Source organism: Strix uralensis, chromosome 3 (genome assembly GCF_047716275.1).
Source record: "Strix uralensis isolate ZFMK-TIS-50842 chromosome 3, bStrUra1, whole genome shotgun sequence".
Classification (NCBI taxonomy): domain Eukaryota; kingdom Metazoa; phylum Chordata; class Aves; order Strigiformes; family Strigidae; genus Strix; species Strix uralensis.
In genome coordinates, this window is record NC_133974.1 from 123,564,849 (window position 1) to 123,792,354 (window position 227,506).

The 227,506-nt window shown below is 43.5% G+C and overlaps 9 protein-coding genes and 4 long non-coding RNA genes across 32 annotated transcripts; 8 read left to right on the plus strand and 5 right to left on the minus strand.

Moving 5' to 3' along the window:
• Positions 1-1,147: 1,147 nt before the first annotated feature.
• On the plus strand, positions 1,148-58,523 carry SOS1 (SOS Ras/Rac guanine nucleotide exchange factor 1). Of its 7 annotated transcripts, none has more exons than XM_074864206.1 (23): positions 1,148-1,596; positions 6,320-6,409; positions 11,433-11,558; positions 13,705-13,836; positions 14,348-14,512; positions 18,020-18,229; positions 18,730-18,873; positions 22,653-22,763; positions 22,865-22,963; positions 35,051-35,178; positions 36,120-36,775; positions 41,762-41,843; positions 43,099-43,221; positions 43,754-43,857; positions 44,975-45,197; positions 45,839-45,958; positions 46,268-46,430; positions 46,791-46,908; positions 48,267-48,439; positions 49,423-49,539; positions 49,705-49,969; positions 51,035-51,153; positions 52,515-58,523. In XM_074864206.1, the coding sequence occupies exons 1-23, from the start codon at positions 1,510-1,512 to the stop codon at positions 53,007-53,009; spliced, it is 4,050 nt and encodes a 1,349-aa protein (XP_074720307.1). In that variant the 5' UTR covers positions 1,148-1,509; the 3' UTR covers positions 53,010-58,523. The 7 variants fall into 7 exon arrangements, with proteins under 7 accessions (XP_074720307.1, XP_074720308.1, XP_074720312.1 ...); XM_074864211.1 differs by lacking the exon at positions 6,320-6,409 and adding an exon at positions 4,513-4,663 and having other exon boundaries at positions 1,478-1,596; XM_074864209.1 differs by lacking the exon at positions 6,320-6,409 and adding an exon at positions 2,173-3,104 and having other exon boundaries at positions 1,541-1,596.
• Positions 28,774-29,692, plus strand: LOC141941449 (uncharacterized). Its single transcript, XR_012628328.1, has 2 exons — positions 28,774-28,814; positions 28,906-29,692. It is a non-coding gene; the product is annotated as an uncharacterized LOC141941449 (long non-coding RNA).
• Positions 58,524-60,380: 1,857 nt separating the features above from the next.
• ARHGEF33 (Rho guanine nucleotide exchange factor 33) lies at positions 60,381-96,287 on the minus strand. 4 transcript variants are annotated; one of them, XM_074864215.1, is made up of 17 exons: positions 96,270-96,287; positions 96,108-96,163; positions 89,364-89,518; positions 85,947-85,996; positions 80,539-80,703; positions 78,837-78,958; positions 77,778-77,920; positions 75,871-75,930; positions 74,446-74,661; positions 73,690-73,819; positions 72,229-72,361; positions 70,346-70,429; positions 69,370-69,453; positions 68,398-68,546; positions 67,349-67,507; positions 64,900-65,653; positions 60,381-63,176 (listed from the first exon to the last, which is right to left on the minus strand). In XM_074864215.1, the coding sequence occupies exons 3-17, from the start codon at positions 89,383-89,385 to the stop codon at positions 63,039-63,041; spliced, it is 2,409 nt and encodes an 802-aa protein (XP_074720316.1). In that variant the 5' UTR covers positions 89,386-89,518; positions 96,108-96,163; positions 96,270-96,287; the 3' UTR covers positions 60,381-63,038. The 4 variants fall into 4 exon arrangements, with proteins under 4 accessions (XP_074720316.1, XP_074720315.1, XP_074720318.1 ...); XM_074864214.1 differs by lacking the exon at positions 96,270-96,287 and having other exon boundaries at positions 96,108-96,237; XM_074864217.1 differs by lacking the exons at positions 75,871-75,930; positions 96,270-96,287 and having other exon boundaries at positions 96,108-96,237.
• LOC141941450 (uncharacterized) lies at positions 65,054-69,359 on the plus strand. The gene is made up of 4 exons (XR_012628329.1): positions 65,054-65,139; positions 66,059-66,149; positions 68,430-68,504; positions 68,841-69,359. It is a non-coding gene; the product is annotated as an uncharacterized LOC141941450 (long non-coding RNA).
• LOC141941451 (uncharacterized) lies at positions 70,316-78,823 on the plus strand. The gene is made up of 3 exons (XR_012628330.1): positions 70,316-70,399; positions 72,250-72,336; positions 78,273-78,823. It is a non-coding gene; the product is annotated as an uncharacterized LOC141941451 (long non-coding RNA).
• Positions 80,387-86,388, plus strand: LOC141941448 (uncharacterized). Of its 2 annotated transcripts, XR_012628327.1 has the most exons (5): positions 80,387-80,505; positions 80,594-80,723; positions 81,340-81,453; positions 82,514-82,655; positions 82,967-86,388. It is a non-coding gene; the product is annotated as an uncharacterized LOC141941448 (long non-coding RNA). The 2 variants fall into 2 exon arrangements; XR_012628326.1 differs by having other exon boundaries at positions 82,514-86,388.
• An 8,450-nt stretch (positions 96,288-104,737) lies between the features above and the next one.
• On the plus strand, positions 104,738-126,270 carry DHX57 (DExH-box helicase 57). 6 transcript variants are annotated; one of them, XM_074864221.1, is made up of 25 exons: positions 104,744-104,780; positions 105,202-105,409; positions 106,188-106,399; positions 107,064-107,216; positions 107,499-107,669; positions 108,366-109,177; positions 110,635-110,828; positions 110,973-111,094; positions 111,376-111,571; positions 112,309-112,433; positions 113,539-113,672; positions 114,348-114,402; positions 115,152-115,354; positions 116,360-116,476; positions 116,828-116,924; positions 118,210-118,383; positions 118,654-118,854; positions 119,735-120,011; positions 121,176-121,271; positions 121,371-121,454; positions 121,635-121,769; positions 122,557-122,631; positions 123,063-123,197; positions 124,190-124,390; positions 124,509-126,270. In XM_074864221.1, exons 2-25 carry the CDS (start codon positions 105,353-105,355, stop codon positions 124,650-124,652), a joined length of 4,170 nt encoding a protein of 1,389 aa, XP_074720322.1. In that variant the 5' UTR covers positions 104,744-104,780; positions 105,202-105,352; the 3' UTR covers positions 124,653-126,270. The 6 variants fall into 6 exon arrangements, with proteins under 6 accessions (XP_074720324.1, XP_074720322.1, XP_074720323.1 ...); XM_074864222.1 differs by having other exon boundaries at positions 105,307-105,409; XM_074864220.1 differs by having other exon boundaries at positions 104,758-104,780; positions 105,127-105,409.
• A 1,375-nt stretch (positions 126,271-127,645) lies between these two features.
• Positions 127,646-134,580, minus strand: LOC141941453 (serine/arginine-rich splicing factor 7-like). Of its 2 annotated transcripts, XM_074864225.1 has the most exons (9): positions 134,431-134,580; positions 133,836-134,016; positions 133,523-133,699; positions 132,495-132,569; positions 132,267-132,368; positions 131,747-131,800; positions 129,503-129,547; positions 128,843-128,878; positions 127,646-127,952 (listed from the first exon to the last, which is right to left on the minus strand). In XM_074864225.1, the coding sequence occupies exons 1-9, from the start codon at positions 134,450-134,452 to the stop codon at positions 127,928-127,930; spliced, it is 717 nt and encodes a 238-aa protein (XP_074720326.1). In that variant the 5' UTR covers positions 134,453-134,580; the 3' UTR covers positions 127,646-127,927. The 2 variants fall into 2 exon arrangements, with proteins under 2 accessions (XP_074720326.1, XP_074720327.1); XM_074864226.1 differs by lacking the exon at positions 129,503-129,547.
• Positions 134,581-135,245: 665 nt separating this feature from the next.
• On the minus strand, positions 135,246-139,668 carry GEMIN6 (gem nuclear organelle associated protein 6). 2 transcript variants are annotated; one of them, XM_074864232.1, is made up of 3 exons: positions 139,095-139,668; positions 138,165-138,310; positions 135,246-136,563 (listed from the first exon to the last, which is right to left on the minus strand). In XM_074864232.1, the coding sequence occupies exons 2-3, from the start codon at positions 138,290-138,292 to the stop codon at positions 136,188-136,190; spliced, it is 504 nt and encodes a 167-aa protein (XP_074720333.1). In that variant the 5' UTR covers positions 138,293-138,310; positions 139,095-139,668; the 3' UTR covers positions 135,246-136,187. The 2 variants fall into 2 exon arrangements, with proteins under 2 accessions (XP_074720333.1, XP_074720332.1); XM_074864231.1 differs by lacking the exon at positions 139,095-139,668 and adding an exon at positions 138,737-138,938.
• A 1,152-nt stretch (positions 139,669-140,820) lies between these two features.
• Positions 140,821-149,210, plus strand: SRSF7 (serine and arginine rich splicing factor 7). 2 transcript variants are annotated; one of them, XR_012628331.1, is made up of 9 exons: positions 140,821-140,953; positions 141,292-141,472; positions 141,621-141,797; positions 142,681-142,755; positions 142,845-142,946; positions 143,291-143,344; positions 145,441-145,485; positions 146,036-146,118; positions 147,271-147,318. XR_012628331.1 is itself a non-coding variant. In XM_074864230.1 (9 exons), the coding sequence occupies exons 1-9, from the start codon at positions 140,926-140,928 to the stop codon at positions 147,323-147,325; spliced, it is 753 nt and encodes a 250-aa protein (XP_074720331.1). In that variant the 5' UTR covers positions 140,822-140,925; the 3' UTR covers positions 147,326-149,210. The 2 variants fall into 2 exon arrangements, 1 of the variants encoding a protein (XP_074720331.1); XM_074864230.1 differs by having other exon boundaries at positions 140,822-140,953; positions 146,083-146,118; positions 147,271-149,210.
• Positions 142,750-160,870, minus strand: GALM (galactose mutarotase). Of its 2 annotated transcripts, none has more exons than XM_074864227.1 (8): positions 160,570-160,870; positions 159,930-160,084; positions 156,986-157,192; positions 155,463-155,544; positions 152,069-152,210; positions 151,800-151,974; positions 151,199-151,310; positions 142,750-142,931 (listed from the first exon to the last, which is right to left on the minus strand). In XM_074864227.1, the coding sequence occupies exons 1-7, from the start codon at positions 160,763-160,765 to the stop codon at positions 151,233-151,235; spliced, it is 1,035 nt and encodes a 344-aa protein (XP_074720328.1). In that variant the 5' UTR covers positions 160,766-160,870; the 3' UTR covers positions 142,750-142,931; positions 151,199-151,232. The 2 variants fall into 2 exon arrangements, with proteins under 2 accessions (XP_074720328.1, XP_074720330.1); XM_074864229.1 differs by lacking the exon at positions 142,750-142,931 and adding an exon at positions 148,547-148,673.
• An 8,008-nt stretch (positions 160,871-168,878) lies between these two features.
• Positions 168,879-177,195, minus strand: LOC141941458 (uncharacterized). Its single transcript, XM_074864234.1, has 3 exons — positions 176,567-177,195; positions 175,259-175,401; positions 168,879-169,269 (listed from the first exon to the last, which is right to left on the minus strand). The coding sequence occupies exons 1-3, from the start codon at positions 177,103-177,105 to the stop codon at positions 169,055-169,057; spliced, it is 897 nt and encodes a 298-aa protein (XP_074720335.1). The 5' UTR covers positions 177,106-177,195; the 3' UTR covers positions 168,879-169,054.
• Positions 177,065-204,379, plus strand: HNRNPLL (heterogeneous nuclear ribonucleoprotein L like). The gene is made up of 13 exons (XM_074864233.1): positions 177,065-177,396; positions 185,701-185,819; positions 187,108-187,345; positions 191,389-191,474; positions 193,769-193,865; positions 193,954-194,026; positions 197,953-198,024; positions 199,683-199,900; positions 200,047-200,168; positions 200,580-200,781; positions 201,715-201,772; positions 201,887-201,985; positions 203,614-204,379. Exons 1-13 carry the CDS (start codon positions 177,196-177,198, stop codon positions 203,667-203,669), a joined length of 1,641 nt encoding a protein of 546 aa, XP_074720334.1. The 5' UTR covers positions 177,065-177,195; the 3' UTR covers positions 203,670-204,379.
• The last annotated feature ends 23,127 nt before the right edge of the window (positions 204,380-227,506 follow it).

Below are 227,506 nucleotides of genomic sequence, written 5' to 3' on the forward strand. Positions count from 1 at the left end.
ACCAGTGAAGGTTTTCATACATCTATCTCCCTCCCTGTGCTCCCCAACAGCAGCTGTTTCCTATTTTGGTCCCCGGGCTCTCCCAGGCCCCTTGTCTTTGCCTTGTGAAACAGCACAATGATTTGCTTTTAATCTCTAGCATTGTCTTTCTCCCTCTCCCTGCTAGGCCCTGCAGACCACCAGGGACTTCGTCCTGTTTAAACCACTGGCCTTTGTTTGCATTCTGGCTTTGCTTTTTCTGGCCTTTTTTCCTAGAACCAACTGTACTTTTCATGCTTGAGGCTGTTTGTTATCTGATCTTGGTTCCCCCCCCCCCCCCCCCCCCCCCCCACCCCGTGAGATCATGTGTCTTTCATACAGAGCTCTCCAGGGAAGGGTAACACCATCCCACCGCCCCCAGCTCTGAGCAGACAGTTGGTTGTCACAGGTGGATGCCATCTCCTTGTGCTCCAGGTCACCCTGGTAAGGGAGGCTGGCGAGAAGCTGGCAGTGAGGAAGTCAGCCATGGTCTAGAGGGAGCAAAGCCTCAGGGGCATTATTATCAGCACACCCACAGAGGCACTAGCTTGGAGAGGGGTTGAGGGGCCTTGCCTGCCCCAGCAGAGTTCCACTGGCATTTGACATGGAGCCAAAGCCCTCTCTCTTCCCCAGACCTCCACAGGGCTGTGTGGGGCCACTGCCCCTCCACTACCCGACCCTCCGTTGATGGGCACGGCCCGTAGCCTGGCCTGTGTGGCTGAGGCCTGGGCCAAGGGCTCCCCAGCGCCCAATCCCCTCTCCCAAGGCCGGGCCCCAGGGTGGCTCGGCGGCTGCTGAGGGGGGCAGGCAGAGCTGAGGCTGCACGCAGGGCCTGGCGGGCCGCAGCCGCTCCCACGCCGCTGGAGTGGCCGGGGGCTGCACGGCGGTTCCCGGGCGGCGGGTGGCTCGCAGGCCTCCACTGGTGCCAGCCCGGCCAGGAAACGCTGGCGGTTCCGCGGAGCTGCACGGCACCTCCCTCCGACAGGGGGCGCGCGCGGCGGGAGACGGTGTGGCCGCCTCGTGAAGTCACTTCCGCTGGGAGGCAGGCTCTGACCACGCGTTGCCGGGGCGCAGGCGCGGCCGGTGCTGTCCGCCGTTGCAGGGCGCATGCGCTGCGGCCGCCAACCGTGCGGAGTGAGGACAGGAGCCTGGAGAGCGGGGAGGCGGCGGCGCTCGTGCCCCGGGTGCCCGGCTCCGCCCCTCGCGGCCCGCGCGCTGCGTGACCCCGCTCCTGCCGGCCCCTCCCGCTGCCCACCGCCGCCCCCCTCCCCCCTCCCCGGGGAGACCACCGAGAGCTGGGGGCGGGGAATGCGGCAGCTGCCACCTCCCCCCGCCGCTGCGGGCCTGCCGCCGCCGGCCCCGGCGGTGGGGGGCCGCTGGGCCTCCTGCTGAGGGGCACCGAGCCCTCCCGCGGCGGCCTCCTTGCGGGGCCCGGCGGGCCCGCCCCGCCCCGCCTGCCCGCCTCCCGAGCGGGCCGGGCCCGGCGGCACCATGCAGGCGCAGCCGCTGCTCTACGAGTTCTTCAGCGAAGAGAACGCGCCTAAGTGGCGGGGGCTTCTGGTGCCCGCCCTCAAGAAGGTGAGGGGGAGCGGGGTCCCCCGCCCGCCCCGGCGGGCTGGGCCGTGGGAGTGGACTATCGGTCTGGGGCCCATCGCAGCGGCCCGGCCTCGGCGCGGGGTGGGCCGCGGCCGGCGCGGCGCCTCGGCCCAGCCGGGTCAGCGGGGTTGGCCGAAGCACCCCGCGCTCCGGAAGCGGCTTCAGGGCTCGGCAGGGGGTCAGTCGTTCCCGGCGGGCGACTTGCCTTGGTGGGTGCCCCGGAGGGGAGGGCCCCCCGCGCAGCGCGCGGGAGCCGCGCTGGGGCGACGCTCCGGCAGACGGAGCCGTGTAAATAAAAGCTGGTTTATGGACACGCGGGCCCTAGCCCTGCTGTGCCCAGAAGGAAGCAAGTAGTGCTGCTGCGGGTTTCTGCTGGGCTCCCTTAGCGCCTAGAAGTGACACGGTTGGGGGTGGGGGGATCGTTATGATGAACTGCTGAGAGAATTTTGGTTAATTAGTGTTCGGGCTTAATGACTTTTAGTTAAGCTTCTCTTAGTTTAAATACGTTTTTGCTGAGGAGGCCTCATTAGGACAAACTAGCAAGTCTTGCTCCCTCAGGATGGTGAAGCTTGTTCCCGTGGTGTGGAAAGAATTTATTCAGAAGAGAGAAAAAATGGTGAGGGCTCCTCTTCCACTTCTGCAGCCAGAATCAGAAAGTGGAAGGCTTAAAAAACGAGAGGTTTCTAACACCATTGCTTGAACTGGCTTCAGATTGCAGAACTGGACACTTTTTAGTGGGTACACAGTGATGCTTTATGAGTCTGTCCAGTTACAGTGATTAACTGCAACTTTTGCATAGAAGACTTGCTCCTAGGGCTATTTGAACTATTGCATCCTCCAGTATGGATTGGAAGTCTCAAATGTTGAAGTTGTGCTCATTCAGTATTTCTTCCTGATTTCCTCATGCAATGTATTGCCTTGCTTTTCTGGGCATGCTGTATGAGGTCTCCAGCACTGTGCAGTTTCATTCAGTTCTTGGAAGTCTTCTTACTTGTTTTGTCCGTAGCATGTACTGTTAATGTCTTACCCCTGATCAGTAGTCACTTCTTTGAAACTACTTCTGCACTAACCGTACAACTCACTGCTTCTTGTGCTTGTAAGCACTTGGATAGCCATCCAGCTGGAGCCTGCTTGGAAACTGGAGCTACCCAAGGTCTCAACCAGACAGAGCTTATTCCTTTAGAGGATGGTTTACTCTGTGGTGTAGCAGGGGTTTGTCAAATTTGGAATGAGGTTCAGTGCTAACTACTGGAGGACATAGAGTGAGGATTTGAGGCAAGTATGAGCTCAGACTTTGAAATTACTTGCTACATCTGAAGTGCAAGATTTCTTCCTGATGGACAAGCTGTTTGTGGAATCACCCTGCATTAAAGATGCTTGCTGAAGGAGTTGGATAAATTCCTTGGAGGGAAAAGGAATTCTGGAGTCTGAAGTCAACAGAGAAGGCTAATGATGACAAGCTACCCAGGATGACAAACTGGCCCTGCAAGGTATAGTTGTCTTGGTTTTGTTGTGCTTTCTTACTGTAGACAGGTGGCAGGAATGAGGTGGAGTTAGTTCTGAAGGCTTCACACTCAAACTTGCAACTGTCTGGTGGGTGTTAACTCCTCTAAGCTCAGTTCTTCATGAGATCACCACCTGTTTCGTATCTCAGGCTATTGCCCCCTGTGCTCCAGGAGCAGAGTCTTCTGCTGGTTACTATTGCTGTCCTTAGAAATGAAGAATCTGTCTGTATTGTCACCTGCTTTACTGAACAGCCAAATACTTGAGTTACAGGAAAACTAAATGGCAGATGAAAATAGTAAATTATTATGTTATTGGCTTCTTTATTAATGGAGAAACCAAATTAGGTATTTTACTAACTTATACAGGTACAAGTAGTGTTGGTTAGGGTGTTTAGCCCTGATAAAGGCCCTGTAAAGTAATGAATCTGTCATAGGCGGCAGATAAAACGATGAACATAGCAGCATACTTGCTTTGACAATCATCTGTTAGTGTTCACAAGACAGGTGCGATACTGCAGCTTTGCAGCCAGTGGGTTTGAGGCACTGACCCACTGCTCTTCTAGCCAAAGATCTGAGATGTACCTGGAGGCCAGCATGTGGGACTAGTAAAGGAGAGAATGTGGCAGGATACACCAGTGAGCTCAAATGGCAGAACTGTCCTGTGAGGAAACAAGTGCCTTGTGGCTTTGAATTGCCAGAGCATGCTCTCTCAGTAGGAGTCAGATTATCTGAAGCTCATATATCTCCTGTTGTTACTAGAGGAGAACCTTTCCTTTGTTTCCCCTGTTAGCTGATCAGAAGCTGACAGTCATTCTCAGGTAGTGACAGCAAGCTGCTTTCTGAACGCCACCTTGAAACCAGGTTGATGCACAAACAGGATTGTGATGATTTCCTGCATAGCTGGAGATGAGACTTAATAGTTTGGGAAGACCTGTGTTGAATTAATATCTCCAGAAAGTGGCATTTAATTTAACATTGTTAAAGTATATATATCAGGATGGAGTGTTCACAGCTATTAGGGAAAGCTGCCACGTGTGGACTGAATCATTAAAATGCCATTGCCCTTTTGTAACTGTGGATTGGCTTGTAATGCAGAGCTCAAACTACAGCCTTGGAATCACTTTCTTAAAAAATTGGTATTGTTGAATCATTGCAATAGCTTCCTTTTTTCCAATGAGTTATTTTGATTCTTTTTTTTTTTATCAAGCAACAAAACCAAGAATATGTAGTAAGAATAAATCTCTTCCTACATCAACAAATTCTTAGGAGATTGTGCCTTGTATTTCATTAGACATGAACCTTAACAATAGAACTGTATTTGCATTGAACAGCTGCATTTGCAAAAAGCAGCTCTTGTACCGTTCAGATCATAATGTAATCCCTTTTCTTCCAGTTATCCTTCAGATGCTGTCAAGATTGACTTCAGTGCACTCAGTTAGGAAGAAAATGATGTGTACTGAGATGCTTCTCTGTCTGGTCACGTGTTATTTTGAAGCAGCAAAAGAGGAGTGTTGCTGGCAAAAGACAGTAATCATGATGATGAGGTACAAGAAAAGGAAGTAAGAATAACAACTGGTGTCTGAAGTTGTAGTTGCAGAGACAGACAGAAGGTGTGATGCTGGGGCTGAAGATGGAGGATTCAGGACATACAAAACATCAGAGCCCTTGAGTGGCTGGAGATGGAGATACATGGCTTTTAATACACCTTGGAAAATGGACTCAGAAGAGACACCTACAAAGTGATGCCTCTTCCAACACTAGTGTTCTTTCACTAGTGAATTTATACTCTTTATTCTGGCTGTAACCTTTTGGATAGTTTTTCCTAAATGCCTTTTCTTGTGGCTTCATCTTGCTTGTATAACTCTTGTTTATGCAGTCAGAATTTTTCTCTGTCTATGACTTGCTTCTTCACTTATATGTTGGTTTTTACAGTAGAAAGCATGTCATTCTTACTGATTGATACCTTAAGCAATTCAGTGATTGAGAAAAAGAGAAGAACTGTCTTACCATACAGATATTCTGCTGTTTGTGTACCTCAAGTTGTTTTGAATCAGTTGAGCAATCAACAGGGATTTCTTGGCTGGATTTGTTGTGGTCAAAATGATTGGAGTGATGTGGCTTGACAGCTGAGGGGGTTTTGCTCCTTCAGTTAAGGAAGTTCTTTCAGACATTGTGCTTCCAGGTACTCTGTATTGTATAGTTAGTCTTCTGTACCTTTCATGGAACAAAAGAGACTAGGAAAGCTGCTTCAGTGTCTACAGAGTGCTCTGGAAGCTGTGGCTGACAAAGATATTTCTACCTGGCTTTTAATCACCTAGTTCTTAAAATCAATGATAGTCCAGTTGCCACTTCCTAATCAGAATGGCACTACTTATTCTTGTCACATCTTCACTGCATATGTAGAACATCTTTAATTTCTGATCACTTTGGGTTCTCTGTTCTTCTGATGGTTGTGGAGGATAAAGTCAAGATCCTCCTACGGTTCAAGTCTTTACTGTTAAGTTTTTTCACATGCTCACTAGTGCAGTGTAATACTGCTACCTTGATACATCAAGAGAAATGTTAGCAAAAATCTGAGTCTCGTGGCCTCAGTGAATTATTACTGAAGCATGGTTCCAAGATATTTGTATTTTGTTTAATTTACTGGATTTTTAATTGATTAGGGTAACAAAGCATGGACAGGACTGCCAAATATCAGCTGAGATGTACAAGAATAGAAGAAAAAACCTTTTTATGGGTGCTTACACTATGAGAACGCTCATCCATGCAGTCTGTATATAAAATATTTCATCCTGGAGTGTTCTAGTGATAAGCAGTTGCTTGTCAGTAGCTTTGTAGTCACTGAGGGAAGATTAACAAAAAATATGTTGAGTAAAAATAAGGTTATAAGATTAGTGAAGACTTTCAAAGTTACCAAAATGAAGATAATTTCCCTCCCTCTCCCCCTGCCCCCACCCCCCCCCCGCTCTGTGGCCAAGTCATTTCTACTAATAATCCATTGAATAAACTGTGTCTGCAAAGGTTTAGAAAATGTTATGTTTAGAAAAGTGCTAGTTTACTAGTTTAGAAAAATGCTCATAATCATTAAAGTTTCACCCTCTCTAGTGCTCTGGAAAACAGCTTGGCCTGTTGTCTCATTACAGCTCTGCCTTTTTATTATCAAAATGCTGTGGTAAATATGATTTTTTTTTTTCCTTTAGACACTGTCTTACAAGGACTTCAGCCGCCACCAAGGAAGACTGGCAGTGCGGCAGTACCTGTATTCAGCAGTGAAGCGCAGTTGCTCTTTAGTAGGCATTGGTTTTTGGTTCATACTGTGACTTCTTGCCAGAATCCCAGAGGATGGGTAGTCTTGCCCAGATATGAAAAACAGTATCTCTAACCAATAGTAGATGCTTTGTTTTTATTTTTGTTTGTTATGTAGCTTTAGAATTATTTCCTTCTGTTATGCACTCTTCTGAAGCTGATGGAACTTCTGCTGCTCCTGATGGGACTCAGTTTGGTATTGTTCTCTCTGCAGCCTTTCACATATAAGATTTTTCTGGTGTGTTCTGTATTTAGCAGAACTGAAAACCGCAAGCCTGATTACATTGATTGTTAATGATGATTTGGGAACGTTACGCTGGTGTTTTTGTGTAATACGTGAAGTTGCTTTAAGAAGTCCGTGGAGAGGTTTTTTTCATTGCAAGTTGAATTTTTTCAGTTTTAAAATCAACATAGATCAGCCTTTTGCTCATGACCGAGTGAGGAAGAGGTAGCTGAAAACTGTTGCTTGTTTGGTGTCAGTTGGATTGTTAAATTCACTGTTCGAGTCTGTCTTTCTTACCTGTTTTCAAACACCTCTTTCTAGTGCAGAATGAGCTGCTGAGTGTCAGTCTAGACCGGTGGTTTGGGTTATCTTGTGACCAGCCTAGGAGTTGTTCTGTTGGACCAGTCAGAGACCAAGCCTCTGTGTAAGCTGGAGCTGTTCAATCTGCTTTAACTGAAACTTGTTTCTGGGTTTGGTCTAGATCCCTACTGCTTCACATGAGGCTTTGGGAGTGTTTATGTTCTGATTTATTAGGTAGAGTTTGAAAGGAATGGTTTGAGAAAGCTTTATGTAAAATAAGTTGCTAAGGGTTATAAAGTAAGATCAGATATATTTATCTTTGTATTATTCATTAAGCACTTTTTTTTAGTTGGTTTAACTGACTTTTTCTGACAGTTTAGATTTATGGTTGCCTAATTTTTAAGGTCGTACCATTCCTGATAGAAATTCCTTGCTTTTGTTGATTTTTTTTATTTTTTTTTAAGGGAAGGAGGAAAAAAAAGCCAAGTGATCATATCGTAGGATTTTCCTGAAGTGCTATGAATTTTCTTAAGCAGGCACTGCTTGTCTCTGCTCGTGTTCTTAAACAGAGCATGAAAAGCTGTTCAACAAATGCTGGCTCTGCTTATCTTCAAATAAAGAAAGTCCTAGTCATTTCCCTTTTGAGAATTAAAAAAGGCTGAGAAGACTGAACATTCAAAAAAGTGATCAGATGAGTGAAAACAGAGGTGTGGAGGCAGGGATTTGTAGCTGATGTAGATCGTATTTACCTCTTGGTAATTTCAAAGAGTAGAAGCTTTTGTGAAAAGATCTTAAGCTGCTTTTTTAGTAAATTCCCTTACAAGATAGACATTTTGGTGTGTGTGTGTAGGAGGAAAGGGAAGGGTTCTGTCATAATTTAAGGGAAGTTAGAAGTTGTTAGTCTCTTTTTATTATATGTATTCCTAATATAGGACTGTGAAGGATGTGGTGGGATTTAAGCCATACTCCTTTTCAAGGGTGATAAGACAGGGTGGCCCAGTTTTTTTAATTTAAAATCTGAGCTGACTCTATGAGAAAGGTGGAAACCCCCTGGTAACTTGATCTTCTTTTTTGAAACTGGTCATGTGACAGTGTATGCTAACAGATGTTCTAATTTCTTGTCTTCTCTTACTAAATCTTGCATCTTACCCAGTCTTGCATCACATCTTAGGTAATGGACTTATTGGGACTTGCTTTGAATACCCTTAAATAACACTTTCACTGTCAGTCTGAGCCTTTAAGTACTACAGTAGTGCAGATACTAAAATCACACATTTCTGTTATAATTGTACACCAAGCTATCCTGTAATTTTCCTTGTTAGTCTATTTGTTGTCTTTCTTTTGCTTATACGAGTTTGAACCCTAAATGATACTAAATCTCACTTAAGTAGCGGTGAAGCTTATTTACTACCTACCTAATATAGATAAACTATGCTGGCAAGCCAATGGTACCTCATGATTTTTTTCTCTGTGTCACAACCCGGATTGGAAGCCCAGAGAGTCGCAATGGTTCGGTGATCTCCTTGGGTTAAATTAAGGTGAAACAACACCAAACAACCAGTTAAAACGATTTACTTGTGGTAGAAAGCAATTTAACCTTGGAAAAGGGTAATAAGCAATGTGGTCTCTTATAAGTCTATAAGAAAGAAAAGAAAAAGAAAGGAGAGAAAGAGAGTCAAAGAAATCCAGATCACCACCCCTGGATCCAGCGTTGTCTCAAGTCTCGTAATCTTGGGTGGTGGGTGCACACACAGCAAAGTTTCTGTCGCCTTTTAAGTTCATCTTATCAACTGATTAGCGTACTAGACAAAGAGAGGCAGGTATTCCACAAACTCATTTCCATGAGAGACGAGGAAAAAGGTGGAGCATGGGTTCTGTGCATACATTGAGGGGAATGGGGTGCACCACCCCTTGTCCAACTGAGTCAGTGGTCGCTCACCCTGTCCTCTGTTCCCACAGATTTTTGCTGACTTCATGCTTCTTGAGCAATCCATCCAGCTTCTGGGTCAGAAATGCTTACCTCTTCTCAGGCCTTATCACCTCTTCGGCTTACACAGTGGAGCCAATGATTAGTGGTCCTTGTGCTTGATGAGAAACATTTGGTTTCACTCAGTCCATGTTTCCCCCCTTTGAGGCTTATCTAAGGAATCTGTCAATACAACTGCAAGGGAGTAGGGGGTGCATCCTTCGATACACTCCTTCTTCCTTGGGTGACATTCCTTAGACTAATCACAAAGGCCACAGCTTGTCCCTGGGGTTTTCTGTGTTGATGAATGTTTGAGGCATTCCTTCCTTCAGTTCCTTACACTCTGCTGAGGTGGATATTCTACTAAAGCAGAGCTTGGTAGTGCCAGAAGATGATGGCCTTTGAGAATAATGATGTAATTGCACACCCCCCACAACCCCCCCCCCCCAAACTTTTGCTTAGGAAAAATGTTTTGAGCTTAACCTACTCCTAGTTCAGGAGATAATCATTGTTGACTCTGTTTTGGCTGATTTGGATAATGTTTCAGGTCACAGCCTGATGTGGTATTTTTGTTTGTTCTTATTCCTATAGACTCTGTTACAGACCAAAAGAGTTGTGTGAGGCTATTGAAGTCTACAATCTGTTTTCTAAGTAAAGGAGAAAATAAAGCTGCTCTTCGTAACTCCGGTTTATCATGCTCTGTATTTTTACTGTCAGATTGACTTGGTAATTTAACACTCTCCAGAATACAAAGTACTGGAGTATACTGCAGGGAGAATGTAATACAAATTTGTTCTGTTCAGCTTTAAAAAATACATTAAAGGCAGTATCTTCCAGGCAGCTCAGATCAGCTCTGATCTTTAAGAGAATACTTCTGCAAGTCTGTAATTTCTGCTGTTAAGATGTTCCAAGCTGGTACAGTATTTGATGTCAGTCTTTGAATTGTAAATAATGTTTGGGACTGCTGGACGTTCTGCTACTTGGGTACCTTCACAAATATACTCTGTAGCTGTGCATGGTGGAAGTTCTTGGGGAAGAATGAAACTGTTGGCATAATCAAACGTTAGCTAGTCAAATGAAGAGTTCTCCTGTTCTATTTGTACCAGAGTGCTTTTAAGTTAAAAAATCAATAATTTCTAGAGTTTTTTTAAAGACATACTGCATAAGGGCGTACAGTCTGCAAAAAACTAAATGCATGATCTAGCATATTTAAATCTCAACAGCAGTTAAATGAGCACCAGAGCTATGCCCAGACATGAAGTTTGCAAACTAATGAGTGCCTTAGCAGGCAAGTGGATTTCTATTTGAGGCTGTTCTGTGTTTGAACTTTGTAACATTTAATTCTTGCTATAGATGCACACAGGAATGAAAATTCAAGTGTGAAATTAAATAATTATGGCACCAGTATTTTAATATAGACATGGGTTTAATGTTTGGATGAGACAGATTGTTGGATTTTGGTTTAAGGTGGTTAAGCTCTTGTGTTAGTGATTGAGAGAACTGGAGGCATTTTGAGTTTTGTGCAGTGGAATGGCAAAATGATGAAATTGGGGCTTCAAAGATGTGTTGCAAAAGTTAGCCGTCAGCTTGCTCTGGCATAGTATTTGCCATCAGTGTAGGATTGAGATTAAATTGCATGTCTGTTTAAGCTCTAAAGCACTGAGCTTTGCGTACCTGACATTTCAACTGGTTAAAACTGTGCTATTTTGTGAACTATCAAAGTGCAGAGGAAAGCTATACTGGAGGCTTGTTTCCAAAGTTAAATGACTGGAAAAATAATAGGAGGAGCAAGGAGGATCGTGCCTCAGTGGATTTACACCAGTGAGACTTTATGGACAGTTATGACATACAAATTAAACATATTAGGACCAAACTTTCAAAAGCTCTGAACTTCTACTTAATGCCAGGACAACTCTTTGACCTTTTTTGAAATTTTTTTACTCTAGAGGCTGACGACTTTTTAAAAATCGGTATGGAAACAAACTTCTAAACCAATCTTATTTTAGTGAGAGCTAATTGAGAATGGATTAAATAATTTGCAGTGTAATACTGCTGAAATCATTGCTGTTTCAGTAGTGCTCTCCCTGTGGAAAAATTTCTGTATTTCATTGTTATATATTGAGTGATGAACAATGAGTTGTAAAAGGGAGAAAACCCCAGTCTAAAATGCCTTGTATAAACAGTGGTTTAAGAGCTAGGGAAGAAAGATAAATATATGTAGGGCTTTTAAACAGTTTTCCTAATTGCACTGCTAAGCACTGTTATTAGTTAGCTGTTTTCTTGACATTAGATGTCACTTACAGGGATTTGAGTTCATTTAACACTTGAGATTTGTATTTCTGCTAGGCTTAGATGAGTGTTTCACTCATGTTTGTCTGGTGTGGCTTAATAGAGCTACCTTTTGGGTTGGATTTTTCTGAGCTGTTTGGCTCATTCTTTCGTCATCTTTTTTTGCAAGTAAAGCATGTGGTTTGGGGAAGAGCAAAACTCAAAGATTGAATTCTTCTGTTTCCTACAGGTTCAGGTGCAAGTCCATCCTAAACTTTCCTCTACTGAAGATGCATTACAGTATGTGGAGGAGTTAATTCTCCAGTTGTTAAATATGTTGTGTCAAGCCCAGCCAAGAAGTTTTCTGGATGTAGAGGTATAGAGAATAATTATTACAAATCTGTAATAATTTGAACTATTACATGAAAAATTAATACATTAATCATTTCATAATATAAAAAGGAAAGCAGTAATTATGTATTATCAATTGAATTTGTTGTTCAATACACAGTAATCTCTGAACTGTATTACTATATAATAGATGGTGAGTGTAACTTGTGTACATAAAGCTGAGCGGTTCCTTTCAAAAGACCTTTTGTCCTTGCTGATACTGCATGCAAGCTGTAGCTGCTTAGTCTGAGGCTCTGTGCTGCTTTCTCAGCATGGTGATTTAGGTTGATATACCCCCTGCCATCCTGGAAATTTGAACAAAAATAGTTCGGTCACTTTCTCGGAATGAGTTGAGGAGCACTTCTTTCCTCTATATAGAAATGTCTTCTCTTAAGATTGCCCTTTCAAAGATCAGAAAGCAGCTTGATGTTTGAGAGAGAGGGCTTGATCTGAGAAGTTTCTTCATTGGAGAAACAAATTAGTTAAGCTTCTAATCCCATGAATATCTTGGTTGCCCTTTGTGCTTCACCATGATTCGAAGACTTTGATGCCAAGCTACAGACTCCATGTGCAGTGTGCTTGTTGGTTTCAAGTACTTGGGGGCTATGCCATAGGTAACAAAACAAGATGCAACATCCTCACATTCTGAAGAAAGTGGACTAATGGCAAAAAAAAACCCCAACTCTTTAAAAAAAACCCCAACCCCTTAAAAAAAAAAAAAGGTAGCTGGCTCTGAGATCCAAGATTCATGAATTTCATCCTTCCTCTTCTCTTTGGAACACTGACACCTCTAATGATGTTCCAGTGTCACCTTTAATGGCTGACCTGTTTCACAACATTCTGGTCTGGCACCTCCAAGACAGGAGGTTTGTGGAAGATTGTTCAATGCTGTGTTTTAAACAATGCTAACAGAAAACTTGACATACAGCGTTGCATTATGAGTCTTATGGCTGTGAAGTCAGGATGAGAAATGCAAGAATTAGAGATGATCGAACGACCTCAGTTTACCCTCTTTATGTTTATGCATAATGATGCTGTCTTTAATTATGTGGCCATACACATTTATTTTTCCCCTGGGACATCTTCATTGTTCAGTCAGCAGGCTGGACTATGTTAGGAGAGTGAATTGGTATTAGATAGTGAATGAGACTTTTTTTTTTTTGGTAGGACTTCCTTTTGCAGAAGTGTTATGATGAGGGAAGAAAAAGAAAAGCCTGTACTTTGGGAAGTTGGGTGCTACTTCTATAGAATTGTATTCTGTCCCAGTTTTTTGTCAGAAAGTTTTTGTGTACTTTGTCCTGTACCAGCACTTTGTAAGTGGTCATTAACTTCATCTTCCTCATTTCATGGTTGCTCAAATGGGAGTTGTATTTACATAAGTGAGCACTTGCAACAAAGCAGTCAGTGGGGACTGTAGTCTGAAAAAATAAAATGTGAACTTATCTGAGAAATTAGATTTCTGGCATATCTGAACACGAGGCTACCAAAAAAGGGTGAAGCTTCAGAGACATGTAGTTCCAGCAGGAGAGTTGTTCAATGCATGGGAGAGTGTAGGTGTCCTCAGGCACCTTGACTGCTGAAAGGAGTAAATCTGGGACGTATATGGTCCAACTGTAGACCATAAAACTGTTTTTAAATCTGTGGGTGCTGTTGAACATTCCCTCTCTTCTCCTATTATGTTCATTGCCATAGGAACAATTTGCATGTGTACAATCTGGACCATACGCTGATCAGTAAAGTTGAAATGAAAAACTAGTATCATCTCATTCAGTGACCATTCTGTACAGAGAATAAAGTGCTAGGATAAATATAGTCATGTATTTAAATGCTGAATTACCAGGCATGTGCACAAGGGGAGCAAATTGTGCTTGCAGTGGCAACTTAATTCTGGCATTTCTTAAATTTTTAGCACTAGATTATTCTATGACAGTGATGTTCTGATACAGCCTTATGAATGTAGTGAGAAGCATGTACCAAAATGATAACATTTATGCATGTTATACAGGCTTTTATAGTTGAAATACTAACATCAGCAAATGTTCCTTTGTGAAGTAATGGAAAACGGTCTGATAATGTAGTAATATTAAGTTCATTCAGATTGTGTATTTACCCTTTAGTCCTATTTTTTTAAGGATCGTGTTCAAAAAAGTTTTCCCCACCCTATTGATAAGTGGGCAATAGCTGATGCCCAGTCTGCTATTGAGAAAAGGAAACGAAGAAATCCGTTATCTCTCCCAGTAGAAAAAATCCATCCCTTATTAAAGGTAAGCAGTGATGTAATCTTGCTTTTTAAATGCAATTAGAAGTTAACACCTTTGTTTCATGTAATGTCTGAATGCTGCCTGAAATGTAAACAAAAAGGATTAAGAATATCTGTGTTTGTTGTGTATATTTCTTTTTCACTTAAAAATTAGTTAATTCTCTATTGGACAAACAAAGCCAAGAACTCATTTGCTATGAATTTGGTTGTTCTTGTTTCATTTTGCATGGCTAAGAAAATGCTCAAGAAACTTCTGGAAATAGCCCTAGACATTTAAGTGAGGTTCTTGGGACAGTTGTTGGCTGTTGTCACTTCCACAGTTAATAGAGCAGCATCTACCATGACACTGTTTCTTCTCTAGGCTGACAAACTACTGTGTTTCTATTACTACAGTAGACTGTGGATATGTGGTGAATGTTGAGTAGGGTCTTAAACTTACTGGTTTTAGTTGCAACCGATTCTGTGTATTTTGTCAACTGAGTAACAGCGGAACACTTTTTTGTTTTTCATTTCAGGAAGTTCTAGGCTACAAAATTGACCACCAAGTGTCTGTTTACATAGTGGCAGTATTAGAATATATTTCTGCAGACATCTTAAAATTGGTTGGGAATTATGTGCGGAATATAAGACATTATGAGATTACAAAACAAGATATTAAAGTGGCAATGTGTGCTGATAAGGTAAGCCTGACTCTTGTTTCTTATGTTAACAGGAAGTTTTAGTTAAGTTTTATGAGGGCGATGTCTATTCCTTGTTGAGTACGTGGAGTGTTGTTACCTTTCAAAGAAGAAATTACTGCTGTAAAATATGGTTTCAGTAATAGAGCAAAGCTACCAAAAAGCCAATTGAGCTTACAGAGCTGCTGTTTGTGCTTACTAGTAGTTGTCTCTCTTCCTTCTGATACCACTTGCCTAATCTCAGCAATGTGTGAATGCTTTAAAAATTATTGTGAAGCAGCGCTAACTTAAAAATGTAACTTTCCTAAGCTGTAATCATGGAGCTTGATTTTGTAGCTTGAAAAAAGAAGGTTGAAATTAAGCTTGGGTGTTCTTCCAAAATAAATAAGACTGTATTGCATGTAAGAAGTAATGTTTCGATGGTCCAGCATTTTTATACAAAAAACACACCTGTATTAGCATCTCAGCCTAATTTTTCCTTAGTGGTCCATATTTTTATCTGCAGGTAGTCTTTCTTGTAGCTTCAGAAGATTCATTAGGTTCAAACAGGAATCACCTCTCTCCAGCAGTGATACAGCAGGGTCCCCTGTCTGTCTTTCAGGTGCCTTTGCACTCTAGCTTCTGTGGCCACCTCATTAGCATCTCAAGTTTTCCATTATTTAAACAATAAAGCTTGAAATTAGTCCTCTAAGGGATGGGATTTAAGAATCTCTAACCTTGCTGAAGTCTAGAGATTTTCAGATTTATCACCTTTTTTCAGTATTTTGTCTTGGTCTGTGTAAATATCTTCAGTTGGGACCGTCTGTGTGTTTCAGTGAATGCCTTTGTCTCATTCCTGTTCACTTTTTTTTCATCTGACTTTCTTCACCTTTCTTTACTTTCTTGAAGAGTCAAGTACTTTTCAGTCAGGACAGTCTTGGTCACTCTTGCTTTTGGGCGTATCTGCGTGGGTCATTAGGGCAGGGTTTGAAGGTGTATGTTTGAATATTTGTCATAGAATAATAACAGGAACAAGTGCTGTTGCTGCATGCTTCTTTCTATCCTAGGAAAGGTGGTGAGCAGGAGAGCCATGATGAAGTTGATTTAGGAACTTCCATTCATTACACTGGAGGAACTCTTAGATATGTACTCAGAAGAAACTTTTGAAAGACTCTAAAGCAGGCCTCTTGGTTTACTGCCTCAGCAGAACAAGCCATTTTGTTTTCAGTTGCACCGAGAAATTTCATAATATGTTATGTTCATACCCATAACACATGTTCTGTTTCCGTTTTATTTTTTGAAACGGAACAACCAGAACAATTTCTTGACCCTGTGTGCCATTTTTTTTCTCAAGCACTTTCACACTAGCTTTTGTGTCATCCATCTGGAAAATTTTGCCTTGTCTGCAAAAAACAAATTCTGTTAAAATGTACGCTGTTTTTCTTCTATCTGTTCGTGCTTCTGATTGCTCTAAATCCTATATCTGAGGTATAGTTACTTTAATTTGTTTGTGTGGATTTCGTAGTAGTCAGATATGTATGTGCTAGAACTCTGTGAAGTAAAATTACATATATTGGGGCCTCCTTGAATACCTGAATTATTCCATGTAATTTCCTACAGTAGTGACCCTATAATGTCCCATTCCTCAGAATTAATCAGGATTCTCCGTAAACCAGAGTTCCATGTACATTCACTGTCTTTGAAAGACAAATCACCTTCTGTTCTTAAAGCTTCAGAAGTAGTCAGTCTTAATGCAAAATGTCCATTGTTCTGCTTTCAGAGAAGCTTAAGACCAGGGTGTGTAGCAGGGACCTTTGACTCACTAGGAGAAAGAACCTGCTGTGTGCCCATTTCCCTCCTCACTAGACCTGTATATTTTTGAGGAGTGTTAGGACAAGACCTGGGTGAAGAATGACTGCTATAGGTAGGTGTGTTTCTTCCAATATTCAAGTCTGATGAACCTACCAGACCATCTCTTGAACTTACAGAACCCCAAGTATTCTCTTGCAGAATAGTTCATTTGTCTAATACCACCAGTCAACAGCTTGGTTGACATGTCTTCTGGAGAAGTTAAGGCCTGTAACATGCCTTAAAGAAAGAAGACTTTTACTGTAAATACCAGGGTGTAAATGTAATGTTTGTGGCTTATTCAGAAGTTTAATTCTTGATCTCTGGTTTTATAATTATTTTGAAAAACCCTTTTTCATTTTGTTTTCTGCCATTTTAAAAACTCTAGTTCATGTTTAGTGTGTTAGCCTTCCCTCCTGTGGTTCTCGGAGCAGTATTTACAGCTTTGATCCTGCAGTCTTTTCCTCAGTCTTTTCGGTGATTGACAGCAGTCATGTCAGTCTCTGCAGTAGCAGGCATAGGTTGCCATGACTTCACCGCCATTTGTTTGGAAGGGAGGCTGGCAAGCAGCACTTAAGTTCTCATTTCTTTTGAAGTTCATACGCATTGTTTGATATGCTTCATGACTTCCTGGAAGGGGTGTAGCTCTGGACAGCAGATTTATTTATAAATACTGTTCCACCTGTCTATCTCAGGACAAAGTAATCTTGTACGTTGAACTTCATCTTATGCTGGCTTATTAAGATTTGCTACATCATTGTAGATTTTTTTGTGGACCCTCTTTAGGTTTTCTTTCTGCTAAAGATACTTAAAATTAGGATGCCTTTTACTAATTTGCAGTCAATTTATTTAGTTTACATTTTAAGATATTCTTTGAGTATCATGGAAACAACCCAAAGTGTGCTTTCTGTTTGCTAAGTCTTCGTAATGACTCCTGACTCGGGTACCACGTCTGCGAGAAGTGTTCAGTGATCCACTTTTCTTGAGCAGTTTGAATTATTGTGTTTGGTAAGCCTTGCTTGGGTATGAATTGGGACCTCTGGTAGTCAAAGTTTTTAGAGGTCCTTTTGTCTATGTAGTTCTGCAATGTGACTGCCACCTTTTCTGAAACTGGTGCCCTTCCTCAAGGGTCCATTTTAACAAGAGAAGTCCAGAGTAAAAGACAGAAACCAGGCCATATACAGTGTGTGGGCCAGTATTCATTGCAGATAGATTACAGGATTCTGAGCACAATCATGTGTGACTTTCTGTTAAAGCTAAAGCTGAAAAGCCAAAATGCACACACTTTTTGACTTCAGATAATACAGTATCTTCAGAAACTTAGGTTATGCACAGCTAATTCAGAGTAATAGAATACAACTAAATGCTAAATGTGTCTGTATACTTCATAGACATCTTAAAATTGTAATTGATTTATAGAACCACATTCTTGGAGAGCTGCCTGTATTGGTCTAAATTACTGGGAATTCTTCAGAAATTGCCACTGCAAATAATGACTTGCAAATTCATAGCAATGAATATTGCTTTTGTGATGCTCAACTGTTTGCAGAATGATAACACAAATCTTACTGCTGATCAGTCTGATTTTATGGGAATAATAAATTTCCTCTACTGGTAACTTTCTGGTAGATCTTGAAGAGAAGTTGTTCTCACTTTGTGAATTTCTCCCTCTTTGCTACCTAGGTATTAATGGATATGTTCCATCAAGATGTAGAAGATTTAAGTGCACTAACTTTATCTGATGAGGAACCATCCACCTCAGGCGAGCAAACCTATTATGACCTAGTGAAGTCATTTATGGCAGAGATTCGACAATATATAAGGGAACTAAATCTCATTATTAGAGTTTTCAGAGAGCCATATGCCTCCAACTCAAAACTGTTTTCATCTCATGTAAGTATTGTACAAACCACAAAAAAAGCCCCTAGCTATATCTATAAATCTAGATGAGCACTTCTAGAACTGAACTGTTGTCCCATTTAACATATCAGTAGTAGAGGAAGCACTTGTCTCAAGTTCTGAAATGGAAATAGTGAAGGAGCACTTGTGGGGAAGCATGAGTTTTGTAGATCTGTGGAAGAAACCACCCAATTTACTATATTCACTTTCAAGCCCGTAATTTAAGATTTGTCATTGTTGTTCCTTGCCATGTGTGAATCATTGTAAATTTTCATATATTTATATATATAGTCTTTATTTTAAAAATAAATTCTATGATCTTATATGAAATATACAGAAAGTATATTATAAAATATATCATAAAATCTTGTACTATTTAAGGAAGTGCTTGACTTTCATATCGTAACAGAGTAGCTTTGCACATAACATTTTTCCTCTTAGAAATTGTGTCCAATTTCCTGTTGATTTTTGTCTGGTACTTTTGCTTTTTGCAGGATGTGGAAAATATATTTAGTCGTATATCAGACATTCATGAACTTAGTGTGAAGTTATTGGGTCATATAGAAGACACTGTTGAAATGACAGATGAAGGTAGTCCTCATCCACTAGTAGGCAGCTGTTTTGAAGACATGGCAGAGGTAAGAAAATACTTGGGGGGGTTTTTGCTATTCATATGTATTTTAATGACTTGCACTTAGATGCTAAGTGCATCTCTGTTCAAGCTGCTTTTGTTTAGGTTGAGATCTGTCTTCTTCCAGCCCCATCATGATGAATAGACTGCCTATTTTTGAGAGTACTTTTACCTCTTTAGTCTCTAAACCTCAGTTTTTATAGGGCTGTTTATAGAGCATGGGGAAAGAAAACACCTGTGACTAGACTTCAGCAGAAATGGAGGTATCCTGTAAATTGACTGTAGATCAGGATTGCTGTGGAAAGAGAAAGTGGATCAAGGGCTTCTTGGCCAGCAGTCTTGCTAAGCTGGTAAGGAAAGCTTTTGATCTAGACTCATTAGTGGATGGAAACCAAAGCTTGTAGACTGAAGAATTGAGAGAAGGGACGTGCATAACAGAAAGGATGAGAAGAAAGGTTCTTGCACCTTCCTCCTGAGAAGGTGGGATGAGTTGTCCATTTCCCCAGGGCATATGTGCTCATGTACAGATAGGTGGATCTGGGAGTCTGTGCACAGTTATAGAGCTGTCATGTGACTGGAATTAGCAACATGGCAGGAAGGGTTGCGTGATGGAGGGCTGTATGAATGAATACAGGCACTCGGGAAGGACAGGTGGGGAAGATGAGGCCAGGAGGCTTAGCAAAAGATCAGCTCAAATACATGGAGCTCTGTTATGGAATGAATGATGAGCTGGTTGAATGCTTAAGGATCAGTATCAAAGGAGGAGGCCACCAAAGGGCATGTTGAGGTCAAGCTTCTCCTGCAAGGACTGCCCAATCAACAAGTGGCCAAAATCTTCTCTAAACAAGTAGGAGTCATCTCCTTATCACAAGCCCTGATTTCTTGGGATAATAACCTTCCTGATATCTTCTGGGTGGACAATCCACTGTGGTTCAAGTAAGCCAGAAGATTTCTGGAGGGCACAGGGGACAGTTTTTTGTGGCACATGCTGACAGGCCAACTGAAAAAGGAGCTGCACTTTACCTCTTTCTTATGAACAAGGAAGAACTGACAGGAACACCATAACTAATGGCAGGCTTGGCCACAGGTGGTAGAGATGGTGGAGTTTAAGGTCCTGAGAAAAGTGCAGGAGATAAGCAGATTGAAGACCCTGGACTTTGGAAGAGTAGACTTAGCTTGTTCAGGGAATTGAGAGGCAGGATCACATTGGTGGCTGCCTTGAGTGTTGAAAGCGCTCAGGAGAGCTGGTGTATTTTCAAAGGTGGTGTGTTCAAAGCACAAGGAATATGCATTCCCAGTACCTAAGAAAAAGGGTAGGTGTAGCAGGAGGCAAGGACGAGCGCAGTTTGAAGTTTCCTGTTTAATCAAACTCAGGCCCCTCACTACAAGACAAGACGTTGAGGTGCTGGAGTATGTCCAGAGAGCAACGATGCTGGTGAAGGGTCTAGGAACAAGTCTTATGAGGACCAGCTGAGGGAAATGAAGTTGTTTAGCCTGGAGAAAGGGAGGCTGAGGGGAGACCTTTTCACTCTCTACAACTACCTGAAAGGAGGTTGTAATGAGGTGGGTGTTGGTCTCTTCTCCCAAGTAGCAAGTGATAGGACAAGAGGAAATGGCCCCAAGTTGTGCCGTGAGAGGTTTAGATTGGACATTAGGAAAAATTTCTTCACTGAAAGTGTTATCAAACACTGGAACAGACTGCCCAGGGAAGTGGTTGAGTCACCACCCCTGGATGTATTTAAAAAATGTGTAGATGTGGCGCTTAGGGACATGGCGCTTAGGCAGTGTTAGATTTATGGTTGGACTCTATGATCTTAAGGGTCTTTTCTGACCCAGATGATTCTGTGATTCAAAAAGAAACAGAGGCTTCCCAGGAAGAATGCAGAAGCATTGTCTAGGCAGGTGGAAATGGTATTAAGAGGGCTGCAGCTCAGCTGGAGTTAAACTTGATGAGGATTGTGAAGCAAAGCAAGAATGGCTTCTATAGGTAAAATAGAATGAAAAAGAAGATGGTGGAAAATGGTGGGTATTTTTCTCATGAGTTGAGAGACCCTGTGCTGGAAGACATAGAATAGACTGAGGTACTTGAGTCTCCTTTGCTGGGTCTTTCTTTGTAAGATGTGCTTCTGGTTTTCCCAGTTAGGCCTGCCACTGAAGATCAAGGGAGAGAGGTAAAAGATCAAGTTAGAGACTACAGATCTGAGGTGGATATATGCAAGTCTGTAGGGCAGGACAGGATGCTGAAGCAGCTGGCTAATGCCATTGCAAGGCCACTGTCTAGAATTCTTGAAATTTAGTGATGTGTTATGGAGGTCTCCAGTGACCAGAGATAAAGTGCTTTGCCCAATATCAAAACAACTGATGAGGAGGATCCTGGAAACTAGAAACTGGTCAGCCTCTCCTCAGTCCCGCAGAAGATTAGCCACATTCAGCCATGTGAAGGACTAGAATGTGATTGGCATTAGCCAGCACAGATTTCCAAAGGACAAACTGTACCTGACCAACTTGACTGCTTTTGAAGAGGAGATGACTGGCTCCATGGACAAAGGGAAGAGCAGTTAATATCCCTTATCTGCACTTAAGCAAGGCCTTCAGCGCAGTCTCTCATGGTGTCCTTATAGTCAGCCTTGTGAGATGTAGACTAGCTAGTTGAATTATAGAGTAGGTGGGAAATTGGCTGGACTGGACTGGATTGAAGGACCATCATCAGCAATACAAAGTCCATCTGGTGGCTGATGGTTAGCAGCATTCCTTGGGGTTTGATACTGGGGCTGATACTGTTTAATGTCTGTATTAGTGTTCTGGGTGAATGTCTGCTTCATCAAGTTGGTAGGTGATGCCAAATTGTGGGGGACCACAGATAGGACAGGGCTACTTCTTAGGGAACCTGACAGGTTGGAGAAGTGGACCTACAGGAACCTCATGGAGCTGAGTAAAGGCAAACATGAAGTTCTACACCTGGGGCCAAACAGCCCCATGCAATGGTCCAGCTGCCTGGCTGAGGAGGAGTACTGCTCAACAGGGCTTGGAGATCCTCGGGAATCAGCAGTGAAGACTAACTGCCTACTGGGCTATATTAGGAAAAATGTAACTGACGGGTTGAGGGATCACTTCTGTGTATCGCTTGAGGCCACATCTGACATACTGTGGCCAGTTTTGGTCTTCCTAGTACAAGATACACTAGTACATAAGGTTTGCTGTGATGATTTAAGGGCTGAGGCCTATGATGTACGAAGAGGGTTAAGAGTGCTGGGTTTATTCAGTCTCAAAGAGAAGTCTGAGGAAGGAGATCTTATTGCTGTCTTCAGTTACCTGAAGGGAGGGTGTAGAAAAGACTTGAGACAGGCTCTTACTGGGGGATCACAGTAGAGAACTGAGGCGAGATGAGAGAAAGCATGCGAATGGTAAAAAGAATAGATGTTGGGGGAGGGGGGGGAGGAATCTGCAGTGAGAACAATTGAACATTGGACTAGGCTGCCCAGAGAGGTTTTGGTGCCTGTGTAGCTGGATGAGACCCTGAGCAATGTCAGCTAGCTTTGACGCTGGATCTGGCTATGGCCCTGAGGTGGGCCCTGTTTTGAACAGGGAATTGGACTAGTTGACCTCCAGAGATCTCTTCCAGACTGAATTACTCCATGAGTCTGTGCATGTAAAAGTATTGATTCTTCTCCAGAGGTGTTCTGGAAAAAAATATGCAGAAAAGTCTGTCCTATGTAGCATATGTATTTTCTTTAATTTTACAAAACTGATCTAACTTTGTATTTCTTAATCTGTATCTCTTCTTAGGAACTAGCATTTGATCCATATGAATCATATGCACAAGATATTTTGCGACCTGGTTTTCATGATCATTTTCTAAGTCAACTATCAAAGCCAGGAGCAGCATTTTATTTACAGGTAACTTTCTTTTATATAAGCCATATTATTGATGTTACTATTATTTTATTGTTGCTTCAATACATTTATTGTTTTAAGACTGAAACTTATTTTGCTTCTAGTCAATAGGTGAAGGCTTTAAAGAAGCTGTTCAGTATGTTCTACCCCGGCTGCTCCTTGCTCCTGTTTACCACTGTCTTCATTATTTTGAACTGCTAAAAGTAAGAACGTTGTGCCAATCTGATATTTTTTTCATAATTCTTAGTGTTGAATACCAGAGGTTTGTGTGCTCAGTTAGGTGTAAAACCTTTTACTATAGTGTGAATAATAAAACTGCTATGATGAAAGAAAATAGGTTATATGCTCTGGTGCATTCTCTAACTAACTGAATATCAGCTTGTAATTTCCTGGAAGTTTTACAGCAGCTGATGATTTGTGTTGAATAATCAAGTTACTATTAATTTAGAAAGTAATAGAGATCTAGGTACTCACATTCTTGGAATGATTGTTTCAACAGTGGTAAGAGATAATGGCAAATGGCTGTATTACAGAAAATGTCCAAGACTTTCTCAAGCTGTTACTTTGTAAATTTAAAATCACAGTAAGATTTCACCTCAGACTTTGTTTTCATAAAAGCTTCAGTGTTCTTGGAGTGCATATCCCATGGTGGTTGTAAAGGTGATATCCTTCCTTCAAAGGGAAGGCTTGGTTGATATATACACTTCTTGGGCTTTCTGTAATGAGACCTCACATTGGTAGGGTAACAGTAAATAAAGATTCTCTAACATACACATACACTAACATAAAGAAGATAGCTACAGAATGTTTTTCTGGGGCATTTATTAGCACTGAATAATAATCTTTAAGGAGCGTAGAGCATTTTGAGGAAAACTTTCAAGTAGAATCTTCATTTGGACTTAATGGAAACTCATAAGGGATACAGTGTTCCAAACTTAATTACTTGGGGAGATGTGGATCAGAAGTAAAAAAAATCTCTGCTCTTTTGAAGAAATCTGGGTGTGTGTTTCTTGGATGTTTGCTTGATTGTCTTGGGATAACCCAGTAGTTAGGTCATCTTTGAGTCTAAGTGTCTACAGTTTTAACACCATTTTTACTGATTTAGATCTACACGTACAACTTCGGCACGTAGCTGATCTTGTATAACATGCTTTTTTTGAATTTTGGAATGTATGCTTGATCTGTTTGTCTAGCTCGTGGGTTTGGTCTGACTTTTCAGTCATCTTCAACATATTAAGCATTTCCTTTCATGACAGCCCATTGGAAGGGAGGTATGATACAGCTTGCCTGCATTTTGTATGATAAAGACCTGCACAGACATAAGGTTTCTCTGTTCGTGCTTTTATCGCATAGTCTCAAAATGCAGTACCTAATGGCTTTGCATACTTCCGTGTGAACATGGTATTGTCTTACATAATAGACAAAGCATGACGGATTAACATTGTCTGACACATAGGCATCCTGTGTTGCTTCTTGCCATTGGTAATTTTAGTGGGGGAAAGAGGGCATGCTTATGGAAGTAGGGAGCAGCTCATGTTCACCTTTTCTAGGCCAAACTGGTGTCTAAGCTAGGCCCACCTCCAGAAGGTTATCAGTCTTTTTCCAACTCCTGACCTACCCTTTATGTGAAATTCCTGGTTTTTCTCATTCATGCTCTACACACATACCCCCTCCACCCTGTCTAAATCTGATATTGTTGGGTTAGATTTTGTTTTCTATATGATAACCTTCCAGGTTTTCTTCCCACTGTGTTGCTCATTTCACGTTTTAGTTAGATACCTGTCGCAGTGGTCTGTCAGATGTGATACATGTAATGGGCAGTGATGGGTCATAGGAGCACATGAAGAGACAGATACTAGCTCTCATGGCAGTAGCCTCATCTGTCAATTAGTACATACATCTGCACATACCATATGAATCCCTCCCTCAAGTAGTCTCTGCCCAGCAGTAACGCTTTCTTATATCTTTATACTTTAAAATGACCTGACAGAAGGGTATTGGTGGGATTATTTAGCCATATAATCCTGATAATTTCACCAATGCAAGGTTGTATTGAATTCTTTTGTATGGTAAGAGACCTGATTTGGTGATTGCAGGCGTATCTATGAATAATCAAGTTAAAAACACCATGAAAATGGATCTCTTGGTAAGAAGAGACAAAATGTGGGCAAAGTAGTACGTGGAAAAAACATTTTATTTCTCTTGAATATGCGTATACTTAAGGATAAAGGGGTTAGCATTTTTCTTTGATCTGTGTTGTGTAATCTTGCATAGTTTGAAGTTACCTATTCAAAATGCATCTCAAAGTTACCTTCTAACTATGCAGACTACAAAAGAAGTAAATTTCTATCCACTGATGGTTATCCTATTTAGAAACTAAAGCCCTCCTGAAGTTTGGCAGGGCCCAGGAACACACAAAGATATATTCTATTTTTAGCTGAAGCTCCTTGATGTAACTTTGTTGGAAAATTAGCACATGACTAAAGGCTGTGTTTTCCTTCAACCAACCTGAAAGTCCCCAAGCTTATATAAGTAACTAACTATATAAAATAGCTGGTTCATATGAAACTGCTTTTCTGCAAATTTGCAGATAATATGCGGGCTTTTCTAAATTATAGAATTGTAGAATTCTATGAATAGAAATGTGTACTCTTAAGTGAGAGGTGGGGTGGTACAAATAGTGCAGTTATTTGTGACCTTGAGTAATGGAAGAAAGAAGTTTACAAGACTTGAATTGGGCAGTGTTTCAGATGCTATCATTTTGTGTGCATGTGTAATACTCTTCCCTTTCTTTGGGTGAATAGAAGATTACTTTAAAACTCCTTTTTTTTCCAAGTAGGAATGGCTCAAAGTGTATACAAACTTTGCTTGGATAAAACAATATGTTACAGGAGAGCTAGCCAGATTTTTTTCAAAGACTTGGCTTCCATGATTTATGAATAGAAACTTCTTGTCTCTTTGCAAGTATTTTTTAGTAGGAATTCTACCTATAATGATTGTAAATTCTCAGGATGCTTTAATTTCACAACATCATCTAGTGTGTTTTATTTATTTTTCCAAACTTTGTTCTTAGAGAAGTCTTTACTGACTGGCAATTCAACTGAAGTAGAAATACTCCCCAATTAATTTTTTTTTTCTTCCTCTTTCACTATGCTAATGTAACTTTAAAAAAAAAAAAAAATCTGGTTTGACAAGGTCTTCCAAGATGAGAAACCACCCTTTTCCCAACCTGATGGTATTAAATTTGCTATGTTTGTTACTGCTGGAGAAGGCACAATGTGGTGAAATGTTAGTAGTTTAGGACTTGAGTATCTTTAGGTTCATCCTGTAAGTCTCTTCCTGTGTGTTGGGCTTTGACTTCACTTTGATTTTCAGGCAGACACATGATCCAGAGTGTAACAAATTTAATGAAGTTTGTTTGCAATCCCATCTGTAACTGGTGTATCCCACCCAGCCCAGGGTGGATAATCACTGAGTCTTAATTAGTTTGACTTTGGCAGTCTGAGAAGTTTTTACAATATCTGCAATTATAGATTATTGTCTCAAAACACTGTTGCTTGTATTTATTACAGGCACTGTAATTAGCAGGTTCTTGCTTTAGTCAATTCTTAAAGTCTCCTTCAATTAATATTTAAAAAAAAACAAAAAAATCACAAATTCAGACTAGCTATAAATTACTTTAAGTATTTACTTAGTGTCAGCTAAGGATTTTAATCTGTGGTGTGCTTCTTTCCAAACACAGTAACTTCTATGTACAATACTGTTTTGAAATAAAAGTAGAAGTATTACTGTTTTACATGTATTTGTATACATAACTACAGATGAGGATGATTTGTTTACATCTACTGGAGATAATGTACAATTTTATGTCTCTGTGACAGGCTTATCTGCTGGAGGAAATGTAGCTTGACCAAACTGTTGCTAGTGTGTGATAAGGACTGCAAAGCATATTTGACTGTTTCTTGGGAGAAAATTGGTCTCGAGTCTAAGAAGAGATTTCCTAGAATATGACAGTAGTTGAAAAATTTAAGCAACTTCTTCATATGGTTAAGCTGTGAAGACTTATTACAACTGCAGAGTTGTAAAGGTACAGAAGTTGTGTCTTATGGTAGAAGCTGGAGGTGATAAAGCTAGGTAAATGAGGTTCTGTATTTCTTTCTTGCTTGTGTGGTTTCATTCACAGTGTTTCTCTTAATCTTCTTTAAATGCTAGTGAGTTTATGATTTAAGTCAGCTGTGTGTTTGGCAGCCAAAGGGAAGATAATAGGGGAAAATAAAACTTTCACATGTGTGTGTGTATGCACTTTTTCCACAAACTTGGTTATTGTTGATCTAAGTAATTGAGCTCTCTGAGGTAAGTCTTCAATTGAAAATGTTATTCAGAATATGTTTAATTTTTTGTTTCTAGCTGTCGTACTTGCTCATGGATTTCCTGTGTATTTACATCAGATATATATGTGTGCATGTGTATCACTTCATTTGTCAATTACTTATGTCATCTGTTATGGAGTTGTGATGGGGCTGTATGTTCTGTTGTATAGCTTTTTTTCTTTTACACAGGATATATCTGGGCTCTTGAGAAGCAGACGTCTCTTTCCGGGGAATTTTCTAATGAGAAGTATTTACCTCGGAGAATATTTTTTGCCATTATCCTGCTAAAATTGCTTCTCTGCAAAAGCTAGATAAAATCTCAGAAAAGTAAAAGTAAAAAATTCCTCCTTCCACTTTGCTCACAGTTCTCAGTGACGCTTGAGCTGTGTGATTGTCAATCTGCTGCCAGAACAACAAATGCTGTGCTTTGATCCCTTGAAGCAAGGAGTAGGGTGGCACAGGGCCAGGCTCTTCTTATCTAGATGATGCCCCCTTTGGGGAGTCAGATGAAGCACTAACTGAACTCTGACTTTTGACTTCACTTATGTGTTTAGCTGTAGGGCTCCAGAGTCCGATTTTCTGATCCATTTTCTAGGAATACCTGCAGGGCAAATTCTCCCTGGTACTGTAGGAATTAGGAGAGCTGTACTGGGGCAGACTGTTCTACAGGGCTGGTGATCTGTTCCCAGTTTTAAGGACTGCTGCTAATGATGGTGGATAGCTCTTCAGCTTACATGGCAGCAGTTTATGCTGAACTCCCAAGGCTAAGCTCTCATGCAAATAGGTGGGTGTTACAGGAACTTGGAGAAATTTTGATCCTTTTTTTTCCTCCCCCTCTAAATAAAACTTTTGACACATTCCATTGAGGATTGAATGCTAAGAGCTTATTGTAGCTGAAATTTTCAACTTCTGTAGGATATTAGTTTTTGTGACTGTGGCAGTCTTGATGTGGTCCCTGATACAGTAGTACAAGTGTATAGTCTTTTCATAGCAGTAGTATACTTCCTTGTCCTCTTCTGCCTCTGTTCCTGTCACCTTCTGTACAAAAGGGAGATCCTCAGAGAGGGGTAGCACTGTGGTTGAGACTTTCATATACTTGATTTCTTCAGTGGAAATGTTTCTGGACACGAAGCTGTGCATTTAGTCCCGCTACTAGCATGCTTTCTCTGTTTGCTCTTACAGCAGTGGAGGTCTATGTTTTCTGTCAATACTTTCATATCTTCAGTGAAAACCAATGGAAAGATGTAGGAAATAACAAACAAAATGACAAGCTGCATTCATGGTTTCTGTAGACCAAGTCTACGGATAGGGTTCTGCCTGTCATCACTCATTTTCTCTGCTGTTTTTTTCCTTAATCAACAGGGTTCCTCTTCAGATCAACAGGGTTCTACTGTTGCTTTACAGAATGATCTCTGAAATTGTGAATTCATCTTACGTAGTATTCAAAAATTCATACATTTCTGTCCAAACATAGAGCTGCCATCCAGTTGAGCTTACAGCCTCGCAAATTTGGCTGGCAAAGATCAGACTTGAACTGTGTTGAAGCGGTAGAAGTGGATTTTAATCCACTTTGGAATTATAAAAGAGAAAGGGAAGATGTTTTCAAATTGAATTGTCTTTACTATGATGGAGAATTTGGGGGAAGAAAATGGAAGACCTCAGTTACAAGTGTGGAAGCACATAGGTAAATAAATATTTTGTGATATTTCAAATACTGATCTAACTAAATGTTACCAGCTTAATTATAAATTTTAAATTTCTAATGTATTCTGCAGGTCTGCTAATAATGATGAGACAAACCAAAGTGACAGTAAGAAAGAAGATAATTTCAGAGCATGAAGGCTCTGGAAGGATCTGTGTGAATTTGTACGTTTGTTGCAGAAAGGTAATGAATCTGCTGTGGAAGAGACATCAGCATATGCAAAAAAACCCCTCCATATTTCTGAAGAATGCAGAGCAAATGGGTTTTCCATACTCTGAGAAGACAAGGCCTCCTGTAAACAAACTAGCCATTTCCCAATAATGGAATCTGGGCATGTAAAAGTCGTATATGACAGCTAGTAGCCTACAAAAAGTCTGAATGTTTAGGAAATGGTTTTATGAGAACATCAAGGAACTTATCTGAAAACAAGGCTTCCTGGCTTTTTTTTGTTTCCTGACTTTTCCTCAGTATCCATCCTGATTTGAAAAATGACACTTCAGAGTAGTGTAATTTCTGAAACAGATTTATTTTCATTTCATTCCCCCCCCACCCGGAGCATCCACATTGAGTAATAAAAGTAGCAATTCCTTAAGTTCACATGTTTCTTTAGTCTAAATGGTTTTACTTCTTTAGGCTTAGGTGAAGTCTGATGTACTGAAATTTCCCCCATACCTTTGAGATCTATTTTAAGTCACATAGTCAAATTGTGAAAGAACTAGGAAGCTTGTCCTAGAAGTTGAAATGCTTCTTATTTTCCTCTGTTAATGCTTCATTTGTACAGTATGCTTCCCAATGGGCTGGCTGAATTTTACACTATATGGATTAAAACTTACTGTGAAATAAAAGATGAGGGCTTTTTAGCTTTTATCTCTTTTAAAACGTACTTCCACGAGAATACTGGAAGCTTTTTGTAGCTAATTATCTGATACCTGAGGTTTGATATTTACCATGTTTATGTAAAATTATGTGATTTAATGTAACTTTTAAAAATTAAACTCAGAAGGCATAGTTAAACTTTGAGTGGAGAAAAAGTTCTTACCATTAGTTCAGTAATATATTAAGTTCTGTTCCACTCTTAATGCAGATAACACTCCTGATGTAATGTAAACCTAAATAAAGTTATATAAATGTATGCATATTTTTACTGCACTGTGCTCAAGATTGTCTGAGTTTATATGAAGACAAAAGGGCTTTTGAAATTTCAGTGCATTAAAGCTGTGTATGTATACAGCACATGGAGTTTCCTTTAAGCTTCAAGTGTGAAGTGCTTTTTAGACTGCTAGCATTTTCCAGAAGTGTATAGTGTTCCCTGCATTTGTCACCATTTGCTGTTCCAGATGATATCCTGATGCTTTCTAAAAAGTAAAGTTTCTGGATATGAGAGCACTTTTTCCTCAGCATACTGCTGCTTTGGGATGAGTTTTTTATTATTTGGAGGAATTGCAAAAAATCAGAAAGAGCTCTTGGGTAGCTCAGTGCTCCTGAGCCAGCTTCCAGGATTGTTTTATGGCAAAGTGCCAGTAGACCTGCCTGCTTGCATTTGTCCAAGGAGAAACCTTGTTCATCTTCGTTCTTGATCATGAAATAGCCTGTTTCAGGATTGCATTTTGTTAAGTACCCTATTCTCAGAAACACGTTGAAGAAAATGGTGGGGCATTAGAACAGAAACTGTGTTAACTGGTGTCAGTGCACTTCAAGTTCTCGTGAACATTGCTTGCTTGTGAAGCTTCTCCCTACAGAGCAGATAGCTAGGTCGCACTACAGATCAGGCTTGCTTTGCGAGCTATGCAAGTGTTTTGTTGCCTTGCTGTGGGCTTCAGGATGTCTGAAGAAATTACAGTGGGTTTTGAAGAGGTTTCCCTGAAACAGCACTAGCTCAAGCTCACTGTTCTGGGTACTGCGGTGTGTGGCTTCCACTTGTAACATGGGACCGCTTATGCACTAAACTTCCTGGATTAATGTTTTGAGGAGCAGTAAGTATCACTAGCACCTACCATCAGGTGATCTTGAGTTAAGCATAAGTTGCATAAGTTAAGCAAGTTCAATTGTGATTTCCCTGCCTCCCTTATGCTATTGTGTCTTTTGTGTATAGAAGTTGGTTTGTGATCTCTCCTCCCAGATGAACTGGGAAACCTGCAGTTCACAAATTTTGGTGATTAGATTTAGAATAATCATAGAAAAACAGAAGTCTAGATTGTGCTGTAAGCCCTGAAGTACAAGATGTTATATCCCATTGTGACACCTGCTAGTATTGTTATACCGACATATTCTCATCATAAGTATAAAAGTATTTTCTGTCATGGTCTTTCTAGATAGACGCTTCCCTGACAGCATAAGAGAAGGACTACCATAGTCTAGTTTTGCACTGCATGAGGAGGATTTCTTTTGTATCTGTTCGGAATTTCCTGGTTCTATAAATATCTAATCCTTGTGTTATGCAACAGGTAGAATAAAATACCTTGTCTTCCACTTCTTGATATCTCTTCAGAGCTTGCAACCTAGAATGTAGAGTATTTCTTCTATAAGAAATTTCCCTCAGCAATCGTATTTTTCCAAGTTTGTTTTCTTTGAATGGCCAGGATACTGCGCCTATAGTATTGTGAATCATTACAATCATTATAAATCAATACTTTCTCATAAGACTATTAAAAAACACAACTACTATAATACTACTGATAATCATAAATCTGCACCTCCTTCCTGTAATAATATAATATTCTTCAGAGAATGCTTTATCTAAAAAAAAAAAATCAAAAACCCCACACTTTTATTTAGCATCTACCTGATTCGTTCATTAGGGGGCACTGCACAGCTATAGAAGAATGAGTGGGATTTGCAGAGAAACCTGGATGTGTTTCCAGTGATGCCCTTTCACTTGCTATAGCTTCATCTTCCAAACTGTCTGCGGGCGGTGTAAGATGAAAGTCATTGGTGTAATTTAAGCTCAGTTCTGACTAAGACTGTTTTTGATAACAGTTTATGGTAATTGTACCATGCTAGAATACGAACTTTCAAATTCCCTTTCTGTGTGCAGAGAAGTGTCTTCGTTGTAGTTCACAGCACTGTCTGATTTGCCATTTGTGTTGGTCTTATACTTAAGAAGATACATACTTCTACACACTACTTTATAAATTAAACCTGGAGCACAATTACACTCACTGGATTTTGATTTAGTTTGTATATATAGTTGGAAATACGGGTTACTTCCAGTGGATCCTAATGGGGAAATGTTAGTCTTCAACAGTTGCTTTCTCTCCAGCACTGTATACAGATGTGTTTTGCTTTTGGGCATGGACTTTTCTGTGATGAATACCAAAGTTTTTGCAACTGGAGAGAAATTGCTGTAAAAAGCATTTTATAAACTCAACACAGGAGCAGAATGCTTTTCAGTAACAAATGTTAATCTGTACTGGTATGTTCCTGAAGACAACATACAGGGAGTCCTTTTTTTCCAGGTATTTGAGTTGATAAGGTACCACATTGAGAAAGTTTCTGATTACTTCATAGAGGTTTATTTTTCTGTTTGTTTAGTTTAGTGCTGCTCCTATACATTAGCCTACATTTGCAGAGGTTTCTTTTGAGATTTTTTCCAAATTTCAAAAACTTTCTTCTTTTGGGATATGGGTCATTTTTGTTCTGCCTTATGCTAGGCAGCATGCATCTGGGTTAGTTTGACTGGAGCATTTAGGTTATTTAGACAGTGCTTTGTTGCGCATTGAGCCTAATTTTCATCATTTTTTTTTTGTTTTACTAGCCTTTTGCTCCTTACACTTGTTTCCTGTGGTACCCTTACAAGCAAATGGCAGAATATTGTAGGATCCAATAAGGCTTGTTTTCAAGGAGACTAGGCTAAAACAATCTTGTCCATTGTTGAGGGGTAGGTACCCAGAGATGATAGGAAATCCAGCCAAACTCTTTTGATGGAACTTGTCAGTGAGGTAGTGCATGAGGCAAGGAGCCTCCTTTGAACTTTTGTGCAGGAAAGATGCAAAATCTTAAAGGTAGTTACCTGTTTTTCTTAGCTTTCTTTCAGGACTTACGCCAGCGGTGCTGTACCTGTCTCATTTGTCTGAAGTTCTCTCTAAACCTAGATGATCTACATAACTGAAGTAAGGGAAGATGGTAGCTCTCTGTTAAATCTAGAGAGTAGAGGAATATGACAGGGGCAGTCTGTTCCTTCTTGGAGTGATGCATTCTCTCTGAGACCTTTTGGGAAGTAATGCCTGTTGTGCATTGTCAGCTCTATTTCAGTGGTTGTAGCATGAGTAGGCGCTCATGCCTAATGCCGCTTAGGTCAAGAGTATGACAGATTACAGTACATGAACTAGGGGTGACTAGAATAAACATTGTGATCATCCTTATAGCTGAAAACACAAATAAAGTGGGTTTTGGCACTGACAGCTATTGCACTGAATGATTAACTCTAGTGAGGTAAAAAAATTAATGCTATTCTATGACCCATTCAAATGTCAAACATGAATATGTTGTATTCAGTTGAATTTTATTTCACACTGGAAGCAAACAGCATGATTGCACTGTTTCCCAAGGGTGTCTTATTTTGATCCATGCCAGCCTGTCACTTTTACCATCTCTGTCAAAACAGATCTTTCACTTGTGTGGAACCAGTTCTTGGTGTGTAATAGTCTGAAATGCTTGTCTCTTAACAACTGTAAATAATTGTTATCTCAGTTTTATGTCTAAGCCACAGCTGTAGTCAACAGGTATTTTACTAACTATAATGTGAAACATTTTAATGGTTAAATGAAGATTAAAGATAAAAATCTTAAACATCTTAAGATAAAATCGTGACAGATCTTGTTTTATAAAATTTATCTGTCACAGTGGTAGTTAGTTTATACAAAATACTAGTATTAACCTTTCTCATCCAGTTTTAGTTTATAACTTTATTATATTCTTTTGTCCTTTGGGAAAAGTTGAATTAGTATATGAAAGCATTAATGTAGCTGTGTACTAGGATAGGGACCCTGGTTTTACAAGCTGGCCATGGTTAGATGCCCGCACGTTTTTTGATGAACAGCCAAGCAGCCCCTCCATGGAGGAGGAACATTTACTTCTCCCCACCATCCCTCTGGTTACTGTTTTTCCCCTCTGTTTTTTTGGCATGGAAAAAAAAATCAATCCTGATGGATAATAAGCTGAATGCAAGCCAGCAGAACACCCTTACAGCAAGGAAGGCCTGTATTGCTGTATTAGAAAGTGTGTAGTCATCAGACTGAGGGAAGTGGCAGTGCATACCTGTTTGGTACTGGCAAGGCTGCATTGGGAGAGCAGCGTCCAGCTTGGGCTTCCTGTTGACAGTGGTGTACCAAAACAAGCCTACTCGAAGGTCTTGTCAAAATGAGATGTGGAATGGAGCATGTGATGAAGGAAAAGCTGGGGGAGTGGGCTTACTCATTCTGGAGAAAAGGAGTCCTTCCTGCTGTCTTTCACTATGTGATGGGGTGGAGAAGACAGAAATACTACTCACAGCTGCATAGTTCTTCCACATATTCCACTATGAAAAGTCAGTAAGGGAAATCCTGATAAGCTATTAGGAAAAAAAAAATTTTACCATGAGGTATTTCAGACATTGGAACAGGCTGTCCAGAAAGCTTGTGGCCTCTCCATCCTGAGAAAAATTGAAAGCTCAATATGGCCCTAGGCAACCTGATCTATGTTGGCTCTGCAGTTGAGCTGATAAAATAATCTTCAAGGTCCTTTCCAACCTGAATTATTGATTAGCCTGTTGTTAGTGAGGTGAGAGCCCTTGTAATCTTCTGTTTATAAAAGCTTTTGGTCCAGCTTGCCTGTTCCGGGAGTGTTTATGCCTGTTACAAACATACAAACATCCCACAGAGTTCATCTGGTGCTGTAGAGTGGTATGTATGGGGATCTCCTTCCTCACCTGTTCCTCTTCAGATTTTTTTTTTTTTGGAGATGTAAGGTAAATCAAACTAGTTTTGTGCTAAATTGTGCTTGAGTGTGTCTGTATCTGGGGGACTAGTGGCTGCTGCTCTCATTTTACTGAGATTAAGCTCTTAGCAGACATTTGTGTCTCTCACCTGTGTGAGTAGTGCACCTGGTTAATTCGTTAATAACAAGCAGGAACATGCAAAATCAGCATGTGGTTGGATTTCTTCTTCCTAGGTCAAACTTCTGGGTTTGCTCATGCCAAAATGCTTGTAACACTTCTTGTATTTGACTTTCAATGTTCACAGCAATTGGAAGAAAAAAGTGAGGATGAAGAGGATAAAGAGTGCTTAAAGCAAGCAATAACTGCCCTACTAAATCTTCAAAGCAGTATGGAACGGATATGCTCCAAAAGTCTTGCCAAACGAAGGCTTAGGTAAACATGTTTCCATTTTTCCTGCTTTCTGCTCTTAATGCTTTGCTATAAATCCAGGGCTCCCAGTTTCCTCTTTTAGTAAACAATGAACAAAATAGTTTGTGACAAGCCTGCTTTTTCAGAGGAAGTGATATCAAAGCCAAGATAATTTGTTATTGTTTTAAAACCATTCTAATTTCTATGTGTCCTTGCATACTGGTAGTTGAGATGTTCTGAGAATTCACTGGTAAGTAGAAAGTTACAGCATTTGTGGGTTAATTATATGCTTAGATAATAAATATCCACCTAAAAATATTGTAAATACATTTCTGTGTGATTAGAAGGGAATGTTCTTGAATTTGAAACTACGTAATCTGAGGAGTTTTTTGTGCAATGCCTAGTTCAAATTACCACTGGATACTAGAAATATAGATAACTAGTACTTGGTTGCACTGTTGTAGCAAATTCTTGGATTATACTATCTGCTGTTTGATTTAATGCTAATATTTGTGCAGTTATTTAAACATGTTAAAACATTACTTTAGCTCTTAAAAGTGTTTCAGTGTTTTCTTTGCCAAACAATTTCTGTGCTGCAAAGTGCAGTCTTGAGGCTCAGACGTAAATGCATTTTACAACTTATTTTCTCAGAATGTGCTTCTTTCAAATTAATGCAGTCTAGAATTGTTTTGTTGCCTGTGGAAATGAGTGCTTTGTTAGGCTAAGAAGCACTAACGGCTTGCCCACTTCTGGTTGCCTGTGTTTAGGTAAAATGTTTATTGCATAGAAGATAACTACTTAAGACAAACATTAGTCAAGGCTTGCAATGTGCTGTTATTGAGTGCATTCTCTGTGGAATTCTCACCACTCAGAAAGATGATCTCGTGGTTTTGCTGTTAGTGGTGGTTGTGGTTTTTAAATACATGTATACTAATAGGCTGCTTTTCTCCCATCCTCCACTGAAGTGAATCTGCATGCCGATTCTATACTCAGCAAATGAAGGGGAAACAGCTAGCAATTAAGAAAATGAATGAAATACAGAAAAATATTGATGGTTGGGAGGGTAAGGACATTGGACAATGCTGTAACGAGTTCATCATGGAAGGAACGCTCACGCGTGTAGGAGCAAAGCATGAGAGACACATATTTCTATTTGATGGCTTGATGATTTGCTGTAAGTCAAATCACGGCCAGCCAAGACTTCCTGGTGCTAGCAATGCAGAATATCGCCTAAAAGAAAAGTTCTTCATGCGAAAGGTACAGATCAATGATAAAGACGACACTAATGAGTACAGACATGCTTTTGAAATCATCTTAAAAGATGAGAACAGTGTTGTTTTTGCTGCTAAATCAGCTGAAGAGAAAAACAACTGGATGGCAGCATTGATATCTTTGCAATATAGAAGCACGCTGGAAAGGATGTTGGATGTAACAATGTTGCAGGAAGAAAAAGAGGAGCAGATGAGATTTCCAAATCCTGAGCTTTACAGATTTGCAGAACCTGACTCTGAAGAGAATATTGTGTTTGAAGAAAACATGCAACCCAAATCTGGAATCCCCATCATCAAGGCAGGAACTGTTGTCAAGCTCATTGAGAGGCTGACTTACCATATGTATGCAGGTGAGGCACTTCATCTATATAGCCAAATCTCGACATGATGACTAGTTTATGCTTCTCTTTTTGTATTAAATCCGTGCAGCAAAATGTATAAAGTGTGTAGAAAGTGAATATGCTTTGCAATACAACATGCTCTTTGAGTTAGGGTTTTGAGATCTAAATATGCACCTCTGTAGCTGTGGCAGTTAGAAATAGGAATCCTGTTTGGCTGAACTCGGTGGGATATGCATGTGCGTAACATTATTCTTATGCAAGGGATGGGGGATGGGGGCCTGCAGGAATTGAGCTCTAGACAATACTTTTTCCTGTATGCCCCAGGCTACAAGAATTGCTTTCAGTACTTCCAAAGCTGGGTGGCACATGAAGCACCAGCATTGTGGGAGAGAGTTATGGGCCCAGTGTTTTCAGTTAAGAGTTGTATTCTATTAACTATTACCCATGTCTATGCTGGTGTGTAATGAAAAGACCAAATACCAGCTTGCTAGAAGCAGTCACTCCCATAATTTGGCCTTGGAACTTCACCTTAAGCAGAATTTCAGTGAGGGTTTGATTTAAGTTCTTTTGACTTTGGGTTTCTGTTTGTGTTGAAGATACATCAAAGGCATTTATGTGATCATCGATTCTGACCTCAGTGTGTGGAGTTTTCTGTAATAATTTCCCAGGATTTTCATAAACCGTGGTGAAAAGCATGGGCTTGTGTTTTGGGTTTGGACTTTTTTTGTTATTTTGTTATTATACCTATATGATATTTATTCTAAAACTTCATGCATCTTGGTATTAGTGCTTCTCGTATTCAACTGTAGATTCTTTTTTTCTTTCTTTCTTTTTACTCTTTACACTCTGGTTATCCTAAATTGTTCTTCTGCAGCTCAGTCCTCTATACCCTGCATAGACCAGGAATATTTGTTTGGAAGAAGTGGGGAGTAAGCAGAATATAATTAGTGTAGTTTAGTACTCTTATTTATTTTTAAAATGCTTGTAAATACATCTGTTTACTCCAGTTCTTTTACTGCACTTCTCCACATTTTCTTCAGTTGAGCTTTCCTAACATTTATTAGAAACCAAAATGCAATATTGTGCCCTCAGTTTTTACCAGAGCAGTTTTATCCCTGTCTTCATTTTCTTGTAATTTCATAAACTTTTAACTCTTGGCTTCAAATTTTACAGGCATGATTTAGGACATAATTTAATGTTTTGGAAAGTTAAAATAAAACAATTCAGCCTTAGAGAAAGGAAGACTGGAGTTTTTTACCTAGCATTGTATTTGGCAGTGAATTAGCAAAAATGGTACTACGTTAGTGCCCTTGTGAACATTTGCTTTGCTTTGGCTAACTTGCGCACCATTAAGAATTGCCCTTTCCGTACGTGCTGGGACTTTGGTGCCATAGCCTTGGTGTTGCTCCAGGTGCTAGCAGTGCTCTCCACACATTGTCTCTGTCCAGAAAGCCACAAACTACATTCTCCAGTTCCATAAAATAGAAAGGTCTGTTTTTAAGGAACATGTGGTTTGTTGAAATATGTCTCTTGGTTTTTTGTATCTGCATGTCTTTTTGGCCTTTCTAGTACATAGGACATCAAGGAGGAACTCAGATCAATTGATTAGATCCACCTTCATCCACAGTCATTTAAATCCCTGCTGTAACAGTCCCTATTTAATAATGCTTTAAGTAGGTTGCTTGAAGCCTAACGTTGTAGGTATGCGTGACATTGACCAAACTATTGTATGAAAAAACTGAGAACGTGGGTACTGTGAGATAAGCTGAAAGTCTTTGACCAAAAGAGTAAAAGTGGTTGTCTTGTGATGTGTTTAGCCTGTCTTTGTAGCCTTACATATCTTAGTGCAACATACATGGACCTGATGCTGAATTGATAGGTTGCACGTTATTTCTCAACACCCTTATCCTTCATTCTGTGCCTTCTGTTTTAGGATTGGTTTTTTATGAGGAAAAATGTCATCATTCTAACCATTCTGTGCTGTTTTTTCCAGGAGAACAAAGAAATAGAGATATAGTGACTCAGCCAAAAATGGTCTGTTGTACAGGAAACAAGGTCCATTTACTATGTAAATCATTCAGTCTTTTGTTGCATTTTATGAGATGCAGTGAGCAGGGCAACAACTTTCCATAATAATAATTTACTTCTTTCATACACATATCAGCTGAGCTCAGGGCTTCTGTTTTGCTTGGAGATGTGGAAAGATGAGTACTCCGGTGATATCTAAGCAAACAGCTACAGTCTGTAGAAATGCTTTTCTTGCCCCAAGTAGGACTGTGTATGTGTGATTGTAATCTTAAAAGGATTTACTGACTTTACATTCATTGCCCAAATAGCAAGCCCTTACTTTTCTGAGGCGACTTTTCTCAAATACAGTGTGACTAGTTATGGCAGCCCTTGATCTGACTGTCTAAGGACAGTATTTACCATATCTCTTACCATGACTTTCCTCTAGATTTTTATCTTCTTAGGTCTAGTACTGTAAGGAATAATTACAGATGTAATTACAGATGTAATTGCGAAGGTGGTACCAATTTGCTGCAAGTAGCTGAAGAGAAATTTAGTTAGTTGCATATTGAGTATGTGGGCTGTGTTCAGACAGCAGTCAAATCAGATCTCAACTTTTTTGTTGTCTGTGAAGATCCACACAGTCTATCTCATTTGTAGATACGGGTGTTGGACCTTATTTTTCTTTCCTCACCTCCCTGACAATGCACAAACCAACTTATCAGGTGGAATATTTCTCTGTTTTGCTGCGGAACAGAGACAGCCCAGTAGCCTAGCTCTTAATGAAGCAGTGCTGCCAGGGGTCGGAGGCATCCAGCCACTACGAGAGCTCGGACAGGGAGGCAGCCCTGACAGCCACCTGGCCGCAAGATACAGCACTGTCCAAACCATCCTTTGGTGGAGCAGCAAAACAGGGAGAAATGCTCTCTGCAAAAGCAGCTTTCCATATATTTTTACATGATAAAAACAGCCCTGTGATTAGAAATTCAGGTTCTGACTCTGCTTGCGTGTTCTGGTGGGTTTTATTTGTTTTCATGTGTTTCTGTGTTCATTATCTCCTCCTTTGCCTAATTCTTGTTTAAGAGCAACCAGGTTAGGTGATACCAAGATTTGAAAGTTGTGGCAATTTTTTTTTCTATAGGGCAGTGCTCTTCTATTTTTAAAGCTTTGATATGGTAAGAGTGCTTGTGCGTCATCATAGTGTCCGTTTCCTTTCTTAAGGAATTCAAGGGTGTTTATTTATAAATCCTTGTAGAACAAGTTATTGTTCTTTTTTAGCTTTCAAATTGGCTGTATTGAAGAGAGAATTATCACATGAGCAGACATCCTGACTAAGTAGTGTTGTCTGTATTTTTTTTAGCGCTTGCTCAAATATTGTAAAATATTTTGAATTACAGATTTTGTTACTAAGATAACAAGGTTAGATTGGGTTTTCTGATCCCCTTCATTTGAAGTTCAATATGTATTGTGGATTTAAACACTGACCCTACCTGTTAATAACAATAGCTATGACTCAGATCTTGCAGTGATCTGAAGATGTTAATTGCTGTGGAGGCTTTCTTTTTCATGTAGACCAAATCTATTTAGGGTGGATGCTGTGTACAGAATGCAGGCTGTGAAAATATGAGTTTTTGTGCTTAGTCAATACTTGGTTTTTAGGACAACAAAAACTGTGTATTTTCATGTTGAGGATGATGAGGATAGGGATGGCATTCTTCGTGCAAAAGAATTTGAGTTTTGCCATTGAAAAGGATTTTAGACTGTACAGTTTCGAGGAGAGGTGGGAGAGGTGTTATGATAAGAAAAACGGAGCATGAAGGCCATAGAGATGGTAAAGCAGAATAGGCAATTGTTTAAGAAACAGGAATTGACGTACAACAGAATTGCAAGGAAATGCTGTGTTACACAACACACAGTTAATCAGTGCAACGCATTACAGTAAACTGTTGCCCAAATGAAGAGCTTAGTAGGATCTAAGAAAGGTAGAATGTCCATTCAAATGGACAAGATGCTGGTAAATAGTTAAGGAGGATTTTTAAAAAGCTCTTAAAAACCCATATTCCAGGAAACAAGTCTAATTGCTTAATATAGTGTTAGGCCAAATAATGCAGGCATTTTTTTTCTTCATTACACCCTATAGGAACTCCTGCTTCAAGTCCTGTGTGCTCCGCTTCAGCCACTCTGTGTTAGAAAAATTACCATTTGGGGTTTGTTTTTAAAATCTGTATACGGATTTAATATGCAAAACCACTACAACCTGCTCATTAATTTTGTTCAGTGTTAATGATGTTAAACTTGTTTCTAGTCAGCTATGTGCAGTGCCAGCATGCTGTCACTGCATTTCCTCATACTTGAGAACAAATGGTTTTGCTTTTGTAATTAAGGGAGACACTTTGGTTTTCTGTTTTGAATACTACTTGTTTTTAAAACTCATTTGGATATTTTCAACAAACTCATATATAATTAGTCAAATTAAATCTGTTGATTTTCTTTAAGTGAAATAAATATAACCTCAAAGTATAGCTGTCAGTTGAAATAATATCTACCCTGCCTTAACCATGACTGGTTATCAGTTGTACCAGTTTAAGGGAAAATATTCTCCTCTAGAAGACATTTCTATCCAATGCAAAGTTACTTAAGTGTCTTCTGAGTTATCTTGTCCTGATCATTGTCAAAACCAAAGTTTTTTACTAGAATGCTCATAAATAATATCATCTGTTTATTATTTTCAAAGCTGTTGAAAAAGAATCCAAGGGAAAGAAAAAGTTATTGTTTTGAATTTTCAACAGAATAAAAACTGGTTTTAAATTCTGCTTTGTATTGCTATTTTAAGAGCAATGTTGGCTTTAAGAGCAATTTTTGTTTACATCATCTTCTCTGGAAATTGATAGGCCAGCATCCTTAATTTCAAAGGATACTTAAAGTTATTTTAAAGTAAAAAATATTAGGTAATTGCTGACATGAGCATGAAATTATTCTTTGTCTTAGATCCCAACTTTGTTCGGACTTTTCTCACAACATATAGATCCTTCTGTAAATCTCAAGAGTTGCTGAGTCTGCTAATAGAAAGGTATGCCACTGTTACTAAATTTACACTTTGTATGAACAATAATTTTATTTTTTTTTAAATTTTTACTTGCAGCAGAGGGTAGGGAGGCTCTGCAGAGAGACCTGGACAGGCTGGAGCAATGGGCTAAGGCCAACTGTATGAGGTTCAATAAGGCCAAATGCCAGGTGCTGCACTTGGGCCACAACAACCCCCAGCAGCGCCACAGGCTTGGGGAGGAGTGGCTGGAGAGCTGCCAGTCAGAGAGGGACCTGGGGGTGTTGATTGACAGCCAGCTGAACATGAGCCAGCAGTGTGCCCAGGTGGCCAAGAAGGCCAATGGCATCCTGGCTTGTATCAGAAATAGCATGGCCAGCAGGGACAGGGAAGGGATCTTACCCCTGTACTCGGCACTGGTGAGGCCGCACCTCGATTACTGGGTTCAGTTTTGGGCCCCTCACTGCAAAAAGGACATTGAATGACTCAAGCGTGTCCAATGAAGGGCAACGAAGCTCGTGAAGGGTCTGGAGCACAGGTCTGATGGGAAAAGGCTGATGGAACTGGGGTTGTTTAGTTTGGAGAAGAGGAGGCTGAGGGGAGACCTCATCGCCCTCTACAACTACCTGAAAGGAGGTTGCAGAGAGCTGGGGATGAGTCTCTTACCAAGTAACAAGCGATAGGACAAGAGTTAATGGCCTCAAGTTGTGCCGGGGAAGGTTTAGACTAGATATTAGGAAGTATTTCTTTACAGAATGGGTTGTTAGGCGTTGGAATGGGCTGCCCAGGGAGGTGGTGGAGTCCCCATCCCTGGAGGTGTTTAAGAGTCGGGTCGACATAGCACTTAGGGATATGGTGGAGTTGGGAACATTCTGTGTTAGGTTAATGGTTGGACTAGATGATCTTCAAGGTCCTTTCCAACCTAGGTGATTCTGTGATTCTGTAAGATTCTCATTTTCCAGTTGTTTTTTTATTCACTCCAAACACTTTTTAAAAAGTTGTCAAATTCAAGGATTGCAAGTAAAATGTGCAAGTTATATCCAGAAGCTTTAAGGTTGTTCGGGTAGCTCCAGTGACTTCCAGCATTCCACGGTTTTGTCTTTGAAATCTATATTATTATTGAATTTAGCATATCTTCCTATGTGCTTACCAAGACACAAGATTCTGACATGTGGAAGTGTTCTGAATTTTGAGCTGTCTTTAAAAAACATTTTATTTGTGCATGCTGTGAGCAAGATTAGTGTAATAGGAGCCTAGTGCTTATACCCATCTTCTGTGCTAGATTTGAAATTCCAGAGCCTGAGCCAACAGAAGCTGATCGTATGGCTATGGAGAATGGAGACCAGCCTCTTAGTGCAGAGTTAAAAAGATTTAGGAAAGAGTACATTCAACCTGTGCAGCTACGGTGAGTATTGCATCAGTGTGAGCCAAACTGATTTAAGTCTTTTGAAGTACCATCTTTTGGATGCAGTGGCTCTTTGTGATACCAGCAGCCTTTCTTGTAGATGCTTTCATAGAGAGCATGCATGGGCAGTCAGCCATTTTGACTTTGCTGCTTGAAAACCTGGTGGAAATTTGAATTTATGGCATGAAAAGCCTTGGGAAAGGCTTGTGCTGAGTTTTAGACTATTAGAGTGCAAATTAGTTTCTTACACTCGCCTTTTTTTTTAAATCCATGTTTCTGCAAGGCTATATAGCATGTGTGCCACAAAGATGTAGGCAGAGAACATTTTAAATAGCGTTCTTTTTATGTACAATAGCATTACTCTGACTTCTTTAAATTTAAGGTAGAAAAATTATTATAGCTGGTTGCTGGTGAAATGCAGATAGTGCTGATTCTGATATTCCTGTGAGCCCTCACCTACTAAAAGCCTTCAAATGCTTGACATGAAGACAGACTATATTATAGAGTGCTTACTTATCCTTTACTTTTGTAGAGTATTAAATGTATGTCGACACTGGGTAGAACACCACTTCTATGACTTTGAAAGAGATGCTGATCTTCTGCAACGTTTGGAGGAATTCATTGGAACAGTAAGAGGTACTTACAGCTGGCATTTATCATAAAGCATCCCCTTTCAAAGGTATTGAATGGGATCACTTTTCGTTTCACTGAGCAGATAAACAAGACTGACTGCTTATTAAATACTTCACAAAGAACATAAAATAAACCATAATTTTAAAAAATAACCCCAGTATTATTCAAAGTCTGGCCCCTGTTCAGAAGAATTAATGTTATTTACATCCTGATAAATAAGTATTGGTTTTGTTATGAAGGAACTGAAATAATGCAAAATAATAAGAACTGAGTAATGATCAGGACAGAATAAATGCTTTGATTGTCCTCTTAAACTATACACAGGGGTAATTTTTGTAAAAGTCTGATGGTGGAAACCACTATTTCTTTGAATCAAGGGTTTTCCAGCTGTTTCACGGTGCATATTAGACCTGTAGGACACCTTCCAGGTGGGATTGTACAGATCTTTCCTGTGCCCTTGTAAGAAAAACTGAGACAGCTACAGGAGTAGTTTGTAGGACGATATTATGTTAGAGAAGTATTTAATGATTATTTAGCAATTAAAAAGGAGGGGGATGAGTCAGCTAGTTTAATGTGAATTACTGGTAAATTTTCAATGGACTTGCCATCTCATGCATGAGGTTCTTATGGTATAGAGCTAAACAGGCATTTGGCCTTTGGGTTTTATTCTGAACTTTGATGCTAAATGCAGTAGAGGGAGAAGCTTCTCCCTGTTTGTTATTTTGCCCTTCTATGTTATCTGAGTTAAGCATCTACTCTTGCCCTAAGTTCAGGGTGTTTACAGAAGTGCATTTTGGGCAAAGAAGGTTAGTTCCCATAAACTCATTTTAAAGTCAGGAATGAAAGGAAAACACCTGATTCAGAGCAGGAGCCTAATTTGGGTCTTCTGAATTGTGCTTGGGCAAACTTGGTGTGCTCAGCATTGGCTGTTGAGTAATTCTTTATATGTTCAAATGCTTTAAGACTCGTATGAAAACACCACTTACGCACTTCTAAAGAATATATGGTTGCTTTAATTTAGTAGGTTTTGGGTTTAAATCCAGAGGTTTTTAAATTATACTGACCTCTTTGGGAAAACAGTATTAAGAGTAAGTAAATAGTAATTTTCTTTGTGTGCCAGGCAAAGCAATGAAGAAATGGGTTGAATCTATCACAAAGATAATCAACCGGAAAAAGCAGGCACAAGCCATTGGACCAAGTCACAACATTACTTTTGAGAGCCCACCTCCAGCGATTGAATGGCACATAAGCAAACCAGGACACACAGAGACTTTTGACTTGCTCACTTTGCATCCAATAGAAATTGCTCGACAGCTCACTTTACTTGAGTCAGATTTTTACAGGTAACTTTCCTCCATTGAAAAACACATGACACAAACCAAAATATTCTCCAGCATGAAATTGTTTCTGCGGGCCCCTGCTGTGAAGCCCCACGGTAGGTCAAGGGACTTTACCAGTGCTGTATATTAATTGCTGTTTTTTCAGAAAAAAAATTCTAAAAAGCAGTATTTGTCTTATCCTCCCCAAGTTAACATGCAGTACATGTGACTGATGCATACTGTTAATTGCATTGTGCTGCAGGTTTTTCTTGATATTTTCCAAGTAGATCAACCTTTGAGGGGTATGAACATAAATTAAATCAGTTTTCTTCATATCCTAGTTTGTGAAGCAAATTACGGACCATGTCAGATCTCACCAGCTGTCTGTGAGAGGTTGTTCAGGCATTGGAAGCTCGCATTTTATTATGGTGAATGAGATGTAGAGTTCATTCTTCATTTAGATGAACAGAGATGGTTAATTGTCACATAAATTAAGAAATATTTACTAAAAAAGAAGTGTAGAAGTACCAGTCAGTTATGTGGGGATCAAGTGACTTAAGAATTTATTTCCAAATGTTAATTCCAAATTCACTGGAAATAAAGAGGTTTTGAGAAAATAATATGTTCTTTCCTGCTTTTAATTACATTTTTTGGTACTTTTCTAGAGCTGTGCAGCCATCTGAACTAGTTGGAAGTGTGTGGACAAAGGAAGATAAAGAAATTAATTCTCCTAACCTTCTCAAAATGATAAGGCATACAACTAACCTCACTTTGTGGTTTGAAAAGTAAGTGACTTTCCTGAATCCATACCTACTCCGTTTCTGGACATTTACAGTCTTTTCAGAAGTATACTGTGAAAAATTCTGTTCTGGGAGAATTCCAGTTTTAAGTCATGTTAAATGCTACAACTGGTCCTGGTGAGAATTTTACCATAATGGTCTTAGCTTTTTATTCTTAGAATAATGTTTATTCTCTAAATATTTTCAAAACTGTGTCAAGTAATTTGATAAACTTTTCATATGTGTGTAACAATATATGATTTTGGAAAACTCATCAACGCTTTAATACAAAATCAAATGTTCTTGTGTATTTAGATGCATTGTAGAAACAGAAAACCTAGAGGAAAGAGTAATTGTAGTGAGCCGGATAATTGAGATCCTGCAAGTTTTTCAAGAGCTAAACAACTTTAATGGTGTCCTTGAGATTGTCAGTGCTATGAACTCCGCAGCAGTGTATAGGTTGGATCACACATTTGAGGTACAGTGAAATGTTTTCCATTTTTGGTATGGAAATGCACCTTAGCTACACTAAAAGCCTATTTTTTCAGTAAGCATATCCTTCAGAGGAGGATCAAGGAAGGTAAATCCCCCAACAAATGAATCGATTGGGGTGTAATAGAGAGATTATTAATAGAGAGAGAATAATTTCTCGGTTACAGAAGCAAGAAATCAATCCTCGCTTAAAGGCAGGAAAAGGTAGCAAGATCCTGAGATGATGAAACACTGTTGTCATGGTCACTGATTTAAATATCAGTGGGAGACCTTTACTCTTGGTATTGTTGCTGGGCTACACCTTTACCCTATCTTTCCAAACAACCTGTTTCACCTCTCATTTTAGCAAATTCCAAGTCGCCAGAAGAAGATTTTAGAAGAAGCTTATGAGCTGAGTGAGGATCATTATAAGAAATACTTGGCAAAACTCAGGTCCATTAATCCTCCTTGTGTGCCTTTTTTTGGTAAGTACATTTGGTTTGAATGAGCAGTATCATACATAAACATTAGGCAAGTATTGAGCTAGGACACTAAACAGAACATGAACAATAGTGAGAAGTGAGTTTTAACAGGACAGTTGGGTTTGAATTTCAGGTGCCCAGACATTAATTGCATATATGTGAACTAAAAATTCAAGTGACTACTAATTGTAGATGTTATTTGCAGTAAAAATAAGTATATCTGTGATATCTTGTTTACATATTTACTCATTTTTACTTTGAATGTGGTTTGAGCTGTGTTGCGACCATAAATGCCTTAAATGGAAGGCAGTCACAGAAATATTATTGCCATTGACTAGTAGAGAGGACTCCCTTCTCCATTGAAAATTCCAAGAAATAAAGCTAGAGTTTTAATTTTTATAGTTTCTTATAACTAGAGTATTATTTCTATTAAAAAAAATCTTCTGTAAAAAACGATTTTGGGAAGAAAGGCTGCTCTTTATCATCAGACTTAACAGTTCTTTCAAGCAGATGACTCGGAATTTCTGATGAAATTGTGAAGCGAATTGTGGAGTTAAGCACATGACATTCCTGTTCTTTAGCAAGCTACTTGGATGTTGGCTGCAGATCAGTTCCAACTCTGGACATTACACTTGTCCAGCATAGGCTTCAGGCCAAAACTGAAAGAAGGTAGTGTTGATGGCTTTTTTGGCCTTTACAGATTGGGGAAAAGATATACTCCAGAGCTCTGCAAAGAAAGATAAGATCAACTAAGAAACCTTCTGTCCTGCTTCAGAGATGAGTAGAGGTTAGCAGGATCACACGTTGATAGCTCTAGTTATTTCTCTCAAGCTATACTTAAAAGAGTCATAATCACAGTTCCAGATATATTATGTCTGGACTTGAGAGTGCTCTTTTCTTTCTCATCTTCAAATGATTTGATGCAGTTATGAAGCCAGGAGTGGAAAGTGAAACAGAAGAATAAAATCTGAAAATAATTTTTTGGAGCTTAGCTGGGATCTCTAATGGAGCTGAATTGAGACAGAACACTTGAGAGAAAGCATTTGAGTTCAGCGTACTCTTGTCTTGCAAAATGCTGGTAGTGTTCATTTGTGTGAGCTTCCTAAACAATAGAGAGATGCATACGACTTTGAGATTTTGATGCAAGAAAGGCAGCTTTCTGGAAGAGGCATATTAAAATATTTAAATTGTTGCCCTTATTTGAAAATTAGGCATGATTCTATTATTGACCCTAACAGAGAATTTTTCTGAATAATTAGAGGGCACGAATTAAATTCTTTAAGAATTCTTTGTATTTCAGTCATGTGACTTCCTCTTCATTTTGTACTATATGTTGAGAACCTCTTCTGTGTGCTCTTTAGGGATTTACTTAACTAACATTTTGAAAACAGAAGAAGGCAACCCTGAATTTCTAAAGCGACATGGGAAAGAACTTATAAACTTCAGCAAGAGAAGAAAGGTAGCTGAAATAACAGGAGAGATACAGCAGTACCAGAACCAGCCATATTGTTTAAGAGTGGAATTTGACATCAGGGTATGTGGCATTATTTCATTGTGTCCATGCACTGAGCTACCTTTGTGGTGACTGTCAGCTGATAGGCCATAAGGATAGACTTGAATGCATATAGATTCAAATCAGACTGAAATCAGAGATGAGCAGAAGGCCTGTCATAAAATCTCTGTCAGGTCTCACTGTAAGAAAGAGCAGAAACCTCAATGCTTGAAGTTTGGTGGGGTTTGGGTGTTGGGTTTTTTTTCCCCCCAGGTATTGGGATGTTGGTAGATAGATCTTCTTACTGATCAGTGTTAAATAGGAACAGAAGCTACCAGATTCTCACTGTCCTTCACTCAGTTGTGTTTATTTGTCCAGTGATCCCAGTTGTCGTTTTCCTCCTCTGTTACACTGCCTTTATGTTTCCTGGTTTACCTGATAGTACTGCATCTACATCGTGTGTTGGCGATAATGGTGCTCACATTTTTATTGCTCCTGGCGTTTGCTCTCCTTGGTCTGTGGTGTTCTCTAAGCAGTCCTCTCTGTTTTCTCTGTTTGCTTTCCTTTCTTCCTTTTCTTTTTTTTTTTTTTAATAAAATATGTACTGACCTGTATACTTTCAGAGAGTCATAGGATAGGTTATCTTAAGAGATACTGCAAGATTTTCTTCTGTTATTTGTTCTCCTCGGGGTTTGACAGAATGCACTGTGAGAGCAGTCTTCCCTGCATCAGTGTAAAGATGGACTACATACAGCTGCTTCTAAAGGTGTTTGAGCTAACCTGGTCTGATTTTTGCACTGCAGAAAGTATTTAGGGTACAGTTCGTTTTCAAGCCAAGCGTAGCAGTAGCAATGCCCAGCAACAAGCGGATTTAATAACCTAAAAAAAAATCTATCATTGCTTCTGACTCTAGCATTTTCTCTCTTCTCTGGAACAGTTGGGATCATTTTTGCAGTAGAAACAAACAGTACTAAGCTTCTGAGAAGTAGCTTATGTGACAAGTTTTCTACCTTCTTGTATTTCAGAGATTTTTTGAAAACCTGAATCCAATGGGAAACAGCACGGAGACAGAATTTACAGATTATCTGTTCAACAAGTCACTAGAGATAGAGCCACGAAATGTCAAGCCTCCACCAAGATTTGTTAGTATTCAATTTTTTTTTTTTTTTTTTCAGAAAATTCCTACATTTGTCTTTCACAGATAGCCAAAGTCATTTTAGATCTCTAACTTCATAAATCCAACGCTACATTTAGGTGATCTTGTGGCCTTTTGATTTTGTTTGATACTATCTTTTTTGTCATTTCAGCCCAAAAAATACAGCTATCCTCTCAAGTCCCCAGGTGTTCGTCCCTCTAATCCAAGGCCAGGTACCATGAGACATCCTACACCCCTGCAACAGGAGCCAAGGAAGATTAGTTACAGCCGCATCCCAGAGAGCGAGACTGAAACTACAGCATCTGCACCAAACTCTCCCCGAACACCTTTGACCCCTCCCCCTCCTTCTGCTACTTCAAGTACTACAGATGCCTGCAGTGTGTTTGACTCAGATCCTTCAAGTCCTTTTCATGCAAGTAGGTGCTAATAGATAGTCTACCAGGAATATGCATATTAGTTTTTGCAGTGTCAGACAAGTGAAATCATGTTTAGTCTTCTGAAGTGACTATAGAAATAGTTGCTTTTGTCTCCTTGCAGCAGCAAAAACTTTCAGTGTGTCTTTACTCCTTTTATAATTGAACAGAATTAGGTGTGTTACATAGAGAGTATTACATGTCTTTGAAGAAACTGTCAAAACAGAAGGCAGAAATAGATCTCTAGTGCCCATATGTCCCAAACAAACATTTGTGGGATTTGCTGCCATATATATATGTGGTGAATGTATTTGGTGAGTGTCTGATGATGAGCAATGAGAATAAAAACAAATGTCTTGTGGGTGCTTTATTCTGCTGTTTGCCATTCCGAATTGGTTTCAGTGCACATGGATAGTTTTCCTGCAGAACTTAAAATTGGTATTTTCCTGCTTTAAATCCATCAGGACCTATCCACACACCTATTTTTCTTCTGTCTTCACCAACATACAAGGAAAAGTTCATATTTTATGGGGTGCTTCCAGTAATTAATAGTGGATATAGCCTCCTTTCATGTATGAGGGCTTTCAGAGGAAGAACAAGGTTAGTCCTGTGTTCAGCTGGTTGTCACAGGAGGTGAAATGACTTGCTAAAAACAGAGTTGCTTATCAGAGCAGTGACATTGCTGAGTGTCCAAGCCAGGTCTCTGGAATACCTCTTCAGAAGATGATGTTTCTTCATTGCTGAGTGGGCCCATCGACTGCAGGTTCAGGATATTGTTTTAGTGCTGTTGTGATACAAGTACAACTTTGTGGTGTGGTTTTGGTCTAAAGTATTACTTAAGAATGTACAGGAACTGATGGCCACAGAGACTGCAGCTCAGCAAATGAGTTTGTCTGGAAGCTGCAAGTTAAGAGGGTTGTTTTGTTGTCTTTAACACCTTCTTGATTTGTGCTGCTTTTTATGAGCAATTACTTTATTATTTATGACACCTTTATTTCCTTTACTGCTGTCAATATACTGAATCAAACAAAAGTTCATCATTATCAGGATTTTTTTTATGTCTGCTAGGATCTGCTTCTGTGTCATCCATAAACTTTACCAAAAATTCAGATGAAGCTCATGTCCCCCCTCCAGTTCCTCCACGAAGAAGACCAGAGTCTGCCCCAGCTGAATCCTCCCCATCAAAAGTAAGTAAGGGGAAAAGAGGGCATCTTCTCTGGGAGCAGAGGGCAAGGTATGATAGAAAAGTAACTCTTAAAGGTAGTACATATATTTTTAATGAACTATATGTCAAAGAGTAAGCAGCCATGTATTTCAAGCCTTCACAGCTCTGCCTCATTATGTCCTGATCCCAAACAAATGAAAATTAACAGATGGGATCTAAATTTAGGGTTAGAAATGTCTCTTGTCTACTGATCTGCTATGCTCACATTGCCTGTGAGAACTTGAGGCCTCAGGCAGATGTTTCCATCTGCAATAACTGTCCCAGAATATCATTTTGGTTGTATGAGTGGAGGTAAAGAACTGAAGAACAGTAATGTTGTAAAGTGATGTACACACCTCAGTCCTCTGATAAGGTTCATTAGATTATTTGGTCCTGATGCCGTGGTGCTCAGTGCTTTCTTTCCCTTCTTGATTACCTTCTTGTCTGCCTGCCTGCTTGAGCCATTACTACATTTTTCTTTAGCATTTGGGATCTGATCCAGCCTTTGTTGCAGACAGTATCAAATGTCTCTTGATTTCAGTGGGAGTTGGTTTTTGACTTCAGAGAATTGGGTGGATTTGAAAATCCCACTCAAAATTATTTTGGAGCACATATGTCTTTGAAGAGGGCTTGTGAATGGCTCTTCAGCAGTCTCAGACTACAGGTGACTGTGCCGTCAGCCAGCAGTTTAACACATCACGTTCCTACCAAAATGTAATTGAAATCATCATATACATGATAGGGCGTTGGAGACCAAGTGCCCTGTCACTGTGGTCTGCAGCGTGGGAACTGTTCACTTCAATAATTCTGACTACTTAATTCCATCTTCTGAGCGTAGCTTTTTTTCTTCCCTGTTCAGCATCATCTGCCTCTCCCTTTTCCTCATTTTCTTGGAGGAATATCTGGTGTTATTACCCACCCCAAGTGCTTGTTACTGGGGAGGTGGTGGAAGATATCCAGACCTACCCAGCAAGCAGACTGGAACTGGGATGGAAATTGTTGCTTTGACCATTCTTTGCCTTCCCTTTGTCCCTCTCTGTGCATCTCCCTTCCTTCCATCCTTGGCTCTTAACTCATGTATTGATATACCTCTATTCTCCCCCTGCACATCCAGTCTCTGTCTTTTCTGTCCGCATCACTCTGAGAAACATGGTTTTCAGGCACCACCACTCCCTTTTGCTTCCTTACTCCCCATCTTCATTCTGCACTCACTTGCTGTGCCTCCTCTTTAACTGGATAAGAGCAGTCTGCAGGGCAGGAGCACTGCTTCCATTTCACAGCAGGGTCCTGTTCTTTATTGCCTATCTCTAAAATTTTTTTGAATTAAATGTTTGTGTACCTCAGGTTACTTCTGCGCACCTGGACAGCCCACCAGCAATCCCTCCTAGGCAACCAACCTCTAAAGTGTATTCACCAAGGTACTCAGTGCCTGACCGGACCTGCATCTCTGACCCCCCTGAAAGCCCTCCTGTGTTACCACCACGAGAACCTGTGCGAACTCCAGATGTTTTCTCTAGCTCACCACTACACCTCCAACCTCCACCACTGGGGAGAAAAAGCGAACTTGGTAACACCTTTTTCCCAAACAGTCCATCTCCATTTACTCCCCCTCCCCCTCAGACACCATCTCCACATGTAGCACGGAGGCATCTTCCATCACCACCTTTGATACCGCAAGATGTGGACCTCCATTCTGTTGCTGGACCACCTGTTCCTCCACGACAAAGCACTTCTCAACATATCCCAAAGCTTCCTCCAAAAACTTATAAAAGGGAGCCCACACACCCATCGATGCATCGAGACGGACCACCATTGCTGGAGAATGCCCACTCCTCCTGAACTGTCCCTTGTGCCGGGAGTTGCATTTTCCTGGTGCTACGTCTGTTGCTGGCAATGGATGCACTGAACCTGGTGGTGCCAAGGAGTTGGGATGTGTATGCCAAACACTAAAAACTCTCCAATAGATTGGAAATGCAGTGTACAGAAATGGAATTGCAAAAAAAGACATTCTAGTGGAAAAACTGGTTAACTTTATATTCTTGTTTTAGTATGCAGGACATTGTTCTAAAGTAATTGGACAATTGATTGTACCAGAAAACAGATTTGAGAGACTTCTTTGGCCAATGAGCAGAGACTGTTTGTGTAATGATCAATAATGTCCAGTACAGGAAGAAAAACAGTCTGGTATCCATCAGTTCCAAACAGTGGCACAGTTCTTGAAATGAAAACATTATGCACTTTTAAAAATCTCAAACAGGGAACTTTATATCCTTGATTTTCCTTTGGTTTACTCCCTGCTTTAAAATACCTTCCTAAATTATGAGAAGGACTGTGAGGAAGATCTGTGGTACCTAACTGAGCTAGAATTAAGGCAAAGCACTGTATTGCGGTCCTGTTTACAAGTTGTTACCATGAGTAGTAGGGGGTACCTAGGCTTCACCAAAGAGGTACTTTATTATTATTTTCTGAAATATTATGGTGCCAGTTCAAAAATAAATTTTTGCCAGGAAGCATAATGTCTAATTATTGCTTTCTTTACATAGAGCAGATGAAAGTCTTATATCATAAAGATGATGGCCAATTTTTTTTTTAAAAGCAGCACTATCACCTGAAGTAAATGTACTGCTACATTTAGAAGACTGTTAATCTCTGCTAGGTTATGTCACATTCTTTTTAAGGTTTACTGATAATCCATTTCATGGCTAGTAGCTATTCTTTTTCAGTCATGCCATAACAACAGTCACTTGGGAAAGGGAGCACTCACTGGTCAACTTCCATAGCTGTTGTCATGTTTTACTAACAATAGATTAATCAGCATACATAGAATTGCCTTGCAGTTGCATAAATCGTGTATATAGTGAACGTTGCATAAATATAGTTGCAGATTGTTTTTAATTTAATTGAAATAAAGATACAGATATGTTTGGCTGACATACGTTAAATTATTACATGGACAAGTGTACAACTCAGTTTTTCAGTTAAGCCCTGAAGGGGATGAAGCACATGTTGTGGTACATATTTTTCCTAGTTCAGTGTATGTATTTTAGTAATGAGTCTAAAGAGAAGTCAGTTTTGGCATGTGTTACAAAGTAATAATTTAGTAATATTTGAGAAGCTGGGTTACTCCCAAAGTGAGTTATTATCTATTATAAAACTTCTCACACCTCCTGTATGACACTTGTTAGAAAAATTCAAACTTATATTAATCTTTACAGTAGCTTTCTATGTCCAAAATACACATGTACTGGTATAAGTATCATGACATGGATTATCTATAAACCTGTGTGCTGGTCTTCAACTCCAGACAATACTGTGACAGTAATGCATGGCAGTTACAGAAGAAAAGAAGCTCTATAATCTCCACTCTAATATGTATGTGAAGCATAAAGTATCTCATCTTCAGTTAACATGGGGCAAAGTAAAATTCTATCACATTTCCTCTCTGCAAGAAGGATACATTTCAGCGTCTTGGAAAGCTGTGTCATTAGAGATGGTGTTAGTCAAATGATGATGGAAATCACCTTTCTTAATGCTTTCTGCAATGCCATTCATTAGTGCCCCTTGATCTTTTAGTGTGGTCATTACATTTCAGAAAGTGTTCTGATTTCATCATCAAGAACAGCAGTTTTCATCACAGTCAAATGTTGAAATGTGTCAGTTGTTTTACTTCTTTGATGTCTTTAACAACATTGTTTTGAAACATTTTCCTGGCAAAAGAAGAAAAAGTAAAGATCTCTAAAACTTGGCTTCAGAGGAGAACATTATATGGGAGCTTTGTAAAAACCCTCAAGCTACAGGAGGCATAGTTTAGGTTATCAGTTCTTTGGATATAAATACCATGATGGACATACTGTTGGCAATGTCATCTAAATTATTAGCTCATGAGTGGATTACCAGGGGAAACTCCTTTCTGATCTGTATCTCTTCTTCTGTATGCTCTTGTCTGTGCTATTTTGCAGCCAAGGCAGACCGGACAGAAGGAATGATCCAGTGGTTAGGTTACTCAGCTAGAAGGAGAGACCTCACCTGGATCCTGCTAATCAACAAATTTCTTGAATGTCAATAGGTCTCTGTTTCCCTTTGTGAAATGGAGAATGCTGTTTCGCACCTTTGTGGTTGAAAATAAAAGTGCTTTACTGGTGACTTACTTGGACAACAGGTGATAATGGTCACTGTGCAAGAACCTAACTTAAATGTCCTTTGGAGCCCAGCAGAATGGGTCAGTCATACATTGCACAAATCATGGTGTTGACTCGGCTACAAAGAGGAAAAACGAGGTGAGAATCAAACCTGTTGCATTAGAATAGGAGTTTTGAGTAAAACTGCTAAGCCACTGGTTTGTCTAAGACAGTTTTATTTGCATTAGTAGTTATTTAATCTGGAATTACTTCTTACCTGGACCATGTTTGCGTTAGTGACAATACTTTTCACATAAAAAATTAAATCATTTTAATGATGCTATCTGTCTCCTTGGTAAAATGACCCTGGATGGTCTGGTATGGCCTGGGATGGTGATGTGGCCTGGACAATGAAACATGCTTCTGTGGAGGCTAGGTGAGTTGCTGTATTACTCTAGAGTGCTGATGTATGGCTAAAAGTCAGCCTAAGTAACTGCAAACTGTAGGCAGGGTTATAGAGGTCAGCAAAACTTTATAGTTGCACTACTTAACAATTTGTGCTGTTTCACCTCAAGGTTTCTACTTTATATATAGTTTAGTGCAACAGTGGTATATAACCTGGGTTTGTTAATTTTCATCCAGAGTGTCATGGTTGTGTGTTAGCTCAGAAAAGCCCTCTGGGAATTTGGAAGTGCTAGGATTCCAAGTGCAAGGTCCTGCACCTGGATCAAGGCAGGCTGAGGGATGAAGGAGTTGAGAGCAGCCCTGTGGAGAAGGACTTGGGGGTACTGGTGGATGAAAAGCTGGACATGAGCTGACAACGTGTACTCGCAGCCCAGACAGCCAACTGCATCCTGGGCTGCATTGAAAGCAGTGTGGCAGCAAGTCGAGGGAGGTGATTCTGCCCCTACGCTCTGCTCTGGTGAGACCCCACCTGGAGTGCTGTGTCCAGCTCTGGAGCACTCAGCACAGAAAGACATGGACCTGTTAGAATGGGTCCAGAGGAGGCCACGAAAATGATCAGAGGGATGGAACACCTCTCCTATGAGAACAGCCTGAGAGAATTGGGGTTGTTCAGCCTGGAGAAGAGAAGGCTCTGGGGAGATCTTACAGTGGCCTACCAGTACTTAAAGGGGGCTACAGGAAAGATGGGGAGGGACTCTTTATCAGGGAGTGTAGGGATAGGAGGAGGGGTAACGGTTTTAAACTGAAAGAGGGTGGATTTAGATTAGGTATAAGGAAAAATTCTTCCCTGTGAGGGTGGTGAGACACTGGCACAGGTTGCCCAGAGAAGCTGTGGCTGCCCCCTCCCTGGCAGTGTTCAAGGCCAGGTTGGACGGGGCTTTGAGCAACCTGATCTAGTGGAAGGGGGGTTGAACTAGATGACCTTTAAAGGTCCCTTCCAACCCAAACCATTCTGTGATTCTGTGGTTTTGCAAGTGCCATGCATTTACTTCTGTTCAGCATGCTGTGTGGGAAGTCAGCTGAGTGCTGCGGGGTGACCCCAGGATACATGCTGTTGTCATGACATTGAGCAGCCCCTGTAAAGTCTTTCCATAACTGTCTGCTAACAGAGAACGTTATCCTGCTTCCAGGAGCAATACTGTAGAAGCATTTGAGTGCTCCATCCTCAGGAAGCCATCTCCAGTATAGGCTAACTGTTTCTCCAATATGCCCCTCTCTTAAATCAGGGAGGGAGAGCTCTGTGTCTGTAAGAGTAGGTGTATGCTAATACAGTGGATTTAGATCCTTCAAGATTTAGCTTGACATCATGAGATGTTTAATTATTTTTCTTTTGTGTGTATCTTAAATTAGACTTTCCTGAATTGGGTCTGATTCAAGCTTGGTGATGTCACTGGAGGTGCCGCTATTGAAGGTAGTAGATTATTGTGCTTCAGGGAGAAGGTTTTATTTTGTTACATAAAAGGAAGTTTCTTTTCGGCCTGAAGAAGTGCTGGCCCAAATTTGCATCACAGCAGGCTGTGTGGTCATGCCAGTGCATTATAATAAGGATCAGTTTCTTTCTTTGTGGCTGTTGTCTCAACCTAGTATGGCATTACAGAGGCAGCCTCTGCTACTGGTATTTCTAGCATTTCTGCAATTTAAGCTCAACTAGAAAGAGCCCCTCATTCATGGATGTTTTTCTTACAAAAACCAAAATGTTTCTTAATGTTTTGCTGCTGTGAGCAGCAATTAGCTGCAGTATGTAGAAGTCCCTCCTTGACTTTCTCCTTGCTGCCTTTTCCAGCCAGCAAGGAGGAACTTGTTCAAAAAGACTGTTTTAAAGTGGTATCTAAAAATTTGCAAATTCTTATGGGTTGTCCCCCCCACCTCAAAATACCCTTTTTTAGTTGTTGAATTGTTATTTCAAAACCTAGATGGTGCATGGGCATTTATTAGCTTTATTAGCTCTTACCCATTAAGGAGAGAAACCTGTGGCCCAATGTTGTTATAAAAACAAAAGCGTTTTTAACTTTGTAAATTCCATGCCTTATTTTCAATTTTTAAAAATACCCTTAAGTGCATTCTTCTGTCAACTGAGCAAATTTCCCTTTTGCCTTCGGTGGAAAATTGTGCATTAAGTAGCCAACTGCTGCAGCATTATAAGTCAAAGTAAAGAGAAAGTAACTTTTTTTTTCCATTTTCTAGCTGGCAAATGTGAAATCCTGTACCAAGTGACTGAAAAGTTGAAAGGTGAAAATAAAATAAAATTTAAAAAACATATGCCAGATACATGACAATTTTAGTAGCTGCCAAATGTGCCTTTTATCAAAGAACATCTGTAATATTTTTTTAGAAAGGGTAGACAGAAGTAGGGATGCATGTTGCTGGAATTGCTTTGGACAAATTTGTTCGAATCTACTTCAGAATAAGCCTTTTTTTGTTTGTGAAAAGAACAGATTTTAGGTTCCAATAAGTTTGTTCCAGTGTGTGTGTACATTTGCCTTTGATGGGATGGTTACTTGCCAAAATGAGTAAATGTTAAAAGCTGTGTCAATCTAGTTGTAAAAAGGGAAAAAAAAAAAAAAAAACCCAAAACAAAAACCCAACAGAAAACAAAGACAGGTGGTAAACTTTAGCTGGCACATCTGATGATTTGTGTACATAATTGTCTGTAGGTGATGGTATGCTGTGTCTGCAGGGGTTCAGATTGCATTTAAGTGAAAATTTAATAGTGGATGTTACCTTTTGACATTAAAGATGTGTTCTAAAAATAAAAGCACCTTAAGTCTCCCAGGAGTGTACACTTTTGAATATGTAAGATACACTGAAAGTCCTTGTAGTCTGAGGCTTGCTTCCTTAAGCTTAAATACTGTGTGCTTTACATTAAGGACAATCATGAGTCTGTTACAGATGTAGCTTTTGCTCAGGAAAGTAAAATACTAAAAGACACAGTAGCTTTTGAGCAGAGGAACCATATGGAGTAGGAGACAAGTAAGCAAGGTGTACATACAGTAGGGGACACAAAATAGGATCTTTTAACTGTGTTCTCTGCCGCAGGATTATTCACTGTAGGTGTTACTCCAGCTCTGCAGCTTTCTGTTACAACTTACTGCATCAAAGGATCTGCAGTTTGTGGGTAAATACTGTCTCTTGAATTTTATTGTATGAATTTTTTAGGTAGGTAATTTCATATAAGAGCCTACATCTCATCTCCTTGTTGAATCAGATCACACTAAATAAAGGGACATTATGTTTAATAGCTTGTATCTGGCAATAGTCAAAACATCTGCTTTCAAAGAACAGCGAAACAGAGTGGTTTTCACCACTCACAAGTAGAAACTGCTTAATATTCCGGGTAGCCTCCTCCATCTAATCCACCCCAACCAAACAGTGGCCAAAGACAGTACTACACATGCCCCACGTCCTCTCCTGTTTAGGCATGAGCAAGGGCCCTATCAACTGTAGAGTTCAGAAAAAGCAACTGGATTCATTGGAACCTGTTGAAGTGCTTTTTGCCCTTACTGAGGAATAGTTGTACATGTATATGACTTGTACTGAGGTGGAAATACTCTAAGGTCTTGTAGAGGAAGCTAGGATACATTGCAACTCTGGGGGAAAAAAGTAGGAGAAAGTGCCAAAGTTTTATATAAAACTTACAAGTAGCTTCAGTTATGCTGGCTTAGAGGAATGAAATGGTAAGAGGATACATTTGACCAGCACTGAAAATCAGTTACCCATAATTTGAGGAGAGTCTAGGGTGGCTGACTTAAGCAGGGAGTGTAGCCATGGAGAGGTGGTCTAGAAGAGTCACAGCCACAATGAGAGCATGTTCTGTTGGGGGCTGTCTCAGGTGCTGGCAGTTCCCCAGCAGCCAGATGATAAGCATGCTCTACATCCTTATGATTGAAAGGGATTTGAGGAGAAAACACCCCACTAGATTTGCACAGGAGTGCATTTGGGCTGTTGATTCAAAACTCTGCTGGGGTACACTAATCTCTCAGACTGCTGTCCTCAAGTGACACAACGCTGCAGGGAGCTACAGAGCAGTAGGAGGAATGCTACACACACTTGCAGGTGCCATGTGGAGCGGGGAGGTGTGAGCACTGTGGGCAGAGTTGTTCCTGTTTGTGGTGTCATTGTTTTGGACCTGCTGAGAATGTGGCAAAGGTAAGACAGTGTTGATAGGCAGAACTGGAATTATTTAAAAAAAAAAAAAAAAAAACAACTTGGTATGCAACAGATGTTTGTGATACACAGGAAGATGCTAAGATCTCTCACAGAGTTGGATAGTTGAAATTACACTGGTGTGTATGTCAGTGGAGGAGGCTCATGGGGTTTTTTTTGTGAAAGCTAATTTGTCTGCAAAAGAAGCAGCAGAAAAGGAGTAAAGGAGATGGAGGAAGGAGCTGAAGAAATGTCACAGTTAGCTGCACCAACAACAGGATCTTGACCAGAAGCCTAGAGTGAGTCAGCTGAGTGCTGGGTCAGAGTCTTGGAACCAGGTGTACGGAAACAGTCTTCTCACATGACTCTGTGCAGGGGAACAGAATTTTGTAAGTAATATTGCCTCAGAAAGGGACCCAAGAAATGTGGGGTTTTTTAATGGATGCAACCTTATGGCTGATTCAGTGCAAAAGAAACAACAGCATTATTTAAAAGCAACATTTATTTGGCACATGAAGAAAAATAATCCAGAGCACACATGTACACTAAAGATGAAGTTGGATCGGATCCTGCAAGAGTTTGTGTGTTTCTGTGTGATGCTGAGCATCATTCATTTTATTTACATTTGCAGATTCTGAGCAGGTACAAGGACTTCTCAAATGGTAAGCATAGGCCTGGAAGTAAGAACTCATACAGGGTCAGAAAGAAATAACCATCAATTCTGACCATGCCTTAAATCACTAAAACAGAAGCTAAAATCCACGTGCATTTTACAAGCAAGGGTCTGCCACTTCGGAAGGATTTCCTCACCCAGATATTAGCAGGTAGGTTTTCCCCTTTTTCCCGTTACTGTCCTCGCATCTGCCTGGCAAGTGTGAGGAGCAAATTCTATGAAGAAGTGCTGTTATATAAGAAACCAACGACACGAACATCAGCCCTTACAGCATCAGTGCATTACAGTGGAAACTCGTCCATATTGACATAAGTCTGGTTCCATGGACAAACAGATACGTCTGTCTATGGCTGATTCCTTCGCAGAACCAACAGGCTTTGCTGATGCTTCAGTTACAAGTATCTGGCTCTTCTTACATATTTCTATCCTGGACCTGCACAGTCTGACTGAAAGCTGCAAAGTCGTAGGAAGTGCCCACACACACAGAAGTGTCTTTGTGATGCAGTGGCTGGTCAGCGTGGAGCAGTCCTGACTGAGAGGGGCCAGGGAATTTGTAACTTAATGAGGATGTGAGGGAGAGAGAAAGAGATGGAAGGATTTTTGTCATTAAAAACCTTAAATTAAAAAAAAATCTTCCCAAAATAGTTTCCAAAAGCTGGGGGGTGGGAAGAAAAGATTGTATTTTTTTCCTCTTTGTAAGGAGAAGTGGATTTTTGGGAACTATTTTGGGTCCAGTAAAACCTGTAGGGCAGGCATCAGCTAAAACGTTTGAAACTGGGGTTTTGCTTGGTCATTTTCTTGAAACACTGGATGGAGATAAAGCATAGCTTTTGTCTGTCTTAAGTGGATAATCCTTTTCACACACACTTCTTCACCTCCACCAGTGGAGGAAAGCAGATGGTAGATGCAGGTCAGTCAACACGGTGCTATAGGCCCTGTGTCTACAGTGGGTGTTAGCCACTGCAGCCAGGGACACCTGCTCTGGGCCCTCCCCGTACCATTGCCACTGCCAGGAGAGCCGTGCAGTATGGTGGGTGCTCTTCTCTTGACACCAGATTCAGTCACCCTTGTGCTGTTGTTGAAGTCCCAAGCCCCTAATCTCACAGCCTTGCGTATTTCCCCCAAGATATTGCTGTTGGACCCACAGAGACAGTTCACAACCTCTTCAGGTGAAGCTGTTCTTTATGACAGACCAGTGTCCCAATCCTGCCAAAATAAGGTGATAAAACAACATTTCCTCTTGAAACCACCCCCAGTGTGCCCCAGCTTCAGCTAACACCACAGCCCTGTATGAACAGTTGTTCTTGCTGCTGGGGTGTGACATGGATGTCACACCAGAGGACTGTGTTTCTCTCTATACTTTCTTTTTAACAAAAGCTGAGTCTTCTGCAGAGAACAGCATTACTGAGGGTTTGTCATGTTGACATGTGAGGAGGGTGGCGTGTGTTGTGGGTGGAAGAGTGTCCTTGCCCAAGAAGGAGGGCTTGTGACTTTGAATATGGAGCACCATCAACTTTCCTACCATAGTGCCTCAATTTTAGCTAGAACTGCTCCCAGGCAGGGTGCTGCACATGATGGAGCTTGTAAGGTGGTGTCAGGCCAACGAGAGTTAGCAAAGAGTATTTCAGGTCAGTATTTCAGAGCCAGGACACTGATTGACTGTGTCAGCATCTGCATCGATCCATGGTAGGGATAGGGTAGAGTCTTTGCCTCTTGTGGCAGGCCCTGGGCTCAGCCTGCATCACCTGCCTGGAGACACGAGCAATTCTGACAGCAGGAGCAGAGATTCATACAGCAGGAGGCAATTCAGGAAACAGCATGCCACATAAAAGGTGAAGGAGGATTTTGGGGGGGTGATGGAAGTCCGAAAGAAAGGATGCTGCTCTGATTAAGTGGTACAGAGCCCAGGTGCTTCAGCTGATGCTTGTTAGACTTTCTAAAATCAGCAGGGTAATGCGAGCTGGCCTCCTGGAAGACATCTTTGATGGTGGGGTGGGGGTTTTTTGGAAAGTGGAGGAAAGAGGAATTTCAGACTTCTGGCCAGGTTGCCAAGGCTGCAAAGGTAACACCTCTATTGTGGGTGAGCCCAAATTAGACCTGGCTTGAATTTGGAAGAGCAAAGATGTATGGCAAATCAAGCAGCATTGGGGGATGAGGGAGAGGAGAAGACAGTGGGATTTGGCCAAAGCCTTCCAAAACTCCAAGGAAAGTTAAGTTAGGCAGGGAGTGAGAGCTAGCAAGTTCCTGTGCTTATTTGATCTGCTGGCTGAGCTCCACTTCAACCCATAGCCTGGCCCTGCCCTGTACTAGGAAGACCAGGATGCATTTGTAAGGCAGTTGTGACAGTCTCCTCTTCCCCACTCCCCCCCTCCCAGGGGGGATCTTGGGGCCTTGCTGTCTCTCTCCACCCTCAGGGACCTGGGGAAACACTGTCGCACTTAGGCTGTGGCCTGCCTTTCTTGGGGCTGCTTATTTCTTTTTGAAGAGCTTGCGGAAGGAGCTCCGGAAACCCCCCTTGGGCTCGTGCCGTGGGTTGTGGTCGCTGAAGGATGTTTGCTCATTGTCATCCTTCTGGCAGAACCTGGTGTTGTCTTCTGCATGGAGCTCCTAAAAGGGAAAAGACAATTTAACCAGCATTTTCAACCTCACATCCTTGTCCCATTCTTCCTCTCTCTTTGTGCTAGGAGGGGCCTGGTGGGTGAGGAGGTGCTGGCAAGGCTGGGAGACAACAGGTCACTCAGGCCTCAGCAACACTGGTACCTCTGCAGAGCGCTTTTGACTGGCTCTGAGGCTGAGGCAGTGGCAGAGGAGTGGAAGGATAAGCATTGTTAGAGGAAACTGGAGCCTTCCTTGCTAAGCTTTTTGTTTAGGGGGAGCTTACTAGCCCATTTTGCCAATGAGGGAGCAAGCCAGCATGGGCAGTTGAAGGAACTTCCCACCCTCTCCTTGCTCATGAGCTCTGTTTACCCTAGGGCAGGGAGGTTTCAAGCTTCTCGAGCTGATACAGTGTGAAAGACTCTTCTGCTGGTTCTACTACTGCCTGGTTTTATATCTGTGGAGCAGAAAGCTTCACTAGCACACACACATAAATGTGTCACTAAAAGATCTCTTCCCCCTTTCGGGAGAGTGCCGAGTTCCTCTCAGCAAGGGTCTGAACAAGTCTCTTTTCTCCAGTTCTGCCCACCACTGCCATGGTGGTCTCCTTTGCTCTGTGAGGGAGAAAGTGTCCTGCAGTTCTGGACTAGCCCCACATCTGCACCCTGCTGTGGGCCACAGCTCTGTGCAGGTGAGTGCCAAAGAGCTCACAAGCTCCTGTTTCTGGGGGGACTGTGTCCCCATAGCTCTTCTCCCTCTGCCTTATCTCCCCTGCTCAGCTGTCCACCACCTTCTTCACTCACTAGGCTTTTTTCTCTCTTTTTTCCCTCTTTTTTCCAAGGTTTTCTTGCTGCCTTTTCAGTCAGGCTGTTGGAACCTTCCTCCCATCATCATCTGTATCTACAGCCTCATCTGCATCTTGCCTCATTTTAACAGGAAGGTGTTTCTCCAGGCAGCACTGAGAGAACTAGCTAAGCACCTCACAGCACCCTCGGCCTCTTTCCCAGGAAGTGTGAAGGCTGTCTTCCCCCCTGACTGTGGCAGCTCAAATCTGACCCTGAACAGGCACTGCAGACTACAGAAACATTGTTCCTGTAAGACTTGGTGTCCCTGAAGGGCTAGAGTGCTGCCTGCTGTGCCAGTGGTTGTCTGAGGGACGTGGTTGCTGGGCTGTTTTCACACAGACGTTAGCACGGGTCTGTGATCCATGTAACAAACACAGGTGAAACAAAATCCATGAGCCAGATCCTTGCTGGTGTAAATGGGCTTAGTTTGGCCAAGTCATTCTGGTTTACACTGGCTGAGGATCTGATCGTTTTCTTAACCCAACATTCCTCACAGCAGGTGGAAAGGCACCCTTTAAACTGGGTGCCACCCTATAGCACTAATTTTGAACAACTTTGTGCATACTTAGTGATCCTGGTCAGATACTTGGGGGGGAAGCTCAGTGACAGCTAGAGATACATGAGAGGCTAGCTTGTCTCAAGAGTGTTCTATCTGTCACTCAGCAGCTGTGTGCTTCAAGCCCATGCTTGTGAAGATATGTGTGAAAAGGAGCTGTCTTGTCCCTCCCTTGTGCATGTACATGCAGATGAGGACTCTGAATGTGTGGACTTGGAAGCTATTTTGGCATGTTCTGCCCTAACTGTATCTCAGATCTTTCTCCTGCTGCTGCCACTGCTTCTGCACCACCATGTGCCTTTTTTTTTTTCTCCTCCTATTTAAGCCTCCTTACTTCCAAAAAGCTCTGTTTTTCACCCGCTCCTCTCTGTGGGGGGAAGTAGCTCCTTTGGGAGCTTCGAGATGAGGCTGAGATCATGTGAGGCTGGACATTCCTCTCCTGCTTCTGCTGCAGCCGGCTCCCACTGCTGCTCCGTGTGCTGTAGAGTCTGGTGCTCACACCCTCAGCATTCCTTGGCAGCTCCTTCAGAGACCTGCTCAGCTGCTTGCCTTTGCTGTGGAACATCTCACGCTTGTAAGTACTGCTGCTTACGGGAGTGCAGCTCTTAGGCAATGGCTGTAAGGCATGATCTGTCCTCTCTGGTTCTGATGTGAAGTTAACAGGCCTAAGGAAGCAAATGTCTAAGCTGGACTCAGAAGAGGCTGGGGAGCAATTCTCAAAGAGAGTGAGGTTTTGGAAGGCATCATCTTCGTAGGGGCCTGGCAGGGTGAAAACCTCCCCAGGGTAGTCGAACTCTTCGTAGCTTGGCGCAAAGTTCCTCGCATCCTGCAGCAGCTCCACAGAGGTCCTGATGGCTCTCTCAGTGTTTCCCACTGCATCAGCTGGTGGTGCTTCATACTCCATTTCAGGGATGGATTGTAAGGGGGCTGTTAGAGCCTTGAGTTCCTGCTCTGTGAGCTGAGAGGATGCAAGGATGTTCTCTGGCCTCTCATGTTTTCTACTTTCCATTTCCCAGTCAGGGGGCTTTACAGCCTGGATGTTCTCCATCACGGTTGGCTGGGGTTTCTTCAGCTGAGGCATCAAATGCCTTAAAATAAGAAACAAAACAAAACAAAAAAACAGAAGGAAGTGGAATACTAAAGGATAAGCGAGATACAGCATGACAAGCCCTCTTCCCCCCTTGCTCCCCCAGCCCCATTCTCTTGCTTTTAACACCAATAGTTATTATCATATCTTGTAGAACAGTAACAGAGCTGCCACTAATAGAAATTGCCTGAGTGGATTAGCAGGAGCAAACCTACAGAGGTAGAACTGCTTATCCAGTAGCTTTGGCTGACTTTTGTACTCTACACCATGAAATTAATGGAAACAGATGAGAAACCAACTGCTCCCCGTCTTTCCAGTTCATCTGCATTTTTGATTTTTACTTTCCTTCTCTTTCTGTCATGCAGGGTCTGTGTCTTACTTTCCTGTGGTCTGACTGTGTTTTCAGGCAAACAATGTTCCTCTCTTGGGTAGGGTGACTCTGTCCCCAGAAGTGTGTCAGGAGTACTTGGAGGACTCCTAACTGCTGTGTGTTCCAGGTAAGTCAGCAGAGAGTACTGCATTGGATGAGATACTAGTTGCAGGGTGTGCACCTCCATGGCCCTTAACAAACACTAGTTAGGAAAGTCCCACTGCCATCTGGGGACATAATGAATGGATTGGGGGAACAGAAACATTGTGATGTTCAAGATGTGCAGAGCTCTGCATCTGGGGCAAGATAACCCCACGCATCAGACCAGGCTGGGAGATTTGGGTTGAGCAGCATCCCTGGTATGAACTTGGGATTATAGCCAATGTCAGGCTAAAGATGAGCTGACAGCATGTTCTCATGTCAGACAAGGCAAACCCTGACCTGAGCTGTATTAGGAGCTACATGGCCAGCTGAGCCTGGGGAGTTTTTTCCCCCCTTCAGTGCTGATGAGACCCCCACCTGGCCCCATGCTGGGCCCTCAGATCAGGATGAATGTGGGAAAACTGGGGAGGTGCTAGCTGAGACTACCAAGATGGGGGCCTGGAGCATTGCATCTGTGAGGGGAGGGAGATTGGCTTGGGTAGTTTGGTGAGAAGGAGGCTAGGGATGGGTGTAATAACACTGCCACTTGAGGGGGACTCAGAATGATGAAGCCAAACTCTTCTTGTTTAGTGTCAAATGATGTAAGGAAGCACAACAGCCGCAAATTGCTGACATAAGAAAAAAGGCAAGTCTAGCATGCTTCTCTGATAATCATCTCAGTAGGCTAAAAATGGCCAAAGATTACTGGGTGCTACCAGTAGCCTCATCTTTCTTGAATTAGTCTTGTGTCTTTTTGAACCCATTTTACTTGCATCTTGTGATAGTGAGTCCCGTCATTCAATGATGTGCTATGTGGAAAAGTACTTTTTTTGCTAGTCTGAGACTTTGATCGTGTTTCCTAGCTCTTGTAATGTTGACAGTGAATAATGTGGAGTTACTATGCACACCACTGCCAGGCCTACACAAATACACATGCTCCCTGGTATACTGTTAAGACAGCTAGCAAGAACATTGACAGCCCTGGGTAGAGCTCTGAAATGTTTCCTACTTGTAAGCTGTGTGGTAGTGGATAGCAGGAAGGAGCCAGCCCTTCATCTCTACGTATACACAGGGAGTAGTCTTGGAAATGACAGTCTGTAACTGCCTAGTGTTGCTAGCAAAATATGGGTGAGGAGAGAGTTTTCAGCCTACTTTGAAAGCCTTCTACTGGGACAATAGGCTTACGGGGTTGTCGTGCCGGAGGAAGGTGCTGGTGGGAACGACTGTATTGTCTCTTCGGAGTGGATCCCGCCATCCCGGATAGACGTTGCACTGGGTGTTGGAGAAACCTCTTGGCTCGTACACTGGGAGGTGAGACCTTTGTACAGCTTCACCAGGGATGACCTGAGGGAGGAGAAATCCATCGTCGTGCTAAGAAATAAGGCAGGGAATGAGCACGAGCATGTAGAATCACAGAAAACAGAGCTGGGAGAGACCTTAATATCCCCGTTCACCTCTTCCCACCCCAAGGAAAGACCTGTTCCACCTAATCTGTCCCAGTCAGCAGGGCATCCTGCTTTCTGTCCTGTTGTTAATGTTTCTCCTGATAGCAGTCCCTCCCCAGCAGTCTGCTCCAGCCCTTTACCGCCCTCCATATTTGGAAGCTTCCCTTGAAGCTTGATCTTGTTCTACTCCCCCAATGAATCATCACAAGGAGCAAAGGCAACCAGATTTTGATTTTAGCAAAAAGTCTTGATTTCAAGGAACTCTTCTGAACCACAACTTGAGAATCTATATTCAGAGACATTTCTATCACAGTTCATCTCAAACAGGTTTTGGGAGGCTTTTGTTTCTTCCACCCCACTCCAGTAAAATAAGATAACACTATTCTTTCTCAATCTTAGCCGATGAGGGCTTCTTGGTGCTCACCAGGGCCCTGAGCTGCCAAAGCAACTAAGTCCCCGTGTGTTCTCCCACTGGGGAGTGACTTTACCATCGGTTTAAGGAATCAAATATTCCCATGAAACACGTGGCTGCTGTGTTTAGAAGGATTAAACTGATTTTCCTTTCACTCTCAGTTAGACAGAAGGGCCAACCCCCAAATCTGATCTCAGTTTGGAGGACAAATGCCAATAGTGAGTGTTCTCCAGCATTCATATGCAAAGGGCTTTATTTTATTTCAACAGAACAATGTGCCTGTTGATCTTGTCTGGATCCTAAACACCCTGCTGCCGGGCTTCCCCCACACCTCCCTTTCCCTGGTGATAGAGAGGGTGAGCTGATGTTGAGCTTACTTCTTCAGCTTTTTCCTCTTCTGTATAAGCAGGTCTTCATTGCATTGGAAGAGGAGGCTATAGTGTGAGATGAAAACGCGGAGGCGCTGCACACACACCAGCAGCAGGTAATAGTCAGGATGCTCTTGTTCCGTGAACTTCAAGACATTCTGGGGCACAGAGGAGAGCAGACTGTTTGGAGGGTGTCCTAACCCTTTCTGGGAAGAAGGTGCTATTGGGACCATGGATTAGTGCTATGGAGTGCCCATGGCACTGCCCTGTGGGAGCATGGTGGGAGATCTTCTGGGCAGAACCAGTTACTGAGGGACTTGGATGCTGCCTACCTCCTACTAGTACAGTGCAAATACACAAGTATCCACTGTAAATATAATCATGGGGATGTGTGGGTGATGAACTAGCTGAGTTTAGCATTGAATAAACAAACCAATCTCTTGTTTTTACAGGGCTTGCTTTGTGTCATTTGCCTTGGCTGAAATGTTTCAGAACAATTCAGATAACCCTTCTGGGAACCAGAACTCTTTTTATCAGCAAGCTCTGTATAGGAAAGGTTGTTGGGCTGTCGGAACCTCTAGTCCTCTCAGTCTCTCAGCTAACAGGCATGTGGACCACCTAGCAAAGAGGCCAGCTCTGTTACAGGGGTTAGGTCAGAGCTCACAGTAGATGAGCTCTGTAGTGCCCCATCTCTGGCCTCCTGTTCTCCCAGAGGAGCAGGCAGCAGAGCTTTCGGCTTCCCAGGGGACAAAAATTGGTTCTGTCAGGCCAAATGGAGAAAGTGGCAAATAGAAGCAAGCTTCAGCTGAAAATGATGAAAATTAAGATATTCTCAGCTGGCTTTCCCTTTCAAAAGTTTTTTTTCAGAGAGCCCACTGGGTTAGCCAGAAGCCCTGTACCTGTACAGGCCTGAATACCAGTTCTGAGTTAAGTCACATGTGATAAGAGTTCAGCAAGACAGTTTCCATCCTAGGGCCCTACCTGTAGATGAATAAGGTACTCAGGGATTCGCTGGACTATATGGAAGAACAGAATGTAGAGATCAGACTTGATTTCTTCTTCTACCTGAAATAGAGAAAGCAACTTCAGAGTCTCTCCCATCCATAAAACATGTCTGCTTCCAAATGGTTCTGGGGTTTAATGAGTAGTTATGCTGTAAGTAGTTATAACAGTTCACAGGAGGACACCAGTCAAGTGGCAGTTGTGCGTGACAGTATACCAGTCTTCATCTGCTTCTGGAAGGGATATTTGCAACTCCTTCCACTAGCAATACTAGTCCTAAAGATGAAATTCCTTAGGTTGGGGATTATCTATGAGGGACACTCAGACTAATTAAGTAGGGGTGTATGTTTAAAGTGCACTAGTTAAGTTTCATTGAAATCCCAGACAGACACTGTTGTTCAGACTGAAGTTCTTAGTTTAGGCCCAAATGAATTGAACAAAATACAATTGACTTCTACATTAAGATGTCTTGGAAGCGAGCTAGTGTGGTTAGTTACTGCACTTTAAAACTACCTTTATATTTAACTTTCCTAGTTTAAACCAAGAATCAAGAGTGTGAGACCAAATACCTGAACAGTAGAGACTGTTTTCTGTCTAAAGCACTTAAAGCTTCACTCTTGATCTCCCTGTTTGGATGAGCCCGCCATTTTCCCGGAGACACCACTTGCCTGGGACAGGTCTGGATAGTGTACGCATAGGCAAGCTTTCTCGGAGGTTTGATACAAGACATTGTTTCATGTCACAGCAGAAATATAGCTTTGGTTACACACAGTGATGAACACATTAAAGCTGCCTTTTGTAGGTTCATGTCAGCCATGGCAACATTCAGGAAACTGGCATTTGGTAACAGAACAAGATGATTGTCAGAAGAGTCCTATCATGGGCAGGGATAACAGGAGGAGATCCAGGCTTGCATGTTGCCATTATGTATCTGTGAAGCGGGCAGGAAGTTTACCTCCTTCAGGATCACCACGTGGATCAGAGAGATGCATTCTGGCAGGTCCCTCAGGTAAGCAACATAGTAGTCCAGAAAATTATTCTTACAAAAGGAAAAAAGAAAAGAAGAAAGAAACTTGAGAGATTTTTGGTCATAGAACAAGCCAGAACAAGAAACTGTTGATTCCCCACTATCACTCCTGGGAGCTCAGCAGTGCAGCAGGGCTGCAGCACTGTGTGAAACTTTTAGGTCTTAGGACTTCCCAAGAAAGGATGTTTAATCAAATGTGTTCAGCTGTTGAGCATAGTGTATAAAGTTTTATAGCTGTGCTGGGTGTGTGTGGCAGGGTTTTTGGTAGTGGGGGAGGGGGCTACAGCAGTGGCCCGTGTGAGAAGCTTCTCAAAGCTCCCCTGGCTCCAAGTCAGACCCTCCTCTGGCCAAGACTGAGCCAGTGACGGTGGCTGCACCTCTGTGATAACGTATTTGAAAAGGGGAACCTAAGGGGAGTGGGGGGACCTGTGAGGGGACATTAGGACAAGGACACCTATGTGAACACCAAGGTCAGTGGAAGGAAGGAGGAGGAAGGGGGAAAGGTGCTGGGGGGAGATGTGCTGGGGCAGAGACTCCCCTGAATCCCATGGTGAGATGGCAGGGCCACCCCCCTGCCACCCATGGAGGTCACCGGAGGAGCAGAGATCCACCTGTGGCCTGTGGAGGACCCTGGGGACTCTGTAGGAAGAAGCAGCCCCCGCTGTTGTAGTTCAGTGCTGGGAGAACTGCAACACATCAGGGTGACCCATGCCAGAGCATCTCGGGAAGAATGTATCCTGTGGGGAGGACTCACGGTGGAGAGAGCTTGTGGAGGACTGTCTCCCGTAAGAGGGATGCCAAGAGTGCTTCTCCCCCTCCTTGGAGGAAGAAGCTGCGGACTGACTTCACCCCCCATCCCCCACCCCTGTGCCACTGGGGGAGGAAGTAGAAATATCAGGAACAAAGCTGGGCCTGGGAAGAAGGGAGGGGTGGTGTGGGGGGGTGTTTTTAAGATGTGGTAGTGCTTCTCCCTGTCCCATTCTGTCTGTTAAATGTCATTGTTGGTAGTGTCTTGAATTAGTCAGGTTTTTTTTCTTCCCCTAATGAGCCTGTCTTTTTGCCTGTGACTATAATAGGTGAGCAATGCCTCCCAGTCCTTATCTCCCTGAGCCTTTTGATTCATATTTCTCCTTCCCAGGGCTGGGGAGGAAGGGGTGAGTGAACTGCTTCGTGGTGCTGAGTTGCCCTCTGGGCTCAAACCATGACAATAGCAGATGGGAGGGGTAGAGAGGCTGGGGAGGAAGAAGCTTTTCTTATTTAAGACTCTTAAAATTTATAAAGCATCAGATGAGTTTTTATACATCCTTCCAGGAGAGGTCCTACTGCTTGCCAAGGGTTGGGCAGACCTTCACCCTGAGAAGAAGGTGCTGTTTTACTTGGGGCTACAAACCATATAGGGTAAGGGGCCCACCAGCTTGTCCTAACTCTGAGCAAAGCATACTAGGGAAGGGGAGCATGAGAAACATGCTCTTTTCACACTCTCACTGTGAATACAGGCATCTAAGCTGTAAAGGCTCACGTGTGGCTCCTGCAACTAAGTCTAGGTCTCGTGCATTTATTATAAGGCTGTGCTATGTGGCTGCATGCTCCCAGGTGGGTCTGGCATGGGGGCTCCCTGACCAACCAAGTACTACAACAAAGGGGCAACCATGCACTGGGACTCCACTCAAAGGAGGCTGGCTGAAAGGCCTTATGCTAGCCACAGCTCCACAGCACAACCCCTCTGCTGCAAGGTATCCTGGCCCACCTGTGGGCCATTAGCCCAACATCATGAATCATAGCAGAAGAGTCCAGAGAGGTCTGTAACATACCTCATCATTTGTTAACTTCAGGAAGATGTCTCCTAGGATCCCTTGTCGTGGCCAGCTCAGGACTCGCTCTTGTAGAGCGTGAAGTAAATCAACATGCTGCTGGACCAGGTACCTCAAAGAGTTGGGGAAGAAACTGAAGGGAGATGATATCAGACTGGTTACACAGAGCAGAAGCTCAGCCCTAACGTGTACTGCTGAAGTGTGCATTCATGGTGGTCAGCACAGGCTTGCTTTAAACACAGGTATTATTAACTACTTTTATTGGAGTCCTGGATGCACCAGGGGGCCCTGTTTTGGCTGCTATGTACATGCTGGTACCCTCCCCAGTAGGCTACTGTTACAGTGTTTCGCATGTTTCTTAGGCTGACTCCAGTGCATTGTGTAGCTGACCAGAATTTGCAGAACTAAAAAGCCCAAGGCAATGCTGCTGTGGCTAATGAAGCAGGACCATGGTCCTGAGCCATCCCATAGTGCTTGGAGGACAGCTCCCCAGCTTTGTATGTTGTCTCATTTGTCAGGCCCTTTAACAAGCCAACCCTTTGATGCAGAGCTGGTCAAAATGTGCTACTGCCTTTTGTCATTGCATACTGATTTCATTCAGAATCAGAATGAAGATGTCAAATATCAAAATATTTTGCCACATGAAAGGTCCCAGGAAAAAAAGAGTAAAAATAAAAACTCACTTTGGACTATCATGCTTCAGTTTGAACTGTGTGTGTCATGTACATGCTTAAATGAGTTCACATCAACCCAGGTACCACATGTCCCACAGTGGACTTCTGTCAAATGACTCCTTGGATGTGGGACTCCTAGGGACAGCGGAAAGAGCCAAAAGAGAGCGAGCTAGCCAGGACTGGGCTCCCCAAATGTGCTTAGGGGCTGAAAGCTCCCAGGCCAAAGCTGAGTGAATGGGGAGAGCTGTAGGAGCTATCCCATCCTGGGAACTAAGCTGCCCTAGGGGCTGGCCTTTGCAAAGAGCTGGGTTGAACTGCTAGGCTGGATCAGTCCCCACTGGTCTTTTATCTGTGTGTAAATATATGTGTATGTCTGTGTATATTGATATCTGATGGGTTGCAGCCACTAGCCAGGGACTTATGCCCACAGCAGCTTCTAGAGCTGGAGCTGTGGATGGGGAGAAGCAGGCAGTGAATGCATAAAGCTCTCTTCCCACCCACACAGGAGGCATGCAAAAGAATAGGAGACTGATGGGACTCAGAGGGAGACTGAAATGAAGTAGTAGTGAAACAATTTGGGATGCAAGGTGGACGAGATGTAAGGACAGGCAGGAAGGTCTTTAATCACTGCAAAAACCTTCCAGTGCCTCCAATTTTCAACTAGAAATAAGCTCTAAGTGCTCAAAGATCTCTGTGTGGATGAAAGGAAAGTGGGAGAGAGGATGATGCAGAAAGAATATTGACTGAAGAAAACTCCCCAAAAGAGAGAGCACACTAAATCAAATACCTTCTCTCTTTGGTGCTCCTTTTCGCATCTGGCCCCTGCAATGTGGCCTTGATCTTCAGGATTAGGGAAAGGTTGATGACATATTTCCTTTCTGATTCCAACAGCTCCAAAGCGATGTTCTGCCTTTTGGCTTCCAGAAGATAATGGTTAAGTTTAAAAATAAGGAAATGCCGACCTCAAGGACAGCCTCATGTTAGACTGGTGATCTGACATTAAATCATGAAAGGAGAAACTGTCGAAAAGTGACATCAATATCTTGTCTTTGTATGTCTACTTTCCCCAAAATATAAAATTCTAGCCTGATGCTACAGCATGCCCCAGACTTGACAGGAGCCACAGCTTGCTAAGAAAGCTCCAAAGCAAATGTGTTTTCCCTATGAATACTATTTTTTTTCTAAGAATAACAAAACAAACAATCAAAGGCAAAACAACTCATACCAGGGATTCACATCCAGTTTCCTGCAGAATGAGAAGTATTTTTCACCTGCTTAAGCAACTACACTGTCACAATCCCATCAGTACTCTGAACCGGCCAGGTCTTGGAAAGGAGAATGGATGTCCTGGGTGCAGAGCAATTCTGTCAGTGGCACAGGCCAGCAAATATAAAAGCCAGAAGTCTTGGAGACTGAAGCCCTGAGACATTCTCCCCTTGCAGGAGAAACTGCCTCTGTGTCTCCCTCTGTAGAAGCTGATTACTGACCAGCTCACACCAGATGAGAATGAGCCTCTAGCCAGAGTTTTCCACTCTGTCCTTACCAGCCAAAGAGGGTTCGCATATAATGTTGTCTGCTGAGCTGTATCTGCTTTGGCCTATGTCTTTCCCTCTCTCCGGTTGCTCTTTGGAAATGTATTCATCTCCCCAGTCCTTGGTGTCCTTGGGCTGCTTCCACACTGTTGATGGCAGATGCACTTTCGACTGCCCCTCTGTTGTCAAGGAAGGCTTGAGACTATCATCTGTCTCTATGGTTGCTCCTGCAATGACAAACAGCTGCATGGATCTTGACATCAGTTGACTACATCAGCTAAAGCAGGCTGCCAACCTGTGTTATCATACATTTAAAGTACTGGAAGGAGAGTCTGAAGCATTCTCTGTGCTTCACAAGGGCCTTGTAGTGTTAATTTACAAACAGAAGTGCAGCTGGCGAGCACTTCTGCAGAACAAGGTTTGCACTCTTCCAGCATTTATTTTCAGGTCAAATAAGGTCCAAAATTAGACACACGTTAGAAAAGAAAAAATATATATTCCAAGTATGGTTGCACTTCAGGGTTTTGGGACACTTCAGGACTTGGTAATATGACACTTACTGGCAGGTATTATAGAAACAGAAAGTAGTATTATAAATTGGCCTTAAATGCCATTCTCAATGGATCTGAAGAGTTGTAGCTCTTAAAATTTTTGTTAGTGTAATGTGATTATACAGTAGCAGCAGGATTGATAGTCTGAGGCTATTAAATCACAGCTAAGGTAGGGGAGGGTGCAAGTGTATTAGAGCTATTGGGCTGGAATCGCTTTAATGTGAATAATTTGAATTTGTCTTGCTATGAACCATTTTCTGTAGCTTTTATTCTCTCTTTTTTTTCAAGTGTATTCAAGGAAAAGAGCCATCCAGAATAGTGAGTGCTTCTAGAGAACAGTGCAAACATCTAATGGCTATTCTCATGTGTCCTTTTGCTGGACAGGATCCTTAATGTCCCCTTACTATACCATTCTTTTACTTCTGACCAACTTTATTTTTACCAGAAAAACTCCTGTGTTAATATTCAGACATGTCCACAAGGAATCTGGAAGCTGGTGGGCAAATAAACAGCTCACCAGTTCTACTGGTGTGTAGTCACTGCAAAGACCATCTCTTCCCAAGTTGCAAAACGGTGCTCTCATTCTTTGCCGCATCAGTAAATCTCAATTCTTCCTTTCTGCAAAGGCACTTAGACCCTGCAAAAGCAGCAGCAGAAAAGCTTTTCCTGCCAAATATCAATCCTTTGCATTGTCTGTCAGGTATTTGGCACTTCAGGGATGCAGGTTTGACCTTGTATCTCAACTACAAGTATGAAAATGGAGGTACACGCAAAGTGAAAGACATTCCTTTGAAATGCGTGCCCTGAAAGCATTTCTTCAGTGCAGTAAAGCAACCGCTCTGAATCATTGTCCTACTGTTTTTTGACAGTTCAGTATTTTCCTACCTGGACCTGCTATGACTTTCATATTTCCTTCTCCCATTGGCATGATCCTGGTGTCAGACACTGTTGAAGAAAAAATGGAAACTTTACAAGAGAAGAGAGCTGAAGAGCAGGCTTCCTCCTGCCAAGCCTAGTCAGTATGGTTAGATCCTCCAGTCTTTCACATTTTTGCTATGGGAATGTCCCATTAGATCCTCCACTGAGGATCTTTACTGTTTTGGCTCTTGTGGTCTTTGTTTCAGTAGCACCTGCAGGCAGGCTAATGTGGGGGTCCCTGTTGTGTTTGGTGCTGTATGACTGCAGAGGAACATTAGCAGTCTTGGCTTGTCCTTGCTCAGTAGGTGCACGTTGGGTTGAAAGCACCCAGCAAGCAGAACAAGAGGATGGAGGCCTGACAGACACACGGCTGCCATTTTGGGAGGAAAGGAGCTTATTGAAGAGTGAAGGAGTAAGATGACTGGAAAGAAAGGGGCAGTGGGAGAAGTAGGTGAGAGAGGTGGATGTGCAAGAGGGACATGAGGGAGGAGAGGGCTAACATACCACCTCAGAGTAGGGCAGAGGGCAGGGCATGACTGACCAGATTCTGAGCAGAACAGAGTAGAAAATAGCACACGATTTTCATCCAATCTCTGCGTTTGTTGACATTTTAAATGTATATGTTTTTAGTGTCTTCCTATCTGAACAGCAAGTGAATGATAGACCATTTTAGACCCCCAAAGTCAATTATACAAAAAATGGCTCTGGTCCATCATCTTTTCTTTGATTCCAGCCTTCCCAAATGTTTGGCAATTGACAGTGATTTCCTGGTCAAGGTGTATCCCTAACACCATGGGTTAGCAGCTTCTGCAGCTAACAAGGGGCAGTGATTCTCCTAGCAGTGTGTATATGCAAGGAACAGTGATACCAGTAGCCTCGTATGTATATGTACCGCTCCCATGTCCCCTTGTCAAATCAACCACTGGTATGGCCCCTTAATGTCACCAGGTGTTGTCTGTCAGCCCAATCCCTGTGATCTTCCTTTCTGTGCTCTGCTCCCTTAAACAGAAACAAATCATAGAATCATAGAATGGTTTGGGTTGGAAGGGACCTTAAAGATCATCTGGTTCCAGTCACCCTGCTCATCAGCAGGGACACCTTCCACTAGATCCAACCTGGCCTTAAACACTTCCAGGGAGGGTCCATCTACAACTTCTCTGGGCAACCCGTTCCAGCATCTCACCACCATTGCAGTAAAGAATTTCTTCCTTATATCTAATCTAAATCTGTTACCCCTCATCTTATCCCTACACTCCCTGATAAAGAGTCCCTCCCCAGCTTTCCTGTAGCCCCCTTTAAGTACTGGAAGGCTGTTACAAGGTCTCCCCGGAGCCTTCTCTTCTCCAGGCTGAACACCCCCAACTCTCTCAGCCTGTCCTCATAAGGGAGGTGCTCCAGCCCCCTGTTCATCTTCGTGGCCTCCTCTGGACCTGCTCAAGCAGGTCCACGTCCTTCTGATGTTGGGGGCCTCAGAGCTGGACACAGGACTGCAGGTGGGGTCTCACGAGAGCAGAGTAAAGGGCTTGTAGTATTTTTATCAGAGCTCCTACTTGGTTCTGTGTCTGTGCCACTAGCGTTGCAGGGAAGAAGATCCAGCCTGCTTCCCTTTCATTGGAAGAGGCAAGCAACAGCTTTTGGGATAGTGTTCACAGAGCAGCATCTCCTGAATCCAGGCCAGCACCAAGGTTGCTATCCTGAGACACTGTGCTGAGGTGTGTGCACAGACCCAGGAGCAGTGCTGCTCAGGGGAGCACCTCTGTTCTCTTTTTGTGCTGCTGGCACCTGAGGAAAACTTGGTGTCCTCTTAGCCTGGTGACCTTCTTCTGGATTTTTTTCCTGAGGAAGGCACTGCACTTGCCTACTCTATTTCCTACCTTTTTCATAAGTAACGTTGTGTAAAAGACTTGTAAAATCTTCATTGATCAGCACAGGTTCTGGGAGGTTAATGGATCGAAATGGGCTGCCCTGGAGAGGTGTAGGCACTGTCTGTGACCCATGATCATCCTTCTGTGCTCTTCTGTACAAATACAAAGAATGAGACAGTTGGAAAGTATGAATGCTACAGGTGAAGCTCCTACACTACAATTGTGGCAGACACCAATATAAGTACAAGCACAGAGTCAAATTAGGACAACTCCAGCAGAGACCAGGAAAGGAGTTGGCTTTGATGGAGTTGGCTTTGATTGCAGTTCATGAAGTGTTCTGGAAGTAACTTCCACTGGCTATAGGGGAAGGTTATTTCAGAACTGTTCTTTTGCAGAGCATATTTCATCTAATTAAATGGCTTAATTAGCTAAGGAACTAGCCTAGATTTGCAAAGTGTTTGCATCAAGGCAGCTGTACACTCATCATCAAAACTCTGTTTTCAGAAGGAGGCCAATCAGGACCAAGGTGGACAAGCCGTCTGCTTCATCACAGCAACAGTGTGGCCCAGCAGTGTGCAAACATGCTCCTGCATGACCCTGCTTGGAGAAAAAAAGACTGGTGATAGCAAGGCAGAGCATGACTGCATCATCAGGAGTCTGCCGAGTCCTGCGTGGTTGGAAGGGGAAACTGCAGTGCTATTGTCTGGATGGGGGTGGCTTAGCAATAGCTTGTAATGGTGAAGGCTCCTGACTTTCAAAAGTATTCCTGCCCCAACATGTCTCTAGCAGGTCTGTGTGTTTCACCAGGCCCTCATTTCCCTGAGAGCTGCTGGGGCTATTTTGCTGTTAGAAACCCAGTGAGGTGTTGCTGTTTTTCTGCTGTGTTTGCTCTGTGGGGTATGTGTCTAAAAGCCTGGGGTGAACCGAAGGCTAAAGCTTCCAGTAATAATCAGGGTTGATACACATGTCCAGCTAGGAAAAAATTAAGAAATTAAGCTATAAGGAAATGAACGAAATGGACACCACTTCTAATTAGCACTTCCAGAGCCCTGGAGTTTGGGCCCTTACTTAGCTTTCACTTTCCGCGATTCCCGCCGCTTCTCTTGCTGCAGCTGCTCAATTTTCTGTTGCATTTCCTCCTGCTTGGCACTGATTTCTTCAATCATTGACTTTGCATCGCTGAGCTCCTCCTGAGAAACAGGAAAAAGCACAGCATTCCCAGGGTGCCCATCAGCCTTACATAGCATAGCTTTGAATGCTGGCTGGCGCGCACTAGAGATGCTTCAGGGTGCTGCTGAGAGTGGCTCTGTGATTAGACATCCTTCCTTTGCAAGTCCAGTGTGTGTAACACATGCCATGAAAGCATGGCAATCCTTAATTCAACTACAGGCAACTCAGCCAAGCCAGTGTGATGTCACATGGTTAAGGCACTGATGGGAGATGGAGACTGGGAGAACTTTAATGGCATTTGGAGGTAGGCCTGAGGAAGCAAGTTTCCCTCTGCAGTTCTCTAGCAAGTGTATTAACATGTCGCACTTGGTTCACATCCCAGTGCGATCACTCACATGTATAAGCTTTTGCCAGTCAGGCCTTGGAGCTGCCTTTTTTAGCCTGGTTTCCTAAGGAAATGAGGCCCTCCATAACCTCCCTGTCATTACATCCTTCCTCAGGCAGTTTCAAACAAGCCTTGCTAGGATGTAGAGCTCTCTGATGCATGAAGTTCCTGCAGGTTTCATCAATGTGAGCAGCAGGATGGAGGAGACGCAAGAGTTTCTTGGAAATCGAAGGAGAGGGATTTTCCCCAAGCAAGGAGGTGGCTTCACTGGGAGCTCAACATTTGGACAGTCAACATGGGCATGAGGCAGAGGGAGAGCAGCCTTTACCCCTCCTGTTGTTCACGTAATTCCTTGTATCTGGATTTTAAAGCCCCTTTTTCCTCCATAACAATGTCCTGGATAACCCTGCCTCTGGTTGCTTTGAGACCTCTGCCATGTGCCCTTACACTTCTTGTCTCCCTCACTCATCGAGGACCACAGGGCTCCTTTTGCCTGGTGCCATCCGTCTCTCCCTGTCAGAGGGTCAGTAACGGGTTTTTCCAGTAAGCAGCCCTCCTTAACTTCACAAGGTATTATTGACTCAGCAAAACCCCATGGGGAAAATTTACCATAAAAACAATAAAACAGTTCCTTTGCCTGCCTCCTCACAGGCAGTCATCCAGTTTCTGCATGGAGATGCTGGCTGGTTTAAAGTGTACGTCAAGCCTTCTTGCTCTCTAGTCCTTTGTCTTTATCCTCTTGGGCTGGATCAAACCAGGCAGCACTTCCTCCCAGCCATGTGGGAGTGCAACTTCAAAAGGCTTTAGGGTTTTGTGTTAATTCCCTGCTCTCCAGCAGCTTTGGTTCCTGCAGGAAATGCAGGAGACCCGACCCAGGGAGAGGTATGGCACAGTGGCCCAGCAGCAGCCTGTGCACAGGCCACATGCCTGTTGCATGTGCAGCCCAGAGCAAGGGTTGCTTGTGCCCAGGGTAGATCACAGCACAGCCTCATGGCCCATTGAGAAGGTTAAACAGGCCAGGGCATGGGTTATGTTTGGGTTGGAATAGTTGGGGGAGACACAAAGCCAAAGGAAGTGCACCAGATACATCTGAAACAATTGCCAGCATATTTTCTTTGCAAGCAGAAAGGATTGATGGAGGCAGGGGAATGCTGCCCCATGACACTTGAGCTGATGCGGCAGGTATGCAGCCCCCCCACAGGTTAACACTCCTACCTTGAATGTGTTGAGGGAATTCTTCATCTCTGCCACTTTCTCTTCCATGGCACAGCGGCAGCTCTTGACCTTCTCCTCCAGGGCATACTCGCCATGCTGGATTCGTGACAGCTCCTGCATCGCTTCTGTGAAACCCGCCTTCAACTCAGAGGCTAATGCCTGCAACTAGAGGAACCACAAACACGGTGGGTTCAGTCCCTCCTCCCATATGCAGGTGGCTGTGTCCCTGAGGGTCACCCATGGTTCAGAGTGGCAAGGAGGCTGGGTGTAACCCATCCTGTAAGGTGCTGTCCTCTTTCTCCTCCTCCTGTCATGGCTGGGAGACATGGAGGGAGGTTCAGCCCCTGCTGCAGCCTCAGTATAGGGTAAGAGGTATTTGTCTTGGGCAGTCAATGTGCCCCTTTTTAGATTTAGAGTTTTTCCAGGCTCCCTGGCAGTTTGCAGCCTGTCAATCTGTAGGACAGCCTGCAACATGCCAAGAAGGTTTGTAATAGTAGCAGCCATTATATCAATCCCCAAAGCAGCTGAGCAATCAAGAACATGTCTTTTTGAGCAAGTCCTCCTCCCCCACATGCTTGTGGGGCTGGTGCTCTCCCCAGACAGGTCTAACACCTCCTTGGTCTCCAAGGGCTGGTCTAACACCTCCTCACTCTCCAAGGGCTGTGGAGAAGCTCTGTCCTTGGTCAGCGAGTCCTTTCCAGGGAAGGAGGCAACTCTTTAACTTGTGAAGGGGAGGGAACAGGAGGTTTTCCCCTGGCATACAGCAACACTGTGCCCCCTCTCCCTGTTTTCTGTCCCTAGAGGCTCTGGTGCTGCTGGAAGAGCTCACAACCTAAGCTGGAGGCAGCTGGTTGATGGCTGGGTGAAGCAGGAGACAGACCGGGGCGAGCCAGGCTGGCATAGCGAGCAGACAAGGCGGGTGTGAGGGGAGGTAGGTGGCTTTCGGAGGGCTAAGCAGGGGCACCCTCTCTGGGGGAAGGTCGGGCTGGCAACCCTGAACTCTGCCCCCACTGCTGTGAGCAAGGTGCTCGCTCTGCCTGCACAAAGCCCATGGCGAGGTCGCGGCCCAAGGTGCTTCGGTACCAGTGGTTTTTACCTTTACAACAGAAATTCGGCCTAACATCTGGTTATAAACTGAGTCCAAAACTGGAGCACTGATGGTAAGAGGACAGCCACCCCGGGAAACTCAGGCGCTTGAGTCCTGTAAATGGAGCAGAGATGGCTTCCGATACCTCAGGGCAATGGCATGCACCATCCTCCTCTGATCAAGACTGGCAGTGTCTTTACAGAGGACGTCTGCTTGACATCCCCACTCCTACCCCAGTGATTACCCCACAGTCCCCAGTCTGGTCTGGCTGGACACACATTCCCAGAGCTACCTGGGTAGGACAAGTAGGACTGACAGGAACTGGGACAGGGCAGAGGGGAGCAGGAGGCTGAGGATATCCTCCCTCCTCAGGCAGTTCAGCCTGACTCCCCAAGCCAGCTGGCGCTCCAGACCCCTTGGTTCAACCCCTTCACCCACCCTTCCTGGCCACAGTGGACACCTTCCTGTGTCACAGGAATTGTCACCCTGTGAGTGCAGCCTGAAGAATTAGAGGGGCTGCTTGGGGCCATGGCTGCTAGGGGAGGCAATGACCATACTGTTTCTGATATCTCAGCCTAGAGGGGTGAGCCAGATGGTCTTAGCGTCATGACATCCTAACATACATGCCTGGAGAAGTGGAGGGATATAAAGTACTGCAACTCTGCAAAATGTTAATATTCCCATCCCTGCTCATAGGTGCTTGCCACACTTCCACACTGAGCTGACATTGCCAAAGCAGTCTTCCTGCTACCCTGCATCAGGGCTAGGCATCGCACACTTTCCTCCAAGTGAGAAGGGGTGATTCATCAGATCCGTCCCTTCCGTCTGAAATATGCTATTCTATTCTATACCATGCTATTCTATTCTATCCCATGCTATTCATTTTAGAGATCTGCTTCCGGATGGAGATGTCACAGACTCAAGTGGAGCAGTCCAGAAGCTGGCCCTGGAGATACATGGAGAATAAGCCCAAAACGAAATGTTTCTGCCAAGAGGCCTGGCCATATCCTCAGATGCTTCCAGAAAGGGGGTAAACTAGACAGATCCTTTGTGAAGGGTACAGGGATGGAAGTCATTGCTGATCTGAAGGATTCAGAGTCAAAAACTGCTAGGCATCAGCAAAAAGGGAGCACTGCAGAGACTTTGATGTCCATCTGCACAGAAATGCTCTGTGAAAGCGGAGTTCAGGCAGCCAAAAGAAAGATTTGGACTAGAGGCTGGACTAAAATATCCTTTGTATCTAAGAGCAGACAGTCACTTGTTATTTTGTGGTTCACTGTTGGCCAATCTCTGCTTTTGCAGTCACAATGCTAGCTTGGTTTCTTTGTATATCTTTCCCAGTGGTCCAGACCCCAGCCTGGGTTTGTCCTGCCTGGTACATCCTTCCTCGGACCCAAGCAGCTTGCAGTGGCTGTTTCAGACACTGAAATGCATCTTACACTCGCATTTATTTCCCTTTGATGCCACTTGATGCATGAAAGCAGCCAGCAACACCAATCAGCCACATCTGTCAGGGCTTGTATGGCTGGATATGAAGTGCTGAAACCCTGAGAACTCCCTCCTCTGCTGCCCTCAGTGCTCAGAGCATGGAAAGGAAACACAAACAGCCTTGTGGCATTGGATGGAAGTTTGATCCAAAATTGAGTGGAGTGGTACAGGAACAACACATTATCTTTGAACTCCTGCCAAGCACAGTGTAGTGCTTGAGCTATGGATTTTAGTTTGAGCTCATTTCTAACAACAAGCTGTAGAAAACCATCCTTTAAATCCCATGGGCTGTTACAACAAATGGAAGCCATTGAAGCATCTGCTCATGCTTATGTCTTGCCCAGGTGATTATGCCTACAGGATCAAAGAGACATTTCACAGTGTGTGAACCCCTCGAAAGTCAAGCCAGTCCAGTGTTTCCAAAGTTTCTCAAGTGCACACATAACAAAAAGACATATTTTTATACTACCACAGAAACTTGCCCTGGCTCACCTATTCATGGGAACAAATACACACCTTAACACTTAATCTGTGGAAGTTAAAGAACACACCATAACAACTTAAGTTGAACTAATGCCTAGAGGATAAACGAATCTGCATGATCATAGGGAGTCCTTAGAACCTGTTCAAGAACTGTTAAAAAAACGCATTTAGGCATCTAAATAATTTAGTATGCGAATCACATTCCAGCCCCCACCTGCCTTTGGAGTGTAGCCCTCAAACATGTTGACTTTGAGGCAGTCCAGGGAAGATGGTTGTGGCCAGGAGATGGGGATGGCTTATGGAAGGAAGGGCTGGGATGGAAAGCAGAGGAAAGGGCCTTGGTGAGCTGCGTTTACTGCCCTGCCTGCCACTGAAAGGATGAGAGGGAACCCTTGCTTCCATGAGTAGCTGTGTCCCCACATATCTCCCCCAGCACCAGCCAGTCTGTCCAGGGCTCTCTGTCTCCAAAGGGATGGCTATTCGCATCTGCCATCCTTGGCAGCTGCCTAGGGTCCTTACACTAGAACATGGCCTGCTCTCAGGGACCTTGACAAAACCAGTAGAAAACAGGCTCATGATGAAGAAATACTGCACAGGAATAATTCTGCTATTATAAATATATCGTAGAAAAGAGCAAAACCTTCTGTGGCCATGAATGAGTACTGTGTTACTTCCCCCAGCTTATCTACTGTCCATCACTTGGTACATCTTATGTGGCTGATCTGAAGAAGTAAGGAAACATGGTGTCAGCCAAAAGAGGGCTGCCTGAGGACACTAATCTGGTGCAAAGTCCAACACCTGCCACAAAGCCTGGATCTGATTTTTCTGAGCTGCATAACGTATGCTTTTACCAGGAACAACTAATTTCTAACACAGCTACTAACTCCTGCACTTAAGGGCAGCACTTCTACAGCCAAGCATTAGGAAGGCTTGCAATGCCTCATAGTGGGAAAGCAGCAGAGCTGTGCTGATTTACAGTGGTAGAGAATCTGGCCCTAGGAGTATATCCAGTATTTATATTCCTAGGCAAGGATGGTAGGAATAAAGGCAGAGCCGCAGGGTAAGGACAGAAGAGAAGGATGGAGATACTTAAAGGGGACTTCAAGCACTTAGCAGCTCTTGTTTCACATCTGTGCAGTCTTTTGTGGTAACTGCAGTGTCCTTAGGGGCCTTGCTGAAGCAGAAGGGGACAGCCAGCCAGTAACTTTCATTTAAAGAATTCATTAGGATATCCACATCTCAGCTGGGTTTTTCTTGTAAGAAACACATGTGCGCGGTGTTCCCAGCACACTGTCCCAGCTTTCCGTGCATGTTGGATCCACTGTGCTGGGCCCTTCAGCAACCCAGTAACAGCTCCTGATTGGAGCTGTCTGGATGGGAAAAGAGGATGAGACAAGAGAAGCACTGACTAGTTAATAGAAAGCAGTGTCTTCTCCACTTGCCATGGTGGCAATTACAGTGTTGCAATGGTGACAAGGGAGGTTTCAAATAGTCAGGATTTCCAGTTCAGGGATATGTTTCTCTTTCAGAGTATGGTTTTCCATATCAAACCAGACCAAAGTTTAAAGTGCTCAAAACTCTGTTGCATTTCCTGCAGACTGGAAATGCATAGGAAACATCACTATGGAAACACTGAAACTGCATCTTACAGGAAGGATGCTCCCTGGACTGTGGTATACAAAATCTTGTTGCATTCATGGTGGCTAATTGCAGCAAGAATGTCAACTCGAAGAGCAGCTGCAAAGCTCTGGAAGTCCTGATCACCTTGAGCCAACGTGGGCTCAAAGACAAGGTTTCCAAGCTTCTGGCAGGGGAGCCAGAGACATGCAGCAAGACTCAATGCTCTGGCTGGCCCATCTGCTCTGGATTATCAGGCAAGAAGAGCACCCCATGGTCCAAGGAGCTGTGAGGCTGCCAGGATAACCCAGAGCTCCCCCAGAAGATTTGGGCCCCTGCTGGGTAGACACCCCTGCCCCATGTCAATCAACACATCCTTGCTCCTGGGACAGTTCATCAGTTTTGGTGAAAGCTCATCAGAGCTCAACCATGAAATCTCCCTCCAGCCCAGTGAATTGACATTCTCTAATTGGTGCTAATGATGCCAGCTAGTTAATTAGCTGAGCCCAAAAATCACCTGTCTAAACACAATTAGTTGTGAGCAGAGAAATTTTACTGAAGTGTCTTTTAAAATGAGGCCCAAGATGTAATATGTATGACATTTATTCATGCAGTGTGCACATTTCCATGTTCCCTGTAAGTGCCTACATTTTTCCACTTAATTTAGCTTTTTAACCACTGTTTATATATTAGTAACTCTTTAAACTCTTATTTAGGGCATTTTGATCTTTACCTGGGAAATCTGTGTTGCAGGGGTACTCACTGGCACACTTTCAGCCTCTCCTGTGGGAATAAAGAAGTTCAGTCAATTAAAATGACTTATTATAGTTGCTATAAATAACTGGAACAGAGGGTTTGAAGTCCCTCTTGAGGTACAAATCAGTTTTAAAGGACTCAAGTCTCACTTTATGAGGTGTGAACAGCATATCATTTGTAAAATAAACTGCAATTATAAAACAGGAATGGCTCACCTAAATCAGATGTTAAATTCACCTCATTTTCTTTCCTGTGTCTCTCCAAAGCTGATCCATGAGAAGAGGTAGGAAACCTTGTATGTGCAATTAGGACTAAATTGCTCCCTGTGAAGTTCCATTCTGTGTACCAGCCGTAAGTAACAGGTTTTTCACCCTAAAGCATTACTGATCCATCTCTCTTCTGAAATTGTGAATTTTATCCTCTACTATATTTGTACATATTTCTATTATCTCCACAAAAGACTGATCTGATCTGTATATTTTAAGCCCTAAGTTATATTTTGTCACAATGCATTCCAAGCAATGTCTTTTGTAACACCAAAAATTACATCTTTTCATCAGTTTTATCATTCCTAGGTTTTTGTGGCATTGTGATCCCACCTGATATTGTACAATGGAGCTAGACTTAACATTTCTGAAGCAGACTTAGCTCATGGAGGAGCTTATATCTATTTTGCAGAAGTGTTTTGGACACTGCAGAGACATTATCTCTAGCATTAATGGGTTCTTGATTGAAACCAAAAAGTCTGTATTTATTATTTACTCTTCTAACATTGTCTCTTCTGTGCATAAACCTTCAATTATCCAATGGAATTTATCTCTGGTTGTGCCACCATTGCACTTTGAGGGAATTGCAGTCCAATGGCCATCAGTTCCCATGTTATTCCCTATGTCAGGCTCCCTGGCTGGCCTTCATTCCCAGAAAACACCATGCCACCCAATTCCTTGTCTGGATCGCCTCCCCTTAGCAATGTCACATCATGAGGTGGGTTTTCTCTTGCTTCCAAGAATTTGCTCCACCCTTCTCTGCTGTCAGTCACAGACATGACCAGTGACCCCATGCCCAATTCTAGGGGCAGCCAAGCTCCCTCTTTCCTTGCAGAAGCTCAGTGCCTTACCCACCTGGCCCTTTAAGACCACAGAAATTCATTTCTACAGAGGCTTGAAAAGGGTGCAGAGAGGACTCTATGCAGTCAGCCTGTGATGAAATGACAAGCTGAAGCCTGGAAGTCAGAGCTTTACAAGGCACAGCTATGTTCTGATTTCTTTACCCCTGAGGGGGAATATGGGTTACTGCCAAGGGCACCTATGAATTGGCCCTGTTCTGGTCTCTAGGATTTGTCCTGATTCAGAGGAACATGAGCAAATTCCTCAGTGACTCACAGAAGTGAGAGACAGAGGAGAAGAGGCCTTGTGCTCCTCTCTGCCCATGTGCCACTTTCTCCCTGTGCTAGCTGGTCTCGCAGCCATGGGGTTGGGTAGCAGGGTCAGACATTCCTCCAGGGAATATCCTCTGAGGTGCCTCCTGGGGAAAACAAGGGGCAGCAGACAGAAGTAACCATGACCCCAAACTGCCAGCTGTTTCGGGTCAAAACTCATCAGCCAGCCTGTACCAAGTCTCAAGTTTCATCTTTTAAATGACAGGTTGTTTTCATTTTTGGCTTTGGCCCTTCTGGGTCTTTTTTTTCGGATTTTCTCTGCAACCCCACAAACTAGAAATTGACTTTTGGCCTGAAGTGAATGATGAAGCTTTCTCACAATACCTGGAATTGAGGCTTGAGAAGGCAGGCAGTGCTTATTGCGATCCTCCTGAATCAAGAAAAGTGATGTACATGTCTGTTCTGATGTAAATGCTACTGCTGGACTCTTACTGTGGGATGGTAATGACTGACTTACCCGAAAAGAGCAAGACATGTTTCTTAATAGCACAATAAAACCAGATGCTGGGAGGACAGGGAGATGCTGTTTTTGCAATTTGATGGACATACTGAATGCTGAGTTTTGTGAAGGGCTAGAGATGTCAGGTAGAAGTGCAGCATAGGAAGGAAGAGCCATGGTCTCCTCACATTTTCTCTGTGTGTTCTTCAAACTGATACATAACATAGAGGGCTCGACCCAAGCCCTGCAGGTCTGTAAGGGTCTTTCATTTGGCTTTGGGTATGGATCAGTCTGTAATGTCCCTGGACACACTCAAAGCAAGGAACTGCTCCTGAGAAAGACCAGAAGAGAGGAGAGGATCCCTGCTACTGTGATTTTACCTCCCACCTTTGCCATGGGCATGAGCAGAAGCACTTTGCAAACACCCAGTCAAAACCCAGATCATTTCTGTAAAGTCACTGCTAAGAGCTGGAATAGAGGAGGCTCCTCACAGTTGCACTGTGAGAAGCACGGTGCTCTGTGGTTACCTCCCAATTTCTTCAGTGAGCAACTGCAGCCCATGGGAGCATGCCAATTAATTGGAAAAAATCCCTGAGTTAATTTCCTTTTCAGCCTGCTGTAGTGCAGGGGCCTAGGTACACAGACCTAATTTAGTCAAATTAAAATAATAATAATAATAAAGAAATTAACTCTTCTGTTACTTATGCCATGAATGAATGTTGGAACCACAATGAATCTTTTAATAGGGAAAGAGGTGGTCCAGGCTCTCTCTTGAGCTGGCAGTTATGGGCACTCCTAAAGCTGCTCCCCCTGCTCCTCACAGTTTCAAGAGTTCCTCAGCATATGGACACAGTCAGCTCTGAGGTGGCAAGGCAGAGCACAATGCTGCAAGGGGTTTGGGGTGGAAAGCAAGTACCACCAGCCACACATCCCACTGCAAGAAGGACATCTAAAGCCAATAACCACTAAAACCCTGGACCTGAAACCCATGAGCTTTGCAGACTTTCTAAAAGTGCTGCAGACTGTAGCAGGACTGGTTGCATGCAAGCGGTTGTGGCCTGTGGTGCTTGCAAGATCAGGACTGGTGCAGAAGTCTGGGTTGTGGCACTGACATAAACAAGAACCCCTTGCAACAAAGCATGTCGGGGAGAGAAGCAGATCCTCATCATAGTGCCCTCGTGTAAGACGCAGCTTTTGACAGAAGTCTCTGTACATCCCAAGGCAGAGGTGAGTCCAAGGCAAGAGAGGGGAATGACTTCCTGTATTGGACATTACATATGACACAGCATTATTTTCCAGAGGGGAGAGGGAGGTGTTTCTAAAATAAGAAATAAAAACCTCAAACCCCAGATATTTCTATGAAACTAAAAGAAGGGAACACTTGTCCACAGCTGCTGTGGCTAAGAGGTGCTCTTGGAGGGCTAGCGGGCATCTGCCAACAGACAGGTCATATGAGAGCAGATTTCTTCCTCACTGTCTTTTGTACTATCAAGAAGTGAAATAAGAGGATGTTTTACCTTCTTGTTTGTTTGAGTCCATGGCTGCTATAGGGTGTGCGTCCTCGTAGGGACTCCTGTCCTCACTCTGGAGGGGTCTGGCTGGTCACTAGGAACATCCCATGGCTTAGAGTTGCCCACATGTGAGCCCTGCGATGGGTCAGCTGGTCTGAACCCTGAGTGCAGAAAGATGCAGAAAGGGTTTATTGAGTGGAGATGCTCAAAATTCAGAAAACAGATGGAGGAGGAGGGATTTGAGAGGGAATGAGGCATCCAAAAGGTTTGTTTGGATTCACAGTGCCTCCACAAGCAGAGCGGGCACGGGTACAAGCACTTCCCTCCCAGCCCAAGGCCATTTGTGTTTATGTGGATGGGTGATTAAGAGGTACTGTGTAATCCCACAGACATTAGTTGCTCAGCAAGGTGTTTCTTGTATGAATACAGAAGCAAAATGAGATGTGTTTTGAACAGCATATGAACAGTTTGCACGGCTGCTCTGCATCAAAGAACCGCCTTTTTGCTATGCAACTAATCACCCAAAATGTCCTCCAAACTTGTGTTTGGGCCACAGAGATATTGCCTTCACGATGCTGCTGCACAGTCGTACCGGCACTTTTGGAGGAACTTGTACTGCCATGCCTGTTTTTTCTGTCATTTGTCTCCCTGAACTTCGGAGGCACAGGAGTGCTACAAGGCACCTCAATGCCTCTGTGAATATATAACACTGACAATCAGAGAGCTGCAGCTTCTCTGGAAACCAGGGCCAACAAGAGCATGATGCTGTGTCCAAGTCACTCCCTTGGTAAAGCATGTCATAAGTGTCATAAGTCCAGTAATGGGGTTAGGACCTTAGGAACAGTCTTAAGATAATGCCTGATTAATGATGCAGGCAGAGCCCCAGAAAAAAATGGATCGCACCAGCTCACACTTCTCTTATCAGCATGGGCACTGCCCCACATCCATGCTTCCTCTCCCCAGGGTTTAATTCAAGTCTGCTTTTGTCCAGTCTTACTAGGAAACTAGATGTGATTTAGGAGTCTAGAATAACCTCCCACCTCCATTCCTGTTTGACATAGATATGCCCAAGGCTGATGTGAGTTATCGTTAGCTTTGCTAATGGGATTGAAGGGGCCCAGTGTAATTACAGCACAGAGCTCTGCTGACACAGCACTGCCAGGAGGGGTGTGGTGGTTCGGAGAAGCCTGGGGTGATGTTTTCAGGAAAGTAGGCACAGAGAAAGGCACATAGCATTAGACAGATGGGAGAGATGCAAAAGATGCAAAAGCCCTGAGTGGCTTTAGGAACTCGCTGCAGAAGCAGTTGCTTCTGGTGCAGTCAGCAGTGTAGCTTGGTGGCCACACACTTTTGACCTGACAGCTTTCCAGTGTAGAACTCGCAAGGGAGGAGGGTGGTAGCACCATGGGGGCCCCTGAGATGGGGGCAGTGCTGAGCATTTGTGAGCTGTGTGGCAAGGGATGTTTCTTGCAGTCAGGCTGGGAGTGGCACAGCCATCAGCATACCCAGCCGGCCTCTTGCTCAGTGTACAATGTGGACTGAAAAGTTCCCAGCACAGTGCTGGAAGGCCTTGGGGTTTAGCATCTTCTTGAGACTGAGGATTAATGAAAGGATAAACTTCTTATTTGTAAGAGAACTGCTTATGAGATCTTCTCCTAAGATCCCCTGTCTTCTCAGGACAGAGGATCCTTAGGTGACATGTCAAAAACCTGAGCAAAGGTGAAGGGACTTTGGATGTGGGCTTTGTACAAACAGGCTGGGAAAGCTTCTAGGTGGATGCCTGGTTACAGTGAGATATATGGAATAGTTTATTAAATGTTTTCTCAAAAGTTTTTTTTTTGTTGTTTTGAAGACTTAGGCTCATGGCAGAGTTTAGATGGGCAGGGACTTCTGGAGTTATCTGACTCAAAGCAGGGGTAACCCCAAAGCTAGATCAGATTGTTCAGGGCCACATCTAGTCCAGGTCTGAGTACCTCCCAGGGTGGAGACTTCTCAACCTTTCTGGGCCTGCCCCAGGGCTGCACTGCTCCCATGGGGAAGAATTTTTTCCTTATGGCCAGTCTAGGTTTCCCTTGTTGCCCTGTTACACCAAAGTAATTGTCTTTCATGTGTCCTCTAGCTGCAGCCTGCAATTTCCTGAGTCACACCTTGGTTCTTTGTTACATTAAATAATTGCATTACATTGGCTACTTTCCAGCATTTAGGGCTCACTGGGGGACTCTGTGAATATATAACATTGCCTGTGTGTCCCTGGTTCATCTGAATTGCCAAATATATGGAGCAAAACTAGTCAATCATTCCTTATCGCTAAAACAAACAAGCTTGTGCCTATGACAATTTATCCTTTCATTGTGTCTGTGAGAAGAGCCTGACTGTCTGGTCTATAACTCCCATTAGGTAGTTGCAGATGGCTGTAGGACACCCCCCAGCCTTCCCTTCCCCAAGCTGAACAAACCCAACTCCCTCAGACTCTCCTCCTATGCTGTGTGCTCCAGCCCTCTTTAGCAGAAGACAGGAAAAAAAAAAAAAAATTTCTGAGACGTATTCCAAAGAATGGCAAGAATGTTATTTGCTTCCAAAACACATAACTATGCAGCTGTTTTTAAAGTAACTAAACCTCCCCTCCAGTAGTTTTAATAAGAAGGTTCTTAAGTTTGGGTCTCTGAGTGAAACAGACTTTTAACTTCAACTTCACTAGCAAAGTTGTTAAACTTTGCTCCCAGTTTAGACTAGTCAATGCCATAGCAAATTCCTGAGGCTTTTGTTATTGGGCCGTCGAACTAGGACCAGCCTGTTTAACACTGAGAACTAGTTTCAAAATTCAGAATTGTTTTTGCAATGTTGGGGGAAAAGGAACAAATAGAAAAAGCAAAACAGATATGAAAGAAACATAAACCTTCTCTGTGATAAACAATTTCACTGAAAACAATGAAAACAGCTTTTTGCTGGAAATTCATTAACTTTTTTCTTTTTAACAAAAACATGTACATATTTTTATCCATTCTGTTTTTATATTATTAATGTTTTATCATGCCAGTTATACCAATATAACAGCATATAATTGTTAACTACTAATAATAATTACCAAACATCAATTAGTATGGAATTAGTTATATTAATATGCCATTAAATACACTAACTGCATAGTTTGTCTTAAAAATTTTATAATTTTACTATCCACTTGCTGAATTGTTCTGGGGATCCCTAATCTCCAGTGACAATGTGACATTCGTACCTCTGACCTTTGCAAGGCAGGGTGACCATACCCTGCCAGTACTGGGAACATTTATTGGGGTAGCATGCAAAAATGAGAATCTCTAACCCATACTGCAGCACAGCTTTAAATGGGGGAGTCAGGGGACTGTAATACATGAGGAAACGTTGTATAAACAGGTCACAATGGCTGGCATCCAAGGTGAGGAAAAGCCAGAATTAAAGCATAATTCAGTTCCATCAAGCGCTCTCTACTACCAGTCTTAAGACCAGCTCCTCCCAGGCATCTGAGACTTCAAAATGCTTGTGTCTCTGTCTAGGTCCCACTTGGGCAGGTCCCCTTGCGCAGCACCTCACCAGGGCTATGCCATCAGTCTCAGATGGTGATTCAGAGTGAAGGATGCAACACAAAGAGAATCTGTGGCTACCCTCCACTAACACATAGAAACCTACAGTTGTCATGATGGGTGATGCACCTAAGAGGTGAACCTCACAGGAGGGAATTTCTCCCTCTGCTATGCTACAGGTGATGATGTGAAATGTCTTGGGTCCACTACAAAGAAAGAAGTTTGTCTGATATGGAGAAAAATAACCTACATGAGATTTTAATGAGAGAGAAATAAGACATGTAGAAGAAGGGCTTGTATGAGGATGTGTCAATGCCCCATTACCTATCTTCTGTTCTCATGTGCTTTCAAGTCAGGGCCACACAGGCCTGGAAGGTAGTCCTTTGGCATTTTATCTTATCTCTCAGGTTGTAAAAACACTGTGGGTTCCTGGTATCAGAAGTAATTTTTCCTTATAGAGGGAGCCTAAAACAGTATCTGCACAGCATGGAGATTTAACTGAGGAGCTTCCACATTGCACTCATGCAGACAAGGACAATGTTTGAGGACTCCTCTACGGAGCTTAGGAGTGAGGCTTTGAAACTGGGACACCGGGGATGCCGCTATCCCCTCCTGCTCCAGGCACCACCAGGAGCTCTGCTATATGGTCGCACTGCAAAGTAGGTTGAGCTTGGTTAAGTGGGTCCAGAAAATCGTCCCTGTTATACCAGAGTAAATGTCTTTTGTGTGTCCTCTAGATGCAGCCTGCAATTTCCTGAGTCACCCCTCGGTTCTTTGTTACATTAAATAATTGCATTACACTGGCTACTTTCCAGCATTTAGGGCTCATTGGCGGACTCTGTGAATACATAACATTGACTGTTCCTGGTTTATCTGAATTGCCGAATATATGGAGCAAAACTAGTCAATCCTTCCTCATCACTAAAACAAACAAGGCATGCACCTCACCATGGTTTGGAGTGAATGCTTGACCTCTGTTTCTCCCAACTGCTGGGTGGGGAAAGCCATTAACGCTGTCCTCATCAGGGACAAGGGTTTCAGTCAGCCTGAGCTGGCTGAACAGTGTCTGGCTTGTTCCCAAAGGGTGCAAAAAGGGGTTGGAAAATAGGACTGACATTTGGCCCTAAGAACCTGGATGGGGGCTGCTTGGTCAAATCCTACCTCTGCTGCCAGCAAACAGCTCAGAAACTCACAGCAGAGTCTAGGTGAGTAGGAGGAACCCTGTATGTCTCCAGTGCAACTTCCTGCTCAAATCAAGGCTAACTCCAAACTAGATCAGTTTCCTCTGGGCTATCTCCAGCTCCAGTCTGAATATTTCCCACACTGGAGTCTTTGCAGCCTCTCTGGGTTCTCCAGTACCCTGGGGAAGAATATTTTTCCTTACATCCCGTCAGGGTTTCCTTTGCTGCAGTTTGTGCCCATTGCCTTTCACTGTGCACCTCTGGGAAGACTCTGGACTCTGCCTTATAGCCCTCTTGAGGCAATTAAAAGCTGAGAAAAAAACTTTTTTTCTCAGTCCTGAGCAAGCCGCACACCCTTAACCCTGACCCATATGAACATACATGAATGCATGTGCACATTTGCAGCAAGCGCAAGCCCTCCATGAGGCTGCTTTCCTCAACCACCCTCCGGCCTCCACCCACAGAAATCCAATCCATTTGCCTGATATGCCAGCTCACCACAGGGTAGTTTCCTCATCAACAAGGAGATGTTATTGTTCCTCTGCAAGCTTCCCACTGGACAGGCTCAACACCCAGTGACATGAAGCCATCAACAGACTGTCTTGGCCCACAACCCAAGCGCATGGCCCCCCTGCTTTAGGGATAAGAAACAGCAAAGATGTGCTTGTTTCTTCAGAGCTGAGCAATAAAACTAATTTACCCTCCTGCAGCTCTCATCAAGCCAGAATTACATTTCCAGAGCAAAGCCCAGAGAATAGTTTCAGGGTGTTAAAGCCACCAGATTCCTCTATCATGGCAAAAGGAAGTATTCTTCCCTTTTGTCTCTATCTTCCCTCCAGCTGCCAAATCTGCTGAGCCCAAGAAACAAAGCTGAGTGCCACCTCTGCCATTAGTGATCACCATGATTCTGGCCACTGGTGTCCAGCAAAGAATATGGCCCCAGTGCCTTGCACAAGCAGCTGGCACTGCAGCCCCTCCAGAGCAGAGTGGGCAGCATGTGAAAGTTAACAGAGGCAGAGCTGGCACACATTTCCCATGAGATCCCCAAGGGAGAAGGTGTGGGTGGACAGGGAGGTCCCAGCGGGTCACCCACTTTAGCTATGCCCCAGGCACTGGGTCAAAGATGGGAGTAAGGTGCTACTGAGACAGCACAGGGGTGGGATTCCCACACAAAGCTGTGCGTGGGGGAGGGAGGGGAGGCAGGTCCTGCAGCCTGCACTGCATTTGTGTGACCATGCGCTCCCCCCACATGGAACTGGGAGAAACAATCAACTGTGCAGAGGATCACTTGTTAAAAAGACTGACCGGATACACTGAGCACCAGCATGCAAACAGGCAAAGTTCAGTAAAGCATTTACAGCCTAGCCTTGACAGACAACAATAACTATTTGTTTGGCTTTTGGTCCCATTCTGCTTCTGAAATCATGACATAGGTAACAGTGCAGGGGAATCCATATGCACTTTTGCTGCTTCAGTTTTTAGACATCTATAATTTTCCTAAATAACTGCTTGGGATCTTCCTGGTGACTGTCTCAATCCTGCCGGCTGAGATTGCTGGCTGTTTTAAATATCCCACTTGGAGAACAACCCCCAGTCCTCTAAAAAGAGAAAAAAATCAGTGATTTACTCTCATTGCTCTTACACTTTTTCTCCAACTAACTCTAACGCAGTTGTCATTCAAATACTTCAGTTCAGTATGATACCTCAATTTAGCTCTTAAATGGTAAGAGCAAAAAAGGTCTTTTTAACCTGGTATTTTAGAGACCTTACTACAAATGCAGCCTCACAAGATTCTCCAGCACACTAAAAAGCTAGATGTCCATACAGAGTCTTAGAAGAAATCAGCTGGAAATAACTGTGGGCACTGAAGATGCAAAATACTTTAAATACCATTTTATGTGCTGCACATGCAACATTAAATAGCTACAGCTCTAGCTTTTCCCAAGAACATGAAAAATGGTATTATTAATCCCACTCTTCATCCCATGATGAGTACATTTTAAACTTACCCCAGGCTAGTTGAAGATCCTTCAGCACTGGTGGTTGCCAGAGTTGGGAATTAGCACTGTGCAAGAAAGGAGAGAGAGAGGAGAGCAATGGTGGCTTGACATTTCCCAGGATGGGACGGTCACATGCTAATCACTGATCTGAAACGCAAGCATAACAAATACCTTCTAATTATGTAATCTTCGGGTCACATCCTCGCATCCCCATGCAAAAATCAGGACTGTGCACTTGGAAGATGATACCGGGTTTTTTTCCTTTTTAATTAGAATTGCACACTGCTGTGAAGGGAGGGTGAGAAGCTTTGTGAAGTGACAGGCAGAGGGGGGCCATGTGGTGAGAGCCGGATGCTGATGTGGTCTCTGCTACTTTGCCGAGCTTGGAGGCTCTTAAGTACCTGGTGTAGCACCTGCAGCTGGGGAAAGGGAGACAGGAGCAGCTTCTCCCCGCTTTCTCTGACACCCTTAGTCTCCTACAGTGGGATGCGAGGGCCAAGAGGGTTCCCCTTCTTTCATTCAGGGGCAAAGAGCAAGGCTGTCAAAGTAGCCAGGGCAGGGGAACAGCAACCACCAGCACTTGAGTATTTTCTGTTGCTTGTTAGATCATCAAAAATTTACTTTGAGTAAAAATAAATAAGGGCTTGGAAGGCGGTGGGAGAGTGGGAGGCAGCAGCCCTTCATGCCTGCTCCATTTCTTCACTAAAGTCCTGCAGGGCTTTTTGCTCTGAAGGGTGTCAAGAAAGCACGAGGAGAATGCAGGTAACCCAAAGCCAGGGGTGTCAGGAAAAGGCTTGAGCCAGTCCAGGGAGTTACTTGAAGCCTAAGAGCAGGGAGACATAAAGGAGGAGGAACAGTAACAAAAGGCAGACTAATTTCTCCCTGAAAGACAAAGATCTGCTTCACAGATACCCTTCAGGCAGAAAACCTGAAATGTAAAACCACACAGCCTATATCAGTATGATTGCTGTGCAGCCCAGATAAAGGTGGTGATGGGGAGTCCTAGCAAAGGAGCTGAAAGAAGAGGCTCGTAGATTAACAGAAGCTCTGTGGAAGATGCTGCTACCTCTGAAGTCAAGGACTAGGGACAGAGGAGCTGGCTATTTCAGGAGCAAAACACAACATTGAACAAAATAAAATTATAATTCTGAAGGAGTTTGATGGAAAGTGTATTTTTTATGGGTCAAAGATACCTGTGAATTCAACAAACAGCTCAAGCTAGGAAAGACTTTTTTTTAATAAATAAAAAGAAAAACATTTAGCTTCACAAATCTATGAACAAAACATTTCAAATAGAGATTTTCCTACAGGCAGCTTTAAGAAAAAGGGCTGAAAGGCGTTATATTGCCAAATGATCCATGAGCTGCTTTATTTCAGATGGCTCAGTATGTTTCAGTCTGCTGATAATGTGCTGTTTTTTCATTTTGCTAATAAACCACAGGGACCAAGTTTTTTCCGATTCCTAGCAAAAGGAGCGGAGTACTTGAAGGTCCGTGCGAAGGAACAGCATTTGTACACTGTGTCTGCAAATGGAGGCAAGGACAGGTATTTACTAAAATTCCGTTAAATATCTGGCAAGCAAAGATTCAACACACATTTTTTCCTCACAGCACTGGTATGTTGGAAGGTTTTTTTTAAACAAGAAAGCAGTTTTTCTGTTTTGTAAAGCGATTCATAGTACAGAGACCTTTGATGACCAAATGCAAACAAAAACAGAAATAGGTTTTTCATTGCATTAGACTTTCTGACAGGACAGTGGCAGCGATCAGACCCCCCTATGCACTCTCCCATCCACTTCCCTTCCCCAAGAAAAGCAGCTTTGGGTCATGGCAGAGGTCTGTCCTTGAGTAGTCCAGTACCAGAGCCTGGGGGGTTATGGACTTGACCTGTGAGGAATAACTACCATGTTACATCTTCACTTGCTCTCTGCCCTGACCCCACTGTGCAACACCTGGCTTAGGATAAACATGATCATATGAGCACTGTGTTTGCAAAAGCTTCTGTGGGTGGCCAGGTTTGTTTTCTGAGGAAAGTTACAAAAGTTGCACATAAATTAGGCTTCATTTGTTGATGACAGGTTTTTTTTGAAACTCAGGGAGAAAGACATTCTTAAGGCAAGTTAAAATAAAAAAAAAAGAATTCTAGTCATCAACTGCTCCACTTATAAATTCACCTTATCCAACTTCATTTCTTTAAGGTTTTCACTTAGGAGACTTCAGCTGATCAGTCTGAAAAGAAAAATAACATAATTTTGTTTACTATTGACATGCATCCTCAGGGGTTAATTTTAATAAATGTATGAAGAAATCAATGCCTGTTGAAAACTGGTTACAGCTGTTGAGGCCAGAATGCAATCAGAGAGCTGCCTTTAACCCCTGCTACTGTCCATGCCAAATACCTGCATTTTCAACTTCTGTTTCAGTCCCACTGTTGCTGAGCCATGAAATGTGACATTCCATTTTCATCTATACAGTCTCCTTCACCTTCCATCCTGTAATGACATAAATCCAGCTTACTGAGAATACAGTTTGTGGCAGCACGGAGATGTGTGCACTACCCAGATAAGCAAATTACCAGGAATGAGAACCTTCCCAGTGTAGTGTAAGTACCTGCCTTAACTTTCTCCCACATTGTAGACTGTAAAAGTTTTGACCTATAATAAAGCACACAGGCTCGACAGCCAAGGAATATATTCCTTTTTTTGCAAAACTGTATTTATACTAACGTCCTCCCAGCATGTAGCCTCTACAGGAAAAAATTCATAGTCCCAGTCAGGATTTGAAGTTAGCAGGAATTAAATCCTTATGAAGTTTATCCTGACTTTCATTAGGGGCATCTTAAAGATGGGTAAGTGTATGCAGACAGTTATTGTGTAATCTTCTTGCTGTAAAAATCCATCATCTCTTACCCTTTCCCCATCCTACTGTGTGCTGTTATGACAAAGTGCAAGGATTTACAGTCTCCTGTGGGGAAAAAAAAGTAACTGCCATGGGAATTCAGTCCTCATAAACCACATATTTCTGCTGATCTTTGAAAGCTCTGGTTAAGCTCATCATTATACCTGAAAACTGCTAAAAAGAAATGTCTATGCATCAGCATCCCTTGTGAATGAGGGGAAAATAACTTTTAAAATCAATTACTGGAGTTTTGTTTCCCTTAAAAAATGAAGCCACCTAGCAGTCACAGCAAGTTGCTATGGTGCTGCCTATTTATGTTCTCTCATGAAAGCAGCAGTGATATGGTGAACTGCCACCTATCTCATGTGAGTAGGTGGAAACTAGCAATCCTGAAACTTGGCAAAATAGCCTGCATTGAGCTGTCAGGGAGTGGTGCGTATTAACAGTCACAAAGCAGTGTCAAGAAGTCTTAATTCTGTGGTGAAAACAGCAGTGGCTGGCAAAGATAGGATTCTCTGCTGCCAAGGGATTACCTACATCAGCATTTTAGTTAGTTGAAATCACAAGTTCAAACCAGAAACACCTGGGTTTCTCTACAAATCAGCTACTAGTGACAAGCACTGTGCTGGCCCCTTTGCGATGGGCTATGCTTTCACAGGAGAGTAGAGGCATCACCCCAAAATTTGTGAGAGAAAATGCCTGTAAAGCTACATATGTGATCTACTGCTGAATGCCCTCACTGAAGTGATGAGTACTCACAGGTTTAGACTCCATGCAGAATTCACATCTGTCATTTCATATGACAGTAAAAAGACAGAAGCTCTGTAGCAGATTTCAACATGCCAGTGTGAAAGAGGCATAACTTAATCTGTTCTAAAGCATTGAAATAAATGTCTTTAATTTTTCCCCAAATATTTGGGCTTGTCATAGGGGTTCCCATTTTGTATCCAGGTACATTCTGTAACACACATTTCATTTGGTGTACGATCATTTAAAAATAGAATTGGTCATCATTCTAGTACTATTGTGGCTATTGTTTTTGGTCAGCAGGGCAAGACAGAGCTTTTTTTTCTGATGAAAGACCACATATTAACAATCATACATTTTAGATTTATTTCAGACACTGGACTGGGGAGGCACTTAAAGAAAAAATAAACCTAAATCAAACCTAGCAAATTTGACAGAGAAGTCATTTAAGGAGAATAAACATGACTTTTCTCATGTCATTTTTTACAGTTAATTTTCTCATTAAATCTGCTTTGTGGATTATGAAGTGGATATTGACTTCTTGTTTTAGGAAAAGACAGTATCTTAGCAATTCAAAACACACACCCTTATTCAAAAGAAATTAACTCAGCTGATGTTTATACGAGTGGCACTAAAATATTTTATTCTGAGTGATGAAAATAAACGTTCACATTTTCCTATCTCTCTGAAATTTGTACTTTACCTCGAAAAATAAGCAAACTTTGCAAAGTATTAGCACAAATCAGCGCTGTATTTCTGCATGCATCTATAGGCAGACAGCTTGAAACAGCTCTGAAAGAGGTCTGAACTGTTCTGTTTCTCTGAACTCTGCCTGAGCCCAGAGACCTGGTAACAAAAAGTGGATGGGTGGAATAACCATCTTGAAAACTTCCGACTGGGAATGAATCATAGACTTTTAACTGATGTCATGGAAAGCATACAACTGGGATCAGCAATCTCAAAAACCCACTGCAAGTTTCACTGGTAGCAAAAGAAACCTACTGTGGTGGTGCAATTCTTTACCACACCACCCCCCCCGCTTTGTTGAGCTGCTTGGTGCTAGGTGCGATTCCACCCACATCCCCCGAGCCAAACACCAATCTGTGGAGATAAGGACTGACAATGTTAACGAGCCTGGCTCCTGCCCCTCCCGATTGCTCGGAAACAGCTATAACGGCCCATCAACTCCTAAGGGCCTGGCACACCTGTGCCTGGGATGTGGTTAAATGGGAACAATAACAGAGTCGCACATTAATGAAATTCTTTTGTAACTACTGGAAGGCACCAGAAGGTATTTGACAAAAGTCAATTATCTTGGACCCTATAAATTGCGACCACCAGGGAGACCCTTTGAGCTCCTGGATTGCAGGGGGCCTGTGACCAGCATCTCCCCTGAGCTGGGATGCCTCTCAGGTACCAAAACCCTTAAGGTGTTGTCTGCTCCAGATGGAAGGCCAGGGTGAAGTCCCCGGCTCGAGTCTCAATTATCGCCCGTTGAGGAATGCCAAGGCATTGGGAGTATTTGCTCTAAACTCGAGAGGGAAATTTTCTTTGAGCTAGCTTCTCTTTACTGGTGTGTGTGTGTGTACGTACCCTTGTTTCTGTGTGTGTATGTCTGTTCTGTGTTCATTCTACTGAATCCAAACACCTTTGTTTCTGTATGTTTGTGCATTTTGTTATGTGGATGCATATATATAGGTACTGTTAAGTAAGTTAATGTGAATCTTGTCATTTTAGAATCTGAATAAGTTGCTTTTCTTTCTTTTAGTATTTCTGAATTATTTTATAATAATAAATTGCTGTTAGTTATTAATAAACCTAGATTTCTTATTAAATATTACCGTGTCAATACTTTCATCTGTGACACCTACTCCTATGCTGGGTTAATTTTATTTGGACTTTACAGCCTATGAAATCAAAACTAACAGAAAAGACTACACAACTCTTCCACTTCAAACATACTTGTTTTCACTTAACAGTCCAATGTACTTTGCTCCATTTGGAAATGTGTAGGTTCCAGCCCCATGAAACATGTTGTCTCTGAACTCACCTTCATAAACTGCCCCAGAAGGATGTTCTAGCCTTCCAGTTCCATTCATCTGCATTTAATGAGAGATGAAGGATAAAGAAAATGGTTAATGTTTATGCTTACAGTGTTATCTCCTTTTATTACAATATCCTTTCAGATTGCTGCCTTTGGGTCTGCTATCATATTCAGATATGATAATAGAAAGAAAAGTGACTATTCTTTCAGATCTAGACAGGTTCTACAGGTTCCTGCTTCTACAAGGGTTTCAGGTGAGAGTTTAGAACATTTGGCTAGCCAGTGTCCAATAAACCCCTCCTCTGCTGGTAGTCTCACACAATTTTAACAATCTCTGCAGCACAGAACTGCTGTCCCCAGCCCTGCAAATAACTCATCTACCCTGACAGCCTGAGGGGTTAATTAAATTTTCTGGAATGTCTTTCTGTGGAACAAGGCAGAGCAAGTCTTTCATTTGTTCAGCCTAGTCCACTAAGCCATGCCTGGGGATTTAAATCTGTGCTATAAAGCACTTCTGTGCCATAATCTTAATACTTATCATTGTACCAATATTTTTGTAAGAGACTGAAAAAAAGGCCAGACTAGACCTAATAAACCCACAACATGCTGTTTCCTAATTGCAGACCCATATTTGTCTCATTTCAGGGACTGTCTCCTCTCCAGCATCAACAACTTTCCTATACTTACTAATTCATTCCTGAGGAACTCAGTAACCAAAGGCAGCCAAACAATGGTGTATCTGTCAATGGCCAGAGCTCCCCTGTTTCATTTTGGGATGGGTGTGTGGCATATATACATGTGCAGGAGGGCCATGCTCAGCCCACTATGCATGCACATCCCAGCCATACAGGGCTCTCACAGCAACTGGGCTGTGCTGGGCACCACCAGCTCCACAGTGCCTGGGTGTTTCACCAGGGCCTGCCTACCAGCAATGACCAGTGTGTTTGCAGGAGCCTCAGAAGGCAGCAGGACATCTGAAGACCCCAAGTGTCTGAAGTCTTCAGACTGGGCTGTGACAAGATTCCCAGGTGGAAAAAGAGCCTGCAGCATTGGTCTGATCCTTCTCAGGTTATGATTTTCCTTTCTGTGTCTTTTTAAGGGTGGATATAGTGAGACATGCTCCATTCCAAACCCAGAGAAAGTTAAAATGAAGGAATACTTAAAATTACTGTGTCATTTTTTCAGCTGCTGAGATACGTAGTTCCATTGGCGCCAGTATGGACTCACAACTATTCCTCTTGAGCACACCCTCAGGTGTCCTTCTGCACTCTCCCTCTAGAAAATGAGAGTGGTGGAAGGTAGGTTTTTTCACTTCAAGACAGAGAGCATCTGAGAGACAAATCCTATGAGATCATGCAATGCATTTCTTTTAGTGCACAGAGACACTTCCCCTAGAGCTGACTCTCCATCTCCTGTGGACAGACTGCTCCCAGAGACGGACCCTTGGAGCACGCAAGCCCTGCTGGAGCAGGTGTCTTTGGGTGCCACTCACAGAGTGCAAGCCAGTAGCAGTCGCATTACTCCTTCTTCCACCACCACTGAGCCCCACTGTGGGGGTGGTGGGGAGCTGGCGTGGGGCAGAGCAGACCCCAGTGTTGGTGGCTGTGGCTGTCTGCAGGAGGACCCAGAGGAAACACCCCTACAGCAGCTTCTGTGTGTCTGTGGGAGGTTCTTACACAGCTAAAACAGTGTGTTACCTGGGTAATAATCTATTTTTGCTGTTAAAATTTTTTGCTTTAAACTCCAACCTGTCACAAGTTGCCCAGAGGGGTTGCAGAGTCTCCATCCATGGAGATATTCAAGACCTCCCGATGGGATGTGGTCCAGGGCAGCCATCATGGGTGACCCTGCATGTGCAAGGGACTGGCAATCTCCAGAGGGGCCTCTCCATCTCAGCTGCATAGCTTCAGGGTCACTTGTTGTTTATGTAATCCTCACCCTGAAACTGGTATAAATTTCCTCTGTTTTAATCCCACTCAATTTCTCAAAAGGAATTAGTACCTACCAAGATTTTCTTGCCATACATGTGTAAAGACAAGTTGGGAATATGAAAGACACTTTTAAAACCACAGCATCTGTTGAGAAAGAAACAACTGGTGTCACTGTTACAGCTGTTGGCTGAAATTCAATTATATGTATCTTCAAATACACAGCAGCTTGAAACCACACATATTTATTAGTGTGCTGCTTGAGTGTGCCATTCTTTATAGGGAAGCTGTCAGTCCTGTCTGCGGGGAACTGTGTTGTTGTAAAAGGATAAAAGAGCAAAACTTAGCAAAAGACAAAAAAGCAGCATTTCTCATACGACCTGCAGCTCAGCATCTAAATTTTGTTTTGTAACCAGGATCACTATTGCTATAAATGAATTTTTGGTTGCTTAGTTCCGGGATAGAACTATTGTATTATTAAGCTTTATGACCAACAGAATGGTAATCTGAAACCATGATGTAGAAAGTACCTATTTTTGTGTTAAGTGAACTTAGCACATTATAATATGGAAACCAGACCTCTATAACTTGTTACCCACCACATCATGAAGCCCCTCACCCTTTGAGCACGCATACATTAATAGGTAGATACTGTGTCGTTAAATGAAAGTGAGGAATAAAATTAGCCAATAGATGATATTGTGATAAAATACTAATGGATAGCTATATACAGAGGCGTGTATTTGTGTGTTCAGAACCAGATAAATATGGTGTTTTTAACTCGGTGTGCTGGCCACTTTAGATGCCCAGCACCCTCTTCTGCGCTGAACTGTAATAAATACAAATACCTCGACTCTGTGAATTGACTCTTCACACGTTGAGTGAAGAACCCTGGTTTTGAGACAACAGTATAAAGGGTGCGGGTCGGCCGGGCGGAGGAAGTGTTACCTCCCGTGGTTGCCAGGCGGAAGTGTAGGAGGTTGCTAGGGAGGTCGATGACCCGGAAGAGGAAACCCGGAACTTCCGGGTCAAGGGGCGGTGAGCCGGGCCGGCGCGGAGCGGAGAGGTGGGGGAGGCCCTGGGTGTTGAAGGGGTGCGGGGTAGGTCCCAGGAGGGCGTAATGGCGCCGTGGGGAGGGAGGGGGCGCGCAGGGGTCTGTGGGCAGGGGATGGGGTCCTGGGAACATGGGCGGGAGGGAACGGGACGGGGACCCTGCGGTGAGGGAAGGGCAGGGCCAGCAGAGGAGGTTTGGGGGATCCCCGTGTGACCACCACGGTGCTTGTGGGGGTGCTGGTGACCAGACACCCTTGGGAGGTCTGCGAGGCGGGGGGCACGGGGAGGTGCTGAGCCAGGGAGCGGGGCTGTTCTGTGCTGCGTGTGGAGGGGACGGACGCACAGACCCCATGTGACAGTGTCCGACGGGATGGCTGCAAGTGCCTGTGTCCGCCTGCCGTGCTCACCCTCTGAGCCTCCCTCACTTCTGCCAGGCTGCTCCGAGTGGGGTCAGCTTGTCTGTTAGAGCCTGTCCAGTCCTCGTGGAGCTCCAGTGGGGAGGACTGCCACAAAAAAAAGGAAGTTTGCTTCTTTCCAAGCCCCAGATTGTTTCTGGTCTCCAAGCCCTCACTTGGGCTGTTACTCATGCATGGCTACATCAGTTGTTGTCCTGGCTCGGGAGGTGCCATTGCAGAGATCCAGGTAATAAGCTCCTGCTAGACCGCCACAGCTGCTCACCTGTCCCTGCAATAGCTTTCCATTTGCAGGAGCATGATGTTAGGTCATGTGTTATGTTGGGCCATTCTGTCACTGACAACTGCTTAATACTAATGGGCTTGTGTCAAAACTGGTGAAGATCCTGCTGTGCAAAAGAAAGGAGGGCTTCTGTTTTCTAAGACAGGTCCCTAATCACTCCCCTGCACAGGCTCCACAGAGCACACAGCCATCTGGGCAGCTCCTTGCAGAAGGGAATGGGTCAGGAGCAGGTTAATGTGGAAACAAACTGTATCTTTGGCTTCGGCTCCCCTTCAGCCTTTTACTCTCAGCCTTGCAAACTCCCAAGTCAAAAAGTGACGGGGCACAGGTTGCTTTCTGTTGTGAAAGTTCCCCTGAAGGTTTGTCGTTTGAGCTCCCATGTGCAAGAAAATTCCATCAGAGTGGCAGAACTGGAGCTCCCAGACTGGGCAGCACTGCTGATAGGCTCATCCTTTTGCTAGAGATCCTGCAGTTTTGGTTGAACAGCTGTGAGGAATATTACTTTTCTAAAACCACAGAACTTGTGTAACAGTGTTCTAGAAGAATGTGCTTTGCTTCAGGTGCATACAAATACACCAACATACAGATAATAAACTGCAGTTTGAGAGGGTATCTTCTCTTGTCACATGGGAAAACAAATAATGTAATGTTCAAATAATGCTCAGACATTTGCAATGTGCTAAATCATCTTCATAACTAAGGGGTACTTTTTTCCCTTCCTCAGCAAGAGAACATGAATTCAGCAGGGAGGAAAAGAGGAAAGCCCAACAGAGGAGAAGGAAGAGGGAGAGGAGGAAGAGGAAAAGGGAAAGGAGGAGGAGTCAGCAGTGGCCATTCAAACAAGTCTCATCTTGGTGGAAATAGGAAATGTTCAAACAAAATTTGGGACGATGGAGATGACTTTTGTCTCTTTGAGGAACCAAGGCTGGAATCCAGGTCTTTCTGTTAATTTGGGGTGATTTGACATAGAGATGTTTGGGATACTTTATGGCTGGCTTTTGGACATCTTTGAATATACAGAAGAATGAAGGGGGGTGATGAAGGTGTTTCAGTGTGAAACAGTTTTTACATGTCTTTTTTGATTAACATATTTAACATAGCTAGGAAAGTGGGTTTTTAAAAAAAGATTAGAACCTCTGATTTTCTTTTTTGATCATAAAGTAATTTCAGAACATCTTTGATCAGAAAATGCTAGTAATCACAGGATATTATTTTTTGTGTATTACAAAGCAGAAGCTGGGCCATAGAAAATAAGCAGTTTAGAATGAATTTAGTATCCTGAATTTATTCTGACCAGTCTAGCTTAGAAGTACATGGTTGTACTGTAGTCTCAGAACCTACCAAAGTGTTTATTAAATCGCTTTGGATTTGACATAGGATAATATACCTATATGCATATGTGTGTGTGTCCACGGATATAGACACACACGTCCTGGTCCCATAAGAATGAACCCAACTGAATAATCCTTAGGTGATGGACTTGTCTTATTTTGGTTTTCCTGTTTTGAATTACAAGGTTGGGTCCTAACACATCCTAATACAGTCAAGATCATTTGAGCCAGGCAAATAAGTCATTGTTGTGTTCTATTTTAATTTTTAGATCAAATGCCCCTGCCAGAAGAGGAGGGCAAACGAAACAGAGATCTGAAGCAAGAATGCCTCTGCAGACCATACATATGACATCAGAGAATCAGAGAAGAGTGAAAGAACTACTTCAAGAGCTTCAAGGGCAGGAGCTGGCTCCTGAATCAGAGTTAGTTTAAATGGAGGCACTACTTCTAGCTCTTCTCAATGAGCATGCTTGAACAGGCACACTGTTAGAAATGAAAACAGTAATCTTTTTTCCCTTAACTTTTAATTTGATCTCAAATCCCGTGGTTTTGAGTCTGCTTTGTTCTTCTACAATATTAACTCTGGGAAAGGGGTAGCAGAATCCTCCATTTAAATGGAGGATTTAAAACTGCAGAGGCAGTGTTTTGTGTCTACTCAACAGCATAATTTTGTTTCATTTTAATTTGGTAACTTGTTTTATCAGAGTAGCTGTTTCCGGTGAAGATGATGACGAACCTGATTACCTTGATGATGAACAGTGCTGGTCAACAGATCAGGAATTTTCTGACATAATACCAAGGTCATCTACGGAGCCAGCTGAGCAGAGAATTGTGGAAAGTGAAGTGTCTTCATTTGCTGTGCACAAACTCTCCAGGTGATGCTTTTCAGTGAATAATTTGTGTCTGAAGAGGTAAATCACTAGTCTTGATACTGTAAGCCCTCAGTGTTTGGACTTCCTCTTGACTCCAGGGAAGTTCTGTGTGCGGTACTGATAAGTTTGTATCTCCTACAAATTTAATCCTCAACTAGATGAATTTAAAATAATGGTTTTATGAAAATAAGTCACTCCAGCCCTTTTTCAGTGAAGTTTTCAGTTCTTTCTCCAAGACAATGAAATTGATATTGGGAAAACTCAGGGAGCATTGCTGTTATATGCATGATTCTTCCAGGTAGGTAATGTTTCAAAACCTTTTAAGTGTTCATCCATTTTGCTTGGATATGAGCATTTATTAACTGTTTTTGCTTTGGGAGTGTTTTATATGTGAGAGGACTCAGCTTTTTCTGAAGAGTTTAATTTATATCTAATCTTGTAATGTGCTACATTCTGAGGTGTGAGATAGTCTGTTGTTTATAAGGTGACAAATTAGTTGCCATATAAACTATTATTCACAGACTCCAAAGTACTGCCTACCACCATCCTTTGAAATAGCATAAATATTTTGGTGTGGTTTTGTTTTTACCCCAATAGTAGTAATAGTATCTGTAAGCCTAATCAAGCAAATCTGTGGTTATTTTGCTTCATACAAATCTGTCACTCATTTGTTGCCATGTTGTCTCTGTTTTGTTGCAGGTATGGTTTTGACAGTGAGCGTTGTAGGACAGTACTGAGATCCTGCAATGGTAATATTGGGGCATCATTGGAGTATTTGCTATTGCAGTGCTTTACTGAAAGCTATGGAGAGAAGATGCAGGTTTCTGCAACAGCTGCTGAAGCCAGTCGAGAAGAATGTTTAGAACAGAGACAAGAGGAGGCTTTTGCCCTCCGGTCAATCTACGGAGAAAAATTTGTAGAAAGAATTCAAAACCGTGTTTGGACTTTTACTTTGGAATTGGAGTGCCTAGCAAACAGGCTCAGCAAATCTAAACAAAAGGGTGTTTGTACTACCGATGGAACAAAGCAGACTTCAAAGGAAATATGTAAATTTTATGTCCAAGGAGGCTGCAGGTTTGGTTCAAAATGCAGATTTGGACATGAATTCCCTCCAAACCACCCACTGAAACCAGCCAGGAACTCTGTAGATGATGCTTATCTCAGACCTAAAAGTGATGGTCCTTTATATGAACTTGAAGTAAGATTTCCTGAAGCAAATAAGTATCCACTTCAGGCACCTCTTGTGGCATTTTATTCCACTGATGAGAATCTACCTCTTGCTTGTCGTTTACACATTGCTGAATTCCTCTTTGGAAAGGCCTTGATAGCTGCAGAGTCTAATGAACCAGTGGTATACACCTTAGTGACTTGCTTAGAAGATGAATCTGAAATAAGCGAGTTACTTAAAAATACTCATCACAAGTACAGTGTTCCTCCTATGTCCCTGCTGGCAACACCTTCAGTAAAGCTGCAGACAAAGAGTACGTCTGGTTCAAGTCAAATGTCTGAAGGTACACCAAATTTCCCTCTACAATTTCTGGGCTAAGAATGGTCAAAAAGATTTAAAAAAAAAAAAAAAAAGAAGGCAGAGAACCCAATTTAGGTGTCTGTTCCAACTCTGTTTCTGGAGACTAAGGTCATGGGGTGAGCCAGATCCATAATCTGTCTGTGCCTCAGGAAGTCCCTTCCATGATAAAGCTGCAGCAGAGAGGTTTTCTGCTGGCAAGAACCGAGTTAAAGGAGCACAGAGCAAGAACTGAGTTATAGGAGCACAGAGAAAGCGATGCCTATTCCCAATCAATAAAAAGCCATTGAGAAATGTGGTGTGAGCTCACCAAAACTGACCAGAGAAGTGTGCTTGGAAGGGAATGGGGAACGTTGTTTGCAAGCTTTGCTGCATCTGCTTCTCATCAGTTCAGAAACATCTTTTTTTAAAAAAAAAATTACTTAAAATTACCAACCCCTCCTCAAAATTAATTTTGTAAAGGTGGATTTAAGGCTAAGTAAATGTTGCAAGCAATTCTAGAATGTTGTTCAAGGTATCATCCCGTTTTTTGCACGCAAGTGCGACTAGGCTGATTTCACAGGGGGAGAGTTGGGACTGTCAGTTATGGCAGGGTGACATCAACTCCATGGCATAGATGACCTTCAAGCTCTCAATTCCAAAACTGTTTTATCTAAGGCAAACTTTCTTCAAGAGAGTTTTCAAGAACAACTGCATCACATTTTAGAGCGCCTAAATAGTGACAACCTATTTTTTGTTATAGTAAAACAAATTATTCAATTTTTTTAACAGGTCCACAGAAAGACAGCACTGTTCCAGAAGTTGAAATCAAGAGATTTCAAATAATCTTTCTTGTGTTATAAAATCTTCCTTATGTTATGAAATACCTGGTTTAGATAAATATAGCCTTAAAACTTTCAAGGGCTAGTTTACTGTCTGAGCAAATCCCACTTCAGCTGATAGGCAGTAGGCACCAAAGTACCTGGTCCAGTTTCAGACTTGGTTTAAAAGTACTTGGTAGTGGCTTAACACTTAATGTTACAGTGTAGTTTTAATTCATTTAAGCTGGTACTGCTGTCACAGTCTTGGGCTCTATAGAAGTGGTTGTGTGGTGAATTGGAGAGGGGAGATGAGACACATGAAAAGCGTTCAGGAAGGCAAACCAGTTACCAGTCTGGTTCAGCACGTGGCAACCCAGACCATGGTGTTGCAGAGCACAGCTGGTGCAGGGGTAGTAACAAGTGGGTTGGACCTGGAGAGGTTGTGGTTTGATGTGGTGAGGGGAGATTTGCTGGTAGTGTTGAACTAAATGCATGTCAAAAACAGTCCTGCAGACCCTCAGCTCCAGCCTAACAAGGTTCTTTGTTGACAATGCTCCTGGAACATGTGTGTCTCTTCTGCAGTGCCGATGATGTCCTTTTCCTTAGTAAGAAGAATACCTAACTGTACATTCTCTGTCTCAAGCCTCAACAGTGTCAGAGCCTCAGGAAGAAGAGGAGGTGGCAGAAGAGGAGGAGGAAGATGAGCCTGATCAAGTTGTGGTGGAGAATGAGAGCTATGTGAACCTCAAGAAAAAGCTTTCCAAAAGATATGATGTGCAGGCAAAGTCTCTGTATAATGAAAATGTTAAAATCTGCACGCAGTTTCGACTGAAAAAGGTATAATGTACAGAACAGAATATCTGGTTTTGCGCTTACTTTAGAGAAACAAATATTTAAGCCACAGGTTGCTGTTTCAAATGGTTCTGTTCCACTCCAGTGGTGTTTGTTCTTACTGCCATTCTGTCTGCTTTTGTGCATCAGTCTTCTAGGCACTTCCAGTCCATGTTGTATGAAAGACAGAAGCTCCCTGCATGGCAAGAGAGAGAAACCATTCTTGACTTGCTGGAGACCCACCAAGTTCTTGTTGTGAGCGGCATGACGGGGTAAGAGTGTGATTGCACATACAGACTTTATAGTATACACAGTATACTATACTGTATATATATAAGTATACACAGAAGAATGTGAAATATGTGTCCATGTCCTGAAAAGGTTAGGGTCGAGGTCCATCTGTGACCAGTGACAGCAGTCCTAGACTAATTTCATGTGAAGGATCACACTAATGAAACAACGCAAATTCCAAGTGGAATGCAGTCAGTTTACGTGGATGGAAGGTGTTGGGTTTGTGGGTTTTTTTTAATTAATCCCTGACTTTGTTATGCAGGTGTGGGAAAACCACTCAGATTCCTCAGTTTATTTTGGATGGTTCATTGCAAGGATCTCCAAGCAGAGTTGCAAACATCATCTGCACTCAGCCTCGCAGGATCTCTGCCATTTCTGTGGCTGAACGTGTAGCCAAAGAAAGAACAGAAAGGATTGGACTCACTGTTGGATATCAGATCCGTCTAGAAAGTGTAAAGGTATATATGCTTTGCTTGTTGGTTTTCATTTAGTTCTATTAAAATGTGCTTAGTGCTTCTCTAGCATACAGAATTTCTGCCCTATATCTGCCATATAGTGAGATAAGCAAGCCTGTATCACCAATATTTTGTTACATTATGAAATACAGTCTGTATTTTATTTCATCTCGAGTTGCACAGTCCACTTTACAGAATGAGAGTGCAGTACTATGTCTTGTACTTCTGCTTTCTGTTGAGACAGGTGAAGGAGTCTGAGAGTATGTGTAATACTTCTATCTTCTGGAAGGCTACTGACTTAATTTCCACTCATCTCCCATTCCCATTTGTCTCCCAAGTGGAGATTGAAGGGTACAGCTTCAGTCAGCCGGAAGGGGGGTTGAATTCAAACTGCTGTCTTGGAAGTGAAATTTTATGTTGCAGCTGATTGCTTTTTCCAAGAACTATGTTAAAGAGATTCACTAAATCTTTCTAGGAACAGAGATCTGAGTTGTTTATCAGAAAGCAACTTCCACGGGAAAAACAGTTCAAATTTGTTGTTTATCCCTTATAGTTAGCAATGCCACTTGGTAAGAAGCAGGTGTTCTCAAGTTTTAAGCAGGAACGAAAAATCGTTCAGCTTGTTCCCTTTCTGTCAAACCTGGTACTCAGCTGAGACCAAATGCTTTACAGCAGCACATACTCTCTTTGCACTGTGTTGTTGCACAAAGTCAACTGAATGCTTTGTCTTACCGTTCAAGTCCTCAGCTACCAGACTCTTGTACTGCACTACCGGTGTGCTGTTGAGAAGGCTGGAAGGAGATCTGACTTTGCAGGGAATCACACATGTTATTGTTGATGAAGTTCATGAAAGAACGGAAGAAAGGTAAATAATCTCTTATCCTGTAAGCAAAATGAAGAAACAGTCAGAATGATAAAGGTGGCTAAGGTGCAAGTAACTGAAGTCAGACTTGTTGATCCTGTGCCAGTAACATGGGATGGTGGAAGGAGTCTGGTTTTAGATTCTTGCCTTTGGGCAGTAGGAAGTTGTGTTGCAGCAGCTTACAGAGAAAGCATGTTTCTCTTTATGCCTCCAATCTGCAATCACATTGCATTGGATGGGGCTGGAGGGTTAAGTAACTTTTTTACCGCAGTTCTCTGGTTCTTACTCTACCCTTATTTCAGCTTTTACCTAATTCTTCACATGCCCTTTTGGGAATTATTTCTCCTGATGCAGGATTTTTTTGCTTCAGCAAAGCACCTGCAAGGGGCAAGTGCTCATGTTTATTTCCTGCATGAGCATCCTATCCTGCTCCAGCTTCCTGCAGATTTACCCTGTGTACCTGCTGATGCCAGGCAAAAGATAATGTCTGTCAGTATCTTTGTAAACTAAGTGGCAAGGATCCTTTTCTTTGATGTTTTCCTTGTGAAAGACTGCAATGCAGTGGGTTTACATGAGGCTTTGACTGTGAACCATTATTCTACACCTCAGATTATGTTTTAGCCTCATAAAAGGCCTTGTATCTCTCAAGGATTCTTCCTCTTTCGAATCCAAAATCACTTCAAGCCAGTTTTCTAGGCATGCCACAAAAGCTATAAATATGTAGGGAAGAATACAGTGAGCGGGGAAGAGTGTAAGTTTGAATAACTCTTCCAGTGAGAAAGAGGAGCAAAAAGGACTCATCTGTTACTTTGAGTTAATTGGTTCTTGTGCTGTCATTAATGTAATTAATTTATAAGGTAGCTAGAGCTTAAATGAGTTTGCCAAGTAATCCCAACACTCTAGTAAGTGACAACCAAAAAGTAAGCAGATTGCCTTCCATTAATTTACTGCATTGTTAGCCTCCAGCCATCCTGCGAAGCTCATGCTTCTGTGATGATATCACCATGCTATTGAAAACACCAGGAAGATGGACAGAATGGGGAGGGAAAAAAGAGACTGAAAGTTAACGCTAAAGAAATTCAAATGTCTTTTTGCTTGTTTTGTTTAGTGACTTCTTGCTGCTGGTTTTGAAGGATATAATGGTTCAGAGGCCAGACCTGCGCATTATACTAATGAGTGCCACCTTGAATGCAGAGCTTTTTTCTCAATACTTTCACTCCTGTCCAATTATTAACATACCAGGTGAAAACCATTCATTTTTATTATCTTGTCACATTCGTTGTTTTAGGGATTTGTTTTCAGTATTTCTGCTTGCAAAGTGTTTTTCAATTCAAGTGTAAGGGGCTAATTTGCAAAGTGGCAAGATCAGGATTTATACAAGAACTGTGATTCCAAGGGCTTAGAAGGAAAGGCCAATGAGATTTAGGAAAGACTGGAAATGGAGCCTTTTTTGTGTTGTGTCTGTACCAGCAGAATTTCCTTCCCCAGAAGACAAAAATGACATGGCGTGCATGACGTGGTTCCCTGAGCTAGTTTCACCACAGCTGAAGACTATTCTCTGTCCTTGTGAAAAAGAAGCAGTGAGAGGATTCAGCTGGATGTGTACACATTTAGCCAAATGTGCCTTTTAAATTGCTAAGTTATTACATGGATCATGACAGAAACACGTAGCCTCACGGGTGTGTTCCTGTAAGTGTGTCAGCCCTTCTGTGACTGTGTACGTGCATGTTGCCAAACCATGCATGGAAAACATCCACTGTTTCTCCTCGACAGAAATTGTGAAGAGTGCAGTATAGATGAGAGCTGTGAAGCCAGTGTATGACATAATAACCTGTGTGAAATGATAACCATCTTCTGTCTTTTTCTTCTTTTCTGCATGTTGTGTGGCATGTAGATTTATTCTCATGTTTCCTTTAGGTCGAACATTCCCTGTGGATCAGTTTTTTCTGGAAGATGTGATTGCAATGACAAGGTATGAAATTGCCAATCATTCTCAGATGTATTTGACCTTTGAGGCTGCACTATTGACCTTGAGACTGCAGTAGTTCTGTACATAGATTTAAAAATTAAATCCTCTCGAATCTCCCCATCACCTGCAATCTTAGAGTTTACTAAAGCACTGACTTTAAACAATACTTACTCTGCAGTGGCGTCTAGGATCTCATGCCAAAACAAGCCTTTCTGCATTAGATACCACATAAGTCACTTTGCCATGAAGAGTTTGTTGGTGCTTGTGCTTTCCTTGTTTCAGTGGTGGTTAGACAGTGGCAAGCAAAATACATTTGAAGGTAGATTTCATCACTGAAGGTGAAAAATGCAGGATACCAAACAATTCCTTTTTGTAAGCCCTACCTTGCAGCAGGGCTGCAGATTCCTGTTACCATTTGTAGTTACTGTAGAGTCGCAGCAGCTCAGATATTCCAAATAATAAATTGATCAGCTATTGTAAATTACTTGCGGGTTGTTGCTTTGAGCTGCCTGCTTAGCTGTCAAGATCAAGTTTGTAGTCCTAGTCTTTTACATGACAGCTTTTAAAGACTAACATCCCAGTATGGAAGGACACCTTGACCTCGATACTGTCTATGGTTTTGCAACCCACTTATACAAAGTTTCTCTCAGATTTATATATAAATACTTTTGATACCCTATCTCTGTAGCTAATTATTAGAAGGAGACTGTTAGACTGCTTTCTATGCCACTAAATGTTCTTCTGCTGTTCAGGTATGTTTTAGAGGACAGTAGTCCCTACAGGCGCAAGACAAAGCAAGAAAACAAGCAGAATGGGAGACAGAAAAGAACTGCATTTGAAGAAGTAGAGGAGGACCTGAGACGTGCTGGCATTCTGGAAGGCACTGACACAGTTGTCAGAGATTCAGACCCAGACCAAAAATTAACTTTGAAGCAGCTCCTTACACGATATAAAGGTGAGCTCCTTTTTAAATCTAATAAATTGGCATGTAACATATGCCAGCCAAGATGGTATGTTAGCATATAATGTTATATCTTGAATGCGTGTATATCATTCAGTTTTGAAGTTAGTCAGGTCACTACTTCTAGATGAGGTCAGAAACCTGCCAGCTTAAAAAAAAAACGAAACACACACCATTGTTCTCTTAAACACAAACAAACATCTTGACTGAAAACAGTTCTTAGCATCTGAAGATGGACAGTTTTCAGCTGCTATCGGTTTACATCCCTTTTCAGATGCCTTGTTAATTCTATCCTCTTTGCTGTGTCTGTTCTTCCTGGAGCAGCTTTACTTAAAGCACAGCATGTATCTGCCCGCTTCAAGGAGGTCACGTCAGCATGACAAGCCTTCCTTGAAAAATTTAGTCAGTCTGTGAATGGCTTAATTTCTTTCTATGAACTGCCTACTCTGTCATCATCAAAATCCTCCTTGTGCTTAGTCCTGAACAGTTCTTCCCTGCACACCCTTATGGTGAGCTCCACAGTGGTATTGAGTGACAGCCATTGCTTAAAAGCTTCAGATTCTTGCTAGACAGTTACCATCTCAGAAGAATAAGGGAATCTGGGTGTCTTGTTGGCGTAAGAAACATTGGCAGAGGGAAGAGAGAGCTTGAGAAGGTAGTCCTGGAGGTATCTGTAAATGGCCATACGAAGGCTTTCGGCTCCTCTTACCCACTAATACGTGCACATGTCATTCTGCTAGTGGATGAATCCTGGTCTAGGCTGTGCACAGGGCAGGTGTGAGTCCTAGTAAGGCATGAGAAAGGAAGGGAAGAGCTGAAACAGAGGAGAGCATGGAAGGGGAAGTACGATGCATGGAGTCGCTTACCTCTGTCTGGTCTAAGCCAGATGCTGTTTAAACCAAGGTGTGGTTGGTTGTTCAGCCACGCTTGTTCAGTGCATCCAGCAGGTATTTTTTACAAGAGGTGGACTTACTGTGCGTTTTATTTCTTTTTCCCCAGGGGTTAACAAGACGGTGTTGAAGACAATGTCTGTCATGGACTTGGACAAAGTTAATCTGGAATTAATTGAAGCCTTGCTGGAGTGGATAGTTGCTGGCAGACATTCATACCCCCCAGGTAATTTTACTGTCCTTGAGAGGTAAAAATAGGTTCGTGGAGGTGGTGTGCTTATAGACAGTCCAAAGCTAATGTTTTGCATGCAGAGTTTCTGTAGTTACTGATTATTTTTGAAAAAAATAAAACTCTAGCTGAGTAACAAAGCCCCTGATATACATGGGATGGGAAAGGTGAGAGAATTGTCTACTTTGGAAAGTCTTTGGTGATGGACTGTTGCAGCCTGTGGTTTTTGTAGAATAATTGCAAAACAGAGCTGGAGTTTTGACTTGGGCCATTTGCATAGTGATAAAATATCATGCTGTCCTTTCTGTTGAGTGATTAATTTTTCTTTTTTTAAATCTATGTATATAGGTGCTGTGTTGATATTTTTGCCTGGTCTAGCAGAAATCAAGATGCTTTATGAGCAGCTCCAGTCTAATGCTCTTTTTAATAACAGGCATAGCAAGAGGTAAGGCAGAAAAACTCCAAAACTATCAGTGTTTACCCATAAATAAGGAGTAGCTTCCTGCACAAAGCCTGCCTTTATCCAGGGATAAATAAAGGTTATTAAATGTGTGAGACAGCTTGTGATGTGAAGGTCTTGACTCCAGTCAGGGTAATTCCTTCTCCACTGTCTTATTGGCTTGGTCTTTTTAGTTTTTCTCCTGAATTCAGGAAGGTTAGTTGTTGAAGTTGATGAGTGTTCTCCATTTTGTGCTCTGCATGATCCAGTGGACAGTTGAAAACTTCATCTCAGCCCTTGTTCTGTTTCAGAATGTTTGCTGAGGTACATTCAGTTGTGGTTACATTTGGCCTTAGATTGTTACATGGAGATGTAATTGGATGTCCTTGTCTAAACAGTTTTACACAGATGTCCATGGCAAGGTTAGCTGGAGTGATTTTTCTTCTAGTCTGGCATTGTAAATGGCAGATTCTAGACTCTTTAAAAGAGGCAGAATTTTTGCTCAACTCTATTCTGAGACCTTTCCCTTCTGTAAACTTCTCCACCTTCCCTTAGAACATGTATCAGAAATAGCGTGGCCAGCAGGACTAGGAAAGTGATCATCCCCCTATACTCAGCACTGGTGAGGCCACACCTTGAATGCCATGTTCAATTTTGGGCCCCTCACTACAAGAAAGACACTGAGGTGCTGGAGAGCATCCAGAGAAGAGCAATGATGCTGGTGAGGGGTCTAGAGCACAAGTCTTATGAGGAGCAGCTGAGGAAACTAGGGTTGTTTAGCCTGGAGAAAAGGAGGCTGAGGGGAGACCTTATCGCTCTCTACAACTACCTGAAAGGAGGTTGTAGCAAGGTGAGTGTTGGTCTCTTCTTCTAAGTAGCAAGTGATAAGACCAGAGCAAACAGCCTCAAGTTGTGCCAGGGGAGGTTTAGACTGGGTATTAGAAAAAATTACTTCACCAAAAGGGTTATCAAGAACAGGCTGCCCAGGGAAGTGGTTGAGTCACCACCCCTGGATGTATTTAAAAGACGTGTAGATGTGGCACTTAGGGACATGGTTTAGTTGTGGACTTGACAGTGTTAGGTTAGCGGTTGGACTTGATGATCTTAAGGGTCTTTTTTGAACCTAAATGATTCTGTGTCTTAAAGGTGATATGGCAGAGAGGTTTGCTGGTTTTGTATTGCTTTGAATGGCTGTAGACAGTGTCTAGTACTAGAGAGGCAAAAGTGTGTGCAGGCACAAGAGGGAAAAGGCTGGAGATGCACTGAGTGTGCTGTCATATTGTCCTTCCAGGTGTGTTGTTTATCCACTTCATTCTTCACTATCTAGTGAAGAACAGCAGTCTGTGTTCGTCAGGCCTCCTGCAGGAGTTATCAAAATCATCATCTCTACAAACATTGCAGAAACATCTGTCACCATTGATGATGTGGTCTATGTGATTGATTCTGGAAAAATGAAAGAGAAAAGGTACTGGGATTCATTCCTCAGGGCTTTGTGATCTGGGAAATTGCTCTATGCCTTGAGCTGCATGCTTTAGCTTTCCAAAGAGCTGAGAAAAACGTCGAGGAACTTGATCTGCAGAAAGCTGCTGCAAGGTGGAGGAAACCAGTCTAGACTCAGATCCAACAGCAGGGGTGGGAATTGTGTTCATACAGAAGTTGGCAGCATCTGCGTGCTTGACCTCCAGCCTTTCAGTCTGCGCTCGTGAATCTAAGCCTGTTTCTTACTGTCCTGTAGATACGACCCAAGCAAAGGAATGGAAAGTCTGGAAGACACATTTGTGTCCAAGGCCAGCGCTCTGCAAAGGAAAGGGCGAGCAGGCCGTGTAGCCTCAGGCGTCTGCTTTCATCTTTTCAGTAGCCATCACTATAACCATCAGCTTATAAACCAGCAGTTACCAGAAATACAAAGAGTGCCCTTGGAGCAGCTTTGTCTGAGGTGAGCTGTTGTTCCAGTATTGCCTGAAAAAGCCGAATGTGTTTTGTTTCCTCAGTGTTTTCTTGCATCATGAAACCAAGAAACTTGCTCTGAAGATCTAAAACTGTTGACTGGTTGCTTTGATCTTACAGTCACCTTGCCTCTGCATCCAGAGCCCCCGCAATCACACCCTCCACCAATTCTCCCTGTCCTTCTTTACATTCCTTAGCTCTCATCTGATCCTAGGAAAAAGATACATCTCTGAGATCTCTCATCATCAGAGAAGGCAGTTGCATTCCTGTACTCCAGACCTGCAGTAGCTGTTTATGCTGTAAACTCTCCTGCGGTGTTTCTGTGCAGCATAGTGCAGTAAAGCCACAGCCTGGATCAGGCACCACCATCATGCAAATGAAGAAGCCCTCCTATCCCTGCTGTACACTGTGCACCCCTTTGTACAAAAAGCAAATGAAACAACACAAATCATTTTTTACAGTAAAAACTTTTATTTTAAATGCTAGTATGCTAAATCGGAATCTGTTCTTACAGACTCTGTGAGGCTGGATGAGGTACACTGCCTACCAGCTATAATTTCACATTGCTTTCTGACTTGAAATATGCGTTACAGGCCCTCTTCTACGGAGCACATTCTTAGATGCATGTTTTCTATAGGTTTTTATTTTGTTTTTATAAAAACTTGAGGTTTTGTCCTGTGTATGGAACTAAGCTGCTTTTTTTTTCTTTCTCTCTCCCCTTCTCTCTCTCTCTGGCCACCCCGCTCTGGCCCTCGTCCCCCGCTCACCCCCTTCCTCCCCCCCCCACCCCTTACCCACCCCATAACCTCCCCCCTCCCCCTCTCTCTTTCTTTTTTCTTTCTTTTTTTTTTAAATTTTCACTCCTTAAGAATTAAGATTCTGGAGATGTTTTCTGCACAGAGCCTTCACTCTGTCTTATCACGACTAATTGAGCCTCCTAGAACTGAATCTTTGCGAGCATCAAAGATGCGACTACAAGACTTGGGAGCATTAAGTCCTGATGAAAAGCTCACCCCTCTGGGCTATCACTTGGCTTCTCTGCCTGTTGACGTCAGGATTGGCAAGTTAATGCTGTTTGGCACCATCTTCCGCTGCCTGGATCCTGCACTAACTATAGCAGCCAGTCTGGCCTTTAAGTCACCATTTGTAAGTATTCTTAATCATGCATCCATCTCTGAAAGTGGTATGTTTTCATACAGCAGCAAAACGCTGTTGTAACTTGCAGCTTACTACACTTGAGTATTTTAATTGTCCTTTTTAGCCTATGTTGTTTATATGTTAATGTAGTGCTCATTAAAAAAATCCAGTTCGAAGCATAAGACCAAAACCATGCAGCAGCAACAAGATTGTTATTTGTATTGTGAGTGAACAGCAGAAACAGAGTGGATATTAATTTGAACTAAGAAGTACTTATAGCCAGTCTATTTTGTTCAAATTCGGTGTAAAAATTGAAAATAAATGGTAATATAAGGAGCAGCTAGAAATAATTACAAAACAGTGATAACGGTGAACTTGACAAGTCTTAGCTGTGAGTGCGGTTCAGATTGGATCTCAGGTTGTGTGTTCACTTCCACTTTGGCTTTTCGAATCAGCTGCTGTACTTACAAGTGCTCTTACTGTTGTTAATCTTCTACTGCAATGTACGAACTTGAATGAAAAGTCAGACTTTCTTGAAGTTCTGATTGCTGTTTTTAGTAGTGCAAATAGTTTGTATCCAGGACAGTTGTGAAAGAATTGGACAACAGAATGTTCTAGTTATTTAATTACATATGGTTTTCTATATGCTTATTGGGCATTTTCTACAGCATTTTGACTTACAGTGCTATAAGTTTCTATATGCTGATGTAGAATAACTTAAATTCAGCTTTTTGAATGTCCTGTGTTACTATCGCCTTCTCTCTCTCTCAGACCCAAGTGGATTTTAGACTTGCTGTGCTATTCTCTGTTACAGGCATTCTCATTTGAGATTCAGCTCCATTAACTTGCTTTGTCACATGGTGTTTTTCCTGGATCTTGGCATTCTGCATCTGCAGAGAGGTCTGCCCAAAATGAAATATTTTGTGTGAGCTCATCAATCACAAATTCACCTTTGGATCTCTTGTGGTTAGATAGAGCAGTGGGCTTAGGTGCTCTGCGGTTGACTAGGCATTTCTGAATGCCTCATCATATTTTCTGTTATCTGTGGAGAGTATTTGCATTCTGACCTGTGAGCTGCTGTGAAAATACCAAAGATTGTGCCATGCAGCTCTTGCAATGGCTTGTCTAAGTTGTAAGGGGAAGAACACGCTTAATCTGTTACTGCCTGCCTAGGTGTCACCATGGGATAAAAGGGAAGAAGCAAACAAAAAGAAGTTGGAGTTTGCAGTAGGAAACAGTGACTACCTGGCTCTTCTCCAGGCCTATAAGGTGAGCTAAAATTCAGTAGCCTCTCTGAGAGGTTTGTGATGTCCTTGAAATTCAAGCTGAAGTATTTTATTAAAGGTTTCCTCTCATCCTTTCAATTAGGGATGGCATTTAAGTATCAAAGAGGGCTCTCAGGCAAGCTACAACTACTGCAGGGAGAACTTTTTGTCAGGAAGAGTTCTTCAGGTAAGTCAGTTTTTGTGGCCTTGCATGGGGACTGGTTGAGACACTGGCAGAGTCTTAGTGATGAAAATAAGCAACTGGTGAAGACTCTCCTCTGGAGAGAGAAGGAAAAAAAAGCAGCTTAGTTCAATACACAGGACAAACCCCCAAGCTTTTATAAAAACACCCTTTGTCTGTTCATAGGAAATTGCCAGTCTGAAACGGCAATTCACAGAACTGCTTTCTGACATTGGGTTTGTGAAAGAGGGATTAAGAGCCAGGGACATTGAGAAGTGCTCCCAAGGAGGCGATGGTGTGTTGGATGCCACAGGAGAAGAGGTAATTCACAGCATTTCACTGCTCCAAAACAATGCTGCAGTTCTCATTTGACATGGGTGCCAGGTGGGCTATAGACTAGGGGGCTTCTTGCCACAGCCTGGCTTTGTCATCTCGCACTGGCAAGTCACCTCTTACCTGCTATGTTCTTCCTCCCCTTACATTGTACGTGCTGGTATTAGCCTCGATTGCATGAGGCCTTATGTGCCAGGGAAGAACAGTCCCAGACGTGGAAGTGAGCTGAAACCTGCTCCTCTGAGATGGTGAAACACTGCTGATTTGACATGTGGAAAGGCATGGGTGTGACTCACAACCTGGCCTGCATGTTGGGATTAGTGCCAACCTTATTTTGGGAACAGAATAACATTACAGAGCAGGCAGTGAAATATTTCAGCATTGCGGACAGTCTCCGGAAAGCAGTACGTCTGGAGCCAGAGATCTCCTAGGGCTACATGATGAGGTGATGAGGATTTGGTAGTTTTAGAGTATCACTGCGCATTGGGACAACTTGTGCTTGCTTTCTGTCTTTGTAGCCAGACATTAGGGAATAATTACATTTGACACTAACTGCATTGAGGTAGTTGGTGGCCATTTGCTCCATTGATAGTGGGGGAAGGACAGCCCAGGTCTAGCTTGAGACCTTAGGAGCAGTAACTGGTCCTCTCCTTATGAGGCACAGTAGTGCAGCTGTAAAAGTAAACCAGTTTCAGGAATTCTGTCATTCCAGAAGTAGGGCTTTACCTTTATAGACTTACCTGCAGAATACCTAATGCATGCATTAATTTCACAGGCAAATTCAAACGCAGAGAACATCAAGCTGATCTCAGCTATGTTGTGTGCTGCACTGTATCCCAATGTCGTCCAGGTAAAAGAATGCTTTTTCATTTTCCCTTCTGCTGTCTAGCATATCCACACGGCCTGCTTTCAGTCTGGGCCGATTGTGGCAGCCTTGAGCCTGGCTTAGGTTGCCAAAGCTTGCTGCTTATAGTGTCAGAGCCAAGCCACTGAGCTCCAGTTTGTATTGCTTGAGACTGCTGCTGTTCCTACAGGCTGATTTTAGTGTCACACAGAAGCCAGCAGCAAATGTTCTTAAGAAGTTACTTTAAATTACAGCTTTTTAGAAGGCCAAGGTTACAAATGAGCAGTCAGGGTTAGACAGCACCTGGAGTGTAATATCTGTCTCTAGTGGCTTGACATGTTAGTACTTGAGAATTTCTGGTTTTGATAAAATTAAAACGTAAGTTAAAAAGGTTTTCTGGTGCAGCAGATTTTATAACTTTTTATCTTGCCATACAGGTGAAAAAGCCAGAGGGCAAGTACCAAAAGACCAGTACGGGAGTGGTCAAAATGCAACCAAAAGCAGAAGAGTTGAAGTTCGTTACCAAAAATGATGGTTATGTTCACATTCATCCTTCATCTGTGAATTACCAGGTCAAGATTCTTTTCTTCTGCAAAGCATGAGGGTTTTTCTATAAAAGAAATCACCTTTTCTTGAGCAGTTGAGATTACAGTGAGGGTCCCTACTGATGTTTTTTAAAAAAATCTTCATGATTGAAGAGTCCCCTGTTAGAATTGTAAATAATTGTGTGTTCCTGAGTTAAGAGTGTCCTTTTAGGCACACAGTTAAATGCCAGCCTCTGGCATGGAACTGGCAGATGCAGTAACCCCCCAGTTCAGGTTTTCTTAAGCTCCATCTGCAAAGCTGCACACAAAAATGTTGTGGTTGCAGTGCTCCCCTTGGCTGCATCTCGGTACTGACTGAGATTTCATCCATGTGTGTAGCACCTTCATACATGTAGATGACTTCTCCCCACTGCCCCTCGCCAGGCTTTGTCTCTTCAGCTGAAATATTATTTATTGGTAAATAATTCAGGGACATACTCTGGTTGGTTTCTTCATGGGTTCTCAAACTCTGAAGTTAATTTCCTTTCCAGCTTGCTAGCTCATACTTAGATAAGAGCTCTTCTCTCTCTGCCATGATGTATGGTAATATTTGGCTCATGAAGTCTGTCTCCATATTTGATGATTCATTGCTTTTCCAGGATATAAATTGTTTTTAAAAGGTGATTTTTTTCATTATTAACTACATATTTGGGTTATAAAGGCTTTGAACTGTTCAGCACTCCTGCTCTGAAAGAGCATAACAAATGCACACACAAAAATGTCAGCATGAAATGGAGAACTTGGGGCCTCATCAGTTGATGAATCAGCTGATTTCTCACATGCTCACTGCAAAGCAGGAAGGAGCAAGGGGTAACTGGCAAAGTAGTCGTGCAGGTGCATTTTAGGCACATTTGCTGTTCTTTGCACCTGTAGCAGAGGCAGGGAAGGGTGTGTGGAGGAGGCAGGCAGGCCCCTGTTTGCCTGAGCAGGTCGGAAGAGATGTGGCACTTTTTAACAAGGATGTTGTATACGTGTTCTAGACTAGGCACTTTGAGAGCCCCTACCTGGTGTATCATGAGAAAATCAAGACCAGTCGCGTGTTCATTCGAGACTGCAGTATGGTGTCCGTGTACCCGCTGGTCCTGCTTGGCGGTGGGCAGGTTCACATGCAGCTGCAGAAGGGAGAATTTGTCATTTCTCTTGATGATGGATGGATACAGTTTGTGGCTGCTTCTCACCAGGTAAGGAAAAGGAGGGCTGATCGTGGGAGCGCTGCAGAGCTGTGCATGTGTTTAAAATGCAGGAGATGCATTTCATGAGCCTTACACTCATCTCTGGGTTTGCTTTACCACGTGTTAGGTGGCTGAGCTGGTGAAAGAGCTGCGCTGTGAACTAGACCAGCTGCTGCAGGATAAAATCAAGAATCCCAGCATGGATTTATGCATGTGCCCCCGCGGATCTCGGATCATCGGTATGATTGTAAAGCTTGTGACCACGCAGTAATGGGGAGAGCAGCTTTCTATAAAACTTCATTGTTTGCTACTGCCTGAGAACAGGCCACATAACATCAAGGTCTTGATGTATTTGTTGTCCCAAAGCATGGCACTGATCTCTGGAAGACCAAGTTGGCAACCAGTTTTGGGGGTTTGGGATTTTTTTCCTTTGTTTGCAGAGAGCTCGCTTATTGAAATTAAGGTGGCTTACAGTACACTCTGGGAAATGGGAAAATGGCAAATCTCCTAGGAGGAATAGAAACCTCCAAGTAAGAAAGTGTTTTTTCATGAGGCTATACACTGGCAAAAGTGTTTTCTGGTCACAAAAATACCTGCTACCTAGCTGCTTCTTGTAATGGTGATATCTGGAGGCAGCATGTGACATCATAAGCTGCTCCCAAATTGGTTTAAGCTCACTTCTACATTTTGGCCAAGACTTTACTGAGGTAGTCAGTCTTGGCTGACCAGGGATCAATTTGCTTACGGTTCAACCCAAAGTCCTTAAAAAGGTGAGCACCTTTTGATTCACATCAGGGGGTTCTGACATGGATTTGAAGAGCATGGATTTGTACCGGCTCAGTTGGAGTAACGTGTTGGAGAGCTGGCGGCTCTGGTTACAGTGTAAGGCTGCAGCAGAGTGTGGACGTTTCCCCTGAAAGCCAGGCTTTTCCAGCCCCCCTGCGCTGTGAAAAAGTGAAACAGATGAGATGGATGGACTGCTGTAGTGCATTGAAAACAGATCCTTGGGTGGATGGTATTGCTGTTTTAACCTCCTCTGGGAGGTGGGAGTCCTCCTGCCACCCAGCACAGCTGGAGGAAAGTCCCACTTTGGCTAAAAGCTTCCAAAACTCCTCTTCTGGGGAATGGGCTGCTACACAAGAGTGTGGCAAAATGCTGCAGTAATAATGAACTGTTACTTCTTCCCTTCACCATTGCTATAGCTGAGCTGCTTGAGGTACTACCAATCGCAAATAATAGCAAGTGCCTTAAGTGAAATAACATTACTGTCATCTGTCATAGTAAAACCAGAGTAAACACTGTCTCCACCACTAGTCCTGCCTGGAAGTAACCTTCAGGCTGAGGAATGATGAGCAGAGTGACAAACGTCATTTGGGGTCTAGTTTGATTTTTCAAAAAACACACTTGACTGTGTAGAAGCAGTTTCACAGCACCACACCCTTGCACAAGGAGGGTGACAGGAGCACTAAGACTGAGCTAACAGAGCAGTAGGCTGGTCTCTGCAGGCATGCTGAACTGCAGGTGGCTGAACTGTTCCCATAACTTAATGGTGAACAGTAGCACCTACTCCTGTAACTGCACATCTGGACACCTGGGATTTTTTTCTGAGGTTTGTTGAAGAACTGTTAAGGCCAAGGAATCTGGGGGGGGCGGTATTGAAGCACTGCAGAGGCGTACTGTGTGTTGTCAGCCATTAGCTCTGTGTGAAGTGGGACTGTTAGGGCCTTGCTTCTGTGTCTGCCTGGCAGCCACCCCAGTATGGGTAAGCAAACACTGTTTCTGTTCAGGTTGGTTGTGGGGTGAAACAGGAGCAGATTCCCTTTTTCACCTCAGACTTCCCTACACTTTCAGAGAAGTGGTATCCTCTTGAATAAATGACTTCTCAACCATCAGGGACTGCTGTTTCAAATGGAAACTAGTGCTCAAGCAGGGTCTGTATGACTCTTCCCCCGCGTACATGTGAAATTCCACCTGGGCTATCCCAAAGTGAATGTGAGGGCAAGGACAGCTGCTGATGTCACAGGTGAGAATTAGCAGCATCCACCCCACCAGAGGGAGGCCTTGGACACATCATCATGCCTTGTCTCAGTGGCTGAATGGGCAAATCTGGGAAGGGAACAAAGCACAGCTCAATAGATGCCATCACAGATGAGGGTGAGTGCACCTCTAGCAGCCAGGGCTGCAGCACCAGCTCTTGCTGTAAACAGTGCCCCATCAGCTGCCTGAACAGGGCAACTTCCCAGAACTACACAGGCACTAACAGGCCTCAGGCCTTGGGGACTGGGGCGCAGGGGTTTTGTTACTTAATTCCTTCAGCCCCTGAAACCCGTGCCAGTCCATTCAACAGCTCTACTTTCCCTTAAGGGAAAATACTCCCCTTAAGGCATAAATACTCAAAAAAAAAAAAAAAAAATAAGGCCTGAGACAGGGTAAGGCAGTCCAGCACCCCCAGGAAAGAGCAGAGGCAGAGCAGGAGCCCAGCTGCCCTGCCCTGCCCACAGCAAGCTCTCCCCAGCACAGCTGCAACTGCCTCTGAGCCAGCAGCCTCTAACAAGAGGATGAGGCCACATTAACTACAGGTGACAAGCACCAAACTCTACTATTCATGGCCAGAGGCCTCCCTGTGAGGTATGAAAAAAGTCCTGATCTGCAGGGTCTGCTTGTGACCTCTGATCCCTGAAAGAAGCCTTCATTTCCTAAAGCCAGTATCTAAATATATTATCTTCTGCACCAGAACTGCCAGTTTATCCTAAGTCTCACAAAGAAGTAGTAGTATTTGGACAACCAGGACATAGAACAGTATTTCTAAAAATATTTACTTCAGTAGTTTAACATTCCAGAAGTATTCTGAATACCTCCAGGTGAGTTCACCGGTCCTTTAATCAACAGCGTTCACACACATTCCTTGTTTTTCCATCCATTTTTCCATGGCCTTTGTAGACATTAGTTCTAAGTCAAATCAAGTGTACAAGCACCTCCAGACAGGTTTTCAACTTTACTGAGCTCTGAGGGGGTGCAAATAAAAACACAGGGTACAGATCACTGTAACATTCAAGACCAGACACTATGAATGACAGCTGGGACTGGTCACTCTTCACTCTGACCCACAGGAATGAAGTCCTGCAACAGGCACACACCCCAGGACAGCCACTGACTGACCACAACTGCCTGTTAACAGCACACCTCCTGCTTTTCACCACAGCAGGACCTGACCTGCCTCAGCTACCCAAATATTAACAGAAACAGCAGGGTTATCACAAAATATTTCTTAGTTAGAAATGCAGAGTTTATTTCAATGCACAATAAAAAAAGCCCAACATTTCCAGATCACAGAACATTAACACAACAAAATGTTTTGCATTAGTCTACTAATAAGACTTTTAAAAGATCCAGATTCATGCCGATTAGTCAATAGAAACAGCCTTCTAGGACTAAGCCCTTACATTTATAAAGACACCACAGAATCCCTTATAATAATGTAAACAAAATAAATTTTCTTCTTAAACTTCTTCAATTTTAATCCATTCTTCCAGGACTTGCACTCCTTCAAGGGCTTCCTGATGGTGAGTGACTGAAAGGGAAAGAAAAACATAAAGAGCAACTGCTACAGCAAAACCAACAGAAACTCTGCATGCTACCCCAGGTTTCCCCTACTCAGGAGCACCCCCTGCCTATAATGCCCCTCTGCACAGTTTTCATTTACAGTTTACAAATGAGAGAAGTGTTGTATTTACAATTATTTATTGTACACCTTTCTAAGTAAGGACTGCTTTAAGCTTGAAAAGGACAGGCAAAATAACAAGAGATAAGCTGTGACAGACAGAGCCTGCTCAGAAAGCACCTTGGAGCACCTTGGAGCCTGCACTCCAGCTGTGCAGAGGAATTTGTTCTCTGCCACAACCTACATGGTCCCAGCGTAGGGCTAGCCATGAGGCACAATCTCAAACCCTGTAAATTCCAGCTCATACTTCTCTGGTTACATTGGAAAATTTGCTTCTTACTTCACAGTGCATAGCAAAACCTGGTAGCTGTGCAACTGAGTGACAGCCAGTTGTGAGGAGCCACCAGCAGGAATTTAATCCTACCACATACTACATGGTTTGCTCCATACCTTACATTACTCACTTCTTCCCCAGATTCTGAATTCCTCAGGAACTTCAGGATAGTTGATTCTCATTTGCCCACATTTTCTGTTGTCCTTTAGAATTTCACTAAAGAAGGTGACCTCAGAGTTATTATCACAACGTTCTGAGGTTCAGCTGTAGGAAGTACCCATAAAACTTCATCTTTTCATAGTAGGAAGTACCCATAACAATTCATCTCTTCATAGTTCACAAATTTAGACAAGCAAAAAACGAACTTAAAGCTTTTATCCTTGCACAAGTTAACTTCTTTAGAAACCACTCCCAGCACTAGTTCTATGTATCAGTAAAGCACACTCCAGTTTTAAGACATTTTTACCTTCTCTTTGGAGATGGTGATCTGGACTTTGAGCGACTGTTGGAAAAAAAACAAACAAAAAACAAACCAAAACAATCAATGTGGTAAACTTGTACACACTCCATAACGATTTTTGACCACTCAGAATCCGTAAGAACAGTTTGTTGTTAAATACATTAAAAGACACCACCCTTAATGCTGCTGATAGCAAGTATTCCAAACTACTTTAAGCAAGAAGCTGCAGTTGAGAAAGAAAACTGCTGAAAGTCAGAGCTCTCAGGAAAAAGAGCACCACACAGCTTGAAAGCAGCTATAAAATGATCACAATAATCCTGCAAAGCAGGAGCTGTGAATCAAGTGAGAGTCAGGAAGACTGAGAACCACAGTTGAGAACAACGGTTGGGAAAGATACACCCCAAACCCTGTCAAAAATACTTATTGTCACAATCACGCCTTAAACAAAAACCTGTATCCACAATCCTTCTGGAAGAATTGCCTACTGACCCACAAAAAGCAGCTATAAAAATACATCATGTATGAAAAATATTTTAAAATCAGCTATTAAAAAAACAACACCCAAAAAACACACCTCTTCCACGTGCAACTGAAATACAAGCAGAGATTTTGAATCATGAACCCCCCCAAAAAAATACTGAGTACTACTTGTATTTATATGCTCACCTTTTAGCAGGTAAGCCAGATTTAGATCTACCATGGGACCCAGACCTACAACAGGAGAAAAATAAAGCTCAGCAAAGCAGCCAGTGGTATGCACATACAATCAAAAGTTAGCTAAACCAGCAACAGCAAATTCATATACTACATAGCGTCACAACCCAGAGAGGAAGACTGTGGTGCTGCAGGCTTTTCTCATGGCATTTCAGGAGAATACTTTAGCTCTTACTCCCAAGACCCTAGTTACCAAAAGACAAGAATACAAGCACAGGAAGCCCCCCAGCAAAGCTTCAGCTACCACTTTCACAGAACAGAAGACCTTGTACCAAGCTCACAGACCTTCTCCCCACCTGCAAGTAGCCCTTCCGCGAAGGGAAGAATAGTTTTGAGTGTCATCTTAGAAAGTCTTTGAATAGCACATTAAGAGCCTGAAATCAGCCACAGGTAAGCACATGTGTTGAAAAGCCGATGCATTCTTCAGATGAAGTTCCTGGTGCCACTATAGCTATTATCCCATGAAAAGAGCATTCCTTTTTTCTCTCGATACCTGGCTACTAATGTGTAAACTATTCCCGGTTCGTCTTATGAAGTAAAATCCACTCAGTGAGGCTTTCCTCCCACATTTATCATGTTACTTTACCAACTCAACTATTTGCTGTTACTTAGAAAATATCTGTCCTCCTAGAGTGTCAGAATTCAGGCATATGGTATTACTACACATCAGAAACGCCAGTGTTCAAGGTAGTCAGTTGTTTAACAGACTTCACAAAAAAAGAAAGAAACTTTTATTCTATTCCTGCGCAGAACTTTTTAAAGGGTAATCAAGATTCACCTTTACCTGGCCTATTAACTTATAGAAATACTAAGGGATGCTGTTGGCATAAATTAAAGAGCTATGTGCCATTGCTTTGAAACCTTCCTGGTCACTATGCTGAACCATCCTCTGTCACAGTTCCTAACGCTATAACCAGTAATTTCCTTACCATACCACAGTTACACAGGATGAAGTTGCTCACAACTACCCAGAACTTGTATTTGGTACCATTAGCATGACTTCCTTTAGTAAGAAATACAGTAAGGCAGCACACAAGAGCATCATCTTACAATGCTTCCATAACTTCAGTTCTGAACTACCACTTCTCACTACTGCAACTGCAGCTTGACGCAAAGTCAGCATTCCTCAGAAATTTCAGTAAGAGTATCAAGTCTTTCATGCAGGAACACGACTGTCCCCAAACCAGAAGTCTGTGAGCAACATCAGCAGTATCCAGACTCTGCCACAGTATCAGTATGCAGTTTGAGCCTGGCTAGTCATCTGCATTACAGGCCTGGATGAGTAGTAAGTCAGGACAGCTCTAGTAATCATCATCATCACCCCCTTAAAGGCTCAATGTGCAAGTTGTAAAGGAGCAGGCAGACCCCTAAAAAAACATTTCTCTTCCCCCATTCTAATGCAAAACACAAGACATCTTTTTCCAATTCATTAGTTCTTATGTCCATCACGTTTTTATCCTTCTCTTTCACCCTTCTTCCAACTAAGACTTATCGCAAAGGCTAGAATAATGTAGGAACATTTATTCCACACTCATTTTCCTCAACTTCCATTTCAGCATTGAAAACACCCACATCCACAAAAACAGGACTATGTGTCAGACAAGTTCTTCAAAACACTACCTGTGGCATTAAGACTCACGGTCCTGCTCATTCAGCCCTCCAAACCTCTGAAGTAAAGCATCCTGCCCCATTTAATATAGTTCTTAACACTACAGCAATTTATCTAACTCTCAGAACTGACAAAGCTGAAGAGCTGAAAGCAAGAGTTCAGTCAACAGTGGCAACCTTCTCATCACCTTTTCCCCCTCCCCCCCAGCATTTGGGATTTACAAAAAAATCACACCAAGAAAAACCTAAGGAGCACTTCCTGTAAGACACAAGGTCAAACATTTTCTACGTGCATAGGTATTAACTAGACTTCAAAACCTCTCTCTGCAGACCTTAAATCATATATATGTTTATGGCTGCATATAGACCATATACAGTTGCCACAGACCAGAACAAATTCATGTTTCTTACAAGAAACAGACCACTATTTTAGTCTGTGGAAAGGCGTAAATTATTAACCTTAAGTGCAAATATTGCTACGCTGCACAACCTTCTAACCCCTTCCAGCCAAACTCCCTGGGGAAGAAAAAAGAAAACCAAACAAAACTCCAAACCTACTATTTGTTTGAATTAAAACAAGCATCTTACCTGCTTCGAGGCCATACAACAGACCGGGACCTTGAGCGTGATCTGGATCTAGATCTAGAGAAAAGCAGTGACACTACTACTACATGGTTCACACAGCTGAAATAGTATTATTTGAGTTTTATGATACTGACCTCAGAACTGTTTTAACTATTCATTTTGCAGAACTTTTATTATTAGAAAACTGTAGTACATTTGGCCACTACTACCACCCACATAAGAAATCCCACTGCCCTAGCTGACTAAGCATAATTACTCCCTGTATCCTTGAAGATGAAGTACGAAACCTTAACCATAGGTCCAGGCTATAACTTCGGGACAGTATAATAAAAGTTCAGGAACAACAGTTCCACAATGACATGCTTAAGTTTTTAACTTCAAAGAAAGCATTCAGATTAGCCCTCAGAGATGCAACACCATGAAGGTTCCCACAACCACATGGACTGCAAAACATAAACTTAATGTTAACTCCAACAGTTATGTTTCCTTCAGTAATGTTGTGGGCTTAATAGAAAAGACATACCTTGATCTCCTTAAAGAACCAGACCGAGATCGGCGGGGTGAAAATGATCTATACCTACGAGGAGAGATTGACCTGGACCTGCGGTAGGAAGCTGACCTTGATCTACAAAACATAGAGAAATAAAACAACCACAATTATTGCAAGGTACTTTCCATAATGACTACAGAAGAGGGTGGAGCAGAGGGAGGAGTAAGAAAAAGAATGAAAACACAACAGCCAGAAACCTACCTCCTACCACGACTCCGACTGCGTGACCGAGAATACCTTCTTCCTCGGGACCTTGAGCGGGATCTAGACCGGGACCTGGTTTTAGGTTAGAGAAAACAGGTATCAGGAAACAGCTGCAGCACTTGCTGCATGTGAAACCCTGCTGAAGTCAAAACTGATTTCAGACAACTAAAAAAACAAACAAAAAAAAAGAAACAAAAAAACACAAAAAAAAAAAACCACAAACCAAACCAACGAAAACACACCACTAGCATCTGTCAGTTGGAAAAAATCTCTGGGCCTACTTGTCTTGAGCATTTTACTACCTAGAAAAATGTTAAAAGCTGAATACATTGCAGAATTACATTAGAATAGAAAACACTGTAATGCGTATTTAAAATAAACCTTGCAAGTTTGCAGGTCGACCCTCTTTGGCCCAAGGTCTAGCAGATCTAGACGATCTAGAAGTATCTATAGCCGATCGCTGCATCTAGGTGTTCTCTTCAATCTAACGACGATCAAACTGACAGCCCAATGAGCCAGGGTGAGGCTTGATTGACGCAAGAAGATTTTTCTAGGTGGGAATGTGGTCAATCTGGTGTTCCTCTTTCTAAACCGGAGGGGGGCCCCAATTGAAAGCCAAATTTACTGTTACGGCGATCACCGTCTCAAATTTTCTGCCCTTAAAGAATAAGGTGAAGCTACGTGTAGATGGCTCGAGGGGATCTGGCCTCTTATGCTGATCACCTCAAGGTCTAGGAGGATCTTAAGTGTCGGATTTGCAAGGCGCCTCAGCATGAAATCTTAAGGCTCGTGACATTCTGAATCAAGGCGACTGACTCAAACGAAGAAACCTGAAAGGTTTTGACCAGGTTGATTATTAAGATATTAACATTTGATATGTATTAGCAAAAAAAAAAATTGTGATATACACCTGCTGACTTACAACATTAAGAGTTAAAGCTGGTGTAACATTCTGTTCTTTGCTAACAAGAGCTACACAAAAGTGAACTGGTGAAGCAACCCAGCCGTTCTGGCCTCACACGTACCTGCTCCTCCTTCGGCGACTATAGCGGTGACAATCATAAGCATAGTGGCCTTTCTCACCACATTCATAGCATCTGTCATTGGGGTCAAAGGGGCGCCGTGCAGGAGGCCTGTCGTAACGGGAGCGACGAGGCATCCCTGTCGACACTTCCACTCTAACCCTGGAGCCACATATTATCCTGCAAGACATAGTATATGTTAATCACAGGAACATTTTTCTCCCCTGTGCTCATTACACACAGAATATATCAACAACGGTTGCAGGCTAGGGTCAGAAACTGCAGGCAGAGCAGTCGAGGAGATTTTAACACATACTTCCCATCGAGGCCAAGCACAGCATCTTCAGCATCCCTCGGGTCTTCAAACTCCACGAAGGCAAAGCCCGGCGGGTTCCTCGCGATCCACACGGTTCTCAGGGGGCCGTAGTAGCTGAAGGCTCTCTCCAGCTCGCCTTTGCCCGCGCCCGTGCCCAGGTTCCCCACGTACACCTTGGTCTCTGCCGGGAGGGACGCCATGTCAGGGCCGCCGCCCGGCCCCACACAGCGACCGCCGCGCGCAGGCGCGGCGCTGAGCACAGTCCCGCGCGCGCGGCACGACCGCCGCCGCCCCTCCTCCCGCCGCCCACAGGCGCCGCCATCTTTGACAGCGCCTCCATTTTAGTGCGCTCCCGCAGGTGCTGCGCTTTCCCTCTCTCCATCCCTCATCAGGGCCCACTCTTCGCCGAACCCCGCGGCCGCGGCCCCAGCGGTCATACGGCGACTGCTCTACCTCCAGCACCTCCCTCTTCGGCACCATCTTATCTCACAGCCGCCCGCCCGCATGGACGGACACCTTTTCCCGCGGAAAACTCCGCGCCCCCGCGACAGCCAGCCGCCCCCCCCTACTGCCCTCGGCTCCCCATCCCCCCTACCGTAACGCCCGTAGCGCGACATCTCCCCCGCTGCAGGCCGAGCCCCCCGCACGACCCTTATATAGAAGGAGCCGCCGCTGCGACTGCGCGCCGCGTCCCGACCACCGCACGCTGGGGCGGGGCTCCGGTCGCTCGGCAACGAGGGGTGGGGGAGGAACAATCCCGCTCCTCGGGCGAGGGCAGGTCTCGCGACAACGGCGGCGGGCTGGGTACGCATGCGCACTGCGGGGCGGAGCCCACTTAAGGGCAGGAGTCGGCGTCTGAGGTTCTGTTTACGAGCTCCGGGGGGGGCGGGGCGGGGCGGGGCGGGGCGGGGCTGGGCTCCTTTCCCGGGTAGTTTCCACGAGGGAAGCTGGTCGTGCCTGCTGTGCAGGCCCCACATCCCCTGTGGCCATAGGTGTGAGTCTCGTACAGGTACAGGCTACTCGCCCCGGCCAGCCCTATGCCAGAGTTCCTGCCTGTAGCATGCCTGGCTGTGAGGAAGACGCGGTGGTATAGTGAGGCAGTAGAGACACGGGAGACCAGTAACTCAGCATCTGGCCCTGCTGAGGCTGGAGGTGAAGGAGCATAGCAGGCTTCTTACTCCCTGGCAAGGAGGTAAGAGGAGTTACCCTCCTTGTAACAAGGCATTCTTAAGCTGTTCTTAAGTCTCTTGAGTGGAGTTTGACCTGATGCTGGCTCTCACACCAAACATCCCAGCTAGCCTTGGGTGCCCTGGAATTCAGACACTGGGCAATCCCCTTATCCAGACAGGCCGCTGAAGCATTTGTGCATTGGCATATACTGACTTTTTCAGGGAGACACACACAAGAACATATGTGCAGCAGATGATTTTTAAGAAAAACCAACATGAACCTGACCAATCCAAAGTTAGATACAGTACAGTAGGAATGAGGAGGTTAGACAGGCTTTTCAAATGCATTTCAGTACACTAACATGTTTTGGTGCTGTCTCATAAGACAGAACTCTTAAGAGATAAATGAAGGCTCTAAAGGCTCCTGACTGGATTAATAATCTCAGGAAAAATCACATAATGATTCTTGCATTGTGTGTTGCCATAAGATAGAAACAAAGCATTAAGAAACAAACTTGGTGAACTGCAAGAAATTCTAAAGAACAAAGGTCTTTCAATCACCGCTGCTCTAAAATAACAAGTATAGATAGGAAATGTTTTTTAAAGCCTATTTGCCTGCTAATGTTCCCTAATAATTTTACAAACTTGGACCTAGATTATAATTCATGTTCTAAAGCAGAACAGTTGTGGGGGGAAAAAAAGAAAAAAAAAAGCTTTCTGAACAATTTGTTCATCTGGTTTGGGAAGTTCAGGTGTCACAATTCTCTTTCTGAAAAAAAATTCTGGTAAGCACTTCAAACAAACATGCCTACACCACCAATTAATTGAATTAATTTTAAAGGCAGAGGAAAACACAGTTTAAAATTTATAATCTATCATCTTTCACAATACTGTTACAAAAAATATTTATTAAACTGATATATCAGCTTAATATCAATAAACTGATATATCAGTTTAATACATCATTGCCCTCCAATGACTTGCTTTTAATAAAAAATAGTGCATGAAAAATGCTTTGTGCTTTTAGTTTATACTGTTTTATCCCTTTCTTAACATACAAAAATCAGACAAAAGTACCTAAACCCAGCATTTTTGCAAATCTTGAATATTGATATCCAGGGACAGTTTCTAAAATAACATGGGTAGACCCATTCCTAAAGACAACTGCTTTTAACAGCAGACATCACTGTTGTCTTTCAAGATAGCCCTGTATCAAGCCTTGAACCCGAGACAGAATAATCTCATTGGAGCTGCTGCACTCTTCTGGGCCATATGGTGGGTCAATAGTTAATACCCCCACCACGCACAGTGTTCTTCCCGATTCACCTTGCTCTGTTACGGGGATGTGGTTTGTTTCTAGCCAAGTCTTCAAGTCATTCTTCCTCTTTTCAAGTTCCTCTGGGCTGTAGGCTTTGCTTTCTTCAGGTGCAAATATGCAAGAAAGCCGTTGCTTCATTTCATCATCCCCTTCTTTCAGTATTTCAACCTCCTGGACAGCATGGCCCAAGACAACCGATATGGACACTTTTTCATTCTCCAGGAATGTTGCAAGGACAACACTGCCAAGGAAAGAATGTTGTATGAGTCACTGTACTTAACTAAAGACTGAGAAACACAGGCCAAGATTCTCAGACGTGAGTGCTCATTAGTATCAGCTTAACCCAGGTATTTTTTGCAGTATCGAGTACCCAGCATTTCTCTCAAAAAGCATGCTGCTATACCCTTAAAATGCTGAAAATGTGCGGCTTTGCAGATAATAGCTGGCCTTGAATTTGGAGCTACTCTAGATACTATCAAGCAAAACGTTACTTTAAAAAAGCAAAGTGTATGTTAAAGTCAGGGCTGGGAATCTACATACTGTGAAGCATTCCCAGCCTTGCTGCAAAACCTTAAGTCTTCCAACATTCAAAACCAATGACACCTTGAATGCACTTTGAATGCTGAAGGCAGTGGTGGCAGCTAACAATGTCAGAACCTTTCAATGATAAATTATTAATATTTAATTATTGATCATTACTAGAAGAGTAATTTTTTTTTTTACATGAGTGTTGCTAGTTTCTTAACTGAAAACTATAGCTTGAGCATTACAATGGGAACACACCACAGCAGGTTCAGGCTCATGTTGTAGCAGCCTGGTCTTTTCCCAAGAGCACCTTACATCCAAGAAATCCTAAAATACAGGTAGGAAAGCAGCTTGTTATATTTCTAGGATCTCTTCCCCACAACAAAGAGGATCCAAAACCATTTTCTTCCTCTTCTGGGAAGAAAAATTCCAGAATTTGATGCCAGCACTTTGCTAATCTACTGTTGCCACCATTAGCGGAAGCAATGACTTTCTGGGAAATGCGCAATGAAATATGCCTTGATTTTAGCCAGGACCATCCCCAGAATCACCCATAGCTATGCACACCTCTCTTACCAAAATGATAAGCAACTCCAAGAGAAGATTAGAGTATCGGAGCTACTTCAGAGTTGAAGCAACAACCAATTCTTCTGAGATACATCAGAAGCTGGATATTTTAGTTTCTAGCCTCCATCTTGTGCTCATGTGGGACAAGCTTGCAACCAAAAAGGTATGAAAAAGCTCTGGCAGCAAGGAGCCAAATTTCTGCCTATTCCCTGATGCGTTCTGCCTTTCAAACCCTGTTTTCAAGTTACTCGAGATACTGGAGACCTGTGGTACCACTTTCTGTCCAATGCCCTTGCTGATTTTCCCTATTCCCTCTCCAAAGCAGCCACTACACCCTCATGGGTGTCCAGCTGCAAGGGAAAGTAAGGCATCTGGACAGAGGATAAGCATTTCAACACCTAAAGCATTAAAAATATTCCTTCTCTCTTTGTGAAGCAGGACTTGGTATATTATTAAAAACAGTGGATCTAATTAAGTACTAACCTCAGGTCCACTATAAAGTCAGCATGAATCCAGATATTACCCATTCCCCAAACTTATCAGCCCTCCGAGATTAAAGTGGATTTAGGTGAACTGGCCTCATCAACTACAGTACTGTTTTCTCTTAGGCCTTGCCCATTAAAAAAAACAGGACATGCAACCCCAAGGTGCAGTTTTTGCTCCAGATAAGCTTGCTTCAGTCTTGGTATCTTTTCTCTTCCTGAAAATGTTTTCTTTTAGCTTTACAGAAACAAAAGCTTTGGTACTTACCTAGCAGAAACCGGATCAACTGTTAAGACCCATCCTTCATATTCATGTTTCTCAATTGCAGCAACTTTCACCATTTTGTTCACATACTTCTCCCAGTCTAAAGGACTTTTCCTCTGCCAGTCATTCATATTTCCTACATCCAGAACCTAGAAAATAGTCAGAGCAATTAGCAGAAGCTTTGCCCTTCACATCACAACTGAGTCTGCCTCCAGGTAAGGATCTTCTATTCCTCTTAAACACAATTTGCTTTTTTTAAAAAGCAAGCATTCACACACGGTGCTTTGCACATTGCTGCAGTTCTGTAGTTTCCCACCCAGTTCACTTGTTTTTAAAAGCACACAGCAAAGCCTCAAAATCATGGAACGTTTGATGCAGCTCTGCCCCTTTACAAAACCTTAGGGGATCCCTGTTCCTCGAGGGCAGAAGTTTACCGCCTTTGCTCTGTGCACTGGCACATCCCTTGTGCCCAAGCCCTTCCACTGCCTGTGGATAAGTGTTATCCACCCGGATCTCGGCTCCATCCTCATTCCCTACGTTAAGGCGAGCAGCAAGTGCCACTGTTTTCCCCGTACCAGTTGCATTACTGGGAACGCCAGCAAAGCCACCCCTGTCCCAGCTTGGGGACACATAAGCATTTGTTTCTATCCCAGTACCCCTCCGCGAAAGGGGCTGGAGAGAGATGGGGGCAGCGTAGTGAAGGGAGGACAAAGGGCCGGAGGAAGCTCCCTCCTTTGTTTCCTCCAGGCTCCCCGTAGCTGCCACCCCTCCACGCCTGCCAGCTCCCAGTTGAAGCACCAGGCAGTGGAACTGGCGACACGCTAGGAGAGGAGCGCCGCCCGGCTCCCCGCCCCCCCCAGCCAGGCCCCACGGGGGCAGGAGAGGGGAGGGGGAGCGGCCCGGGGCCCCCCCCGGCCGCAACACCCCGCTCACCGCCTCGCTGGCCGCCGGCCGCTCCGGTCCGGGCTCTGCCGAGAGCGCCTCGGAGCAGGCCCTGGCCCAGCCCCCTCGGCAGGACGGCCGCTTCCTGCGGCGACTGAACGCAGTCCCCCGCCACACCTGAGGGGTTTTTTAAGCACGAAATCTGAGGCTTCTGAGGTAGGGAGATGCTCAGATCTGGAGCGTTTTATAAATACGGGTGCACATATAAATTATACATCGGTTTATATAAACGAGGCCAGATTGGGAAAGGAGGAGGCGGGGTGTGTAGCACTTAAATCCACCCGGTGTTCTGCCTTCTGCCTCACTTAAGTGGGGTTTGCCGATGTGCTGTGAGATTGCTAACTCGAGTACGTGCAATCATGGCTCAAGCTTCTTCAGGCAATCTGTGCATAAATCAGTGCAGACGCATGCTGTGTCTATCTGCTCCATAAAGATATTTTTGGTCCTTGGTTTTGAGTTGTCTTTACAAGCTTTCCCATGCAGCTGCAAAGGTGAGAAACTTCACCCCCCCACACCCAAAAGCTACTCTATTTTAACACTCCTGATGAAAAGCTTCCTAGGGATGAAGCAAACAAGCTGCCGTCATTTCACTAATTTACGTGAAAGCAAGCATGTGATGACTTTGTGAGCATTAGTAGAAAAAATATCAAGGTTATGAGATAGTCTTTGCAGGTTTAAAGGTAATTTCCCGGTTTTTTTTTGTGAAGTTTCAACTTTCAGTGTTATGGGGATTATATATGAATGGCTTATACCACTGTATTCACTACTGTTTTCTTTCAGAGTCATAGTTTATTAGAAAGAAGGGAATAGCAAATCTGTTTTCACTATAAGAGCAAGCAACACAATGGGAAATCTTGTTTGAAATAAAAGTGGTGGAAAGAAGGGATGTGGTTTTGTATATTTATATGCATAACACAGTTGTTTACAGTCTAAATAGCTTCCTAACTGGTCCCCTTCTGGATCACAGACTGGAGGGTGGCTTGTGCAAAGTTCCTTTTGAGCAAAATACTCCAAACATCTTCAGTTTTAATTCTTGCTAGTTTTGGTCCCTACTGATTTTTTTTTTTTTTCTCCACTGTTGCCAGTTTAGTTGTTCTGAACCACAAAACCCCCAAGTATTTTTTTATCCTGTCATCTCAGACATATCTTATAAATACAGGTCAATATTGTGGGCAGCTACTAGAGCTCTCCCACCATAAATTTAACCTTAAGCACGGGCACAAAGAGGTGCAACTCTCCCAACTCAAGTAACTGTACTAGTGGAAGCTCCTGGTGCAGATCAAGCCGTAAATACGCGATTCAGGCGACACAAGCCGCTTTTCCGTTAAGAGTGGCTCTGCTGGTATTGCTGCACCGCTTCCCCAGAACTACAGCGCCCTGTCGGGAGGATGGGCACAGGCCTGAAGCGCTTCCCTCCGACCCGGCGGCGGCGGCAGCAGGCACAGAGGAGCCGCGCTTCTCAGGGCACCGCCGACCTCCCCTCCGGTGGCGGCTTCCCGCCGCGATCCCGTCCGCTCACCACGGGGCCCCGCCGCTGCCGGGAGCTCTCCCCGGAGGCGCAGCAGTTACCGGGCGACCACCGAAGCCGCGAAGGGCGCGGGAGCCCACCCAAGCGCCGCCTCCGTCCCCCTCAGGCGCCGTCGGCCGCGCCGTCGCCGTGGCGACCGACGCCCCGCTGCCCGCCCTGGCGAGCGCCGCCACCGCCCCCGCGCGCATGCGCGCCGCCGCCCCGCAACGCCTGGGGGTGGAGAGAGAGGAGGGCAGGGGGCAGGCGCGGGTGGTAGCGCGTGCGCTCGGCGAGGTGGTTGGTGGAGCTGTGAGGATGTCGCGTTACGGCCGTTATGGAGGCGGTGAGTTCCCGAGGGCGTCGCGAGCGGCGGATGGCTGCGCGGAGAGGAGGGTGAGGGAGGTCTGCGGGAAGGGGTGATCACCGCGGGGAGCGGAGCGGCCGGGGAGGCGGAATGGAAGGTGAGGCGGCCGTTCCTGCCGTTGTCGCCGCCGCCATTTTGCATAAGCGGCCGTGGGGGGAGGGGGCGCGCCCGCGCGTGCCGCCGCTCGTGGTGAAGGCGGGAGCGGGCCGCGCAAACAAGATGGCGGCGCCCGAGGGGGGCGGGGCGGAGTCGCGGGTTCTGCGCGCCGCTTGAGCCCGCTCTTGCTTTGGCTCTGACACCGGCTTCGCTTCCGGCAGAGACCAAGGTGTACGTGGGGAACCTGGGCACGGGCGCGGGCAAAGGCGAGCTGGAGAGAGCCTTCAGCTACTACGGCCCCCTGAGAACCGTGTGGATCGCGAGGAATCCGCCGGGCTTTGCCTTCGTGGAGTTTGAAGACCCGAGGGATGCTGAAGATGCTGTCCGTGGACTTGATGGGAAGTACGTGTGCTTTTCAGATGGTTGAGGAGCTACAGCTGGTTTTAAGACCAGGGAGAGAATCTGCGTGTTCTCTCTGCTTCTTCTTTTTGTAGTTCTGCTGTAATCAGTAATGATTAATTTAGAGCCATCATGGACTTGTTTGTTGCAGGGTGATATGTGGCTCCAGGGTTAGAGTGGAAGTGTCGACAGGGATGCCTCGTCGCTCCCGTTACGACAGGCCTCCTGCACGGCGCCCCTTTGACCCCAATGACAGATGCTATGAATGTGGTGAGAAAGGCCACTATGCTTATGATTGTCACCGCTATAGTCGCCGAAGGAGGAGCAGGTACGTGTGAGGCCAGAACGGCTGGGTTGCTTCACCAGTTCACTTTTGTGTAGCTCTTGTTAGCAAAGAACAGAATGTTACGCTAGTTTTCTTTAAACTTTAACACTAGAATAAATGTATAGGTGTATATTACAATTTGTTGCTATTTCTATCAAATGTTAATATCTTAATAATCAACCTGGTCAAAACCTTTCAGGTTTCTTCGTTTGAGTCAGTCGCCTTGATTCAGAATGTCACGAGCCTTAAGATTTCATGCTGAGGCGCCTTGCAAATCCGACACTTAAGATCCTCCTAGACCTTGAGGTGATCAGCATAAGAGGCCAGATCCCCTCGAGCCATCTACACGTAGCTTCACCTTATTCTTTAAGGGCAGAAAATTTGAGACGGTGATCGCCGTAACAGTAAATTTGGCTTTCAATTGGGGCCCCCCTCCGGTTTAGAAAGAGGAACACCAGATTGACCACATTCCCACCTAGAAAAATCTTCTTGCGTCAATCAAGCCTCACCCTGGCTCATTGGGCTGTCAGTTTGATCGTCGTTAGATTGAAGAGAACACCTAGATGCAGCGATCGGCTATAGATACTTCTAGATCGTCTAGATCTGCTAGACCTTGGGCCAAAGAGGGTCGACCTGCAAACTTGCAAGGTTTATTTTAAATACGCATTACAGTGTTTTCTATTCTAATGTAATTCTGCAATGTATTCAGCTTTTAACATTTTTCTAGGTAGTAAAATGCTCAAGACAAGTAGGCCCAGAGATTTTTTCCAACTGACAGATGCTAGTTATTTAGTTGTCTGAAATCAGTTTTGACTTCAGCAGGGTTTCACATGCAGCAAGTGCTGCAGCTGTTTCCTGATACCTGTTTTCTCTAACCTAAAACCAGGTCCCGGTCTAGATCCCGCTCAAGGTCCCGAGGAAGAAGGTATTCTCGGTCACGCAGTCGGAGTCGTGGTAGGAGGTGTGCTTAAGTTTGTGTTTTATTCCTATTTGCTTCTTTTGCTTAGAAAACGCTACACTTGCATAATTCTTTAATTGGCTTTTTTGCAGGTCCAGGTCAGCTTCCTATCGTAGGTCTAGGTCCGTTTCTCCTCGTAGGTCTAGGTCTGTGTCTCCCCGCCGGTCCCGATCGGGTTCCTTGAAGAGATCAAGGTAATTAGTAGTCATTTTTAACAGGTTGTGTGCTTTGTTTTTGTTAAGGGATTCAAAAAGGTATTGGATAGCAGACCTCAAAAGGTGTTGATCCCTAGAAGTCAGACTTTAGCATGCTTTAAAAAGTTTCTAGTTGAATTTACAGCATGGTAATACGATTAGTTTTGAGACCTTACACAGCTGTATATCTGATGGTGAATTTTGATGTCTAAAACATCTAATGATCACAGAGGTTTTAATTTCAACGTGTAGACATTAATCTAACTAGTGCTGTAATTGTCATCACTTCTGGTTGAGTTGACTTCTTAGATTTTGTTTTAATTTGTCTTAATTTTTTATTTCAGGTCTAGATCAAGATCCAGATCTAGATCCAGATCTGTTACATGGCCCCGAAGCAGGTAAGATCTCTTCCATGACTGCAGATATTCAGTAGAAGTTGATTAAAAGTCTGTTTGGGCTTTCTAACAGCTGTTAGCATTTCAGAAAAAGCTGTGTTTTCTCTCTGCTAACTTAGGGGTCTGTAATTTTAAAAAGCAGTGCAGAAGATTGTTCTTTCTATTGTTTTACATATCAGTGATATCCAGGTCCCAGTAGTCATCACAAATACCTGTTTTGATCAGGCTGCATTAATAGCTAACATAGCCAACAAATTTAGAATGAATCTGAAAAGTTTTTTTCTTTGTGTAGAACACATGAGATTGTGGATTCTTCCCATTTTTTGTCAGAGAAATCAGGGTGCCCTTCTGGAAGTGTGTTAAAGCATTAATGCATATAGCCAGGCAAGTCATGAAGGGCTTGCTAATGCCATGAGTGTTACAGCTGTTTCCGGCTCTGTTGAATAACAAAGTGTGAGTCTGCAGGAGCTGAATTAAATTTGAGATAAACACCTGTCAGAATTATTTTGTACCAACAAATGTGCCATAAGAGTGATGATCAAATTTTAAAGGAACACAGGATGCTATGCAAGTGAATGCAGCCTGTGCCTTGTGCAACCTTGTCCAGGCAGCATGGCTGACATAAGTTGACTGGATGTCCTCAACGAGCTGTCATAGAACAAGAGTAAATTGAAGTTCTGCTCTGAAGGAGATGGTACTGCTCATGACCCAGCCCGTTCCTGGGCTGCTGTTCTGGTTTGATGTTGCTCTTTGAAATAAATAATGTAATAGTCAACCACGAAGAAACACAAAAAAATAAAAGGAAGCTTTAGCTGAGGGAGTGAATGGAAAAGTCTGCAGCTGAAGATGGGAGATACAGTGCTGAAAGGTGGTGGTGGCATTTTCTGAGAGTGGAACAGCAAGGAATGACAGGAGATTTTAGGAAATGAAAAGGTGAAGACCAGAAGATGATTTAGTTAAGAGCAGAAACTCACAGAAGTGGGTTCAGAAGCTAGCAACAACAGAGGGAAATTCCCTGAGGCAGTAGAGCAATGCCTTTCACTGATCAGGTACACTTTCTCTACCTGTTGCGAAAATATGTTGAGTCTTAATACCAGTTGTTACAACATGACTTAATCACTGTTCAGTGTCAGTGATGAGAGAAAACAGCTACAGTCAACAGACCTTCAAAGAGAAAAACATCTTGATTTTACCACCTTTGTTTTCTTTTAGTACCAAGATGTTTTTCTGCAGTCTAAAAGATGCTTTTAGTGAAATTTCTAGACTCTACTATGTGACATCTTTCATTGTAAGTAGAGATTAAGTGACTGAGGCAAAGTCAGACATACAAGTACAGAGAAGTGGCAGAATACTGGTGCTTAACTCTAATGAAGTCACTGCTAAAATTCCACAAGGCAATTGAAAGATGGTTTCTTTACAGAAGAATCAAAGTGATGCATAGCACCCAGAGACCGGCAGACAGGCTGAATAAGTATTACATGATGTTTGCTGGTTTGACAGCATCAAAGTGCATATTTGGAAGATGTTGTGTGGAAAGACTTGGATGTTGAAAGTACAACGCTTCCTTTGGGAACCTAAACATTTCAGTTATTGTTTTAGGCGGTATTAGTATTCTTATGGTTCAGCAGCCTTATCTCAAAGACTGATTTTCACAAGGGTTAAGTTAGGACAGATTTAAAGCAAGTGCATAAAGATGAAGTGCCCTGAGGAGGAGGTATTTGTAGGAGCATGCTGCCTGCAGCCAGTTTCAACTATAGTGGTAGATATCACTCAAGCCTAATAAAACTTGCAAGTTTAGAGCACAGCTTTTTATTAGCTTTGTGAAAATACTGGTCAGGATTTGGGTTGTTCATATATTCTTGCCACCTGCATCAGCAAACACCAGTCATCAGCGAAGGACCAAAGTACAGAGCAATATGTGCAGCATCCATTTAAAAAGCTTTCTTCTGAAATTTAGCAGGAGAAGTCCTTGAAACTTAGAGGATTCTCTCTGTTCAACATGACAGTTTTTATACATTTAGTGTGAATCTTGCTGCCTCAAATGCAGGAGCATGCATGCTACCGGCTTCCCTGCTGAGCTGTCTTTTTTCTTGTTACAGGTCTAGGTCTCATGGCAGATCAAAATCTGGCTCACTGGCTAAGAGGTAAGCATATAGAGATAAAGCCTGCAGTGGTATCTAGAATTCAGTAGTAGGTTTGCATGATTAACAGAGCCTGGTCCTTTAGAAAAAAATCCCCCAAACATTGGTGCCCAGCTAACCTGTTTGCGATATGACTGAGATTATAAAATTTCCTCTGCAGCTATTTGCACTATGTTCCTTACCCATCTCTTTGTTTTCATTAACTATTTCAGTTTCCAACATAGTACTGATTTTTTTTTTTGTGTCTTTGTGCTCTGTTCTGTTAGATTTTTATGTCCATTAGATAAAGGGCTTCAACTTTATTAATGCTGTTGATAAAACAGCAGAAATCTGTGATGATGTTTCTTTTCTCAAAGCTTCACCTCAGTACTATCCCCTGTTTTCCTGTTTTGTCTACTGAAGACAGTTGCTTAAAATTAACCCCCTCGCTAAATGAATTGAGAATCCCCGTCAGAGTAAAAGTTGATTTGAAAACTTTGTCATTATAAAGAGCTTCTGGCTAGATTCCCATAATAATTCTGTTGCTAAGATGTTTATTTTTTGAATGTGAAAGTTCCAGTTGACCTTTAAGCTGCATTGATGATAATTCTGTTTTGACAGTCAGTCAAAGTCCCGATCACCATCTCCAAAGAGAAGGTATGTTGATCTCCCTACTAATAATATAGACTCTGTAGAGCTGGCATTTTAGTATCTGCAGCGATCTCTGCTGAGGAGTTTGACTGCTGCTTGTAGGAAAATACTGGAAAGGTATTTTGCCAAGATCTCTTCGACAGCAATAATGCTGTGATTGTGGTTTTATATATGATAATATATATGTGGTCATAATTCCTCAGGATACTGGTTACATAGCGGTGTTACATCTTGCCTGTGTTCATTTCAGTTCACTAATGGTTTTATTACACAGAGACTTTCTGCTGGTGAGCTTAAAGCACAGAATAACTGTGGGCATCAGCTTTGAGTCTCATTAAAAGCTGCAGTGAGATTGGGGAAGGGAGAGTGGAGTAACCTGGCTTAGCAGTCAGAATGGAAGATCGAGCCTGTTATTTTTATTGATGTTACTCATTATTTTTTTTTTCCCAGTAAGTTGGTAAATAACTGTCTCTCTGTGTGTATGCATATATATGTAGTGACAGACTCAGCATAATTTTTTTCACCCGTTTGAATTCTTTAATAGTTCATTTTTACAACTTCAGAGTTGGATTTGCAGAGAGGGGATATATCCTAGTAAGAATAGCTGCAGATCTGCCACAATGTGTCCCTTGCCTTGGTGATATTTCTGCCCTGCAAGGTTTTTTTGGGTGGGTTTTGAGGGTTTTTTTAATAGTTAGAGAACTTCTACACTTAGATTTGCTTCATTTAAAAATGTGGCTGCATGTAGTCTAACCTCACAAACAACCACAAGGGACTTGAATAAATGCCCGTAAATGCTGAGTGATCACCGTAATAGGTTTTGACAAGCTGCTCTGTTGGAACAGTGAAGAAGTATCCTGCCTCCATGAAGGTTGCTATTAGTAGTACCCTTTAGATGACTTCACAATTATCACATTTAAATTGTATTGTAAAAATAACTAGAGAAATGAAAAGATGTGAAAGTAAAAAGAATAAAATACGTGTATTATCTCTAACATTAAATCATCAACCTGTTAATTTTGTCAGTAGTGACTGGTTATTAAAAAACAGTGCTTAAAGGGTGCTGGAGTAGTCTAGGTATCCTGCCATTGCTTTTTCCTGTATTTGTGAATCTCAAATGACTACTGAAATGTAAACTGTGGTTTCTTTTCCTTTCAGTCATTCACCATCAGGAAGCCCTCAAAGAAGTGCAAGTCCTGAAAGAATGGATTAAAGTTATGAAGCTAATCTTTTAGGAAGAAAGTTATTTTGCTTACATTATTATAAGGGATTTTGTGGTGTCTTTGTAAATGTAAGAATGTAGATAGAAGAGTATATCAGCTAAAATTTGGCATGATCTGGGTCTTCTGAGTTAGTCACACCAATAGACTAGCACAGGTCTCTTTTTATTGTATGAATTAACTTCCCGTGATATGAAAATGTGGGACTTTTTTTATTGGCACATTGAAATAAAATGTGTATTTTTAACTAAAACTTCTCTGTAGTAACCCTGCTGCTTCTGTTAACATTTGGGTAAGTTTAGCTGTGTGCCATGTAATGTGGATGAAAAATGTCTAAAATGGGAATGACTAATATCAGTGTCTTCTCAAACTAGTCACTTTTCACATTCTTTGTTGAATGGTCTTCAGTGAAAGGATCAGTTTCTGCTTTCTTTGAAATGGAATTTAAAATCCATCTTTGTCTGCAGATGGCTAAAAATTTGCATAAGCCCTTTTTATTCCTTTATGATATTTACTGGGCATTCATTTTTCTCTCTGATCTAATTATTCTGCAAAACTTACTCTCTGGTGCTTGACTAGTTGTGATACCAGATGCCCAAAAATTGAAGGATGAGCTTTTATTCAAAACACTGACATCTTTTAAACAAATAACATCTGCAGAAACCTCTAAATGTAACAGAAATCATTAATAACTTGACGATTGCTACTTTCGCTTGTTGCATTTTTTAGTTCTTTAGGCTATTAAGATAAAGAAAACTTAAAATGTCTCAAGACATGTTTTCCTTTTTTGAGGGAAGATGCAAGGTCTTCTGACCCTACTTCCTGAAGGACCTTAGGAAAATGTGTTTGAGAGGCAAAAGAAAGCTGTTCCTAGTCTTTCTTCAGCTCACTCAGACTTTCTTCCTTAAAATGAAAGATTCTCATGGCTGACCTCAGGAATTCTAACCTGTTTCACAGAAATTGGTATGCAGCCCAGAGCCTGGAGACTATTTTGTTAAATTAAGCTAATTTCTTACAGCAACTGCACACCTGCAGGATTAATTATTTGTGCATAGGTATGTCAAATTCTGTGTTTGTCCTCATTCTGTAGTCAAGAATTGCATAAGGCACTTTGTTGACACAGATCACAGCAAAAGACTGGAAACAGTGTTAGACTGTGAACAAACAAGGCAGAGGGGGGAAAAAAGCAAACCTTTTTTTACTGTGGTGGGATATCTAGCAGAAATAAAGGCCAGTTTTGGCAGTAAACAAGCACTGAAATGGAGAGTGAGGTCTGTTCAGGCTTCTTGTGAAATCTGTCATGGCAGGTTGCTTCCAAATGTGTGAACCACAGCAGAGCATCTTAAATGAAAAAGAATTGCAAGATTAATTTTGGTCACACCATGGGTAACCCATGATTTTCAAACCCACAATTTTCAAAAAATGGGTTTCCTCCTAACGATGACTTCATGGAGCTTTTTCAGTAAATAGTGCAGATTTTGAATGTACTGTCATGCTGCAGCATTGTCTGACCTTTATGCCTCGTCCTAACTGTTGTGGTGCTTGGTCTCTGGACACTCCTGGGGTGTTCAGTGGTCGGGATGAGTGTTTGATCTGCCAGGTGCAGGGATCAATATTCAGACAATATTCATGAAATTCCACCATTGCCGCAATGGAAGAGCAGGGCGGGAGTGACACAAATGTTGCCCTGCAGTGATTTAGCAGAAATGCCCAAAGCCTGTGACTTGTGTTTGGAATATTTCTTGGTTGTATGTTGCCTGCCCGGTTTCTAGCACATCTGGTGAGAGGCACACATATGCCGCTGCTCTGGAATTTGATCAGCTTTTTTTTCTTCTGTACTAAGGCAAACCTACTCCACAATAAACCTGCAGACTAACACGACGGCTGTACTGGTACCTGTTTTTCAGTACCTGGAGACTCTGGAAGACAGGAGGAGCCTGGGGTTTCTCCAAAGCCAGGCTTAGCAGTGAGAACCTGAGCAAGAAGGCGGGGGCTGTGCTGGGGCAGGGGTGGCCCTGCCCGTGGCTGTGGCCACTATGGACAGCCAGCCAGCCAGCACAGTCACACTTCTGTGCAGCTGCGGTGACCAAAACTGCGGGTGGCTGTGCTGTCTCCCTTGGCTCCAGTCGTCCCTGGAGCAGGCTGGATTGCAACCGGGCATTTCCTGAGCTTGGATCCGCAGGGTTTTATTCTCCGAGCCACACCAGCCCTTCCACTGGATGAACTGCAGCTGCGCAACGTGTGACCACCATGTCTGCGCACTCGGGGCATCGCAGGAGAGTATTGGGGCGCTCCTTTTGGGGGGTCAGGGTGGCAGAACTGATCCTGACAGGTCTGCCATGTCTGCGAGCCCAACGGCCAGGCACTTCTGCTGGGGCCTGGAGGCGCGCTGGAGTGCTGCTGGTCCTGGCCACAGTCTGCCAGAGGGAGACAGGGCTTGTGCAGAGCCCCTTCGGCACCAGTGTGACAGGAGCAGGGGGAAGTCAGGCTGTGGTGCCCCCCATGGGGTGCCTGGCCCAAGGGCTGGCTAACCTTGTGTCCCTTGGGAGGAGGCTGCCAGCTCCCTAATATGATGGCACTGCCAGCCCTGTGGCTTGTGCCAATTTTTTATGAAATCTCAGAAATGAGGTTTTTATCAGACAGGCTCCTGTTACAGGGTTTTTGGAATGATACATATTTCATGTGGAAAAACAATGTTAAGATGATGGTTTTCCTCCTGCAGTTGTACATTCAGGAGTAAGATGGATGCACCTGCTTCACTTCAGCAGCCAAGGCATAGCTATCGCTGCTGGCTTCAAAACAGGAGTTAAGCCAGAGGAGCCAGGGTGGCCAGCTGGGATAATCCCAGCACACCACCCTCCTCAAAGCTGTTACGCATGACCATGGTGTGCCTGTGCTGTTGTGATGTCGTGTCCAAAGAAGGGCAACGAAGCTGGTGCAGGGTCTGGATGGAGCACATGTCGTACGAGGAGCGGCTGAGGGAACTGGGGTTGTTTAGTCTGGAGAAGAGGAGGCTGAGGGGAGACCTCATCACCCTCTACAACCACCTGGAAGGAGGTTGCAGAGAGCTGGGGATGAGTCTCTTTAACCAAGTAATAAGTGATAGGACAAGAGGTAATGGCCTCAAGTTGCACCAGGGAAGGTTTAGACTGGATATTAGGAAGCATTTCTTTACAGAACGGGTTGTTAGGCGTTGGAATGGGCTGCCCAGGGAGGTGGTGGAGTCCCCATCCCTGGAGGTGTTTAAGAGTCGGGTCGACATAGTGCTGAGGGATATGGTGTAGTTGGGAACTGTCAGTGCTAGGTTAACGGTTGGACTAGATGATCTTCAGGGTCCTTTCCAACCTAGGTGATTCTGTGATTCTGTGATGCTGCTGTCAGGCCTGGTGGCTCTGTCCGTGGGGGCTGCCCTGTTGCCCAGCATGGGAAGGGCAGGGCACCCTTTGATGAGCTCACACCAAGCTGGGGGGAAGGTTAGTGGTGGGGAGAGAGCAGCAACCAGCACAGCTCAGAGCATTTTGCTGGGGTAGCTGATGTTGTAACGAACAACCACAACTTTATCAGCATTCCCACGTGCTCCACATGAGTATTACCAGATACTCCCCCGCTGTAGTTTGAGCTGCAGCATGTCCCTAAGCAAGGTGTTTTCAGTGCATTTTTCCTGCAAAACAAAACCTAATGCCCAGGGTGAGGCTGGACAGAGGCTTTGTGGAGTCCAGATAGCAGCAGAGATGGTGACAGGAGTTAAAGCCAGCAGAAACCACAGTGAAAACCACAGAGGAGGATAAAAGTTCCCAAGTGGGATGCACCACCCAGGGTAGTTTGAAAACGCCAGGATTTCTGGCTAACCTGCTAAAAGGACTTACCCCTCTTGGTGATAGGAGTCAGCATCCCCTTTCCTTAAGCAGCGCTGAACACAAGCCATGTGGTGTGGTTGTATTCCTCATCTGGCCAGAGTATGGTGTTGGGGAAGTGGGGCTGGGGAGAGGCAGCAGCAAGTCAGTTATTGCGAGCGCACACCATAGGACCAGAACGGGTCAGAAGGGCACGGCCGCAACCCCTCAGCCTTTCTGGGGTGGCATCCCATGGCTCCCCCAGGCACTTCCAGCGGCACAAGTAACTGCCTGTTACTTGCCAGCTGGCTGAGTGGGCGAGTCCTCCCCCTGGTTGAATTCAGGTCCAAAGGAGAGGACGTGGCAAGACCCCGGTGGGGTTTTCTGCTCTAGATCTCGAACCCTTAGGAATCTGGGCTGTGCAGGGCCAGTCCCCACTGCGCTGGCTGACCCCTGCCTAATGCTGCAGGATGCTGTGACCCGTGCCTGCCTCAGTTCTGGTGTCTACAAAGTGTCCCCTTGCCAAACAGACTCTGTTCATATATTTATCACCCCAGAGACACAGGTGGTGTTGGTGGCATGGTCCCCTGCCACAGGACCCGAGCAGCTCCCAGGGGTGGGGGGGCCGGTTCACCTTGTTGACAGCATCAGGCCAGTTCTGGGTTTCCAGGCAGAAAGCTGAGTGCCTGGGGTACGTGACAGCGCCTTTGCCCTTCAGGGAACCATCCAGGTTATTGCCGGTGTAAAACTGGATGCCAGGCTGGGTGCTGTGAACTTCCATGGTCCTGCCGGTGGGTGGGTGGTGAGCCCTGGGGAGAATGTGGTGGAAGATGCCAAGGGGCTGGTCAAAAGGGCACCCCACAGCTCCAGGGGTGAGAGACCCCTGCCAGGGTCCCAACCTACCTGGCCACGAGGCGTCGAGCCTCTGCCTGCTGCAGGCAGAAGTTGTGGTCGAAGCCATCCAGGTGAAACTTCTGCAAGTGCTTCCCCAGCAACACGGGCTGCCGAAGATCAAAGCCAGTGCCCTGCACAGCGGCCACCTCCCCTGGGCAAGGAGAAGAGCAGTGTCAGCCACTCACCCACATGCTGGCAAACACCTGCAGTGCTGGTCTCTGCGCAGGGTTGAGATTCTTCGTTTTGGTGAGCTGAGGGTTTTAAGCCATTTGTGATCTTTGTCTCGTTGTGGTGCCCTGCTTTGAGCAAGCTTGCCTTGTAGCCACTATGACTCAGGATGGGACTTCACCACCTTGTTCCCCAGAAGAGATGGCAGCCCTTGGGGACACTGCTGGGCTTAGCTGGGACAAAGCAAAGCCAAGGAGCCAGAAAACAAGAGGGGAGACTTGCATATGTAACTATACAAGCTAATTTATATAAACCCCAAACTTACTAGGTATTAATATTTTTATATATTTATATGTTTATATAAATAAATGTATATGCTACCAAAACCCCCTGTCACACACACAAACCCAGCACAGACTTATATACATATATTCTCTCTCTAAATAAATGAATCCTCCCAGATTTCTAAACAAACATCCATGAGGTGGCCAAGAATGTGGCCAACCTGCCAGGATGGTGAATATGGGCTATATTCTGGGACCAGTCCCCTCCTGCCTCAGTGAAAGGTTTAAGACCACAAACCCAGCATTTTCTCTCAAGTCTTTTTTTAGGCCTGATCTGGGGACACAGCATCCTATGATAAAGCTCTTGCAGTGAGAACAACCCTAAGACACACTAAACACAGTGCAAAACACAGCCATCCCAACCTAAAGGCAAGGGATTTTGCATGGGGGAGGTGGAAGAGGAAGGGCAGGGGAGGGGATTTTCCCCTAAAGTCACACTTTTCTACCCTTCTCTAAAGGGCGAGGTTTCCAAGGTCAGCAGGCAGCTGCTAGTGTTGGGGATGGCAAGCACAGGCATCCCAGCCCTGCTGCTGGCCCCACGCACTGTGCTCTGCTCGCTGCAGCCACGTGCCCAGCTCGGCTACTACTCTGCACCAGTTCTGCTCTGCAAAAGTAGAGAAACATCAGTTTCTACCTAACAAACAGCACATTTCCGTGGCTTCTGATCCTATCTAAAAGGAGCACATTTACTGAATTCAGCTGTGGGTGGAAAAACACCTTGAAAAAAGAATAAACCATTTTGAATTTAGGCACTTACATAAAATACAGCAGCCATTGCATGCAAGGGCTCTGTCTTTAATAGTTGCACAAATCTTGTCTTCACCCCAGGGCTAAGACTTATACACAGTTTTATCAGCTTCAAAGGCTACATTTACCCAAAACACCAAGAGGGAACTGCAAAAAGCAGGGGCAGCGAGCCAGCCACAACTGAGATGTGAAACAGCTCCATGGTGAAAGCAGTGGGGAGAAGCAGGGCAGTGGGTTCTTCCCTGGCTTGAGCCCTAGCATGACACACCAAGCTGAGCAAAAGCTGCTGGGACTGCGAGACCCACTTCTCCAGGTGCAAGCCGATGCATGCATGCACAGTTATTTTGGTTCACAAACACAGACTTAAGTTTGGTTTTAGCAGACACCCGAGCTAAAAAGCTTTCTTGTTTTTTTTTTTTTCTTTTTAAAGACACTCTTCCTCTCCCTCCCGAAGTCAGAAGGTGCAGTCAGCAAAGCAGGCCTGCAAGTGCATCAGGGAAACAAGCCCTGCCATTTCCAGCAGAGCCCATGCTTAGCAAAAATCTCCCTGCGGGCTCATGCAGCCCTCGGGCACACATGCCACCCCACACCCAGTTTCTCTTCCATTGATGCTAGCTACACTCAGGAGCCTTCCCAGCATTTCTGCCTCAGACTGGCTGCTCAGTGGTCCGGTCACTACTCTGTTCTCCGGAGACGTCCAGCACAGCGCAGCACTCTCACCTGCCATGGCTCAGCATCTCTGCTCCAACAGCCTCCATTTCTCTAAGCCAGTCAGGCTGGATGAAAAGCCATCATCTAGGAGCAAATCTAGAAGTCTGCTTTTTTGATTATTTTAATCTATTTTACATTTTTCAAAAATTAAGCCAAATACAGCTTTTTTTTTTTTTTTTTTTTAATAATGCTTTTCATTCTTAAAAACAATGAAACTTGGATTTATTTTGAGATTAGATCAACTCTTACCACAACTCAGCACAGTCACTTACGCTAAATGAAAAGTGGGTGTTGGAGCAGTGCGGTGGGATGGCTGAAGTCAAGCCACCCAAAGCAAGGTGCCCCCTTGTTAGCAGCAGGACCACCCCTGAGTGCATGTGTTCAGATTATTTAACTTAGTGGCTCAGTCATTTATGGGGAGAAACAGAGTAGAAGTGATGGAGGGAAAAGAAAGAAAACTGTTTTCTCCTTTTTACCCCATGAATCAAGACTGGGTGCAAGAGGCTGCCAGCTCACTTCTCTGTGCTGAGGCTGGTGACAGCAGCAATACCACCTTTGTTTAATTAACTTGCTTAGCATGAAAAACATACTGTTTTCCTCAACTGGCCTTCCTCTTTTAGCCACAGGAAAGAAAAGTGTGGGTTTTGGTCTTCAGCCTTCCAGCAGTAGTGCCAGCTCTCCTGTCCCAATGAGAAGACTGATGCTCTTGCAGGGAAGGACAGTGCTGGGCTCCTGAGCACCAGGGATCCCAGCAGCCCTAGAGATAAGTACTGGGTCTGGGAGCTGCCCTCCAGATCAGGGAGTCTGAGCATGTCCTGGTGTGTCATCACATTTATTGACAGCAGCCCTGTGCCTGGAGCATGCTGCTTGCATCTCCCACATTTCACTGAGGCTTAAGAAACGAATTCTGCTTTCTGTAGACTTTGAGCATGGGCTGATCTTATGGAAATAAGATCTGTGGAAGTAAGACCTTGACATCACATGGAAAATCCCAGTAGAGAAGTATGATAAAGCCAAACACTGCTAGAGGAAGCAAAGCAGCCAAACCCCAGGCCAATCCCAGCTCTCAAAGTGCTGTGTGACCCTCTCTGATGGCCCCACTGGCCCTGGGGACAGTGGATTGGCCTGCAGGGAAATGCTGGCCAAACAGGTCTGGAGGGACATGCTTTGGTCCTGTGTCACAGGTAGCTTGTGTCCTGGACAGGCCCCTTGGACCCCCATTGCAGCCTCACTTCCCACTTGCCTCTGGCCCCATTTCCTGCTGCTCCTGCCCGCACCCCCTCTCCAGGGTGCCACTGGTTGAGGGCCCTGCTGTGCCTGGGGTCCCCTGGGCCCTGCTGTGTCCCCATGCCGGGCAGTGCTGTTCCCAATACCCACAAACACCCGTCTGTAAAACCATCCCCGCCGTGTGCTGCAAGTGTTGCACCACCCACCAGTGGGGATCTTGGTGTCATCCACAGGCAGGTAGGAATCTGCTTCAATAGAAATCTCGTGGTCGTAGATATCCCGTGAGCCCTGCAGGAGAATAGGAAATACTGGGATTCCTGCTGCAGCTCTTCCCCCATTCAAGCAGCCCTAAGCACACCTGGGAAGTGACTGCCTGCAGTGGTGCGACACCTGCGGTGCCTGGGGGACCTCCTGGCTGTCACCCCACCTCGACACTGGGCACAGGACAAAGGTACCAGCACAGGCAAAAACCTGCATGCGACCTAGGAGCTGTAAATCCTGCAGGGCTGAGACTATCAGTCTGAACTTGTACCACACCAGGCACTACCACTCTGCAGATCAACTAGATCTGCTGGTTGCTGAGCACACAGCAGCAGGTGAAAGGGGAAGCAAATGTGGGGAAGTGCAACCCATCCTCCTACTTCATCTCCTGCAGCGTGGGGGGTTGCACTCCTCTTCCTCTCCCACAGCCTCAGGGATGCTGGTAGGGAACCTGTTGGGCTGGAAGAGGAGCAGGATCAAAGCTGAGCCTGCACATCACTGTCTAATCTGAGCATCAATTTCATTGCCAAAGGTCTCCCATTCCCCTGGAAACATGCCTGAGTTACGTGCTGTAGATGTTGATATTCCTGTACCACTGGGAGGACAAATGGAGGGTAAACTAACAACTGCAGAGCCATTATTAGGGCAGTAGCCTGCACAGACCTCCTGCACGGAGGGGCTGGGATTCTCTCACTAACATTTTTAAGGGTCTTTTTCTCCCAGCCAAGTGTGACTGCACTGTCCCATCCTATTGCTCTGCCCAGCAACATTTTATTTCCCAGATCGTTTTCCTCCAAACCCAGTTACAAACAGGGTGAGACTAAAATGCAGCTGCAATACAGTGCCCATCTAGTTGGCAGGACCTGGACTGGTATGTGGGAGCCCTCTGCAGACTGCTACTGCCCCACTCTGCGACCTTGGCAGCCTCATGTCTCCTTTCCATGGTTTCTCCTCTGCATTTTGCCCTGGGTATTTCAGTGCCGCGCTGACTCTGGCTGGCACTACAGGCCCTGATCTCAGCTGCATCATCCATGCAAGGGTTCAGCACGTTGTCTCAAAAGTGCTAACAGGAGACAGCTAAGAAATGCCAATCCATCACTAGGGCATGCCAGTTCTGCACCTCCTCAGTAATCTTCCCGAGGGACCAGGACAGACTGAAACTCCCCAATTACACACAAAAGGAGAGTTAATATTCATGATGGGATGTCTCTGTTCACAACACACTGGGATAACGCATCCTCAGGTGAGGTCTATGTGATTCAGTCCTGCCTCAGCTCGTAGGCTGTATGCAGCCCACGATGCACAGAGACAACCCCCATCACCGAGTCCCCAGAAGCATGCTGTGTCCTCAGACCATCATGTTGGTCCCAGTGATCCCATGGGAAGCCCGTGGATCATCCCATCGATCATCCCCAGGCTTTCTTTCCCTGCACAGTGTCCCTCACAGGGTTCATCTCCCTGTGCTTACCTGCCCTGCAAGGTTGAAGTATGCATGGTTTGTCAGGCTGATGGGTGTCGCCTTGCTGGTCTGGGCTCGATAGTTGATGGCCAGCTCCCCACCAGTGAGCATGTAGGTCACCCAGACTTTGAGGTCACCCGGGTAGCCTTCCTCACCGTCAGGGCTGAGCCGGAAGAAGCAGATGCCATTTGGGAGGACCTGGGGGCTCCACAGAACCTGCAAGAAGTAGAGCATGTCGTTGGTGGGACAGTCATGGGAAACACGGTGCTCTTCTCTCCTGTCCCAGGCTGGGCTGAACCCCAGAACCCAGAGACAAAAAGATGATTTTCAATCATCTTTCCTGCTCTTACTCCTAGAAGGAAAAAATAAAGCCCAAACAATCTTTTTCTCCCTATGAAGGACTAAAAACCAATAACCCCTTGTTGGAGAAGAAAAAGGGAAGTGGAAGAAAACACAAGCACCAGCCTGCTCTTGGTCAGCCAGCGCCAGCAGCAGGAAACAAGTTTTCCAATGAACAGCCAAACAAACAAGGCAGTTTGCTCTAATGGGAGTCTGTCAAAGCCTGTGTTACTCCATGATTTTTGCCCTGCAGCTGGACTTACTCCCCCTCCCATGGATCTCCTGGTGTACAACATCACCTCAACAAGCTGCAGCCCTTCCCTCACTCAGGGCTGGCTTCTAGGACACACTGGGAGCTCCTGTTTAGGGGCTGGAGTTGGGTTAAATAGTACCAGATGTATTGTCAGATATATCCACACAGCAGTGCAGATCAGAGAACTGGGACCTCTCCGTTTCTTGCCCCTGCCAGAGACCAGGACTTTGCTTGGAGCTGAACATGCTGGTGAGCAAAGCAAGTTGTAAATTTAGCTGCCCAGACATCCTGTTTGATCCTGGCCATGGACTTGACACTAAGCAGATATCTCAGCCCCTTGCAGGACAGATGTGTGACAAGAGGCAAGGTGCCCAGTCTCTGGAGCTTTGCATCTACTGTCCAATCAAAGAGGACAGTTCTAGGGGCAGGGGCCAGATAACACTTTTGAGATGACCCCTTTCATGTCCTGTGCAGAGATCACAATCTCAGGGCACTTGTCAAAAGCCAACAATTTCACCAAACACGGGAACTGAGGGTGCCAAATGTGATAGCCAGGCTGCAGAGCAGGTCCTCCTGCACCGAGTGCTGTTTGACTGCAGCTCCCACTGCAGTGAGACACTGATTTTATATATGAGTTTCTATTTAAGTTCTCTGAAGAAAAAGCTATTAAAGGCCAGTAAGCATACAGATATCACTGTTTTTTAAAGCTAAGTGGGCTGTTTTCTAAAGTCCCCCAGCAACGTGGTCAGATATTGCCACCACATGTCATCAGACCATGCACTGACCACAACACCCAGGTCTGCAAGACCACAAAAAAACCTGACAAGATGGCCAAGTTAGTCACAGCCAATAGCCAGCATGTCTTGTTTTTGTTAGGGCTGACCACAGGTCTCTGCACAGTGACTGTTACCTGGCTGGAGGGCGTCTTGAGCAGGTGCCCAAGCGTGCCCTGTGGGCCAGAAGACACAAAGGCTTGTCTGTGAGGTGTCGCTGCCTTGTCCCCACCAGGTTGGCATGCCCTCAGCAAGCAAGGAGAAGAGGCAGGAGAAGAGATCATGTCCCCCTTCTGCAAAGGAGTGCATGTTTTCAGCTCCAGTTCACAGCAGGTCAGGGTGTATAAAGAAACTTTAAACCAAATTGTCCTCCTTGTGGGTACAACAGCCAAATCACCCCAGCAACCAGTTTTCTAAGGCTGCTGAGGAGCGTTTGATCCTGATCTGATGCCAGTTCACACTATGCTGCCCAGAAGCGAGCTTTTTTCTAGACGCTCTGACTTTTGCCCCATCAGTCTGAATGTGCTTTCACAAAACAAAACATTAACCCAGGAAAGCAGCTGAACTAGTACATTCGCATGTGTTCCTCTGGGAAAGTGGTGGATCAGCTACTTGCTGGTTGCAAATGCACTTGATCTGACAAAGTCCAAGGCTTCAGGAAAGCAGAGACTTCTGAGCCTGCTATGCAATCAGCAGGGTATCAGTGAGGCTTTCAAGACAGGATGTGCTCTGCTGCACTTGTAGCACACAGATGGTATCTGGACTTCAGCAGCAGCTGAAGATAGGAAGGGTTGAGTGCCCTGGGGCCAAGGAAAGGTTATTTTATCTTGGGAGGTCACAGGGAAGGGCTGAGGAGGGGACACAGTGATGCTGGGGTGTTCTGCAGGTCTAGTTACCAGCTGGTGTGAGTCAGAGTGAGAGCCCAGAGTATGCTGTTACTGGGATGAAAGCAGCACCAAATTATAATAATGCAATAACCGCACTGAACCTGCAGCACCACCCTGCTCTCCGCTCACTTGGGAGTGCTGTTGAAAGCAAGCAGCAATGATACTCAGTTTCTGCAAACCTAGGACCTTCTGATTCTGGGAGGAGCTCTGGGCAAGTAACAGCCTTGAAACTGCAGGAGCAAATGAGTCTGCATGGATCACTGTTCTCCAGGAAACTTTCTTTGGGCACTGGGACAACTACAGCACCCACTCTGAGGCAGTGTGCTGGCCTTCATCATGCATGAGGCTGGGTCCTCACTGCCACGTCCCATGTCCCGCCATGTCCCGCATCCTCTGCAGGAGCCCCACCTCACCCCAGGACAACCCTGTCAGAACTGGGCTCACAAGGCCTCAGGGCTGCAGTAACGCAGAGGAAGCACAGCAACCCTCTGCATGGCATCCAAGGATGACCTAAGCGAATCCTCCTAAATCACCAGGGCAAAAACAAGCCAACCCAGCAGCTCACAGGGTCTCCTGAACTCACAGCACTTTTTGGGAGCTGATTCAATGCAATAACCACCAGAAAACCCTACATATCCTCTTGCCACAACCCCAGAGGCTGTGTGCCAGAGGACACTGGGATCTGCCAGCCTGATTTTCACCTTGTCAAATCCCCTGGCTCCTCCATGCAGGCTGTTGGGCCCATTGTTGAGGAACAGCTGATACTCCTTCCCATCCACAATGAATCTCCCCTTTGCAATCCTGTTGGCAACACGCCCCACGACAGCGCCAAAGAAGGGGTGCTTCCTCATGTAACCTGGCCAGAAGAACAGCACATGGTTAAACAGAAGGATTGAGACAGGATGGGTGGTCTCCAGGTGTGCTTACAGACTCAGAGATGTCTCCCTCTGCTTCCTGTCAGTATTAAATAGTTAACTGCAGTCCTGGTGTTTGACAGGACACACAGCTCGCTAGTCATGCACATCTTTGATTGAAACAGCCTGATGGGATTTTGTATTCTTTGCAGATTTGCAGAAAAGGCCTCTGTCACTGCCGAAGTGTGACACAGAGCTGCCCCATTAGAGGGGCACACTGCAACCTGGAGCCACCAGTGTCCCCACTCCCCACCCACCACTGAGCCCAGGACAGGTAGCAGGAGTTGTATTTATTCAGCCCACGATTTGGAGGGGACCCTTAGAAGCAGATCATGCAGTGTGACAATAAACCAGAAAACACTGGTTAAAATGCCTGATTGGGTTTAAATTATTTTTTTTTTTTTTAAAGAAACAGATTTAGACCCACCTTCCAAAGTGTCAAAGCCTAGGACAACATCTGAAAACTCCCCATCCCTGCCTTTCATCTCCAGAGCAGAGATTATGCATCCTAAGGACAGAATCTCCACTTTCACGCTGTCCGACTTCAAGATGAACTTCTCCACCACTCCTCCTCCTTCCTCCTGGGGCATCTGCCCGAACATCTCTCTCTTCACTTCTGTCATTGCTCCCCAAAACCTGACCCCCGGCACTGCTGGCAGGAGGTGCGGCCCTGCCACGGAAGGACGCTCGGGAGGAAGCAATGGTGGCCGGCAGCAGAGCAAACACAGTCCTAGAGAGCAGTCATTAAAAAATCACATGGTTGCCCTCCAGCCCTGGGAGGAGTTAAGCCGGGACCGGCTACGCCCCGCCAGCCCGGAAGCGGCCGTGCAGCCGTGGAGGGATGCGGGGGAGCGTGGAAAGGTGCCGAGGGCTTTCACCTGCGGGCCACGGCCCTCTGGGTCTGGTCGGCTGGAGGTGGCGGAGAAGAGAGGGAAGGATGCTGGAAAGAGGGTGCAAGGCTGCGTGTCCTCAGGCTCAGGCTGCCAGCCTGCGTGTTCGGGCTTTCGGAAGACAGAGGATCACCGCCACCAGCTGTTCTCCCCTGCTTTCCTTACACTGCCACAGCTTTCAGGGCCCTTGCAAAGTATGACATGACAAAATCCTGTTTTCTCCTTTTATGCCCACCCCTTAGCCCCTCCACAAGAGACACAAAGCAGGTCTAGAACCTGCTGATGGAGCTGTAAATCGGGCTCTGGGCTGGCCAGGTGCTATTCTCAGTCACGTTCACGTGGCCCTGACCCAGACTCCATTAAAAATCAGCATCTTTTGAAATACCAACTTCTCCTGTCTCAGGTCTTTGCAGGCAATTTCAGTCTGTGGGAAAACCCTAGCAACATTTAAGTAATTTGTGTGCACATTTTTCACATCTCTTGGCAAGGCTCAAGTGCAAGGCAAAATAACTTTACTACAATTTTATACTGCTGTATTTTTATGAGGACCCATTTTCAGAATTAGAAGAATCAATATTTCCAAGAACTGCCACCAAAAACCCTTAATCAATCAACCTGTGGTTGATAAATATTAATTTCCAACACAGCAATCACCTTTAGACAAGACAAAAACTATGGATTCCAAGCCGACACAGAAACAAAACCTCCCACCCAGGGCTGAGTAGAGGTGGTTTTGAAACCTGCACTTCTTTGTTAACAGCCTTGTGTTTGCAGTTCCTGTGTTTCCTTCTACACCTTCACAACTAGTGCTCTCTATCTGAAAACAACATTGCAAGTAAACGTGCTTTTTACTGCTCATCACTATCACCTCCCATCTGAAACGGGCTGAGGAGCAGCACAAACCTTCTTTGGAGCGAGGAAGGCTCCTGGCAGGTGGAAGAGAGGGCAGCCACATTTATAACTGATTCATTAACTGTTTTCACATCCAAAGCATTCCCAGAATCTCACTCTTTAGCACCTTGGCTCCCTCAATTCCTCTCTCTTAACATGCTTCTCTAGACACAGGGAGCATTTCTGCTTTGCTAAGAGGGGTTTTCATTGAGGTGTGGTTTTTTTTAACATGACAGGAGCTGCCATTTTGATTTACTTCTCCGATTCACACCAGAGAAGGTCCAGATCCAACTCTTCATCTGATATGTCATGCACACTCTTTCATCTTCTCACATACCTTCACAGATGCAAGATCACTCAAGCCCCAGTGACATCTACAACTGTGAAGGTGCAAAGGCAGTACCACAGACAAATCTGTTCATGAACCATCCACCCAACTTTCAATCTGTCAGATAAACCAGAAAAGAAACCAACTTGCACAAAACTGAATGCAAGCTCCTTGCATTCTTTTCTTCTTTCTTCCCAGAAGAAAACCACAGTACTGAGCCTGAACATGCCTGACACTCAGCAGGGGACTTCCACAGAGTCCCCTGAAAACAGAGTTTTCAGAAAAGCTTGCTGCACATCTCCCAAGACTTTGGTTTCACTTCTCTGCCTTGCGGCCCTGCACAAGTAGCTGGGCAGTGCACTAGCTCTCTTCTCTGTATCTCCCCTCGCTCTCACCAAAAAGGTACTGCAGCAGCCTTTTGCCACCCAAAACCCAAAACATTTGTGAGGAACAATGATTTATCTGCTCTATCACAGCCAGTGACCCTGCAGGTATAGCAGAGGCATGGCATGAAGGCAGGTTATGTGCTGCCCAGAAGCCTGGCCCTAGCTCCTCTAAACCAGGCAAGACAGTTCTGTTCAGTAGCAAAGGCGAACTGGGTAGTTGCTCATGATTGAATGGTCCTGTCTTACCTCACCAAAAGGCTAATAAAAAGGCACACTGTGAAAAAGAACAGTTTGTTGGTTGAAGGGTTTTTTTTGAGAGGGAACCATTTAATGCATTGTCAACTATATGAGAATAATTACAGAGGAGAATTTATTTCCCTGGGATCAGCAGCTTGAAAATTCCAGGTGCCTGCGGAGCAGCTACTGTTTTGCAAGGCAGAAGTGAGGCATCAGATTTTACACATGCTGGTGCTATTTTTCTATGGACACTTCATTTTTGTGCTTTTTTCCAGACGTTTTTCTTTAATCCAAAATAAAGTGATTTTGCTTATAAGGCTACAGTCAACCAAAACTCTCTGTTGTGTAGTAAGTGCTAGCACAAGATCCTTTTTCATTGGTCCTAAGGCACTTCTGTAATAAATTGTATCACTACACTTCCTTCCTTAATTTTGTCCTTATTTTAAACCTAGCTGTGATTTTCAGTTTATTCTGGACCCAGAGCAAGACTTTAGGACTCAACTGATGAAACAAAAATCTTAAAAGGCAATTCAGGTTTGTGAAGGAATGTGTTGTGCTCACTTATAGGATCCAACTCTGTTCTTAGTTATCCAGATCCATAGCCTCCATTTTCAGCAGAGCTGCCTTGTGTAACAGAGGACACGTTAATGCCACTCACTAACCCTGAGATAGGTGACATGTCTGTATCTGCCCTGTGGGGAACCTCTGGACAGTACTCCTGGGCCAGGTTGCTTCGACCAGACCTCTTGTTTTGTGGAACCTAAGCTACTTGTTTCAGCACCATGAAGTGGTGTAGCTTTGCACAATCGAGCTGTTACTACACCAGCAGCATTTTGATTTGAAGAGGACAGAGACACTCTAAATGCTGCAATACTTAAGCAATGGCCAATGATTACAGTTTGCTGTTGCCCAAGAAGCTTCCTTATTCACTGATAGCAACTGTAATGCACCCAGCACTGCAGCTGGAGATGAGGTCTGTTGGGGCTGGTTGTGGCACAGACACAGAAAAGAACACAGACATCACTTGTTATGCCCTCCAGAATTACAAGGCTGTAATTAAATCCCCCTTTTACAACAAAATTTGTGTAAGCCTGAGGGGATGAGCTGGCACTATAGCCTGCAGGGAGTTTGCATTGGTACACTGAACAAAAGGGGAGACATTCCCCCCACCATTTTACTGTTTATTGAATGGATCTTCAGCTCTGCTGGGTACTTCCCAGCACACAGGCTTAAAATGGAGCCTGAACTTTTTTTGCTTCATCTCTTCAGGGGCAAATATACTGAGCCATTGATTAGGTTATTTTAGGATCATGGCATGGTACAATTGCTTGCTGTTACTCTGGCAGTCATTTATTAGGAGCCAGTTACATACATTTTACAAAGCTTTTCAGAAAACACAGTTACCTGAGAACACTTTACACAGCATGTTTCAGATGTGCCTTTGTGCACAAGTTGTTTGTGTCTCAGTAGCAGCCAAAGAGCTGTTGGGATGTGTTGGTTGCTATAGTAATTACTTTCTGTGGGAGCTAAAATAATAGCTTACAGCTCCTGCAGCTCGCTGTTGTGTAGGCTGCCTTGAACCAGAGACACTTCCATTTTCTTTTGGAGGGGGCTGGGGACTATAATGTACGCTGAGAGATAGACTTTCCTTTCTATGCTTGTGCAGCTAGTTTTGAATTTAACCTCTGTACAGGATGTGTCACAGGTCTAAAGGTTCAAAAATAAAAGCAGCATATGAAATAGTAGGACAGTCTTGCGGCTGAGGCTTCTGATGGGGGTGAAGATTTGGATTTGGTTTCCATTTCCGTTACTGAAAACTGGTAAGAAAGGGACTGAAGGTCATGCTAAGACTGATTTTTAGCGCTGAGGGTCCTACAAAGCAATGGGTGAGGGGCTCACAGTAGTTTCAAAAGCGCCTATGCAAGTCAAGCAGGAACGTGCAAGGAGGACAGCTCTGCATCATTCAACATTTTTTTCACTGGTGATGGTGTTGTCCCTCAAACAGGGTTTGCTACCCTTACTGCTACTCTTACACACAAAGTCGAGGTATTTATTTATTCCATGCTTGTGCAAAGAGGGGTGCTAGGTGGTAATTGCACAAAGCCAGCACACCACAGAAAAGAACTTGCATGTATTTATACACTTCAAACTACAGGAATACACATTTACTGTAATGACCAGTTCTTAGTTTCTTATCACTTTGTCACTCATTGGTTAACAACATGCCTCGTCTCATTTAAAGTTACAGTGTCTTTTAATTCTTCTGCTCAAAGAGTGAGGGGAGTTAAGTCTTCTTGGTCTTAAATTGAGTTGGTAGTCACGGTCTCCCCCCACTGCCTTTACCTTTCCCCCAGCTAGTGCCAGTTTTCACTGACTTCATGGTTCTCAGGCAATCATCCAGCCTTTGGCTCCTTCTGGGGCAGAATGTTCTCCTCTTAGCCATCTTTTAGCTCCTCTTCAAGGGTACAGTCATTAGCAAGGCCTGCATCATTTGTACAAAGTATCAGGCTTACACAATAAGCCAATATTTAGTCGTCCTCCTTAGATCAGTGCAGTACATTCAATCTTAAATTAAAGTGTCACTATAGTTCAGGCATTAACGCGAACATACAGTTTTACTTAGTCTACAGTGGCATTGTTGAAGTAACTGCTCTACGGACCTGCAGCTCTGGAGAGAGTGACGGGTCTCACTGCGGACAAAACAGCATTTCAAAGCAATCCCACAGCTGGCAGATGCCAGCTCCACCCTCCATCTGCAGGCACAGAACATTTCTGAGTGACATTTTAAATTGCAGTCCTGTGGGCTGTGGGACTGTTTCTTGAAAGTGCACTGTGCAGAAGCATTTCCTACCAGTAGGACAAGCCCTCATGGTTCTGCATGGTCATGAAGGAGGCACTGAGTGGGAAGGTCTGTAAGTCATTTTGGTCTCCTGGCCTGACGAGACAGGGATTTTTGTGCAGCTTGCAGTCAGGTGGGAGGGCATGGCATGGTATGGCACTTCTGATATCTGCCAAGGAAGCAGAAGAGAGGCAGGGGCAAGTGGCACAAGAAGTGATCACACTGATTACCTTCCTGCATCAAGAAGCAGTTGCAGGGCCACTGCAGCTCAAATTTGTTACTCACAGGGGATGAACCTACATAGGGTCCCAGCACCAGCAACAAGTACCAGTTTGGTTTTGCAGAGACTAGCAAAAGGGGCATAGGATATAAAAAAGGGCTCAGAGAAGGTGGCAGGAGGAACTAGGATGAAAGGAGAAAGAAAACAAATAGGGAAAGCATTTTACCTCACAGTGCTGTCCTAGAAAATTCACTCTCAGATGTGCACATGGCTGCATTGGCAACTGGCAGGGAGATGCCAAAGGGAGATAAAAGAACTGCATCATCTGCTAAAGGCTGTGAACACAGACAGTTCCTGTTTGAGTAACAGCAACACACAAAGATGCAGTGAGGGGGGGTGTTTGGGGAAACCACAGGACAAAACTGGGTCTTCAGATTTGAGGGGGGTGTGCTTGGCTTGCAGGCAGCAGGTGACAAGAACTTATTTCATGCATGTAGATGTGCAGATCCACTCCTCTCCAAATTTAGGCACAGCACGGACACAGGTTTTATGCCTACACAGCTTTGCTGCTGAAGTGTAATGCTTTAGCAACAGAGTTGAAGCAGCCTGGCAGGGAGTTCTGTGAGCATCCCCCTTTTCTGCAGGCAGTGCTGGATAAAGCACCCTTTGGCATGACCGCATGTTTTGGTATGAGGCTTGTCTCTAACGACACTGGTACAACTAAAGCCAGATGACTTTTTTTATGGAGGGATAGCCCTGGAAAGCCAAGGGTGATGCTGATCTTGCAGCGAACGGCAGTCCAGGACTGCTCTAACGACCAATCCATGGCCCCTGTGCTTGCCCCTATGCCCCAGAGCCCCATGGAGGCAGGGAGAGCCTGCACACGCTGGGCATGGGGTCTCGGCCAGCCTGCCCATCCCTCCAGCCCCGGGCAGACACATCATGCCCAGGCCTCAGCTGACACCAGGATGGCTGGAAGTCACGAGGACATGGTTTTGGTTTTCCCAGGCCCTCTTTCCCTCACAGTGTGGATGTAGCCAAGATTACTTGTGTAGTGCCTCTAAGAATAACGCCTAAAGATCACAGAAATCCCAGGGTGAGACAGGATGACAGACCTTGTAAAGGAAATCCCTGAAAAAAAATTATACTGGAAATCTGGAAATGCTTCATTGCAAGGATTCACGGCTCTTTCTTTTCTTTTTTTTTTTTTTTTTTTATGATTAGAGAGCCAAACTTTTAATTCACAACAGTCCAATTGTGCAGGCTTCAGCTATTTAAAGTGTCTGTTGTGTATTAAACTTGCGATGTTTCAATTTTTTATCTGAGAATTTCCTGTGGCCTTTTTATAAAGCTCTTGTGCTAAGTTTTCTGCTATTGTATCAGAAGATTTGGCTGCATTTTTAGCCCTGGTGGTTTGCAGTGTACCAAAGTCTTAAAATTGTCACTGAAGCACTCCAATAGAAACAATATTTAAGATGCAAAATCCTAAATGCAAGGGAGGAAAAAGTATTTCTCTGGCAAGAAGCAAAAAAGTAAATCAAAAGGCATACAAAATTCCACAATCAATTCACTGTATTACATGATTCTATAGATTATTTGCTGTCTTTGAAACATACCACCTGTATTCACTGTGGCCAACACCTGCAGTTTTTAGCAGAGTAACAAAATTTGTTTCTTTACCCAAAATGGAGTCAGGCATGGGAGAATCTTGCCTTCCTTAACCAGGAAATCCGCAGCCATTATGGGGACTTAAAATCATAATTAAAAACATGATCCAAGTATGAGATACAGTCTCAAGCTACCACAAGGTGAACAAAGTAATTCAGACTGTTATAACCCCAAAAAAATTACTTCAGATTTTTAAGCCATGGTTTGGAGGGAGCAGAACAGGGCTATTTCATGACTTGATTTCTAGGATGGGCAGTACTGTTCTAAAGAATGATTAATGAGAGTATTTCTGGACCACTAGATTTTTCTTTGGGTTAATTTGGGAGTAAATTTTTATATTAATAATTTTATATTTAACATTTGTAATGAGCTGCTAATGACTCAGAACATGCACTTTAGGAATTCTTGTTATATTAAAAGCAAAAGCTGCAGCTATATTAAAAACTCGGGGGAGGCTGCAAAAAACTTCCTCTACTGTAGAACTAGTTTGTGCTAGATAAGTATTCTTGCTGGCATAATTATGATTTCTTCTCGGCAGCAACTCTTCCTCAGCACAGACATCATAAGATGAAAAAAAAATCTTGAAATTTTTCTTGAAATTTGCTCACACATATTATTAAAATTACTTATCTTACATCAATGTAGTAGGTAGCCTGTCTAAATGTGTGGCTCAGCTGGACAATGCATGAATGCTCCTGTGAAGTGGAGTGTGAATAGATGAAGTGTGTCACCCAAGAACGTGTATCAAGGACACCCTAAGGACATGCTTCATCAACTGCAACTTCCTAGCCAACTCACTGGAACTCTTAAAGAGTCAGAGCAACGATGCTCCCCAGACCTTATTTGTATAAACAGCATTTCCTCAGGCAGGGAGAGTGGGCCAGCAGAAGGAGTAGTTGTGGAGTAGCTCAGGTGGTGAATTGTATTGCAATTGTGCAAGAGAAAGCTGACTGCATATAGATACCTGCTATGTATTCACTAAGCCCGATTCCTCCACCACAATGTTGTCGTCTTTGGCTGTCAGCAGCAGCAGCAGCCGCCATAACTGATACAGGTTTAGATGCTGTCAGAGCAAAGTGAAAGTGGGATTTTTTTTTTTTCTTTTTTCCTCCTTGTGAAAGCAATTGAAGCAATACTTGGGAACTCACCTCCTCTGTTGCAGTCAAAATCCTTTTGCTAGTGACCTGCTTGGGGAGTCTGGGAAGGTGGCAAAAGTTATGCTATAGGGAAATCACAGAGGATTTACATCAAGGCTATTGCAGCTAACTAGATGAAATAGTACAAACCATTTTATTTGGCTTTAGCCAGCAGAACATTCTTTGTAATGGGCAAAAATAAGTGGAGACAACATTTCAATTATAATCAATAAACCTCATGTACTACACACAGCACAAGGACATTAGTAAGCAGAACTGCTTTGAGCTTACAAAGTGTTTGTGCTGTACAATGTACATTAAACCACTCTGGGAGCCCAAGCAAAGATGTCTATAAGATGTTGGTTCATGCTTTGGGCAGGTAGGATCTCCAGCCAGCGCGAGGGTGGGGAAACCTCTGCATTGCACCCAGTCTCATGCTGTAGACATTCCTGCTTACCAGTCAGTTCAAAATCCATCACCAATTCGCATTCATGCCACAGCAAGCAAAGTAGTCCAGTGGCACTGCTCCATCCTGGATGGAAAGAGACAAAGGAGATCAAGATCAGAAATACAGTGACTTGCAGGAAAGCACCTGTCTCTCAGACATTCTCCTGCTTTATGCATTAGAGCTGTATGCTCCAGTTAAGTTTTCACCATCAAAGAGCAAGACACAAACCACAGAACATCAATTACATTTCTATTTTAGAAATGCATATCCTTTCTGCTAGCTCTTCTTCGGGTGGGCAAATGGTGATTCTGGGAAACAACCCCTGCTTCACAAATTGATCACCACTCATTTTTAGGAACTCTTGCCTAATATAAATCCAGAATTGTGATCCATTCCTCCTTGGGGGATGCAATGCTCAGGAACAAAAAATGCTTCCAAAATCTCTGTCTTTAAAATGGAGCAGCTATTTTAAGAGAGGAAGGATATCTGGATATCCTGGTATCTGGATAACTATGCCCACAGATGGCAGTTTAGGTTGTAAGCAAGAGTCAGAGGTGGCTAAGGGCATGCTTTGTGTCCATGGGACAGGAAAACTGTTTGCCTCCTCAGCAGGAGAAGCTGCCCCAGGATTATTTCGTGTGAGCAGCCCTGAGAGCTGACAGGTAGCCAGGGCCTCTTACCCTCACAGGCCATATTGGTCAGCCGTCTTTTCTCTCTGCACACTAGGACACCCCAGTGTCCTGCTCACCCCTCACAAATTTTGTGTCCACGTTTCCTGAGCCAGGCAGGACAAGGAAGCTGTCTGGTTTTCTTTTAGAGCACTTCGCTATGCACAGGGCACAGCCAACGTGCAAGCAAATGAACTGCAGGAACACTGTAAAGTCCTTGATTTAATGGGACCAGGAATGTGTGTAGCAGCTGCAGAACTGACTTTAGGCATGGGCAAAGGTGGTTTTCTAGGACAGCAAGGCAGCCATGGCTCTGCTGCTCATTTTACCTACAACAGAGCCCTGGAGAGATAAGCTAGCTCTGCTGCCAAGAGGCAGTGTGGAATGGCTGCTCTGAGACACAAACAAAGCACCTCTGTGTGGCACATCTCACATGGCACAGGAGTTGTCCACCTCTACTGGACTTGCTGACAGATCAGCAACCTGGCAGCAAAAGGAAGAAATTTCTGCAGTTCTTTTATGCTACAACCCAGAAGAAGCAAAACCAGCCCTGGATGGGGATGTGAAAGTGCCACTACAGTGTCTTGAGGAAAAAATGGTGTCTAGTATTTATGCAGAGAAGGGTGATCTGAACTAGAGGGAGGAAGTACCGACCAGACAGGTATGTTACACTGTCCATTCAAGAAAGAATGCAGTAACCAAACAAATTATAAAGGTAAAAAACCAACCACCACCACTACCCTGGGGGCCCCATACCTGGGTAAGAGTTGTGACACTGGGACTTTTATTTCTGCTGCACTAGTGCAAACAAGTGTAGTGGCTCTGGTCTGCTGGTGTACCTCTGCTGTACTCAGGTCTGAGAAATACCATAGGATGACCCATCAGGTTGCCTTTTTATTCTTTCAACAGAGGGAAAACACACATGTTGTAGATTACAAAGAAAAATAATTAAGCATGCAAAGTCAAAAACATACATAGTGGAAAAGGCCAATATGAAACTTGCAAATGCAGGCTGATTTTGTCTCCTCGTGCCTAACTCGGTGTGATAAGGACTTTAATTTTACAGCCATCAATTCATTTGCATATGGGACCTCAGCCTTACTTGGTGCACTGGACAGGCAGTGCTGAGGCAGCAAGCAAGTGCTCAGTCCTTGCTTCCCTCCCACACACGCAGAGAGCCAAGGCCATACCCAGAGCATGCTTCTCAGCTCTTCTGCTGGTAAAAGAATGACTTGTTTTCTTCTGAGCATTTTTCACTCCCACAGGGAAGTGTGTCTCTGCCGTGTGAGGTGAGCAGGTGCTGTAGTCTGCTGCAGAGGTAGAGGACTTACACGTAGACAGCTTTTGGCCAAATGTATTCTTATATTTTTCAGGGGATCATTTGAAATGCTTAAGGCCTGATTCCACTGATAATACAATTTTATTTCGCACTCAGTTCTGAAAATTAATTCTGAGGTTGTCAGCTCAGGTGTAAGAAAATGAGGAAGAACCAGTGAGTGATTGTAAGCAACCGGTTTAAGTGACTTGCCTAGTATTACGTTGGTCTGAGGAGAAAGACAGCAGTGTCACTGCTTTTAAACTCTGTGTGTGTGTGTGTGTCACTGCTTTTAAACTCTGTGTGTGTGTGTGTGTGTGTGTTTTCACACGCTGACTCTGTATATACAGAAGAGCAGTGGTAATAAATTCAAACACTTGAAAACTTTGTGTCAGGTCATCCAAAAGAAAACCTGAGATTTGCTTGTGAGATTTTATGGATCGTGTACTTAGGAACTGACTACAGTTGGGTTGCCCCTGGCATGGGACATTCAAGAACCGTGTTTTTCAGTTGCAACCAAAGGAATTAAAATCTTTCTTCAGAAGTACTGACTAGACAGAGGTAAACTTCTCAAAGTTTACTTAGAGAATTAAACTTGGAGTTACTTGGAGTGTGATGCTTTCAGAAACAATAAATATCACAATATTGGTGATCCTTTTGAAAGTGCTGGTAATAGTGCAAGGCTTGGCGATTCTGCTATGTAAGACAATAACTTTAAGTCCTTACTGGTCAGTGGATCTGACCTCTACCACTATTTATCAACCCAAGCACATACCAGTTCAGGTATTCAAGTCAGTGTCAAAGATGCTGAGCAGTCATAGTTTCTTTTGACAATAACTAGTGTATTGCATGCTTAGTACTTCTGGTTTTTGGCTTCAGAAGTCTTGTAATAAGTACCCAAATGTAAGGGTCTACAGACTGCCAGTGGATTGGATTGAAAAGAGTAGCAAGTAGCAAGGAGCTGTAAGTGCTGTCCAGTCTAGAGGAGAGCATGGATAAATCCAAATCAAAATTAAAAACAAAACCAACTTTCCAGTTCAATTTGTCTAGACATGTTGGTGTTTTCACCATCCCTCTGCAGCTGAGGTGGTGGTAACTTCCAGCAGGAGGATGGTCAAAGCACTAATTTCTTAAGTTGCGGAGACTAAACTCAAAGAAGGAACAAAACCCCTGCACATTTATGCCTCAGCTGTAGATAATGAACACCAATGTAACCTTCCTTCGCAGTGCCGCATGCCAGACTTCCCATTCAACCTTCATGCTATGCGCTACATGTAACTTTGTGATGCCGCTGACTGTCCCTGGGCTCCTGAGTTTTTGGCAAAAGGGGATGAGTCAAAATGATTAATGTGGGAAAGCCATACTAATCAGCACTGTTGGAAGGTAGGCCTTAAGCCTTGAACATGCTGTTGCCCTCCCCTCTAAGTCAAGACCCCATTCTTGGTCAGGACAGCAGAGTTTTGGCTGAGCAAGAACTGCAGAATGAAACCCTGCAGCAGCAGAGCCTCCCTCAGCACCAGTACAGGCTTACGTGAGCCACTGAGGCACCTTTACTGGTAGGGCTCAGGAGGTCATGCTGCTCCCATCCTATCCTGCCAACATCCCCCTGTGGCATGCCTTCTGCATCGTACTGTGGCAGAGAAGCTGTGCAGAGCTCTCCATTTATATTGATCTAGCCCTTTGGTTAAATTATTTTTCCTTCAAAATGGCATTTTCTTGGTTTCAGTCCTTGACTGAGGCTTCTGCAGTTGCGTGCCCTCAGCTGCAACAGCTTGTGTCAGCAGCAGACACAACATGCCAGAGGGGGAGAACTGTGGCTAACAGCCCTCATGTTGATGTGTTGAGAAATGTGCTCTTGAGAAATTTTCCCCACAAGCTTCATGTCTACTTATGATTCTCCTCAAGCTCCAGGAAGGTCCCTGGCGTTGGTTTCCATCAAATGTGCATGTGAAAACATGCAACCTGTGTGTAAGACATAATGATATCAGAGAACTGATCACTATAGGAGAACTTTTATGGAAACAAAATAACTGGGGAAAAAAGAAGACTAGGCAAGGGCCCGCTGAAGGCTATTAAACAGAAAGGTATGGAAGCAGCTTCTGACTCTGAAGATCCTTAAACTGCTGACGGCTGGAAACTGGAAAGTATAACTGGGAACGCTCACTTCGTGCATTCCAATTTTTACATGTTGCCATCAGTATAGCATGCTTTGGTACCTTTGGTCTGACCCATTTTTATGTGACCTCTTATTGACTCAACCAAAAAGGGCAGATCAGGTCTCAAGTGTAATATCACCCCTAACACACTCAGCAAAGTAATGGGTGATGGCTAAGGGACTAGTTTCACCTCACATCTGAAAGTTGTATCCAGACCATTTTTAGGTATCACCCTCTTGTTAACATCCCACTGTGATTGTCATTACTAGATCAACTCATGCTAATTATTTTTCCCTTGTGGCCAAGCAAACCTTTTCCCATTTTTATTCTAGCTGTTACTTGCATTCCCATGGTATCTAAATACACTGATCTTAGCACTGGAAGTGTAGTGTGTTAGCATGGTAAGAAACATTCCTTACTACAAGGAGCTAAGAGCATAATGTAATATAAATTACAGCAAAGGGTGTAAGAAACACAAGGCAGGAAAGGAAGAGGAGAGAAAATTGTTCTGGTAACAACATGTACTTCCAAACTATGTGCATAATTAGGTAGTTTAAATGTCTAGTGGGTTTGGGGATTTTTGTTCATGTCATTGTTCTGCTCTTTATGTAATTATGTGGTTGTACTTCACTGCATGGTGGTAAGCAAATAACACTAAAAAAACACACATGTCTGACAAGCAACGTAACAGTGATATCCTTCTGCTGAGTCAGATGCTCAGTTTCAAACTTACATAACTGGGATGTATTTCCATATTCCCTCCCTTCTTTCATATGCATGAAGCACATACAGAAAGAAGGACTGCTGCAAGGCTGCTCACAGTAGCTTAGTGCGGAAGCCTCAATGTCGCAACTGAAATATGAAAAATATCTTAACATCTCCACTGGGGAATAATTAAAGACTGCATTAAGTCAGCAAAGCAGGGTCTGCTACCAAGTGACATTGGAGTCCATATGCTGCACAGAAGCATGCTGAAACTTTTCTGTTTTGTGGAACACTCAGTAAATAAAAAATACGGCCAAACAGTAAATAATTTCCTCATTTTCAGAAAAGTAATTTTAAATACACAGGGAAAGAAAATTTAATTATTGCAGAAAATCTAATTATTGCAGCATTTCAGTGCCATTTTCTGACTATAACTCTGGTATGTTCTGTGATTTCTCAGGCTGTTATTTTCTGCAACGGTATGGCGTAAATGTCTGCTAAAATCCCAGAGCTCTAGCACATAAAACTAATTTACTAGAGACTTCATCTGGCAAGTAAGCATTTACATCTATAGCAGAAATATTGGTAGTGTATTTAGAAATAAGTCAAGTGCCAAGAAAATGAAGTTTCATGTTCACAGATGTCACGTTCCTCATTGACTATTTGAACCTACAACAGATGTACGTACAGCTTCAGCCCTGTGGATTGTATGCTCTCAAAGTTGTAATAATTTTTTGTTTAAAATGAAAAATAGGTACAAGAAATACTGAAAGAAAAACATAAATTAAGAAACAAAGACCAAAGAGAAAACAAGAAGGTGACAAACACAGCAAGTTAAGTTAAACCAAATGTATGTGTTTGTAGATAAGGTGATTAGATGAGCTACCTGAGAGATGCAGGTTCAAATCATGTCCGGCAGAATAGGAAACTGAACCTCCTCCCATTTCCTGGAGGACTGCCTTTACCGCTGGGTTTCTGGATAACAGAAAATGTTTAAACACAAACCATGTGATTTCTTTTCTAGCTTACATTTAGGTTGAACAACATGTTTTGTTTGATACAAGTGTGGGGTTTTGATCCCCCATCCCCCCCCCCCCCCCCCCAAACAAGGAGAAAAGAGTAACATTTATTTTGGCTGTCTTCTGAATTACTTCCCTCCCTCTTATTTGGCTCCTCAACTGAAGAAGCAATTATTCACACAATCCTATACCCATTCTCCATTGACCTACTTTGAGCAGGGTTCCACATCCACCTGGGTTTAGCAGCCACAGCAGCAGAAACAAATTCAGCTAGTAAGTCCTGTAAGCCACTTGTAACATTGAAAGTCTTCGTTCTGTGCCTCAATCCATGAGGAAGCCTTCTCCTGGACAAACTGTCAAGATACAGAATGGATAGGTGGTTTGCAAGATGGGTAGAAAACTGGCTAACAGGCTGCAGTCAGAGGGTGGTGATCAATGTTTTTTACTCAGGCTGGCAGCCTGTCACAAGTGGGGTCCCCCAGGGATTGACACTGGACCCCACGCTGTTCATCTTCACAAATGATCTGGGTGATGGGACTAAAATTACCTTCACCAAATTTGCTGATGACACTAAACTGCGTGGTGAGGTTGACAGATGAGAGGGGAGAGCTATCATATGGAGAGACCTGGACAGGCTGGAAGAGTAGGCTAGGAAGAACAGTACAAAAAGTTGAACAGAGAAGTGCAAAGTTGGGATGATATAAAGAAAGAGCCCAGTACAAGCTGGGACCTGTGTGGCTGAAAGGGACCTGGGGGTCCTGGTGGACAACAAGGTGAACATTAATCAGCAGTGTGCTGCTGCAGCAATGATGGCAAATCAGATCCGGGGCTGCATCTACAGGGGTATTACTAGCAGGGATAGAGACGTGATCATCCCACTCTATTCAGCACTTGTCAGACCACACCTGGAGTACTCTGTCTGGTTCTAGTCCCCACATTTCAAGAAAAACATGGACAGACTGGAGAGGGTCCAAAGAAGGGCCATGAAGATGATCAAAAGAAAGACAGAAGGAGTTAGGTCTTATCTCCCTGGAGGAGAGAAGGCTGGGGTGGAGTGGGGATGGTGTGACCTGATCACATAATTCCAGTATTTGAAGAGTGGCTACATGCAGACAAGCGTGGGCTCAAAGACCCCCCTTTGGCACACCTCCAGCACACAGACCTTCAGAAGGAACCCTGAGCAGACCCAGCTACTGTTTGCATTGCCAGCAAACATGCAATGCCATGCAGTCCTAGGAGGACACACTGGCACTGTTAGAAATGCCCTGGGGGGACGCAGGCAACTGGTCTAGGCAGCGCTCCATGCTCATGCAGCTCGTAGAGAGCATATTTAGCGCAGTATTGTTTCTCACCCGGTGGACACCGACCTCGTCAGCCCACGTGAATAAACACACGAGCCCCTCCCTCTTCTCGGGCCACGGGCTAAGGGCCGGGCATGGACTTAACGGCTGAGTGTGAGGAGGTGCCTCGGGAGCGGCCTCATGGCTCCCTGAAGGCTCTGTGACCTTGGCGACTCACGGCTGCAGCACGGCAGACGGGACACACCAGCCCGGCCGCTCCTCGCTGCGCCTCGGCGCCCCCCCGCCGGCGGCGGCACCGGGAAGGAGACAAAGACGGTGGGGGCTGCGGGGACAGGCGGTCGGCGAGGAAAAGGCTGCCAGGGCGGGGGCACTGGGCCGCACCGGGCCGGGCCGAGCCGAGCCGGGCCGGGCCGGGCCTTCCTGGGCGGCCTCCCGCGGGCGCGTGCCCCGCCGGCCGTTGCGCCACCCCGCCACCGCGCGCCCGCCGCCTTCCCCTCCCCGCGCCCTCAGGCACCAAAGAGCAAGGAGAGGGGGGCGGTGCTGGGCAGCCTCGCGGCGCGGTGACGGGCGCGCTGGCCGGCCAGTCGCTGCTCCTGTCGCCGCCCGATGGGCATGCCTGCTGGCCCATCGCCTCGGCGGCTTCCCCCCCTCCCCGACGCGGAGCCAATCGTGGTGCTGGTGACCGGCGGGGAGGCGTGACCCGCTCCCGGCGCGGCGCGGGGAGGGGTGTGTGCGGGGGGACAGATCGCAGAGCATCTTTGGGGCTCGCCGCCGCCGCTGGTAGGCTCTGTCCCCACTCACTCGTCGCCTCCCCCCGCCAGTAGCCGTCCCGTCCCGCTTGCGGCCATGTCGTCGCCGTCGTCTGGAGAGCGGTACGAGGAAGAGGAGGAGGAGGAGGAGGAGGATGGCGCCTACGAGAGCCAGGCCAAGCGGCTGAAACCCAGCGCCGCTGCCGAGGAAGGCGAGATCGAGTACAGCGGCGCGGAGGAGAGCGAGAGCCGGCGAGACAAGCCCCCCGCGCCGCGCGGAGGGGGCTTCTCGGGCGGGGTGAGGGACGACGCGGGGGCCGCCGGGGTGGGGGCGCCTTCCTTCAGAATACTGCGGGGGGGGGGGGTGGGGCTGCGAGCTGCCTGCCCCGCCCCACCCCCTCCCATGGGGCGAGGCTGGTGACGCCCCCCCCCCCCCCGTCTGTTTATGGGTTGCAGGGGGGGCCCTATCCCCGCTGTTGCGGGGAGGGAGCCCCAGCCCCGCGGCCTTCCCAATCCTGGAACCCGCTGGCCCCTCTCCCCCGGGCATGGAGACGCTTCCGGTGGGGGTGCGGTTCTACCCTTCCTCGTCCCCGTGGTCGGAGAGCGGGAAAGGCGGGGAGGGAACCAGGCTGGATCCTGTCTTTCTCTCCCTGTTCCCCGCGACAGGCGTGCTCAGGGTGCACGGGTAATTGTTTCTTACCGTAGTTGCCTGGGGAAAGGGGCCGAGCTTGCAGTCTGCTAGATGTACGTGATTTGGATTTTGTTCTGAGACTGTGTCTGTTCCGTGGGCAGCTTGTTGCCTTTTGGGATATTGCCATTGCAAGTTTTGCGCTTGCCCTGTTGCTGAGTGTAACTATAGAAACGTAGACCGGGGGAAGTAAGCGAGGCAGAGGGTTTCTTTCCATCTGTTTTACCCTTGTGTCTGGCAGCATACGGCGAGAAGGCTGATGATTGCCTCCTTTTAAAATTAATTTGTATTTCTACCTTCTCCCTCCCCCACAAACAACGCTAATAAGCACGTTGGTTCACTAAATTTTTTTGCTACGTACTTTTTATTCATGAATTTGTATCTAAGTATCAGGATGCTCACGGACCCATAAATTTGGGCTAACAATACTCTCGTGTCTGCCGTTTGATTTCTTAGCTAATTGTCCAGCTGATTGTGACCATTTTTCTTCTTGATGGGTCTTTCTGTTTTTTACTTGAAAAAGCAAGATCAAGAAAACATTGATTTAATGGCAGCCCTTGAAATTTAGAACACCTCTGTTTCGCGATTTGTTCAAATGAACTTGCTTAGCACTGGGATAAGTTAATGAGAAAGCATTTGCTGTTACCATCTCTTCATCAGTTAAACCTCTTGATGGAGAAGAGTACCCTCTACATTAGTACAAAAGTTCCCTGATAAACTGCAACAAAGATACATCTCTGGAGAGAACTATTTTAATTTTATAGTTTCATGCGATGGAGCATTGTCTCTGTCGCAATCACGGCTTAGCAACGTGGTCTTAAAGGCCAGTTCTGATGAAATCCATATGGTTGCTTAAGTTATCTTGAAATTTTGTCACGTACATCACAGTGTTTCAAGTAGGAATAAGATACTGCTCTTGAATTTCCTCTTTTCTGCAGTATTTTGTGAAATCAGCTATTTATTTTTCTTTTTTCCCTTTCATTCTGGGTTCTGGCTCTGATTGTCTTCATGTTGACCTCAGTATTTCAGTTTATCCTAGTTAATGTACAGGACACAATTGCCCTGCCCCTTTAGGTAACGAGAGCATGGAGTATGTCTGTAACTTTACATTTTGGTTTTCAAGGATGGCATGTGTTGAATCTTGTGAGTAAAGAAAGTGAAACAAATGTATAACAAGTCAAGAACATGAGGATTTTCAGGCAGCTTGTTGTGTCAGTTACAGTGTACCTCAAGGAGGTGCATGGTCGCTGACACTGATGAACAAAACTGTATTCACAGGTCCACTACTGGAGAGACAGAAGTTGTCTTGATAATAGAGATCAAGCTAGTTTCTTAAGAATAAGCTATAACATCAAGTGGATATACGAAAAATGACTGAGTGCTTTTGTTAGTAATTTTATGTAGGTCTTTTAATAGGAAAATGCGAGCATCTATTAGTTAATGTGATTTGTAGGTTTTTTCTCTAATCAAAAAAAAAGTGCAGGAAACTTATTTATTCTGTGACATATCTTATTAATTTCTCTCCAGGGAAATGCTCTTAGCTTATTAAAGTTGCATGTGGTTCAGGGCAAAGACACAAGATGAAGGTAGGCTGAGAAGAGGGAAGAAGTGTCCTGGGTTGCTCAGAAGAGAGCAGAGAAAGGAGTAAGTGAAGATGAAGTAGGAGGAACTATACAGAATGGAGAATTAGAAGGAGAAATGGGAAAGTGGATGACCGGAGTAGAAAGAGTGGTAGCCTCACTTTTTTTTTTTTTTTCCTAACATGCATCCTAGAATATCAGTGGATGGGTACAGTCATATGGATTATATACTCTCTTTGTATGAAAGCTGTTTTGTGGTAGGACCCAGCTAGCGGTTTGGTGGGGTCTCCCTGCTGGGCTATATTTATTATTGTGGCATTCTCCTGTTCCTCTGGGATTGCTTTGTTGGGCTGAATAAGCCTCTTAATTTTTGTGGAGTTTTTTTCAGATGGGTGCCTAGAAGTATGTGAGATTCAGATGGGGAAAACCAGAATTTGTTTTGGTCTTCCTGTTTTGCATTCATGTGGACACTCCTCATAGCCCAGAGGTGTACCCTTTTCCTCATGGTTCACCTCGAGGCTGAGGAGCATGAAGAACCAGGAACAAATCAGGGTGTTGGCTGGGGGAGGAGTAGGAAGTTGTCTTGCAGAAGTATTCTGTAGGGGAGAGTATGATTGGGAAGAATGACTTTTACAGAGGCAGTGTTGAATGGTGGTGAAGCCTTGGCAGAGGAGTCAGAATTGCAGTGTAGCAGAGGGTCAGAACACTGGGAGAATGTGGGTTTAAGAGCTGCATTTGAGGGTGTTTGGAGGGTCGTTCAGCACCATCCCCTCACTTCCTTAAATTTTGCTTTCATTGATTAATGTTGTATTGATATGACCTGTATTTTCTGTAGTATCCACCTGCCTCATTGTCTTTGACTTACCTGTTCCTAAATATTTGTATGAAGTAAGGAAGATCTATTATCCCCGTTCTTACAGTTGGGCAAGTGAGATGTGGTGTCTAAATACACAAACATAACTACAAGCTACCACAAGGTAAGATTGGGATGTGAATTTGCAGCTTGGCTACTCTGATGTAGTTGCCTGTGTGCAGTTGTTGCTTTGTGGTAAATGGAAGGCAGCTCACTTCACAATGCAATTGCTTTGTGTCTATCACAGGCAGTTGTGGTAACAGTAGCTAGACAATGCTGAGTTCAGATCTTGACCTGTTCTGCAGCAACTTGTTCATACATCCATTTCTTAAATGAAGTACATCCTAGGAATTGGTTATGGAGTAAGTGTAAGTCATCCTCCCTCCTTTGTCCTCCATCAAAAAAAGTAACTGTTACCTTCAGGCTAGTTCTTCTTCCAGCACCTCAGGTTGAATCTCCTGATGATGCTGAGTGTTGTGTGGGGTTTTGTTTTGGGATGTTGTTTAGTTTTTTTTAAAAGGGATATTCAGATTTTTACAGAGCAGAGAGGAAAATAGAATAAAATAGAGTATTTCAGTTGGAAGGGACCTACAACAATCATCTAGTCCAACTCCTGACCACTTCAGGACAGGTTCAGAATTAGCAGAACAGGCCAGGGTGCAGGTATTCCATTCTGTAGCAGTTGTAATCATTGAAAGGACACAGTGATAGAGAGTGCTAGAAAGAAGCATGCATTAAACTAGAGAAATGATACCCAAAACTCCACGTCCAAAACACAGTTAATTGCCAGGTAGCCTTCCAGAATATGGGATGTCATTAACCTTAACCCCTTTTTCCTGCCTAGCCCTTCCTCAGCCCCCCCCAAACCAACCAACAACAATAAAAAAACCCAGGATATACAAAACTGGTATATTCTACTGCCATGAAACCTTAACTTTGTCTTGTTTGCTTGGTTCTTCTGAGACACTGTCTTACTTCACTCACTGTGTCCTGAAAAGCTACAGGAATTCCAAATGGCATGGAGAGAGGCGTCTCCTGTACCTCTGTAGGGAAGAGGCAGAACTGCTCAAGTCAGGCAGGTGTGATCAGCAGAGGTGATGCACAACAAGGCAAACAGCTTTAAGTAATGCCGTCATTGTGTACTACAACTAGTGGTTGAAGAGCCGGCATGAAATGCTGTGTATCTGCTTATGAAAGTCTTTTGTCATCAGACCATCCCCAGTGGGCAGAGCTGAGATTATTGAGATTGTTGTGTGCTTTCACCTTGCCTTTATAGTGTGGTAATTTTAGCTACTGTTGACATCCTGCAAGGCAGTTGAATGCAGATCAGTTCATAGTTAGGCATTAATGAAGTTTTGGGCACTTAGATATCTAATAAGCAACCTGTTGGGGCTTTCCCCCCCAGTTCTGTCGTATTTATAAAAGCAGTTTCAGAGCATTTAAGAGGGATGCAGCAAGAGGAAAAAGTTGAGAGTGAATGAGATAATCTGAATGGTGAGAAAAAAAATAACAGTATATTTAGGTACCTGGGGGAGAGAATATGAAGGAGTAGTGCAGTAAAGAGAAAAAAAGAGATGGAGGAGGTAAGCAGACAAATGGTAAAGGAGCAGATGATCCAAAAAAGGTGATACAAACCAATAGAACTAAGGTTAATATACTGACTGTAAAGTGTCTGGAGAAGGGATAAAGGACACATTTATGTGCAAACAGTTGGTGAAAAATTCTCTAATCTGGAGTTGGTAAGCAAGAGAGACATCATCCTAGAGCCTGTGATGACTTTCTTCTTTTTTGGAGTGGCAAAACATAAGTTGTTAGCAAGAAACCAGTGATATATTTAAAATGTTTAGAACTATGTAGGTCACCAAAGAATGGATGTTAAAATGCTACAGCCGTTCTTTGAAGTTGCTTCTGTTGCAGTCTTATGTATGTGAAGCAGTGTGTTTGTGCTTCATCTGCTTGGTTATGTCAGTACTTCCCTTCATGCCTCAGCTCTCTACAGAAGCTTGGTTTCAATGTTAACTGTTTTTATGTTTCTCACTTCTTTCTTGAGGGGAAAACTTTTCTGTCCTTGTTACTGGTCTTGAGCACTTAGAAAGGAAGTCTGTTTCCATTATCTGTTTAATAATTGCATTTTCTGTTCAGCTAATGATTCTTCAAGAAATTGTTATTGAGCTTTCAAAAACGCTTAAGCCGTATATATTAATGGGTACAGCAGTAATGTTAGTTAATCTGTTCTCCTGACTTTGGTGGAGTGCAAGTGTCGTGCTGGAGTTTTGCATGGGACTTTTGTGCCATCCTGGGAGTTGGGAGTTACTGAAAGACTCCTTTGTAAGCAGAGAAACACTGGTGGTGGTTAATCGGTATGCGAGCAGATGCTTTGATGTAACCTTTGTCTGTGTGCCAGCTGTAGCACGTGTAGTTTTCAGGATACTGTGACCGTGAGACCTTGGTCGAAATCCTCTGTTTTTTCACCTCTGGGTAAAAATTATGGCAAGCAGTTGGCTAAGTTGCATATGTTCTGACCTTAGCTGTGGAGATGCTTTACACTTAGATGTGTGTGATTTTTTTTTTCATGTGGTCTAGTGGTTCTATTTCTCCTTTTAGAGGAAATCAAGGATCATTCTAGATTTGCTTGATACTGCAGCTGGGTAGCTGCAAAACTTGTTTGACGATAATATGTATGTCTGCCCTTCATGAAGACTTTTTTTGCACTCAAACATATGCCTGTGGCACATGTTCATGTCTTTCACCAGTATGCTCTCTGAATGTTAATTTGCAGCTTCCTGGCTCAGGACCGATTTATGTTCGGTTCTTGTGCTGCTGTTCACTGCCGCTGCTTAGAAGCAATTTTAAGTAAAACAGAGACTTTCCGATCTGGCCATTTACAACCTCAATGTTTTATATGTATAAATTAGTTTATGAAATGCTGTGTAGGTAAGTCCTGAATTTCATAGCAAGAGACTGAGATTTCACTGTTGTGTGGGTTTTTTTGTTTGTTGGGTTTTTTATTATTTTTTTATTCCATGCTGCTTGAGTTTCTGCATATTACTACAATAGCAGCAGTGTTAATGACTTTTGATTCTTGCTAAATCTCCTACTATACAACACCCTACTAAAGGATGCTTTCTGTATGGTTATGGGAGAAGGAAATTTGGCTTGGAAAGCCAACTATCTCTAACTACAAAAGAAAGCAAAATTTTTATTTGCTGATGGTTCTGAGAATAACTCCAGTTGCACAATTATAGACACCTGTATATGTGCATATAACTCATGTATAATGGATTTGAAGATGCAAGTATAAAAATCTTTGAGAGCGTTTGTACTGTTAGAAGGATTTATATCTTTAGTAGGCAAGCTTAAATGGACTGCTAATAAATAAAAATACAAAGAGGTGTGCATGACAAAGAAACATGAACTGAAACTGTAACAGAAGATTGAACTGGGAAGGGGAGGGGGAAATATTGTTCCATTATGTTTCCCCTCTGAAAAGCTTGACATGATGTATAGGGGTGCTAATTAAGTAAGGTAGGTTCAGTGAGAAAATCATTGCTTGTATTTGCCATCTGATTAGATGGAAATATTTTTAGGTGAGATTTCTTAAAATGCATTAAAGAAAACAAAAGAAAATGCATGCTGCTAGCATTAACTGAGTTCTTAATACAGTAACAAGTATGCAGGGCAATGAGTAACTGATTTAATAATTTCCGATTGTTCTGTAGACTGTAAATAAAGGTGCCTGCTATCTTAGCACCTAGACTTTGCAGGAAAAACTGGTAATTAATGTTAGTTTTCTTTTGAAGGTTTCTTTAGGTGCTTCTCTCAGCTTTGAAAACTGTTTATGGGGGTAAAGAACGCATAAGCTGAAAAGAAAAACCTCTGTGTAGTTCTGTTCATTCTACAATTGCATAAGTATTTGCAGTTCAAAGCATTAACCTTTCATGAGTACTTTGATCACTGCTACTGCTGTAGGCCTCAGCTGGTTAATTCAGGATATATAGTATCTTATACAAATATCACTAGTGGTGTTTTCCCACAATTGTCACAGCTCTTCTTCAAAGAAAAGTGTTGCCACTTTAAATGCTTTCATATTACAAATGAATAAAATGTAAGCTAAGCTTAAAAAATTACACAGACTGTTATGATGTCTGACAGTCTGAAGTGCTGGCTTTTGGTTGAAATGGAATGGTCAAATTATCAATTTAAAGAAAAAAATACATAATTGTTTTGGAGGACCTGTGTATAGGAATTAAACACACAAGACTCAATTTGTAGTTATCTGCAAAGTATTTTTTCCATGAATCTGTAGTCCAAACAGATAGGGAAGAGAGGAATGTCTGTAGCAGTAGTAGCAATCACTGTGGTTACTTAATTACTGGAGTTGAATGTTCCTTTGTGCTACAAATGAGAATCTCTCTCTAGTTCCAGAAAATACTAACTAAATCTTACAAAAAAGTGAAAAATCGACAAGACTTGATCTGTTAGATCGAACAGGTGGATGTTGTTGCTAAATTTGAATACATCAACTTTAGACTGCTGTTACACATATGAAATCTGGGTGCTGGTAATTACAGTGTATTTTAGTGTGCCCTTCATTATCTCTAATCTTGCTTTGATTATCTCTCATTATTGCCTTACATAATTTCATCCTTTTTTTTACTCCCCAAAATTATAAGGTAAATTTCAGCCCTACTTCAGGCTTTGCATGGGAAGATGATCTGATTCCAACCCGAATTATTCAGTCACATAGAATGGAGACTGTCTGAAATCATAGCAGTAGCTCTGAAAAATGTTTATAGTGGGAATTCTGTGTGCTAATATATGACAGCTGAATCTGTTAATGGTAGTCAGCCTTGGGGTGAAACGAGAGCATGCCCATATGTAAGAAGTTGCAGGTTTTTAAAAACATGTATGGAGAGTGTTCAGAATTAGAAGGGAGGGTGGGTTTATTTCAAGTATAGTACAGAGCTGGCATTTTCTTGTGTTGTGGGTCACAGCTTTATGTACATTAGAAAAATAATCAATTTTCAGTTTACTGGTGGCCCTTGTTTGTTCTTGCTTTTTTATCCCCCCTGAGCCTGTCCCAAACAAATATTGGCATAAACAAACAGGAAGAGTATCAGAAATATTTTAGCTATTGTGCATGTCCAAGTATTTTGGGTTTTTTATGCTTTTAACAAATAGGGTGGAAGACCTCCTGCAATTCAACCAAGTGTTAAATAGGCTTGTCTTAATATTAGAAAAATTTGCCTGTGCAAACACATTAATTAAATCTGCAAAGCGTTTTATTTTAAGTAGACTTCAGCAACTGAACTTGGCAATCTGTTTGGAAAGAAAAGTGAAATTATTTAAAATAGTCTTGGATTGTACATTTAGATGGCTGTTTCTGGACCCAGTGTAGTGTCTGCAAAATATTTAATTTTAGTTAATGATAGCAGTATTCCTTGTTCTGTGTTGAATTTTAAAATGTCGTTTTGTTGCTAGGATGCTGGGGGAAGTCATCACAAAGTCTCTGTTTCTCCTGTTGTCCATGTCCGAGGGCTGTGTGAATCAGTTGTGGAAGCAGATCTTGTGGAAGCTCTTGAAAAGTTTGGAACCATATGGTATGTCAAGCAGTATAAAGTCACGTCACTGGACAAGTTGGGAGCTTTATTTAAAAGTCTCTTGGACCTCTTTAAATACATTATGATAGCCATTTGAAATCCAGAACTTAGTTAATAGTAAAGCATAAAGATTTTCTAGCTGTGTGAAGATTCTGTGTTTCTGTACCTGACAAGTCTGGTCAAGCAGAGTTACACTGTCTGCATGGCCTAGTGTCTGCTGCCAGACTTCAGTAGCACAGCTAGTCCTGGCCTTAATATGAGCTGTAGCTAAACTGGATTGCAGAACAGCGTGAGAGTGGTTGTCTTGATAGAAGTAAATACACCAAAAATAAGGATGGACCACAGAGCAGATGATGCTTTTTCCTGTGCTTTCGTGTGGGAGGAGTGCTTGTGATACAGTAGGACCTTCTGAATGAGATGGTTATTCAGAGGAAGCCCCTTCAAAGGTCATATAATGTAAAGATTCTTCATCTGTGAACAAAATTGTAAAGGTGAGTGGGTAGAGCCAGCTTATTCTGGGGTTTGAGTGCTGCTTTTTGGAGACATGCATTTCTTTTCAAGTAGATGCATGTATTGAAGTCAAATAGGGTTCTGTAAATAGTAGAATAGTGTTTTTCACTGCCCTATTATTGAAATAATTGAATAATACTTGTACCAGTATCTTAAAATAAATAAATAAAATGAAGTGAGCATAAGCTTGTTCAGGAGTACAAACAGGTATATTTTAGCCTGGGAGTTTAACTTCTCAAAAACTTAAATCAGCTGACAAAGCTTCTTGAGTTTGTGTATGTCTGAATTTGGTTAACTAGAATACTTCTGTTTATTTCCTCTAAGGTAGTTTTGTGTCAAAAATACTATTTTAAATTTCTTAGCAAAAGCAAAGATGTTTAATGTGTCAACTTTGAATGTTTTATAATTTGCATTTACTTTGATCCTTCACCTTATAAATGGCTTTAGCAAGTTTTTTTTTAATACTATTGTACTTCTAGTAAGTTAATAAATGATTAACTGTTTGTTGTATTGGTTGGATATTTTTATGCATTAAACTTTTTCAGGAAAACAACTGCTTATTATTTACTTATCTTACAGCTGCATTTCTTTAGTTTGTGCAAATGCTTTTGAAATGTGTTGACTAGGTTTGGGAAGCATGAGCAGGGGGACCTACCTTCCTTTTATGTCCTTGTTAGGAACTGTTTAGAAAAAACATATCATATATGACAGTTATAGGACTTTGGACTTGTTTTGAGTAAGCATGTAGGAAAACTTACTGCAATGTTTCTCTTGCCAGCTATGTCATGATGATGCCATTTAAGCGCCAGGCTCTGGTGGAGTTCGAAAATGTAGAAAGTGCGAAGAAATGCGTAACATTTGCAGCAGATGAACCTGTATACATTGCTGGACAGCAAGCCTTTTTCAACTATTCAACAAGTAAGAGGATTACTCGGCCAGGGAACACTGATGACCCATCTGGTGGAAATAAAGTTCTCCTGTTGTCAATTCAGAATCCTCTCTACCCAATTACAGTGGTATGTTTCTTGGTTTTTTTCTTTTATTATTTAAAAAAAAAAAAAAAAAAAAAGGCAGGGAGCAGCAATCTCTGTTATGTTATTTCTATTGTGTATTATTTTTAAAAAATTGTACACTGTTAATTTGAGTCAGAAATTAAATTCACCTACCAAAGCTTTACACTGTTTTCGCTTAAGTAATGTGCATGTTCTGGAAAAAAGGTTTTTTGAGATGATTCAGTCTCATACAGGTATTTTGCAATACATTTGAAGGATTTTGAAATGTTTAAGTTGCTACATGCTTCTGCAATATTTCCAACTGTGTTGCCACAACATCAGGAACGTCATTTAGCTTTTAGGCTCTGCGTGGTGTATGTTTAAATAGCAAGTAATTTTTCCCGTAGGAGGGGTTGTTTTTATTGCAGTCCTTCATTCTTAAGTATTTCCTTTGTGGAAAGTTGAAACCTTCATCTGTTGATGATCAACTCCAGTTTCATGGAATCTTTCTCACTTATTTGGGCTGATATATTTTACTTTTTAGTATTTCAAGTCTTACCACATATACAGTTACATCCTAATTTATTGCCATCTACTAATGGCACATATGCATGTTTTTTTACTGATAAAGATATTTTTTGCTAGTATTTAAGTGCATGTTTTCTCATGCATTGAGTGCTTAATATTTTTCATAGAGATTTTTATAGTACATGTTGAATTGCACAGAAATATTTCAGGAAAAATTTGAAGTCTGCTTTAAGCAGACTTGTAATACTGTGATACAAGCATAAGTTATTTGTTCTTAGGGAAATATATAGGACAGTATGGATCGATCAAAGTGTTTGGGTCATGTGGAACCATATAACTTAATGCATGTATTGTTTAATGTGCCATATATCACGTTAGCAAATTGATTGAAGCTTAGTACTCCTGAAATTACTTCAAGTAGTCACTTCCATATCATGCTTTTTGCTTCGCTGTATTGTGAATATCGATAGGTTTTTGCCTGTTGATTCATTAGTGGATGATGAATTTTCTTTCTCTTGCCAGTTTTCTTTATAGAAAAGCGTGGCAAGGTATGAGTTTCTTTTCCATCAGTGTTTAAAGATATACCTGCTTTGAACTGTGTGAACAAATCCACTGATGAAGTTAGTGTTCTCTGCATGTGACTATAGTACAACTTTGGAAACCACGTTTCATTCACACGTTTTAATTTTGGCTTGCATGAGCAGCTGAGTTGAACGTAAGTGCTCGAGGAAATTGATAGCAGAAGCATTGTTCTGCACTTGGCCAGTGGGTTAAAGAAACAATTAATTTAAGAATGCCTCAGGCAAAATCTACATTATTTAAAAAAAAAAACACACCACCAAAATCCGAACAAAAAACCAAACCAAAAACCCACAAAGCCCAGCACTACCTCTTCCTCTTCAACACTTTTCTCTCCTTAAATTTGAACTACACTTAGACAAAATACATGAAAAATTGCTATGAGTTTTAAGTGGCAAGTCTGAATAACTGCAATAAACTGTTCCAGAGTTCTTAAGTGCTCTTCTTTCAAAAGAAGATTTTTGCAGAGAAATTGGTCTGCTTAAGAGCATCTTGTAAAAGAAGCTAAATTGTTCTAAAATTTTGCTGCAGCTTATTTCCTTCATTACAATTGTGACCTGCTTCTTTCCTAGCAGAATTTTTTTAGAGGGGTGTGGCTGTGAAGGACAAGAAGGGCAAATTAACTGTATTTAAATCCTAATTGCTTTCCACCCCTTTGTGATGGGGGGATAGGTGTTTTGAAAAAGTTGCCTAAGGTGTCCTGTGTAGGCCTTTGAAGTTCTGTTTCCCAGTTTCCTTATCTGGGGGCAGAACTTTGTCAGGGATTTGTACGTAAGAACAGACAAATCTTATAAAAATGGACAAATTTGTCTGTTCAAACAGACCTTCTCAAAGGGACCCCTGTTACTGTCTGTTCCGCTATACCTCTGCTGTTGGCTCTTAGTTCTCACCCTCTAAACCTTCTGTATATGCATGAGGAAGGTGCATTGGCAATTGAAACGTTTTAAACTTAACTATCAACTTCTGAGATTAGGTTGCTGTACCTTTTTTATGATATTTAGTATGTATATAATGCTAGTGTTAATATTTTATTTAAAACATCCCATGTTACTCTTATCTTGTGAATCACTTGATTTGGTAATCAAAAGTAGCTGAATTTTAAAAAAGAAAAAAATCAAGCTATGTGTGTGCCTGCTGGCTAACAACTCTGATGGTATTTTGAGTACATTTTACATTTTTGAAAGACAACTTTTTTGATTAAATGGCTGTGAAGAAATCTTTTGAGAGACAATTGTGAAAGTAAGTCATATGCCTGAAAATTAATGTCACCTGGAGCTGGAAAGTTTTCAGGACTCTTCTCCCAAACAAGAGGAGATGAAGGGTATCTGTTTGTGCTATTGCGTGTGCATAGAAAATATGCTTACGAATGATCTTATATACCTATAGATCTTACTTTTTAGGGGTGCTTGAATCCTTTCTAAAAATGTCTGTCCATCTTCTGAAAATCTTAAGGTTAACAGTCTCCTCTGCATGCTTCATTCAGTGCTCACTCACTGTCTCCAGTGTCTGGAGCTGTCCCTGAGCATGGACAGTGTTTTTGGTTTGTTGTGGGGTTTTTTGTTTGTTTTTTTTAGTGGTAATATGCCCATATATTAATGCTTATGGTACTTTATGTAAGCCAGGAGTTACACCACTGCAGCTGCAGCCAGCAATAAGACATTGTATTTTTCTATTTTCTTCGGGGGGGGTGGGGTGGGGGTGGGGGTGGTCGTGGTATGTGGGGATGTGTTTGTTTTGTTTTTAAGAAATCCAGCATGCCCCTCACCCTTTTGCCTCCCAATTGCTCCACTATTCTGCAGAACATAATAAATACTGTACCTACTTCCTTTCCCCCTTCTCCCTCTTGTCCCCCAAATAAACCTGAGGATCTTGGAATGAGCATTTTGGAAGTATTTGGTTTAGATATAAAGAAAAGAAGGGAAAAATAGACTGAGGCACTGAGATGTCAGTGCCTTTGCCTGCTAGGTTCAGCTATGAAGCTTGCTGTCTAGTAAAACTTATATGCTTTCAGCTGTTTGAACATGATCTAACAGGTGAATTGTTTCAAGAAATGACAGTTCCTGTTTGTTCAGGTTCTCAAGCCTGAGTCTTGGGAATTCTGAGTATGCATGTATAATCACTCTTAAACCTACTTTTCTTGGCCAGATTCATGCTGGAGTTGAGTTTCTGGTACCATGATGTCTGAATTGTTATGTGTAATTGACTGTTGTTTGAGATACTCCTAGCACCACGTCGTAAGCCTGGCCTGATGTGCAGTAAGGCGAGCTTTTCTCCTTATTCTTTGGTCTCCCTGCAGTACTGAAGATGGTCTTGGATTTTATTGGTTTCTTACAATATAGGCAAATCCTGGTGAAAGCAGTGTTAACAATGAGTTTTCATGAATCCAGTATTTCCTGTCAGAAGTTTTCTCTGCCTTAAGTGGAGAAGCTCAGCAACCACTTGTAGTGTCTTTGATTCAGGTGAATACGATTGAAATTCTCCTTTTGATAAGCTACCTAAGCTTACATCATAGATTACCACCTTCTGAAAATGAATGTGAACAATTAAAAATCCTTCAGTTGCTAGAGTGTAATGAAATAAAATGTGCTATAACTACAGCGTCACTTTGTCTCTCTTTGCTTTGGTAAAACTACTGCTGTGCATGCTTAAAAGGGATCACAGTTTGAGACATGGATGCAATTACTGGGTTTTAACACAGTTGAAGGTACTTGTTAAACTGATGTTTGAGTACTTCTTATAGAAGTTTTTTCCTGTTTTTCAGATTTGACTGCCTGTACTATATTAAACCATAAAAATGCTAATCAAAAATGTATAAATTGTATAGGGAAAACTATAAATGAAAAGTTAACAAGCCTTTTCTTTGCTCTTTGGAATTTAAATGCCAATGCAGGATAATGCTCTGTGGACCTAAATTGTTTGAAATTTCACATCTGACTAAAATTTTTTTTCTTCTTCCTTAGGATGTCTTGTATACCGTGTGCAACCCTGTTGGAAAAGTTCAGCGCATTGTTATATTCAAGAGAAATGGAATACAAGCTATGGTTGAATATCCTTTTTGAGTGTGATTTTTTTTTTTAAATTTTTTTTTCTCTAGGTTATTGACTGCAGATGGGATTTAACATGAGAATTTTAGAAAAATACTGTGTAAATTTGAGACCAAATTATTTTTTTAATTTCTATCTAAGACATGGTAATTTCTAATTTCTATATGTCTGTAAGACAAAATACTTACATATTTCATCTTTACAGGAAAATGACATTGTCAACAATGGTCTTGATAACTATGTTTATAGGTGGCCCTAAGGCTAATAATTGCAGACATGAAATACGTCATAGATTTGATAATGCATTATACACAAGTTTCATGGCGTTTGCCTGTGTTGATACTCAAGAAATGGGTAAGGGATTGCAGAGGTGCAGTTTGACTTCTCCAGACTCTTCTGCTTGTTTTACTATTCTGACTTTAATAAAGCATGAGACCAGCTTAGGCCTCCTTGGCCTGTTTATCCTATGTTGAGGAAATTCCCTGCTCTGTTATCCTACTGTTTACTGTATTTGTAGCACTAAGTTATACAAGGGATGAATGTTCAGAGTTGTTAATGTGTTACTGTGGTTTGCAAAGTCCAAAGTCTGGTATGAGTATGCCTTAGTTTATAAAAGCTCTGATAGCCCTCTTCCCAAAGACTGATTACTCTCAATTTCTGAGCTGTTATCTGGACAAAATTGTACCAAAATCTCAGAAATTCATTTGTGATTTCAGATGCTACCAATGTGGCAGGCTTTATTAGTGGGTCACTTCTGTAACATATGACTTAACTGGTGGCTGCATTGATGATTTGCCAGGCGAAAAGAATTACCCAACTTCCATGAAAGCAAACTAATTGCTGCTTATCTATGTAGAAGACTTAAACTGTATGTCCTAACAGACAATAGTTTGACTTACTGTGATAGTGTGGTGAGTTTGTGGTAAGCAGTGTTGTCTGGATAAGATGACTTGTACAGTTGGGGGTTATTCTGCATCTTGTGAAAGACTAGGGAAGTTGTGGGGAGGATCCTGCACATACTTGGAAACTACCATACTTCTGTCCTTTGAATTAAATTTTGCAACATGCCTTTTATTAAAAACAAAACCAACCAGCAATTGCAAGAGAACTCACAAATATGAGCAAAATACTGTAGCAGTGTAGGTAAACAGTTTGGGGGGAGGGGAAGAAAGTGAGCTTCAAGACAAGCCTTGTCTGAAAAGTTCAAAAATTTACTCAAATTTCAGTGCTAATTGCTGTACTCATTACTTTTGCAGATGTGCTCCAACAGTTCTAGCCAGTGTCAAACAATTTCTTAGAGGTCTGGGAAGCTTAACTTTTCTCACTCTTAAATTCCACAGTGAACCTGCATCACCTTGGAAGAAGTTGGGCTGCAGGAATGTGGTAAAACACAAGGGATATGCTGTTGATAAAGACCACTTCCAAAATGTCACTAAATTATATTAAAGGATGGTGCAAAATGTCTGGTCTGCTGCAGGGTTCAGGCTTTCTGTCACTATATGTTATTGAATGTGTGTAAGATCATGGATTGCCATGTGCCAAGGCTCAGGTACATTTTTCTGCTAGTCATAGAACTAATCTTAAAGTATGTAGAGGATTATGAAATAACCTTCATGTTGGAACCTGGTAAATGCATCTGCCTTGAGCAGTGGATTTAAAGCAATCTGCTTGTATTTTTTGATGCAAGGTGATTATTTGTTCATTCAAAGTATCTTCCTTAATTTTGTGGTTTTATTTGGCTAACAAGCTAAAAGGGCTTACTCTTTCTTAGTTGTTTTCGCTGTAAAGCAACTACTGAGTTCATGTTCTCCTTACCCACAAGTATCTAGCTAATGCTAGCTGTGAGCAGAGATGCGTTGTCTTAAGTCATGCTGCCTTGCCCCCAAGCTCTGATCCCTTCCCAAATGATGCAGCTTGAACTTTCCCTTCAAATATTCTCTAGGCTTGCTGGTAACTTTCTGTTGTCCTCTGATGGAAATTACTAAATCCACCAGAATACCCCCTCCCAAACAGCATAAGCTCAAAGCATAAACAAAGCTTGTATCTATATAATGCACACTAAAGAATTTACTAATTTATGAATGGTCTCATCGTGTGCTGCTTACATCTCAAAACTAGATGCTTAACATAAGTTGAACCCATAATATACTTGTTGGTAATTTTATATTAAAGTCTGTATAGAGTTCTTTTAACGTATGTAGTGAAATACCTGTAGGCTACAAAAATAAAACCATATCAGAAGAAAGGGATGTGAACGAGACACCTGGGGAAAAAAATCCTTAACATGGATGTGTATGTTTGAATCAGTGTTTTGTGCCCAGAAGGCGAAGGCTGCACTCAATGGAGCAGATATCTATGCAGGATGCTGCACACTAAAAATTGAATATGCAAGGGTAATGTTTGGACTTTCTCTTTTAATTGTACTAGAAAAGTATATATAATCAAGATGTAACCTTTTTCACTCTTACTTTATTTGAACAGCCAACTCGACTTAATGTCATTAGAAACGACAACGATAGTTGGGACTACACTAAACCATATCTGGGCCGACGAGGTAGGTTTTCCTATGTTATCACTGTAGATGTTTGACTATACTAATGACAATCCTTGACACGTGGTCAGGCTGTATGGCAATAGTCATTTCAAAGCAAGCCAGTGCTGCTGAAGGCTGTGTTGAGAAGCCAGGAAATTAACCCTGAGCCCTAGTGCCCCCTACTGCCGTGTGCTTGAGCCACTTAGTTCAACAAGGAGCCCACACCTGCAAGCACCTTCGCAGTTCTCAAGGACTTGCATTTCTCCAAGCAGCTCTCTCTCTTTGGAGGAGAGGAAACCTGGTACAGACTATTCCTTACAAACTACAAACTTGCACACTGCTTCTCCTTCGAAAGGACTCTTTTCCCCTATGTTGGACGAGGCATTAAGAAGGATAGAGGACTTCAGCAGGCTGACTCTACACTTCATCATGCACCACATCGGCATCAGCAAAAAAAAACAAACCAAACAAACAATAAAAACCCTCTGAAAAAATTCAGACTTGCAATTCACCTTGTCTGCATACTGCATGCACCACCACCACAAGTTTTTAAAGGAGGACACTTTCAGTACTTCAGATTTGTATGGGATGAATAACATGATAGACTGTACCCATTCTGTTCAAGTTTGTATGTATGCTGGTCTTATTTCCCTTACAATTATAACTGCAAAATTGAGAACCTCCAAAATTAAGAACCTCTCTTGTTGATATCATTGACATTGTAATCTTTTTATTACTTTCTGTATGTGAGAGTTGCATTCAGTCTTAACAGTGTAAATATTGTTTAGTAGTAGGGAAACTTAATCCTCATCTGTAGATAGATAGTTGGAACTGAGCAGTGCAGTATCAGATAGGTCCCCTCAGTTATATTTAAGTACTGAAATAGGGAGATTCATAATTGGAACAGGTATACCGTCTCTTAAGTACTCAGCTGTAAAAATTGCCAGAGCTTAACTGATGTCAGTGGAAACTGTGACTATATATGTAAAGACAAACTGCTGTGTAGACTAACTCCTGTAAAGTGTTTAAAAAAAAAAAAAAAAAATCTGTAACTATTGAGTACAGTGTTCAGTAACTTATGTATGATAATGTGTGCAATGTAAAGTTAGAAAAGTGAAGACTATGTGTCCAAGATAGAGTATCTACTTATCAAAGGCTATATGAGAACCAGGGCTTTGGCTGTCTCAAGTGATACGCACTTCCAAAGTAATACTGCAGAGACGCTGGGCTTGTAAAACTGTTGTACAACTAAAAACTTAGGGCATGAATTTTCAAAATGAAGTTCTTGTAAAAAGTTAACAAGGGAGCTACAGTATTGGTTGCAGCTTGTAGATTATGACTTTGTATTGGGATTCAATTTTTTTTTTCTCAAATTTCTGAGTTAAAAAAGGAATTTTGAAGAAACTCAAGGGCAAGAAAAAAATCTGAAGGTTTGAATTTGAAAAATCTGAAGGATTAATTTGACCCTTATATCTTTTGATCATTGCAGTGTTTGGAGGCTGACTTGTAACATTGTGCATGTAATTACATTATGTAATTGGTCTGCCGATAGATATGGCTATATGAACTAAATGTTCCCCAAGCTAGAGAAAACAGTGGAAAATGAAAAACTTAAGATAGGTACAGCTTGCTCTTTCTCAAGATTTCTCACTCTCTTGTTTTTCTTTTGTTACTTTGATGGTCTGTCTCTATTTTCTATACATCACTATTACACATAAGAGAAAAAGAATTTGACTTGTATTAGATATATATCTATATATCATGCTATACTCTATATTTACTGTGGCCCACATCCATTTATCTAGAAAATGGGAATATAAATTGTTATAATGAACACTGAAATGTACTTCATAAAGCAGGCGTCTAGAGAAATTTTGCCTGTAAAGTAATCCCTTTGGATTATGAAGTATTTCTGCTTCAATTTACTCTTGCAGCAGCATTGTTTGGCTTTGAACTTAACGTGACCCAAACTGTAGGGATCTGAATGCAGCAAACAAGATCTTAGCCCAAAGGAATTTCTCTCTGAGGGGAGGCATGCTGATATATCCTTTCAGAATTTCACACCCCCCCTCAGATCTTAGGAAGGAAATGCATTTGGCTAATGATTTTTTTTTCTTAAAGAACTGTTTTTAGTTCTTTTTGGTAACAAATTACAGACTTCCCCATAGTCTTTCTCCACTTAAGTAAACTTTCTTAACAAGTGCCTGCTGCTATGAACCTGTATTGCATTAGACTGAACCAAAAAAAACCCACCTGACTTTTAGTATTCTACTTGGTTTTAGCCAGAAAGTTCAAACTGTAGTTTGGAGCATTTCTTTTGGTGGTAATACCAGCATACACAGTGACTCAAGGACCTGATTTAAAAACAAAACCGAAAAACGACAATCCCCAAACTTAAACTAGATTTTAAAGAATCTTTCCTTTCGGAACTATTTTTAACACAGATCAGTTCTCATGTTTCAGAGCCTATTCGCACAAGTATTTGTACTGGCACAACTGAGGGATGTTGTTTAAGGAAGGAACAAGTATGAGGAAGGCACGGAGAGAACAGTGGACTACACCGTCATGAGGGAGAAATATTTGTCAAACTGTGTTCTCCCAGAATTCTTTATTTGAAGAATATGGTCCTTTACTGTGTTACTGTGTGCAGTTTCAAAGCATTTAGCTCCACAGACTGGAATTACAAACTTGATTTTTCTGGAAGATGATTACTGCATGCAGTTTAAATGCTCAAAGACTGCCCATTTGCTTTCTAGAGCCAAGAACCAGAGCTGTTACCCTGACAAGGGAATGGAAAAACAAAAATTGACAAAAGTAATCTTTCTTCTATGTGTTTGAAGGCATTCAAAACTGTTCTCTCATCAGGCTGTATTGCCAAACAAAATGTCTGACTTGGAACCTGTCCTCAAAATTCTGAGCAGGAAGGACACATGTGTTTTCATCTCCCACTGTTGTGTGTTGTCTAATGTGAATAGTTCCTGTTTTTCAGGGGAAATACCTCCAGCTGCATTGGGCTGGAGTTGCCACTTTCAGCATTTTCAGCTGCTTAAATTTCCTGGAAACTGTTGTAAACTGATAGATGTCTTGCCCCATTCAACATAGCTTTTTTAATTTTGAGAAATCGATTCTTGCTTACCACAAAGAAATCTGGAAGTTCAGATTTTGTTTGTCATGCAGCGTGGATCTGATTAGAAAATAGAGCTTTGGCTGTGAGGCACTGCTTTCCTCCAGTAATGTAGACCCCTTGCTTAACTTTATATCCTAGAGAACTGGGTTTTCTTAAAGGATTGACCATTGTTTAAGTGCATTATTCAGTGATGTTTTTCTTCAATTGAACTGTTACATGCTGCTGATAATGCAATAATGTACAATCCTTTTGGCAAGCCCATAAATCAGTAGGTGTTCTGTAAATATATATGTACACATATGTAATGCTCTCTGTTTACTGATTATGAAACCATGTAATACAGGTTGTTGTTGGCTTATGCTGAAACTTCTTGAAAGAAGCCCACTTTGAAAATGTGTTGCTGTTGAAGCTAATATTATGATTCAGGTACTGTCTTTCAAAAGTACTGCATTTCAAATTTGTTTTAAGAGACACATAGGTAGATCCTGCTGTATGGTGTTATCTATACTAATGTGTGGTGTCTGTTTAGGAAAACTATTGGGTATTTCCATAAACTTTAAATGTCTGCATCTCCTCATTGGCCACTGCCCCTAATCAACTTAAGTGCAATTTGTTATACGGATGGCAGTCTTTTAATTTTGGTGTCCCAGGGCTACAGCTTGTGGTTTTGGACGTATAATGAATGAGAAATCATTTATAAAGTTAACAAGGACTCAGATTACTTTTTTGCTTCTTAACTAGAAGCTTTGTGTCTTAACTGGAGAAATCGAGTGCATGGTTGTGCGTACTAAACTGTTTTCTTTCCCTTCCCATATGTTAGACAGAGGGAAGGGCCGCCAGAGACAAGCTATTTTGGGAGAGCACCCATCATCGTTTAGACATGATGGTTATGGTAAGTAACATAGGATGACAGGTAGTTATGATTTCTTTACATGTTATGTGGAATTCTAAATATTCAATCAATGTTTCACTGTGGACCCCTACAGCATGAGTAGCTCACTATTGTGCTGTATGTGTGGTGCTGTCAGTCCACGTTCTGAAAACGCTGGTGATTCACTGAAAGCTATGTGCATTTATTGTCATGCCTCTTCCTTTGTGGAGAGCATCTGACTCTACAAATCTATTCCTCGGAAGAATGTTTCCCTTCAGTTGCCATCACCCTAGCAGTGGATGGAAAATGACATCTGTACTGGGAAAGCAAAGTTCACTTCTAGAAAATGGCAGCATAGCTTGATCAATGGTTTGATGCAACACAGAGCTCTTTGATGTTCTTACATGCAAAGCTGTGAATTGTGGGCTTTGCGTTTCTTTTAATTTAGCTAATTCTGAAAAGGTATAGCTGTGTGACTGTACAAGAATGATGTTTTGGAATTAGTGCTATAAAGTACTGCAGTTGTTACCAGTGCTATCTGTAAATGAAGATCTGCTGTCACTTTCATGTGTTGGAACAAGACCTCAGGTTTGAGAAACTAATGTCCGCACGTAGCTTGACTTCATTAGTTATTCACTGTCTTAACTACCAGATGCAATGTGATTTGTCTTGCCTCTTTGCAAATGTATTTATGGTATTTTACAGTGTAGGTTGATCTTCCAGCTACTCTTTGCAAAGGTTCTTCAAATCTCCAGAATTTCCAAGTTCCACCTTATATTTACTGATGTTCTTTTTTCATTCTTCTGATACACCCTTCTACCTTAAGTAATGTGGCTGTCTCCTCCTATACCACTGTGTTCTTCTCATTACTGCTTTTTGCTGGGGAAAAAAAGGAGAAAAGGTTCCTTTTTATACTTGGCTTATGTGAATTTCACATTTTTGTCTCAGAAGAACAGGGATCCTCTCCTTGGTCTGTAATACTGATGTTTTCTATAAACAGAAGTATTGCATTCCAGTAATGTCTATTCATTAAAAAAAAAAAAAAAAAAAGTCGTTTATTTCAGTGAAACTTGTGACTTTGCCTGTAGTGGAAAATAGGACAGCTTCATTTTGCGTAAATGCAGGGGTTTAAGTATTCCTGTTTCTTTCAAATGAGCTGTTTGCAGAAAGGCAGTCTTCTGACTTAATCTCTTGTCTCTGGAAAAAGAGCTGTGTCATCTCTCCTGACCTCTGGCTAAAAGTTCCTTCTGGTTTGTTTTCCCTACTTTGTAATATTCTTTCTTGGTGTCATGTAGGCATGGCAATATTGCTGGAGGTTTATTTTAAGTATTTCTTCTGATAGGTTTATGTTCAAATATTTTGTATGGTGTAGGGAAGATACTATTTTTATAATTATTGAAATACTTTTTTTCACTTGTGTATAGAAACAATACCATGAAACAGCTCCTTCCTTTTTGTCTAGTAATGTAAGAAGAGACTTGGAACATTAAAGGGAATAGAATAGAGTGGGGTTGGTTGGTTGGGTTTTTTTTGATTGGAAAAAAGAATTGGAAACTGCTGTAATATTGTGTCGTGCATCCTTCCCTTTAAAAATGCATTATGTATGTGGGATTTAATGCATGATTAAGTAGTGAAACATGTTTCAAACAGTATGAAAGCACCGTCTTTCATCTCCTTAGGGTCACATGGTCCTTTGTTGCCCTTGCCAAGCCGGTACCGAATGGGATCTCGGGACACTCCAGAACTTGTTGCTTATCCGTTACCTCAGGCATCCTCCTCTTACATGCATGGTGGAAATCCTTCTGGGTCAGTTGTCATGGTTAGTGGGTTGCATCAGCTAAAGATGAACTGTTCAAGGGTCTTCAACCTGTTCTGCTTGTATGGCAACATTGAGAAGGTAAGGCATAATTTATTAGAAACTTGGAAACTACTATAGTAGTTTTAATTGTTTTGAGATGGTCTAAAAGTATTTGCTAATAACTTATTGGCAACTCTTGGTTGGGCTGTTTGTTGCAATTAATTTTTTTCCCTTATCTATCTTAGGTGAAATTTATGAAGACTATTCCAGGCACAGCACTGGTTGAAATGGGTGATGAATATGCTGTGGAAAGAGCTGTCACACATCTCAACAATGTCAAGTTGTTTGGAAAGAGACTTAATGTCTGGTAAATATGTTTTATCAGATTAATAGTCTATTAGTGGGCAGATAGAATGAGGTTGCAAACAGACAACATCCTATTGTTCTGTTATCACTGTTGGAGTTATAATTTCCAATTTGCAACTATATTACTATTTATAATTTGATTTATTTATATTAATAAAGCATATGGACATTACACAGATCGTCTGTTCGTAAACAGTATTCCCGAATGTGTCTTACCTATCCTTTCTACATATTTTTAAGGAAGATGTCAAATCCAACCCATCTTGTTCTCCTTCTATTTCAAACTGTTGTAAAGATATGCCAGCTCTGTTTGGTTAGATTAATAATCTGCGTGCAAAGTATGCAAGTCTTAATTATTTAAGAAATTTTAACTATATATATATATATATATGTATATATCCTTAAATCCCAGTGTTTCCAAGCAGCATTCAGTAGTTCCAAGCCAGATATTTGAACTGGAGGATGGCACGAGTAGTTACAAGGATTTTGCGATGAGTAAGAATAATCGCTTCACCAGTGCTGGCCAAGCATCTAAGAACATCATCCAACCACCCTCCTGCGTGCTGCATTATTATAATGTTCCCCTGTGTGTAACTGAAGAAACATTTGTAAAGGTAGGCAGTTGCAATGACTGTGACGTATAGTGCTTTCGGGGGGTCTATCATAGCTTTACGCTGTGTTACTTTTAAAAAGAAATAACTGGGAGGGTTACAGCATAGTGACTGGAAGAGAATTGTTTTTTAATATAGGTTTATAGCCTCTCTAAATACAAGCTGCTATATTTTCACAATTCTGGCATTATTCTCTCTTTTTAAATTATTTTTTTTAATGTGAGAAACAAGATCTTGGAAATGTGGAGCTTATTGTGTTTTTTTGTGGAGGAAGGAGAAAAGATTCACACAAAACCAAATACAGGGAAAGTTTGGACTACAGTTCACAAAAGATTACTGACTTGCTGAGATGGTTACTCTCACAACTGCTAGGGTGTTCTGGAGTGGAGAGAAGCATGCACCTGAAATAGTTTGCACAGTTGAGTCCTGAATGAACTCTGAATGCTTAAAGCATGCAGTACTGGGCCTCTCAAGTGGAGGCACTGGTAAAACTGATGACAGTTCAGTGAGTTCTTTTTTCAGTTCAATAATTTTTTTTTTTTCCCAAGCTCTGTCTGAAAGTTAGCTCTGGTTCATAGGTGGTGTGCTTGTATATACAACTTCTGAGCTACTGTACTGAAGTGAGAATGTCAAAAATATTTGTTTCTGTTTAAATATGTTTGAGGTGGTAGTGATATCAGTGGTCTTAATTTTTGTGCCTATAAAATCATACTTCTCATGGGACAGCACAGATATAGGAGCTTTGTTTTGCATACTATAGAGTGGTATTCTAAAGAGTTACCAATCTAAACATATTTTTCTGTAAATTTGTGGAAGCTCTCTTAAAGTGTTGGCATCTTCCTTTTTGTGAGTCTCTTCCAGTAGCTTGGAATTTTTGCTAATGTGATTATGTGCATTTTTACTGGAGTTTTACCTATTATTTTATTTTTGTGACAGTTATGTGAGGATCATGAAGTTCTCAGCTTTATTAAATACAAAGTGTTTGATCCAAAACGTAAGTAAACTTTTGACCTATTTGGGAAGCTATTTGAATTCCAGTTTTGATAAGAACATACGCTGTCAGGACACATTATTGATCGTTCCCTTTTTTAAAATCTCATTTTGACAGCTTCTGCCAAAACACTGTCTGGTCTGTTGGAATGGGAATGTAAGACAGATGCAGTGGAAGCTCTCACTGTACTTAATCACTACCAGATAAGAGTCCCAAGTAAGTCAGTTTTACTGATCTTACTGCTATCAATTTTTTTCTTGTTTTCTTCCATGTTGATACTGTCTCTGTAAAAGGTGAGGCTTCAGCAGCTGAGTCTACAGCTAAAAACTGTGTCAGTCTTACTGTGTGTATATATGCTGTATTTCATATATGCATATATACTGTGCTATATATATTACAATATTTAGTCTCTAGTTTAGGTTCTGTTAGCTTCTATCTAAATGGCACTCTTTCTTCTTAGTTTTTGAGTCAACCTGTAGAACTCAAAATATGCTCCACAACTTTGAAGTTATGGAAAGACAGAGGGAAAAAAAAATTGGTTTGGGATAAAAAGGCAACAGGCAGGAAAAGCATTAAAATCCACTGTTATCAAAATCAAACTTAATGGATAACATCTTACTGAAGCTTTTTATATCTTTCAAAATAAATGCAGAGACTTTGAGCAGAAGATTCTTTAAGTTGCACAGTTTAGTGCTCTGAATTAACTGCTTCTGTAGTGGGTTCTCTTTCAAATCAGAAATTGTGAGGCCAAGCTGAGTTTAGCTCCAAACTAGTAAGAATGGAGGGGGAGTTGACCTGCTAAACAAGTACACAATAGGCCAGATCTGCACGGGACAATTAATATAGTTTACTGGATTAAATGGAATTATGTTCACAGACATAACTTTGAATCCAGTCCAGTGTCTAGGATTTTAAACTATCTTCTCCAAACTATTATGAATTTGTATCCCTGTCAGGTGTTAACAGTTCAAATCTTTCCTATCCCTCCCGCCGCCCCTTTTGTCCAGCTTCTCCGTAATGGACTGGGATTACTTCAGGGGCAGAATAGTTTTTAAGATTGGTAACATACTGTTATGATCTCAGATTTATCTCAGTTTAGAGAGGTGAATAACAGCAGAAGAACTCACTCTTTCAACATGAAAAAGGCAAACTCTAATGTATAATCAAATATAGCTATCGCAGGAAATGACAGTATTTTTAAACAAGGACTGCTGGTTAAGAGTTGCTGTGGTAAGATTAAGGTTGGCTGAACCAAGAGGGTGTATCTTCCATTACCTGAGAGGCAAACGCGTGCTGCCATCTGTGGGTCTTGGCAGCCTTTCCAAATAGAGGGGGGTTGTTTCACGCTTTGCTTTCTGGAGAGGCCTGAAGGGTGCGCTGGACATCCTGCTGGTTTTTTCTCAAACACACGTAAATACTGTCCAGTGCCTCTCTGATACAAATGTCACATTCTAAATCCTGACTTCCTTAAGTATCTATGCCTTTTGTCTTTAAATTGCCTGTGAAATACTACTTTTTATAAATAGCTCAGCTAGGAAGAAGTGCAGCAATAATGGTAACATCTTTCTTGTGTATAGTACAACATTTGGAATTCTACCTATATTCCCTTGCGACAAGATCCATCACTTTGTTTTTATGTCTAAAAAATGCCGGTAGACTATCAGTGACACCGACTTACAGGTCATCTGGTGTCTGCAGGCCACTGGCGTGGGGTAGGCAGGGAGATGTGAGCCTTAAATCTAAAGAATTGGTAAATTTGTCAGATTATGCAAGGTGATCTTGATCAGCAGGAGAGCTATGCTCAGTAAAATGCTTTGAGTATGTTATATGTTGTCTCCTGACAGATGGCTCCAACCCTTACACCTTGAAGCTTTGCTTCTCTACGTCATCCCATTTATAGAGAAGAGGACAGCATGTTAAGAGCTACGTTCACCTTGATTTGCAAGTTTAAAACTACACTTCGTTCACAAAGCTCTAAAGTGGTTGTTATAATGTTGCCTTGTTTCAACTTAATTCTAATATCTTTAATCTTGTTTTATAATAAATGGATGTTCTTCATAAATACAAAGCAGATTTTTTTCTTTTTGCCTCTGAGAAATACATGTTGTAAGCTTACTACAAAGTTTGTATTTTGTTAGTGTAGTATCTTCAAATGTCTAAAGAAGCACCAGTAGTATAAACAAGATTGTTTTCTTCCAAAAATGAAATATATTTGCATTTTCGATAATGTTAAAGACTAGCAAGTATTTTTCCATTTGTAGTCTTAATTGGCAGATAGAACTATTACATCAGAATTTTAAATGTAGAACTTGTTTTTCAGTATGTTTAGTGAAGTATGTTGCAATACTAAAAAGCTTGTATTTATAAAATGCTTTAATCAGGTTAATGTTGCACATACCGAATTTTTAGTAGTATAGACTTGATTTATAGTTCAAACAAAGCTAAAGTGTAAAATTATTAAGTATGTACATGTGTATGGTGTGAATTCATATTTACTTAAAGTGGTTTTGTTTTTTTTAAAAAAACTATTTTCCATTTGCATTAGCATGATGCCATCTATAGCTAGTCCCACCATAGGGGCCTTTTAAAAATTAAAATTGCAAGCCTGTATCAATGTGTTCATCCTCATTTTCCATAATTCAAATTTAAATCTTCGGTGTTTAACATATCCTCTTGACTTTTTTTTTTTATACTAAATGGTAGAAGTTGGATATGTGAGAAGACTGATTGCAATAGAAACCAAGGTGGTACAAATAGTTAAAACAAAAAGCAAGCCCCACCATACTCTCTGACCTGTACAGTTAATTTGATATTTTCTTTTGTCTGATTTATCTTACACATCTGTTAAGACCATGAAAGAATTCATAGGATGAATAGACTTGACTAGCCTCTCACTTAAAACTGAGTTAATCTAGGTGTGATTTGGGTAATGTAACTAATTACATGATGTGAAATTAATGAGGCGAGAAATCTTTCACTGTGGGGAAGATGATTTGTTTTATCCCAATACTTTGAAACCTTTATTCTTTCTTCCAGAATTGGAGTCTCATCTTACTTGGGCTAAACCCCCAGAAATGGGAAACCAAGCAGGGAAGTCTGGGAGCTGTTGTCCTAGGCTGTGTTTGTTCTCCTTTCTGAATTTGCAGCAAAGTGTTTAGGGCTTCTTTTAGTTCTGATTAGTGATCGGAGAGAAGTTATTTTATCAGGTAGTTTATGTTTTACCATACTAGTTCTTTGTTCTGTCCATGTGTTTTTTATTCATATCCATCCTTTATGCAAGATTATTTGTGCAGTATGTTTGTCCTTGAGAGATTACATTGCAGTGTGTTTACAGACTGTGGGCATTGTACATGTCTTGAAATACAGACTAGATTTTCCCCATTCCTAATTTCAAGGCAAATACACCTTACCATACAAGGTTTTCTCATCAATAATGATTCATTTTTGCCCTGTCTACCTCCATTTTCTTCGTGCTTGAGGTAATGAGTATTTCAGGTATTCACATCGGGCTTCTAATACATCCGAACTGGGAACTGAAGGAAGCTGCTCTTTAGTAGCTCTTTCTGCACAGGATTTAAAATAATACTAGCCTTCTGTCTGGTGGGTGGCAAACTGACTTGCATTTTGGGGGCGCTGCTAATACTCTTTCAGCCTCACTGCTTTTGCCCCAGTATTTGCTTCCAGAGGGCTCCAGTGTAGAAGGCTATGTGCCATATCTTGCTGCTTGCCAACAGAAATGCTGGGTACTAGTGAAATGTTCTGTGCTGCCTAGTGTTTTAACTGTAAAAGGTCTCTCCCAATCATTCATTTCTCTTCCATCAACTTGAATGTTCTCTGGAAACCTGTTTCTTCTGTCCTAACTTGCATTGCTATTTGTATTAATGTAGTTTCAGAAGTCAGGTTGTTTGTAGTTGAGCATGAAAAATAGTATGTTATCTGTTGGTCCAGTTTGGGATGTAGGATGAGTGACACTTAAAGCATTCAGGTTTCACACAGACGACACACAGACACACGCACAAAAAAAAAAAAAAAAAGCACTTTAATGTTTCAGTGTCCTCAGTGGATCACAGCATTCAGTGCCTAAGATGTTCAGGTGAAAGGCATCTTTTCCTGTGGCTGCCCAGATCAAATGAAGACAGACTAGTTTCGGGTGTATCTGAGAGAACTTGATACCAGCTGGAAGTCCCAAATGCAAAATGAGTAGCCTGTGCCATATGGGGAAGAAAGGAGAGGAATCTGAAAAATTGTTCAGGCTTCTTTCTCCTTAAAATAATCATCTTACTCATGTAAAAGTTGAGAACAGGAAAGATTCCTTGTTGGTGTTTTGCTCTAAAAGGAAAATACATGTCTTCTCTTGGGCCTACAAAGGAGGGATGCTTGTTCTCAGGGAGGAATGAGGTTGGTCTCCTCCTTCCACAGACAGGGTCTGTGTTCACCTATTGCTTTTTAGAATAGAGCCAAAACAGTGGGGCAGGTTAAGAGTTAATTGTCCCAAGGGGAGTGAAGTTTGTCTATCATTTGGCAGTGGTATTACTTTACTTGTTAGATTAAACTTAAACCATTAAGGTCTCTCTGCATTTTTTTCTGTCTCTTTTGCATGAGCCATAAAAGAAAAATAGTGAACATTGCTATGCACATGCCCTGCTTCTAAGCAGCTGTCACTGACACTGTAGTATCTTCATGTCTGTTCCACTGTAGCTTTTTTTTAAAACAAGAAAAAAGTTTATTTTTTCTATTTGATTGGCTTTCTTTGGAGGTAAATGATATATTGAGGTGGAGATCTGTTCATCTTCTCTCATGGTACTCTAATCCTTGTTTATATTTATTTTTCCTTACCTGCAAGAAGTGGGAATAGTTGCTTTTTGGCTTTCTATACCACCACAGCAAGATAGAGTGTATCTCTAGGGTGATATAAGAAAAGATTTAAAAGAAGCCATTCAGGAAGTGTTTGGGTGTCCTGCTTTATGAAAGGAATGATACAACTTAATGTGGTGTCACTAATTCTGTCTTTTAGCAAGGGATAATGTTTGGGGTAAGCTGGCTGAAACCCTCTTTGTTGTAATTAAATGCAACTTGCTCTTTTCCCTGCTGTGTGTTTTCTTGTGAACAGCAAGAAACTTGTTTGAATATTATGATGGCTTAGCAGGAGATGTTCAGTCTCTTCTGTTAAATAATATGTCAGAGTCTGGGAACATGAACACACTTGCTCAAATTATTTCACTTTTTCTCTGGGATGTGTTTAAACATCTTTGGGATTTTTCTGTGTCCTCTTTTGAAAATACCTTGCATTCTCACATCTGTAGCTACTAGTCAGGGGTTTTTTTAGCCATTTCAGCTTTTTATGTCTACACAGTCAATGGGTTTATTCCTTTCTGGCAATTACAGAGGTGGTAATAATCTCAAAAATAATCTTGTTTGCATTGGCATGGCTTTGGCTAGAAAAAGTGTGCAAGAAGGCATGGGAAAATAAAACACTAGCTATGGGCTCAGCTTCCTGTGAAGACTTCTTAAAGCATAAAATGCTGTTGTTCTGATTTTGACCTTAAACTAGATGCAGCTGTGCTGCAGTTGAGAGCCTCGCACCTTCACATACCTGGTGTATAAAAGGTAACTCAGGAGTCCTGCTGTAAAACTTGCCTTGCAGTGGTTGCACCAGATCAGTTTGCATGTTTGATGCTGTGACCGAGCAATGCTCTGGCATGTTGTCATAGAAGAACTGATAGTGCTCTCTGAATACATGGAAAAGATGTGTCAGCCTTAAGGAAACAAACTTCATTGATTTGGGTCCCCTGGTAGCAACAGGCCAAAAGAAAGGGAAAAGTGTAAAGGGAAAAGCAGTCTGGTGCTCCAGTGTTTCCCGTCTGTTAGTTAGCTGCTGGTACTGTGGTGCTGTCCTACGTCGTCATAGGTAGTGTTGCTCTAAGACAGGTGAGAAAGGCCTCGCTGAATAACAGCTGGGGAGAAGTATCTTGTGTGACCTGATTTGTTGTGAAATTCAAGAGTGAATGGAGAATCCTGTCTAAGCAAGGGACAAGTGGTGCTGCAAGACCTCTGGAAGGAAGGCACTGAGGAACAAGGGGTGAGCACAGTTCGCTAGACCAGCATTCCTCTCCTGGACTGTGGGGCTGACAAGTCTGAGAAGTAGACATTAAACTGCAGCTGGATGAAGAGGTCTGACATGTGAGATCTCACCTAAGGCCATCCTAGCTTAGGAGTGTGGTGTTTTTCACTTCCTTAATTTCTTCTAGCTTATGTTATTTTTATGCTTAACAAGACCACATGTTTTGAATTAATCTAGGATTTTCCCAGCTTACCTTTGCTTCCGTAAGGAATGGTGTAGGAGTGGACTGGAATGTGAAAAATGTTAATAGTAATCACCAGGGAAGTCCAAGTTGAGAAATACTTGGTGTCGTTATTCATCTGTAAAACAAGGGATATCCTTTTTTTTTTCCCTCGCCTGTTAGACCCTATGCATGCTAAGTGAGTAGTAAGACAGTATCTTTTCAGTTGCACCATTAAAATTGACACTTGGGGAGAGGGGTGATCAGATGTGCTCACGTGATAATGTGATGTTTCCAGCATGCCGTTTGGGTTCCTTACAAAAGCCGGTGGGAGCATAGTCTGAGATGAAAATAAGATGAAGCAAATAGCTGTTCAGGGTTTGGGATGATGAGGCCCCCAAGTTCTACTGCTAAAGCATCTGATTTGATAAAGGGTGAAGAGCTTCCATTTCTAGGCAGTTGTTTTGTCAAGTTAAAAGAACAAAATATTTGTGTTCTGTTAAATCTCCTAATGCATAATACTCTTTCCCTGTTAAAGATAGAAGATTTCTTTCTGCAAGATCTGTAATTCCCACAGGATGTGGAGGAACCTAATGCAGCCAGATTACTTGTGCTGTGCTTTGGCCATGTCCCTCTAAAGGAAATAACCTCAGTCCCTTTTCTTGTGTTCAGACAGCTTTGGTATCTATCCTGTGCCAAGCCTTCCTGTTCTGGCTTTTCACAGCCAGCTCCCTGGGCTAGAGCCACGCATTAATTCAGATAGGTTCTCTGCTTTTTCTCTTAACTGTTGCAGCCATTGATGCAAGGGCTTAATTTCTGGCATGATTTATTTAACTTTTTTTCCTTCTCTGGTGTTCATGGAGCAGCTGCAGACTGAGTGGGTCTTCATGCAAGGGAGTGAGTACTCCTGCAGAAATGTGCCAGGGAGCCAGCAGCTATTAAAAAGGCAAGATAATTAACCCTCTCTTCCAAGGCATCCGGGATCCAGGAATACAAATTAGTCCTGGCAGGGGCAGTACAGCAGTATTCAGAAGAAAACACTGAAACAGGCTTGTAGCATGGTTGGCAGTTGCTGCAGAATACAGGATGTAATTATTCAATTTTATACAAGCCACTACCTGTTTGTTTATGTTCTCTTGCCACCTTTTCTTTCCATTTCCTTCTTCAAGCTAGTAAGAAAATTAAATTGCAGGTGTTTGTGCTCCACTCAAATTTCGGTGTTAGTAGTCAAATAAGCCCCCAGAAGTTATTAGTTGGAGTGCTTGCTTACTGAAACTCTCCTCTCCTGAATTTTCTGTCACTTAGGCTGTTAATACAGCAGACTTTGGATATTTCACAATTTGTATTAGTTGATGCTTCTCTATCATCCAAGTGTAAACTTCTGGCCGTTTTAAACTTAATGGCATGGATTTGCATGTAATATAGATTATGCTTCTATTTTCTCTTCTGTTAACCACAGCACTGAAACTGCTAAATCAGATTAAATCAGTGGGCTTTAGATAAGCATCCTGTTGAAAGGTTTCAGAAGAGTGTCTAAGAAATAGCCTGGTCAGACAGTGACTTGGGTAATCTTTTTTGACATTACTGCATGGCTTCTGTCTGAAACATGGTAACCTAGAACTTCACTAGTTTAAGGTGGGAATCCTACTCACTGAGCTTTAATTTTCACTTGCCTATCTTCTTGGGGAGCACTTTAAATCTGAAACAAACTCCTGAGTTCTAAGGATAAAGCTCAAACTGGAATATGTTAGTTATACTTAAGTATGTTCTTCTCGCCCAATAATTCTGTGGAGGTTTTTCATCTTCTTGTTGCTATACAGACAAAGACTTGTCTGTGCCTTTTTAAGGATCTTTCTCATGCTTCTAACTCTTCCTTTTTGTGTCCTTTTAATATGAATCAACGAGAACTAACTACAGGATTTCAGATTAGGACTGTGCTATTGATTTATTTCACAGAATCATCTAGGTGAAAAAGACCTTGAAGATCATGTAGTCCAACCACTGACCTAACACTGGCAGTTCCCAACTACACCATATCCCTAAGTGCTATGTCAACCCTACTCTTAAACACCTCTAGGGATGGGGACTCCACCACTGCCCTGTGCAGCCCATTCCAATGCCCAACAACCCCTTCTGGAAAGAAATATTTCCTAATATCCAGTCTAAACCTTCCCTGGTGCAGCTTGAGGCCATTACCTCTTGTCCTATTGCTTGTTACTTGGTTAAAGAGACTCATCCCCAGCTCTCTGCAACCTCCTTTCAGGTAGTTGTAGAGGGCAATGAGGTCTCCCCTTAGCCTCCTCTTCTCCAGACTAATCAACCCCAGTTCCCTCAGCCGCTCCCCATCAGACCTGTGCTCCAGACCCTGCACCAGCTTCGTTCCCTTTCTCTGGACACGCTCGAGTAATTCAATGTCCTTTTTGCAGTGAGGAGCCCAAAACTGAACCCAGTAATCGAGGTGCGGCCTCACCAGTGCCGAGTACAGGGGTAAGATCACTTCCCTGTCCCTGCTGGCCACACTGTTTCTGATGCAAGCCAGGGTACCATTGGCCTTCTTGGCCACCTGGGCACACTGCTGGCTCATGTTCAGCCGGCTGTCAATCAACACCCCCAGGTGCCTCTCTGACTGGCAGCTCTCCAGCCACTCCTCCCCAAGCCTGTGGCGCTGCTGGGGGTTGTTGTGGCCCAAGTGCAGCACCCGGCATTTGGCCTTATTGAAACTCCTACAGTTGGCCTTAGCCCATCGCTCCAGCCTGTCCAGATCTCTGCAGAGCCTCCCTACCCTCGAGCAGATCAACACTCCCACCCAACTTGGTGTCATCTGCAAACTTACTGAGGGTGCACTCGATCCCCTCGTCCAGATCATCAATAAAGATGTTAAACAGGAGTGGTCCCAAAACTGAGCCCTGGGGGACACCACTCGTGACCGGTCGCCAACTGGATTTCACTCTGTTCACCACAACTCCTTGGGCCCGGCCATCCAGCCAGTTTTTTACCCAGCGAAGCATGTGCCCATCCAAGCCTCGAGCAGCCAGTTTTGCCAGGAGAATGCTGTGGGAAACGGTGTCAAAGCATTTCAGAGTAACGTGCTCTCTACTCTTGCTCTTCTTCAGCTATAGCTTTCATCTACTAATAAAAAAACCCAACCCTGCCCTAATAGTCTAAAGGACAAGTTCGTCTCCACGAAGAGAAAGAAGGTGATAATAATTCCCCATGTGTTTCAGGATATAGACCCCAAGTTCACAGCTAAGTGTGACTCTGCTCTTCTTGGTTTCTCCAGCATAGGCTATAACACACCATTTGAGTGTTGCTTCAACCTGCCCCTGCTGTTACCTCCAGTGACTGTATCTTTGACCCTGTCATTGCAAAAAAAGAAATGGAGCTCTCCCTTTTTATCTCCCAAAGCTTCCAAACAGGGTTTGTTCATCTGTCTGTTTTCTGCACATTTTGAAACTTCTTAAATAGAACAGGTATATTCAGGAATGCAGGGACAACAGATGCTAATCTTACTCTTTTAGACTGGCAGGAAGGAATGAGTCCTGTCCTGAGACCACCAGCACAACCTCCATTTCTTATTGCTGAAAACAGACTTGGCTTTCCAGGAACTCTGCTTTGTAGACCCTTCCAGAGAATGCCTAGCTAAGGATAAACCTCCTTTCATGCTGAGGACAGAGTTCAGAAACCCTGATGGCATGAGTTCATCTATGGTATGTGTGTGGGGTCAGGCTTTATGTTCCAAGGGGACAGTTGCTTCTTTCTTGTAGCATGTGGTCATCCCGACAGTCTTGGCAGGAGACCTACCTCCAATAATCTGCTCATAGCTGACCAGTGTTTGAGAGGGGTTAGTCTTTAAACAGCTTTAGAAGCAGTCACTTTCCATGTGAAGCTGCTCTTAAGCCATTTTGCAAGCACTTATGCTGCTTCTATCTTGTACTTCTTTTGAGGTGCTGATATTCCTCATTTCCCCAGTCATTGTGTGACTGCCTGTATTCAGTATTGGCCCGGTTCCTATTGAAGATCAGTGTTCACAACAGCATCATCCTCTTCTGTGCCTGCTTTGAGTTGTGTATGAGGTTTGAGCTTAGGTCTGACAGCTGGGAGGTTGGTTAGCTCCTGAACCAAGGAGGGTGAGAGTCTGCCCTGACACAGCAAAGCCCTAGAAACAACTTGCCCAGAGCTCCTAGTTTTGCTAGTAGCTCAGAAACTTGTTCTCGCTTGTCCTTGCAGCTCAGTGAGGCGTCTGTTTACCTTTTGCAAAACACACTCCCTATTAACCCTGAATCAGCTTTGTAGCTAGGGCTATGCAACACAGAGACCAAGCTGATAACCATTTTGCTTTGTGTCCTTTCCAAGTACAGACCAAGTTTTACTCCTTGATCTCAGGAAACGGCAGATGGAGAGACTGATGCTGTGTTCACCTGGGAGATACTGTTCTTATCTGCTCTGTTAACAGGGAGCTGACCAAAGGAGCAAGAGAAACACAATCACACCTTTGGTTCCTGGTTGTGCCAGCAGTACAGAACAACCACAAACATCTGTCCTGCTCACCTGTAAAGCAGGGAAGGTTTCAGAGCAAGGCTGGCTGAACTTTTAGAGACATAGATTGCTGTAAAAGGAGTTTTTTCATGCTATTTAGGTAGCTTTGGGCTTGGTACAAGGTAACTCTGTGCACCTGGCTTGCACATGAGGAATGCATGAGGCCCAAAATCTTTGACTTCTCTGGTGTTTTCTTGTGACTTTTTCCTGGTTTACTGGTGCCCCTGCAGCGTGCCCGTGCAACTTGTTTGAGCTTGGGAATTGCATTGGTCCTCATAGGCACGGCCAACGTGCCTGCCCTTGTCCTCACACACGTCCATGCTTTGCAGGGGAATGTCACTTGACTGGAATGTCGCATTGCGTGGAGCCGAGGCCATGTGAATAACCCACCTGCACGTGGGTTTTGCCTGCTGGGATGCTGGTTTCTGCCAGGAATCTGGTGTGAGTAAGAAATTGAGGACAGGGAAGGATAGGGCAGCTGTTGCCACAAAAGCATTTTTCAACTACTTCTCTACAGACCATTCACAACAGACTTCTGCCTTGCCTCCCTCTCCTGGTTCCTTTCAGGGCCTGTGGTTCTGCCTAAAAATAAATGATACAATATTTATTAAAAAGGATGCAAAAATGGCTTTAGATGGTGTGTAGTCCCCAAGTCCCTTTCTGCCAGGCACAGCCCAGCTGCTGCAATTCTGGGTTGCACTGTTATCTGAAATAACAAAAAGGTGCCATGGAGGAATGGGCAGGATCCTGAGTGGGTCCTGTTCAGGGCCAAGCACCTGCAGCTCTGCTGTTGTCAGGCTTCGGCAGTGTTTTAACTGATTTGCCTCTCTGGACCATACACCTGATCTGAAATGCTTCCTGGCACCCACTCCTCAGTGTATTTCTTCTGTCAGCTGAAGCAGGGAACTTACCACCTCAAAATAACAGGCATAGATTTAATTTATTTTATTAACTATTATTTCCTCTTTGTCTGCAGCTCTTGCCTTCCTTCCCTCCCTGTGGTGGTGGGCTGAGTAGGCAGGGAGGAAGCTCCCTTGTGGGCCTGTCCTGACCAGCAACAAAGGTGGGCCACCACTTCCCAGGGCAAAGGGTCACTTTCTGCAAGGCGCGTGGCTGACACTGTCTTCTTGCTGTGTTCATGTGGCACTGAACTCGAGCAAGGAGAGCATTGCATTCTGAAGTGCTCGGCGTGGGATTGAGTTTCAGCTATGACTGTTCTTGGGGTGGAATTCACTGAAATGAAAACAATCTGACTTAGAGATTGTCAGGCAAATGGTGGGACGACTTCTGCCTGCAATGGACAGTCCATCTGGGTGTGTACCTGGACGCTGTCACCGAATTACTTCCCATCTCCAGTGTCCTCTGAGGCCTAGCAAATGGATCAGATGTGTTTGTCTCTCCTGGCTGCAGGGGGATCCTCCACTGCACCCAACCAAGGCTACTTTACCCACAATTTATACCAGTGTAAAATGGGAACTTTTCTGCACAGGGAATGGCATGTGAGGTTAATCCAAATTACATAAAAGCACTACTATAAAGATTGGTGAAACTGCATTAAGCCCCTTTGTAGACACAATTCCAGACTGAAGGAAGTGAAGTCAAATACTGGCCCCTCGAGCTCTGAAAAGGCATGTGTGAGTGCGGTGTGATGCCCATTGGCAAGTCCTCTGGAAACACCAAATTGAGTTATGTTTCTTGACTATCCCTGAATATCCTACTGCTCTTGTTAAAAGCTAAATTTTCTCCTAAAAAAAGCTGCAAGTGTGAGCAAGTCCCATCTCCATGCCCTTGGACATGCATCAGAAGGACAATTTTAGCCTCGTAATAAAGTTGCTGTCTGTGTTGCTCACACTGCTCTTGTAGTGGCCATGTGGATCCTTCCATGTTATCTACTCATCTCTCCCCAACTGTGCACATGCTGCATGTCCTCAGTCTCTGTAGCTTGAGGAATTGCAAATAAAATGCCTCTTTTGGCTCCTGCTACCTTTGTGCCAGTCTCACCTTGGCTTGTGCTGCAGTGCGCTGGGGCTTGTACGGCCTTTCCCACTTGCCCTTGGGGATTTTTCCTGCACCAGTTGTGGCCTCGATTGGCCCCCTGGGCTGTCTCTGGGCTTGTGCTCAAGCCCCTCTTGGGCTGTGGATGGAAGATGCACAAAACAACCTGTGGGTTCCCAGTGGGAGCAAACGGCCCTGACTTGTGGCAGCTGGGAGTTAGCAAGCTTCCTCCCTGCCAGGTAGAAAATTGGGGACAACTCTTACCAACTGTACTTTTGGAGCACGTCAGCAGGAGAATCGGGACACAACAGCCACTACTTTTGTTTCTCTGTTAGTGTCTCGGGGCGGACAAACCAGGCTTTGGGTCCCTGTAGTGCTACAGAGGGGGCAAGGGCTGGGAGGGGGCAATGGGTCCTGCTGTCTCCTCCCCCAGGTCCAGGCTGGAGGCTCCCTGGGGCAGTGCTGGCAGGGAGAAGCTGAGCAGGGCCTGCCCTGCTGGCAGGGGACAGCAGGTGGCAGCAAGAAATTCGTGTCCCTTTGCTCTGTGTATGTTTTCTCCCTGGAACTTCACCTGGGGGCAGGAGTCTGAAGCCCAAAGCTGGCTGCTGAATTGCTGACAGTGAAATCTTACACAAACTCTGTGTTAAGTAGGTTTTACACTGCTTTTGGTTTGTGCTTGTAGGCTGTTTCAGGTCATGGGATGCTCTCCTGCAGCATCTGCACTGTATCCCCAGCAGGGATGTACAGAACTAGACATGCAGAACTGCACGTGCAGAACTGTGGTTTGGACTCTTATTCACTAGGACAGCCACTCCAGCTCGTGCAGGACAATTTGCCGAGACATCTGTGAGTGAGGAGAGACACTGTGTAGAGCATGCCAGGGGCAGCAAGCATGTATGTTGCTGAACGCAGCTATGCTTTGGAGAGGGCAGTGTGTAAGATTGTTTATGCAGAAACCCATCCTTACCTTGGAAATCCTCTCAGGGTTACCCAGAAACGTTCCAGTTGGAAAACTCAATGTCTGAATCTCTCCTGTGGTCTTGTCAGCTCTGGGGTGTGAGCTAAGACATCTCTACAACCCCTCTCTTAAGAGCAGCATTGCAAAAGAGTTCCACTGGGTAACCCAGACACCTGGATTTGATTCCACTTGGGTAAGCAATTTATCAGGTAAGGGAGGATATTTCATCCCTTTTCCTTGAGGGAGCTGATGTGCTTCCAAACATGCGCAAATGCCCTTGATGCTTCAGTAACAATGGATAACAGCAGCCTGGTTTAGGAAGAACAGATCTCTCAAGACAAATGTGACTGCTTCCATGGGGGAGAGAACGGAAAAGGATCAGACAACCAAAGGTGTGATGGCCCAGGACCTCTGAGGAGTGTTTGTTAGATAAATGCAGAGGTGCTGTGAGAGGCATGAGAAAACTGGCTGTCACAGTGGCACAGCTAGGGCCCAGAAGAGATCAGGGTCCCCCGTGGGGCAAGACATCTGTGACAAAGGGCTCACAAAAGGGACGTGGGGAGTCTGCAGGTTTACCTGGAGGGGGTGGGAATGAGTCCCATTTGCTTTCCTCCTGGTTTTCCTCCAGACCTTGCCTGTCCCGCTTATTGCAGTGGGGGCACCTGGGAAATAATGGCAGAGGAGAGTTGTGTCTGCCTCCCTGGCTCCTGCGCTGGCTGTTGGATTGTCCCACTCCTGAGCCATGCCCTGTGGGCTCTGTCTGGAGCTCACCCCCACACAGGGAGCAGCAAGCCCTGCCTGCCTGATGAGCTCTCTGGTGGCTTTTTTCAAGGAGGAAGGAGGCCTGTATCATGATGATGGGTTGCAGAAGGAAGACATGGATGAGGAAGAAGCATTAACACTGGTGGAGACTGCCTTGGGCCAGAGCAGAAGCCTGACAAAGGCTTGGTCCTGCCAGCCATGTGCTGTCAAGCTCTGGCTGTTCTCTATATTCTGTAGCGTTACCTTCACTCCTGGCAAAGAACGGGGACAGCTTCAAATCTGGAGCCAGACTGCTTATGCCCAAAAGAAAACAGTTGTTTTGATACCAAATAAACTATGTTTGTTATTCTGGGGAAATTTCCACCTTCTTTTTGTTTTCCATCCTCATTACATGTAACACAAGTTGGCTTTAACCAGGGGTCCAGAACAGGAATGGTACAGCAGCTGTGTAGGGCAGTGAACCCTGTTGGAAAGCTGTTCCTTTGCCCTCCCACCTTGGTCTCAGCTGGGGCTTGCTCCTGTTCTGCTTTCCTTCTGGATTTGCTCTTTTTTGGTTTTCCTTTTGTCTGTGCTCTCTTCTTTCAGGCCAGGGCATGTGTTTTCCAAGGGTCAGCTGAAGAGGTCACAGTCTCTTCAGTGTTTAACCTTGGCCATAGATTTTGTAAGTCTCACGGGAAAAGAACCAACCTCAGTTTGGCATTTTTAGCATCCCTCTGCCTCTGAGCCCAGAAAGCCCCTCAGTCTGTCTGTTGCACAAGCTGCCCAAGTGCTCTGGGACTGCTTGCCGAGCTGCCCCTCTTGTCTCGCTGGGGACAGGAGTAAGCTGAAACTGCAGGGCAGCTGCCAGCATCCCCGCTCCCTAGGCAGTTGTGTCAGGCAACGAACACTGTGACATTTGTCCTGCTGGTCTGGGTGAGACACAGGGCCTGAGGTCTCACCTTTTCTGTGCCAGGATGTTATCTGAAAAGCAGATTCATGGCTGGCGTGCAATAAACCAGTCTTAAGACACTCAGAAGAGAGATTGTATTTATTCAGGCCTGGGTGCTCGGTGGACTTTTCCACAAATCAAGCCCACCAACAGCAGGTTTTCATGCTTCTTTTATACAAAAAAATCAGAGGTTAGTACTTTTCCAAACACGCCTATTAGATACTAATTGGTTAGTGATTAACATACAATTACAGTACAGCTTACATAATGCTTCTACTACTAGGCATGCTCAGGGGAAGGTTCTTAACCTGGGCAGGGGTCTTTTTGATCTGTGGGTGTGGTTTTTAGTATTATAACAAAGGTAGTTCACTTTCAGGACACTCAAAAGTTAGTTTCATTGCCAAGTTAATTAAATGAATAGTCAGTTTGCCAGCTTGTCAAATAACTCATCCTCAACACAATCCCAGACATTCTCTTTATGGTCCAGGATGTTCTGCTTATTTTCTAGGGTTTGGAGATCAAAGTCTATCCTTGATGAATTTCTTATCACTAATCAAGGTCATCTTGACCACACTTCAAAGTCTCACTCAACCAAGCTTCAAAGCCTTGTAATTGTCTCCATATGTGCAGTAACTATAGCTACTAGCACAATTATTAACCACGGCTACTAGCAAATGTGAAGTATCAAGGACACCTCCAACACTTGTGACTTGGTGAACACCCCTTGCCATGCGATACGGCAGCTTATCCTTAAGGGTTAAAGTGTTGCTGGAGCAGTGTGATCAGATGGCAAAAGCAACTGTGAGCTCCTGCCCTTTGAGCAGGGTAGAAACTCCTGCTCACAGACAGCTGGAGGAACAGCCTGGTAAACACAGCCATGTGAATATGTGATAAGGGAGCACTTGCACCCGGACACACTCCCTGGGCAAACCCTTTCCCCAGAGCTGTTAAATAACCTGCTGTATGGTGAGCGTGCTGCGATCCCTGGCCTCCAGACTCCTGCGCTTGCAGTGTGACCCCAAGCTGCCTCCCTTGGGGGGCTGCTGCCAGCTCTGGTTTGCTACAGAGGCAACATACAAAGGCATCTCTTGCATCTCACCTGAGGGGGTGCTGGCCCCAAGCATAGCCATGGCAGCTTCAGCCACAGTGTGTTCCTGTAGCGTTAACTGCCTTCAACCTGTGTCCTCGCTTAGCTTGGCTCTTTCAGAAGCTGATCCAAGCCAGAGACCTCGCTGCCCAGCTAGAACAGAGCTCTTGCACCCCAGGAAGGCTGGGCAGCCCCCAAGCCCACCCACCAGCAGCAGCACACTGGGATATGGCCCAAGCCTCCTTTGTGCTGCAAAGCACCAGGCCTGCACACAAGGCTTTTAAGATCCAAGGACCAGCTCCAAAGCAGTTCCCAATTGCCTGTAAATGAAGCAGACTAGCTTTGCAAAATCGAAATATTCCTAGCAAGCTGCTTCCTCCAGCCGAGATTTGACTTACTGAAGGGGAGCACAGTTTGCTTTTGAAACAGCCAAAATGTTTTCTGCATTACATGCCCAGCTCCCCTCTCAGCAAAAGCACTGACAGCTTGTGCCACCTATTTATAAGGCAGCTTTGGAGTTAATTATTTATGTAACCTCTTAAAAATACATTAATTCATCCTTTGATTCTTTTCTTCCCTGACAAAGAAATTGGTAAGACATGGTTTCAGGTGAGCTCTGATTTCTGATTCAGGTGAGCTCTGGTTGCTGCCACAGGGTGCGGAGGCATCAGGTGTGGTGGCAGCTCATGGACTCGGCATCTCTCCACGCTGCTCACTGGGCACTGCAGGAGCATCCCTGTACCTCACCGCACATCATCTCCCAGCGCTGGCACACACAGGCCCTGATCAGTCTCAGTAATACAGCACCCTGCTCCTCAGAGGGCATTGCACCTCTTTAGTCCCTTGGTTAATTACTTAATTACATTGCAGCAGCTGGCTCCCCAGCCCAGCTGTGGAAAGTCACAGATGTTAAATACTGGATTTTCGATCTTGCCCTTTGAACCTATTTTTGCTGTAGCTGTTGGTAAACTCTGCTCCTGAGCTCAGGCTGCTGCAAAATCCTCTGTGGCCTGCTGCATCCCTGAGCAGGTCCATCTCTGTAAGTTGTACAAGAGTAGTGTTCGATGTAAGTTGGCATGTATGGCTGAAGGCAGGAGGCTGATTTCAGCTCAGTTTGGTGTAGAATTGACACACAACTTATCATAAACATATAAAAATGCTGGTGGGAAGGGGCCCGTGGAGGTCTCTGAACCAGCCAACCCTCAGAGCAGGACTTGCCAACACTGGGTCAGAGCAGCTGGGGCTCTGCAGAGCTAAGACTGAAAAACTTCTAATGATGGAGACCCCTCCTCTCTGGAAACCCCTGTCTCAGGGCTGCACCACCCTTCCGGGGAAGGAGTTTTTCCTAACGCCCTACTTGAACTGGCCAGGCTGCAATCTCTGCCTCTTGTTTCATGTTATATTGTCTTGACCTGCTGGAAAGATTGTGGCTCAATCCTCCTTGTATCTGCCCTCCAAGTCACTGTAGACTTCTGCTAAATCACCCCAACCTCCTCTCCTTCCCAACTAACCAAGCCAGCTGTCTCCACCTCTCCCTGTAGGCAATGTCTTCTGACATCAGCCTGGTGACCCCACTGGGTCCTCTCCAGCTTCCCAGCAGATCCATGCTAATCCTGGAGGGGCTGTTCACAGCCATCAAGACCTGCTGAAAGGGGATGCTTAGAGCTGGGGCAGGCTGAAGTCAAGGTCAGAAACAAGCTCCTTGTTGCCTCTGCTCAAACGAGACTTCAGGAGAACCTGGTTTAGATTGATTTCTGAATGATACGGGTCTGAACCAATCGGCAAGTGCCCAGGAGAGCTAAGCAAGGCCTATCCATGCCAACTGATCACTCCTCTCTGAAGGATGGTGTCAGATGCCCAAGGCTGCCTGCCCCTCCCTGAGGTCTGAAAGATTAGACTGGAAGTTTTCTGGGTGGGAGATGTCCCAGGGCTGAAGTCAGGGACAGAAATGTAACATCTGCCCCACTCTGATATACAATCCGCTGTTAAATAATCACTTGGGGACACTGCCAGGGGCTGCGGCTGGCTGTGGTGCTGCCTGGAAAACAGGCTGTGGTTTGCAGGACCACTGTCCCCTGGACAAGAAGAAGAAGAAGGAAAAGCAGTTACATGCTTTCAGGCAGTCCCACGGTTGGACCCTTCCCAGCCTTGGGGTTCCTTGTTGCAAGGTGCTTTTTGGTGACGGAGGCACCAGCCTTGCAAGGGCACAACCTATTTGTAAAGCCAGTGGCCCGAAGTTTGCAGTGGGGAGGTGGCTTTGGCTGCTGTGAGAAAAGGCTGGTGTTTATCTGCAGGATGCTGTAGCTCGATGGGTGAAGGAGGGACCTGTGCCTGTTGTGGGGACGCTGCATCTCCATCGGGTCTGGGCAAGGTGCAGCAGGAGCTGACAGCCATCAATTCCTGCTGCACCTTGCTCAGACCTGACAGAGACCCAGCATCCATCCAGCACAGCTCTGTGTCCCCCAGCCTCATGGCTGCTCTCTGTATTTCATAAAGCTGCTGTGGAGCCAAAGCTGGGGCTGAGCTGTGGAGCCCTATCCACAGAGGGATGTCTGTGGAGGATATGGGGAAACCTCTGGGAATGGCTAGCAATGATTGGTGCTGTCTGCAAATGAGAAGCTGCTTGAGGGAGCTGGTTGATTTGTCCTAGGAAATACAGACCAAGTCCAGGAAAAGAAACCACACTGGCAGGGAAAACTCCCAAAAGCTCCCAAAGCAAGGCTGGGAAGCAGCCATGGTGCGCTCAGAGCCCGCGCCTCGCTGCCCTGGGATTGCTGTCCTCGAGCATGCACTTACAGCTAGGTAGCCATTTTTGCTGGATAATTTCTTCCTAATGAGGGTTTTTGTCAGGTGGCCACGCTACTCTGTTAGCGGATCAATACGAGCAACAAAGTGGTGTGGGGCAGGGCAAGTTCTTGTTTTCAACTGAGAGCTTGGGTGGAAAACAGAAACACTGGACGGCACTGAGGAAGCTCGAGTTACCCCTCGCTTGTGTTTTGCCCCCCTGAATGCTGTGCTAGCAGAGCAGGGCATCAGCATGGCCCTATGTCAGTGGAGGAAAGATGCTCTGGGGTACTCAGTTTTGCTCTGCATATCCCTGCATGGAGGTCAGGGTAGCACCAGCAGCAGGGCCATGCCAAGAATCAGCCCGGCAGCCAGAGGCCAGTGCTGGTGTGGAAGCACCAGGGGCCTGGGAGGGTATGAAGCATCTCATGCACATGCCAAATGTCTCTCATCCAGCCACGTGGCAGCCCTGGTTCCTCCCAGAACGCTGCTTGCAAAGCTGGCGGGAGTCATGAGCTGGGTGCCTTCTGCTCCATCCCTGAGGTTGCTCTGGGACAGCGGGGACCCCAAGCTGCCCTTGTGCCATCCCCAGAGAGCTCCAAATGGGGCTGATGGGGCTGGGGTGGCACACAAGCTCTGCCACATTACTTGCACAACTCACCTGCCCCAGACAGCAAGCTACTGCACTCTTCCCATACAGCTCAGCCCCCAAATGCTGCAGAGCTGTGGCACTGAGTGTGTTTGTCTGTCCCTGCCGGCAGGCTCTTTGGTGCCTGGCTTCCTGTGATCCAGGGAGGCATTCTAGCTTAATGCAGCTATTCTGTTATTTAATCCGGCTTGATTTTCCTTAACACCTTTCCAAATGTTTTAAGCTATCCTTTGTGGTGCTCATCCACTGTTTAATCTGAGATCAAATGATTGTATCTTAATCCCTGGATCTCAAATGAATTTGCCTTTGGTTTGGGCAGCTAACCCTCCAGCCTTCTGCTACAGCCAGGCTACGTTTATCCAGGGCAGGCAGATTCAGGAAAGGAATAAAATGCCTTCTCCCTCTCCTTCTCTCACTATTTCTCTTTCTCGCAAGTTAACGTTACTTGAGCTGCACAAAATAGGTGATATCCCCCTGATTAATATTTCCAGTAATTTTATGTTTTTCCTTGTGATGAGCCACTGGAGCCTTCTTTTGTCAAACTATCTAAATGGAATCAAAGCCAATGCAATACTGTGCTCTTTGTGGCTAACTGGGTGCACAGAGCAAGCTGACATGGAGTGAGTGTACAGGACAGCACCTGAATCTGTTGTACAGTCTTCCTGGAGGACCCAGCTGTGCTCTCGATGAGCAGTCCCCAGCAGCAACCTGGCACTGTGTTTTTCCCAAAAAACACGTGTAATTTGCTTTGGTGGCACTGGAGTGGCTGCCTGTATTTCAACACACTCACCGGGCCCACGGGAGTGCATTTTTCAGCTTGGCGAGGGTGGACCTGCAGCTGCTGAAACTCCCCTGGAGCCAGCAGAGCAGCAAAGCCCTCTGCAGTTCCTGGGGTCACTGAGATGAACGTGGGGACCCCATCGACACAAGACCTGCTGCCTCTCGAGCAAGCCCGGGAGCAGGGCTGGCGTCAACGAGTACCAGCCCCTGTGACCATGCCTTCCCTACATTCCTCTGCCTTCCCCATGCTCTCTATTACACAGCGAGGTTTTGGGGCAGGAGAAGCTCCAATTCAGACTGGCACAAATCCACAGATAACAAGATGATGGGACACTGATCTCAGCCCCATCCTCTGGGTACTGCTAAAACTTGGCTTCTCATTGCATTGCAATTGCCCATAGCTATGCTGTGGGCCCCCTGCTCAGACGCATACAAAGAGGCTTGGAGAAAGATTAAACACCATTTTTCTACAGCGTATTCTAGATTTTGTTGACAGTAGATTAAATCTAATTAAATTCACACGTTAATCTAGCCAGATTAGGCACATTCCAGAGGCCAGACTGAATTTGGAAACGCAGATGGCAGAACAGGTCTGGTCTTTCTGCCCCAGGCTTTGATTCAATGCCAGAGTTGGATCCAGTTTCATCAGTGTGTTAAGGATTGTGCCACAGATCCAGGCCTGGTTCAGAGCAGGGTATAGCAGTCATCCTGGCCCTGGAAGGTGCTGCTGCTCCAGGTGTCCTCTCGTAAGTCCACAATGCTGGTGGGAGAAGCTCAGGTCCCCATCTGACCTGGGGTTTCCTGTGGGTGCTGTTGTCATCATGTCCCATGCTGGCTCCTGCTGACAGCTACTGTGTCTCTGAGGTAGCTGAGCCCTTGGCAGGGCAGCCCATGCTAGTCCAGAACTCCCCCTGAGCTGGGCAGGGTGGGCTGTGACCGTGTGGCTAAACTGTGTCCAAAACAGTCCTGATGGAGCGATGGGCTGATGCAGCCTCATCCAAGGGTGTGTGTGGGGGCCCTGTGTTGGAGGGGGGTTGCCTTCCAGGAAAGAGCAATGAGAGCTGTAACTCAGCTTCTCTGGCGCTGTGGGAATTCACAGTGGAATCCCTCTTCTAACCACAACTCACCTTTGTGCAGCTAGTCCGGACTTGCATAGGAAGAAACCATGTGAAACCCTGGGAATAAACCACCCGCCTCCTTGTGAGGACCTGTAAATCTTGCCCGGGGAGTCAGAGTCATGTAGCTGCAAAGGATGCAAATAAACTCCACTGTGTAATTAGCACCCTTTATATGCCAGGGCAATCATACTCAACCCCACATGCAACCAGGAGCCAGGTCTGCCTGCCCAGGGCTCAATGCAAAATAACCTCCCTGGGTGTAAAGCTGCACCGCTTTACTCTAATCAGTATCACACAGTGATGCTTTGCCCTGTAGAGGAGGAGTTGGCTTGCGATAGGAAAGATCAGTTAAGGTGCAAGGACAAATATCCTCTTCTAAAAGCTGATAGGAGTGTTTCCTAGCAGATACCCACTGCACACTAGGCAATCAGCTTAAAATTATTTTATTATATTAAAGAATAAAATGTCTACAGAGCATTTTTCCAAGTGAGACTCTGAATTGACACCGATGCGTCTGTGATGGCGAAATACTTCCTCTCATCCCACATTGTCTCTGGTAACCTGACTTTTGCATGCTGCACCATACGGAAAAAGCACTAGTAGTGTGGACTGAAGCATGGTATCACCAATCACGTAGGCACCACAAGGGATTCTTCCTTCCTTGAGCCAGGTGCCTTGCTGTTTGTGCCAGCAAAGCAGATGCAGGTCTGTGCCTTGGACGGAGACAGTGCAGGTTCAGTGGCTGGTGTGATTATCTCTGCAAGACGTTTGATGGACATCAAAGTGACAGCTGGAGCAATTGCTCTTTTTCTAGGACAAGAGGTTTGGGAGCTAGATTCTGGGGGTGTGGAAAAGTTCTTTCGCTGTGGTGGCCTTGATGGCCTAAGGAGCCATCGGGAAGTGCCACTAAGGGGACCTGAACCCCAGAGGTGCTTAGCAATGCCCAGGTCAGGTGAGAAAAAGCAGTTTATAGCCTGCGTGGAAACACATTTCACCATCCTGGCATTTAACACGTGTGCATACTCCCCAGAAGCAGAGCTGGTCTCATTCTTAGAGAGGCAGGTCAAAAATCGCTGCTGAGCAGGCAGCAGGTAGGCAGATGTGTCCTTCGCATGAGGCTGGAGGCAGCACGCTGGCTGCAGAGGGGCAGCCCTGGGGCTTGCAGGTGAATTGGCACTCTCAGCAGCAACCCAACCTCTATGGGAGTCGAGCTTTAAAAGCAGCCTCATCTCGTTGTGTTCTTGCATAACAGTGAGATGCAAATCGTGCTGTGTTTATACAGTCCCAAATGAGAGGAGTCTGTTTGAGCAAACACTTGCACATGAAAGCTTCAGCTGGCTACAGAGCTTCATTTCCAGGAGCAGAAGAAAATTACTCAGCCATTTAATCCTTTGAAGGCTTTGATCACCCTGATAAGGAAAGACAGGGCAGGATGTGGGAGAAGGCTCTCACCTCCACGGGCAGGCGGTGTATCACCATCCCAGAGAGCCCCCCAACACACCTTGCAGGGTAACCGTGGCTCTGGAGTCTGCCCACTCCCCTTCCCCTGGCTGTACTACAGCCCCTTGATTTAAACCCTTAATCCTGGGGAAACTGTGCAATAGCTCCTTAAGGCTGAGAATGGATTATGCCCGTTTCAAAAGTATTTGGCACTCAGCTGCACTGGAAGAGCACAATAAACGGGCCCAACCCCTCCTGCGAAAGCACCTGCAGTCAGTTCCTGCAGCTGGTGCCTAGCAACATGCTCTGAGCTGCTCTGACAACAGCTAAAATTCAATGTTATTTCATCCTTCCTCCCCAGAGGAGCAGCTCTTGAGTCATAACCAGAGGAGAACGGGACGTGTCTCCCACTCGGCTTGATATAAATGAGTGGTATGCGAGGGGCTGCTCTCCGTCTCTTGAGCATGTGTGCTGCTGCCAGCTAAGGAGACATCTCCTCTGGGCATGTGAGATAGCTGCAGGTTTAGGAGATTTGGTAGATTGCTTTTTCCCCTCCTTCCCAACTTGCTTTCTGCTCCTAACAGCCTCTCAGCTTCCTTGGAGCTCTCTGCAGGGAGAACCAGGTTTGAATCCATGCTGAGTCCCACCTTGTCCTTGCTTGGGTGAGCCCCAGGTCACACAAACACACAGGAGGTCACTACAAACTCGGGGCTGTGCTGGGTACTCTCTAGTGACACTTTTAGACCACCTGCATGACAGATGAAGACACCTCTGAGTCTGAGGGAGATGTTCTCAGGGAATGGCAAACATCAGAAAAAATGCATGGGAAACCAAGCTTGCCTGTTTGTGGGGCTGAGATCCTTGCAGAAGTGGTGAGGCAGACACCAGCCAGGCTGGGCAGGACCAAGCAGTGTGTTTCTGTGTGTGGACAGGGTGCAGGGATTGGTGATGGGAAAGGGGAGTCAACAGGAGGGTCCAGCTGCAGAGAGGGCAGGGGCTCGGTGGGCAGCGCAGCCTCCAATGCCTGTTGGCACCGTGCAGAGGGGAGGAACGCTACAGCTGGGAAGCCATAAGCACATGAAGCCCATGAGTAGCAGAGCCGTGGTGCCACAGCCTGGGTGCTTCTCAGAGAAAACCAAGGCGAGATGCCTTGCAGGACTTGTCCAAACTCTGGAAGGGCATGTGTTTGCCTCTGGGAGCAAGATTTAGGCGGATTTCCTCATGGGAGACTGATAGGATATCTCAGGCTTGCCCGAATGATGCAGGTTGCTTGGTGGTGTCTGGTGGGAGGGCGGCTGACCACCATCTGCCCTGGCTGTTCGCAGTGCTGACCCCTCCTTGCCTCCCCAGACGTCTCCCCTGGGAAGCTCCGGGTGGCCCCAGGGACTGCAGCCAAGGGGTTGGAGGCACCTTATTGCTGCAGATGGTGGGGGCTGCCAGAAGAACCACTTCCACCTTGCAGCTGTCTGTCCTCAGCTGCCTGCAGTGCTGCATAGCCTGGACGGAAGACTGCGACTCGCCTTGTCACTAGTTTGGGCTCTACAGCCTGAATCAGCTGAGGAAAGATGTTGGTAAGTGCAGTAGCACCAAGAGAGACCTCTCCAGCTCATCTGAGGACCCTCAGCCCTTCAGGATGGGAGCTTGCTGTGTTCCCCAGCCCAGGAGTGGTGTTCAGTGTACTTCAGGTGGGTGTTTGGCTTACAGATTTGTCATCATGCAGGTCACCTTAAACCCAGTTGCATGGGTTAGCTGACAGGGATAAAGATTTTATGCAGAAGGCATAAAGAACCTGAGTCTGATCTGGCCTTTTCTAGCATCTGGTGCATGCCTCTGGCTGTGTGGGTCAGGGACCGTCCTGTCCCCTGCCATGCCATGCTGTCTGAGGCCAGGAGACATTGTGGTGGATCTGTTTCCCTGCCAGGGAGGGGACAGCTCTCCCAGCAGTGGCTGAACACTGGTGACACTGGTTATGTAGACTGGCCCAAAGTCAGTTTGGGACAAGCTTGGGACAGCAGAGTTTTTTCAAACAGCATGGCCAAATCCAGGAGAAGATGCTGTCTATAGTGCAAAACTGTGCCTTTGCTGGCTGAGGGGACTACTGGCCCAACCTGCACTTATGGGTTAGACGTGCTCCTGCTCTGGAGGTCCCTTCCCCCACAGCCTGCCAATGGTTTGCGCAGTTGCTCCCGAGGTCCTTTCAGGCCAAATCCATGGGTAGCTTAAGCAGTTTCAGAGCCAGCTCCTTCCATAGCCTGGTTTAGAGAAAAGAGGCATGTAGCTGGGAGCGTGGTAGAGACTGGGACCTTTGCAGGCCAGGAGATGACATTGATAGCAAAATCCTCAGCTCAGAAAACATCTCCCTCCTTCCTGCAAACATAAAAGGACAGAATTAAGGTTGAGCTTTCTGATCTTCAAGTTC

Excerpts from the sequence above, each read along its gene's own strand:
- SOS1 (XM_074864206.1), top strand. The coding sequence starts at position 1,510 with ATGCAGGCGCAGCCGCTGCTCTACGAGTTCTTCAGCGAAGAGAACGCG. Across the intron at positions 18,230-18,729 it reads CAAAACTGTTTTCATCTCAT|GATGTGGAAAATATATTTAG; the intron begins GTAAGTATTGTA and ends TGCTTTTTGCAG. Across the intron at positions 46,909-48,266 it reads TCCTTGTGTGCCTTTTTTTG|GGATTTACTTAACTAACATT; the intron begins GTAAGTACATTT and ends TGTGCTCTTTAG.
- ARHGEF33 (XM_074864215.1), bottom strand. The coding sequence starts at position 89,385 with ATGGACTCAAACAAACAAGAAG. Across the intron at positions 73,820-74,445 it reads ATGCGAACCCTCTTTGGCTG|CCAAAAGGCAGAACATCGCT; the intron begins GTAAGGACAGAG and ends ATCTTCTGGAAG. Across the intron at positions 70,430-72,228 it reads TGAAGTTAACAAATGATGAG|AATAATTTTCTGGACTACTA; the intron begins GTATGTTACAGA and ends TCCTTTTGTAAG.
- DHX57 (XM_074864221.1), top strand. The coding sequence starts at position 105,353 with ATGCATGGCTACATCAGTTGTTGTCCTGGCTCGGGAGGTGCCATTGCA. Across the intron at positions 118,384-118,653 it reads GGAAAAATGAAAGAGAAAAG|ATACGACCCAAGCAAAGGAA; the intron begins GTACTGGGATTC and ends ACTGTCCTGTAG. Across the intron at positions 121,455-121,634 it reads TGTCAGGAAGAGTTCTTCAG|GAAATTGCCAGTCTGAAACG; the intron begins GTAAGTCAGTTT and ends GTCTGTTCATAG.
- LOC141941453 (XM_074864225.1), bottom strand. The coding sequence starts at position 134,452 with ATGTCGCGCTACGGGCGTTACG. Across the intron at positions 129,548-131,746 it reads GTTGTATGGCCTCGAAGCAG|GTCTGGGTCCCATGGTAGAT; the intron begins GTAAGATGCTTG and ends CTCCTGTTGTAG. Across the intron at positions 128,879-129,502 it reads TCTGGCTTACCTGCTAAAAG|TCGCTCAAAGTCCAGATCAC; the intron begins GTGAGCATATAA and ends TTTTTCCAACAG.
- GEMIN6 (XM_074864231.1), bottom strand. The coding sequence starts at position 138,799 with ATGCTTATGTGTCCCCAAGCTGGGACAGGGGTGGCTTTGCTGGCGTTC. Across the intron at positions 138,311-138,736 it reads CGTTCCCAGTAATGCAACTG|GTTCTGGATGTAGGAAATAT; the intron begins GTACGGGGAAAA and ends ACTATTTTCTAG. Across the intron at positions 136,564-138,164 it reads GTTGATCCGGTTTCTGCTAG|TGTTGTCCTTGCAACATTCC; the intron begins GTAAGTACCAAA and ends TTTCCTTGGCAG.
- SRSF7 (XM_074864230.1), top strand. The coding sequence starts at position 140,926 with ATGTCGCGTTACGGCCGTTATGGAGGCG. Across the intron at positions 141,473-141,620 it reads GTCCGTGGACTTGATGGGAA|GGTGATATGTGGCTCCAGGG; the intron begins GTACGTGTGCTT and ends TGTTTGTTGCAG. Across the intron at positions 141,798-142,680 it reads AGTCGCCGAAGGAGGAGCAG|GTCCCGGTCTAGATCCCGCT; the intron begins GTACGTGTGAGG and ends ACCTAAAACCAG.
- GALM (XM_074864227.1), bottom strand. The coding sequence starts at position 160,765 with ATGACAGAAGTGAAGAGAGAGATGTTCGGGCAGATGCCCCAGGAGGAA. Across the intron at positions 160,085-160,569 it reads AGGCTTTGACACTTTGGAAG|GTTACATGAGGAAGCACCCC; the intron begins GTGGGTCTAAAT and ends TCTTCTGGCCAG. Across the intron at positions 151,311-151,799 it reads GGCCTGATGCTGTCAACAAG|CCCCACTTCCCCAACACCAT; the intron begins GTGAACCGGCCC and ends GCCTCTCCCCAG.
- LOC141941458 (XM_074864234.1), bottom strand. The coding sequence starts at position 177,105 with ATGCTCTGCGATCTGTCCCCCCGCACACACCCCTCCCCGCGCCGCGCC. Across the intron at positions 175,402-176,566 it reads CCGTCTGCCGTGCTGCAGCC|TTTGTCCAGGAGAAGGCTTC; the intron begins GTGAGTCGCCAA and ends GTATCTTGACAG. Across the intron at positions 169,270-175,258 it reads GATGTGGAACCCTGCTCAAA|GATGGAGCAGTGCCACTGGA; the intron begins GTAGGTCAATGG and ends CTTTCCATCCAG.
- HNRNPLL (XM_074864233.1), top strand. The coding sequence starts at position 177,196 with ATGTCGTCGCCGTCGTCTGGAGAGCGGTACGAGGAAGAGGAGGAGGAG. Across the intron at positions 199,901-200,046 it reads TGTATGGCAACATTGAGAAG|GTGAAATTTATGAAGACTAT; the intron begins GTAAGGCATAAT and ends TATCTATCTTAG. Across the intron at positions 201,986-203,613 it reads CTACCAGATAAGAGTCCCAA|ATGGCTCCAACCCTTACACC; the intron begins GTAAGTCAGTTT and ends GTCTCCTGACAG.